Source organism: Loxodonta africana, chromosome 9, assembly GCF_030014295.1.
Source record: "Loxodonta africana isolate mLoxAfr1 chromosome 9, mLoxAfr1.hap2, whole genome shotgun sequence".
In the NCBI taxonomy this organism is placed as follows: domain Eukaryota; kingdom Metazoa; phylum Chordata; class Mammalia; order Proboscidea; family Elephantidae; genus Loxodonta; species Loxodonta africana.
This window is the reverse complement of record NC_087350.1, coordinates 30,264,073-30,552,430: the sequence shown is the minus strand read 5'-3', so window position 1 is coordinate 30,552,430 and position 288,358 is coordinate 30,264,073. Positions and strand designations below refer to the sequence as shown.

General features: G+C 41.3%; 1 protein-coding gene across 8 annotated transcripts; it reads left to right on the top strand.

Annotated features, from left to right (window-relative positions):
- The first annotated feature begins 107,497 nt into the window (after window positions 1–107,497).
- LOC100656101 (transducin-like enhancer protein 4) lies at window positions 107,498–270,260 on the top strand. Of its 8 annotated transcripts, none has more exons than XM_064291199.1 (20): window positions 107,498–107,705; window positions 108,541–108,638; window positions 109,760–109,823; window positions 111,016–111,060; window positions 149,792–149,854; window positions 169,560–169,634; window positions 193,711–193,912; window positions 195,368–195,384; window positions 248,374–248,493; window positions 249,479–249,532; window positions 250,047–250,199; window positions 251,921–252,053; window positions 252,650–252,843; window positions 253,594–253,670; window positions 263,235–263,484; window positions 264,811–265,058; window positions 266,632–266,779; window positions 267,262–267,412; window positions 267,779–267,855; window positions 269,642–270,260. In XM_064291199.1, the coding sequence occupies exons 1-20, from the start codon at window positions 107,661–107,663 to the stop codon at window positions 269,747–269,749; spliced, it is 2,322 nt and encodes a 773-aa protein (XP_064147269.1). In that variant the 5' UTR covers window positions 107,498–107,660; the 3' UTR covers window positions 269,750–270,260. The 8 variants fall into 8 exon arrangements, with proteins under 8 accessions (XP_064147269.1, XP_064147268.1, XP_064147271.1 ...); XM_064291198.1 differs by having other exon boundaries at window positions 193,708–193,912; XM_010587492.3 differs by lacking the exon at window positions 107,498–107,705 and adding an exon at window positions 108,160–108,240 and having other exon boundaries at window positions 193,708–193,912.
- Window positions 270,261–288,358: the final 18,098 nt, after the last annotated feature.

The following is a 288,358-nucleotide window of genomic DNA, read 5'->3' as shown; positions in this document are numbered from 1 at the left end:
ACATCTAATATAGAGTAACACACTTTTGGCCTCTCCCTCTTACTCTAGGAGAGGGGTGATTTCATCTCCTAAGGGACACCTGATAATACCTGGATGCATCTGTCATCACTGGAGCAAGGGGGATGATACTGGCATCTAGCAGGTGCCAAGGATGTTCCTAAACATCCTACAATGAACAAAAGCCCCCAATAACAAAGAATTATCTGGTCCAAAATGTCAATCATGTCGAGGATGAGAAACCCTGCTCTGTAGAGAATTAATGTTAAGCTTAGGTATTCTTACCTCAGTCCCTTGCCCTTTCTTTTTCTCTTTGCAATTCACCTGCCTACAGAGAACACACATTTCTATCTGCTTGCTCTTTTCCATGGGGTAAGTTTATGGGGCAGGACCTGCCACCTACAAGGAAGGCCTGCAGTTTGAGGCTCTAAGTTCAATTCAGGGTAGTTATAGCAAGCTCATACATCAGCACCCCTTATATATTATTAGTAAGGAAGTTGAAATTCTGATCCCCATCTCCTTGGATCATGAAGCTGTGTGTGTGTGTGTGTGTTCATTTTAGACTTAGGCAGTAAAGGTCACTTTTTGGGGGGGTTCCATCAAGTTCCAAGGAGACAACATGAGTTATGGATGGTTAGTGGCCAGCTGGGTTAACTGACTAGCTAAGGCTCTTTCCTCTTTACACCAATCTAGCCGTATGTGTTCCTCAAATTCCTGTTTCATCAAAGTTATCAAGTAATGCATGCAATGGAGCAATGGATGTGTGCTATACTAACAAGCAGTTGAAATGGTGATGGCTAGACCAACACCTAAGGTCTTAAAATAGAGATGATTAATAAAGTCAGGGAATTTGAAGAGTTCATTTATTTAACAATGGAAGAAAGACCAGGAATAGAAACAAAATAGTCATGTTACCCACCTGGAACATGTCTACTAGTCTACCTGCCCCACCTTGGACACGAGAATGGACATGTGTTATTTTTGTCTGTTCAGAATACATCTTAGTACAGGAAGACCTATGTTTTCATTAGGAAACCACTCCTTTTACACTCTTAGTCCATGTGGGCCCATTCCAAACCTGGCTCCAGGAGCAGTCATGGGATACAGATCTGGCCAATGACAACTTTGACCTTCCCTGGAATGGTTCAGCAAAGGTCACATGGCCCATCAGAGCCAAACCAATTCCAGGATTTTACTTGAACAAGAGAGAGACACTTTTTACTTTTGGCGGACTGGTCCCTGTTTGGAGCAATTGGTTTGTGCTCGACTACTAACCTAAAGGTTGTCAGTTCAAACTCATCCAGCAGCGCTACAGAAGAAAGGCCTAGTGATCTGTTTCTGTAAGGATTACAGCCAAGAAAACCCTATGGAGCTCAGTCCTATTCTGTAACATATAGGGTTGCCATGAGTTGAAACTGACTCAATGGCAACTGGTTTGGCTTGGCTTAGTTTGGGGCTATGAGTATGTTAGCTTGAGCTGCCACAGACAACAGACTTGAAAATAGAAACGGATATACCAAAAAAGCCCATTTCTGCCGAGTCGATTCCAACTCATAGCAACCCTATAGGACAGAGTAGAACTGCCTCATAGGGTTTCGTAGGAAAGCTTGGCAGATTCAAAGTGCCGACCTTTTGGTTAGCAGCCAAACTCTTAACCACTAGGCCACCACGGTTTCCAGAAACTGATACGGAGAGAGGACAAAAAAAGCTGAGAGATGGAGATGAAAGATCCGGTTCCTAATAGTGTTGTTTGATCTCCTAGATCTAGCCACGCCTAAAGCTTGGATTCCTCAGCTATACACGCCAATAAATTCCACCGCCATCACCAACTTCTTTTTTTTTTAGCAGAAAGACTTTTGAGTAGTAGAGAGATCAGTTCTAGACTCACCATCTCAATCTTTCCCTAGGTAAAATAATTCCTCCCAATTCTGGATACTTACACATGGCCCTTTGCCTTCCTTTCTTGATTGTGCTGGTCTGATTGCTTTGATCACATTTGAAAACGTTTCCTAGTGGTTACGAGATACTCCTACAGCTATGGGTAGGCTGGTGCCATGAACCAGGTTCGTGAGGAGGTACTGCTTGTCTGACCAAACCCTTGGAAAGACCCGTTTTAACAAATGGGATTCTACAGTAATAATTAAAATAACAGCAAAACTAATATTCATAGTAGCTACCGTTGGTTAGCATTTTGCAGCTTTTCCCATAGCATGCTAAGTACGCTGTCTACATTACCTCTTTAATCCTCCCACCAATCCTGTGATGTAGCCTTTCTTTTCCTCATTTTACAGAGAAGGCACCTGAGACAGGTTCAACAACTCATGGGAGGTTGCCAAGTTAGTAGAAAATGGCAGTACTGAGAGTTAGACCTGACTCTGGAGCCTGTGGTCCTAATTATTCTTTTCTCCTGTCTCTCAAGAGTATTCCCCGGTGGGTACATTGGCAGCAAGGGTCCACAAGGGTCACATGATGGGGATCATTGATGGGCACTCTTACTCATCTTTCCCAGGAACTTCTTTCACGAAGTGACTCCTTGGTGGTATCTACAGAGAACAATTTTAAAATAAAAGATTTAGAGGAAAAATATAGCAAAAAGTGTGATGCTACATAAAAGATGCAGACCCTGACAGTTCTTATAAATATCAGTCTGTATCCCTAGTCAACCTCTTAGCTCTCTCAATTTCAGTTTCCCCTACTACAAATAGAAGAGGGTGTTCTTGTTGTTAGTTGCTGTCAAGTCAGCTCTGACCCATGGTGACCCCACATATAACAGAATAAAACATTGCCTGGTCCTGCATCATCCTCATGATTGCCGGCATGTCTGAGCCCATCATTTCGGCTGTTGTGCCAATCTATCTCACTGAGGGTCTCCCTCCCTCGCCAGCCCTCTACTTCACCAAGCATGATGTTCTCCTCTAGTGATTGATCCCTCCCGATGACTCGTCCAAAGCAAGTGAGTCGAACAGTGTTCTGTTGTGATCCATAAGGTTTTCCTTGGCTCAGTCTAGGAAGTAGATCACCAGGCCTTTCTTCATAGTCTGTCTTAGCCTAACTGGACCAATAAGCAACATCATGATAAACAGAGAAAAGACTGAAGTTGTCAAGGATTTCATTTTACCTGGATCCACAATCAATACCCATGGAAGCGGCAGTCAAGAAATCAAAAGACACTTTGCATTGGGTAAATCTGCTGCAAAAGACCTCTTTAAAGTTTTGAAAAGCAAAGATGTCACCTTGAAGACTAAGGTGCGCCTGACCCAAGCCATGGTATTTTCAATTGCTTCCTCTGCATGTAAAAGCTGGATGACGAATAAAGAAGATGGGAGAAGAATTGACACCTTTGAATTATGGTGTTTGAGAAGAATATTGAATATTCCATGGACTGCCAAAAGAAAGAAAAAATCTATCTTGGAAGACGTACAACCAGCATGCTCCTTAGAAGCAAGAATGGCAAGACTTCGTTTCACATACTTTGGACATGTTATCAGGAGGAATCAGTCCCTGGAGAAGGGCATCATGCTTGGTGGAGGGTCAGCAAAAAAGTGGGAGACCCACAATGAGATGGACTGACACAGTGCCTACAACAATGGGCTTAAGCATAAGGATTGTGAGGATGGTGCAGGACCGGGCAGTGTTTCATTCCGTTGTTCACAGGGCAGTGATGAGTCGGAACCAACTCGATGGCACCTAACAAAAACAACAGATTGCCAGGCCTTTCTTCATAATCTGTCTTAAACAAAAAGCTCTGCTGAAATGTCTGCCATGGATGATCCTGCCGGTTTTTAAAATACTGGTGGCACAGTTTCTAGCATCACAGTAACATACAAGACACCACAGGACAACAAACTGACCGATAATGGAGAAAGGCTACAGTAGAGTATAATGATAATGGTGACCATTGATCAAGGACCTACTATGTGCTAGTCACGATTCTAGTCCTTTACACCCATCGTCCAAGCAATCCTTAATGTCCTCTTAGGTCTAAACTTCCCGTGATTGATTACAGGCCCTCTAGGAATTAAAATGGCCTTGAAAAAGACATATAAGAACACAAAAATGTAAGTGCTTGAAAGCGTGCGATTAAAAATTCTGAATCATACAGCCTCCTGAAAGTTAACTTCTGTTTTTATTCTGCACAGGGCAGCATTGTTTGTTCTCAGCAAGCACACACACTGTGGCCATTATCCTTGTTTTGCGGCTGCAACCAATGAATTTGGTGTGACTATGAAATAAAAATGCACAGAGCTGAGCTCTTTGTGAGTTGCTTACGCTTTTGACTGAGTCCTATTGACCTGCTGACATCCAAATGGACACACGAGGAGCTGGAACATTCTGTTAATACGCAATTTTCCTCTGAGAGCCAAGAAAGCCTTCTATGACTCAAAGAAAATTAGGTTCCTCAGCAGTAAACTGCCCTTGGGGGGGGGGGGGAAGAAATTCCAGAGGAGGGAAAGAGAAAAAAAAAAATGCAGTAAATTTCAACTGTTCCCCCCAATTATAATTAAAACAACAAGGACAATAAAGTGACTATTGCACATTTCAAATGTTCGCCTGCCTCAGAGTTGTCTTCCAACTGCTTTCCTCTGTGTGTATTTATTTTTCTTTAAATATCCTGGGACGTGGACGTTATTATCTTCTGTGGACATCTTTAGTAAACAGGGAGCTTAGGCTTGTTTGCATTGTTCTGGCTTGTTGCAGCCATTGACCTGATTGGATCATGCATGGCTTTGATCACTTAAAAATGAAAGCGGTTTTTACTGCAAATTGCACTGGAATGATTCAAAAACTAAACAAACCAAAAGGACATGTTCTATTTATTCTTTATTAGTTACACATTTAAAAGAACACAGAGACCTCCTTTTCCCTCACTCCCCCAAATACGAATGTGTTTACCGCATACTTCTTTTATCGACCTACCCTTTTTACATTCTAGGCAAAGCCCTTGGAGGGTGTTTCTGGAAAAGAGTCCACAGCTTGGCCATTTTGGGTTGGAAAAACACCCTTTAATGGATTTCACCAGACCGTCACCGCAACCCTGTTTTGCAGGTTTGGGAGTTTGCGTCTTGACTCCAGCGCTCACTGATCGTATAACTTTGGGCACAACAGCTGAACTCTGAACTTTGGTTTCCTCGTCTATAGGGTGCAAAGGGTTAATGTGCTCATTGACTAACTCAAAGTTTGGAGTTGGAGGTTCCAGTCCACCCAGAGGCCCCTCAAAAGAAATGCCTGGTCATCTACTTCCCCAAAAATCAGTCATTGAAAAAACCTTTGTGGAGCACAGTTTACTCTGACACACATGGGGTTGCCAGGAGTCATGATCAACTCAACCACAACTGGCAGTGGTAAAGTGAGCACAATAGCTTACCATGTTTTTGAAAGGATTAAATTATTTAAAACATTCTGTAGGTGTTCAAAGAAAGATGAACGCTCTTTTTAGTCTGGGGGTTGTTATTTTTAATTTATGAATGAGGCAATTGGATCCCAAAGAAATTTAATGACTTGTCTAAGTGCTTATTGCGTGCAAGTGGTAGAATTTAGAAACAAACCCTGTTCTTTTGCCTTCAAATTCACCTCTTCCTATTTTCTTCACATAATAGAAACCATCTAAGTAAAAACTATGTGCTTGCTATACAAATACTACTTTAAGATAAGTCTCTTATGGGTTTTTGGGTATTCCATTGTCAGAGCCCTGTGGCACCGTGGTTAAGCACTCGGCAGCTAATCAAAAGGTCATCAGTTTGAACCCACCAGCCACTCCTTGGAAACCCTATGGGGCAGTTCTACGGTGTCCTCTGGGGTCGCTATGAGTCGCAATCGACTCCACAAGGACAAGTTTGGTTTGTTTTTTATATTCTGTCGCTGTTGTCAGTTGCAGTCAAGTTGATTCTGACTCACCGCAGCCCCGGATGTGCAGAGCAGAATGCTCCAGAGGGTTTTCAAAGCTGTGACCTTTCAGAAGCAAATCGCCAGGATTCTCTTCCCAGGAGCCTATAGGTAGACTTGAACCGCCAAACTTTTGGCTAGCTGCCTAATGCTTAACCTTTTGGGACACCCAGAGACTCCAACTGTCACCTCTAAGTCTCTTATAAAGACATTCTGAAGCTTTCATTTTCTCTTTTTTTTCCATTAAAATGCTCCCTAATTAACATACAATTAGAAAATGAGAGGCAATGATTAAAAAAAAAACTTCTTTGCATAACGATGCGTGTGCTGCTGTAGCTGCCTTTTCTTGTCTTTTTGATCAACAGTGGTGATAGCGATAGCCTTATCTTTTCAGTGCTTCGGTCCTGAGGTTATTAAAAGGGACCAAATACCCTAACAGCCTTGTACCTTTGATTTTCTCCCATACTCTCCAAGTTAATGAGTAAGAGGGTCAAGGGAATTTATTCCTGTGCTTTAGGAAATCTACAAACAATATTAAAAGAGAAGTTGGTGGCAGATTAAGAAACTTTTAATAACCTTGTGCAAACCTCCCAGACACTCATTACTCAGTTTCGGTTAGCACATATAGGTGATTGAAATATGCAATTTCAAAACAGGCTGTGAGAGTAAGGAATGAGCCAGTGGCTGACAGGGAGGTAGTTGGGGCAAGAAAAAAGAGGCTCAGGGCCAAGGAGGTCTGTGAAAGAGTCAGCTCTTTCATTTGGCTATATTTTTAACTAGAAGAACCACATGAGACAGAGAGTTGGAAACCTTGGAAGGTCTTTCATGCTCACCAATTTGAAACTCACTAAAGGCCACTGATTGATTTGAGGCAGGTATAATTTGGTTAAAAGAGAACACCGTATGCTCTCTTTTCTCTCAGGCATTCTCCCTCCTTCTCTCCTCTTCCTTCTCTCTCTCTCTCTCTCTCTCTCTCTCTGACTCTGTCTCTCTCTTTCCACCTCTCTCTGTCTTTTTCTCTCTGTCTCTCTCTCCCTCTCTATGTTTCTCTGCAGACACTATTTTTTTCAGGTAAGCAAGTAGCTTCCTAACTGCTTTATCAGTACCATGCTCTTGTTGTTGCAGTTTGCTGCCATCAAGTTGGCTCCAACCCATGGCAACCCTATGCACAACGGAACAGAACGCTGCCCAACCCTGTGCCATCCCAATGGTCTGTTGGAGATTGGACCATTGTGCTCCATAGGGTTTTCACTGGCTGATTTTCAGAAGTAGATTGCCAGACCTTTCTTCTTAGTCCGTCTTAGTGTGGAAGCAAAGAAATAGAATTTCCAAGATATTTCCCTAGTCATCTTTAAGCAGTTGTTTACTTGCTAAGGCTGTGTTTCTCAGAGCCAACTAAATTTATACGTGGATTTAAATTATCAACTGGATTCCAGCTCTAGCTTTTGCTCTTTCTACTTCTGGGAACTTGTGTCAGCTGCATAATGGTTTGACAAAGTATTTTATCCACATTTGATAAGTGAAAGTCTGACACTCAGAAAAATCAAGTGATTTACCCAAAGCCACACAACTACAGGGCGGGGTTTTGAGAATTTGACTCAGATTAGTATAGTTCCAAAGTCCTCGTTCTTTGTATTGGGCTGCATCCTGGTATCAGTTTCTTCTCTATAAAATAAAATGATAACCTCTTTCCTATCTTCTCACAGAATTTTTTGTAAGAATCAGATGAATTTTTATTTGTGAAAGTATTTTATAAACTCAATAAACAAATGTGAGAGTTTCAGAGAGAATAGAAAACCAAACCCGTTGCCGTGGAGTTGATTCCTACTCATAGTGATCCTATAAGAGAGAGTAGAACTGCCCTAATAGGGTTTGGATTTGAACTGGTTTATTTGAACTGCTGACCTTTTGGTTAGTAGTCATAGGTCTTAACCACTGTGCCATCAGGAGGAAGGACAATTCCAGTAGGGAAGAGGCATGGTCAAAGGCATGTAGGAAAGAGAAAATGACATACATAAGATACAATCAGAATCAGAGAGATTTGAATGGAAATTCATGTGGTTGTGCAGAGGTTTGGCAAACTTTTCTGTAAAAGGCCAGAAAGTAAATATTTTAGGCTTTGTGGCCCATCTGGTCTCTCTCTCAAATACTTAAGTCTGCTGTTGTAGTGTGAAAGCCATATATAATACAGAAGTGAATGGGTATGACTGCATTCCCATCAAACTTTATTTATGGACACTGAAATTTGAATTAACATAATTAATTTCATATAATTAATTATATGAAATTAATTTCATAAAATTTTCACTTCACTAAATAATATTCTTCTTTGATTTTTATTTCAATTATTTAAAAATATAAAAACATTTTTAGCTCACAGGCCATATAAAAACAGGCAGTGGGCCAGATTGGCACATAGGGTGTGTTTTGTCAGTCCCTCTTGTGGAACAATGAAAAATGATACAGGGGCACAGATGAAATCCAGGGTGACTCATTTGGATAATGTTTGATAGGCAATGCAATGTCACTGAGTTCATCAGCAAGAGAATTACAAGATTATATTAGTTTGGAGTGCCTTGGGCTGCAAGGAACCAAAAAAATCTCACTATCATTGGCTTGAAAGGAACCCTGGTGGTGCAATAGTTAAGCGCTAAGCTGCTAACCGAAAGCTTGGCAGTTCAGATCCACCCAGCAACTCCACGAGAGGAAGACCTAGTGATCTACTCTTGTAAGGATGACAGCCTAGAAAACCCTGTGAGGCAATTCTACTCTGTCACATGGGGTCACTATGACTTGAAATTGACTCAATGGCGCTTAACAACAGCCTTGGTCTGGACTATAAGGAAATGTAGAGTATATTTAACAAGAAATCTAGATGTAGAGATTCCAAGATCCATTCAAAGCTTCAACAGTATTGTTTGCAACCCAGACTCTTTCCATCTTTTTTGCTCCTCCATCTGCAGCACATTGGCTTTCCGTATTTATGCTTGATACTTTATGGTTATAAGATTGCTGCCACAGCTCCAAGCATCATGTTCTCACACCAGCATACCAGGCATGAAAGAAGGGAAGATTGTTCACCAACAAGCTCTCGCTCCACCCCCTCCCCCAATATCAGTCTCTGTGGTCAGGAAGCAAATGCTGTCTCAGAAGCCCCTCAGCAGGCTATCCCTTTGCCAAAGCCAGGACACAAGGCCACATCTTTGCATTGCAAAGGAAAATGCAATTATAATGATTGGCTTGGATCAGTCATTGTTTATCATCTGGCACTAGCTACATTGGCCCAAACAAAATTGGGATTCCCTTAACAAGACAGAGGTGGAGTCATAACCACTGGGTAGGCCACTGACAGGATCTGCCTCAATGAAGGAAGTAGTGTTTGATGGGAAATTGAGCTAGAAGCCAAGACAAAAAAAGTGTTTTAAAAAAAAAAAAAAACTTTAAGCACGATGAAATTTCTGTATCCCGCAACACGGAACATGGAAAGTGCTCATGAACATTTTTCAATAATTTCTACATGTAAAAGTCAGTGACGTAGATTACGTTCTTCATATAGTGCAACCATTATTGTTATCCTTTTCCAGATTATTCCACCACCACTAACATAAGCTCAACACCCCTTAAGCAAAAGCTTCCTTTTTCCCCCTTCCTCCTACCACTTCATCACTACTCTATTTTCTAAATAGACCATAAGATTGCTGAAGGCAAGAACCATATGTTATTTATCACAGTGCCCTCCGTGTCTGGCATATGTCTGCAATTCAGTAGATATTGATAATATTTATTGAATTGAAATGGTAGAACTTGGAGGCAGAGTTAAAGAACTCTTCTTGTAAAAAAAAAAAAAAGCGAGAGCCTTAATTGGGGAAAAAGAAGAAACGGAACTAAGAAAGAGGAATGTTCATGAAGAATGTGTGGCCTTTACTCTTTAGTTTCCCTGTAGGGAAAGACTGATGCTCTACTGGCAACAAAGCCTGCTCCTCTCCCTGGCCACCTGGTCCTGTTGCACCACCAGTGGAAGAGAAAAGACAGAAACAAGTCTTTTTGTGTCACAATGAATTAGTCAAAAAAGCGATCAGTGTCTCACTAGGCAAGGGCTAAGGAATAAAAGGAATTCCAAAGACATTTCAATGAAAATGACAAGATGGTCCAAGAGTATGAGGACATCATCAACAGCAATTACAGGCTAGATTGCCAACTGCACAAAATTATGTTTCTCATCTTTTTTCTTTTATAAGAAATATAATGTTTCATAACTTCTAGCTTGTAAATTGGTGACCATGTATTCTGAGCAGATGGCAACACCCCAGGAAGGTAAGCAAGGCCATGTCATCAGCAAAATAAAGAGAACTATAACTGCCTTTTGTTTCTAACTTTTGAAATCATATATTCTGTAAGTTCAGTGTTGTCATCAAATAAAATGTACAACATTAATCCGTTATATCATTAATAACATGCTTCTTATCTGCTATGTGCATGGTTAAAAGGCCAAGATAGTAAGCAGTTCATATACATGGCTATAATTATTATTAATACTATGCAGCAACTCCAAGGTTTTACAACTTTTCTTCTCTTTATTGTTTTATATTACCTATAACCATGTTTTGGTTTTTTATTGATAACCATGTCAATGTTTATTCCCTAATATTTGGTGGTGAAGTAGTTAAGAACTCAGGCTGTTAACTGAAAGGTTGGCTGTTCGAATTCACTAGTTGTTCCTTGAAAACCCTATGGGGCAGCTCTACTTCATCCTATAGGGTCGGTACGGGTTGGAATCCACATGAGGGCACACAACAACAGCAACAACAATATTTTGTATAGTTGACACAGTGGCTACAACAATGGGCTCAAACACAGCAACGATTGTGAGGATGGCACAGGATCAGGCAGTGTTTTGTTCTGTTGTGCACAGGGTCACTATAAGTGGGAACCAACTCGACAGCACTTAACAACAACAATCCTCATCATATGTATGGACATGTGTACACACACAGCACAAACCATACCAAGAGTTGTGCATGTTTATTTACAGACAAATTTCTGAGATCTGCTTCCTTCATTCCTTCATAGCCACAGTCTCCTATGTGCTTCACTCTTTTTGCCTCAGGACTAAGACCCTTTGTTCCACCCACCCCTCACATTCCCAGTTACTTCTCCCACCCTTCCCACTCCTTCCCATTTCCATTACCTAAGACGAGGATGGCAAAGGAGTTTGATCTTGAGTGCAACTCTGTCTGCATTGTACTGATGGCTAGGGAAGCTGTGTTTGGAAAAATTGTGAACCATGTCTGCTATAGAACTAAGACACGATGAGACCCAGGTGTCTGCCTTCTCTCACCTCCGCGGTTCTTAGAAGGTATTGCTTAATCCTCCTCATACCTAAAAAGGACCAGACCTCAGTGTCACAGATGCCGAAGAATTTAAGACAGAAGAACTAAGGGGCATGGAACTGCAGTGGCCAAGGCCAGCAAGAACATCCTTCTGGTTTGTAGTGGGAGCAATCGTGGCTGAAGAATGGGCTGAAAGCAAGGGCGAGCAGAAGGAATATTGTTATTGTTGTTAGTTGCCATCGAGTCAGCATCAACTCATGGCAACCCTATGTATGACAGAACAAAACATTGTTCTGTCCTGTGCCATCTTTATGATCGTTGATATGTTTGAGTCCATGGTTGTGGCCATTGCGTAGCGAGACTCCAACCTAGAAGGCTCATCTTCTAGCACTATATTGGAGGATATTCACCTGTGATTCGTAGAGTTTGCGTTGACTAATTTTCAGAAGTAGATCATCAGGCCTTTCTTCCTAGTCTGTCTTGGTGTGGAAGGTCTGCTAAAACCTGTCCACCATGGGTGACACTGCTGGTATTTGAAATACTGCTGGTATAGCTTCCAGCATCACAGCAACATGCAAGCCCCCACAGTAAGACAAACTCATAGGTGGGTTGTGGATGGGGCAGGAAGATCAGGTGCTGAAAAAAATGGACTTGAGAAAGGGAGAAGCAGAAAAGAGGGAATGAGAGAAGCATTTGAGCAGGAGGACCTGTTTTCAGGCATGATGTGGTAGGCCCGGAACATCCATGATCTGTGCCCGTGATCTTTGTTGGAACTGCACTTTAGTGAACGAGGTCTGAGAAAAAGATACCTAATTACTGCAATAGTCCTACACACACACACACACACACACACACACAGAGTCTTTTTACACTATTCAGGTTGCATCTGCTTGGGTCCTTACACTTTCTGGAAACGTCATCCTCCTCTTGGATTCTCCCGTCACCATGGAGGAACTGGTTGTGCGGCCACGGAGCCGAAAGCTTTAGCTGTTTTCTCAGCAGTGTGCTGTGACGGCCTAAAGGCTCATTTTCCTTTGGGTGTGAGTGTTGTCACCAGAGCAGAGTGGGTGGCAGATTGCAAACAGAGGCCTTAGGCAGTGGTACTTGAAGGCTGGTGCCACCACAGTGGCACACAGCTTAGAGGGAATATTGCTTCTGACTAGATAGAGGGTAGACATTTTCTAGTGGAAATAGGAAATGCAGACAATGGTCCCTGATTCCAAACAGCAAGCGTTAAAGTGTCTAGGGAATCTATTTGCAAGGTCACATTAAAGTCCCACACTTGAAATTAATCCTCCATGTTCCTAATGGCAACACTGCAATTTGTTGTTATATTATTTTTAGGTACCGTTGAGTTGCTTCTGACTCACAGAGACCCCACGTATGACAGAACAAAACACTGCCCGGTCCTGCGCCATCCTCACAATCGTTGTTATGCTTGAGCCCATTGTTGCAGCCACTGAATTGTATTGAGGGTCCTTGAGGGTCTTCCTCTTTTTCGCCCAAATGTTAATCTTGCCAAGGTTGAGAAGCCTTGCTTTATGTTGCTGTTGCTAGCTGCCCTCGAGTTGCCCCCGACTCACGGTGACCCCGTGCACAGCTGAAGGAAGCGCTGCCCAGTGCTGTGCCATCTCATGAACAGTTGAGGATAGGACTATTGCCGTTCATAGAGTTTTCACTGGCTGCTTTTGGAAGTAGATCGCCAGGTCTTTTTTCCTAGTCCGTCTTAGTCTGGAAGCTCTGCTGAAGCCGGTTCAGTGTTACAGCAATGTGCAAGCCTCCACCGACAGACGGATGGTGGCTGCCCTTGAGGTATGTTAACCAGGAATCGAAGCCGGGTCGCCGGCATAGAGGGTGAGAGTACTACCGCTGAACCACCACTGCCCCCTCTGCTTTGTATTAAATTCATACAAATTTTGCATTACACTCAATGTCCAGTTTAATATTGTTACATGTGACTGTAGGGTCCCCCTGCCCCAGAGTAACATGGACACCCTGGTGACATAGTGGTTAAGAGCTATGGCTGCTAACGAAAAGGTCAGCAGTTCAAATCCATCAGGAGCTCCTTGGAAACCCTATGGGACAGTTCTACTCTGTCCTATAGGATCGCTATGAGTTAGAATCCACTCGATGGCAACGGGCTTGGTTTGGTTTTCTGAGTAAAATTGACACTGCAAGAAAAAAACGTGTCATGTTTATCTGGTGTCCTGTCCCGGCTCTGGCCATGGCTGTGGAACATGTTTTGAAAAGCACGTCCCTGTTCCTGCCTCTCCATTGATTCCACTCTTCCTTCAGCTCGGTTCCCACCTCAGCTGTGGAGACATCCCAGAGGCTCACAGCTGAGTGTTGCCAGATTTAACAAACAGAAATACAGACTGCCTGGTTAAATGTGAGTTTCAGATAAACAATAAATAATTTCTAGTGTAAGCATATTCCAGGCAATGTTTGGGACACTTAAATTTAAATTTGGGATTAGAATTTCAAATAAACAGTGGATAAATTTTTAATATAAGCATATCTAATGCAATATTTGGGATACATTTATACTAAAAAAAAAAAAAAAAGAGTATTCATTGTTTATCTGAAATTCAACTTTAACTGGGTGTCCTATATTTTATCTGGCAATCCTTCATCAGCTTTAAGTGTCTGGTGTCTCTTCTCAACTCCTGTGATATTAAATTCCTCCTCCGGTACTTGTATTTAATGACCTTATATGATTAGTTATCTTTTTGCAAGTATGTTTTAAACCCCCAAGTCAAATCTAAATTCCGTGAGGGCAGGATCAGGCCCTATAATTTTTCTTCCTTTTTGCCTAGAAAAAAATGTCCTGAACATAGTAGAAATTCTGTAAATATTTTGGGTCTGATGCATAGTGTCATTTTAATGCTATGCTAGGAAACCAGAAACCTTACCAAGTATCGTTACATGATGCCAAACCCACCGGCTTCAAGTTGATTCCAACTTCTAGTGACCCCACAGGACAGAGCAGAACTGCCCCATAAGGTTTCCAAGGCTCTAAATCTTAGTGGAAGCAGACTGCCACATCTTTCTCCCACGGAGCAGCTGGTGGGTTCCAACCGCCAACCTTTCAGTTAGCAGCCAAGTACTTAACCACTGCACCACCAGGGTTCCTAATACATGATAAACCAAAAATCAAACCCATTGCCTTCAAGTCAATTCCAACTCATAGCGACCCTATAGGACAGAAGAGAACTGTCCCATAGGGTTTCCAAGGAACAGCTAGTGGATTTGAACTGCTGACCTTTCGGTTAGCAGCTGTAGCACTTAACCACTACACCACCAGGGTTTCCATTACATGATAAGTGCTCATAAAACCAAGATTTTAGTTGTGAGTATAAGCTATACGGCTTAGCATTAGGTTGGATTTGAGTACCAGAGACCAGTAAAAGAAATCATCTCTACAAGACAGAAATTTACTTCTTTCTTGTGTAAAAGCAGGCTAGAAACGAGCAGAGCAGGACGGGTGTAGGGTCTCCATGCTCAGAGATCCAAGCTCCTTTCAGCTTCTCACTCCACCATCCCTAGGGTGTGGTCTTCAGCCTCTTGTTCCAAATGGCTGTTGGAGATCCAGCCCTCACGCCACATTCCAAGCACCAGAAGGGCAGAAGAGAAGAATGGGCTCACTGCTTTCCTTTATAGATTTCCTCCACTTATATCTCATTGACCAGAATTTAGACATACAGCCATACACAGCTGCAAGAATAGCTGACAAATGTTGTCCTTATTCAGGGCAGAAGGGTGCCAAGCTAAAAGGCAAGGTTAATTTGAGAGTGAAATGGAGAATGGATATTGATGCTCAATGAGCAGTCTTTGATACAGATGTCTTCAGGCCTTGGTCACTCACTCTCTTGTCACTTTTGGATTATACCCCTCATTCTGAATATAACTGGAAAGAAGACTTTGGACGAGTTCCTGAAATGCCCCCTCCCCCATTGCAACAGAGGCTGTGATAGTTCAGTAGTGGAATTTTCGCCTTCCACGTGAGAGAGCAAGTTTCCATTCCAGCCAATGTGCTTTGTTATAAATTGAACTGCGTCCCCGCCCGAAAAGTATGTGTTGTAAGTCTAACCTCTATGCCTGTGGTTATAATCCCATTTGGGAAAGGGATGTCTGTGTTATATTAATGAGACAGGATTAGTATAGGGTGTGTCTTGAGTCAATCTATTATAAAACATAAAAGGAGCAGATTAGGCAAGCAGAGACGGGGGAAGAGAGAGGCCAAGCCACATGAAGATCACCCAGGAACAGAAGCTCAAAGAGACAAGGGCCTTCCTCCAGAGCTGACCGAGAGAGAAAGACTTCTCCTAGAGCCAATATCCTGAATTCAGACTTCTAGCCTCCTAAACTGTGAGAAAATAAATTTCTGTTTGTTAAAGCCACCCACTTATGGTATTTCTGTCATAGCAGCACCAGATGACTAAGACACACCTCATGCACAGCCACCACCCATCTATCCGTGCAGGCTTGTGTGTTGCTATGACACTGAACAGGTTTCAGCAGAGCTTCAAGACTAAGAAGTACTAGGAAGAAAGGCCTCGTGATCTACCTCCAAAAATCAGCCAGTGAAACCCTATGGATCACAATGGTCTTTTCCACAACCAATTATGGAGATGGCACAAGACCGAGCAGCATTTCGTTCTGTTGTGCATGGGGTCACCGTGAGTCATGGGGCTGACTCGACGGCCACTAACAACAACGACAACATCACAACAGCTCAAATCCTTGTTGTTTTCAAGTGCCACCTCCTACCCCCCGCCTTCCCAGGTGCTTCTTCTTGGTTATCATCCCCTTATGAACGGCCAGAGCACTTTATGTACCTTCTCAGGTGTGCTCCATTCTGACCTGGCACCACAGCTCTTTGTGTGAGTTCGCCTTTCCCCCACTAGATTGTAGACATCCTGAGGACAGAGTCCATTTTGAAATCATGCCTGTGGCCTCTTGATGTCTTGCACACACTAGGGGTTCAATATTTGTTTTGCGTGTAAATGACTGCCTGATACCCGTGGGAAAGAACTGACAGTCTAGCACATGCACACAGGCACACCAGGGATATGGCTGCGTTTTCTTTAATGGGTGCAAAGATAACATATTGTGGGGATTATTTCATTTTGTTAAGCGGATTTAGTAAAGGGGGAAAATGAGTTCGTTTGGGGACTGCAGGGAGCTTTTAATATAACTGATGTGAGAGGCTCAAGATTTGGGATAAAATCCTACCCTAACCTGCAGAAGGCCGCACATCTGCAGACCTCACCGTTACTGAATGACATGGTGCAGAAAGGCTGTTAGGGAAGGCTAATGCCTATACAGCTGGTGTAGTGAAGAAATGGGAGGTTTAGGCACGGGAAACCGCAGTTCCAACAGAAGGAGCTGAAAAGATATAGATAAGATTAGTGACATATGTAAAGGCCCAGATACCGGGTGACGAAGTCTACCCAGCTGAAAAGGCTGAAGCCAGAAGTAATAGGAAGGCCATGTTCTCCCTAATCCTCCAAGATAAGCTGTTCCATCCAGAATTATCAGCCAACAATCTTCAGGGTATCAGGCTGAAAATGAACTTTCAGACTGCTTTGATTCCTCATCCATAAATGAGAAAGTGCCTGAAGGATCTTTATTTATTCTCGCTCCCACCGAAACACTCTTCAAAAAGTGCCAATATACTACCAACAGATGCATAAAGCCTGCTGCCTTTGATTGACAGAACATGATATAAAGCAGCACTCACTTGACATTTCAGTTTCATAAGACTCCTAGCAGGGGGAGGAAAAAAAAAAATCTTAAAAAAAAAAACACCAGAAAATAAAGAGGATTTATGCAAACTCCTACGAATATTTTCGAAATCAAATTGAACAGTTTTATGTCTCTCCAGCCCTTATTTGATATTTGGGGCTGCAGATGACTCATTTCAGCGGGAGTAATTTCACCCATGTGCTTATTGATGTTTACGGCTTATTAAAACAAAGTATTTACATGGTAATGTTGGTTGATTACTGGATGTTTAAGTTGCTTAGTTATAAATGATTGGGATATTCACTCTGGGGAAAGAGCTATTTAATGTGGTGTTGTGCGTGCTTTCATTTAGATTTCAAAATAAAGTAATTGAAGGAGAAAATGTCATCCACACCTATGCATTTCGGTTTTGAAAGGTCATCCCACGGTTAGTTTGCACATTTTCAAATTCTTGTCACATTGCTCAGTAAGATATTAAAGTCAACCGCGCCCCTCTGCATATTTCTTACAACTGGCACGTAAAGGTTCTGTTTGAAATGAGAACTGAATTTAGTGCCTACGTATTTCTTAAGGAACAAAAGTTGAAAAATCTTCCATGTGACCTCTCAGAAAAGGTACTAATCCTTTTAGTTTGATCAGTGGCATTTCTTTTTAGATTTAATTTCTCGGTAAGATCGTTTGCCGGTGACCAGAAGTTGGAGTTGTACGTTCTACAAAAACCATAGGGTACTAAACTCCAGCATGCCAGCGTTTTCCTGACCAACGTCAAAGCTACTTTGGATCCAGGGGTTGAATTTACGTCAACCAAAGAGCAATTCAAAATGGTAACTTTCACACTGCGAAGAAAAGTCGGGGTAAGTAGGAGCAAGAGAATGAAGATACCAAATTTGACAAATTTGCCTTCAAGAGGTCTATGCTAGGTGAAAGTCAGTTTTATTTCAAACATAACTAGTTTAAGCTGTGTCTCCTCTAATGTTTCTCTTAAGTAAGAAATACTAAAAATCAGCAGAGAGTGTTAAAATATATCTGGTTTGTCATCTTAGTCACCTAGTGCTGCTATAACAGAAATACCACAAGCGGATGGCTTTAACTAAGAGAATTTTATTCTCTCACAGTTGAGTAGGCTACAAGTCCAAATTCAGGGCGTCAGCTCCAGGGGGAGGCTTTCTTTCCGTGTCGGCTCTGGAAGAATGTCCTTGTGATGCATCAGTCTGCCCTTGGTCTGGGAGCATCTCAGCGCAGGAACCTCAGGTCCAAAGGATGCGCTCTGCTCCTAGTGCTGCTTTTTGGTGATATGAGGTCCCCAACTCTCTGCTTGCTTCCCTTTCCTTTTATCTCTTGAGAGATACAAGGTGGTGCAGGCCACACCCCAGGGAAACTCCCTTTACATCAGATCAGGGATGAGACCTGGTGAGGGTGTTACAAACCCACCCTAATCCTTTTAACGTAAAATTTCAATCACAAAATGGAGGACCACCACGGAATACTGGGAATCATGCCCTAACCAAGTTGATACACACATTTTTGCGGGGGGGGGGGAACATAATTCAATCCATGGCATTGGTATAGTGGTTTCTTCTAGAAAGCAGTAGTCTTTTTTACAATGCTTGTTTGTGAGGCAGGAATTTTGTATACTCTCTCTTATCTAAGTTTCACAATAACCCTATGAATGAGCACTATTATGATCTCCATTTTACAGAGAAAGAAACTGAGGCTCAGCAAGGTTAATAAATTCCCGAGACCACACAGCTAAAGAGTAGCTGAGTCTGACTCCACACTCAGCTCTGTCGGACTGCAAATCCAGCCTTTTGGGCACCACTTTATATTGCTGGAAACCTTGGTGGCATAGTGATTAAGTGGTATGGCTGCTAATCAGAAGGTCAGCAGCTTGAATCCACCAGGAGCTCCTTGGAAACTCTATGGGGCAGTTCTGCTCTGTCCTACAGGGTTGCTCTGAGTCAGAATTGACTCGATGGCAACAGGGTTTTTTGGTTTATACTGCTGGTTTCAGAAACCCTGGTGGTGTAGTGGTTAAGTGCTACTGCTGCTAACCAAAGGGTCGGCAGTTTGAATCTGCCAGGTGCTCCTTGGAAACTCTATGGGGCAGATCTGCTCTGTCCTATAGGGTCACTATGACTCAGAATAGATTCAACGGCACTGGGTTTGGTTGGTTTCAGTATTGCTGGTTTCTGACTCTCTTAGTTGGGAGTTGCTTCCACACATCTCTTGCACACACAGTTATTTTATATTATAATGGAGAAAACCAACAAGAGTCCATATTTTACTTGTAAAATCTCTGGATCTTCAGTCATGATGAAAAGATTTCAGACTATGCAGTGTGCATAGGATTGCCACAATATGCTTCTCTGGTATGAGTTTGTGTGTGTGTGTGTACACGCACATATGTAACAGAGTTATTCTACCATTCTAACATATATTCTCCATCCACAGAATATATTCTTTGCTAAAGGCAGCTTATCAGAATGACACAATTTCAGGATACACACAAATTAAATCCTTCACTTAAAACACAAAAATTCAATATGCAGACTAGATTCCAAAAATGGCTATTTAGCGCAGAATTGTTGAATAATTCATGCTGTAATACATGGGCAAATTCTGTACTCAGTTGGCATGGGTACAAGTCACGTATAAGCTAATGCATTTTACTATAACTCATGGTCACTATTTATTGTTCAAATTTCTTCCAAATGCATAATGTTGCTTACAGAGGGAAGAATAGAAGTGTAGATGAATCAATCAAGGTTCCCTTACTAAGCCTTCCATAAGTCAGCAATAGATGACATTTACAAATAAAGACTATGCTTCTTTTTTTTTTTTTAAAGTAAATAAAAAATCTACCCTTATTAGCACAGGAAATACATTCCTGGTAATACGAATGAATGCTAAGTGAATCAGCACCACACACATTCACCACGGCATAGTCCTCCCCCACGCCATTCCCACCACCCCGCCTCCACCTCCACCCCCACCCACCCTCCCCGTGAGGATGTGGTCTCTACGTGGCATATTTTCAACCATTAACAGCGCCTAAGGCAAGCCTTGCTAGAAAGCAGACACTCGGTAAATATTTGTCAAATGAATGAATGGATTATCCATTCACTTCAACTCCCCTGAAGTCATCTCATGCCTTCCGGCATTGTTTCTCCTGGGTGCAGGTCACACCGTTGTAGTCCATCACCCTGGCTGCAGGGATGTTTATACTGTCTGAGGATTTCCATCCATCCAGGTTGCCTGCTGGCCTTACTCCTGTTTCCTTACCTGCAAGCTCTTTCTTCCCTTGAAGGTACCTCAAGCCCCCATCCACCTTGCATTTTAAAATCCCATTTGACAGTCTAATTTGAACTATTGCCCACCTCTGCATGTTTACTAACATCCTTTTTATCAGCTATGACAACGTAACAGCAGAATTAGACTCAAAAGGGTCAACAAATGGACTGACAAACATCATTCAAATTGACAAAAGTATCTGGTGGTCTGTAACCATTGACTGACAGAGCCCAGCTTTCCAACCCCCTCTTCTGTACTGCTGCTCAAGATAGGAAACTCATGTATTAATTACATTATTCAGTATATAACCCAAAAAAACCCAAACCCAGTGCCGTCGAGTTGATTCTGACTCCTAGTGATCCTATAGGGCAGAGTAGAACTGCCCCATAGAGTTTCCAAGGAGGGCCTGGCGGATGCAAACTGCCAGCCCTTTGGTTAGCAGCCGTAGCACTTAGCCACTACGCCACCGGGGTTTCCATTCAATATATACTTTATATATATATATATATATATAAATGTATTTCTGCGACAAAGAGCAACATAACAAATCAGTTGCCGTGGAGTCGACTCCAACTCACGGTGACCCCGCGTGTGTCAGAGTAGAACCGTGCTCCCTAGGGTTGTCAATGGCTGGTTTTCCAGCTGGAGATCACCAAGCCTTTCTTCTGAGGTGTCTTTGAGTAGATTCAAATTGCCAACCTTTTAGTTAGGAACCCAGCGCAAGTTAACCATTCACACCACCCAGAGGCTCTAGTAATACAGAAGGAAATGCTAAATATATGCCTGAATTCCAGTTAGAAAACAATAGATTTGTTTTATTTCACTCTTTTATTGAACCATAGCATACATACCATAAAGTGTACAAATCGAAAATATTCATTTGGATGAATTTTCCAAAGGAAATACACACACCACATAACCCAGATGTAGAATATTACCTGCGAGGTAGAAGCCTCTCTCATGCCCCCTTCTAGGCATGACTCACTCTACTCCCACCTCACAGCAAAGGAACTTTGGAATCTATTACCATAGATCAGTTTGCCGGTTTTTTACTTTTTATAAATGTATTATATAATGTAGATTCTTCATATAATGTGGACTGTTCTGTGTCTCTCCTCTTTCATTCATTCATATATCTGAGAGATTCATCTATGTTGTTACCTATCTATACATATACATATCAATATGTATTATATTGATATACATATGAATTGTATATTGATATATATATCACTATACTCTGTCCTATAGAGCCGCTATGAGTTGGAATCAACTTGACAGCAATGGGTTTGGTTTGGTGGTTTCTCATAGCAATATAATTATATGGAGCCCTGGTGGCACACTGTTTAAGAGCTAAAACTGCTAACCAGAAGGTCAGCAGTTCAAATCCACCAGCCTGTCCTTAGAAACCCTATGGATCAGTTCTGTTCTGCTCTATAGTGTCATTATAGTAGGAGTCAACTGGATGGCACAAAACAACAACAATGTCATGGGTTGAATTACGTCCCCCCAAAAAACGTGTATATTAATTTCGTTAGGCCATGATCCCCAGTATTCTGTAGTTGTCCTCCATTTTGTGACTGTAATTTTATGTTAAGAGGATTAGGGTGGGATTTTAACACCACCCTTACTCAAGTCACCTCCCTGATCCAAGGTAAAGGGAGTTTCCCTGGGGTGTGGCCTGTACCACCTTTTATCTCTATAGGGGTAAAAGGAAAGGGAAGCAAGCAGAGAGCTGGGGACCTCATACCACCAAGAAAGCAGCACCAGGAGCAGAGCGCCTCCTTTGGACATGGGGTCCCTGCGCCCAAGAAGCTCCTCAACCAGGGGAAGATTGAAGACAAGGACCTTCCTCCAGAGCCAACAGAGAGAGAAAGCCTTCCCCTGGAGCTGATGCCCTGAATTTGGACTTGTAATGTACTAGACTGTGAGAAAATTAATTTCTCTTTGTTAAAGCCATCTGCCTGTGGTTTTTCTGTTATAGCAGCACTAGATAACTAAGACAAACAACATAATTACATGTATTAGATATTCTTTCACTCTCACTAGTCTTCATTATCTGAATGATAACATCTGAGGAACTAAGTTTCTGAATTTTAGTGCAGCCCAATTTTTCAGTCTTTTCTTTCAGGGTTAGCGTTCTTTGTATTATATTTAAGAAAACATTGCCTAATTCAAAATCAAAAAGATTTTTTCCCATATTGTCTAAGAAGCCATATGGTTTTAACTTTCCATTTAGTTGTAAGATCCTTCTGAAATTGATTTTTGTATATGGTGTGAGTTAGGGATCAAGGTTCATTCTTTTTTTAGGGGGGGTAGGTAAGAATGTCAACTTGATCCAGCATCATTTTTTGAAAAGAACATTGTTTTACATTGCATTGCAGTGGCAATTTTTTAATAAATAAATATTAATGTGAATCTGTTTCTGGATTCTGTTCTTTCCATTCATCTATTTGCCATCTTTGTATAAATACTGTTTTAATCACTATAGTCAGTAATTACTTACATACAATGCCTAACTTTCCTCCTCTTCTCCAAGATTATCTTTGTTATCCTTGCCCTTTGCACTTTCATACAAATTTTAGAATCAGGTTGTCAATATCCACCAAAAATATCTAGGATTTTGTTTGGAATTTTATTGAACCTCCAGATAAGTTTAGGTAAATTTCACATCTTAAAAATAACGAGTAGACACTAGCAACTTTAAAGGTAAGATAGGAAGCTTAGGGGGCAGTGAGTTTCTATTAATGAGGGAGAAACAATTCAGAAAAGGAGGGTGAGAATGGTTGCACAACTTAAAGAATGTGGTCAGTATCTTTGAAAGGTACATGTAGAAATTATTGAATTGGTATATGTTTTGCTGTGTACACTGTCAACAATTTTAAAAAATTATTTTTGTATTAAGAAGGTTGTTTTTTTAAAAGCCATTAAAATGTACACTTTAATGGGTAAATTTTATGGTATGTAAATTATATATCAATAAAGCTGTTTAAAAAAATGAGTATTCTAATCCTTAATATGATATATCCATTCATCTATTTAAATATTTTAAAATTTATCTCAGGAATGCTGCTTAGTTTTTTATGAAGAAATTTTTACATCCCTAGGTATTTCATTTTTTTAATACTACTGTACATAGTATGCTTTTTCTCAATGTTATTGTTTTAATAGTTTACTGCTGAAATCTAGAAATATAATTTCTTAGATGTTAACCCTATATCCAGCAATCTTTCTAAATTCATTCATTAAATCTAATAATTTATTCATAGGATCTTTTAGATTTTCTATGTATACAATCACATCCTTCGCAAATAACAATGTCTTTTTCTCTTCTTTTTTAATCCTTATGCTTTCTTTTTTTTTCTGGAAACCCTTGTGGCATAGTGGTTAAGTGCTACAGCTGCTAACCAAAGGGTCAGCAGTTTGAATCCACCAGGCAGGCATTCCATGGAAACTCTGTGGGGCAGTTCTACTCTGTCCTGTAGGGTCACTATGAGTCGGAATTGACTCAACGGCACTGGGGTTTTCTTTTTTCTTGCTGATAATGCTTCCGTGGACCTCAGTACAATGTTGAATAAAAGTGAAAATAGCTGACATCTTTATGCCTTTCCCAGATTAAAAGTAAAAACTTTCAATACTCAACTTTAAGTTGATTATTATATATAATATATAATATTATAAATATAGTTATACATATATTTTTTAAATACATATTTTCAGACTGAGGAAGTTTCTACTTCTAGGTGTCTAGGATTTTTTATTATAAATAAATGTTGGATTTTACCAAATGCTATTAATACATCTGTTGAGACAACAGCATATTTTTTTCTTTATTTTATAAATGTAGTAAATTTCATTGATTTTTGGATGTTAAACTAACTTTGTGTTCCTAGAAAACTCTAATTTGCTTTCTAATATCCCTTTTACATGTTGCTATATTCAACCTGCAAATACTCTGTTTAGAATTTTTGTTTCTATGTTAATAAGAGATATATGTTGGCAAAATAATCAATACCTGCTTATGAGTTCTACCGCCTATCAGTTTGTCATAAATGGTGGCTTGTGAGTTTGCTATGATGCTGGAAGCTATGGCACTGATATTTCGAATTTCAGCAGAGTCACCCATGGTGGACAGACTTCAGCGGTGCTTCCAGACTAAGACAGACCAGGAAAAAAAGTCCTGGTGATCTACTTCCGAAAATCAGCCAATGAAAATCTCATGGATTACAACGGAATATTGTCAGATATAGTGCAGGAAGATGAGCCCCCCGGGTTGGAAGGCACTATACTAGAGCCACAATACTGAACTTAAGCATACCAATGATCGTGAAGGTGGCGCAGGACCAGGCAACATTTCTTTCTGTTGTTAAACAGAAGGTCACCATGATTCGGAGCTGACTCAATGGCAACAACAATTTATGAATTGATAGCATCAAGTGACTTCATATCGATGTTCATTAAGCAGCCGAAGAACGTCTTTCAACCAGAAAATTGACCTTCTGCCCTGTATCTCTTAAAATACCAAGCCTTAGACATGCGTGAGAAAATAGAGACAAGAGCTTTGTGATTCCTCCTGGATGATGCATCTGCATAACAGGAGGTGGGATGGAATGCTTGGTCTGCCTTTAGGATAAAGCAGTACAACCTTCTTAATACAAAACCAGGTAGAGATGGGGGTCTACCTATGTCTCTAGCCTCACATCTCACTCTGAGTTTCCCCTACCCCAATCATCTTGCTGTTTGGTTCAGATACTGACCTCCTTGAAATTCCTTGAATATTCTAAACTTTCCCTCACCTTAGAGATTCTGATTCTCTCCTGATTTTTTTAGGATTCAGTTAAATTTTCCTCTGTTGTTGGGTCTTATTGTATAGGGATATCACTCGGGATGGGCACTATGTCTTACTCATGTATTTTATCCCATAAACTTGACTGGCACAAGAGGCACTCTAGAAACACTGTTTAAATGAATGAATGAATGAAAATGTGCTTACTACAATTCTCCTATGTCTACTGGTCATCTCAGTAAAGGAACTATTTTTAAAAAATTGCTGTCACATCCATTCTGACTTACAGTGAAAGAAAGAAAAGTGAAAAAAGCATTGTAAGGGATACAATAACAGATAAGACAGAAAAACTCAAGAAACTTATAGTCTAGTTGAGGGGAGAGCCAAGTAACATAAAAGGTGTAAATTTTAAAATTACAAATTAAGGGAAGTTCCATGACAGGAAAAAATCAGATCCTAATCCCCAGAACATCAGAAACAGAGAGAATGCTTGCTTCACAGAGAATTATCAGGGTTGGCCTTTCTGAGGTGTGACATTTAAGCTGACTCGTGAAGAATGAAAAGGCCGGTCAAGCCCTTACCCTTATAGGATTCTGAACCAGGGCACCTACCTAATGATAATTTTATTCAGATTCATTTATCTCAGCAGGTCTCAAAGTATGGTCCAGGGACCACTGGGGATTCCAAAACCCTTCCAGGGGAGCCATGGGATCAAACTATTTTTGTAATAATACTAAGGTTATTTTGCCTCTTTCACTCTCATTATCTCATGAGAGCTTGGTAGAGTGTCCCAGAGGCTACATGACATGTAACTTCACAACAGATTGAATGAAGAAGCTGTCGTCCATTAAGCCGACAAGAAAAAGATTTGCAAAAATGTAAAACAATGCCACTCTTTTCACTATTTGTTTTATATAATACCCAAAACCAACCAAAACCATTGCCATGGAGTCAATTCTGACTCTTGGCAACCCTATAGGACAGAGTAGAACTGCCCCGGTGGATTTGAACTGCCAGCTTTTTGGTCAGCAGCCAAGCTCTTAACCACTATGTCCCCAAGGCACCTTATATAATACAGTTACATTGATTAAAAGTGTGTTATTTCTGTGAATGTGCAATGAGTTTTCTATTGCTGTTTTATGATAATTTACTAAACACTTTAAAAAAATTCCAGTTTTAGTTTCTAACATTGACAAACAAAACCCACATAAACAAAAGCTCTTTTGAGTTTTCAATAATTTTTTTAAAAGTATAAAAGACCTACCACTAGCATAGCTGGTAGAATTGAGATCATGTAAAGGGAATATGATTAATATATGAACTGAAGATACCCAAGACTATGTGTGTGTGTGTATGTATGTATGTGTATGTTTGTATGTATGCGTGTGTATGTGTGTGTGTGTGTAACGAACTCTCCAACTTTGGACACAAATGCCTGGAAACTGAAACAGTCAAACATCTCCAGTGTTTCAAAAAGCCTCATGGTTAGCAAGTTACATACAAACCATTCTGGGTATTTGAGTGAACACGGGCAGGGCTCTGTGGTGAGGAGACTTCTCATCCAATTATTTGGTACCCCATAGACCCAGCCTGAGCATATTCCATTTTAATTAGAATTTTTTGCAGCCTTTTGTTTATAGCACAAGGGATAGGGAACCAGGCAGCCTTAGGTGAAATAAAAATAGAACTAACTCCTCAATTTAAACTTCTGGAATCTTTTCCTTCCAATTTTGCCTACAGGTCTCTCCCACCCAGTTATTCGGCACCAGGACTGCTTAGCCATGGTCCGAGATGATGGAGCCTGAACCCGACCGACTTCATAAAAGATTCAGTCACTGGTCACCTCGCCGGCTCTCTGGGCACCACAGGCACAGTGTCTCCATCATAGTTTGGTCTGAGTTTCTCTTTCATTGGCCAAATTAAAGTAATTAAGCCACGAGTTGAAGAAAAATTATCTCTCTCTCTGTGTGAAAGTCATGCCTGCTTTACCCTGTGTCTGAAATTAACTAGCCTCCCCCAAGAAGTCAACAACAAAAAAACATCCCCCAAAGTGAACACTGAAATTACAGAATATATTCAATAAGCAGATTTTCTTTCTCTGGCTACTCTTATGGCTTTTTTTTTTTTTTAATATGTTACAGCATAAGAAACACCTATATTTTCACCAGGTTTAGAAGCAGAAATTACCATATTACTTTTGAGACTCCTTCTGTTTGAGGTTGTAGCCTATTTTGTTTATTGTAGGCATATGAATATAAATTACATATGAAAATACTTTGTACTATAGAAGTATATACTAATACATTGAATTGTTATCATAAGTAAAGAAAGCAAAATAAAATATGACCTCTTTTAAATAAGCGCCATTGGCAATTTTCCTATCTAATCCTCTTCCAGTGATCTGACAGAGTGTCTTATTGATTCCAAAAGAACATTCTGTACACAGAGTCTGTGTGTCATCAAGTTACCAATCTGTAACCTGGAGCCCTCTTTGCTTAAAAATCCCCAGGTCCTTCTTAGATACCAATCTATTAATCTACTCCCAGGAGACTCTCTATTAGCAAAGTTCTAAAACATACATTCTGATACCTAGCTAAGTGCTGAAACAAAAATAATGGTGTTATATACAATACAGTTCTGCTCTGTCCTATAGGGTCGCTATGAGTCGGAATAGGCTCAACGGCACTGGGTTTTGTGTGTGTGTGTGTGTATACAATACACAATAATCGAACTTTACCATTAAGTTTGTAATTATTTACACTGATGTCTTTGACAGTAGTTAAACATTCTCCCAAACTCAATTTTCCATTTCAGATAGCCAGAAGGTTCTCAGAATTTTAGGAAAAAAATAAACACGAAAAGTCAAGCACTAGACTAACAAACTCAGTAATTGTAATTTCTATTCTGAGGACTCAATTGTTTGAACAGATTTGACTAGAAAAGTAACATTCAGTGAATGTGAGAATGTGGGATCACTATATTTGAAATAGATTGCTAACGCTAGTTAAAAAGACATTGTGACACTGTAAAATGAAACTACTTCATTGTAATCTGTTGTTAAGGACTATGAACACATGAACACAAATTTTGTCAAAAGAATTTTATAAATTCCATAAAGTGATTATTGGGCATATCACTTTAACGTGCTTAAGCTTCTGTGCATATTATGACTATGATTTGGAAATGTGGGTCTACACGATGTATTTACGTCAGAGATTTACTTGGGTGTGATATAATCCTTTGTGCACCAAAGTGTCTGTATCCCATATTCAATTTCCTGAGGATGCAAATGATTAATGCACCAAGTGGCTAACCAAAAGTTTGGCGATTCCAGCCCACCCAGAGGTGCCTTGGAAGAAGGCCTGGTGATCTACTTCTAAAAAATCAGCCACTGAAAACCCTACGGGACAGAGTTCTACTCTGACACACATGGGGTTGCCACGAGTCAGAGTCTACTCCACGGCAAATGTTTTGTTTCTTTTTTCCCTGATCACTCTAAAATGAAGAAGGGTGAAGGAAAGATGTGAAAATAGTTTTTCTTCCTAAATTTGCTACCACTCTTAGCAAACAGCATTAACAAGTGAAAACCTCACCACGCTATATTAAAAGATGAGGAGTTCATAGAGACCCCAGATGACCTAAAGAGTTTCCTCCTGTTTTTCAGTGCATCATATGCTTAGAAAGAAAGCTTTTTGAGGGAAAAGAAGAGACAAGGGTGGAATTTCACCTTTATGATGTAAGTAAATTTGCTTTGGAATCCCTGGGTGGTGCAAACTGTTAACCTGTTCTGCTGCTAACCGAAAGGTTAGAGGTTCCATTCCACCAAAGCTGCCTCAGAAGAAAGGCCCGGTGACCTGCTCCTGAAAAACCAGCCATTGACACACGTGGCTGACATACATAGAGTTGCCATGAGCTGGAATCGACTCTATGGCAACTGTTTTTGTTGTTGTTGTTGTTGTTGCCTTTGCTTCAGAGAAGAAATAAGAACCCGGCTACTTCTTTGGTAGCCCTGATACGTTTCTGAAAGGCAGTGGCATGCCCTGTGTTAATGAAATAATAGCTTTTGCCCCAAATGAATCAATCTGTCAATCACACACAATAAATTGGATTATAAAACTATTAGCATTTATTTAAATGTATTTAAATTGCCTTTGTGTTGCTAATGAAGATTTTATAAACATAGACTAGAACCAAAGTCTATATAACAAGAATAGCATGAATCAGGCAAACTATTTGGAGTCTCATATGTTTAACACCTGGTACATCTGAAATTTTTTCATCAGCATTTCATGTTTTTCTTTTCTCCCGTCTATCTATAGGTAATGTTGCTAATGAATAATGCAAAGGATATAAAGTTTCTCCTTTCTTCTTACCTTCTTTCCATTCTCGTTGGTTGGAGGTGAGCATCAACTGGTACTCCAGTGGGGCAGGACACAGTTTGCAGGGTGAGGCCTGAAGAAAAACCTGTGCAATCAGGATATTGGCTACTTAGGGGTACTGAATATATAAGGAAATAAGTTGAGAATAATAAAAGCCAGATTTCTCACTGTTGGAGAAAGGAATTACAAATGTGGAAAAAAGGAATGCTGGAGTTAACCCTGTCATACTGGACTGGAATTGAAAGTGTCAGAGTAGGGTCACAGTTTTCAATATACATAAATAGAATAGATACAGGTGTATGTGTATATGTGTGGGTGTGTGCATACATGCGTATATTTCCTGGCTTTGTCTGTGGCCTACCTACATGCAATGGCATCCCAGCAGCAACAAGCATCCTAGCTACTCAGATCTTCATTTCTAAGTAGCATTCTCTACTTAAAAGAAATCAAGGGTCCCTGGGGAAATGGCTGAATGCAGTGCTGGAATGCAGATACAATGGTACAAGCCTGGAACATCTTGTTCCAGAAAGTAAGAAAATGTTCAAAGAATTTTTGGGACATGTCAAAAGGACATAGGAGACAGTTTGAAGGGACTTTCATTGGCAAAGCCTGAGACAATATGATTATCAAGACAAACAATGATAATAATGGATTGTAACTCATTGAGTAAAATAGGAGTCAAAGTCAATACTAATATAGATAGACGATGAAGACGGATGGATGGACGGATGGACGGACGGACCAATGGACAGACGGACAGATGAATGGGCGGACAGACAGATGGATGGATGGATGGACAGACAGATAGATAGCAATGGGCAGAAGAGAAGGGAAAGTTCTACCTTAGAGGAGAATATAAAAGAATAAATATAAAAGGAATAATACCCACCACCACCAAGTCAGTTCCAACTCATGACCACCCCATTGTGTCAGAGTAGAAATGTGCTCCATAAAGGTTTCCAATGGCTGATTTTTAGACGTAGATTGCCAGGCTTTTCTTCCAAGGAGGCTCTGGGTAGACTGGAACCTTCAAACATTTGGTTATCAGCTGAGAGTGTTAACCATTTGCACCACCCAGGGACCCTAAAGGAATGATAGAACTTAAAAACTGACACATTTGGCATTCATTATGGAAATAATTGATTCAGGCAAGAGTCATCTCAGGAGGCTAAAGCTGGTGGGGAAACTTTGATAAGGAACAGGATATTCCTATAGTCTCAAAGTATCCCTGCCAAATTGCTTAATTATTCATTACTTAATAAGCACAAAACACACATTAAGTAACCTTAAAGCAGAGAAACATGGCAAACACCATCTAAACCAAGTGATAGGAGTTAACATCACCAAGACTAAGATATATTGACGTGTGTCCCAGAAGAACACAACATCACTTCTCTGGTACTTCCGTATAAAGTTCATAACGCACAAGAAATCACCAGATAAACCAAAATGGTGGAACATTCTACAAAATAACTGGCATGCACTCTTCAGAAATAGCAAAGTCATAAAAGACAAGGAAATATTCCATATTGAAGGAGACTGGAGAAACATGACAACTAAAAGCAATAGGTGATCTTGGACTGAATCCTGAACTTACAGGACAACTGGAAAAATTTGTAGGGGGCCCGTGGTTTAGACGGTGACATTTTATCAGTGTCAATTCTGTGATTGAGAAGAATGGACTGCAGTTATAAAAACAGTGTCCTTGTTTTTAGGAGATGCACTCTGTGGTATTCAGGAGTAACGAAATGTCATGTCTACAACTTATTCTCAGATGGCTCAGAAAAATATATAGTAATATGTATGCATGTGTGTATTTGTGTATGTGCGTTTGTAGACAGAGACAGAGAAAGAGAGCGATAAACATACTAAAAAGGCCAATATTTGGGAACCTGACTGAAGGGTATGCCATACATCTTCGTACTGTTTTACATCTTCTCTGTAAATCTGAAATCATTTCAAAATAAAAAGTTAACAGAAAAATTTAATGCTGTCTGCCTGTCTTAGTCATGTAGTCCTACTATAACAGAAATACCACAAGTAGATGGCTTTAACAGAGATTTATTTATTTATTCTCTCAAAGTCTAGTAGGCTAGAAATCTGAATTCAGGGCATCACTTCCAGGGAAGTGTTTTGTGTCTCTCTGTCGGCTCTGGGGGGAGGTCCTTGTCATCAGTCTTCCCCTGGTCTAGGAGCTTCTCAGCACAGGAATCTTCAGTCCAAAGTATGAGCTCTGCTCCCTGCATTGCTTTCTTGATGGTATGAGTTCCCCAGTCTCTCTACTTGCTTCTCTCTTTTCTATCTCAGCTAATCTTGTAGATTGAGTCCTGCTGCATTAACGTAAATGCTGATAATCCCACCTTATTAACATCATAGAGGTAGTTTTTACAACACTTAGGAAAATCACATCAGATGACAAAACGGTGGACAATCACACAATACTGGGAATCATGGACTAGCCAAGTTGATATATTCTGGGGGGGACAAAATTCAATCCATAACATCACCCCTCAATAAAAGGGCATGAAACTGTGATTTTAAAAAACACAAGTACCAACAGAAAAAAAAAAAAAAGCAATGGCCCAGAAAGTCTACAAAAAATAATTCAGGGGTGTATTAAACTATCAAAAATATAACAAGGAAAAGGAGTTGTCTATTTTGCCCATTTCTGCCTCCTAGGAGATGGATCTCAAAATTTGCGTTCCAAATTTATGTCCACTTTTCTCTATTTCAATTTATTGATTTCCAGTTTCTCAGAGAATCATTTTAGCAAATTGAATCGCTTTCCAATATTTCTCAGTGAGGCCACCTTCCAAATATCCTGTCTAAAACTTTATAAATGTTCTCAACATAATGACATATTACGTCCCTTCCGTGCAGGAAAACAGAGGTTTTTTAATTTCCAAACAATTCCTAGACTATACCTAGTATTTTCATTTGAGGTATTGTGCCTGAAAATTGCTTCTCCCTCCCCTGCCCCTAGAATGTGGACTCGAACTCTACCTTGGGTGACAGGCAGAAAGAAGGAATATTATCAGAGATGTTTCTTTTCAGGACAGGAGTTTTGTAATACAACCAATTTCATGTTTTCTCTTTGATTTTCTCTAGTTCTAGATATTGAGTTTTATGATTAAAGTTTAAGACTATCTTCTAGGTATGATTTTTTTTTTTTTTTTAAGGGAAAGAATCTTAGTCTCAACATTTATCTGGGTAATAAACTACAATTGGCAATCCTTTCCCTGTATCATGTTCTTCTAAGTTTTAAAATTTTTTGGTCAGTGAGCAATTGTGTTTTAGGAAGTTAAAAACTTCTCCCCCAAAAGAGACTAAATCCTGTGTTTGCTGTGTTGTTTTGGGAAGATAAGAAAATTGAGTTTGGGTGGAAACCTAGTATTACAGAGGTCCTAGCTAGATTCAAAACGACAATGGCAATAAGGCAGAAGAGGAGATGTTGGCAGTGATGATGGAAATAGTGAAGAAAAAGGAGGAGAAAGAAGGGGAGTAACTGATGACGATGATAGCTGCTAACGTTTGAGGGCTTATATAGGCTCTGGTTTAAATCCTCCACGTGCGGTCAGCACATATAATCCTTAAAATAATCCCCTGAAGGTAGGCTTTGTCATGCTCTCCATTTTATAAATGAACAAACTGAGTTCCAAAGAGGCCAGGTAAGTTACCAAAAGTAACAGAACAAATGAAACACGGACCCAGGTTCCAAACCCAGGTCAACGTGTATCACTCAGGCTAATATGTTGAATTAAGAGTTGCCCCTCTCCTTCCTGGCCCCCTCCACCAACACACACCTGCTGTATCCCCTGAATTTTCATAGAACCCAGGAGTTGAATGGGAAAGAATTTTAATCCTGGTCACTGCTGTTGTTCAGATACATAAGACACATCTGACACTTGTGGGGCAGGGGGATTATAAAAGCCAGATTATAGAGAGCAACTCCGAAAGGTAGAAAGGATGAGAAAGAGAGAGAACTTCATAAGTGAAGTGAAGAATGGATCAGTAACACTGCTGGAGCAGCCAAATCAACGTCAACAGTCAGGTGGCATAAGAGCAGCTCAGTACTCAGCCACCAAAAGGGACAACCTGAGCAAAAGCGGCAGCCAAGGGAGACAGGGGAGCACGCAGGCTGCAGTGTGAATTTCACGTGAGGAAACCTTTCTGGGAAATTGAAGTGAGACCCGAGTAAACAGAAGGGCTGAATTTCTGTTTTGAGGGGTAGGATCTCTTGAGTTCTGAGACTTCGGAGCAAAGTATTAAAGGGAACCATTCTCAGATCTACAAGCTCTTGGCACACAAGAACACTTGGGTTAACACTAATATTGAAGAGAACACTCCCTTTTTATTGAGCATCCAGGATATCATGTTTGATAAGGGAGAGGGTCAGCGAAAACAAAGGAAACCCCTAATGAGATGGATTGACACAATGGCCACACGATGGGCTGAAATACACCAATGATCAAAAAGAAGGCACAGTACCAGGCAATGTTCTGTTCTGGGATGCACAAGGCCACCATGAGTGGGAGCCAACTCAACAGCAGCTAAGAACAGGTTTGCTCTGAGTACAGGTTTACTTATTTCCATACTTACTAATTGAATTCTTAAGATCCTTACTTTTACTTCATAACTAATCATTGTGAAGGATGAGCCAGAAAGAAAAAACAAACAAAAAAGCTAAAACTATGATTCCAAGTTCTGAATATTTTCCTAACAAACTCCAACCATCCAAATGTGAAAACTGATTTGTTATCTTCCTTGCCATCCTTCCCAAATATTGAGAGAAGCTTATTTAGACATTGAAGCAGATCCGGCACACTCCTGTAACTGCGTTCATTCACTCATCCAGCAATTACTTGATGAGTCCTGTTCTGTGAGAGGTACTAAATATACGCAGTGAACAATGCAAAGATCCCCCACCCTGCGGAGTTTACAGTCTAGTGTGCACAGAAACCAATAACATCATGCATAATTATTAAGTAAATTATTGGGGATGTTAGAAGGTGCCAGCGATATGGAGAAAAGAAAAAGTAGAGCAAAGAGAATCAGGAATCCTGAACAAGGGGAAGGAAAGGGAAGTGCCGACCTTATGCTTAGCAGCCATATCACTTAACCATCGCACCACCAGGGCACCGTTAAGTAGTATGGATAGTTTTAATGCTTCGTCATGAGAACAAGCCAGAATTGTTTCCTCTGATCCACCCCCAGGCTGTCTCCAAATGTGCCTCCAATAACCTGTTGTAAAGTTGCCCAGATGACTATTTCCAGTTGGAATCATTTAACTGCAGCCCTTGTACGTGATGACAAAATTGATTGATACCTTATAGCATTGTGTAGTTTTAGAAATGAAAAACAGCTAATTAGAAAACAATTGACTTCTCATCCCATGAGTAGGAAAACAGAGGCCCCAAATCACCGAGCCAGTGAATGGCATAAAGACAAACAAAATATAATTTTGTGGGAAAAAAAAGTCTTTTTTGTGAACAGTTTTCTAATTTCTGATAATGAATTTATTCTTATATTCCTTGATTACTTTTTATTCCTCACTCGCACGCCATCCCCAATTCTGTTCCTCCCTGTCCTATTCCTTAATTTTTCAGTTGTCTGTGTGTATTTGTGTGTACCCGTTAGATGTTTGCTTGTTTTGTTTTCATGTAAATACAAAAACTAGGAATATATTGCCATTCAATCCCTCTTAAACACAAAAGTAGCATATAGACACAGTCCTGTGCTGTGATTTACTTAGCTGACTTTTTAAAAGAGATCACTTACCTTTTCCCCTAAATTCTCCAGTTCCTATATTGCAGTGAAGGACATGATACTAGCAATGATCTTCCTTGGTAGTGGCTGGGAGTATGGACCAGAATTCTGTAATCAAAGTGTCCGTTAGAAAGGCTGCAGTTTGACTGCAGATAGATACTTTACTCTTCCCTTATAACAAGGACCCCCAAGGTAGGTGTTGCTGGCATTAAGTCAGCAGTTCAACAATGAATCAGGGAACTGGATCTTGTTTTCCCGCGCTACCGTTCTTGAAAATTATAGCTCTTGCCATTACCTTGCAGCTATTAGACGGCTACTGTGCCTTTAGGGTGGAGTCTCTGGGTGGTGCAAACAGTCAATGAGCTCAGCTGCAAATCAAAAGTCAGATTTGTTCATTCTTCTGGCAGTCCGCGGTATATTCAATATTCTTTGCCAACACCATAATTCAAATATACCAATTCTTCTTCAGTCTTCTTTGTTCACTATCCAGCTTTTGCATGCAGATGAGGTGATTGGAAACACCATGGCTTGGGTCAGGCACACATTAGTCCTCAAAGTGACATCCTTGTTTTTTAACATTTTGAAGAAATCTCTTGCAGCAGATTTGCCCAATGCAATGCGTTGTCTGATTTCTTGACTGCTGCTTCCATGGGTGTTGATTGTGGATACAAGCAAAATGAAATCCTTGACAACTTCAATCTCTTCAACATTTATCATGGTTTTGCTTATTGGTCCAGGTGTGAGGACTTTTGTTTTCTTTATATTGAGGTGTAATCCATACTGAAGTCTATGGTCTTTGATCATCAAAAAGTGCTTCAAGTCCTCTTCACTTTCAGCTAGCAAGGATGTGTCTTCTACATACGGCAGATTATTGATGAGTCTTTCTCCAATCCTGATGCCCTGTTCTTCTTCATATAGTCCAGCTTCTCGGATTATTTGCTCAGCATGCAGGTTGAGTAAGTATGGTGTATGGTGAAAGGATACACAACCCTGACACACATCTTTCCTGACTTTAAACTATGTAGTATCCCCCTATTTTGTCAGAATGACTGCCTTTTGGTCTAAGTACAGATTCCTCACAAGCACAACTAAGTGTTCTGGGATTTCCATTCTTTCCAGTGTTATCCATAATTTGTTATGATCCCCTCAGTTGAACGCTTTTGCATAGTCCATAAAACACAGGTAAACGTCTTTCTGGTTTTCCCTGCTTTCAGCCAGTATTCATCTGACATCAGCAATGATATCCTTGGTTCCACACCCTCTTCTGAATCCAGCTCGAATTTCTGGCAGTTCCCAGTCAATGTACTTTTGATTGATCTTCAGAAAATGTTACTTGTGTGTGATATTAATGATGTTGTTCAATAATTTTGCATTCTGTTGGATGTCCTTTCTTTGGAATGTGTATACTTATGGATCTCTTCTGGTCAGTTGACCAGGTAGCTGTCTTCCAAATTTCTTGACATAGATGAGTGAGCACTTCCAATGCTGCATCCATTTGTTGAAACATCTCAATCGGTATTCTGTTGATTCCTGGAGACGTGTTTTTCACCAATGCCTTCAGTGCAGCTTGGGCCTCTTCTTTCAGTACCATCAGTTCTTGATTATATGCTACTTCCTGAAATGGTTGAACATCAACCAATTCTTTTTGATACAATGACTCCGTGTATTCCTTTCATCTTCTTTTGATGCTTCCTGTGTTGTTTAATATTTCCTCCGTAGAATCCTTCAGTACTGCAACTAGAGGCTTGAATTTTTTCATCAGTTCTGTCAGCTTGAGAAATGCCAGGTGTGCTCTTGTCTTTCGGTTTTCTAGCTCCAGGTCTTTGAATATTTCATTATAATACTATATTTTGTCTTCTCAAGCTGCCCTTTGAAATCTTCTGTTCAGCTCATTTACTTCATCATTTCTTCCTTTTGCATTAGCTGCTTGATATGCAAGAGCAAGTTTCAGAGTCTCTTCTGACATCCACTTTGGTCTTTCTTTCCTGTCATTTTAGTGACCTCTTGCTTTCTTCATGTATAATGTCCTTAATGTCATTTCACAACTCATCTGGTCTTCAGTCATTAGGATTAAATGTGTCAAGTCTATTCTTGAGATGGTCTTTAAATTCAGGTGGGATGTACTCAAGGTAGTAGTTTGGCTTTCGTGGACTTGTTTTCATTTTCTTCAACTTCAACTTGAACTTGCATATGAGCAATAGGTGAACTGTTCCACAGTTGGCATCTAGCCTTGTTCTGACTGATGATATTCAGATTTTCCATTGTCTCTTTCCATAGATACAGCCAATTTTATTCCTATATATTCCATCCAGTGAGGTCCACATGTGTAGTCTCTGTTTATGTTATGGAAAAAAGGTATTTGCAGTGAAAAAGTTATTGATCTTGCAAAATTCTATCATGCGATTTCCAGTGTGGTTTCTATCATCAAGGCCATATTTTCCAATTATCGTCTTCTTTGTTTCCAACTTTTGCATTCCAATTATCAATGCATCTTGATTGCATGTTGATCAATTTCAGGCTACAGATGTTAGTAAAGATTAGAGAGGCCTACAAAGCAAAAAATAACACACATGAGGAATATGCTTCTTAGTTCAATCAAAAATATATGAGACCAAATAGGCAGCTCCTGTCTAAAAGCAGGACGAGAAGGTAGGAGGGGACAGGACTGAATGAATGGACGCAGAGAACCCGAGGTGGAAAGTGTGTAAATTTTTGAATAAGAAAATAACTTGAGCTGTATACTTTCACCTAAAGCACAATTTAAAAAAAGAAAAACAAAATAAAAAAAAAAAGAAAACCCTCTGAAGCACAATTCTACTCTGACACACATGGGGTCGCCATAAGTCAGAGCTGACTAGACAGCAACTGGTACTGGTACATTCCTGGCAGGAAGGGGTAACCGGGAGGGGGGAAGAAAAGGCCTCCTCCTCAAGCAGATTTGTGTTATTATTCAGGAAGAAGAGCCCTTCTTGCAAGCCTTTTCATTACATCCCATTGGCCAGAACTGAGTTGCATGCCCATCCCTAGACCAATCACAGCTCAAGAGGCATAAAATTACCTACGGCCCTCTACCAATCACTGTTTATCCTGAGGGGAGGAGCCTATACTCTCAGAGTTCAGGGATCTTTGCCCAATATCTGCCAGAGGCTGTGAGGAATAGTGACTGCTATGTCTAATATTATGAAATTTTATATTTTAAGAAGTGTGAGGGTTCTACTAACTGCTCATAACCTGCCTATTGTCTCATTAGGTTTCTTGCTTTAATATGTTCTTTCAAGGACACAGATTTTTAAGAAGGGATAAAAAGGACACCTAATTACATGAGAGAGCCCTGGTGGTACAGTGGTTAAGAACTAGGGCTGCTAACCAAATGGCTGGCAGTTCAAATTTACCAGCCACTCTTTAGAAACCCTTTGGGGCAGTTCTACCCTGTCCCATTGAGTTGTTATGAGTTGGAATTGACTCCAGGGCAACGAGTTTGTTTTTTTAATTACATGAGAACCTAAAGAGGTACCGAAAATTATACAAGAACAAGAAAATGAAAGTTTTGGGGGATAAGGGTATAATTTCCTAAATACTACACTGCACCATAGACCTAGCTGAGGTGGTGCAGTGGTTAAGTGCTTGGCTGCTAACTGAAAGGTCAGCAGTTCAAACTCACCAGCAGCTCCACAGGTGAAAGATGTGGCAGTCGGTCTACTTCTGTAAAGACTGACAGCCTTGGAAACCCTGTGAGGCAGTTCTACTCCATCCTAGGGGATCACTGTGTATCCAAAGCCACTTGACGGCAGCAGGCTTGGTTTTTGGTTTTATACTGGGTTAGGTTGAGATTATGCCAGGATCTAAAACCTGTGCTCCATTAAGACCATCCCAAACTGCACCATAAATGCAGGTGTAAAGAAATATATACGTAGCCTAGCTTAATGGGTGAAGTAAAAGAACTGAACAGAAGATTTCAAAGGGTGGCTCAAGAAGACAAAGTAAAGTACTATAATGACATCTGCAAAGAGCTGGAGATGGAAAACCAAAAGGGAAGAACACGCTCAGCGTTTCTCAAGCTGAAAGAACTGAAGAAAAAATTCAAGCCTCGAGTTGCAATAGTGAAGGATTCTACAGAGAAAATATTAAATGATACAGGAAGCATCAAAAGAAGATGGAAGAAATACACAGAGTCATTATACCAAAAAGAATCAGTCGATGTTCAACCATTTCAAGAGGTAGCATATGATCAGGAACTGATTGTACTGAAGGAAGAAGTCCAAGCTGCTCTGAAGGCACTGGTGAAAACCAAGGCTCCAGGAATTGATGGAATATCAATTGAGATGTTTCAGCAAATGGATGTACCACTGGTGGTGCTCACTCGTCTATGCCAAGAAATATGGAAGACAGCTTCCTGGCCACCTGACTGGCAGAGATCCATATTTATGCCTATTCCCAAGAAAGGTGATCCAACCGAATGTGGAAATTATAGAACAATATCATTAACATCGCATGCAAGCAAAATTTTGCTGAAGATCATTCAAGAATGGCAGCAGCAGTATATCGACAGGGGACTGCCAGAAATTCAGGCTGGTTTCAGAAGAGGACGTGGAACCAGGGATATCATTGCTGATGTCAGATGGATCCTGGCTGAAAGCAGAGAATACCAGAAGGATGTTTACCTGTGTTTTATTGACTATGCAAAGGCATTTGACTGTGTGGATCATTACAAATTATGGATAACATTGCAGAGAATGGGGGTTTCAGAGCACTTAATTGTGCTCATGAGGAACCTTTACATAGATCAAGAGGCAGAAGTTCGGACAGAACAAGGGAAGAGTGATTGGTTTAAAGTCAGGAAAGGTGTGCACCAGGGTTGTATTCTTTCACCACACCTATGCAATCTGTATGCTGAGCAAATAATCCGAGAAGCTGGACTATATGAAGAAGAACGGGGCATCAGGATGGGAGGAAGGCTCATTAACAACCTGTGTTATGCAGATGACACAACCTTGCTTGCTGAAAGTGAAGAGGACTTGAAGCACTTACTAACGAAGATCAAAGACCACAGCCTTCAGTATGGATTGTACAACATAAAGAAAACAAAAAATCCTCACAACTGGACCAATGAGCAACATCGTGATAAACGGAGAAAAGATTGAAGTTGTCAAGGATTTAATTTAATTGGATCCACAATCAACAGCCATGGAAGCAGCAGTCAAGAAATCAAAAGACGCATTGCATTGGGTAAATCTGCTGCAAAGGACCACTTTAAAGTGTTGAAGAGCAAAGATGTCACCCTGAAGACTAAGGTGCATCTGACCCAAGCCATGGTATTTTCAATCACATCATATGCATGTGAACGCTGGACAATGAATAAGGAAGACTGAAGAAGAATTGATGCCTTTGAATTGTGGTGTTGGCAAAGAATATTGATTATACCATGGACTGCCAAAAGACTGAATAAATCTGTCTTGGAAGAAGTACACCCAGAATGCTCCTTAGAAGCAAGGATGGCAAGACTGCGTCTCACATACTTTGGACATGTTGTCAGGAGGGATCAGTCTCTGGAGACGGACATCATGCTTGGCAAAGTACAGGGTCAGTGGAAAAGAGGAAGGCCCTCAATGAAGTGGATTGACACAGTGGCTGCAGCAATGGGGTCAAGCATAACAACGATTATAAGGATGGTGCAGGAACGGGCAGTGTTTCGTGCTGTTGTGCATAGGGTCGCTATGAGTCGGAATCAACTTGACGGCACCTAACAACAACAACAACAAGCTTAATGGGACGGATCAACACAATAACCACAACAATTGACTCAAACATACCAAAGATCATGAAGATGGCGCAGGACCAGGCAACATTTCGTTCTGTTATGCATAAGATTTCTATGAGCTGGAACTGACTAGATGGCAACTAACTAAAATTACGAAGAGAAAAAGAATAACTTTACAAGGAAGAAGGTTTAATCCAATGATTGACGTTAACATCCCCAGCGGTGAGATCAATTGAAGCCCTGTGCCACTTGATAGGATGAAGAGAGAAAAACACAGCGGGAATGTCTTACCAAGTATGCAAATTTAATCATGAGGAAAGATACAGACAAGCCTAAATTGAGGAACATTCTACAAATTAAATGGCCTGCAATTTTCAAAAGTGTCAAGGTCATGAAAATTAAGAAACTTAATGCAATGCGTGACTCCGGACAGGATCTTTTTTGCTATAAAGGACATAATTGGGACAATTAACAAAACTTTAATTGGGTCTGAGATTAGATAGTGGGTATGTATTTATGTTAAGTGTCTGATTTTGATGTTTATGTTGGTGTTATGTAGGAGAATACTTTTTTTCATTGGAAATGCACACTAAAGTATCCAGAGATGATGAGAGATCGTATTAGCAGCTTAGACTAAAATGGTTCAAAAAAAAGAATTTTTATATTATTCTTGCAAGTGTTCGAGAATCATGAGCCCTGGTGGTTAAGCACTCAGTAGTAGCTAACCAAAAGGACAACAGTTCAAACCTACCAGTTGGTTTGCGGGAGAAAGATGTGGCAGCCTGCTCTGTAAAAATTTACAGCCTTGGAAATCCTATGGGGCAGTTCCACTCTGTCCTATAGGGTCACTATGAATCGAAATTGACTTGACAGCAACGGGTTTGGTTTTCTTGGTTTAGCAAGTGTTCTATAATTTTGAGACTGTTTCAAAATAAAAATATTCTTCTGCTGTTTTCAGTTAATGATACATATGTCATTGTTGTGTGCCATTAAGTGTTTTCTGACTGATAACAACCCTATAGGACAGAGTAGAACCGCACCATAGGGTTTCCCAGGCCATAATATTTACAGGAGCAGATCACCAGGTCTTTTTTCCCGAAGAGCAGCTGGTGGGTTTGAACTGCCAACCTTTTTTGTTAGGAGCTGAGTGCTTAGCAACTGAGCCACCAGGGGTCCTTTGATGATACAGAGAGATGTCAATCCTTTGTAATGGTTTCATCGTCTTCCATCACTGTACAGAAGTAACCAGCTCTCTACCCCTTTTATGGGCATTGGGACATACATGTACCTGTTACACTTTCCGTTCCTGGCGGTTTATTGGCAGGCATTTGAGCCACTTTAGTACATTCTGGCATTGTGATGGATACTGGTGCAACCATCTAAAAAACAAGGAAGTTGGTCTGCACCACATCTGAGTGTTGACAGCCATTCGTATGAAGGAATGCTTATTCGAATGAGGGAGTGCTTCCTGGAGAAGTGGCTATGTGAAGTTCTTGTGTCTTTAGCTTCTGTACTGTGTGACTATATGAAGAAGAATGTGGCATCAGGATTGGAGGAAGACTCATTAATAACCTGTGATACACAGATGACACAACTTTGCCTACTGAAAGTAAATAGTACTTGAAACACTGACGAAGATCAAAGACTACAGCCTTCAGTATGGATTAAACCTCAACAAAAGAAAACAAAAATCCTCAACACTGGAGGACCAATAAGCCAACATCATGATTAACAGAGAAAAGATTGAAGTTGTCAAGAACTTCATTTTACTTGGATCCACAATCAACACCCATGGAAGCAGCAGTCAAGAAATCAAGTGACTTTTTACATTCGGCAGATCTCCTGCAAAAGATCTCTTTAAAGTGTTCAAAAGCAAAGATGTCACTTTGAGGACTAAGGTGTGCCTGACTCAAGCCATGGTATCTTCAGTTGCCTCATAGGCATGTGAAAGCTGGACAATGAATAAGGAAGACCAAAGAATTATTGATGCCTTTGAATTACGGTGCTGGAGAAGAATATTGAATACACCATGGACTGCCAGAAGAATGAACAAGTCTGTCTTGGAAGAAATACAACCAGAGTGCTCCCTGGAATCAAGTATGACAAGACTTCATCTCACGTACTTAGTACATGTTATCAGGAGGGACCAGTCCCTGAAGAAGGACCTCATGCTTGGTGATGTAGAAGGTCAGTGGAAAAAAAGGAAGAACCTCAAGGAAATGGATTGACATTGTGGCTGCAACAATGGACTCAAACACAGCAAGGATTGTGAGGATGGCCCAGTACCAGGCAGCATTTCGTTCTGTTGTACTTAGGGTCGCTATGAGTCAGAGCCAACTCAATGGCACCTCACAACAACAACACAGTGGGATAAGGCTTGCAAGTATGCTTACTATTTCCTTTGTGTTACTGGGAAGGTAAGATTACCGGCATTTGGAAATATTCAAGTAAATGAGGTTTTTGTTGTTGTTGTTTTTTTTTTTTTGGTGAAAACAGTTTGTGATGCACTTCCTGGGCCATGAGACAGATATGTAGTACATGTATGATGTGCTTTTTGGAACGTGGAACTGATATGGCCAGCTTGCATTAGTCACCTTCCTGATGAGAGCTTTCATAAGGGGCTCACTTCCCTGATGACATCTTTGAGAAAGCTCTTGCCTTCTTGATGAGATCTTTTATAAAGTGCTTGCCTCCCTGATGACATCTTTTGTACACTTCCTGGGCCGTGGTACTCACACGTACCACATTTGTGATACACTTCACAGAGCATTGTACCGGTAAGGCCCTCTTGCAATTGGCCCCCCGTTTTTTCAGATACTAAAAATCTACCAACAAAGAATGACCCAGCATCCATTCCATTAGTGAAAAAACATGATATCACCATAAAATTCCAAAAAGAAAATAATTTATCCATTAAAGGGCTATTGGCAGACATTTATATGGCTTCAGATCTTATGTTATCACAACCTATGCCACAATGAATATTTCTGTACTTCTGCTATTTTGCACACGTGCCAGCTTATCTGTAAAATAAATACCTGGAAGTGGAAATTATTTTAACGGATTTTAAATGGAAGTATGTTCCAAGATACATGGGGCACCATGTAACACTATGAAATATTTACTAAATGTATTTTCAGGTTGATTGATCTGGTTTAATAATATTTTCATTAATTAATTCAAGAAATATTTGTTGGGTACCTACTATGTGGCAAAGGCTGTATTAGTCTTAGAAACAGAGCATAATCTCTACTTTGCAAGGACATAGAAGTTTGAGAGATTTAGCAGGCTGAAATTAAGACAATCATGTATCGCTTAACATCCACAATGGGACGTTATGCAATTTGGATATTGTGCATTTCTGTATTGTATGTAGGCAGTCCCTAGGTTAAGCACTCAGCCTCACCCACTGTTCCATCTTCCAGAGGAGCCAAGCAGCCCTCTCAGCCTCCTGTCCACCTGACAAAGCTGGAGAGATGTATCCACTGGTTACAGGCCTTGCTGGGTGTGCAGCTACAGGCCTGGTGGAAGCTGCACCAGTAGCTGGGTTGGGACTTTGCTCACTTCTGGGTGCAGGGTAGGGACACACAGGGGGCACAGAGAGGTAGCTGTGGGGACCAGGTGTGGAGCAGGTGTGTGGGTGACAGGAGCACGGCTGGCAGGTGTGGCCCTGGCTTCCATAGTTCTGTTGGTGCTGCGGCAGCCCCCTGATCATGTGCAGCCACCCCTGCCACCCAGAGCCAGAAGCCTGCTAGGGCCCTGCCAGCCCATGGCAGGACAAGAGTGGAGGAATCATGGTAGGCACTGTCCTGTGCCCAAGTGAATGGCTGCATGGCTAATAGTCAGTTGAACGAAGCCAGGGGGTGGGGACAAGGAGGAAGAGGCACTTTGGGGATTGGGATGCACCCTGGAGCCCTGCTACTCTGGGGACTTGGGGCTTTTAAAACCATTGAGGGGAAATATAAGCAAAAAGAGAATTGCTTCCTCTTTAAACAAACAAACAAAAAAACCTATGGGACTACGGACGTATGTGTGGTTGGACGTTGCCCAAATGGACGTTATGTGGTTCATGACTATAATTTGATTTTTTTCCAATTTAGGATACGTCTTAATATTCTTTATTTTTAAAACAAAGGAAAAAATAATAATAACCTTTTCTCCCAAAGGTGTGTATATGTATGTATATTTTTTTCAACATAAAAGAGGAACCCTTAAAAAGTTTTAGATTAAAAACAAAACAAACCCATTGCTGTCTAGTCGATTTTCACTCATAGCAACCCTATAGGACAGAGTAGAACTGCCCATAGGATTTCCAAGAAGCAGCTGGTGAATTGGAACTGCCAACCTTTTGGTTAGCATTTATCAGCTTTAGTGTTGCTAGTAATATTAATTAATATTGTCACTGCTATGGTGATTTCAAATAAGCCCAGTTTGCAGTTTGGCATACTGATTCCTCTGGATTTTTTGTACATTTTAAGGTTTCATTGTGCTTCCTTGGATTTAAGTTTTGACAAGCAATTCCTGAAAGCAATAGAGAATAATAGCCCACCATTTAAAAAACAAAATATTATTTTCTAGGGCTGTTTTTCCATGTATTTTCAAACTTTAAGTGGAGGCCACTAAAGACACCTACTCCAGGGAATTGACACTTAAAGAACTGACAAATTGCATAAATGGTCTTTTATGGATGTTGATACCAGCTGTGCAGACAAAGGAGGCTTTTCATCAAGAAATTATCAAGGAGATCCATAAAATTAATCATGTGCAAATCTCAGCATCATTCTAGTCAGCATCGTTAGGAAAAAATAATAACAAACAATTAAGACACCAATCAGAAGGAAATAAATCCCTTTAGGTCAAAAGAGTAATTTATCTAACTTGAGGACTCTGGTGAAAATGTTTGGGTTGGATCTAGAGCTACAGTACAAATTGGAAGTCGATCCCTGGTTTTTAACCAGTAAAAACCAAACCAGTTGCCTCCAACTAGGATTCGGACTCATGTGCCACCCCATATTGTGGCCCCATGTGTGTTAGAGTAGAACTTTGCTCCATAAGGTTTTCGATGGCTGATTTTTTGGGAAATAGATCACCAGCCTTTCTTCCGAGGCATCGAACCTCCAGTCTTTTGGTTTGCAGCCTGGTGACTAACCATTTGTGCCACTCAGGGACTTTGGTTTTTAAAGGGCTAGACAAATCTCTGGGTGCAGAAGAGTGAGGTGGTTGGGAGCATAGAGATGGCTTTGAATGATATTGTTGCCATTAATAGTGTGAGCAAGTCTTGGGTCAATGATCTGCCTTCTGAGTCTCAGTTTCTTCAGCTGTTTGCTGGAGATAGCAATGGCTATTTTATTCAAGGTCTAAAAAAGAATCCGATCAGGCAGCATGTGTTAACTAGTCAGCAGTCTCCAACCAGGAAGCCTCTCTCACGCTGGCTTTCCCAATGCACCAAGTCATTGTGAGTGGTGAAGATGGCAAGAGGACGAACGGTAGGGATAGGGGCTGGGGAGACGCGTGCAGAAGCGGTGTGCAGGAGGTAGGAGATGACACTGCAGAGGTCCTGGGAGTCAGATTGCGAAGGGTCTCACGTGCTACACCAAGTTACCAGTTGCCGTGGAGTTGACTCCAACTCATGGTGACCCCATGTGTGTCAGAGTAGAATTGCATTCTCTAGGGTTTTCAGTGGCTATAATTTATCAGAATTAGATTGGTAGGCCTTTCTTCCAAGGTGCCACTGGGTGGACTCAAACCTCCAACTTCTCAGTTAGCAGCTGAGTATTTTAACCATTTTCACGACCCAGGGACTCCATTGTGCCAAATAGTTTGGCCTAATCTTATGGATAAAATCTTACAGCACCTACAGAGTTTTTTAGAAAAGGAGTAAGAGGATTGGATATTTTTATTTAGGAAGATGATCTGGCTGTAGTAAGGAAGATAAATTAGAGAGAAAGGAAATGTCACAAATCCAAATGGGGCCTGTGAACCAATGTGAACAATTCTGCCTGCAAGCTTCCTTCCACTCTCCTTTGTGGTTTTGCAGGAGTTGGTTGATTGGTGCACGGGCTCAGTGGGGGTGGCATTTAGCAGGAGTCCTGGAGACCTGTAAGGAGCATTAGAGGGTGAGCATCAGGATCCCTGAGGGGAAAGTCTGATTGCAGCTACCCAGCTGTCCCCAAGGTCTGCTCTCTCAGCCTCCCTTTCCTTACGGCAGAGAAGACAGAGGGCAACGCTAATCTATTCTAATAATGAAAAAGTAGAGGGAGAGTTAGAGAAACGGGGGAAGACAGTAAACAAAGAACAGTTGCTGTCAAGTTGATACCGCCTCGTGGCGACCCCCTATGTCTTAGAGTAGAACCGAGCTCTATAGGGTTTTCAGTGGCTGATTTTTCAGAAATAGATCACCAGGCCTTTTTTCTGAGATGCCTCTGAATGGACTAAAACCTCCAACTTTTCGGTTAGTGGCCCAGCTTGTTAATCATTTGCATCACTCAAAGACCAGCAAATGAAGAAGGAGCGTGCTTATAAAGGTAGTTGTCACATTTGGACATCAGCTCCAAGCTAGGGGCTTTCTGTATTTCAGTGGCTCTCACATTTTAGCATGAGTCGACAACACCTGGAGACATCATTAAAACACAGAATCATAGTTTCTGATTCTGTAGGTCTAGGGAAGGACCAAGAATTTGCATTTCTAGTAGATCCCAGGGAATGCTGACGTTGCTGGGCCAGGCAGCACTGTCCTATTTAATCTCTTTTGATCCTCTGAGTAACCTGGCAAGGTGGTATTGCTTCAACAGAAGAAAAAACAGTTATTGGGGAATTAAGTAAACTGCCCTAGGTCAACTAGTAAGTAGAAAGTGAAACTGGGTGTCTTAGGCTGGTTTCTGTAGAGGAGCAAAAGCAGTGAAGTGTAAATATATAGAAAGAGGTTTATTTCAAGGAAATGGGTCATGCAGTTGTAGAGGCTGTCAAGTCCCAAATCCATGCATCAGGCGTAAGACTGGAGGTTTCTCCTGACTCACAGGACTTGCAGGGACTGATGAGCCCAAAATCAGCAAGTCAGATTTCAGTCTACTGGCTCACGGGGCTGCGGAGCTGGCAAATCCCAAAATCTAAGGGTCAGATGGTAGGCTGCTGGCTCACATCCCAAGAGCCGGAGGTCAGAGGATGAGGAGTTGGGTGCAGGCTTGAGAGAGGGTGAGCTCTGCAAGAACATCCATATGTATTGGATGCAGGCCACACTCCCAACAAAACTCCCCCATTACCCGATTGGCTGATCACCACAGATCATGTCATTGATGGTGATTATATCTGCTGCACCAATGAGAATCATGGCCTAGTCAAGTTGACACATAACCTTAAACATCACAGCCCACCCTTTGTCAACTTGGCACTTGTACACATCTCTATAAATGAAATACAATCTGTGAATAAAGACAACTTTAAAGTCATATTTGTGCCTAACATGATAAAACTAACATGCATGAAATTGAAAAGGCAGTAGCCCCGTTTATATCTTATAATAAGTAATAAGGGAGGGAAGAAAACAAAGGTATTTTCTATAGATATAGATGTCATTTTAAGGACTAGGGTGTGCCTGATTCAAGTCATGGTGTTTTCAGTCACTTCACATGCATGCAAAAGCTGGGCAATAAATAAAGAAGACTGAAGAAGAATTGATGCCTTTGAACTATGGTGTTAATGAAGAATATTGAATATACCATGGACTGCTAGAAAAATGAACAAACCTATCTTGGAAGAAGTACTGCCAAACAACAATTGTGAGGATGGCGCAGGACTGGGCAGGGTTTCGTTCTGTTGTACATAGGGACACTATGAGTTAGAACTGACTTGACAGCACCTAACAACAACGACATATAAATATACATAGGTATATATGCACACCTGTATGCATATGCCTCAACATAAAAAAAAAAACGATAAATCCTCACAACTGACCTCACAACATCATGTAAACAAAGAAAAGATGGAAGTTGTGAAGAATTTCATTCTACTTGGATCCACAACCAACATCCATGGAAACAGCAGTCAAGAAATCAAATGACATATTCCACTGGGCAAATCTGCTGCAAAAGACCTCTTGAAATTGTTAAAAAGCAAAGACGTCACTTCAAGGACTAAGGTTTGCCTGATCCAAACCATGGTGTTTTCAATTGCCTCATATGTATGTGAAACCTGGACAATAAATAACAAAAACTGAAGGAGAGTTGATGCCTTTGGAATATGGTGCTTGTGAAGAATATTGAATATACCATGGACTGCCAGAAGAATAAAAAAATCTGTCTTGGAAGAAGTAGAGCCCGAAGTCTCCTTAGAAGCAAGGATGGCTAGACTTGGTCTCACATACTTTGGACATGTTATCAGGAGGGACTAGTCCCTGGGGAAGGACATCGTGCTTGTTAAAGTAGAGGGTCAGCGAAAAAGAGGAAGACCTTCAATGACATGGATTGACACAGTGGCTACAATGATGGCCTTAAGCATAACAACAAACATGAGGATGGCACAGGATCAGGTAGTGTTTTGTTCTGTTGTACAAAGGGTCACTGTGAGTTGGAACTGACTCAATGACACCTAACAGCAACAATAAAATATGTACACATACATGTATAACGAGACAAGGAAGAAATACTAAAAATAATTACAGTCCTTTTTCTGCAACTGGTCACATGAGGTGACCCAAACCTTCATTCCTGAAGGATCTGAGATAGTAGTAGTCATGTTAGCATTGGGTTGCTGTATGAGTGTGGCATCTTGGGGAAGGAAAAAGCAATCAAGTTCCCTGTGGACTAAATTAAGACATAGGGCTGGAGAGTTGATATAACCTTGAGGTAGGACAATGAAGATGTATTGCTGGCCTTGCCAACTAAAGGCAAACTGCCTCAGGTAGTTCTTCAAAACAGGTATGGATAAAATTAGAAGAGGCGGGACCAAGATGGAGTAGTCAGACACTTCCTGTGGTCCCTCTTACAACAAAGACCTGAAAAAAACAAGTGAATCAATTACATATGACTATCTAGGAGCCCTGAACATCAAAGACAAAGTTAAGGAGTTGGACTGAGTGGCAGGGGAAGGAGAGACAGTTCCTAACCAGTGAGGATTTGCCAGACCTGATCTGGCCAACACCCTGCAGGTTGGATCAGCCAGCATGTGTGGGCTGAGGAAAGCAGTCGTGCTGGGGACCTGTTTTCCACATCAAGAGAAACCAAGTGATGGAGAGTCAGCTCAAGCCTCCAGAACCAGAGAAAAGTGGTGCTGTATTGGCAAAGGTTAAGTACAAGCCTCTAACCTACTGCACAGGATCAAAAAAAAACATTCCCCGCTCTGGGAAGTACTTCTCTTCCATTTACCTGCCCCATTCCTGCTCTGCTCGAGGTCCCAGTCTGGCTTCAGTGATTGATGCACCCCTTGGGCCAGAAGTAGGACCTGTCTTGTGCTCGGAGCTATTCTACCAGCTTTGGAAAGGGAACAAATAAACAAACACAAAAAAATCATCTGCCAGCTCCCTTAAGCTGGGAACTCAGAGCAGGCACAGCTCCTTTGCTAGGCACAAGCATAAAGGGTCCACAGACTTTGAATACCTTTCACCCCTGCCTAGACCTGTGTGGGCCCATTTCAACAGCATACGAGCTCATTAGCACAGTACAAGAGGGTATAAACCTGAAGCCTATTTTCAAGTGCAACAGCTGAGTGAGAGTGGTAGATTCGTGACATTTGACACCACCCTGCCCATTAAGGGTCCTCAACTACAGACATCAGAGGCCTGAGAATTGGTGGCACCACCCACTACAGGGGACTGAGAATAAGTGGTGCTTCCCAGTCCTCACAGCCAACAGCATTGGGTGCCCGTAGTCCAGCTGCAAAACCCACCCACCTATGCACTCTGGGGAACAGGGACACGTCTTCCACCCAGACACTCAGGAGCAGCCATCAGCCCCCTCCTTCGCTCAGTGCATGACCCCCTACTACAGCCAGATACCTGTGCCTACTCCAATTACCCATGCCTGTCTAGCACTGTAAGTGAGAGCTGCACCACACACTCAGTGACCGATGGCCTGGACACCAGAGCTGAATCCACACAAGAAAAGTAAACAGACTCCTGGGCTCACTTACCTAGTAACAGCTCTACCCACTTGGTGACAAGATATGAGAACTTCAAAGACACCAATAATCAAAGTAGCTCACATGACCAGCCTAGCTGGGCCTATGAAAACAAAACAAAACAAAACAAGAAGCTAGGACACAGTAAGCAAACATAAAATAAATAAATATAATAACTTATCAATGGCTCAGAGACAACAGTCAATATCAAATCACATAGAAAGGTAGGCCATGATGGCTTCAACAAGTGACCAAGGCAAAGAACCAAGAAACCCCCTGGAGGAAGATAATTTCTTGGACTTACCAGAGATAGAATTCAAAAGATTAATATACAAAGCTCTTCAAGAAATTAGGAAGCAAAATCAACCAAAACACAGACAAAGCAACAGAAGAACATAAGAAGGTTATACAGGAGCATAACGACAAATTTAGTAGGTTGCAAGAATCCATAGAGACAGTAAACAGAAATCCAGAAGATTAACAATAAAATTTCAGAATTAGACAACTCAACAGAAAGTCATAGGAGCAGAATTGAGGTAATGCAAGTCAGAATTAGTGATATTGAAGATAAAGCACTTGACACCAATTTATTTAAGGAAAAATCAGATAAAAGAATTTTAAACATTGAAGAAAGCTAAGAATTATGTGGGACTCTATCAAGAGGAATAAGCTATGAGTAACTGGAATACCAGAATATGGGGGGTTAACAGAAAACACAGAGAAAATTGTTGAAAATTTGCTGCCAGAAAACCTTCTTGATATTGTGAAACATGAGAAGATATCTATTCAGGAAGCTCATCAAACCCCATACAGGGTAGATCCCAAAAGAAAGTCACCAAGACATATTATAATCAAACTTGCCAAAACCAAAGATAAACAGAGAATTTTAAGAGTGGCTAGGGATAAATGAAAAGTCATCTAAAAGGAGAGTCAAGAAGACTAAGCACAGACTACTCAGCAGAAAACATGCAGGCAAGAAGACAACGGGATGACAGGTAAGAAGCCTTAAAGGAAAAAAATTGCCAACCAAGAGTTACATATCCAGTAAAACTATCTCTCAAATATGATGGTGAAATCAGGGCATTTCTAGATAAACAGAAGTTTAGGGGATCTGTAAAAATCAAACCAAAATTACAAGAAACACTAAGGGGAATCCTCCAGTTAGAAAATCAATAACATCAGATAACAACACAAGACACAGGACAAAACAACCAGATATCAACCCAGATAGGTAAGTCCCAAAAATAAATCAAAGATAAAAAGCTGAAAAGAGGAAAATAGAGACTTCAATATGTAAAAGGTGGCAACATTAAAACAAAAGAGAGGGACTAGATAATGTAGTCATAGAATTTTCATATGGAGAGAAAGTCAAGGCAATATCAAGAAAAAAAGATTGGTTTGAACTTAGAAAAACAGAGGTAACTATTAAGGTAATCGCAAAGGAAACTAACAATCCTGTGCATCAAAATGAAAAACAAGGAAAACATAAAGACTCAGCGAATACAAAATCAACAACAATGAAAAAGATTTTTAAAAAATACATTAAAATGACTCAGCAAAGAAAATTAAGTGGAACAAAGAAACTCTCCACAACACACACACGCACATCAAAATGACAGTGCTGAACTCATGCCTACCAAAAATTATGCTGAATGTAAGTGGACTAAATGCACCAGTAAAGAGAGAGTGGCAGAATGGATTAAAAAACAACATCCATCTATATGCTGCCTACAAGAGACACACCTTAGACTCAAAGACACAAACAAACTGAAACTCAAAAGATGGACAAAATATATCAAGTAAACAACAATCAAAAAAGACGAGGAGTGGAAACACTAATCTCTGACAAAATAGACTTTAAAGCATAATCCACCACAAAGGATAAGGAAGGACACTATATAATGATTAAAGTGTCAATACACCAGGAGGACATAACCATAATAAATATTTACACACCCAATGACATGGCTTCAAAATACACAAAACGAACTAACAACACTGAAAAGAGAAATAGACAGTTCCATAATAATAGTAGGAGACTTCGACACATTACTTTCGGTGAAGGAAACAGCATCCAGAAAGAAGCTCGATAAAGACACAGAAGATCTAAATGCCACAATCAGCCAACTTGATCTCACAGACATATACAGAACAATTCACCAAAAAGCAGCCAAGTATACTTTCTTTTCCAAGGCACATGAAACATTCTCCGGAATAGACCACATATTAGGCCACAAGGCAAGCCTTAACAGAATCTAAAACATGGAATTTTTACAAAGGATCTTTTCTGACCATAAAGCCATAAAAGTAGAAATCAGTCAAAGAAAAAGCAAGGAAAAAATTTGAACCCGTGGAAGCTGAACAACACCCTGCTCAAAAACTACTGTGCTGTACAAGAAATTAAGGATGAAATAAAGAAATTTACAGACTCAAATAAGAATGAAGACACATCCTACCAGAATCTTTGAGACACAGTAAAAGCAGTGTTCAGAGGTCAATTTAAAGCAATAAATGCACACATCCAAAAAGAAGAAATGGACAAAATGAAAACATTAACCCTACAACTCAAACAAACAGAACAAGAGCAGCAAAAGAAGCCCATGGGCACCAGAAGAAAGGATATAATAAAAATTAGAACAGAAATAAATGAAATAGAGTATAGAAAAACAATTGAAAGAGTTAATAAGATCAAATGCTGGTTCGTTGAAAAGATCAACAACATCGATAAACTATTGGCCAAACTGATAAAAGAAAAACAGGAGAAGAAGCAAATAACCCAAAGAAGAAATGAGATGGGCGATATCACTACAGACTCGACTGAAATTAAAAGAATCATAACAGAATACTATGAAAAATTGTACTCCGACAAATTTGAAAACCTAGAGGAAATGGACAAATTTCTGGAAACACATTACCTACCTAAACTGACACAAACAGAGGTAGAACAACTAAATAAACATATAATGAAAGAAGAGATTGAAGAGGTAATTAAAAAACTTCCCCCCCCCCGTAAAAAAAGCCCTGGCTCTGATGGCTTCACTGGACGATTCTACCAAACTTTCAGAGAAGAGTTAGCACACTACTAGTGAAGGTAATTCGGAGCATGGGAAAGGATGGAATGCTCCTGAGCTCATTCTATGAAGCCAGCATAACCCTGATACCAAAACCAGGTAAAAAAAAAAAAAAAAAAAGGTAAAGATACCACAAAAAAAAGAAAATTACAGACCAATATCCCTCAAGAACATAGATGCAAAAATTCTCAATGAAATACTAGCCAATAGAACTCAGCAACATATCAAAAAAAATAATTCATCATGATCAAGCAGGATTCATACCAGGTATGCAGGAATGGTTCAACATTAGAAAAACAATCAATGTAACCCATCGCATAAATAAAACAAAAGACAAGAACCACATGATCTTATCAACTGATGCAGAAAGACATTTGACAAAGTCCAAACTCATTCATGATAAAAACTCTCAGCAAAATGGGAATAGAAGGGAAATTCCTCAAAATAATAAAGGGCATTTATACAAAGCCAACAGCCAATATCATCCTAAATGGAGAGAGACTGAAAGCATTCCCCTTGAGAACAGGAACCAGACAAGGATGCCTTTTATCCCCACTCTTATTCAGCATTGTGCTGGAGGTCCTAGCCAGAGCAATTAGGCTAGAAAAAGAAATAAAGAGCATCCAAATTGGTAAGGAAGAAGTAAAAGTATCTCTATTTGAAGACGATATGATCTTATACACAGAAAACCCTGAAGAACCCTTAAGAAAACTACTGAAACTAAGAATTCAGCAGAGGATCAGGATATAAGATAAACATACAAAAATCAGTTGAATTCCTCTACACCAACAAAGACTACTTCGAAGAGGAAATCACCAAAACAATATCATTTACAATAGCCCCCAAGAAGGTAAGATACTTAGGAATAAATCTAACCAGAGATGTAAAAGACCTATACAAAGAGAACTACAAGACACTACTGCAAGAAACCAAAAGAGACCTACATAAGTGGAAAAACATACCTTGCTCATGGATAGGAAGTCTGGATATTGTGAAAATGTCAATTCTAGCCAAAGAGATCTACAGATACAATGCAATCCTGATCCAAATTCCAATGGCATTTTTTAATGAAATGGAGAAACAAATCATCAACTTCATATGGAAAGGGAAGAGGCCCCAGATAAGTAAAGCATTACTGAAAAAGAAGAACAAAGTGAGCGGCCTCACACTACCAGATTTCAGAACCTATTATACCGCCATGGTAGTCAAAACAGCCTGGTATTGGTACAACAACAGATACATAGACCAATGGGACAGAATTGAGAATCCAGATGTAAATTCATCCACCTATAAACAGCTGATATTTGATTTTATGAACAGTTGATATTTGAGAAAGGCTCAAAATCTGTTAAATGGGGAAAAGACAGTCTCTTTAGCAAATGGTGCTGGAATAACTGGATATCCATCTGCAAAAAACAGAAACAAGACCCATATTTCACACCATGCACAAAACTAACTCAAAATGGATCAACAGCCTAAATATAAAATCTTAAAACCATAAAGATCATTGAAGAAAAAATAGGGATAATGCTAGGAGCCCTAATACACAGCATTAACAGAATACAAAACATAACTAACAATGCACAAACACTAGAACAGAAACTAGACAACTGGGAGCTCCTAAAAAGTGAACACTTATGCTCATCAAAAGACTTCAACAAAGGAATAAAAAGACAACCTACAGACTGGGGAAAAAATTTGGTTACGACGTATCTGATCAGGGTCTAATCTCTAAAATCTTCCAGATACTGCAAAACTTCAAAAACAGAAACACAAATAACCCAATTAAAAATGGGTAAAAGATATCAGACACTTCATTGAAGAAGACGTTCCGGAAAACAGATACATGAGGAAATGCTCACAATCATTAGCCGTTATAGAAATGCAAATCAAAACTGCAATGAGATACTATCTCACCCCAACGAGGCTAGCATTCATTGAAAAAACACAAAATAATAAATGTTGGAGAGGTTGTGAAGAAACTGGAACACTTATACACTGCTGGTGGGAATGTATAATGATAAAACCACTTTGGAAATCAATTTGGCACTTCCTTAAAAAGCTAGAAACAGAAGTACCATAGGATCCAGCAATCCCACTCCTTGGAATATATCCTAGAGAAATAAAAGCCATCACAGGAGCAGATATATGCACACCCACGTTCACTGCAGCACTCTTCACCATAACAAAAAGATGGAAAGAACCTAGGTGCCCATCAATGGATGAATGGATAAACAAATTATGGTATACTCACACAGTGGAATACTACACAATGATAAAGACAACGATGAATCCGTGAAACAGCTCACAACGTGGATGAGTCAGGAAAGCATTATGCTGAGTGAAATTAGTCGCGACTGGACAAATATTGTATGAGACCACTATCGTAAGAACTCAAGAAGAGGCTTAAACACAGAAGAAAGCATTCTTCGATGGTTACAAGGATGAGGAAGGAGGGAGAGGGGAATTCGCTAACTAGGTGAAAAAAAAAAGTAGTAGACAAGAATTACCTTAGGTGAAGGTAAGGACACCACACCATGTAGTGGAGTCAGCACAACGGAAATAAACCAAAAGCTAAAAAGTTTCCTGAACACAACCAAATACTTCGAGGGACAGAGTAGCAGGGGCGGGGGTCTGAGGACCATAGTTTCAGGGGACATCTAGGTCAATTGGCATAAGAAAGTTTATTAAGAAAATGTTCTGCATCCCACTTTGGTGAATGGTGTCTGGGGTTCTTAAAAGCCTTCGAGTGGCCATCTAAGATGCATTAAATGGTCTCAACCCACCTGGAGCAAAGGAGAATGAAGAACACCAAAGACAAGGAAAATATTAGCCCAAGATACAAAAAGGACACATAAAACAGACTCCATCAGCCTGAGACCAGAAGAACTAGACAAGAAGAGCTCACCTACCACCAATGGCCGTCCTGACAGGGAACACAACAGAGAGTCCCTGATGGAGCAGGAGAAAAGCGTGGTGCAGAACTCAGATTCACATAAAACACCAGACTTAATGGTCCAATTGAGATTAGAGGAGCTGCAGAAGACATGGCCCCCAGACTCTCTGTTAACCCAGAACTAAAGCCCAGGGTCTTTTTTTTTTTTTTGGGGGGGGGGGCTTACAAGAAAACACATTTATTATTTATTATTAATGTTATAGTTCTGGATGTCAGAAGTTAGAAAAGGGTCTACTATGCTAAAGTCAAGGCACTGGCAGGGCTGCATTCCTTCTGGAGCTTTTAGGGAGAAGCAAATTCCTTGCTTTTTCTACCTTCTAGAAGCTACCCACATTCCTTGGCTTGTGGTCCTCTTGCTCCATCTTTAAAGCCAGCAGCACTGGGCTGAGTCCTTCTCACGCTACCCATCTCTGGTTCTTCTCCTCTGCCTCCCTTTTCCACATTTAAGGACTGTTAGAATCACATTGGGCTTTTTTTTAATCCAGATAATCCAGGATAGTTTCCCATTTTAAGGTCAAATGATTAGCAACCTCAATTCTATATGCTACTTTAATTTCCCTTTGCCATGAAATATATTCAGGAATTCCAGGAATTAGGACGTGGACATTTTTGGGGGGGTGGGGGGAGCCATTGTTCTGCCTACCACAGCCTACTCTCTGGTACCCAAGATTCACATCTGTCCTTCACGCAAAATTCATTCACCCTAGTCCAACATCCTCAAAAGTTTCCACACATTACAGCATCAAGTCAAAATCCAAAATTTCATTTAAATATTTTTTAATTAAAAATACTTCTTTATTGTTTTAAGTGAAAGTTTACAAATCAAGTCAGTCTCTCAAAGAAAAAGTTATACACACTTTGCTATGTACCCCTAGCTGTTTTCCTCCTAATGAGACAGCAAATTCCTCCTCTCTACCTACCCTGTGTTCCTCATGTCCATTCAAGCAGCTCCTGTCCCCCCTTCCTTCTCATCTCACCTCCAGACAGAAGTTGCCCACATAGTCTCCTGTGTCTACTAGAGCCAAGAAGGTCACTCCTCACCAATATCCTAAACTATCTTATAAACAATATCATAATCTATGTTATAGTCCAGTCCAATCCCTGTCTAGAGAGGTGGCTTCAGGAATGGTTTCAATCTTGGGCTAACAAAGAGTCCAGGGACCAAGATCCTCCAGGGTCCCTCCAGTCTCAGACAGACCATTAAGTCTGGTCTTTTTACAAGAATTTGAGATCTGTATCTCACTGTTCTCCTGCTCCATCAGGGATTCTCTGTTGTGTCCCCTGACAGGGCAGTGATTCGTGGTAGCTGGGCATCATCTAGTTCTTCTGATCTCAGGCTTATGTAGTCTCTGGTTTAAGTGGCCCTTTCTGTCTCTTAGACTCATCTTTACCATATGCCTTTGGTGTTCTTCATTCTCCTTTGCTCCAGGTGTGCCGAGACCAATTGATGTGCATCTTAGACGGCCACTTGCTAGTATTTAAGACCCCAGATGTCTCTCACTAAAATGGGATGCAGAAAGTTTTCTTAATACATTTTGTTATGCCAATTGACCTAGATGTCCCCTGAAATCATGGTTCCCAAATCCCCATTCCTGCTACTCTGGCCTTTGAAGCATTTAAGCCCCAGGATCTTATTGTTAGAGTGGCTGAGTTACAATGTCAGTTGAATTTCCAAACTTAAATGGTGTCTGAAGTTAAAGTGAGAGCATTGATTGGGAGGAAATGGGATCCCGAAACTTGGGATGGGACATGTGGGCAGATAATCAGGAAGCTGGGGCATTGAGCCCCTAAATTCTGTTGGATCACTCCTGCCAAGAGAACCAGCCCTCTTAGTCCCATCTGAAGACATTACTCCATCTTTGTCTGTGAAGCCACCCTCCCAAGTAAAACCATTATCCTTTCCACCTCCATCTGATGAGATTAACCAAGCTGTGTCTGAAGAGTCTTTGTCTGAGATATCACATGGAGAGGTACCTGGGGTGTTGCCTGGGATACTGCATGAGGCAGATGCCTTACAAGACCTTGCCGAATGTCCCCAGTACCCACCTCCACCATCCATTTTTGTTTCTAGACCTGTAACTAGACTTAAGTTCTACTGAGCCCCAAGTGGTGAAGTAAAAAGTGTGACCCAGGAGAAGATATGCTACACTCCAAAAGAACTACTTTATTTTTCTAGTACATAAAAAAAGAAACCTGGGGAATATGTGTGGGCATGGCTATTAAGGGTATGAGAAAAAATTAGGTCAGTCTGAGTGTATTGATATGAGCCCACTAAGCATAAATTCTTTATTCAATGTTTCAGCTTGAGAGGTGAGAAAAGGCTCTAATATTTTATTTGGTTGGTTCACTGAAGCATGGATTAAGCAGTGGCCTACACTAAATCAACTTGAAATGCTAGGCTTGCCTTGGTATACTGCAGAAGAAGGTATCCAAAGGCCTAGGGAAATTGGCATGTTAGAGTGAATTTGTCAGATTGAACCCACAGATCCACCTATGGAGTACCCAAAGGACACATCTTTTACCACAACTGAGAGGAACAGATTTATGAAGGGAGCCCCAGCATCCTTGAGAACTGCTGTAATTGTTATTTTAAGAAAGTCAGATTTCACAACGGGAACTACCCTAACTGAATCAAGACACCTAACTATAATTGAGCTGACTGAACCCTGTGGTGGTAGGGACCAAGTGGCCACACTTAATAAACAAAGACAAGGTGGGCATGGTTACTGTAATGGACAGCAGAGTCAAAGTAGTAATCAGAATAGTCTGACTCAGGTTGTCAACTAATGTCACAAAACAATATGTGTATTAATTTTTTAATGATAAAGTAACTTGCTCTGTAAACCTTCATCTAAAGCACATTATAATAAATAAATAAATAAATAAATAAAAATAATAGCCTGACTCATATGGATTTATGGTGTTGGCTACTTAGTCATGGTGTCCCTAGGAGTGAAATAGATGGGAAATTTACTAAATATTTACTTAATCTGTACAAGCAGAAGAATGCTAGATCAACTGAATGGCAGTCAAAATTGAATTGTAAGAATAGAGAGTCAACCAATTTCTAGACTTGAACCAGTTTACAGACCCACAACCCCTTGAAGTGAAGGGAAGGCCAGATCCCCTTATGTAAGGACCCCACTATACTGCCAAAATTTTATACTGTTAATATTTCTCCCAGCCTCCCCCAAAGGGATCTGTGGCCTGTTACAACACAGAGTGACTATTAATTGGGGAAAAGAAAATAATCAGACTTATTGGGAATTACCCATCACTATCTCTGAACTGACACTAATTCCAGGAGACACAAAACATTACTGTGGCCCTCCAGTCAAAGTAGCGGGTGCATAAAAAAAAAAAATATGGAGGTCAGGTTATTAATGAAGTCTTAGCTCAGGTCCATCTCATAGTGAGTCCAGTGGGTCCCTGAACCCATCCTATAGTGATTTCCCCAGTTCCAGAATGCATAATTGGAATAGGCATACTCAGCAATAGGGAGAACGCCCACACTGAATCCCTGATATGTGCGGTAAGGATTATTATGGTAGGGAAAGCTGAGTGGAAGCCATTAGAACTGCCCCTACCTAGAAAAATAGTAAATCAAAAGCAATATTGCATTCCTGAAGGGATTGCAGAGATTACTGACACCATCAAGTACCTGAAGAATGCAGGGGTGGTGATCGCCACCACATCCTCATTCAACTCACCTCTTTGGTCTGTGCAAAAAACAGATGGCTCTTGGAGTATGACAGTGGATTATCAAAAACTTAACCAGGTGGTGACTCCTGTTGCAGCTGCTGTTCCAGATGTGTTTTCATTGATGTGACTAATGCCTTTTTATCCATACCTGCTTCAAAGGACCACCAGAAGCAGTTTGCCTTTAGCTGGTAACACCAACAATACATCTTCACTGTCCTACCACAGAAGTATATCAACTCTTCTGCCCTAAGTCATAATTTAGTCCACAGGGAACTTGATCACCTTTTCCTTCCAGAAGATGTCACATTGGTCCACTACATTGATGACGTTGGGCTGATTGGATCTACTAAGGAAGAAGCACCAGTGACTCTAGACTTATTGGTAAGACATTTGAGTGCTAGAGGGTGGGACATTAAACTAACAAAAATGCAGGCGCCTTTCACCTCAGTGAAATTTCTAGGGGTGCAGTGATGTGGGGTATGTTGAGATATTCCTTCTAAGGTAAAAGATAAGTTGCTTCATCTAGCCCCTACTACAACTAAAAAGGAGGCACTACACCTGGTGGGCCTCTTTGGATTTCAGAGGCAAGATATCCTTTATTTGGGTATGCTACTCCAGCCTATTTATCAAGTAACTCAAAAAGCTGCTAGTTTTGAATGGGGCCCAGAACAATAGAAGGCTCCGCAACAGGTTCAGGCTGCCCTGCAAGCCACTCTGCCACTTGGGCCATATGATCCAGCTGACCCAACGGGGATAAGAAGAGTATGTGTGGAATAGAGGAGATCCCTTAGGGCATCTATTAGTACTGCCGTGCCCTGTGATTAAAGTCAGTGGAAAATTATAACAACTCAATTCTCACATGACTACTAATGGCCCAGACCATTCAGGAATGAAGGTTTGGGTCACCCCACCAAGCAAAGAACCAGGACCAGCTGAGGTGCTTGCTGAGGGCAAAGGTAATAGACAATGAGTGTTGGAAGAAGGTAGTTCTAAATACCAGCTACAGCTGTGCAATCAGTTGCAGAATCGAGGACTATAATTGTTTTTAGTATTTCTTCCTTATTTTGTTATTTGTGTATGTATGCATCTGTCTTGGAAGAAGTACAGCCAGAATGTTCCTTGGAGAAGGACATCATGCTTGGCAAAGTAGAGGGTCAGGGAAAGAGAGGAAGGCCCTCACCAAGATGGACTGACACAGTGGCTGCAGTGATGGGCTCAAGCATAGCAACAATTGTGAGGATGGTGCAGGACTAGGAAGTGTTTCGCTCTGCTGTACACAAAGTCACTATGAGTCAGAACCGACTCAACAGCACATAACAACAGCAACAACAATATATACTCCTTTTCTCTCCATTTCCTTCCCTTTCTCTTCCTTCCCTTCCCATTCCTTCCTCTCCTTTCTGTTTCTCTCCCTTCCCTTCCTGAGTAGTTGAAAAACTGTCAGGTAGGGTTGAGCGAGGCTCAGACATGGTGTGTGTACATGGGGTGGGGTGGGGGGGGACGGTAGAGGTTAGCTTAGTTTGGGATATTGGTACACCAGTGAGGTGAGGCAAATGTCCAAAGTGAAGGGCGGTAGCAACCTAACATGTAAGGTTGCCAGATTCAGCAAATAAAAACATAGGACACTCAAATAAATTTTAATTTCAGATAAATAACAAATAAATTTTTTTAGTATAAATATATCCTATTCAGGAGTCCTGTGGTGCTGTGGTTAAAATGGTCAGCTGCTAACTGGAAGGTTGGCAGTTCAAAGTCACCAGCTGCTCCACGGGAAAAAGATGTGTCGGTCTGCTTCTGTAAAGATTTCAGCCTTAGAAACCCTATGGGGCAGTGCTACTCTGTCCTATGGGGTTACCATGACTCAGAATCTACTCAATGACAATAGGTTTGGCCCTGACGGCATACTGGTTAAGAGCTTGCCTGCTAACCAAAAGGTCAGCAGTTTGAATCCATCAACCACTTCTTGGAAATTCAACGGAGCAGCTCTACTCTGGCCTATAGCTCTACTCTATTCTGACTCACCATGAGTCGGAATAGACTTGACGGCAACAGATTTTGATTCAATATTTGGGACATACTTGTGCTGAAAAAGTATTAATTTTTTATCTGAAATTCAAATTCAACAGGGTGTTCTGTATTTTATCTGCCATCCGTTCCAGCTTGGGATGCCAAATTTCAGTCTAAGTGGGAAGGGCATCCACACAGGTTGTGGGCAGTGAGGTCAGCAACTCAACATGGGGTGTTAGAGCAAAGCAGGATGACAAGGACATCCCTAAAGAAGAAGAATGATGGTCTGAATGATTAATTATGTACAGGCGGATGGATCAGATAAAGAAATACTGAGAATAATGTGAGTCAAGCTTCTCAATGTTGGAGAAAAGAGTTAGGAATTTGGAAAGGGAGAAAACTAATAACGAGCCCTGTGTTGTGGGACTGGAATTGGAGATATAAGTTTGAACTCATAGTTGATAATTTTAAAAGGTTATGTATTTTGCCTTACATGAATAGGATATAATGGGTGCTGGTGGTGCAGTGCTTAAGCATGTGGCTGCTAACCAAAAGGTTGGCAGTTCAAACTCACCAGCAGCTCTGTGGGAGAAAAGACCTGATAATCTGCTCCCATAAAGATGACAGCCTAGGAACCCCCATAGGGAAATTCTACTCAGTCCTATAGGATCACTGTTAGCCGGAATCGACTCAATGGCACACAGCAACAGCATGCATAGAATATATCTTGAATATGTACAAAAAAGTTGTAGCAGTGTTAACTTCTAGGGAGTTGAATTGGGTGGTTGGAGCACAGGATAGAATAATTATTTTTTCTTATGTTTCCTTTTTACCTTAAAAATTTTGTGCCACATACTGATATTACCTAAACAATGTATTTTTTAAATACTTAAGCTTTTTTTTTTTTCTAAAGGCTCTATTTCAAATCAGAATGTTAGAGGTAGTACGGACCTTAGAGATTTTCTAGTCAAATTCCTGAATTTAAGATGGTATCTATAGCGTTGCTATGAGCCAATAGGTTTGGTTTGTCTTTTAACTAAGGATCAGAGAAGCTAAGTGACCTTCTAGGTCACAGAACCACCTAGTATGTTACAGTGGAAAGAGAAAGCTTTGGATTCAAATTCTGATGACATCATAGCAGCATAGTGCCCTTGGGCAAGTCATTCAGCCCCTCTGAATCCCACTCTCTCTGTGGCAAGGCAGATTTAAAGCAAGGGCACTGGCTTCAGCTTCTCTGGGGGGAAATGAGGCCCACCCAGCTTCACCTTATCCCAGTGCAGGATCTGGGACAAGTTGGCTGGCCTCTCTAAACTGCAGATTTCTCATTTGTTATGATTGCAATAACTTTATCAATTCTAAGAAGCCTTGTCATTAGGTGCCACCAAGTTGGTTCAGACTCAGAGTGACCCTATGTACAACGGAACAAAACATTGCCCAGTCTTTCGCCACCTTCACAATCATTGCTATGCTAGAGCCCATTGTTGCAGTCATTGCAGTCACTGTGTTAATTCATCTCGTTGAGGGTCTTCATCTTTTTCAATGACCCTCTACCTTACCAAGCATGATGCCCTTCTCCAGGGACTGGTCCCTCTTGACAACATGTCCAAAGTACACGAGACAAAGTCTTGCCATCCTCATTTCCAAGAAGCAAGCTGACTTTACTTCTTACAAGGTGGTTTTGTTCATTCTTCTGGCAGTCTACAGTATATTAAGTATTCTTCACCATCACCATAATTCAAATACATCAATTCTTCCTTGGTCTTCCTTATTCATTACCCAGCTTTCACATGCATATGAGGCGATTGAAAATCTAAAGCCTTAAAAAAACAAACAAAAAAAAAGCCTTAGATTGTTTAAAATGCACTATTACCTTATGTTTCACTAAGAAATTTTAGAAATGCTACAATTACTTGTAAGATGGCATTCACACTGAGATGAGCACTGATTTCAGAGATATTAAAATGTCAAAAATATGACATTTAGAATCAATGTAATGTGATGGCATTTACCAAAGGGAAAGATATATAAAGCAGGTCCAATGGCCATTGAGAAATACGTGGACATAAGTGAAGAAAATTAGGCTGACATCAAAAACAATATGATGGGCAGGAGGAAGTTGTTGTTTAATGGGTACTGAGTTTCTGTTTGGGGTGATGAAAATTTTTTGAAATGGATAGTGATGATGGTAGCACAATATGGTGAATTTAACTAGTCACTGAATTGTACAGTTAGAATGGTTAAAATTGCAAATTTTATGTTATATATAATTAATTTTTTTTTAATTTTAGGAAAAGGAATAAGTAGAGAAACAAAGTAAAGATTTAATAGACATTAAATACCTCGATTTTTGCACATTTTTGATCAAGAAAGCATAAATGGTTTGCACACACTTAAAAGTAACCAAAAATAAAGAAATAAACAAAATAGTATTGAGGTTATTTCCCAGGAAGGCATGCACTCTGTCAAATAATGTGGCCAAGAACTCAAAATCATTTTTTGTCTCATGCTGATATGGTAAAGAAGGCAAGAGATTCGCAGTTCTGAGCTGGGCATGGAAGTAGGCAGCATTGGGGACCGCCCAATTTGGGTGCAGATTCAGACTGCCTGTGGGCCAGCACCCAGGTGAAATCAAAAGAAGGAACAAAATAAGAAGGGGTTTGATTAACATGTTTGGCTACTAACTGAAAAGTTGGAAGATAAGTCCACAGGCACCTCAAAAAAAAAGGCCTGGTGATCTACTTTTGAAAAATCAGCCATTGAAAGCCTTATGGAGCACAGTTCTACTTTGACACACATGGAGTCGCCATGAGTCAGAATCAACTCCAAAACAACCGGGTTTTTTTTTTTGTAAAACATGTATATTTAAGTATGAAAGCTTGGGAACTTTAGGGGAACTGTGGACCTGTTTGGAGCCCTGGTGACACGGTGGTTAAAATTTTGGCTGCTGACCCAAAGATCGGCAGTTCAAAACCACCAGCCACTCCTTGGAAACCCTATGGGGCAGTTCTACTCTGTCCTAGAGGGTCGCTATGAGCCAGAATAGACTCAACAGCAACGAGTCTGGTTTGGTTTTGTTTGTGGACATGTTCACTTCCCTGTTGACCCTGGTAAGATACTGCAATTAGTAAATAATGTGGGTGGACACGCAGGTTGCCTCCCCTGTTCCACCAATTAGCGAGCACCCTCACATGGAGGAACAGTGTGACAGAAGGAGACAGTCCTTCACCTAGTGCCCCTGTGTGGGATTACAGGCGTCCAGGCAGCCAGGCGCTTCGCTCCACCTTGTCTTGTAATCACTCAGGAGGTGGGGTTGGGGAGTGGGATGTTGAAGAGGGAGTGAACACTTACCTCATAGAGGTGTTGTAAGAATCTCATGAGATTACCGCGTCTGGCACACGGTAAGTGCTCAATAAGTGCCAGCTCTTATTAAAAAGAAGCTTTGTCAACCATAAAATGCTATACAAATATTTATACTGTATAGTTTTTTTAGGCACCATCACAATTAGGAGCTGCTTCTTAAGAGTTACAATCTAGACCTCTTTGCAACATGCCACACTATGCTTATTTCATGCACTATTACTTTAAATTGAACCCTTTTTCAATAAACGGTATTACATATACTTGCTCATAAACAATATTTTTATGCAGGGGGTGCTGTGTATCGTTCACATATTTCCATAATACATGCACACAATGTAACATAGAAACACAGATTTTTCTTTTAAAGAGGAAGGCTTCAGCAGTTTCTTTTGAATTTTCTTCTGTCATTTGACTACATTATATTTCTGACGTTCGATTTGCACTGAGTACATAATGGACTTCTCTAGGGATTAGAAACAAATTTTTTTTAAGGAAACATAAAATGCTTTGATAAATCAAAACAGGTGAATGAGATTTCTGTTAAAAATGTATCAATCTGTTTTGAGACTTGAAATGAAGCTCTGTCTTTAACATAATAAAAACTGTTAGCCCAAAGGCAACAACAAAATAATAATAACTTATTTGTTGAAGAAGTAATGCATAGGGCTTATTTAAAAAGGGTTAGCTGTTACATAAAATATAAGGGGAATCTTGCTATAAACTAATTGTACAGAAGCTTAAAGGCTGTGAAGTCTGCTGTATCTTACTTAAGTCGGCAATAAAAACCAAAATCAAACCCACTGCCATTGAGTCAATTCCAACTCATAGCGACCCTCTATGACAGAGTAGAACTGCCCCATAGGGTTTCCAAGGAGCAGCTGGTGGATTCGAAGAGCCAGCCTTTTAATTAGCAATCAAACACCTAACCACTGTACCACCAGAGCTCCAAGTTGGCAATAATTTGTGTAAATGGTTTGAAACCCATACATAACAGCTTATATCATCAACTAGCTATGATGCAGCTCGCACTGAAAAATCAATCATATTCTAAGTGTCATGGAATCTCAGCTCAGTGTTAGCTCTGTAAGAGCAGGGGCCTGGCCATTACCAGCTATATTTCTAGCAGCTAGGACAGTGTCTGGCCATAGTAGGGCTCAATATATATTTCTTAAATAAATTAATGAAAGAACAAAACAGGTAGACTTCCAGTGATTTAAGAAATCCCAATAATCAAAATTCCAAGGATAAAAACCAGGTAATTGAGGAATGGTCATTTTAAATACAAAAGGGACCTGTGAGCTGGCAAGTTTGGTACAGGTCAAAGTGCAGTCAGACGGAGGTCTGAAGGTCTCAACTCAGGTAACTAATCGGCTGTTCAGCAAGTCACATAGCTAAGTCGTTTAACTTCTTTGAGTTTCAGTTTCTTGGTCCCTTAAATGAAAGTGAGGAGGGGTGGCTGGAACTAAAGATTCTAACAGTCCTTCTGATTGAAAATTCTTTGATGGTGTGACGTATAAAGCCCCACCCCAAGGCATTTACGAGTATATTTACTCATTTTGACTTGAGATGAAAACAGAGAAACTTGAAGTTACATCATTATCAAACCTGGCAAATGTGGTAGAGATATCCACTAGATATCCTCCAAAGTCTGCCCCTCCCTCTTCTTCCCAGTCACAGAGCTAGGCTACATTCCCCTCTTCCTTTGCGGTAAAGTGTGGTCATGTGCTCAAGTTCTGGCAAAGGGAATGTTAACAAGTGGTGTGCATCACTTCTAAGCTCGGCTCACAAGATCTCCCATATCCTCCTCTGTACTCTTCCCCTTCCAGTTCTCTGGGACGGTGATGTGACCCCATCCCCAGAGTGACATTAGAAGTCATGTATTGAATATGGTAGAGTCACCATTAGCCTGGACCCCTGGATAACTTTGTGCACTAGAATATCTATTTCCTCTTCCACCCCAGAAATGTTGGGAGGCAGTTCTCCATGGTCTCTTGTGTTTCTGCACCTCTTATAAACAGAGGCCTCTACAGTTTTTGTTACAGTCTATCATTTCAAGGATGTTTGTATAGTGAACAGCCTCGGAAGATAGAAATACTATCTCCCTTAGAAGCAAGGGTAGGTTTGCTTATTGTCCAGTACAATAAAAATATGTCGCCCTCAGAGACAAAGGACAGGTTTGCTTCCAGTTCAGGAGTCCCGGTGGCAGGATAGTTAAGCGCTTGGCTGCTAACAGAAATGTTGGGGTTTTTTAACTCACTCAGTGGCTCCATGGAAGAAAAGACCCGGTGATCTGCTCCTATAAATATTATAGCCTAGGAAACCCTACAATGCAGTTCTACCCTGTTCTATAGGGTTGCTATGAGTCAGAATCAACTCAAGGGCATACAATAACAATAACAAAAGATCAAAGACTCTTAGCTGGAACTCAAACCTACTACATGTCCAGCATTCATCTGGGACACTCCATATCGCCTCTGCGGGACTTGGGGAACACGGGGAACTGACACAGACATGAAGCTTCTGCTGCTTTCTGTGGCATGAGGAATAAAGTCCTTTGTCTCTGACCCAGGAGTTTTATGTCTTCTGCCAGCTTCCATGAAACTGTGGCAGGCTAATTAACTTGTGAACTTGCAAGCAAGGTGAATCTCAGGCCCTTCACAGCTCTTAGCAATAGCACAACCAGCCGCTCACTCTCCCACCCCAGGAAAACTCTGGACTGTTATGTGGGAACGTCATTACATTTTTGGTCTGATTTTTATAGCAGTTTAGCTTACCTTAACCAGTATAGCAGCAGTCATAGTCCTATTGAAAAATCAATAAGAAATTTGAGTAAATTACCTTATGTTTGCCAAATAAGAAGATGAAAATAAAGGATATGAGTCCGTTAAATGAGGGAATTGAATTAGATGAATGTTTCCCAAAATGTAATAGAGGATACACTAGTCCTGTAAGATACCTGGTGAAAATAATGTTCTGTGTTCAAATATGTTTGTGATATACTCACTGTTCACTATTTCATCTCCCCACTTGGAGATTCAAAATGTACAATACACATTAGTTTATTAATGGCTCTAAGACATCCCGTTGTAAAGATAACTACTTGCATTATTTAACCAGCAACATTTCCTAAACTGTTTCAGCATAACCCCCACAGACATCCTATGAAAAGCATGTTCATGGATTACACGGGGGGAAATGCAGGACTAGATCGTTCCTAAAATCCTTTTTGCCTCTATGATTCAAGTGTCTGAAAATAACTAAGAAACACATTTCTTCATTTACTAGACAAATGTGAGTATGCTCCCTGCTTCTTAAATTTTAACATACAAACAAATCACCTGAGAATCTAGTTAAGATGAAGATTCTGATTCAGAAAGTCTGAGATACAGCCTCACATTTTGCATTTCTAGCCAGTTCCCAGGTGCCCTGGTGGTGCAGTGGTTAAAGCACTCAGTTGTTAACCAAAAGGTCAGCGTTTCAAACCCGACAGCTGCCGCTTTTGGGAGACAGATGTGGTGGTCTGCTTCCATAAAGATTTGTATCTTTGAAAACCCTATGGGGCAGTTCTACTCTGTCCTATTGGGTCACTATGAGTCCATATAGGGTCTGACTATGAGTCAGAATTGACCTGACGGCAGTGAGTCTTTGGTTTTGGTAACCAGTTTTCAGGTGACATCAATGTCTCTGATCCACAAACCATTCTTTGAGTATCAAGGATCAAGATAACACAGGATCAAAGGGAAGGGCAACACACAGTACAGGGGAAGTCAGCACAACTGGACCAAAGCGCAAGCTAAGAAGTTTCCCAGACACATCCAAACACATTGAGGGACAGAGTAGCTGAGGCTGGGGACTGGGGACCACAGTTTCAGGGGACACCTAGGTCAATTGGCATAACAAAGTTTATTCTAAAAAAATGTTCTGCATCTCACTTTGGTGAGTGGCATCTGGGGTCTTAAAAGTTTGCAAGTGCCCCAGTGGCCATGGCCCCCAGATCTTCTATAAGCCCAAGACAGGAACCATTCCCAAAGCCAACTCTTCAGACAGGGATTGGACTGGACAATGGGATAGAAAATGATGCTGGTGAAGAATGAGCTTCTTGGACCAAGTAGACACACGAGACTATGTTGGCGTCTCCTGTCTGGAGGGGAGATGAGAGGGTCAAGGGGGTCAGAAGCTGGCCGAATGGACACTAAAAGAGAGAGTGGAGGGAAGGAGTGTGCTGTCTCATTAAAAAAAAAAAAACTTTTTTGTCTCATTAGGGGGAGAGTAATCAGGAGTATATAGCAAGGTGTATATAAATTTTTATATGAGAGACTGCCTTGATTTGTAAATTTTTACTTAAAGCACAATAAAAAAAAAAAATGGAGGACAAAAAATAAAGTTTGCAAGTGGCCCTCTAAGACGCATCAATTGGTCCCATCCTGCTCGGAGCAAAGGAAAATGAAGAAAACAGAAGACACAAGAAAAATATTAGCCCAAAAGACTAAAGGACCACCTAAACCAGATACTCCACCAGCCTGAGACCAGAAGAACTAGATGGCGCCTGGCTACAACCAACGACAGCCCTGACAGGGAGCACAACAGAGTCCAGGGCAGAGCCAGAGAAAAGTGTACAGTAGAACTCAAATTCACGTAAAAAGACCAGAACTTAATGGTATGACAGAGACTAGAGGACCCCCTGAAACTATGGCTCCCAGACCCTCTGTTAACCCAGAACTGAAACCATCCCGGAGCCCACTCTTCAGACATAGACAGGACTATAAGACAAAATATAATACACATGAGGAATGTACTTCTTAGTTCAATTAGATACACAAGACCAAAAGGGCAGCGCCTGTCCAGAGGCAGAGTGAGAAGGCAGAAAGGGACAAAAACTGGTTGAATGGACACAGGGAACCCCGGAGTGGAAAGGAAGAGTGTGCTGTCACATTGAGGGGATTGCAATTAATGTCACAAAACAATATGTGCATGAATTTTTGTGTATATATATATATATATATATATGAGAGAAAAAAAAAAGAACCTAGGTGAGCTTGCTGTCTGACGACACCCACAGAAAAGGAACAACAGTTATTACAGGTTCACTGAGCCAGTGAGGAAGCAGCCGCCAAGTCCCCTGATTACTCTTCACTTATCCAGCAACCTCGACTATATAAAACACAGCCAGGGCCTGGAAGGGAACAAAGGAGGACGGAAACTGACATTCCACAGCCCAGAGAGCCCAAAAGAGTCATGTTTGTCAAAAGAATGAATGAAAGCATTAGTGTATTAACTAATTAATTGACTGATTAACCTTTCTTACTCCAGAGAGTACAGGGCCTAGAGATAGATGTATGTAATAAACGCTCAGTAGATAGCCGTTGAATGGAAAGAAGAAAGGCAAGATGGAAGGAATGGCAAAATTATGTTCTGCCTAGAAGGACAGCAAACGTAATAATGTTTCCTAGGCCCTTGAGACACTTTCCATGGGAAGGTTTGGTATTTCAAGGGGTAACAAAGGCAGGCTGGCAGGGATAAGCCTGGGTATCATTAATGTGCCAGTCACGCACACGCTAGCCCATTTAATCACCACCACAGGCCCTGACGCAGGCATTGTCAGACCCATTTATAGGCAAGGAGACAGGGGGTTGCTCCCCAACAACACAATAGAGAACTGGGGCTCGAGGATCTCCAGGGAGACCCACCAACTAAAATTGTGCAGGTCTTTATGGAATAGCAGCACTGGGCACATGCATTTAAGCCCCAGGCCCACAGAGGCAGCCTGGTGTAGGAAGGAGCACTGGACTGGGAGTCAGAAGACCTGGGTTCGCGTCTCAGCCTGAGCATTAATTTGCTGTGTGGCATTGGGACCCTCTGGAGCCTTGTTTCTCCTTGGCCTCCTTCCTTGCTTTCACTTTGTGTCTTCCTGCCTCGCCCATCTTGTTTTTATGTTATTTTTCTTAGCGGCTTCTTATCTGTGCTATAACATCCCATATTTAGCCATGTATGTTGCCTTATAGCATCTGTAGAGCAAGGGAGCACGTACCCATACTTGGGCAAGTAAGTTCCGTTAACTCTCCAAGTTTTTATCTTCTTGGCTGTAAAACAGAGCTACATTGGCTAATGTTGTTATGAGCACTAAATGAGTTAGTACATGGAAAGCACCTGCCTGGTGCAGAGTAGGTACACAATAAATGTCAGTGACCAGTTGCTGATAAGTCAGCTCCAACTTATGGTGACCCTACGTGTGTCAGAGTAAAACTGTGTTCCACAGGGTTTCCAATGGCTGATTTTTTGAAAGTAGATTGCCAGGTCTTACCTCTGAAATGCCCCAGGTGGACTTGAACTACCAACCTTTTGACTATCAGCCAAGCACACTGAGACTGCCCAGGGATGCCACAAAATAAAATAGTGGCTATCATAGGAAAAAAAAAAAAAAAAAGATAATACAGGATCTAGAAAAAAAAAAAGTTCACATTTCCAGTGACTGTTTTATGACATTTAACAAGTTGGTAGATTGATACATGTTATTGTACATCAATTTTTATTATATATTTAATCAATATTTATTATATTTATATATATTTACAATGTTATATATTTTATTATACATTTAAAGACAAATGGTCTAAACTTGTTGCTTCACGTTAGGCAACTTGTAGGTGATTCCAGAAGATCCTGGCATTGTCTGCTGAATTCAAGGGTATGTTTTCTCTCTAGAGAAACATACAGGTATCAGTTTCAGATTCTGCACCCTCATTTAGGCTATTCCCAGTTTGGAAGTTTGAACAGAAAGACAGGGTCTTCACCAAAGATACTGACAAATAGTTTGTAATACAGTCCCTGCCGAAGACGTTAATGCAGCCAGATGGTTGCCTATATGCTCTGGACTGAATTTCTTCCTTTCCAGGAAAAGGGTTTTTTCTTTTGTTTCCCCCTAATTAAAATTTGAACTTCCTTGGCCTATGTTTCAAGAATCATCTTCTCCATTCCGCTCTAACAGCTCTATTGCAGAACTTTTTTCAACAAGATATAGCTGTGTGTGAGATCAGGTAGAAAGTTTGTACGGAGATGAGCTTTCAGGAGCATAAAAACTTAGTATCGGCGAAGTTACTTCCAACAACGAAAATGAGAGAAAGTTGAGCATGTGCTAATTAAGGATTTTGATGTGTGTGAATTTGTTTCCAGTTATGAGATCTGAGTCAAATAATGAATTCTTTGAACCTGTTTCCAAAGTAACATATTTGGTTCTAAAATAAAATTTCAAACCCATCCCGAAATAAAAATAATTTACAACCTTCAGGACATGTGAGAGGAAAAATGTCAAAGAGGGCACACAGCACGCTCTCAATGGAAAAATAATAAACACTTAAAATTGCAGGCACCTGGGGAAAGTTCATGATATAACATTATGTGAAATAGGAATAATAGAAAGTCTATCTTTCCTATGCGTAACCAACCAGGAAGAAAATGAAAGCAGTTTAACATGTAGGGTGATGAAATCATGAGTGGATTTTCCTTTCATTTTGACTTCTGTTAATACTGTGTTTCTACTATTAGTATACATTATGGGATTTAAAATAAGTCTATTAAGACAGCTTTGGCTGGTGGGTTTATGGAAACACAGTACTAGTTATGTCCATGGAATTTGGAAAAATGCCATTAGTTGTCAGTGTAGTGAATAAGACTAAGCTATACCACCACCATACGTAGGGAATCAAGAGGGTAGTGATGATTCAATGGTAGGAGTGTGTTCTGTTCCCAGCCAATGCTTGTCATGTACAGTCACCACCCATCTGTCAGTAGATGTTTGTGTTTTGCTATGATACTGAACAGGTTTCAGCAGCGATTTCAGACTCAGACGGGCTAGGAAGAAAGGCCTGACGATCTACTTCTGAAAAATCAGCCAATGAAAACCCTGTGGAGCACAATAGTCTGACAACCAATCATGGGGATGGTGTAGGACCAGGGGGAGTTTTGTTCTATTGTGCATGGGGTTACCATGAGTGAAGGGCTGACAAGAAAGCAGCTAATAACAACGTACAACAACAACATATATAGGGAACAGTTGAAGAAGGTTTAATAGACTGTTTACTGAGGTGTGGGCAGGATTTAGGAAATGAATAAGAAACAGACCCCTCCCAGGAGCTATTGTCACCCGTGACCCTCAAGGGGTAAGGCTAAATCAGTTGGAACCCATGATAGATAGCAGAATGGAGGGGGCAACAGAAAAGAGCCATGTCCTTTGCTAAAAGCACGCAGTTAATGCACAGTGACCTACCAGGAGAAAGTCTAAGGAAGGGATACCCCAACCTCACGTTCCTGCTGCCCTCTCATCTCCTGTTACTGTGTCCTATTTGTGGATTCCAACAAAACCAAAGGGAAAGGGAACAGGTTGGTGCAGGTCAGCCTCCCAGGCTCAGAGCAGGTGTGGAGAAGGATGGAATGTGGATCCGGAGAGACAAGTGGAAGATAAGTAGAACAAAGGCTATACAGGGGTGTAGGAACAGACTCTGCACGTTCACATGAAGGTTCCCACAAGGGCTCACACCAAGGGCTTCGGGCTAAAGCTAACGAAAAAAAATATAGCTTAAGACACCTCTGAAAACCAAGAGAGTTGCATAAACATGTTTATTTCTCCTTATATGCAAGAGTTCTCATGCTAACCCTGAGAGTATGGCCCCCAGATACACTTATAGCTCAGTATTGAAGTCACTCCTGAGGTTCACCCTTCAGCCAAAGATTAGACAGGCCCATAAAACAAGACTAAATGGTCACACCAGCCCAGGGGCAAGGATGAGAAGGCAGAAGGGAACAGGAAAGCTGGTAATGGGGAGTGTTAACATGTCATGGAGTTGGCAACCAATGTCACAAAACAATATGTGTATTGATTGTTTAAGGAGTCAATAGTTGGTAAATCTTCATCTCAAGTATAATTAAAAAAAAAAAAAAAGAGTTCTCAGGGTGTGCGTGCTAATTCCGCTGCTTTGGTTGAAATAAAATGTTCCAAGACAGCCCTTGCTCTCGTTTGCATTAATAGCAACATCTAATGGATCTTAAAATAAGAATCCCATCAGATTTTAAAAATCTCTCCTGATCATATTTTCTTGTGGCAAATACATTCATACATGTATGTAGGTATATATATATGCGTAGAGAGAGTGCATATGTGTGTCTCTGGGTGACACAGTTATGTGATCAACTACTAGCTGAATGGTTGGCCAGTAGAACCCACCTAGAGGTACCTTGGGAGAGAGGCCTGATGATCTACTTCCAAAAGGTCACAGCCTTGAAAACTTTATGGAGAGTTCTACTCTGCACACACGGGGTTGCCATGAATCGGAATCAACTCAGTGACAACCAACGACAACAATAATATACATATTAAAAAAAAAATTTTTTTTATACATATATAAAAAAAAGTATACTGGAAACCCTGGTGGTATAGTGGTTAAGTGCTACGGCTGCTAACCAAAGGGTCGGCAGTTCGAATCCACCAGGTGCTCCTTGGAAACTCTACGGAGCAGTTCTACTCCGTCCTATAGGGTCGCTATGAGTTGGAATCGACTCAATGGCACTGGGTTTGGTTTTGATATAATATACTATAATATATAAAATTAAAAAATCACCTCACAGTTCTAGTAGAGACTTTATGAACTTACAAATTTCCCAAAGATATATATGTATCTATAGGAGTCCTGGTGGTGCAGTGGTTTAAGCACTCGGCTGCTAACTGAAAAGTCAGCAGCTGGAACCCACCAGCCGCTCCACTGGAGAAAGATGTGGCAGTCTGCTTCTGTAAAGATTTACAGCCTTGGAAACCCTATGGCCAGTTCTACTGTATCCTACAAGGTTGCTAGGAGTCAGAATCAACTTGACAGCATGGAGATAGACAGATTAGATAGATAGTAGGTAGATAGATAGACAGACAGATACATAAATAGGTAGGTAGACAGGTAGATATGTAATTATTGATGATGGTGATGATGATGATGACATAATTAAAATGGTTATCATTTATCGAATGCTTTCTATGGGCCCGTGTACCTATGAGGTAGATACTATTATTATCTCTGTTTTAACATTTTGTGGATGAAGAACTGAGGCAAAAGGAGGTTAATTAATGTCTTCATTTCTTCAAGTCACCTCACCAGAAATGCCTAGGGTTTTGCAGGCAGGCAGACTACAAAGCTTGGGCTTTAAATACTCTATTGCCTTTCTCTTTGAAAACAATGCAATACATATGCTTAATACTGGAAGCATGAGGTTTTAAACACTCTATTGCCTCTCTCTTTGAAAACAATGCAATATATAAGTTTAATACTGGAAAGGTTATTGGTGTCCTTTAAAACTTTTATTTGAAAGCTCATCAAATAAAACGCAAAATTGCCAAAGAAGAACAAGAGAAAAGACATCAGAAGTGCGTTTAACCGAGGGGAAATGTCCAACTAGGAAGTTTCTAAATCTATTTCAGTCTTTACTGACCAGCTCTGCCATTCACAAAGGTTTTTGCTGTTCTGTGTCTTTCTGTCTGAACCAGAATATTTGTCCTTCCCTTTCCTAAATGGTTGGTGTGAAGAGTTGGGAATTAAATTTGAGCATTTTTTGAATCCGTATTAAAGTCCAGACAAAGCTTTAATAGAATGGTTTTGCCATAGGTCTTAAACTTATCCATGTGAGCTTTGTTTAATGAAATGATGAGAAATGTGATGGAATTGTAATATACACATGGCCACAAAGCACCTGTCAGTTTAAACCTGCTATGCTAATATGTTAAGCTGATTCTATGGTCATTTTATAAAACATACTGATCAACCAAACATACAGTTATCCATATTACTTAGACTTCAATGCTGAACATATCAAAACTTTATAAAGAAATATAATTCTCACTGTACTTTGGAATATCAAGGGATAAATAGCCAATTATAGCTTATTCAGGCTTGATGGTTTTCCATCTCTGGACTGCTTAGCCCATTTTCTTATTTAACCAGATGATTATCCAGAAAAATACAGAACAATAAGACCTCAATAAGTTAATTTAATAACTTGTTAACAGCTTTGACAAAAAGGTTGGTGATGAAATTAGAATATTTACATAAAATGACATATTGAGGTTAACAGTAGGATTCAATTATCCAGAACATCCATTAACATGGAAGGCTGAGAAGCTGCTGCAAATTTTCTAAAGCTCAGACTGCTGTATGGCTTAAACCATATTTAGTAGAAGAGATGAGAAAGAATTCATCGGCTGCAAACTGATCTGATTTGACTGCTGGCCATGCGCCAGGCCGTACTCATGCAGATGTGTGAATTGTAGGCTGTCGAAGACAACCCTGTTATACCCCTTGTATCCCTCTGCCACATGCTAGAAGTGCTTTATCTCTCCTAGGCCTGAACTTCTGAAATAGCCTTCTGTAGTGGACATTTGTTGTTTTTGCCTCCCTATTTTTCAGTATCCATTTGTAGCCTTGGTGGTACAGTGGTTAAGAGCTTAGCTACTAACCAAAAGGTTGGCGGTTGGAGTCCCCAGGCGCTCCTTGGAAACCCTATGGAGCAATTCCACTCTGTTCTATAAGGTAGCTATGAAAATCGACTCAACAGCAATGGGGTTTTGGTAGTATTCATTTTACTTTCTTCTGTTTCCCAGTTGCTGTTGTGTGTCCCAGTCCCCACGTGTATCACAGTAAAACTGTGCTCCATAAGATTTTCAAGGCTGATTTTTGGGAGTCCCTGGGTAGTGCAGTGAATGTGTCGGGCTGCTAATTGAAAGGTTGGGTGGAGGTTCAAGTCCGTCCAGAGATGCCTTGGAAGAAAGTTCTTATTGTCTACCTCTTGGGCTTACCAGAAAAAGAATAACCAAACCCTCTGTCACTAAGTCGATTCCGATAGCGACCCTATAGGACACAGTAGAACTTCCCCATAGAGTTTCCAAGGAGCCCCTGGTGGATTCAAACTGCTGACCTTTTGGTTAGTAGACTGTAGCTCTTAACCACTACGCCAGCAGGGTTTCCTCTTCTGCTTACAGTACTTCAATTTCCTTTGGGTAGCTGCCCCACCCCCAGTCTCAGGTCAGGTGGTTTGAGATGGATCATGTGAGCATGCTTAGGCTATCAAAGACCTGAATTTCTCTAGACACATTGGTTCAGAGTTGGACACATGAACCAGGCCTGCTCCAGTATCAAAACTCATGCCTCCGGACACAATGATTGATTTAGAAATAGGTGTCTAAACCCAAGTTAAAACAATCATAGTTACTTCTGAGGCCTGGAGGGGTGCAATCATGAGCAGTCTTTTCTGCTAGAACTACTAGGACTGGAAATGATACAATCTTGGAGCACCCACATGGAGTTCAAGGATGAAGCCATTAAATGTAGTTCAGAGAAGGCCAAAAAACAGAGAAATTGAAGCCTGATAATAGGCGAGTCCCTTGTTATGGATTTAATTTTGTCCCCTCAAAAGTTATTTTGAAGCCCTAATGCCTGGTAAATATGAATGGACCTTGTTTGGAAACAGGAATTTTTGGAGATGTTAACAGGAGGCTATGCTGGAGTAGAATCAACCCTAATCCAATCTGAGATAAGGGGGAAGATAGTCGTGTGAAGATACATCTACAAATCAAGAAATGCCAAGGAATGCCTGGGGCTACCAACAACTAGAGGAGACAAGGAAGGATCTTTCCTCACAGTGGGTAGAAAAAGTATGGTGCTGCCAATGACCTGAATTCAGATTCCTTACCTCCAAAACTGTGAGATAATAAATTTCTGCTAACTAAAGTCACACATTTTTTGGTGTGTGTTACAACACCCCTAGAAAACCAATAAACCCCTGGATTAAGCCATGCCTGAAGATATGAGTGCTGGACTTTCAGTCATATTAGCCAGTGTATCTTTCTTTTTGCTTAAATGAATTTGAATTGGGTTTCATGTCACATGCAATAAGGGAATCCTGATATGCCTCCTAACTAATTCACCTTACGGTTCTTCCAGAAAGGCCTCCCTATTGAGCTCCCTTTTGACCTGGCCCTCTCTTATAAAAAAAAAAAATAACAACCCTTTCAGTGCCTAGCCTGATAAGCACAATCTGGCCATTGCCTGACTTGGCTGGCTCAAGCATGGGGCTTAGTAGCATGTGGTTAGTTGTGAGGAAGAACAAATAGGTCTTGGGTGGGATGTGGTTAGGGGACCATGCATGGCCTGCTTCGGGGAGAGCAGTTTTGGTGTCTAGAAATAGTACCCAATGGCCAATTCTAAAATCTAGAGTAAAATAAACATGGAAGATTGGAGACATAAAATAAATATTTCAGAGACATCCTTCTGAGAGATGTGGGTCACCAAAAAGGACAGCAGCACTGCAGCTTAGGGACTATGTGAATTTCCCTTGGTGCATTCATTGATTCCTTGGCCTGGTTGGAGGCAGGCCAACAACTAATCATGTGGCTGGGTCACCAGAGCTCACTCTAGAGAGCTACAGTGCTAAGCTCCACCTGGTAGGGGAATGCAGGCCAGTAGCAAATACACTAACCGGATAGATATTCACTCAAGAAGTAAAATGGTCCAGAGCCTGCCCCATGAGCCCCTTAGTAGCTTCGGCTGGAGGAAAAAAAAGAGGCGGGTGCTGCTTGCCTTCCAGCCCTGGGGTGGGGTTGCATTCATTGTTCTTGAAACCAATCTGTTGTTGTTAGTTGGCAAAGCATAGCTTTCAACTCATGGCAACCTCATGTGTGCACAGTATAAAGGTCCACAGAGTTTTGGAAGCAGATTGCCAGGCCTATCTTCCAATGTCCCTCTTGGTGGATTCAAACTGCCAGCCTTTCTGTTAGTGGAGTGGAGCGCTTAACCATTTGTGCCACACAGGGGATCCTGGAAATCAATCTAGACCTGGATTTAAGTCTCACATCCACCACCGGCTGGTTTTTTTGACCTTAAGCAAGTGTTCAAATTATCTATGCCTAGGTTCTTTCCTCAGAAGGTAATTGTGAGGATTAAACGAGGAAATGCATGTAAAATGCTGAGCACGGTGCCGGGCACAGAGTAAACACTCAGTAAATGCCATCTTTCACTACCCCACTGCAACTCTAGGTAAGCTGGACACAGCATTTCCTGTACATAGCTGGTGCTCCCCAAATTTGGGCTTTTACTTATTCCATTTTCTCCCCTTATCTTTCCCTAAAGAACTGCCGCCCATCCATTAAGGTTTAATTCAGAAGTTACTGCATTCGTGGAGCCTTCCTCCCAAGGAGATGGAATCTTTCCTTTGGCTGTAGCTCTTTGTAACAGACAGAAGCTGCATGCAGGGCAATAGTTCTTAATCCTGGCTGCACATTAGAGCCACTTGGAAATCTATTAAAAATATTGATGCCTGGGCCCCAATCCCAGAAATTCTGATTTAATTGGTCTGGGGTGAGGCTCAGGCATCAATATGTTTGAAAAGCTCCCCAGGTGATTCTAATGTGCAGCCAAGCTCTAGAACTACTGATGGCTGAATGAGTATGTTCTTAGATAATGTTTATCAACGAATTCAAGCTAAGGTATTAATGGCTTAAAGTTTTAATAGACTAACCTTTAAGAATAGCTGTGTTTTTATTAAAAGCAATGCAATATGTTCCAAGAACACAAAGGTAAATAAGATTTTTTTAAATCTCTAGCCTAAATGACATAGGGTCCTATGCTGAAATCAGTTCAACGGCACCTAACAACAACAACACTAATGTCAACAACAGCCTAAAGGAAAGAATCCTAATTTAACTATGAAGGTGTATATAGAGATGTAAGCATATAATATGATATATGAGTGATATACTGGATTGGATAGCATTGCCCCAAAATTCATGGCCTCCCTGGAACCTCAGAATGTGACCTTATAGGGACATAGGATCTTTGCAAACGTATTTAGCTAAGATGAGGTCATACTGGAGAAAGATGGGCTTTACTCCAATCTGACTGGTGTTCTAATACGACAAGAATATAGAACATAGACGGAAGAAGAATATGTGACTCTGGAGGCAGAGATTGGAGTCATGCTGCCATAAGTCAGTGAATGCCTGGGACTACCAAAAGCTGGAAGAAGCAAGGAAGGAGTCTCCCCTAGAGCCTTCAGAGGGAACATGGCTCTGCCAACATCTTGATTTTGGACTTCTGGCCTCAAGAAATGTGAGGGAATACATTTCTGCTGTTTTAAGCCACCTGATTTGTGGTACTTTGTTATACAGCAGGAACAAAGAAAACTAATACAAATGGTATCATAGAAATATGTCTTAAGTATCTGGAAATACCTGGGAGGTAGGGGGACAAACCACTAATATGGAGGTGATGGGTAAAGGAGAGAAATAGGAGCTTCGAAATGTGGACAAGTGAAAATGAGGGGGCGCGATGGTGTAGGTAGGTCATGTATAGAAGTGTCAAAAGCACAGCTTGTTCCAGTTCACACACTTTTATACACTTTCCAACCCAAAGAATGAATTGCTAATAGAGGGAATAGCAAACATGGTGAGAGAATATTTTGGGGGCAGGGGGCCTATTTCTCAAATCACACCTATATTAGAGATCATTGGTTGCAATGGACCAACTCCCAACTTGCGTTGTTGTAGAAAAAGATAGACATAGGGGGAGAGAGAGAGAGAGATGCTTCCCAAAACCAACCCATGGGAAGGATGGGGTATGACAATATTTAGGTATAACTGTAATGCTATGAAACTGGAATGTCCCCAAGACTCCATTCTCCTTCTCTCTGCTCCTCTCAAGATGTCAGTTTCAATTGTTGCAGGCAGGCTTTGTCAGTCAGGGCTGCTACGGCTGATGTCAGTTCCTGGATTCCCAGCCTCTCTGCTTTTCCACTGGAAAGGAGGCAGCTCTGATGCGTGGAAACATTTTGAATAGCCTGGATTAGGTCTTGCCCACTCCTAGACCAATAACGGAGGCAAGATGTTCGGTACTCTGATTGGCCTAGGTTGGGTCAGGTGCTCATCTCTGGCCAGCCAATCCCTGTGGCCAAGGAAGCAGAGTCTATTGGGAGATGTCACTTCCATTCAAGTCCTGTGCTTAAAGTATCTTGCAGAAGGGAGGAGAGAACTGCTGCTCAGAAAAGTATGGAAGAGTATTGGGCAGATATTAGAAGTAAATGCCCACCACTGACCACCTTTTGGCCACCCAGCTCTCATAACTCTCTTCTTTCTATTTAAGCAATATTTCAAATGCCTTTGTAGTTGCTTGATTGCAAAAATGGTTCCAATTCCCCCATTCTGTCCTGTATCTACACCCTCTGCAATGCGACTTTGCACCGACTTCCATCAAGAGGTGGAGTCTATTTTTCCACCCCTTGAATCCAGGTTGGCCTTTGATTTGCTATGGCCAATCAAACAGGACAGAAATGACAATGAACCAGTTCTGAGCCTATGCTTCAAGAGGCCCTCTGTGCTTCCCCTCTTTCTTTGGAAAACCTGCCACCAACATTAGAACAGGCTCAGGCTAGTCTGCTGGAGAATGAAAAATGCTGTGGGCAGAGCCAGATCATTCCAGCCGAGGCCATTCTAGACTCCTACTCCCGGCCAACCCACCAGCTGAGCCACAAACACAAGAGCAAGCTCAGCCAAGATCAGCTGAGCCTAGCCAAGACTAGAAGAACTGCCCAACCAACCCACAGACTCATGAGCTAAATCAATGGTGGTTGTTTTAAACCACTAGATTTTGTGGTTGCTTGTTAAAAACATTATTGTGGAAATACATAACCGTTTTTTTTTTATAGCCTATAGTTTATAAAATATAAAGTTTATATAATCCCACAGATAAGACAAATAAAATCAGTGCACCCCAATGTAAAAATTTATTTTCAATATCACAGGGCAATGTCCATTCCTCTCCATTAGGTGCAAATGTGACTTTACTGACAGTAATATTTAATGGTGGCAGAAAATCAGGATAACTGCAATCAAAACTTCCCACCTAGAATGGGAAAAAGGGAGCTACATTTAGGAGCATATACCATACCCTGCTGGACAAGGAAACTAAGATAAATGATGTTTTTAGCTGTCTCGTTGGCATCTATGTGTTGAACCGTTGCCCTGGCAGTGTACTGAGTTCTTTAATTGGCCAGCCTGGTAGCTCGGATTCAGCCAGCTGAGCAGCTTCCCTCCTTCATTTTCTCCAGCAACAACCCTAAGGGAGAGGGACTTTGGGGAGATTGGACACCTCTATGGTCCAGCCCACCTACAATTGGTACAAGTCTAGAGGCTTAGGGATTGCCTTGGGGCTTAAGCCATCCATCACCACTCCTACATTCAAGTTTGGGATTTCTCTGGCAACACCATAAACGCCTAGTCACCAGTGCCAGAAACATGGTCCAGCCTGATATTTTCTCCTAGCCTCTATCTGCCTGCGTTAGTTTAAAGAATCAGATTTCTGTCTCTGTCTTATGGGTGAGAAAAGCAAATCTAGAAGCAAGGCAAGGCTAATCTCTGTCCTACCAATAAACCTGCTGCCGTCGAGTTGATTCCAACACACAGAAGCCCTGTAGGACAGAGTAGAACTGCCCTATAGGGTTTCCAAGGCTGTAAATCTTTAAGGAAGCAGACTGCCACATCTTCTCTCACAGAGTGGCTGATGGGTTCCAACCGCAGACCTTTTGGTTAGCAGTGAGCTACTTAACTATTGCACCACTAGAGCTCCTTAATCCCCCACCACCACCCCATAATGGTTAGGAGAGGCCTTGGAGATCAGACTTCTGAATTCCTCTGGGTTTTCCTTGGTATCCCACTTTGAGGTTGGGCTGAGACGTTGACTTTTGCAATTTGCTAGTGCATGAACACCAAACCTTCAGCAGTATAGGAGAACTTCTGAAGGGCAGAAAGGGATTTGCTTAGTAAAGCTAGTTATCTCTCCTGCTGACCTGCTTTCAGCACGAGCAAGGCACATCTTTCTCTTGAGGCACCATATTGAATGTCCTAAGAAGTAGCCCCCACGCTCCACTATCATTACATTTTTTCTCTCTCATCCTCCAGAGCTTCAGTCTTAGTGGACATATGGCTTGAATCCCAAGAGGACACAGGCTACAGTTTAACCAATAGCTTCAAATCTGCATAACAGCTCAGGATTTGAGCCATATGCTTGGAAGGCTTTGTTTCCAGAAGAAGGGTACACTTTCCAGAAGGCCAAGATTCTGGGTAAACAAAGTAAATCCACAGTGACTGCAGCTCTGTATAAACACTGCTCCCCTCTAGTTGCCATCTCTGATTGATTGGTAGGGACTCTTCATGGCGCTGCATTGAGGGGGATATGAGGCCATGTCTGGACTCTCTGTGAAAGAATGCCATGGTTAATTGGTTATGTCTGCCAAGATCAAGAGATAGGAGAACAAGACATATGTCATGTTTTGCCATCCTTGTTCTACACCAATTAAGCTTAAGATCAGTTCTGCTGTTGTGGCTTTCTCTTTACAAGATAAGCATTTGAGAATTCGATAATCATTTGAGATAAAACCTTGAGAAGAGTATAATATGAAAAATAATCCCCTTAACTTCCCACTAGAACACCTTTACCTTATGGAAAACTAGTTCATTTGTACCTGTAAATCGACATTGCAGACAAAAGATTTTGTTTGCATTCCAAACATGATACAGTCATTCCCAACTGGAATTGTCACATATTTGATGTTACATGTCTTTTTGTTTTTAAATATAAAACCAGATAATAACTGAATAACTTTTATTCTATAAAAAACAATCTTGTCTTTTGGAGGCACAGATATAAAATCTACTCTGCTGCATCTCAGACTTGGAAGATCAGGTGTGCTCTGAAAGCTGCAAAACACTAAGAAAGTCATCTTTGCTGTTTACACATTGGAAACAGTAAATGCTCCACGTAAACTGTTTTTAACCTTTATGCACTTCTTTTATGTTTGGCTACCTAGCATTAAGCCTTCCTTTCAGAGTGCCCCAATTTCCTTTGGGGGTTGCCCTCTGTATTGTGAATGTGGCCTTGGCAGGAGGGTGATTCCAGCACCCACCATCCACAAGAAAAAAAAAAAAGGCAGGGGGAGCAAGGGTGGAGGCGTAGGATACTGCTTCCATCCGCTTCCTGAAATTGCCAGTGTATAAGCATGTGACAAAATTCAGCAGGATCAGATGCTGGCTCCCGGGATATTAACTCTTGAATATAGGCACAACTCAGAAGCAGGAAGAGATGTGGTCCCAGCAAGGGCTGTGATGTGGCAGCGGCCTGATTCTGGCTTGACCATTCCTGCGGATGACCTTGGCTATGCCTATGCCTCTTGCTGTGTAGCATTTCTGTCTCCCGTCCCTTTTCCAAGTCATGTTTTTTAGACTCCCAGTGAAACTCCCAATACCCAACATCATCTATTAATCACCTCCCCATTTTATATTTTAATACATTGAGACTGTTGTTAGCTGCTGTGGAGTTGGTCCCTGACTCATGATGATCCCAGGAACAATGGAACAAAATGCTGCCTGGTTGTGGATTGCAATGTTGTGATACATAGGGTTTTCTTCAGTTGGTTTTTGGATGTGGGCCAGGCCTTTCTTCCTAGCCCATCTTAGTCTGGAAACTCTGCTGAAACCTGTTCAGCATCACAGCAACAAGCAAACCTCCACTGATAGATGGGTAGTGGCTGCACATGAGGTGCTTTGGTGGGGAATTGAACTTGGGACTCATGCATGGAAGGCAAGAATCCTACCACTGAGCCACTACAGTACCCTATATTTTCATATACTTCTTGCTTAAACCAGTAGTCATTTCTATTGCAGCCAGGAACCCTGAGTAATATAATACCTGAGAGAAGTAGTGAAAATAGACCCCATGTCTATGTCTTGTGCATTAATTGGGCTTGAAATGTAGCAAATGCTCAATAAATAATTGTTTAATAAATGCAAAGATAGGATAGAATTGGCCTCTGATATCTGTACTCTAACTAGCCACCTCTGATCCCAGTGCAGTTCTAGACAACATGTCCAAGTTCAAGGCAGGAAGGGCCATGTCAGCTTAGTCTGTCCTCTTCCATGAGGGTGGTAAAAGCTTTCCCAGAAACTATCGCCCAGAAAACTTCTGCTTACAACGCATGGCCTGTCACATAACCATCCCCAGCTGCCATAGAGGTTGGGAAATCATGCTTCTCACCTGGGGCTGGGCCATTTCCTGCCACAAACAGACTTGGGCTTTGGTTAGCAAAAAAGAAGTAGGTAAGTGAATATTGGCTAGGCAACTAATGGTGTCTGCCAGAAAAAAATTAATACAAAACAGACAATAATACTGGCCCACCAAGAGCTATAGATCGTGGGAACCTGGTGAGGAAATGGGAAGTCTCCCTCACGAATATGAGCCTTGGCCCTCATGGTCCATCCCTCTGACCAGGCTAAGCATAGATGTCCCTGAAGAAGCCCTGATAAGTCTGAACATGGGGCCCTGCTTTCAGATACAAACGATACAAACATGCAGGCTCTGGCTGGAAAGGTGGACTGGTTTCTCTGGAGGAGCCAAAATGCCACAGCTGAGCCTAGAGGTTTCTACCTGAAGGTACAGATGGCCCTAAACTTACCTGCACGAAAGGCTCAATTCTGTAATGTATTTTTAGTGATGCAGCTATTGTGGCCAAGGGCTCCGTGTGCTGCCACCAATCCTGCTGAATCCTCTGACTGCCTTACAAGGGCTGCCATAGATTCCTGACCCAGCCCTGGACCACCCCTTCAGGGTATAACATCCCACGAGACCCCACTAACCCAGCAATGACCCTTGCCACTCTGACCTCTCCGTGAGTGCCATGCCTTTGACCACAAGAACTAAACAGTCTCATACTACGCCCCCGCTGAGGCTCCAACCACTGGCCCCAAGGAGTAGCTAATTGGTTTTTTACAACCCTAAGATAATTCAGACATTTAAATATTGATGTTCATTTCTGGGTAGCTATAAACACAAAAGGGGGAAAGAGCATGTTTAACTGTTTCCTCTCATTCGGTCTCACTATGATAATAGCCTTGATGGTTGGAATAAGCACAGCTTTGTAAAGAGGGAACCCATTTGAATTAAGAGGAATGTTTCCATATATTCGGTCTCATTATGACAGAATGGCCCACCCACCTGGGGTCGTTTACTCTGTACATCTAGCACACCCCACATTCTCCGTGGAAGGAGGACTGTAGGGATCCTGAGGTCTGGGCTGAAGGATGCTGTTGTTGTCAGGTCGGGTGGTGGCTGCACACGAGGCACATTGGCCAGAAATTGAACCTGGGTCTCAGAATAAAAGGCAGGAATTGTACCACTGAAACACCACAGCCCTTTGAAGGAAAGATAAAGCAGACTATACTATTCAGTGCCCAAGGAAGCATTTCCCATTTGCCAAGGAGACCTCGTTGATGACGGGGTGATCCTGATATTCAACTACAGATCAGGAATGGGAGGCGATGGTGTCTCTCCCTCCTCTCTAAGCACAGCTGTAAGGTGGGACACAGATGGTGACTCGCAATGCCAGGGGGCACATCACTAAGCCAATGTGTCCAAGAAGGTGCCTGTTGTGGATTGAATAGCATCCCCAAAAATGTGTGTCAACTTGGCTAGGCCATGATTCCCAGTATTGTGTGTTTGTCCACCATTTTGTGATCTGATGTGATTATGCTATGTGTTGTAAAGCCTAACCTCTATGATGTTAATGAGGCAGGATTACAGGCAGTTATGTTAATGAGGCAGGACTCAATCTACAGGGTTAGGTTGTATCTTGAGTCAGTCTCTTTGATGATATAAGATAGAACCAAGCAGAGAGGAGAGGGACATCATGCCACCAAGAAAGGAGCACTGGGACTGAAGCGTATCCTTTGGACCCAGGGTCTCTGTGCTGAGAAGCTCGTTGACTAGGGAAAGATTGAGGACAAGGACCTTACCCCAGAACCAACACAGAGAGAAAGCCTTCCCCTAGAGCTGGCACCCTGAATTTGGACTTCTAGCCTCCTAGACTGTGAGAGAATAAATATCTGTTTGTTAAAGCCATCCACCTGTGGTTGTTATAGCAGCACTAAGTAACGAAGACAGTGTCACAGTGCCATTTCTATCCCTCTCCAAATCCTGCTGATTTCCTTTGATGATAACATTCTGTATTCATTAGGCCCTCAAAACCACTCTTGTCCATATATCCCTGTCAGCTCTCATTTTTCGCTTGTACTATTTTATATTATTCATTGAAAGTGTCCATGAATAAACAATTAATAATGTATTCCAATGCTGAGACTTCTGTTTTCATGTGTATTTGACTGCTATCAGTAAGGGTTTACAACCCATCTACAGGATCTGCCTTCTTTTTTAATTAGGATCAAGTAATACTATCTGGATGTAGTAACAATCTTAATGAAGACTAAATCCTTTAGTCCAATTAAAACACCATTAATATTATAATACAAGTTACAGAGGCACAATTTGCTAATTTATGAATAATCGATAGATACAGCTCTTACAGGCTCTCAGGTTAATGGATACCTTATATTTATGTATTTTTTCTCATTACCAGTTACCAGGGAGTCAATTCTGACTCCTGGCGACCCCATGTGTGTCAGAGCAGAACTGTGCTCTATAGGGTTTTCAATGGCTGATTTTTTCAGAAGTAGATTGCCAGGCCTTTCTTCCAAGGCATCTCGGAGTGGACTTCAACCTCCAGGCTTTCAGTTAGCAGCAGAGCATGTTAACCATTTGTACCACCCAGAGACTCCAATATAGGTTCTCATATGATCACTAGTCTAGACTTCTTGAGGGCAGTGTCTTCATTATTTGGGGGTCCTAAAGTTACACATTCACTTGCAATAAAAATAAGATGATCAGAGAAAGCACAGTTTATTTCATTTTCTATTAACTGATCCCGTTGATGAACACTCACCTACCTGGGTAACAAAGAAAAAAAATTTATTTCAATCCAGATAATTTCATCCTCTTCATTAATTTTTATAGTTCATTTATCTAAATTTTCAGTCTATTTTGAAGAAATGCTCAGTCTTTCAGATTTCTGCACCCTCTCCCTATTCTTCCCCAAGATAGCCCCTGGGTAGATGGGGCAGAAATGGGGCTTATGTGGCTTTGGAGTGGAGGAGACAGGGTCTTCAGGTCAGGATAGTGAACCCTGGACCCTTGCAGGGGTTTGCTTCAGAAGGACTGGCCTGGGCTGCTTGGGAACTAGTAACCACAGAGGTTTAGTGGTTCTCCATCTGGAGGTTCTTCTGGAAACTGCTCCTGGAGCCTGGGGCTAGTGTGGCTGACCATCAGTTTTCTCTTTCAGCTTGACCTAGAACTGGTCATCTCCCTGGTGACTTGGTCTTACATTCACCCTTGCTCTAGTCTTGCCGCGGCTCCCAGTAGATCTTAGCCTAGCCAGCTTGCTTGGCTGTCTTCAGCTGCTGTCCCTAACACAGTGACTACCCCTCCTTCTAGAAAGTTCCTGTCACTCTTTTCCTTAACTATCAAGACCCTCCTTGGATCTTCTGAGTCTTATTCATGTCACAGAGGAATGGATAGCAGTTCAGAAGGCCCATCTTCTGCCTCACCTTGCAGGATTTGTGAGTTTACTTTAATATGGTCATTTCCTGGTGGCTGAGGGGGAATCTGCAAGGCTCCATTCTCACAGAGCCCCAAGTGGAAAGGAGGGAAAAAGTCCTTCTTCCTTTACCTATTTCATTGAGTCTTTAACTTAACATATTTCATTGAGTCTAAGATGCCACTGATTTTAAGATATCCTATTGTTTTAGGTAGACTAAAAAAAACAAAAAAACAAAGTGCCCAGTAAGCTAACATCAACAATTGTAAGATGGATCCTGATTTCAGAGATGTTAAAGCATGAAAAAAGGTATAATTAAATCGGTGCAATGATGTATGTAACATATGCCCCTTCCCAAAGAACGTTGGTCCCAAGAGGAAAGATGGAGATATGCGTCTGACTCCTACTATCCTTCCTCTCTCTCTTCCTTCTTCTCACAATCCTTCAGGCCAAGAGGAATAGACTTTGGGCTTCTCACCTCTTATCATCTTTTCTTCCTGTTACCCTAGGGCAGCAAGCTTCACTACATAGGTTCCCCTTGCTATGGAAGAAACTCATCTAGTCAGCCACGCTTAGCTCTTGATTCAATGAATTTAGAAAGTCTTTTCCCTTTTGACTAAGCCTGGCTTTCCAGACTACAATGGCTTGTGACAAAATCTTCTTTTGGATGTCAGAAATTGAATATTCTTTCTTTCTTTTTAAATCACTTCTATAATGGTCCTAACCTTCTCTGAAGCTTGTTTTTTTGGGGTGCCTGTGGCAGAATGTTCAGTTTGAGAAAATACCAGAAAAAAAAACCACAAATGTATTATTAAAGAACTATCCTGTTTCATTTGTATTCTTCCATAATGCCTAGTACAGAGCAAAGGGGAAAATTGACATGCAGTAAATGCTAGCTGAAAAACAAAAAATGAAAATATTCGTACTCATTCTCCCAATTCTTTGTGAGTACCTGTGAAGGTAAAATTTGTATTGTTGACTTTCTTAGCAATTTCCCACAAAAAAATGAAAAAAAAAAAAAAAGAAACGGTATCTCTTTTCCAAGGGACCAACAGTGTATGCTGACTTAGCAGTTGTTGTAGACTGGGCTCTCTAGAGAAGCAAAACCAGTAAAGCGTATAGATATATATATAGAGAGAGATTTATATCAGAGAAATGGCTCACACAATTGCAGAGGCTGGAACGTCCCAAGTCCGTGGATCAGGATAGAGGCTTCTCGTGATTCACAGAGACGCAGGGGTTGGTGAACCCAAGATAGGCAGGTCGGAGAGCAGGGCTCTTGCTTACAGGCTGTGAAGGTTGATGGATCCCAAGATCAGCAGATATGCTGCTAGCTCAAGTCCCAAGAACCAGAGGTCAGACAAACAGGAGGCAGCTGCAGGATCCAGAGCAGGCAAAAGCCAGAACATCCACTTGTATTTAATTGCAGGCTACATGCCCAAGGAAACTCTTTTTCAACTGATTGGCTGCTCACAGCAGATCCCATCATGGGGGTGATCACATATAAACACTGAGAATCATGGCCCAGCCAAGCTGACACACAATCTTAACCGTAACAGTAGTTGACCTCTTTGCCATTTCCAAATTGATAATATATTTCTGACCAAAAATAACCCTGGAACCCTTGACACTTTTATATTTCTTTGTGTTGCAATCTTTGGATGAGGCGTGGACATTTGCTTCTTTTTGCTCTTCTAGTATTAATATCTCACAGACAGAATAGCTGTTACACATGAGAATTATTATTATCTTGTATGACTGTGACTTTTTTAGTATTATTTTGGAGCAGGCCCAAAGAGAAATTCCAGGGGCAGGACTTGTTGTAATGTAGAGGTTTTGTGCTCCTACTGAAGCTTTTTCTTCCCAGCATTTTTAAAAAAGAAACTCTATTGAGATGCCTGGTGAGATAATGGGAGGGGCTTCTCTGGCCAGGACTTAGCTGGCTGATGAGGCACAACTGCCTCGTAAAGGCCTGGCTCCTGGCTTGCTTTTCCATATGTCTCTAGACACTGGCAACAAAATCTGAATAAAACTCTGAAGTATTAGCAGGAAGTATTAAAAAAACGATCATAATACAAGTACATTGACTTGTAAATGGCTAGAAGTGAAAAACTTAGACACACGGACTTTTCCTTTCACAGTTTTCTTCACCAAAGCCTCATTAATTATTTCTCATATTTTCAGTTGTGGCGTTTTAATCATATAAGTGCATTTAAAATATAATGCTAGGGAAGCTAGGAGCCTGGGTGGTGCAAGCAGTTTGCAGTTGGCTATTAGCCCAAAGGTTGATGGTTTGAACCCACACAGTGGTTCTGTGGAAGAAACGGCCTGGCAACCTGCTTCCATTAAAATTACAGCTAAGAAATCCCTTCGGAGCCGTTCTACTCTTTAACACATGTTTACTCTGTAAACATCACATTTCCTTAAATATGCACTTTGAAGTGTAATCTCTACCACATCCAGGGCACCACTGTACGTGTGTGTAGCACAAAACTTCTAATAGACCTGACTTTATTTAATATATGTAGCTCCTCAGGAGTGGTAGCGAGTAGATGTCCCTGAAATTAACTTAGAGACATTTCATTTGGAGATTGATGACGAGCTAAACTCTTGTCAGTTTTGTAAACTGACCTTTAGGGCCCAAAAGTGAATGAAAAGTTTTAGTTAAAAAATTTTGGCATATATTAGAGGGGGAGCTCTTTTTTTTTTTTTGGTAATAACTGTTAATGGCTTTCTCCAGCCACAAGTATGACCCAAGATTTCCTCCCCAGTGTTTCCTGCTGTTTGCAATAACCCCTGTGCCTTACTCTGAGCAGTCATTCCCTCCTGCAGGTTAATAAGATGCAACACACGAAAAGGGCCAGTGAATCTGTTTGTTACAGTCTACTTACTAAAGCTATGGCTACAATACTCCAGTGCTGAAGTCAGTCAAAAGGCATCATCCAAACACAATCCAAGGAGAATGCAAGCTGATACAGCACAAAGATGCTTTGTTTAAGAACGGCAGAAATTTCCATCAACTATCTGGAAAAAAAAAAAAAAAAAAGCAGGATGGGAGGGAATGTAATCAAATAACAAAACAAACCCAAACCAAAAGAGAATCTTTATAAACCAGCACAAGGACACTTTGTTTTTAAGTGCACACAATGAATTTTAAAGATCTTTGTTCAGAAGGGAAATAAAGTATTATGAAGGACTGACACATTTGATGGATGGATGGTTTCTGAAAACCCACATTATCAATTACTTTTTCTTTGTTTGGCTCCAGTCCAGTAATTTTTATTTGAACAAGCCACATGCTAGCATGGTTTTGATTGCAGGAAGTGACTGGTTGTTGTTAAAGGGTACTATTTCACTGATGGCCTTATCTCTTCCTCCCCCTCCCCTTTCTGATGGGACTCTGATATGAAAGGCCCAGCTTCAGTTGTTATAAACAGAATCAGGGATTGTTTGATGGACCCACCCCTGTTTTGCTTTCAGCCTTCTCTGGTACCATCCAGACAACATATTCAGCAGTGCTTCAGAAAACAAACACTTGAATTCCGCTATTTCTGTCCTCAATTTGATACAAAATTTTGATTCTCTAATATTTACGCCTCTCATAAATCTAAGTTTGTTAGCAAAAAACGGTTATGAGTAGTGTACTTTTTTTTTTTTTTTAAATCTTAACCTATTATCGCAAGTGAAACTTACTGAGAAAAAAGATCTTCATGGAACAGCTAACCTAAAATGTGTCAAGGATCTTCTCAAACAATACAGCGCCTTGTTCTATCTTTGCTTATTTTCCATCTTATCAAAATAAGTACATTAGAACCGTGCTTATTGGTCTAAATATAAGAAATATCGCTAATTGAGCTATAATAGTAAGTACTGTCTGTTTTCCTCTGTAATTAAGGAAATATGTTGGGGTAGGAAATTATCAGTGAAGTAACTGCTGCTACTCATAGAGGTTTGTGTGTGTGTGATTGTGTGAGGGTGTGTTTGTGTATCCGCTGTTCCTGATAACTTCCTTTATGATTAGATTTATGTATGTTGTTATGCCTGAAAACTGGAAATATTTCTAAATTCCCAGGGTAGCACATTAACAGGCTTTGGATAATTCCAAACTCTGCTTTCTAGCTCTATATTTTAACACTGATTTTAGTGATTATTCCTCTGCTGAGAATTAAAATGATAATAATAATGAAAGGATGGGTTTAGAAAATGGGCCATTTGATTATACATCAGAACATGAAAATAATTTGAATGCATTAGAAATTTTATCTTGTTCAGTGGAAGAAATATAAATTTAGCAACCATTTGTTGGCTCATTGGTTCATATCAAAAGCCTTCTAAAAAAAGATCTCATTGCAAAAAGAGATACGTAATATGTATTACTAACCACAACTCACTCCCTGGAAGGAATCCCTGGATCATACAAATGATTAAGCGCTTGACTACTAACTGAAAGGTTGGAGGTTCAAACCCATCCAAAGGCGCCTTAAAGAAAATCTGGCAGTCAACTTCTGAAAGATCACAGCAATTGAAAACCCTATGGAGCCCAGTTCTACTCGGATACACATGGGGTCACCATGAGTTAGAATCAACTCTCCTGCAACCAGTTTGGCTTTGGTTTTATTCCCTGAAAACAAAATGAAGAGAACAAAAGATATTTGATATCAAAATTATGTACCTAAATGTCTTATGCCTTTCTAAGAAAAGGGTGGTTTGGAAAGAGCCGAAAAACCTAGAGAAACAGTGCTGGGCTGATCTTATTCTGCAATTTGCTGGTTGGGTGAAGTTGGGCAAGTTAGGGAACCTAAGATCCTGTGGATTTCTCTGTAAAATGAAGATGAGACTGTGATCAAGCTATTACACTAGATAATTTGTATGAGGGCTTGTGGCACACATTAGCTACTGACAGGGCTGATGAAGTGTAACCTTGCTGTGGAATAAATTCAGGTTCTTTTTAGGATATAACAGAGTAGTGAGGCAAGGTGCATAACAGAAATCGGAGTCTTTCTAGCACTCTAAGTCTTTATGGAGCCCTGGTGGCAAAGTGGTTAAGAGCTATTGCTGCTAACCCAACTGTCAGCAGTTCAAATCCACCAGCTATTCCCTATGAGTTGAAATCGACTTAACAGCAACAGGCTTGGGTTTTTTGGTTTAAGTCTTTATGCTTAAAATGTCAAAAACAAAATTTATACTCCCTTTTATCACTATTTACCTCTCCAGTTGAACTGACAAGCTAATATATTATCTGGCACTTCTTTTTCCCTAAAGTATGACTTTTGTATGTATTTGGTTTTAATTAGTAAAATCCTAGCTGTTCATGCAGTAGCTGTACAGACAATAAAAATTTAATTAAACTTACGTTGATGCAACTTTGATTATAAATTTTTGTTAGCATTGCATAAATAATTCAGATACGTATGTGACTAACATACTTCATTCAACAAGTATCTAAAGTTCTCTCCATTTTTCAAAAGCTAAGTATTAAATAGGCTTGTGTACATCAGGTTATTGTAAACATTCTGCTCTAGAACTGATAGAACAAGTTAGATGACTAGGCCTTCGCCAACATAGTTGCTACTGTGTAGCATTTTCATAGCTTAGAGTAGATTTCTGAATCTGGCTAATTTTGCAACATGATTCACATGTTTACTGTTTTGGGAGCAGGCTGTTAGAGAACAATGATTGCCGCCTTGCTCAAAGTGATTAAAAAAATGTTTTTAAATGCAATTTGCAATAAATATTTGACAATTCTTTAATATTTGACTATTCTATTTTTAAAAATTTTTCAATCTCTTATGAAAATATATTTATGCATGACAATTGCCATCATAATAAATCATTTTCCAAATGATTAATCATACTGTAACATTTTTGAAGAATCTACAATCCTCCAAGGATTTAAAAATAAACTGTTTCCTTTCAAGAAAGCATAAGTACCAAATGTATTAAGCTTTTAAAGGAAAAAGGAGTCTACACTGTTGTTTATGTCCTTGATAGATGTCATTTCCTGGAGACTGTAAGATTATTTCTAGCATGGCTTCCCTTTTAAAAAATCTTAGTTTCTCTTTAAATTCTAGCTGGATAAATGACAAAAGATGCCCTGGTTTGGATTTCAAATTGAGAATGGAGAATGCGTTAACCATTATTATATTTTTCTCTTTCATTAAAAAAAAAACTCTGTTGCCGTCAAGTTCATTCTGACTCATAGTGACCCTATGGCGACCCTACAGGACAGAGTAGAGCTGCCCCATAGAGTTATCAAGGAGCGCCTGCCTGATGGATCCAAACTGCTGAACTTTTGGTTGCCAGCCATAGCACTTAACTGCTAAGCCACCAGGGTTTCCCTCTTACATATAGGTATTGTAAAAATTAGCTAGATTCAGAAACCTGAACTACAAAAACGCTACATGGTAGGGACTGTACTGAGGAAAGATACACTAGTTACGTTCATCATACATTTCCTGTGAGATGAGGGTACATAAGTTGCTAGGTAGACCTCACAGTGGCTGGGTGAGGATCTGCCACTGAACAGTTTAAGGGGACCAAACCAAAAAAAACCAAACCCATTGCCCTCGAGTTAATTCCAACTCACAGCAAGCCCATGTGTTACAGAGTAGAACTGCCACATAGGATTTTCGATGGCTGTCAATCTCTATGAGTTGCAATCAACTGATGGCAACAGGTTTTTTAATCTCTATGGAAGCAGATCGCCAGGCCTCTCTTTCATGGTACTGCTGGGTAGGTTTGAATCACCGACCTTTTGGTCAGTACTCAAGCACAAACAGTTTGGGCCACTCTGGGACCTTTCGACCAAGGGTCAGGGGCGATTAACCGTCTGCTTGAAGCTGTTTTCTGAGTTGTTAACTCCCTCCATCACACAGCCGTTCAGTAAAAGTGTTCATGAGACACAGCTTGTGTCAAGGGTACTTCAGAAGAGTAAAGGATGTCCTAAAGGGTAGCCTGGGATGGAAAATGGGCAGATGAGCAGAAAGCATACAATGGAAATCAAGCTTTCAGTAGAAACAAGACATCACAACCAGCAGTGTTTCCGTGAAACAGACACCCCTCCTCCCAGAATCCTTGGAGCTACAGAGAAGGGTGTTTGGTTTCTGATCATACATGGGTTGATGGTGAGTCATTCTTATTTAAAGCTATGTGAACAAGAAATCTAATAGGCTGGAAGATTTGGATACGTCTGATTAGTTAGTCTACCACCCATCCGTCAATTTGTCATACTGTAGTGGCTTGTGTATTGTTATGATACTGGAAGCTATGCCACTAGTATTTCAAATACCAGCAGGGTCTTTCATGACTTTCAGACTAAGATAGACTAGGAAGAAAGGCCTAGTGCTCTACTTCTGAAAATTAGCCAGTGAAAACCCTATGGATCACAACAGAATACTGTCTGATATTATGCTGAAAGATGAGCTCCCCAGTCGGAAACCACTCAAAATACACAGTAGCCACAACAATGGACTTGAGTATACCAACAACTGTGAAAATGGCACAGGACCAGGCAATGCTCCATTCTGATGTGCATGGGGTTGCCATGAGTCAGAGCCCACTGGACAGCAACTAACAATAACAATAAGCTGTCACGTGAGTTATATTGGTAACACCTTTCTATATAATTTCTAAATGTGTATATTTTAAGATATTATGATTCTATTATTACATGTGGCTATTTAAAAAAACAAAACAAAACAAACCCTTTGCTGTCGAGGCGATTCTGACTCATAGCGACCTTACAGGACGGAGTAGAACTGTCCCATAGGGTTTCCAAGAAGCTGCTGGTGGATTTGAACTGCTGACCTTTTGGTTAGCAACCGAGCTCTTAACCGCTGCACCACCAGGGCTCCACATATGGCTATACATGTAAATAATATAGATTTGATGTATACCTATATTTATACACACACATAAGCCAGGTTGTCACTTTTCTCTAAATTATAGTTTTCTCGGAAACCCTGGTGGTGTAGTGGTTAAGTACTATGGCTGCCAACCAAGAAGTTGGCAGTTCGAATCCAGCAGGTGCTCCTTGGAAACTCTGTGGGGCAGTTCTACTCTGTCCTATAGGGTCGCCATGAGTCGGAATTGACTCAACAGCAGTGGGTTTGTTTTGATTTTACAGTCTTATTTGTAAGATGGTGGCAATAAGACCTGCTCTGTCTACCTAATAGGGTGTTGTAAGGAAGGAAGAGCTATATGGAAGCACTTTGTAAGGCACAAAGCATTATAATTAACGTAAGGCAGATAGTTGGAGTGAAAAGAAGTGGAATCTGAATACTCATGCTTGATTTCCAACATATTTGCTTACTAGCGGTGTAATCTTGAGCAGGTTGTTTCCCCTGAACCTCAGTATCCTAGTCCGTAAAATGTGGATTATAGTACCAGTCCTGCTTATCTCTCTGTGCCTTTACATATGTGATAATGTAATAATATGTGACCCACCATCAGTTGCTGTCGAGTGAATTCTGATTCATGGTGACTCTATGTGTACAGAAAAGAATGGTGCCACAGGATTGTCAATGGCTGATTTTTCTGAAGTAGATTGCCAGGCCTTTCTTCTGAGGCACCTCTAGGTGAACTCAAGCCTCCAACCTTTCAGTTAGCAGCTGATGCAGCACTATGTAAACACTTGTGGCCCATACAAAAATAAGGCACCAAATATAAGTCTCTCTTGTGGACGTATTTGATAAAAGTCTGTATCCTATATAAAATCGAGCATGCAGTAGAGGGTGGTGGGGGGCGGTGGAGAAATCTCCATGAATGAAAATTCCCCAGAATCATAGTATTTTCTAAAAATAGTAGTGCACTAGACTAGATATTACACAGTGAATGATGGCTCATTCACACTATTTTACAAGCATTTCTGTTAAAGGAAGTCATGTGATTCAGCAGAATTGTTCCAGGCTACATAATTTTGAGGATAAGTCCTGAATTGAATTATAGCCATGGGAACCCACATACTAGCATGGAGATTATAGCCTTTTACAGTTTAGATCACTTCGTAAGACAACTAATCAATTTCCAACAAAACGTTGTCTGCAGCCACTTCCCCCAAATGATATTTATTCCAGGAGTTCCTTTCTTTGGAAGTATTAAAAAGGGGGGAAAGAAAACGTGATCAAGCTTAACAGATGATCCTGAATCCAAATTCATTCCCTACTGCCAACTTAGATCCCCCTCAAAAAAAAAATTTTTTTTAAATGGCAATTACAGACCATACCTCCTTTTCATGGAGGAGACTCCTGAGGAAGAAAAAGATTAAAGGGTCTAACCAAAGCTAACAACAGCTCATAGACTGGGGATTGGGCTCCAGTTCTAGTTGAACATAGTGCTGGACTTGGATGAATTATTTTCTCATAGAAAGCAGTATGGTGCTTGTTTATATTTTCCCACACCTACCCTGTTCCCACGCCACCTATTTCGGAAAATAAAGGCACGGTTTTTCTCCCGTAATATCTGCCCCACAGGCTGTTGTGATAGGTAGCAAGTGCGGGAGCCCTTGTGAAGGCCTGGTGAGAGGCGCTGGTGACTGGGTGTGAACTGGATCCTGCTGTTAGTTGAAAGTAAAAGCTCTAGTGCTCATGCACTGTTCAGCGGTCTTGAACTGCCTTTGTCAAGCCTTCAGAGACGGCAAGGTTAAGGCTAGAGGGAGGGAGGGAGGGAGCAAGGTTTGCTTCCTGTAGCCTTGGGAAGCCTCAGGTTCAGCTTTTGCCCAGCGGCAGCTGCAACAGGCATCTCCCTGACTCACCATCCACCCCCATTTTAGCAATAAAACATCTGCTTGAAAAGGAGTAAACCACGCAGGTGAATTGGGTAGGGCTCCAGTTACCGACTTGAATACCCACTTGTGGAACTCTGTTTTATGTAGATATGAAATAAGGAGGTAGGAGACAGGGTTCTTGATCTTCAGTACTCTCAAGCTATATAACCTCGGGCAAATAACTTCTTTCGGAGCCTCAGTTGATTGATCTTTAAAGTGGGGTTAATGATACCTTGTTTGCTTAAAGGCAGGAGACTGGAACAGAAAAATCTCTTAAAGGGCCCTCCCAGATTCAAAGAAAGTAGAGATAAAGTGAGCTTTTCATGAGTAAGAGGATCATTTTTAATAGTGTCCTTCTTAGGTGTGATTTGCTTTATCAACTTGGAGTATAAATACATTTGCAGATATCTTAAAATGTTTGACAAAATTGTTCAGACTAGCAAAAAGTCCAGGATTTCTCTCAGACCCCTAAACTATTGCTGACATAGGTGTCCCTATTACACACAGGGGGTCCTACACAGGTCTTTATCATTGTCCAACACTTAGCCATTTGCCCCAAAACACTCCATTAGTGTCAACATGATTGAACCAAAAGGGGGTTTCCATTTTCAACTAAGAGTTCCTTCAGAATGAGAAGAAAAAACAGTATTCCTTGTCTCAGTAACACAGGTACTGATGTTGAGCCCTGGTCAACAGTCCATTCTCCTGTTGACTTCATGGAGAATTCTAGACATCCCCCTTTTGCTGCACTGTCCCCTGTCTACTAGCCTTGCCCCTCAACACCCAGGTGGGAAGAGAACAGCCTCGGTGTTCATTCCTTCCAGCAGTTAGAGACTATCTCAAGCGGTTCAGATAATGCAGCATCTCAGAAAGGAGGCTCTTCTCCCAGAAGCCTTCTTATTCCCTGTGCAAACTCTTCAGCCCCACTCCCAAGCCAAGCCATTCCTTTCCCCAAATAGGCAGTGGGTACCCGTCATGGGTTGAATTGTGTCCCCCAAAATATGTGTCAACTTGGTTAGGCCATGATTGCCAGTATAGTGTGGTTGTCTTCCATTTTGTGATTTTCCTATGTGTTATAAATCATAATCTTTGCCTGTAGTTGAAGAGGATTAGGGTGGGATGTAACCCCCTTGCTCAGGTCACATCCCTGATCCAATGTAAAGGGAGTTTCCCTGGGGTGTGGCCTGCACCACCATTTATCTTACAAGAGACAAAAGGAAAGGGAAGCAAGCAGCGAATGGGGACTTCATACCACCAAGAAAGCAGTGCCGGGAACAGAGCTCATCCTTTGGACCCAGGGTTCCTGCCCAGAGAAGCTCCTAGTCCAGGGGAAGATTGATGACAAGGGTCTTCCTCTAGAGCTGATGGAGAAAGAAGGCCTTCCCCTGGAGCTGATGCCCTGAATTTGAATCTCTAGCCTACTAGACTGTAATAGAATAAATTGTTCTTTGTTAAAGCCACCCACTTGTGGTATTTCTGTTATAGCAGCACTAGATGACGAAGACAGTACCCATTTGCCTTTTATCTGTCAAGTTAAGAAGGGATATGCCAACACAAAGAGGCCTGGCTATCTCTACTACTGAACATAAAAGCAGCCGGCAAAATTAAAGCTCTGCCTCACTAGACAAGTTTAGAAACTTGGCACTCTATCTGACATCAATTTACTAAATCTTTTTTAATAAGGATCACTGTGTATGGCTATCTCTATCTTATCATAATTGGAGGGTGGTGACAAGTCAGCTACTGAGCAAGTCAATTGCCGATCTAGAAATGGATTTATGTGTCCTTGATTCTCTGTGATGATTTCTGTTCTAGAAAAGCAGAGCGTGACATTTCTGAATTGCATAGGTGGCTTATATTCAAATTAGAATTTACTCATTACTCATTAGTGGCAGTGCCAAAGGACATGTTTGGGGGGAATGGTAGGGTTAGTGCCTTCATAATCTTCATCAGCTTCTCAAGGTAAAACTAACAGATATTCTTTAATACGGAAAAGACACTTTCTCAATCTTAGGTCAAGTGTGAATAAGAGCACCTTTCAATTACTTTGTTATTTGTAATGATCCTGTGTCTACTTACAACATGCATCCATCTACCTTCCCAGCCCACCCCATGGTTTTCCATTGCACTCAAAATAGAAAACAAATACTGTTATGGATTGAATTGCATCCCCCCAAAATATCTGTCAAATTGGCTAGGTCATGATTCCCAGTATTGTATGATTGTCTACAATTTTGTCATCTGATGTGATTTCCCTGTGTGTTGAAAATCCTATTAGTATGATGTAATGAGATGGATTAGTGGTAGTTATATTGATGAGATCTATAATAAGCTTAGATAGTGTCACGCCCATCTCTTTTGAGATATAAAAGACAGATGCAAGCAGAGAGACATGGGGACCTCATACCAACAAGAAAGCAGCACTGGGAGCAGAGTGCATCCTTTGGACCCGAGGTTCCTGCAAAGAGAGTTTTTTCTGGCATTCAGGCCTCTCTTAACTATTGCCTCCTCCCCACCTTCCATGACCTCTCATCTGAACTAGTTCCACCACTCTAGTCACACCTAACCAAAACCAAACCAAACCGGTTGCTGTTGAGTCAACTCCAACTCATGGTAACGCCATGTGTTACAGAGTAGAGCTGTTCCATAGGGTTGTCTTGGCTGTGATCTTTACAGAAGCAGGTCACAGGGTCTTTCTTCCGTGGTGCCAGTGGGTATGATCAAACCGCCAACCTTAAGCTTATTAGTTGAGCGTAAACCATTCACATCACCCAGGGACCAGTCACTCCTATCCTGCTTTATTTCTCTTCATAGCACTTACCACCATCTTCTTATTACACTGTAACTTGTTTTTTTTTTTTTTATTCCTCCATTGGAATGTAAGCTCTAACAAGGAAGAGACTTTGCTTGTGCCATTTACTGTATCAGTCTGGGCACAATCAAGAGAGAAATCATAGTTACTTGAACAAGGAAAGTTTCATATAAAGAATTATTAACATAACAGAGAATTGAAGTAAAGAGGGATTGACTGGTACGAAGTAAAGAGACCTCTAAAGGATATAGAAATAGCAGATATAAGGAGCATTCACTGCCCCTAGAGCTGAGATAAGAGTTTCCAAACAAGAGTCTCCCCCCAACTCCCCACACACCCTAGAGCTGAGATCTAGATTTTGTTGGAGGGGCAGCAGCTGTGGCTCTTTGAATGGCAGTGAAGATGCTACAGTATTATGCAGGTGGACCCTGCTGCAAATATGCCTTCTGGAAATTGCCAGAAACCTGCACCCCAACACTTGCTGGAAATCCATCCTCTGGGGTGCCGGGGAAAACTGTCTGGGAAAGTATCTCACAGAGGCACTCCACACAAAACTGCCTAAGGGAGGTTACATGGGAAGCTGCTGGCTGCTGGGTTCTGCTGCTCACCATGGGTACTATAGGAACATGCTGATGAAGCACACCAGAACCAGGAAGCAAAACCCTTTCCCTGCAATGTCTCTCCAGTGCCCTCTACTGGCAGAGCCTCAGTGCCAGCTGGCAAAAGGAACAATTTAAAGGGCCCAGATCCATTTTCACAGAGCAGGCAAGAGGGTGAATTTGGAGCTGGCAGGTAATAAATCACTAAATCACATTTACTCATGTTAAATTCCCATGTTCTGGCACATATTAGGTACTCAGGAAATATTTGGTGAAAGTATCAATGATTTATAACATACAACCGAAGTGAAAACAATATACTTGCTTTACACGTCACTTCAAGACTGGCCCTCTAGGTTCAGCTTCCAACATGATTGTTGTTACCCAGTCCCTTCTACATGAAAATTTTGGAGCCCACACTATGCACTAGGAATAAGACGAGCCCCCATGTAACTTCACAGCTCATCTCAATAGTTTGTGAGAAGCTCAGAGTGCAGAGGAGACAAAAGTAGCCATAAGCAGCACTTGTCTGTGTTGGGACTAGGACTGGGCCACGAGCTACCGCACTTGGCATCTGAGACATCACTGAGAGTTATACAGATCTGCCACGTAGCCAGGAGCCCTAGTAGCACAGTGGTTAAGTGCTTGGCTGCTAACCAATAGGCTGGCAGTTCAAACCCACCTGCTGCTCCATGGGAGAAAGAGGTGGCTGTTTGCTTCCATAAAGATCTACAGCCTAGAAAACCCAATAGGACAGTTCTACTCTATAGCGTTGCTATGAGTTGGAGTTCGATTTGATGGCAATGGATTATGGGCCCCATAGCCAAAATGTGAAACATCTCCAAGTGCTGTATTTTAAAACTGTACTTAATAAAAAATAAACATCCTGATTTCTCTAGTCGCTCTTCTGTTGACATAAACTGTCAAGAGATATTAGGAGAAAGGTCCCTGCTACAAGCTATTTAATATTTCCTAACAGAGCAAAGTTTCCCCTTTGTCCACTGGCCCTCTCAATAGCTCTTCAGGTTCTATTATTAGAATTCTCATTTCCTGTACTGGGAAATAACTGCACAGAATTTCAATAAATACAGCCCAGAAGATGCAGAAGCTTTCTATATTGACACAACATGGCATTCATTCATTAATGTCATCAACAAATATTTACTGAGCACCAACTATGTGCCAGACATCAATCTAAGCATTTGGAATGCAGTTGTGAGCACAACTACATAAGTCCCTGTTCTTATGGAACTTGCTAACATTCTGGCTAAAACAGAGAACATGGAACTTCCCAACAGAGGCAGTACGGATGATTTAACCAATTACTGAAAAGCTCCAGTGGGAGCAAATAACTGACCTTAGGATAGAATACTGTTGCTGCCGGTGTTCTTAGAAAAATCACTGTCCTAGTATAGAAATTGCATCACTTGGGTCTTCGAAATTTTGATTCTTGCAAATGTTTCAGGACAGTATTGTCCAATGGAAGTAATGTGATCCACATAAATATTCTAGTAGCCAAGTTAAAAAAAGTAAAAATAAACAGGCAAAAATAATACTAATAATATATATTGTTTTAACTCAAAATATTATTTCAACATGTGTAATCTTTATGAAATTATTGAGATATTTCAATTTTTTTTAATATTAATTCTTCAAAATCTGGTGTGTAAGTATACTTAGAGCACATTTTATTTTGGATTGGCCACATTTCCGTGCTCAACAACCACATGCAGGCAGAAGGGATTGAATGACAGAGGTTCAGAAAGCCGAAAGATTCCTCTGTCCTCTTTATTTTGGGGATGGAGGAGAATACGTTTGCGGAATTGAAACATTCTGTGAGCTCTAGTTCCAGAGTTTTAGTAAGGAATGAGAGGCAAGTGAGGACCACCATAGCCTTCCTTTGCACCAGCACTCCACAGCGCCCAGCACAGAGGCAGGCCCATGCATGCCATGTGCTAAAAAAAAATGGATTATTAAATCATTAATTCGTCCACCGTAACATCGTCAAGAGGGATGGTTTTCCACTAATGCTGAACCAACAGCACTCAGACACACTAGAGTGGGCAAAACGACACTCAAAAATGAATGTCCAAATTCAAGACCATTAGATTAACCAACCCTTGTCTGTTAACTAAAAGGTCGGCAGTTCGAATCCACCAGCCACTCCTTGGAAACCTCAAGGGGCAGTTCTACTATGTCTTATATAGGGTCGGCAGGAGTCTGAATCAACTCCATGGCAATGGGTTTTGGTTTGCTACTTGAACCTTTTCCGAATTCTTGCCCAGCCCCCAAAGAACAGAGATTCTCAAGAGATGGCTTGGAGCCCTCACGTCCTCTCTCTCAAACTGGGGAGCTGCCACCGGCTGGATGGGAGCTAAGGTTGGAGGGGCTGCCTGCCCTGGGTCACTCCATCCTTGCCACGGAGTCTAAGTTCGCCCCACAGTATAAGCCCTTTTCATCTAGGCACGCCCCCTCCCCGCCGAGGCTGCCCCCCACCTACATCCCCGAGACTGCTCCCAGCCACCCGCATCTCTCCTGCCCCAGCCCTCGGGTGCCCCCCATCTTCCCAGCTCCTACCCCGTGGGGCCCGGCCCGCATTTCCCGGAGCCCCGCGTGCCCTCGGTTTCAACAGGGCTGGCTACTCCCAAGAACAGCGGGTGGGAGGGGCGAGCGGCGGCCCTGGAGGGAAAGGAGACAGTCTTCTTCCCACTAAACTGGGAGCCGGAGCATCTTCGAGAGGAACAGGGAACATTTTCTTTCCAGTGCCAGTGGTAGGCACCATGTTGGCCCTGCTTAAATGAGGACCGAATGACAGTCTGCGAGATGCAGGCGGACCCCTCGGCAAAGTTTCTTCGGGAATCCTGCGGCCCTCACCCCCGGGCCTTCAGCCCACCTCGAGGCTGCACGGATGTGCCCCCGCGGCCCTCGGGCGGATCTTATTGGGGCGCTTCCTTCCCTAGTTGCTTGGGAGGAAGCGACCCCGCTTCGGGGTTAAACGGCAATCACAGCCTCCCCCGAGGCTGGCAGGGGTGCCTGCCCACCCGCCGCTCCCAGTCCCCCGCCCAGGCAGGCGTCTTGCAGCTTCGTCTACGGCTCTAAACAAGGGCAGGGGCCCGAGTCCGCGTTCACACGGAAAATTATGCCGGCTCCAGCGGCGCGTAAAATTGATGTGAACCGAACGAAGTGGGATCAGCGTGATCCTCCCTCTCTTGTCTCAACAGGGGTTTCGGCGCGTTACACAAGGCCGAGCTTGTCTCTTTAAGGAGACATTGGACCCTAATTAGTCCGCATTCCTGGCGAGGCCGCGGAGCAAGGGGAGGGTGTTTGAGGAGGGAGGATGAGACTCGGAAGGAGATCTTCTGACCAGCCCCAGTCTCACCGCCCCCTTTACCCCCTTTATTTTGCCTCCGCCACCGCCACCAACACCCAGTTCTGAAGATGCAGCCAGGGCAGCAGCAACAGCAGCCGCCACCGCCGCTTCTGCTCACCCCACGTTACTTTGATTGACAGCTGAACAAATGTTTCCCTGGTTCGAAAGCTCGCGCTAAGGAACATGAGCCAGGACGAAGCTCCGCCTTGGGCGGGCCATCTCCGCCCCGCCTCTGCCAACCCCATCCCTTTCTGTTCATTGGTTGAAGCCGCAGGCGACGCCCGGCCCCCACGTGGGTTTCATCCCGGCCGGCTCCTCCCCTCCGGCTCGCCATTTGTCAGCAGTGAAATGATGGGCAGTAACACAGAACGGCGATTAATGTTCAGCCATCTCTGATTGGTTGCTGGAGATGCCGGCCGTGTCGGGGGTGGGCGGAGCGCTTGGAGAGCGCCCCAGAGCGGTCGCGTGGCCGGCCGGTGATTGTAGTCAATCTGGCCGGATCCTCAGCCTTAGTCGCCGTGGGTGGACTACATCTCCCGGGATGCTCCGCGATCCCTCACGGACGATTGTGAATATGTATCAGAATGTTAATGATTAGCTGCTGCTAAATTTGGTCAAAGAAGTCACCTACACAGAGCGTGTTGTTAGAGCTGTTCTGAGCGGGTGTTTGGCTGTTGGCTGCTGTCTTCCCCCCTCTCTCACACACTTGTATATTATTTTGAGGTGGTGTTCGCAGAGTTTGAAAGGAGAGAGAATTAAAAAAAAAAAAAAGCCGCAAGCGTTTCACTCTTTTATTTTTATAATCCCCTTCAATTTGGGGTTAAGAAAAAAAAAAAAAGACAAGAAAACAGGAAGGAAGAAAAATAAGGAAATGAGATGTGGTAAAAGAAGCTAAAAGGTGCCTTTTAAAAGATCGTTGCTGTGAAGTGAAAAAAATCTCCAGAGAAACTAAAAAGCACCGGCGAGACCTCTTCGAACCAAAGGAGTGTTTGCTTTTAGGAAAGAAGAGATCTTTCATTCGGAGGAATAACAACCAATTAAAAGACAAATAAAAAAAAGTTTGGAGTGGGGCGCAGAGCGAGCGAGCGATTGAACGGCGCTGCCGGCGGGCAGTCGGGCGCGGAGCTCGCACTTTCCCGGCCGAGCTGAGCGGCGGGGCTGTGGCGCTGGGCTCGGCGGACGCGCCTCGGCGAAGCGAACATCGGAGCGTTGCCGCGGGAGACGCGCGCCGGACAATGCCCGCGGCGGGCCAGTGACGCCCGCGGGGAATGCGGAGCGGCCCGGCCACCGGGATCCAGCCGCTGCCGCCGCGCGTTCCTCCCGCCCGCGTCACGCAAGACCCGGCGGGGGCCGCGACTACCCGAGCCGCCCCTCGGACCCGGCCGGCCGCCTCCGCCGCCGCCTCCTCTTCGGGACCATTAAAGCCAATGAGCCGCGCGCCTCTGGCCAGAGCAGCCAACTAAATCGGTTTGGATGATTCGCGACCTGAGCAAGATGTACCCGCAGACCAGACACCCGGTGAGTGCGGGCGGCGGGGCGCGGGCTCGCCCGGCGCCCGGGGATTCCCTGCGTCGCCCCCCTGTGTGCTTAGTTGTGTTTTGGCCGGAGGGGCGTGGAGTGCGGCCCGCAATCCGCGCGCGGCTCTGGGAGCTGCCCGCCTGCCATCCCCCGCCTCGGCGCGGTGCCACTCTCGGAGAGGGGGTGCGGAGAGGCAATTGAGTTGTAGCCATTTTCTTATTGTTGTCTTTGAAGCCCCTGGAAGCCGCGCGGAGTCGTTCGCCATCCCCTCGCCGCGACTCCGGGGTGGGGGGGGGGCGGAGAGCGAGCGATGAAGGAGGCGCGACTCCGCGCCCGGGCGGGGAGGGCGCCCTCGGCGGCGGCGCGGCTGGCCCGGCGGCGGCTCCGGAGTGCCGACCCCTGGGGGCGGGCGAGCGAGGGAGCCCGGGAGGGTTGCGTCTGCGTCCCGTCTGCGCCACCACCCCCTCCCGCCCCTGCCTGACCGCGGCCCGACGACATGGCGCGAGTCCCCTCGACGGGCCAGTTTCGATTCCGGGTGCGGAGGGAGTGGGTGCGGTGCAACGGTGCTGTTGGCGAGGGAGGGAACGGGGTCTCGAACCTGCGGGGTCGGGGGTGCGCGGGGCCAGGGACGAGAGGACGCGGGCCACTCCGCAGTCAGCTCTTGCCCAGGCTCTTGGATGAGAGAAGTGGGTGGGAGAAGAGTTTTAATCGCCCTTTTGCTGCCGGTGCGACGACCCCCCCCTCAAACCCTAATGCTAGCGCCGCGTGGTGGGTTTTCTCCAGCTCCTTGCTTTGCCTGTGATGTGGGCTAATTAAATATTTTATTGTTCTTTAGGCACCGCATCAGCCTGCACAACCTTTTAAATTTACGATTTCCGAGTCCTGTGATCGGATTAAGGAAGAGTTTCAGTTTTTACAGGCTCAATACCACAGGTAATGATATTGACTTTAGCTGATCCTTCTGTTTGCTTAGCTCTTGTCTCCTCCGCCCCCCCAAGACACTCAAACACACACAAACATCCCCCCCCCCTCTTATTTTTGGCCACCAGAAAGGCGTTATTACTATTTTTTCTTGCAGGCAGGAAGGGCAAGTAAAGGCCTCTTTTCCTTCAGGCAGGTGTAAAGAAATTAAAGATTTCTTCTGTAAATTAAAAAAAAAAGGCGAGGCAGAACAATCGAAACTAGGGGAGACTTGGAAAACGCTGAGACCAAAACTTTCGGTATTGATTTATTAGGGCTAGGAGAATGGAAGGTTACGAAGATTGAGGGGCCTTTTGACTTCCTTGGTTCTTTATTACCCTGGGGTTGATTCCTTCTCACTTCTCTCTGCCGTTCCACTGGAATACCAAGAGCCAAGAGCCTTGGAAAGTCCTGAGTGAGCGAGTTCATTACTTTTTTGCTGAAAAAAATGTTTTGTTTTAGAGGAGGTCATTAGAGTGATTTTCAAACATTTTTATTTTGCCAGCTTTTAATGATGTATAACTGGTATTTCGAAAATGCAAGAACCAAAAAAACCACTGAACCCAATCTACACTTTGCCCCTGGGTGGTGGTATTCAACTTGTCTTTGTGTTTTGGTGGGAAGAAATAAGACATCATTCATAAGATATGCTTGATTCATATTTTTATTAATCTGTTCGTGGAACATTAAAGAAAAAACTCCATTGTGACATTCTGGGGGACTGACTTGTGCTTGAATATGTAAATGTTATTGATGTTTATTTTCCTTGTTTTTTGTTTCCTTTAGTGAGTTTAGCGAGTATGCATTTCTGGATGAGGTTCTAGAATTAAATTTGCTAAAAGGGCTTTTTTTTTTTTATATATCTTAAAAAAACAAACAAAAAAAAGAACCCCCATTTGATCTTTATTGAAAGAACAAGTCTACGCTGGCTCTAATCACCTGTTTCTCTCCCTTCCTTCAATAATGAGGGTGGTTTTCAAGATTGTTGATTCGGTGTTTGTAGGTGATGATTTAGAGACGGGCTTGTGTACTTAGATTTGAAGGATGTAAGTCAAGTTCTGCGTTGTACTTAGATTTCATTGTGTCTTCAACAGCTTGAAGCTGGAATGTGAGAAACTCGCCAGTGAGAAGACAGAGATGCAGCGGCATTATGTCATGGTAAGAAAACTGTGTCAGATTCAAAGTGCTTATTAGTTTAAGATACCAAAAGCTAGAATATGTTCAAATTGCTGGAGGCTGCAGGATAGATCATAGTTGTGGTGCCATTGTAGTTGAGGTTGTGGGAATGTGTCCATTAGCAACCTGTAATTCTAAGATGTTATAACTTGCCTTTGGCAAGCACCTTTGATTTGAATTCTCAAAAAGTTCAGCTGCGTGGGGTATAATTTTCTGTGCTTTGTTTTCATAGATAGAAACAGCAACAACGGAAAAAACCTGATTTATGTTTTGTTTAGAGTCACAGCAAAATGTTTCTGTTAGTGGTTTTCTTTGTTGTTTTATTGCTCTTGCTCCAAATAGTTTTAACCAGTTTTTTTTGTATACCGTTAAGGTTTTAATGTGCTTTGATACTTTCAAAGAATGATGGATAAGAATAGATAACAGACCCCTTTTCAGATTTTTTTTTCATTCTTTATGTTACTATTGGGTGTGTATGTGTGTGCATTTTCACTTTTTATAGGATTGGTTTGAGGAGTGTTGTGGTGTCTAGGATAACTGATTGGCTCTGCCAGAATTTCTATAAAGCCAGTTGTACTACATGTTCAAAAAAAAAATCAGTTCTGCTTTTTCAGAAGTATTACCAAGCATATTTGTATGATTGTTTGTAAAGGCTACTGAGTAACTTACTCATCTCCTATCAAGCTTTTTTCCTTTGAATGTGTGAATGTGATCAATACACTGAAAATGAAAAACTGAAACTCTTAAGTAGCAGCAGCCTCTGAATAGTTTTTTCAAAACATCAGCATTGGTACGAGAAGCGTTTTTGCCATTAACTTGACCACTTGTATGTTTTGCCTGGGAGTTACTGTCCATATGGTACTGAATTTTCATTGGGCTTTTTGATTCATCCGTTTATGATGTAAAAATATAACCGGAGATGTTAAGAATGCTGTGTTTGCACTTAATTTTTCAGTTTTGTGAGTTAGTGAGTTATTCTTTTACAATCCGTGTCTTAAGGTGGCTTCTAGTTTATTAGGCTAAAGATAGTGGTTGGTGTTTCCTTGATTTAGAGGCATAGGTGTTAGGGATGTTTGGGCTTAGGTGAGGCTTTTATTTTATTTTGGGGCATTTTGAACAAGCTTAGGTTGCTTGATGAAAGGCACTAATGTAATTGCTTTTCCTTCTTTGACAGTATTACGAAATGTCCTATGGGTTGAATATAGAAATGCATAAGCAGGTAAGTTATTTTATTTATAACCATTTTAAGTGACAGTTGGTAATACTGCGTACTGAAAAAAAAAAGAATTGTATGTTTTGTAAATTTGCATGCTTTTGTGGCTGCCTGTATTTTAAAAAACTAGATAGAATGCTGTTTTTCGTGTGTGGCTCCCCGTCTTTGTTGTATATTATCCTGATTTTAATTGTTTAAAAATGTGATTAAAAATGTCTGAATGCATGCTGATCTTGTATACACTTTCAAAATCAGGATTCTAAATTGGAAAATATGTCATTTTTCTTTGGAAGGAGTTACCTTACATACTTTGGGCATTGCAAACTTGTTTTAGGGAAGAGCTTTTCTTGGAAAATGTTAAAAAATAAAGCTAAATTGTGTGGAGCCTTTTAGTTGGCTCAGTGTGAAAGAATGGATAGAGGGTGAGCTGGGGAAGATCAAAATGAAGTCTGTGGAGCTACAAAAGAGATTGATGTAAAATCCTTGTTCCGGTCCCCCGAGGCTACTTAGTTGGGTCTTAGCAGGAGCTGTAACAGTTACTTCCAAAATTTGTGCAGAGTAAATGAGCCTGATAGAAGGATGTGATGAGGTTCAACACTGGGTCTTAGAATCTAGCAATTAGTTCAGCCAAAAAGAAAAAAAAAAAGGTAATGATTACTCAGAAAGTGCTGACCCAAACAGCCTTTTTTTGCAGGAGACTGAATAGAAAGGTTTGGCTTAAGTGTCCTGGACAGGAACTAGCGTATGCATATATGTATGCAGCGTATATGTGTGTACCCATACCTGTGCGTACATGTTGAATATTGTTTGGTAATGATAATTCTCTTGGAAGCGTTTATTTTTAGTGATCTAGTAATAGCGCTTTAAGTTTCATTAACCGTTTCAGAATAGTGTGTATACGTTTGCTTGCTGGGAAAAGACGAGATAAATTTGATGCTTTTCGTCTCTTATTTAAGTTCAAGGTGGATGTCATTACCTCCTAAGTTTAGAAAATATGAAATGACCACATTATTAGGCTCTTACTCTTTATGGATTCTGTTTTCGGCATGGTTGTTCACCACATGCTCAGAACGCAGTCAGTAAGTCTTTAAATGACTGTTAAACAGTAAAAGCAATCAGATGGACGGTATTTGAAAACAAAATGAGGAAAATCCAGTCATTAACTTAAACTGAGGTCTTTTATTTCAGATACTGTTTTATTTCATGTACTACTTGGTTATGTCAAGATGAGTATTACAATATAGTTTGAATGCTGCGTGTTGAAATTAAATTCTTACTTTGGCATCTTCACAGTTTCTGTTTAGATTAGTAATATAAACATTTGCTTAAACAAAGTCCGCTCAAGTTATGGGTGGGCGCCCCTTAGCTTTACCTTACGGGAATAAATTACATGAGAGATATTGTTTGTTAATGACCCTCATTATATTTCATTTTAGGCCTGGATCTTGTACATGGCTTTTTTTGCCCTCTGTCCCCCCCTCCGCCATAAGTAGTGTCTTTTCAAAGATTAGGCCAGATGGTTAACATCCCTTTATTTCTCCTTCTGTATCTCGTTTACCTTAACCACTTGTTTCCAGGTTTTCTTATACCACTTACATTTCTGAGAGGTACATAGCTTGTATTTGGCTGAATGTATTTTATTTTTTGGTATGTGAGATCCTTTAATTTTACATGTTTTATGCCTCTGTGATTCTGTCATCTTGTCCAGCTGGCCTCAAATGCCATGCATTTAAAATTGAGAATGGAGTAAATTCCCCCCCCCTTTCTTTTTCCTCTTGCTTTTAAATTCAATCATATCGAGAATCCTGAGGGCAGTTTATCACATTATGAAATACAGACAGCCCTGCAAACCACCTACTTATTATATTTTCTTTCTTTCCCCCCTTAAGCACAGAGGCATATCTGTCTTTATTTGTTTTCCTGGGCAGACAGCCTTGATTCCTCTCAGCCTCTCCTCCAGATGCACTTGCTGGATGCCCTTGTAATGGAAAGCAGCAATAATGCAGGGAAGTTGCCCTGCGGTGTAATTGGGCCTAGTTCTTAAGATCGGGTTAGGCTTATTCACTTATTAGATTTGTGTCTCGAAGGGTTCAAGAGCAGGAGTCCCCAGAGTCCTTGGAAGTACCCCCTAGTAATTGGTGGCCCTGATATTTGAAACCTTTGTGTATTTTTTGGTTAACGCTCCTGTTCTTGGCAGCAGCCAGCCACAGAGTATTCATTTTTAGAGAAATTTTTCATTGGAACAGAAAATGATGGCTGTGATGGAGTCATGACTCTGTGACTTAGCAAATTGATAAGATGAAAGCACAGAGCAGTGACAAACAGGGTGGGGGGGGACCATCCCCCCCCCCTTTTCCTATGATGCTCGTCATCAGTTACCCTTTGTTGCTTCTGATAGAGGACTATAAAGTGAAACCTATGGGGAATTCGTCATTCTGAAATGAAAGCTAATGTAATTAGTACCAATTAAAGTACATTTAGTAAATTGGATTTAATCTTAATTAAGCCTGCATAATGTTGCCAATTTTTAACAATTATGTTTGAGAACATAATTAATTTAAATTTTGGTAACTGAGTAAATAGTATTAGTCTGGTAGAATTAGTTGATTTTTTTTTTTTTTTTAAGGGAACTCAGTAACATGACATGGAATTAGAGCATAAAATATCAATCTAATTTCTGGTCATCTTCAGAAGGATCAATTGGAGCTGAGCAGATGAAGCTGGAACAAACCCCGTAAAGTTAGGGTAGAGAGTTCTAGGCTATAGTATGAATTAATGTTTCTCTGCTGTCTTAAGTTCTAGTGTGAAAGTGAAGATGACAAATGGGACACGGTTAGAAATGTTTTATTGTGATGTCTTCATAATGGAATTTTTTAAAAACTGAAAGAACATTGGCCCTTCTGCCCTAAGGATTTCCCTAAAGTGTGGGGTTGTGTTTTTGGTTTTCGATGGGCCAGTTGGCCCAGGATTTAGTTGCTACTTTTTTTTTGCTGATTGTTCCTCTTTATAAATACAGCGTGGCTTCCCCTAAATGGGTTAGCGATTGTGGGGAGAACGTGATGATGCATGCAGTTAGTAGCATTGCTAAATGCTGCTTGTTCCCATCCTTCACCTGTAGTGCTGTAATTAAAGAGGACCGCCCTGATTTAATCTGGCAGCAGCAGTTACCACTTTAAAAAGTCATGGAGATTAGGAACAAGAGATGCGTGAATTAAATCTATAACCCAGTAGGGATTTTAAAAAGAGATGAATAGACCACATTTTGAAACGGGAGAGAATGAGAAACTCCTGACATGTTCATAGTTAGTATTTTGTAATCCGAAGGCCTTTTTGCTTCAAAAAAAATTTAGGCTACTGTTTGTTTTTTAGAAATCAGAAAATTTTAGTATTCTCGAACACTTAGAATCTAAAAGTGAATACGGCATATTTGTCTATAAATGTTTGTGTTTACATATGTGTGTGTACATTATACGTATGTATATATAGAGAGGTCTTTTTTTTCTTTTTAGTCATGGCAAGAAAACTCCTGTTCCACTTCAAGCCATGTAAATTTTATTACAAGACTTGGGCAACAACCATTTGAGTGCTGCTAAAATATTAATTGAATAGAAATGAAAGGGCCTTGCCAACTGATAGGATATCATAATCATAGCCTCTCTGGTCGATGGTAAATGATGATAAATGACGTTAGGAACCTTTTAGCAAACTGTAATAACTACAAGGAGGGAAGCAGTATGGATTTGCATTGTATCTGATACCCTCTAGTACCAAGTGGATTGCCAATACTGCTTGTTTAGCATTTTCTAAGGGCAATAGGATATTGATTTCTGACTTACAAGGAACAGCTCTATTTTCACCATTGAAAAGTATTGCAGGTTGTTAAGAAGAAATTGACTTGAAGAGGCCGACTGCTGCCCATCATGGAGCAAATAAAGCAAAACTGCCGAAGCATGGTGGAGCAGCGAGACGGGCCCTCAGCAATTTGTTGCTATTAATTTACCATGCTCGACAGCAAATCAATCGGCATCTACTTCATCTGCTGGAGAAAATGCTGTCCAGAGCAGATAAAAGGCTCAGCCTGGTACAGGGAGTAGACTGGATTGGCCAAAAGGAGGCTGCAGTTAATGTGTAAATAAGTGAAATCAAGGCCGCTGTTGCTGAGGAAGCTGTTGTTAATTAGGTTGGTGCTTTTTAGTGAACTATTTTAGAAAGCAGCCCAGAAAGATTTGGAGAGTAAGAAGGGATTTATTGAGGTTGAAGTAATATACGACTGGCATGACATTCCAGCCCTGAGTGTACTTGATTCTAGGATATAATAAATTTATTTGGGGACAGTGCTGGCAGTGGAAGGCAATTTGTTTAAAGTTCTGTTTAGACCATATTTCCCTTAAAATTTTTTTTTTCCTTCTTTGAGTAAAACTAATTTCTTGCACATCTCCTGTCTGATATTGTATATGCTTTCATTTGGAGGAGTAGACGGCGGAGTAGGAGTTTGAATATGTAGGCACAGATATGTCTTTTATATTCTTCCACGGTGATTATTTTTTCAGAAATAAGTGTGATTGAACTCTTATGTAATAATGAAAGTGAACCATTATCAAAGGTGAGGTGGTGCAACTGAAAGTAATTAATAAACCACATCAAATTTCCCTGACAGAACTTTCTTCTGCTCGGTGACTGTGAAGAAACAGTCATCTAGAGGGGATCAACGGCGAGTGATCCGACTGGACTGGGCAATCCTGAAGAGAGATTATGAGTGAAATTTTGATGGCTGTGCAAAAACTCCAGAAAATACATGAAGGAGTGTGTGTGTGGCGGGGGGGGTGAGGGTGAGGGGGTGTTTTTCTTTGTGTGTTTCACTGAAGTTTAAAGCACCTTTTCTAATATAAGATTACCCTCTGATGATACTATATAATAAATATACATATAAAACCCAGTGCCGTTGAGTTGATTCCGACTCATAGCAACCCTACAGGACAGAGTAGAACTGCCCCATAGTTTCCAAGGAGTGCCTGGTGAATTTGAACTGCCGACCCTTTGGTTAGCAGCCATAGCACTTAACCACTACGCCGCCAGGGTTTCCACATATATATATATGTATTTTGTTTTCTTCTCTGGTCTGTCTTATTTGGACATTGTAGGGTAGGGGGGCCAACTTTACTTCTATTTAGTAAATGTAGGTATATATAGATTTTAAATTATATTTTTATATTGTCAGAGGGTCTGGTATTAGGGCAGGTAATACCAGGTGGCAGCAGCTTGGGGCCTTGGACAGGACCCAAACCCCAAAAACCAAACCCGCTGCCATCGAGTCAGTTACGACTCATAGCGACCCTATAGGACCCAATAGGTGTCTTTTTACTTGTTCTAGGACCTGCAGGAGAAGCAAATCTGGAGGACGAAATGTAACCTGTTGGGGGTGGATAGAGATGAATTAGGAGTTTTTTTTCCTGGATAACCTGGGTTCCCCCTAACTTTTACCCTTCTCATATTATACCTTGGGTTCTTAATTTCATTTTTCTTGGTACTATAGGAGAATATTTGTAGATTTTTTTTTTTTTACTTAAAGCAGTGAGTGTCGAGTGGACTTGGCATTTTCTTTCAGTGAACAGTTACTACATATCTGGCATGTGCTTATCACTGATCCAGGCACATTCCCCAAATTCTTTAATTCTTTGTTTCAATGCTAAGAAAGGAGTTACGTCCAATCAAAAGGTGAGTTAACAGGATCATGTGTGCACAAGGTGATACAGCTAGTAAGTTGTGGATCCAGGCCTGACTGTGAATTTTCCCAGGGAAGGTGTCTCCTGGGAGATAAGTCTGCCAGGGGCTGGAGATTTAGCCCCAAGTCATTCCTGGGCTGGAGAGTACCTGAGGGCTGGGAGAGTTTCTGGGTTTGCCTTTGAGTCCCAGAACTTCAGGCTCCTACCCAGAACTCCTGGGGTGTCTAAGGATTCTCCGCAACTCTGCCCTGAGTGCAGCCTGGAGGGCTTGTGCTGGGCTCCCCGCCCAGACTGCTTTCCGTGGGTAAGAGGATGAGAGTAGCCTTTACTTGGATTCTGCTACACAAGGGTCTGGGAGAGCTGCTTGCTTATCAAGATGGAGTTTGCTTCCTCCCTGTCAACCTACTTCTCATTTGTTTATAAACTGGCTCTTCCAATTAACTTTTTATCTTTTCCTTGTGGCTTCTAAAACTATGCCTAAAGACAAGGGGCTGTTTGTTAATCACCATCTTGTGGGTTTTTGAAGGGAGAAGCTGGGAGGGGAAAATGTGATGTTTTGTGGCCTCTTTGTAGTTCAGAAAGAGGTTCTTAGATGCAGGAAATCACACACAACTCAAACTTTTAAATGAAGGCAGATGTTTTGCTTTTTCTGTTGAGACTTTCTTTGCAGCATTCGAACAAAGGAGTATTCCCTTCTCACTGCCCCGCAATCCCTGTGGGATATTGTTTACTTATTTTTTGAGGAGCAGAGTTCTTTCTAGCCTCAGTAGTATCTTTTTGAGCAGGGTTGGACTAATAGCCTAGAGGAATGAGATGCATCCTTAGGTGTTGCTGACAGTTCCATGAAGGAGACAGTACAGGCACCATTGTTCTTCACGTTCTTCATTTCATCTTTTGTAGAATTTTCTTTTTTTTTTCTGCACCATCAACTAGAATAGCTAGAGGAAGCCAGTTGGGAATTAAATGTTACAAGTGTGGGTTTAGAAGTTTGCGTTTATTTATAATGAGAAAAAATTTACAGCCTTTGATGTGACCAGATAGTCTCACTTCAAGAAAGCAAAAATGGATTTGGTGGCTACTGAGAGAGTGGAAGGGATGTGATTTTTAGAAGGGAGGTCTCCCCTCCCTCGTGACCTTCAACAAACTCTCCAGCCCTCTAGCAGTGGCAGCAGAACCAGCGGTCTTGTGGCTGGATTGCCATGTTGGAGAGAAGCAGAAGGCCGCACATTCAGGTGTGGGCAGGTGATCCTTTACCCTGATGATGACCGTTTACAGGTTTTAGGAGTTGTTCAAAGTAAATACACTACAAACAAGAGTTAATGAAATTATTGCTCTGCTTTAAGGGCGAAGGGCCTCAGAAGTTTAGTCAAAAGCAAAGAGTTGTTTTGACTTTGCCTTAGTAACAGCGGTCAGTGGTAGTTGCTTTATGTCAGTAATACAAAGGGATTAGTGGGCATTCGTCAGTGCGAATCTATATACCCGTCTGTTTTCATTGGAACTCGGCCAGCATTTATGCCAAGCTCTCTTGCTTAGTGTTTCAAAACCAAGCCAAAACTTTTCCTCAGAGAGCTGCAGTGTATAACCTGTACTCTATCCAGGGGGGATGGAAGGGTGTGGGGTTTTTAGCTGGATTGTCGAAGAAGCAGAAAAGAAATACTCTGGGACACCCCTTCCTTAGATGTTCTGTTCTGTGACTGGTGGGTCACCTTGTCATTATTTTTGAGGATTTTGCCCAGAGGTGTACTTCAAGATTTGTATTGTGGAGGGCATTTCTGTGTTTTACAGGCAGAAAGGTTAATTGCTCTGCTGGTGCAAACAGCTAGGCCCCATCTACAACCTGGGTTGCCCATGTATGCCTCAGACCCCTGCAGGGACCCGTAGCTGGCAGCAAGTTAGGCAAGTGAGCGAAGGAAGATAGATACTGGCTTTCTGGTCTCTTAGAAAAGAGTTCACTGATCGGGATGATGATGATTTTAATTAGGGTCTTGTTCTTTACTGTTGTCTAATTATGTATTCTCCCTCTGAGAGTCATGGCTTATTTTTGGTTAAAGGATTTGAAAATGCAAGGAGATAAAACCAGAAAGAAGAGTAGTAGTAGAAATAATAAGCAATGGTACTCTTTAACGCCTTTCTTTACAGAGAGCTTAAGGCATTTTATGTGTTCTCTTTAATCTCCCTGATGTTCCTGTAAAGCAGGTAGCAAGCTCGGATCCATGTATTTAAATAGATCCTGTCAGCGAAGTACCCGACAGTTTGCCAAGCAGTGTCATTCCACTGGCCTCCTTTAACAGATGACACTGAGGCTTAAGGGCTTAAGAGACTAGTCCAGTGTCACAGTAAGAGAGGATCAGCATGCGGGTGGGGATACCAGGGTTCACAGAGGTCGGCTAACACGCCCGCGCGCCTGAGGTTGCATAGCTACAGGCGCTGGCAGAAGAGGAAATCGTAGGTTTCTTGGCTTCCCTTCCAGGCCTCTTTTACTGACCACAGTTTCCAAACAGCAAGTAATGTGCTTGTTTCTGTGATGCTCTGGGCTTTAAGCAACAAGGGGTGCTACAATGTCATCTCCAGTTAGAGGTCTGATCTTTGCATTTTTGTGAGAGTGTAGGCGTTCCTCTCCTTCCCTCTACCCTTCCAGTGCCCACCCCCTGCCCACAGGATGGCTCAGATCAGCAAATTAAAATAGAAAGCCAAGATCCACTTTTAATAAAGCACTTGATAAAATTTCCTATGTTCCTGAACTATAGGAACACACTAATAGAATCTATAAAACCTGTTGCCATCGAGTAGATTCCGACTCAAAGCGACCCTACAGGACAAAGCAGAACTGCCCCATAGGGTTTCCAAGGAGCACCTGGTAGATTTGAACTCCTGTCCTTTTGGTTAGGAGCCGTAGCACTTAACCACTATGCCACCAGGGTTCCCGTAGTACCTGTGTCACGCACTATACTGGATATATACTTGCTTGTTTGTTATCTGTCCTCTTCCACTAGAATGGAAGCTCCATGAGGACAGGGGCTTTGCCACCTCCAGTGCTGAGAAATGTTCCTGTCACATAGTAGGTGTTCGTGAAACAGTTGGTGAATGAAGGAGTACTTGCATTCAGATTAAGCCAGCCAAGAGCATGTGTAGTTTAATCTTTCTGGGGCATGTTTAGGGTGCCAAACCAAAACCAAACCTGTTGCTGTTCGGTTGATTCCAACTCACAGTGACCCTATGGGACAGAGTAGAACTGCCTTATAGGGTTTCCAAGGAGCGGCTGGTGGATTCAAACTGCTGACCTTTTGGTTAGCAGCTGAGCTCTTAACCATTGTGCTACCAGGCCTCCGATTAGAGTGCAGGGGTAGATAAACAAATGCTGAGCCTCCACACATACTTAGGCCAGTGTTGCCTGCTAATTAAAGGAAGTTTGTGGAAAAATAACACGGGGAAAGGGGAAGTAAGAACAACTGAACTTGGTGAGCCTTTCAGGAGTTGGGGTAAAGTAGAATATATGTATTTTAGCATGTTGAATCTGCCTTTTAAAAGATGAGAACTGGAAACTTTCCTCACTGAATGTAAAATTCAGTTTGGATATCACTCTATCACTAGACATCGTGTATCTGAAGAATTCTTTCAGTGTTACTGGTACTGGTCTGTGTACCTGTGTGAGTGTGGTGGAGATACGGATTTGAACTGTACTCTGGTTTGTTGAGCTAACATCCCTCCAAATCAGTGAAAATTCATGCTTCTGATTCCTTTCAGAACTTGGAAGATATCTTAGTTTTTTTTTAGTGGAGATGGCATGGTGTTGTTGAAAGAGTAATAATCAAAACAGTAAGCAATTTTAGAGAGCTTATGGTACAGGTTGTATTTCATTTATTCTCACAGCAGCCTCATGAGATTATAGTATTATTATGATTTTCATTTTACGTATGAGACTGAGGCCTAGGGAGATTAAATAACTTGCTTGAGATCAGGCAGCCAGTAAAAAATAGATCTTGGGTTTGACTCAAGGTCAGATCACTGGCGTGATAGATGTTTCTGCCATATTCCAAATACTGTGTTTGAAATACTACCGTCAGCCTGCTTCACAACCTCCTGAAAGTACTTGACTGAGTCAGGAGACTCAGTCTAGTTCTAGCATTGCCAGTAGCGAGCTGTGTGATATTGTTGAGTACCTTAACTTCTGAGGACCGTACTTTTCGCAGCTTAAAGTTAGACTGTAAGTGAATTCTGCCATCTCTTTCAGCTCTTTGAATATAAAATTACTAGTTGCCTTTGTTTTGTTGCTTTCTGTGACCCAGTGAACAGTGAACTGATGTCACTTTTCTTAGTGTAAGACAGTTCCTTTTAACACCTGTTATCAGAGTTTTTTTTTTTTGTCGTTGGTTTTTTTAAGTCCAAAATTACCTAATGAAACCAGAAGTAGAAATTTGTATTTCTAAGGTACTTCATGTTTTACAAGGCGCTTTCTTATCCATTGTTTCATTTAAACCCCTAATAATTGTTGACAAACATTCTACCCATCCTGTGGATAAATGAGACTTGGAATGTTAAGTGACAAAGTCACACAGTTGGTAGATGGTTCAGAATTCATGACTCTCTAGGGCCATTGTTCATGCTAGAGTAACGCTGGTGCAGAACTACGACAGCTGTTGTGTACACCGTGGAATGTATCTAAAGTATATGTGTACATGTAAACATTATATATGTGTGTGTACACATATAGACACACACATATGTATGTATAAATACATCCATACACACACCCACACCCCAGTGCTACTTTACAGGTTATATTTTTGTATAAATTTTTATCTAACGTACAGGATACATTTTTGTCCTCCTTTTGGCATATACTAGAATATTTAATCATACAACTTCTGAACTGGTGTGAATTATAACGTGATCCAATCATTTCCCCACCCAAAGATGTGCCAAGAGTACATGTAATAGTTTACTACTTGTTGTGCGATTAGCTCCTGGGATTAATTAGTCTCCTAGAATCTAATGTAGATGTCAGTTTCTCTAGCGAAGGTTTTTACCCCATGACACCGAGAGTAAAGCGTATCTGTAAACAGGCTTACAGTGAGATTGTCTGAAGTCATGGGGTTGCTTGCGTTGTCCTATCAGGTGACTTTTATGTGGAAAAGGTTTGGACTTTTCTGTGTAGTTTCTAAAAGTTAATTAAAAACAAACAAACAAACAAACCCATTGCTGTCAAGTTGATTCCGGCTCATAGCAACACTATAGAACAGGGTAGAACTGCCCCACAGAGTTTCCAAGGAACTGCCGACTTTTTGATTAGCAGCCGTAGCACGTAAGCACTATGCCACTAGTGTTTCCAACAAGTTAATAGTAGGTTCGTAGTAGGTAAAGAAGGGGAGAATGTTTAATCTTGGCCTTTTTGAACTGATGAGTCAAGGGAGCAGTAGAGATCAGGTTCCTTCATTAAAGTGTAAACTCGGAAAGGGAAGGTTGTGTTTGGTTCACTGCTGCACCCCTAGCACCTAAAACAATGCCTGGGACACAGGAGAGTGAACAAGTGAATGAGTGATGGAACAGCTGAAGGAATCGTTTAGTTTTTTCATTTTGTTGCGTTTTCTGCAACACCACCCTACTTGGGGATTGTCAGCCACCTAGGTACAAGTTTTTTTGCTCTCCGAGCTCTTAGGGAAGACTCAGCTTAATGATGAGCAAAAAAGGCCCAGATAGGAATCGGGATGGGAGTTCTCATCCCAGTTCTGCCATAGGTCCTTGAGCTGATGATGGAGCGTTTTTTAAATTTAGGATTGGATTCGTGGCCAGATGACTTACTTCTAAGGTATCTTTCAGCTCTGATATCATATGAGTGAAAAATGACGGCCATGAGCAAAAGGCCCATCCCTAATTTCCCTGCTTGACCGTAGAGGCGTGCCATTTCAGTGTGTTAAGTCAACTCCATGTAAGAGTAAATATGAAAGTTCTGTTTATTTTGTTGGAAGGGCCTCACTTTCAGCAGTGTTAGGTATCGTAGGGGAGACCCTGGGTGGCCCAGACAGTTAAGTACTTGTCTACTAGCTGAAAGGTTGGTGGTTTGAATTTCACCCAGAAGCGCCTCAAAGGCAGACCTGGCAATCTTCTGAAAGATGGAATTTATGAAAACCCTGTCAAGCAGTTTTGCTCTGTATACATGGGGTCTCCATGAGCCAGAATTGGCCACTGACAACAACAACAACAACAACATGTATCGTGGACAGCTAAAAAATTCTAATGTTGGAAATGTTTCATAACCATCTGCTCCGTTGTTGCTTTTTTCCTGAGCATGGCTGCATCTTGTACTTTTCTACACTAAGAGACTGCATGTGGTTACATGTAGTTACAGATTTTTTATATGTATATCTTTGCAGAGTCAGCGATAATAATAACTAATATTTATTGAGCACCTACCCAGGTGGTGGTGTAAGTGCTTCTGGTGTATTATTTCATTTAATTCTTAACCCTTTGAGGAAGGGATCTTATTATCTTCGTTGTGTGTGAGGAAACAAAGATAAAGAGAGGCTAACTGGCCCATGATTTTACAGCTAGTGGATTGCAGACCCAGGCATTCTGGCTTCAGAGCCCATATTCTGTAGCATTCACAGTACTTGGTTGTTGTTAGGTGCAGTCGAGTTGGTTCCAGCTCATAGTGACCCTGTAGGACAGAGTGGAACTGCCCCGTAGGGTTTCCAAGGAGCGGCTAGTGGATTTGAACTGCTGACCTTTCGGTTAGCAGCTGAGCTCTTAACCATGTGCCATCAGGGCTCCAGTATTCGCCTAGTAAGTAACTAGTAAGTAACGTCTTTTAACATGGCAAGCTTTGTTTCTGTTTTTCAGAAATGCAGGTGTGTAGCTGCTTGTTATGTGCTGGTAGGCAGTGAGTTTAAATGTTACAAAGCTAGTGAGTCTCCTTTTGGGTATGTATTTGTGTCACAAAAATAACTTCTGATTTCTGAGATCAGTTAAGTACTTTGCCCCCTAGTCCTTATTGTGAAGGAGGGGGAGGGAAGCAACCTTCTCATGAACTGAAGAGGTTTTTCAACCTTGGTCCATGTTTCCCTGCACCTGCTGCTGGGCTCTGCTTCACTAGCCACATAGCACAGTGGAAGGAGTGCTTGTTGTTTTTTTTTTTTTTAAATCAAGTAGATATAACTTTGTAGATTCAATTTTCATTTTGCAAAATAATTGCTTTCTGTTTTTGTTTTATGACTTTTTATGAGTGTAGCTATTGAGTGGAAAGAAGGATTGCAGGGTATTTTTCAGCCCAGGCTGCAGGACACAGCATGTGGCCATTAACTGCTTTGTTACTCTGCCATGAGCAAGTGTACTAGGTTAGTGGAGGAGTCCGCTCAACTTTTATTGTAGATTCTATTGTGGGCTCATGGCCTGATGAACCACCAGAGGCCTCTGGATATTTTTGTACTTCTGACTATGAAGTTTCTAGGGCAGGCGTAAACCCGTTGCTGTTGAGTTGATTCCGACTCGTAGCAACCCTAAGACAGGTATAGTACCTTCTTTTATAATGACATGCACTGTCCAGAGGACTAAAAAAAGCATTGAGTCCCTGCCTGGGATGAAGGTCGGATGAGGGTCCCTGGCTGAGTTTTAAAGGTTCCACATAGTCCTTGAAATTATGTGCAAAACTGTTTTTTTTTTTTCTCCCCCGTGGGAAAAGAGCCCGTAACACTCATTTATTCAAAGAGGAAACCGAGACCAAAAGGAAAGAGTTTAAGAACTGCTCTAAAGCAATGGCCTCAACCAGGGAGTGGTGACTCCTTCCCCTCAGAGGACATTTGGTGATATATGGAAATATTTCTGGTTGTCACAGCTTGAGGGCACTGCTGGCGTCTAGTGGATAATACCCTACAATGCACAGGACAGCCCCCCAACAAAGGATTATCTGGCCAAAGTGTCAGTAGTGTTGAGGTTGAGAAACTGCTGTGGAGAGAAGAAAATATTGTTATTTCTTGGGCCTTCAGAAGACTGGTGATGGGGGTATGATTACCTTTATGAGTAGAGATAGGCTAAGAATCTACCTTGTTTGGCTTTTCTAGTTAAGTCAGTTTGAGAGACCTCTCCAAACCATACTTGTCTTTCCAGGTTTTCTCCTCCTTCCCCTTGATGATAAGCAAGGTGGGGTGGATGGCCATGGCCTCTTAAGTGGGGAGGGCCTTCCACAGTTGAGTCCAGCTTCTCCCTGGATGCTTGATTCCACGGAAAACATCCAGATCTTTGTGATTCAAAGCAGAACGCTAGCAGAAATCTCTTGCATTAAGGGCTGTTCAATCTGGTTATTCATTAGGGGCTTCAGACTTAGTCCCTTTGTAAGTGTACCAGGTTGGATAGTGTTCCCCCCAAATTGATGGCTTTTCTGGAACTTCAGAATGTGGCCTTATTTGGAAAGCCAAGGAATGCCTGGTGGATTCAAACTGCCGACCTTTCTGGTTGGCAGCTGTAGCTCTTGACCACTGCGCCACCGCAGCTTCTTATTTTGGAGTAGGTTTTTGCACGTGGGATTAAATGAGCATGAGGTCATACTGGAGTAGGGTGGGTCCTTGTATCCTGTGTGAGTGGTATCCTTCTAAGTGGAGGAGAAGAGACACAGAGAAGACGACCTTCCGAAGAAGAGGCAGGGATTGGAGTTGTGCTGCCACAAGCCATGGAACACTTGGGGCTACCAGAAACTGGAAGGGGCAAGGAAGGATTCTCCCCAGGAGGCTTCAGAGAGAGCCTGGCTCTGCCAACACCTTGGTTTCAGAGTCTGGCCTCCAGAACTGTGAGAGAATGAATGTCTGTTGTTTAAGCCATGAAGTTTGTGGTACTTTGTTACAACAGCCCTAGGAAGCTAATAACTAGGCAGTAGTTTTCCAGAAGTGTTATCCTTTTTAGCCTTCCTTTGGCCAGCTGAACATTCTCAGTCATTTCAGCCATTCTGCTGGGACTGTGGTCTAGTTTTTACCAAGATCTATTTTTTTATATGATAGGCCCGGGCGTCTAAGAATTCAATGTGATACCTTTTTGCCTTCATCTGCCCCAGCCTAGGGGTCAGAACAGACCTTAGCTGCAAAAGAGTCCTCCTCCTGCTTTTTACTTAGCCTCTTGTTTGGTCAGAGTACATAGCACTGTCTTGGTCCAGTTCTGGCTATGTTGTAATAAACAAAATGGAAACCTGAATTTTCTAGATTACCCATGAGTCCAAAACATGGCTTTCTTTGTGTTTTTGAACGTGTGGACACGGATGAGTGTGAACCTAAGTTTTACTTTTTTTCCCCTGCAAATTCCTCTGTGCAGTGCTATGAATGTGGGTGACTGTTTGAGCGGCTTTTGATTTTTTGGGACATTGAACTAATTCAGAGCGTGGCTTATTACCTCTAAGTATGCCTACCTTGGTTAACCTCAGAAAAAATATTATAGTTAACCTAAAGTGGCCAGTAAAACATGGTGGCAATTCCACAGTTACTTGCTTGAACATTTTTTGGGTAAGTTGGGGAAGACAAAATGCTTGTTTGGGCTCCTTAATGAAGAAATTGTGTCCTGCAAAATTCCAGAGTGCCCTTAGTCGGCTTTAACTTTTATGTAGGTTCCGGGAATGTGGAGGTAACAATTTGGCAGCTCTGCTTCCTTGTAAGCCTTTTCCTTACACGTAAGAGGTGTCAGATTTAGGAGTGGCTGGAGGACTGGGTCAGGCAAAGTGCATTTATGTACAAAAACCTTGCTTTTGTAATATGGTGCTCATTTTCAAATGCTTGATGTGGCTGGCCCAGAAGGCCCGTAGTAAGGACTTACTTTAACTAGGTTTAAGCAGAGCTAACAGAAGGATTCTCTTATGATGTAAGATCTATCAAGATTCTTAGGCTATTTTGCATCAGTTTAGGATGCATATCGAAAAGTATTCAGTAAGCTCTCTTGTGGCTTTGGACCGTGAGATGGCACCCATGTCATTTTCCCAAGTTGGATTTATGAATCTCATTTTCCCTTTTCAATTTCACTTTTTTTTTTGGGGGGGGGAGTGCTTTTGTCTCTTTGTTTGAGGTTCATCCAAAAAAAAATTTCACCTTGCTAAATTGAAATATTTAGCTTCTCAAATTGAAACATGTAGAACTGGATTTGCAAAAGATAAGATTATAACCTAAACACTTACAAATGGAAAACACCTTAATCCTCATAAGGTTGCTTTATTCTTCTTCTGTTGAGAAGGTTACTTGATTAAGAGTAGTGCCAGTTACCTCATATGGAAGACAGAAGACTAAGTAGCTTGTGTTCTTTCACTCAACAAATGTTAACTGACCTCATAGTACGTGTGCAGGGTGCTTTGAGGGCTAGGGAGGTAGGAGAGGTAGAAGGCTTGCCTCCACGGGCATTCTTATCTTTCTGTGGCATTTGGACCAGTGTGAAATGATACAAGGCAGTGTCTGGTGATGGCACTGTTGTGACGTAGACCAAGGAGGAAGGAGTTTTTGCCGTGGGGGTGATTACTTAGGATGTTGTTGTGGAGAACCCCCTTGCTGTCAAGTCGATTCTGACTAGTGACCATATAGAGAAGATAGGGGCATTTTGGTGGAACCTCAGAGGAGGGGAGGGCTTAGGCAGTGTCTTAGCTACCGCAGTTGTTTGGTGCTGTAGAGTCAGTTCTGACTCATAGCAACTCTGTGTACAACAGAATGAAACACTGCCCGGTCCTGTGCCGCCCTCAAAAGTCATTGCTATGTTTCAGCCAGTAGTTGCTGCCCTGTGTCTGTCAGTCCATCTCACTGAGTCTTTTACTTTTTCGTTGAACCTCTACATTGCCAAGTGTGGTGTCCTTCTCCAGGGACTGGTCCCTCCTGATAACATGTCCAAAGTATGCAAGACAAAGTCTCACCATCCTCGCTTCTAAGGAACATTCTGGCTGTATTTCTTCCAAGATGGATTTGTTCGTTCTTCTGGCAATCCATGCTGTATTCAGTATTCTTCGCCAGCACCATCATTCAGAGGCATCAGTTCTTCTTCAGTCTTCCTTATTCGTTTCCAGCTTTTGCATGTGTGTGAGGCGATTGAAAATACCATGGCTTGCAGGTGCACCTTAGTCCTCAAAATGACTTTTGTTTTTTAACACTTTAAAGAGGTCTTTTGCAGCAGATTTGCCCAATGCAGTGTGTCTTTTGATTTCTTCACTGCTGTTTCCATGGGTATTGTGGATCTACGTAAAATGAAATCTCTGACAACTTCAGTCTTTTCTATGTTTATCATGATGTTGTTTATTGGTCTAGCTGTGAGGATTTTTGTTTTCTTTATGTTGAGGTGTAATCCATACTGAAGGCTGTGGTCTTTGTTCTTCACAGACTACTGCTAGTGCTAGTATAACACAAATACCATAAGTGGGTGGGTTTAAAGAACAATTTATTTTCTCACAGTTCTGGAGGCTAAAAGTCCAAATCAGGGTCTTGACCATGCTGATTCCCTTCTTGTCAGTAGTCCTGGGGTTCCTTGTTCTTGACAGTTGCCATGTGGCAACTGTCTTCCCCAATAAGTCTTCCTGCCTCTGTGTCTAATTTCTTTTTTTTTTAATAACTCGGAAGTGATGACCCACCCTGTACTAGCATAACCTTAACTGATTACGTTATATTAGATTGCATTATGGAAGGTGATTACACTACATCGGATTAGATTATATTCATAGGTATGGGGCTAGGATTCCATCGTGTCTTTTGAGGGGGATACAGTTCAGTCCATAATAGGCAGGAAGAAAGGAAAGGGAAAGATTCTACGTGGAAGCCATGGAGATAGGAAACTGCTGTGCATATTCAGGCAGCTGTTAGCAGTTCCACCTTGGTTGGGTGACAGAGGAGAGAGAATGGTTGTGATGGTAGATTTGGGATGGATTGTAGAAGACCTTGAATGCTGGTTACAGTGCGTGGGCTATTGAAAGAAAGCAGGAACGATGGATTAGACAGTAGAGCAGGGACCATGTCTATTTTGCTGATGTGCTGTATTCCAGCAGCTAACATGGGACTTGCCAGTTGGCAAATATTCAGTGAATGTTGGTTGAAATGATTTGAATGGGGAGGGACGGGGTTGAGATGAAGTCTTAACTATGGCAGCAGCAGTAGGCCTGCAAAAGAGGAATCCAACGTCACCTGGACCTGACAGTTCATTAGATGAAGGGTGTGGTACTGCATAGGGGTAAAGGCACTAAGACTGTGACCTCTTGCGCACCGGCAGCATTCTGGTGCTGTCGGAGGGGGGATCTTGGCTTCGGTTGTGCTGGGGAATGTTGGAGGGGAAACCTTGGTTTTTCTTGTGCTGGGGGTAGATGCCCAGGGAGGAAGGAGAGGTCGAAGGAAAGAGGAGTCAGTGAAAGTGAGTTTGTTTCTCTTGCTTGGTCTCATGACCTTGCTTTGTCTCTCCCTCCAACTCTATACTCCTGCCAAGAGCCTCAGGATTCTTTTTCTGCAGGATCATTATTTGTGCCTGTGTTCTATACCCAGACCACAATGGGCTTTTGCCAGGCAGCTCATTGTGGGCACTGGTTTTGGGAAGTTTTCATTTTAAGGAAGATGTTTGACCTTTGTGTGAGTGTATGAGAGAGAGAGAGTGTGTGTGTGTGTGTGTGTGTGTGTGCTGGTCATTTTGCTTGATTACTGCTCTCATCTTTATCTAGGCACGGTGGGAGTTTGCAGGTTATTTGATTTTTGCCTTTTCTCTCTTTAAAGGCATAAAAAAAAAAGGGTACAAAATCCTCAATTATTCATTCAGCCATTGGAACTGTTTGCTCCAGTTGTTTCATTATTTTTTTCCTTAGGTTTCTTTTTAATTCTTGTATCATTTGGCCAACAACTTTGGATAGGTCAGTGATTTTATATTCTTTTTTGTGTTGAGAAATTTCATGTAAACATGAGGCTAAGCCTGTAATTGTCGTGAGAAACTACTAGGTTTCAAAAGAAATAATTGTTCCTGTTGTTCTTTATGTCCCTGATGAGCTAAACACAGACATTACAACAGTCACTGTGAGTTGTAAGAGTGTGGTCAATTTTCTTTTTTTCTAATGTGGGGCAAATTTTGTATTTTAAACTTTTTTCCTCTTTGTAGACACTTGGCTACGAGTTAAGTGGCTGTAGTTGAGTGAGAATGGCAGTGATAGTAAGGAAAGTTAAGTAAACATGAAATTAAAAAGGCCATAGAGTACATGTTGGTAAACCAAAATATTGCTCAGTGGCGTAAAGCCACAGATCCATTCTAAAAAAAAAAAAAGCATGCGGAAATGTTTTGCTGTCTGTCATGCAGTCTGTTTCAACTGTTAGAAATATACGTTGCTTTATGGTTTTTTTCCCCCCAGTCTAACTGCAGCTTTTAATTTCCTTCATTCTACCCACACTCCCCCCACCCCATGTATCTAGTGCTAATTTGAATGTAGTGACATAATTGTCAACCATCAAAAGGAGCAGGTTAATAGTTGTATCAAGTTTGTTGTCTTAGGTGTGTTAATTGTCAGTTCTGAGCTGTTGCAAACTCTTGAGATCAGAACTCAGCAGTAGTCTTTGTTTTTTGGACGTTCAGTATAAGTTAAATTGAGGTCTTTAAAAAGTGGTGTTGTAATTTTTTTTTTCCTGAAAATGTAATATATTTATATTAAAGAAATTTTAGAAAGCCAAGGGAAAAGAATCACCCACAGTCCTAACCTAACTACTGACTAGGCCAATGCCAAAGGCTGAGACTTCATTGTGTTTCTACCATCTGTGCGGTGGTTGGTTTGGTTGGTGGGGAATCCTCCCCCCACCCCCGCCTTCCCCATTGAACACGCTGGTCCAGGTTCAAAGGACTATATGTAAAATTGTAAAATAAACATAAGCAGGTTTTTTATTTCTTTCCAAAGTACAAGAATTATATGATAAAATGAAATCTTAAGTCCTTAATATTACTTTGACCTTGGGAAATCATAACTTCCTGATTTTCGGTTCCCCATCCATAAACCAAGAAGATAGAACTGGATTGGTAGCTTTTATAAAATGCTGGTTCCCAGGCCCCCTAATCTAATTGAATCAGAATACCTGGGTATAGAACCTGGGCATCAGTATTTTTCTAAAAACTTCCGGGGCGATTGATTATAATGTGCAGCAGGGTTGAGAACCAGTGAACTAGAGCAGTGCTTCTCAAACTTCAGTGTGCATGCAGATCACCTGGGATCATATTCAAATCAAATTCTAATTCCACAGGTCTGGGGAGTGCTGAGAATCTCCATTTCTGACAATCTTCCAGGTGATGGCCATGCTGCTGGTCCACTGATCAGCTTTTGAGTAGCAAGGAGCTGCTTGGATGAGACCCCAGATTAAGGGTGTCAGGTTTGATGCCGTGTAGTATCTATGTAAGCTCTCATTGCTTAAGTTCCAGGGTCATGTATTTCTGAAACAATTTAGCAAATTGAATTCCACTAGTACCTTTTTTTATGTAATGTGGCTGAGCTCCTGCTGATGGTTTGTTACATTGCTACAGAGAAGAGGGGCTGTGAGTTATTTCCCTCTATCCTGCTCACTCAGACCCCAGGTGATTAGATACTTCGATTTTCACATTCTGTCTCCTTTCTTTTCATCTTTGGACTATTAACCTGCCCGTGTCTAACTCCTGAGCAGTGTTTTGGTGGTAAAGGAAAAAACATGACGAATATCTTGTTTCTCCTGAGACCACGTTTTCTGCAGAAAACTTAAAGATGAGGCATGCAAAACTCCAGGCAAGAAGTGTATTTTATTGTGGAGGAGGCACAGACATATTTAAGATGTAGCGTTTGTCATGTTATTCTTTAATCTTATCATTTGGTAGTTGCTTTTAGAAATTAGAATATCCTTTTTGTGATTTATGGTCCTTTTTTTTTTTTTTTTTTTTAGCAGAGCATCACACTAGCTAGCAGCATGATCTAGTGGGAAGACCCCTGGGTGGGCCTCTGAAGAGCTAATTTCAGGTCCTACACCTGCTCTTCAGTTATAACTGTGGACACTTAGGTTCTCTCAGTAAACCAGGCAGGGTGTCAAGGAAGGCACCATTGATTAGGGCTGTGTTGGAGAATTCTTTGTAGGATTGAAGGAATGTTGTTGTCACCTATTTAAAATCTGAGGCAAGAAGAAATTGAATTGACTTGTTGACAGTGGGTTTTTTTTTTTTTTTTTGAACGTTTTACTGTGGTTTAGATGAAAGTATACAGAGCAAATTAGTTTCCCATGCAACAATTTATACACAGGTTTTTTTTTGTAACATTGGTTGCAGCCCCCTCAATGTGTCAGTGCTCTTCCCCATTTCACCCTGGGTTCTCCCTTTTCTCTTCTTCTGGCCTTCCTGTCTCTTCCTACCGTCTGAACTTTGTTTTTCAACAGATACTACCTTTTTGGTCTCATATAGTTGATTGTTCTATGGAGCACGTTCCTCACTGTTGTGGTTGTTCACTTTATAGACCTGTCTATTGTTTGGGCTGAGAGGTGATCTCGGGAGTGGGTTCAGTTCCAAGTTCGAAGGGTGTCTAAGGGCCATAGTCTTGGGAGTTCCACCAGTCTCCATCAGACCAGTATGTCTGGTCTTTTTTTTTTTTTTTTTTCCCCATGGATTTGAATTTTGTTCTACATTTTTTGCCCTGCTCTATCCAGGAACTTTGGTTGTGGTCCTGGTCAGAGCAGTTGGTAGTGGTAGCTGGGCACCATCTAGTTCTTTTGGTCTCAGGCTAGAGGAGGCTGTAGTTCCTGTTGAACAGGTTTGGTTTTTTTGGTATGTAGGAGGGTTGCTTAAAACAGTGCTACTCAGTGTGATCCATGGAGTGGTGCAGGTCTGTGGACTCTTGTTAAGAGTAGGCTGTGAGATAAGGAGCTTGCACCAGAATGTAAACCAAACACTGCCTTCATGGAAAAAGCCTTTATCATTAAAAGCAAAGGAACAAACAAACCCAACAAGGAACTAAACAGTGTGCTTAGTAGTGATAGTTGATTTACAAGCTCCTTATCTTTTTGCTGATCAAAAGGTTTATCAGTTGCTTTATAAATGAATAGACTGAAATTGAAGTGCATAAAATAGTGTGTAACCTAAAAAAAAACAGACAGGTTAAAGTAGGATCAAACTGAAGATGGTATAAAAAACCCATTGCCCTCAAGTGAATTCTGACTCACAGTGACCCTATAGGACAGAGTAGAACTGCCCCATAGAGTTTCCAAGGAGTGCCTGGTGCATTTGAACTGCTGACCTTTTGGTTAGCAGCTGAACTCTTAACCATTATGCTACCAGGGTTTCCAAAGATGGTATAGACATTGTAAAATAGTTAAGTCAAGGCAGTTGACATAGATTTACAAGTAGGAAGCTGTGAGTGCTTTGATTAAGGCAAAGCTGGTTAAAATTCTGAGTACTTTTAAATTCTCCTCAATAACTTAGAGATTTTTTGTTTTTCACTTTTCACCTTCTGTCTAATGGACAGAACATGTTTCTCTAAGTCTCACATAGATGTTATTCTGTAGCCTTAAATTTGCAAGACCTTGGTAGTATCAAAGAAGTTTTAAAATTAAGTCTGACCACCCCCTCCTTTCCCCCCTTCCAGGCTGGTATTCTTTGCCCTTTGCTACTACTATATATAAATTTATTGGGTCCAGGGCAAGTGTCTGTTTACCAAGGAAAGAGGAAGAGAGACACTTAGCCAGGAGGGAAATATAAATACTGAGAATGTCTTTCTGGGGCACAGCGCAAGAAAGTGGAGAAACAGCAAATTTTCTGCATTGGGCCAGTGACCTCACTCCTCCTTTCAGTCAAGTAGGAGGCGTGGTCCTCTCGTTACTGTGCCAGCAAGTCTGATATGATACCCCCCTGGACTTCCCCCGCCCCCACACACACACTTTATACCTGTCCCCTGCATCCTCACGGGCCCTGCAGCCCTTTTCCTGTGTAGTATAAATTAGTGAGGGATGTTTTCTTAATTGAGAGACAGGAGGAGCCCTAAGCCTGAATCGATACCTAACAATACAGCCACTTAATTTGTAGCACTATCTAATCTCAGTCCTGTCTTAGCACAGAACTATTTACCTTAAGGGATTTTATTCATAAGCCTATCCTCATAAATATCTCTGCCAACCAATTATGGGGCAGCTGTTATTCTTCCCCCACCACTTGTCTGTCAGTCTGTTGAACTGTGGTGGCTTGCACATTGCTGGGATGCTAGAAGCTACGCCACTGATATTTCAAATATCAACAGGGTCACCCATGGTGGATAGGTTTCAATGGAATATCCAGACTAAGATATAATAGGAAGAAGGACCTGGCGGTCTATTGCTGAAAAAATTGACCAGTGAAAACCTTATGAATAGCAGTGGAGCATTGTCTGATATAATGCTGGAAGATGAGCACCTCAGGTTGGAAGGCACTCAAAAGACGACTGGAGAAGAGCTGCTTCTTGGAAGTAGAGTCAACCTTAATGATGTGGCATGACTCAAAATGAGAAAAACAGCTACAGACATCTGTTAATAATCGGAACGTGGAATGTACGAAGTATGAATCTAGGAAAATTGGAAGTAGTCAAAAATGAAATGGAATGGATAAATATTGATATCTTAGGCATTAGAGAGCTGAAATGGACTGGTGTTGACTATTTTGAATCAGACAGTCATATGGTCTCCTATGCCAGGAGCGACAACTTGAGGAGGAAAACATTGCTTTCATCATCAAAAAGAACATTTCAAGATCTATCCTGAAGTACAGTGCTGTCAGTGATAGGGTAATATCCATACATCTACAAGGAAGACCCATAAATATGACCATTATTCAAATATATGCAGCTACCGCTATTGCCAAAGATGAAGAAATTGAAGATTTTTACCAACTTCTACAGTCTGAAATTGATGAAGCATGAAATCAAGATGCATTGGTACTTATTGGTGATTGGAATGTGAAAGTTGGAAACAAAGAAGGGTTGGTAGTTGGAAAATATGGCCTTGATGATAGAAACAATGCCGTAGATCACATGAGAGAATTTTGCAAGACCAATGGCTTTCTCACTGCAGATTCCTTTCTTCAGCAACGTAAATGGCGACTATACACGTGGACTTCACTAGGTGGAATACACAGGAGTCAAATTCACTGCATCTGTGGAAAAGATGATGGCCAAGCTCAACATTATCAGTCAATACGATGTTACGCTGAAGCTAAAGAAAATGAAAACAAGTCCATGAGAGCCAAAATAATGACCTTTAGTATATGCCACCTGAATTTAGAGACCATCTCAAGAATAGATTTTACTCATTGCACAGTAATGATGAAAGACCAGATGAGTTATGGGATGACATCAGGGGCATCATACATGAAGAAAGCAAAAGATCATTAAAAAGATGTGAAAGAAAGAAAAGACCAAAACGGATGTTAGAAGAGACTTTGAACCTTGCTTTTGAACGTAGAGTAGCTAAAGTGAATGAAGTAAAAGAGCTGAACAGAAGATTTCAAAGGGCAGTTCTAGAAGACAAAGTGTTATAAATGACGTGTGCAAAGACCTGGAGTGAGGAAACCAAAAGGCAAGAACACTCTCAGCATTTCTCAACCAGAAAGAACTGAAGTAAAAATTAAAGTCTTCAGTTGCAATACTGAAGGATTCTATGGGCGAAATATTGAATGATGCTGAAGCATCAGAAGAAGATGGAAGGAATACACAGGTTCACTTTACCAAAAGCCATCATTTGACATTCACCCATTTCAGGTGATAGTATATGATCAAGAACTGATGGCATTGAAGAAAGGAGTCCAAGCTGCACTGAAGGCATTGGTGAAAAACAAGGCCCCAAGAATTGACACAATACTGATTGAGATGTGTCAACATTTGGATGCAGCTCTGGAGGTGCTCACTTGTTTATGCCAAGAAATTTGGAAGACAACTACCTGGCCAACTGACTATAAGAGATCCATATTTGTGACCCTTCAAAGAGGTGATCCAACAGAATGCCAGAATTATCAAACAATATCGTTAGTATCATATGCAAGTAAAATTTTGCTGAAGATCATTCAAAAGTGGTTGCACTAGTACATCCGTAGGTAACTGCCAGCAATTCAAGCCGAATTTAGAAGAGGTTATGGGACAAGGGATATCATTGCTGATGTCAGATGGATCTTGGCTGAAAGAAGAGAGTACGAGAAAGATGTTTACCTGTAAGGACCATACAAATTATGGATAACATCGTGAGGAATAAAAATGGGAATTCCTGAACACTTAATTGTGCTAATGAGGAACCTATACATAGACCAAGACGTAGTCGTTTGAACAGAACAAGAGGATACTTCATGGTTTAAAGACAGGAAAGGTGTGTGTCATGGTTGTATCCTTTCACCATATTTATTCAGCGTGTATGCTGAACAAATAATCTGAGAAGCTGGACTATATGAAGAATAATGTGGCATCAGGATTGGAGGAAGACTCATTAACAACCTGTGATATGTAGATGAAATAACCTTTCTTACTGATGAATATCAAAGACTACAGCTTTCAGTATGGATTACACCTCAACATAAAGAAAACAAAAATCCTCACAAGTGGACCAATGAGAAGATATTGAAGGTGTCAAGAATTTTATTTTACTTGGATCCACAGTCATCACCCATGGAAGCAGCAGTCAAGAAATCAAACACTGTTATTGCATTGGGCATATCTGCTGCAAAAAAACTCTTTGAAGTGTTAAAAAGCGAAGATGTCACTCTGAGGACTAAGGTGCACCTGACCCAAGCCATGGTATTTTTTGTCATCTCATATGCATGTGAAATGTGGCATATGAATAAGGAAGACCGAAGAATTGATGTCTTTGAATTACGGTGTTAATGAAGAATATTGAATATAGCATGGACTACCAGAAGAACAAACAAATCTGTCTCGGAAGAAGTACAGTGAGAATGCTCCTTAGAAAGAAGGTGAGACTTCATCTCATGTACTTTGGACATGTCAGAAAGAACCAGTCCATGGAGGACATCATGCTTGGTAAAGTAGAGGGTCAGTGAAAAAGAAGACCCTCGACGAAATGGATTGACACAGTGGCTGCAACAATGGGATCAAAGGATGGGCACAGGATCAGGCAGTCTTTCATTCTGTTGTACATAGGCTTGCTATGACTTGGAACCGACTGGACGGCACCATCCAACGTTATTCTTCCCATTGCATGGTTGTAAAAATGAACTCCCAAATAACATTTAGAGCTTTGCTTAAAGTCATGGTTCAGCTGGATTTGAACCTGGGATTTTGGACTCCACAGTTGTATTATTCACAACATCTGGTGTGTTTTCCTAAGCTTTTTTTTGTCACTTGAGTCTGAATTTTTCCGTAAAAAAACCTTGAAACCAGCCTGCTGATGACCCTACTTTAATAAATGGTAGCACTATAATCAGGTTTTACACGTTTCGTTCCATACTTCCTCTTATTGTCTGAGTCCATTGTAGCCACACATACTTAAAATTCTCCCTTTGTAGCATGCCTCATTTCCTTGTCTTCCGTGTCACTCTCCATCACTGTCACTCTCCATCAGACCCTACCTGTAAGGCCCTTACTGCTCTGCCGGCCCACTGGTGGACTCATGTGCCTGTAGCCTTTACCTTCTCTTTTTCCTTAAATGGGTTTACAGGAACTCAGGGTGTACTGTTCTATCTTTGTTAGGGCTTATTCTTTTTTTTTAATCTTTAGGTAGTCTTCTCTACTCCTGGAAATCCTGACCTGTATTCCCAAAAAATGGCTCTGTCCTCTTCTCATCTCCTTTATGTAGGTGATCTCATCCAGCCTCCTAAGTAGATGAGTCCCACATTCTCTCCAGTCCTCACCTTTCCTCTGAGACCACTGTATCTAACCATCTAGTCCTCTTTTCCCTTGAATGTCTCCCAGGTACTTTAAACTCAGCATGTCCCAAAATGACATCCTCCTCTACAAGCCTGCTCTTGGTCCAGTGATACCTATCTCAGGAAATGCCAGCACTATCCACCCAGTTTTTCAAGCCAGAAACCTGGAGACAGGTGATTGCTGCCTTTCTCTCACCCCTTAGCCACGCCCAGTCAATCACCAAGTCTCCTGGAATCTCCCAGGTAACTCCTGTATTTGTTTACTTCCATTCTAGCTATCTGATCATGGTAAATTATTTAACTACTTCAGTCTTCTTTATCTGCAAAATGGGTAGAAAACTTGTTAGGTGCCCTGGAATTGGTTCCAACTCATAGCGACCCTGTGTATGACAGAACGAAACACTGCCCAGTCCTGCGCCATCCTCACAATCATTGCTATGTTGGAGCCTGTTGTTGTAGCCACCATGTCAGTCCATCTTCTTGAGGGTCTTCCTCTTTTTTGCTGACCCTCTACCAGGCATGATGTCCTCCAGGGACTGGTCCCTCCTGATGACATGTCCAAAGTACATGAGTTGAAGTCAGTTATGAGGAGCGCTCTGGCTGTACTTCTTCCAAAACAGATTAGTTTGCTGTTCTGACAGTTGATAGTATATTCAGCATTCTTCACCAACACCACAATTCTTCAGCCTTCTTTGTTCGTTGTCCAGCTTTCACATGCATATAAGGTAATTAAAAATGCCATGGCTTGGGGAAGAAATAATGAAATAAAAGAGCTGAATGGAAGATTTCAAAGGGCAGCTTGAGAATGGAACTTGCAAAGACCTGGAGTTAGAAAACCAAAAGGGAGGAACATTCTTGGCATGTCCCAAACTGAAAGAACTGAAGAAAAAATTCAGGCCTCAAGTTGCAATATTGAAGAATTCTATGCAAAAAGTATTGAACGATGCAGGAAATATGAAAAGAAGTAGGAAGGAGTACACAGAGTCACACCAAAATGAATTGGTCGACGTTCGCCATTTTAGGAGGTAGCATATGATCAAGAGCTGATAATATTTGAGGAAGGAGTCCAAGCTGCACTGAAGGCATTGGGGGAAAAACAAAGCTCCAGGAATAGACAGAATAATTGATGGTACAAAACTAATCCTCTTAACATTGTTATTAGCATTAAGTGAAGTATCTGGCACCAAACGTAGCTCTCCATGAATGTTAGTGATGAGGGTGATCATCACCATTATTGTCATCATTAATAACCTGCTGCCATCTTTAAACTGACTCTCACCACGAGTAGTACAGTAATTTCCTAACTGTTCTAACTTGGGTGGAGGTAATCCCTCCCACCAGGCTCTTCTGGATTTACCTCTTCAGCCTCGTCTTACGCTATCATATCCTCTTTCACTTTCTTGGTTCTTGGAATGTGAATGTCCCACACTGGTCCAGTAGGCTCACCCTTCTTGGAATGGTCTCGCCTTCTTCCCTGCCCACCTCTCCTTTGTTTACATACTCATTTCATCCTCAGATACTCAGGGACGATTCCTGATCCCTCAGGTTTCAGGGTTTAGAGTCCTCTGTGAAGCATTTTAAAATACCCTGCAGTCTGTATTTTTTCAGTGTCTTAATTGCAAGATTATAGGTTTGCTAGATCTTGTCTTTGTTCTCCTACTATTTTCTGGGACTCTTAACACAGTGTGTGGCAGCATAGTAGAAAATTAATGAAAATTTGAGGAATTAATAAAAATCAGATGTTCTCTCCCCAAAGTCACTGTAATGACTCCATCCCGAAGGGTTTTCTTTCACCACCGTCACCCTTATATTTCTAGGGCTCCCCGTTTATCACCTAGGGCGTGAATTGCATAGAGCCTGTTACTGTACTTATTTTCATTTGACTTTCTCCCCCACTGGATTATAAACACCTTGAGGATACAATCAGTTCTGCCCTCACCCGTGTCTACCACAGCTACTAGCATAGAGGAGGAGTGAGTGAATGAGCCAGTGTCTGAAAATGTCCTTTTAAATGTCCTGAGTCTTGGGTGCAATGAAAATTCATCTTATTCCTCTTCTGAAATTATCTTTCATCCTCCATCCTTCCTCTGTGGTATGTTTAGTGGTTATAAATCTCTTGTATCCTTCCACAGCCATTTAAATGTAATCACTGGCAAAAAGGGAGGTGGAGGGCAGAAATGCATTGTAGTGTCTTGACCTCCTCTCTGATATTTTTCATAGCTTCCCTAGAAATTGTCCTTGATAGGTCTTTTCTGTCTTCCAAATAAAGTTCAGGTTCTTTTAGAGTGGCATTCAAGACCTTCCACAGACTGACCCCAGTGAACCCTTTCTGCCCTTATTTTCCACTCTGTTTTTTATTGCATGCATCCAATGCTCGGGTTTAATGGTTTCCAGTTCTGCCTGCACACTGAGAATCACCTGGGGAGCTCTATGATAGAATAGTGGAGTCTGGATTCTGCCCTCAGAGAATGTGCTTTAATTGGTCTGGGGTGAGGCCTGGGCGTTGGTGTTCCTGGAAGATCTACTAGTAACGCTAATGTAAAGCCAGGATTGGAAACCATTGACTCACTCAGTGTTTTTCCCATGGAATATGATCTCCTCTAAAACCTTTGAGAAGAAAGGGTTCCATAGTCAATGAAGTTTGATTAGTATGGCATTTTGTGCTCCTTCCCAAAGCTTTTCTAACTGAGATTATCAAAAACTTCTGAGATGTCCAACAACGAAGAAGCTAGTGTAACTTTGTTTAAGCTGCATGAAGGACATTTTATCAGGGAGCTCTTTATGCGTATTATACTTTTAATATCATCTGCAAAACTTGCCTAGAACATGCTTTGAGAGATGCTGCTCCCAGCTGCATCTCAGCTTTTAAATTATTTGTCCTTTCCTGTTCATCCCATCCAAACCAGACTTACCCCGTCCTAGGACTCTTTCTCTCAGATCCTCTATTTTTTCTTCTTCTTAGCACTTCTCAGTATTTGAAATTCCTTTTCATATGCTTGTCAGCTTCTTTCTGTCGCTCCATCCATAGGATGTGAACTCTGTAGCAACAGGGACCTTACTGAGGGCTTCCAACTGTGTCAGACGGGTCGTTCGCAGCTGGTGAAGCAAAATCGACCTGAATTTTTAAAATTTGGGCGAAGTGGAATAATAACAGAATGGGAAAAATTATGGGTTGAAGCCCTGGTATGGGAGACTCGGAAGAGGCATAGCAAGCACTTTCAGGAGCCTGATGCAGGGGGCTTGGATTATTGCCAGGAGTGTGGGGAGAGACACACATTCAGGTGGTAGTCAGCCACCATCTTTGAGTGGGGCACCGCTGTTTCCAGTGCTGTTTTCAACACTGCTGGTGGAAATTGTTGTTATCAGTGCACACGCTGCCCTTGTTTTCTACAGGGCTTCAACCTGTAATTTTTCCTGTTCTGCTTATAATTCCACTTTACCCACATTTAAAAAATTTGGGTCAGTTCTGGTTTCCGTTCGTCGGCCATGATTGAGCCGGGCAGAACTGGTTCAAAGCCCTGAACTTAATTGTCTTATTTATCCCCATGTCTCCATTCAGCACCCAAAATAGGCTCGACTCATAGTAGGTATTTCATAAATATTTGTGGAATGGACAAAAGCAATAAATAGATTCATGTTTTTGACTTTTTCTGAAGCACATGTGTTTAAATATTTTAAGCTGCCTGTACAATACAGTTGAAAAGCAACTTGAAATACATTTTAGAAGTAACAAGGAAAATGGGAGCACGAATAGATGATAGTAGTTTCCTTTACCTTTAATTTTCTCTACCTGTGTAGTGAAGTATTAAAGAAGTAAACAAGCAAAAGTAACTGTGTGTCTGATTATAGGTAAAATGTATTATTTTTTTTGATGATAGGGATCTCTTGGTCTGTAGTATGGGACTTTTTTTTACTTTGGTTTCTTAGCCACCCTGTGCCACATGGCTTCCTCCAGAGTGTGGGGATCCTGTCCATGTGACTCACTGAAAGAAGCTTGGGTGAGAAATTGGTGCATGGTAGTAGGCTTTTGTATGGGAGATAACCACACCAACAGCAAAAGCCACAAAAAACAGGCGCGGCATTAGTAGATTCTAAGTCAGAGCTTCTACTTATTAGAACTTTCTTACGTTAGAGTATTCAAACAGATATCAGTGATGTTGAGGAGGGAGGGGATTGGTGTATCAGAATCCATGCATGAGATCCTAATTCAGGTTACCTGATGCCCGGGTATGAAGTGTGAGTGGTGCTACAGCAGTTCATGGACCTTGTTTGAAAGGGATTTGAGTGGCATGATATCTTTAGGTGTCATGCTGCAGCTGTCTCCTAGGCTTCCCAAATCTGGCTCTGACTGCAAGTTTTAAACGGGATTGATGTGTGTGAACCGGTCTGCACATATTGTAGTATGTATGAATCCAGTGATTCACTAACACTCGAATCGTTAGGAACTGCTCTTTTACTTCTGTGACAACAGTGAAGCCATCCCCTGGCTGGAGTCCTTCCTTGGGCTGCTTGTAATCATCAGATTGGTTCACTCAGGAGGTACCATTGTAGAGATTTATTCTGAACTCCACATACCAGGGGCCCCCCAGTGTGCCGTCTACAAATACCCTGGATTCCAGTGGGTCGGGTGAATGGCAATCTGATGTAAGCAGGTATGTCATCTCAGGAAGGAGGTTGACCAACATTTTCATCATACTTCTAAAATAATCCTTTGAAACACATTCTGCCAAGGTTTCAGAATAGAAGCTGTTATCTTTTACTGACCAGCCAGGGGTTGTCCAGAGTGAATTTGCACTACCTTTTGTTGTCCACTTTGATTATTATTCTTTTTGAGAAGCATGGTATCCTAAATGCCAGAAAGATGTGTGTATTGGGAAGGTAAACCAAATCAGAGTAGAAGCAGGTCTTCAAGATGGATATTCCTTTATGGTTGATGTATTGATGTATTCTAACTCTTCCCCAGCAATTTTAGCATTCCTGTAAAAGAGTTAAGGAGGGTCTAACCACCTAACCTGAACCACCCATCCTGAACTGCAGTTTCATCTGTTCATTCAACAAGCATATATTGAGCGTCTTCTTTACCAGGCTCTGTTTTACGCATTGGGGATCTAAACAGAGATCTCTGCCATCACTGAGCCTGCATTTCCTAGAACCTTGCTACTCAAGGTGTGGTCTTTGGACCAGCAACACCAGCATCATCTTGGACTTTACTGGAAGTGTAGACTCTCAGGCCTCACTCCAGTCTGGATTTTAACAAGATTCTCAGGTGATTAACATGCACATTAAGTTGGAGAAGCTCTGCTCTAGTCCATGTAAGCAGAAATCTGTATGAGATCATTTCCGATGATTATAAATACTGTGAAGAAAAGGCTATATAATAGGCCAGACAGTGATTGGGAAGAGGGAGTAATAGAGGATGATGAGTGAAGGTGTCTGAGGAGGTGCCCTGTGGGCTGAGACTTAACGTATTGTGGAAGTGAGCCATGGGAACATCTGAGGAATATGGTTCCAGGCAGAGGGGACAGCAGGTGCCAAGTCTGGGAAAAGGGTTGTCTCCTCAGCCCTTGCCAGTGCCCTTTTTCCTGTTGGTGCCAGGCTCAGACCTGCTTCTCCCACTCCCTGCTCAAGCCAAACGGGCCCACGGATCCCCTCACTGCCATGCTTGGACCTGGTTGGTAGCTGACGTGTATGGCAGAGTGGAGTGAGGGCAAATAGGAGATTGATAAGAGCTTCATCATAGCCAGGAAAAACCTAAAGGGGCAGAAGGATGTTTTGGCAGTGACGCCTTCCAGGAGTTGTAATTTTATGGAATTGAGAGGAAGGAGGAGACCAGTAGCAGCCATGTTGGAAATGAAAAGAGGGAAGGAAATGCAGAGGAATGTGGATGAAGATGGAGATTTGTTGAAAAATGGAGATAAGCAAGAAGTAAACAGCCAAGGAAGCCTTTGGCCCAAAGTAAAAGGATAGACTGAAAAATACAGCATGGCCCTCGGTGTACAAAAAGTGGCTAATGTTTCCCTGGAGATAGGCATCCTTGAGGAAAACTTGGTAAAAGACTGCTAGTCTTTTCTTTTTTTTCTCTTGTTTTATCCCAATATCCAGGGTTCCTCTGTCCTGAGGTATTGCTACATCATTTTGACCACACGGATCGTGTTGGGAAAAATGAAAATAAATGGTTTCTATCTCTTTTGGGCACAAGAAATATCTGTCCCCTCCCCCATGGTTGAGTATGAAAATGCTTAATTATTAATCAGCATTCTAAGATACCTGTACATTTATACCAATAGAAAAGAGTAAGGCAAAAGAAAAAAAAAAAAAGAGGCAGGGCAGGTAGGAGTCAAGGGGAAAGAGAATGGGAGGGAGGGAAGAAAGAAGGTAAACAAATCAGAATGTAAAACAAAGATACACAGATGAGAAGGGAGTAGCAGGGCCTGCTGTGGCCAGGCAGAGCAGTGCTGAGGAGATGAGTATTTGCAGCGGTTGGGTATCTTAGGAACCCAGTTCCTCTACCAGCTCCACCTTGTTCCCTGAAGGCTGAAGTTAAGCTCACAAGAGAAAGTAATTTTCTTTCCCTACTCCCACTGCCATCCCACCTTCTCCTCCCATCTTTTTTTCCATTCCCTGCCCCCCCGCCCCTCCCCTGTGGTGGAGTTGAGTAGAGCAGCCATAACATGGGTTACAGTGTTTTTCACACTTAAGAACTAAAATGATTTGACCTTGTGTGAGTAATTGGACATCTAGCACGATAATTGTCACTCTCAACCTTGATAATGTATGGCTCTCTCCATCACTCCTAACATTTGGAGCCGTATGTAAACACAATAGCCAGAGCCCAGAAGAGATATGTGGGATACCAGGCATCTATCTAGGATTTCTTTTAAAGAAACACCTTTAGAAGAAGCTGAAGGTTAAGAATGAGAGGAAGGGGCTCTCATTTTTAACAGCTGTAAAAATGCTTCAGTGAAATAAAGCTTTACTTTTGGGGACTGATGGGAATAGTTTCTATAAACTGTAGGTCTCTTTGGGAAAGACATTGCCTTGCATTTTCCTACCCCAGCACCACAAACAGTAGCACACGTTATATCTTGTTAGGACAAATGAGGTGCTTCAGTGTGTTCAGTTAACTGGGCTGTTCACTGGAGACTTTATGGCACACTTAGTAAGATAGCATAAATATGAGTTTAAAACACGAAGCACACTGATTACTGCTGTGGCGTTACCATCAGTAGCACCATTGTTTTAGTTAAACTCCATGAAGGCCACAGAGTGGTAAAAAATTTGTTGAATATTGGCAGTTTCATATGTCTCAAGGTTAGGAATTGAGCACCCCCTCCACAGTGCCTCTTTCTCATTGGAGGAGGTAGGATAGGAAGGGCTTTTAAAAACCATGGTAATAATTTGCAAAAAAAGCTCTCGGAAGTTTGAATCAGTCCTAAACTGATAGGTGTCCTGTTAAATTGTTTCTGATCATCTTATCACTTTATATTATTGGTTTATTAAAGCATTGCTAAATATTTTGTGCAAAATAAGCACCTAAACTAAAATAAAACTTAGCCATCCGGTTTGCCAACTCACCAGCAACGCTGACAATGCTTTTGGGTCTGAATCTGCTCCAAGCCTTGTTCCAGGCTGGGATTTTTTTTTTTTTTTTTAAGTGCACATTAAAATTAGTTTTATCCGTTACAGTTTTTATCTCTTTTGTAAAGTTGAGTTTTGATGACAAGGTGAAAATTGAGTTGGCAGTTTAGAGGAAAAAGTACCTCGAATATATTTCTCTTTTATGATTAGTCTCGATTTTTATGAAGTTGGGAAGAATTTCTCAAGTCCTCTGGCTTTTCCATCTAAGGGCAGGCAGTATCAGTTCCAGAAGTTGTGCAATTTCCACAGAAATTTGCAACAAATCAAAATTATTTTTCGATTGTAATAAAAAATTGCGATGTTGGTTCTGTATTGAAGTAAGCATGGAAGGCGAGGATTGTGAGATTTATTTGTACTTATTCCAGAAAAGGATTTAGGAATTTTTCTCTTCCCTCCCCCTGTTAAAGTGTTTATATTTAACAGGTAAGTATATATCCTTGATCAACATTGAATAATAAAATAGATTCATCTTTAATATTTTTTTTCCTGAGACTGTAATTGCTTATTTGCATGTATTTATTTATTTGTTTTGGGAGGTCTGACTTTTGAAATGGGTTCCTAGCAATAGCTTGTTTTTATTTTGTTTCAAGTAGTCTCTATGTAGTAGTAGTGCCTCTGTTTTGATGAACAACTGAAAAGGGCTAACATTTTTTTAAACCAGCAATCACTTGTGATACATCTCTGATTACTAACAGAAAGTTACTGGTATTTTCTCTCCAGGTTATTATGTTGTTAAAATAAAATCTTTTTAATTTTTTAAAGGAAAGTAAATAAGCGGTTGTATTCTAAATAAAAATTAGATTTTTATTACGTTAGGACCATTTGAGGGGGTGTGATTGAATGCACGTGTAGGCTTACTAGGTTTTCATCTTACTTAGCTGACCAGTGTCGTTTGTCATATGTGATAAAATAGATATTAGGTATTGTGCACTTGTTATTCTAACCATTTAATTGTGGCATTCTTTTCAACGTATGCCATTGCTTTCTCAGGATACAAAGCAGTTAATAAATTTTCCAATGACTTTTTAGGTGGAGAGTGAAGAAAAAAGTGATGAAAGGTTCTTCTCAGTGTTTTCCTGTTTAATTACTAACTGGTCATGCTACTACTAGTCTGCGCGTCCGTCGCCGCTTTAGAGTTATGGCGGGTGGGTTCCTTGGTATTCAGGTGCCAAATGTTGAGTGCATCGCTAAGGACTTTTTGTAGAATGCCTTTAAAAGAAAAAAAAAAAAAAAAAAAACCTTTTTCTAAAATATTTTGCCCCAACTCTTCCTTTGGGGTGGGGTATCATAATTTTTTATTGGTTCTTTTTATTGGAGAGTGGAGTAAAGGTGGGGGATTAGAGGAGGAGGAGAAAGAACCATAGTCGCCAGTAGAAAAATATTATGTGTGGACCTTTTTACTTATTTTATAAATGAATGTCTTGATGGATAGAGGAAGGCAACAGAGGTATCAAAAACTGTCAACGTATGACAAATTGTGGCCACAAAAATGATCTTTTTGTTATATTTTCACATGACCAGTTGTCCTTTATTGGGACCAGTAATGGTATTTTAGAATATCATGGACGTCTAAAGACACAGTTTAGCAATCTCCATAAAGCATCGAATACCGTTATAATATCCAGTAACCCTAACAGCAGTATTTCAGAATCTGTTCATGTTTAAATAGGATATCTGTGAATGTACTTGCTCAGGGATGCATGACCCACATCACCTATAAATTTGATTGGAAGCTACAATGCTGGCCTAGACTGGTGGATAGCAGATTAGAGCCCTGATTAACCATGTGATTCAAAGACTGGGAATATATTGTCTAAGCAAGACTCATCAGACGCAATCAGAATTTCAAGTGGTCAGATGAAATTCAAATGTGTACCATAGCTTTTCCTCCCCTAGTGCTTTTCCTCCTACGTTGCCTTTTTTCCCTCCTGTCTTTCCCCAAAGCTGAAAAATACTTGTTTGATGAATCTGCTCCTTACCCTAAAGCTGTCTGTCTGTTATTCATCAGAAAGCAGGTCGCAGTTCAGTGAGCAGAAGAAAAGATTTTAATAGAAGCTGTGCCAAGGGCTGTAATGCATCATTTTAGGGCCCTAATTACATTACAATGACAAATATCAATGGTGACAACAGCAATAACCTACATCCTTTAATGGCTGTGCTGGAAAAGGAGTTTGGGCCCCACGCCATTAGATTAGACTCAGTTTCAAAACATAGGCCATTAGAAGTGTGTGTCCACAGTATTATTGGTTGATCGCTGAAGCCCAGTGGAAAGGCCTGTAAATAAATGATGCCTCCCCAAAGCTGGACCCTATGGGACAAAAGAGGCAAAATTAGATGACCATGGAAGCTGCCGTGTTTCCCAGGCAACTTTAGCTTTCAAAGTGAGGAATGACCTGCTTAATTTTATGAAATCACACACAGACACCCCACCCTCCCCTGCTGCCAATTAGCCTGACCAGGAAAATCCATTGGCATGACAACTTAAAGAAATTAAGAAGTCTTAAACAAAAGGAAACCTTAAAAAAACAAACTAAAAAAGTTTGGAAGGTTTCCTTCCTTCTTTTTCTGTTATGTCTGAGTGTAAACATAACGTGAATTGGTAAAAAAAAGGTTTTCCTTTTAAAATTAATTTTTAAGAAAGTGTAGAGCCTCCCCCCGCCCCCCACCCGGTTGCTTCAACTTAAAATAGGCTAGGTCCAAAATGAAGGCGCAAATACCCTTTGGTCTTTATTTTGCCAGTTGAGTAAGTTTCCTTAGAGTAGTTTTTATTGCCTAGATTATGTAGACAAACTAAAGAAGTCAGTTTTCTTATGTGCCCACACATTTTTCAACCCTCCTAGCAAGGGACTCTTTTATTTATGTAAACAACATAATGAGGAAAATATGCTTGGCAGATGGTTCTAAGCATTGGAATCATCAGTTTGGTCTGCCCCAAAGTGTCTCATTATCTTTTATTCTCTCCCCCTCCACCTCTTCCTACAAAAAGCTTAACAACCAAATGCCTTTGAGACCCAGCGCTTTCAGCTTGGTGAATGCTCCTCTATTTTCTTAGCTCACCCTGGAATTTTACCCCATAACCGCTGTGGTATGTTCGTCCAGGTGGGGAGTGGTTTGGTGATTCCCATTGCAGCTTTTCATGGTGGTTTAAGCATTCTTAAAGGATAGCTAAATGCTCCATGGGGCCAGTGCAGTAAATTAAATCAGGTCAGCACAGTTGGGTCCTTATTCACGGATCCTCATTGGTGCTGGGTTTTTGTCCACCCTCTGAAGAATGCAGGCTGGACTGGAAAGCTTCGTTTTGAAAACTACATGGTGAATTTGTTTTTTGTTGGCTGGCAGAGTTTTTAAGGAGCTGGCATTTAAAAGATTGCATAGCTGGAAAGTCGAAAGGGTTGCTGATGAAAGAAGGAAGCCTAGATTGCACAAGTAGAGGGTGGCTGTCATTCTGGTAATGACTTAGCAAGAAAAAAGAGCATTTCTGTCCTCTTTGTAAAATAAGGAACTGACCCTGGATGGGATTTATTTTAAGAATGTCTCAGGAATAGTAATTGCTTTACTTTTTTTCTGCCCCTCTACACTTCTCACCCCTGATTTTCCCCTCCCCATCATTACAGTATAAGCCAGTTTGTATGTATGTGTATAAACAACTATGTGTTCACCTATTACATATCAAAGTATATAAGGCGCCATCTGAAAACACAAATTTAGGCTAAAGTTGGTAAAGCTTTGGGTAGCTTTTTAAAGGAAACCTGTAGTGGTGGCTTTTTTTTTTTTTTTTTTTGAAACTTAACTGTAGAGTCCTATTGGTGTAAAAATTCTGTGTTGCCAGAAATTACTAGAAAATACACTCAGTTTTCTGCCATTGTTGGGACTTCTGCAGATCTACAGTACAAAGATAATTAATGTTCCCAAGGCAAGTCTCCACATACATACAAATTGCTTTCTGCTAAGTGTAGTAAGATTTTAGCATATTCTAAACCTCTGTACCCCGAAAACCCTGGAAATTTTTACGGTTGAAGAAAGCGTCCCATGCCTCAGTGGTTTATAACTGAGCATCTGAATTAATCAACTAATTTGGTTGAGTATTATTCTTTCAGGAGGTTGGGGACTGGAGTGTAAAATCCCAGTGGCTATATTTAAAGCAAAGGCCACACACGTAGAAATCTAATGAATTGTTAATTGAGAGAAGTTGGAATGTAGGGATGAATGTACCTTTTACTATCTAAACTCTTAAAAAGGCTTCAGATTTTATGAAAAACCAAATTAGAATGGACAAGGGTCCTGTTGTGAAAGCTTTTGGAAACTGATTTCCAGTCCTGAAAATTAAATTCCTTTTTTATGTTGTCCTGGTGCTTGAAGGTGAACTTTTTAGGATGAATGCCGGTTAATAAATTGTGCCGTTAATGTGGTACTGTTGTCACTGCCTCCTTTTAACGGGCTTGCTGATGAGATCGTTTTCCTCTTCCTTAGGAAATACACCAGCCAGAATATAAAGTGTGTTTTAATATTATCCTGTTAATATTTTGGGAGTCCGTAACCAGCTGACTGTTCTTTTTATTGCTTTCCTTTTTTTTTTTTCACAGGCAGAGATTGTCAAGAGGCTGAATGCTATCTGTGCACAAGTCATTCCTTTCCTGTCCCAAGAGGTAAGGCAGTTGGTTTCAGGCAGTGGGCTAGAAGTTGCCATCTTAGTGGTTTTGCAGACAAGGGATCATGGACCCTGGCCTTGTCAGCCTTTTTGGTGTTTGTATCTCACATTTCTTAGATGCAGTATTCTCATTACAACTTCTATACCTTATTAACGTTCAGTGGAATGTAATTTAAATGCGTTTATAGAATGAAACGTTTTCTCTTGTGCTTCACAAAATTCCGTTGTGAAAATATTTTGCTGTCATTGTACGATGGCTTTTTTTTTCATCCCTCCCTTCCCTGCCCCAGCCGGCTTCATTAACATTCGAATTCCCTGGGTGAGAGTGTACGATGACTTTTTGAATTATGACTGTTTGTCATAATGGCATCTAGTAGGATAGATTGAAACATTGTCAGGGAGGCAAGAGTTTGTTGTACGCTTTTGTCACTGAGCATTAAAAGTTGAGAAGGAATATCACGTAGAAAAGTTGTACATAGTAATGAAACTCTGGGTTAGCTGCTTTTAAAAAATACTACTTCTTACTACCCGATTAAGTCTTTATATTGTCTGTGCATTTGGGAAAAGACGTGCAAGATGGACTCACTTCTCTGGGTACCCCTTTTCTTAAAATTTGGCTTTGGTAACTGGCCTTTGTGTAGTGCCAAGGCCCCGGGAGTAGTTCCTAGCTTTCTTTTGCTTACCACCAGTGGATGTGCACGCCGTTATCAAACGCGCACTCTAGAATGAGGACATGGGTTTCTAGTGCATGATGGCTTCCTCGTGACTTGTTTTCCTGCTTGTTTCTGGTAGTTGCAAAGTTTAGGCGAGAGTGCCGGAAAGAGTTTATTTTTGGTTCCGTATCACTGAGTCCTTCATGCACTCAGACCATGAGAAGGAGAAGCTACCAATGGAGGATTTGCATGTCTTGTAGCCGCAGTGCTTTACATTGTGGGCCCAGAAGGCACTGAGGCACTTTCATTCTTCCAGTTGTCCTTGCAGTGTGTTGTGTCATTGCTTTCTGGGAGAGCCGTTCATCTGCCTGCCGACCAGCAGGCATGTACTGATCTGATATCAGCCTGGAGGCAGTGTTTGAACATGCATGTGTGTTATAGATACATGGATTCTCATGGGACTTCTTATTTGGTCACAACTGGGTTAGGCTTCAGTAACCGTGGGTACCCCTCATCAGGTATATATCCCATGGGAGGTCTCATATTACAACCATGGACCCTATTTATAACATTCAGCTGCCTTCTGGATCACAAACAACAAAGCCGTATAGTGTCCTTTATCCACCTTTAGCAGTGACCACAAAACCACCACCAATCCTAGCCTCATTTTGCTATTTCTACTCGGGATTTGCTAGTGACTAGATTAGATGGGGAAACCCTGGTGGCGTAGTGGTTAAGAGCTACGGCTGCTAACCAGAAGATCAGCAGTTCGGATCCACCAGGTGCTCCTTGTAAACCAACCCTATGGGGCAGTTCTATTCTGTACTGTAGAGTTGCCATGAGTCGGAATTGACTTAGTGGGTTTGGTTTTTTTTTTTTAAGATTAGATGGAGTGATGAATGAGTCAAGGGGTGTATTTGCATTTCTTTAGGAAGCCTGGCTGCCCTTAGTCTGCTCCAGACTGGTGTGTATTTCTTTTTATTTTAAGCAGTTCTGCTCTGTGGAGATAGAATGTGTAACCCACAGAGCTGCACTGACGTGTTATACCCTAAGGTGGCAGGGAAAAGTTTGAATTATCCATGGGGTGGTATACTAGACTTCAGGCCCAGGCCCCTATGTATGATCACTGGTATGGCTTTATTCCCACAGCATTTCTGCAGGATCTGTGGGGTTATGTTCAAAAGTAGAAGGAGGTCTTAGAAGTGTTGGTGGAGCTGACTTGCCAATAGGTTGTTTTCCCTCAGGAGTTGGGTTGTTTGTGTGAGCAGGCCCGGTAGGACAAGAAGGTGCAAGGTGGTGGTACTGAGCAATACTGGACTGGAATTAAATGCTAAGGGAGCTGTGCCCTGTACCAGAAGGCCATGGGGAGATCCAGGAAACCCCTTTGCTTCTGCTTTAGGCTGGGAGGATAGACGTCATAATCTCACCACTTTGGTTTTCTTCCCCCGCCCAATACTTTGGCATTTCTTGGTTAAAATCCTTGATTCGTGTACGATGACTTATGTCGTGGTTTTCCAATTAATTCTGTGGCTATCTTTTAATGTGTGGGCCACAGACTTGTTTGTTCCAGCCAAATCAGGGCCTGCCTGAGGTTTTATGTCTGAACATCGCCCATCTTGTTTTCTCTTGTGGACTTTCCATGAGCATCAGACTCCTCGCTTCTGCCCTGAGGCCAGATGGACCGTAATCTGGAGGGAGGGGAGGAGGCAGGTTATTAGAGGAAGATGAATTCTATTTCCTGTCTCTTCTGAGGCATGGAAAATCACTCTTGCATGGCTGTGGGCGTCACTCGGTGCCAGGGCTGAAGGTCTGAATCTGATCTTTAACACCGGCTCTCTGTGTGGCAGCCTCCCTGCCAAAACGGCAGCTGTGCTGTTAGAATGTATTTTAAAATGTTTTTATGTAAAAATTAAATGATCGTATTTAGAAAAAAGAAAAACATTCCCTGAAGACTAGTGTGTAAGCTACAGGATAGTAACCAGAGGGATTTTTGAGCATCTGAAGTCAGGTTTTTTTGGAGTTTGACTGGAATAAGAGGTAAATTTACCTACATCTCAGTGAAGTCTATTTTTTAATCTAACCCCCATGTCCTGCTCAGCATATCTGCTTAATATTGCTTGTGTGATTTGCCACATTTTCTAAAATTAAGGGAAAAAAATTATTATATAGTAAACTTAAAACATAAGACTTTCTTTAGAAATAAATTGTATAAAAAATTGTATAGTTATAGGTTAAAAGTACCTAATGTATGTCTGTGTTGTAAGGATCACAGAAAAAGTATTTTTCTCTTAAGTTTTATTAAAATTATAATTAAAAAATCATGGCCAATATGTATTTTAATTAATGATGTGTTATCATGCTCACATGTGGACACTTCCAAAGTCTTGGGCATTAGACAGCACACTTGCCAGCTCTTGTCATTAAAGTGAGTAAGCATCACTTAGAGTTCCTAGACTTCCCTTGGAATTCCTAATACTTTGTCAGAATTTAGGGAAACTTTTTGGGGCATTACCAGTCTTCATCTTTTCTTTTCTCCCACTTTCTTCTACCTTTTTAGGAATGGATAAGACTGATTTATATTCTATACCCCTTCCCCCCCAAATTTCTTCAAAAGACAAATCTCCAGATAGTAAGTGGGAAGCTTTTCTCTATCCTGCCTTGGGTCTCGTTTGCAGGGGAAGAACTATAAATAAAAACTCCTCCTTGGCAGTTCCCTGTGGAAGAGATGCCAGGATGATGACATAGTCAGATCTGGGTGGAGTCCTGACTTGCCTGTTACAGATTCTGTGGCTTACCTTAACTGAGTTAAGCCGGGTGACCTTTAACAAGTGATTTGCTGCTCTAAGCCTCAGTTTCCTCATCGGTAGGATGAGGTTAATAATAGCATGGAATGCATATGATTGCCATGAGAATGACATGTGCAGCTTAGCACGTCGTAAGCACCTCCTGATGTTGACCAGCAGTAGTACTAACTGTTCCAGCAGCAGCAGTGAACCTCTGTGTTTCCTTTCGGGAGGTTTTAGACCGGCCCCCCCCACCAACTCACTCCTGCTTTTTTTTTTTCTTTTTAAGAGTTTATTTTGTTGTTGTTGTTGAGAACATACACAGCAAACTATATACCAGTTCAGCAGTTTCTACATGTACTATTCAGTGGCAATGATTACATTATTCAAGTCATGTTACCATTCTTACCTTTCTTCCCTGAATTGTTTTTCCCCCATTAGCATAAATTCACTGCCCCCTCAAGTTCTTAACTGATCTTTCGAGTTGCTGTTGTCAAATTGATCCCATATAGATAGTTCTTTAAAGAGCATAATAGTCAAGGCAGTTTTTTTTTTACTAGTTGCTGTTGTTAGGTGTTGTCGAGTGGGTTCTGACTGAGAGCGACCTTATGTACGCTGCCTGTCCTGTGCCATCCTCACAATTGTTGCTACTGTGTCATTTCATCTTGTTGAGGATCTTTCTCTTTGACTGACCCTCTACCAAGCATGATGTCCTTCTCCAGGGACTGGTCCCTTCTGATAACATGTCCAAAATATGTGATAGGACTCCTTGCCATCCTCGCTTCTAAGGAACATTCTAGCTGTACTTCTTCCAAGACAGATTTGTTCCTTCTTCTGGCAGTCCGTAATATATTCAGTATTCTTCACCAGCACCATATTCCAAAGGCATCAGTTCTTCGGTCTTCCTTATTCATTGTCCAACTTTCACATGCATTTGAGGTGATTGAAAATACCATGGCTTGGATCAGGTGCACCTTAGTCTTCAAAGTGACATCTTTGCTTTTTAACACTTGAAAGAGGTCTTTTGCAGCAGATTTGCCCAATGCAGTGCATCGTTTGATTTCTTGACTGCTGCTTCCATGGGCATTGATTGTGGATCCAAGTAAAATGAAATCCTTGACAACTTCAGTCTTTTCTCCATTTATCGTTGATGTTGTTAAATGGTCCAGTTGTGAGGACTTTTGTTTTCTTTATGTTGAAGTGTAAATCATACTGAAGTCTGTAGTCTTTGATCTTCATCAGTAAGTGCTTCAAATCCTCTTCGCTTTCAGCAAGCAAGGTTGTATCATCTGCATATCACAAGTTGTTAATGACTTATCCTCCAGTTGTAATGCTATGTTCTTCTTCATATGGTTCAGCTTCTTGAATAATTTACTCAGCATATAGACTGAATAAGTATGGTGAAAGGATGCAACCCGGACACACACTTTTCCTGTCTTTAAACCATGCAGTATCCTCTTGTCGTGTTCAAACAACTGCCTCTTGATCTATATACAGGTTCCTCGTGAGCACAATTAAGTGTTTTAGAATTCCATTCTTTGCAATGTTGTCCATAGTTTGGTATGATCCATATAGTCAAATGCCTTTATATAGTCAATAAAATACAGGTAAACATCTTTCTGGTATTCTTTGCTTTCAGCCAAGATCCATCTTACATCAGCAGTGATATCCCTTGTTCCACATCCTCTTCTGAATCGGCTTCAACTGCTGGCAGTTCCCTGTTATTGAACTGCTGCCACCACCTTTGAATTTTCTTAAGCAAAATTTTACTTGCAGGTGATATTAATGATATTGTTTGATAATTTCTGCATTCTGTTGGATCACCTTTCTTTGGAGTGAGCAAAAATAATTGATCTTGTACAGTTGGTTGGCCAGGTAGCCGTCTTCCAAATTTCTTGGCGTAGACAAGTGGTTACCTCCAGTGCTGCATCTCAATTGGTATTCCATCAATTCTTGGAGCCTTGTTTTTCACCAGTGCCTTCAGTGCAGTTTGGACTTCTTCAGAACCATCAGTTCTTGATCATATGCCACCTCCTGAAATGACTGAATGTCAGCCAATTCTTTTTGGTATTCTTTCTATCTTCTTTTGATGCTTCCTGTATCGTTCAATATTTTAACCTATAGAATCCTTCAAACTTGCAACTCAAGGCTTGAATTTTTTCTTCAGTTCTTTCAGCTTGAGAAATGCTGGGTGTGTTCTTCCCTTTTGGTTTTCTAACTCCAGGTCTTTGCACGTTTCATTATAATACTTTGTCTTCTCGAGCCGCCCCTTGAAATATTCTGTTCAGCTCTTTTACTTCATCGTTTCCTCCATTTGCTTTAGCTACTCTTGTGTTCAAGAGCAAGTTTCAGAGTCTCTTGCTGACATCTGTTTTGGTCTTTTTTGTTGTTGTTGTTGTTCCTGTCTTTTTAATGACCTTTTGGTTTCATCATGTGTGATATCCTTGATATCATCCCACAACTCACCTGGTCTTCGGTCATTAGTGTTCAGCATGTCAAATCTGTTTTTGAGATAGATGGTCTCTAAATTCGGGGGGATATACTCAAGGTCGTGGTTTGGCTCTTGTGGACTTGTTTTAATTTTCTTCTACTTCAGCTTGAACTTGCAGATGAGCAGTTAATGGTCTCTTCCGCAGTTGACCCCTGGCCTAGTTCTGACTGATGTTATGAATTTCTCCGTTGTCTCCTTCCACAGATGTAGTTGATTTGATTCCTGTGTATTCCATCCAGCGAGGTCCACATGTATAGATGCCATTTATGTTGTTGAAAAAAGCTATTTCCAATGAATAAGTCGTTGGTCTTGCAAAATTCTGTCATATGATCCGGTGTTTTTTCTGTCAGGGCCATAATTTCCAAACACCGATCCTTCTTCATTTCCAACTTTCTCATTCTAACGACCAGTAATTATCAGTGCATCTTGATTGCTCATTTTACTAGTTAAGCTGTCTTTTGGTTTTAAGAAGACTTCAGGGAATCTTCTTGGTTTAAGGTTTAAGGATTATCTCAGGGCAATAGTTGTAGGGGTTCATCCAGTCTTCATGGCTCCAGGAAGTCTGGAGTCCATGAAATTTGAAATTCTATCCTGCGTTTTCCCTGTTTTGATCAGAATTTTTCTGTGGACTCTTTAATCAAAATGTTAAGTAATGATAGCCAGGCACCATCCAGTTCTTCTGGCCTTATGGCAAAGTAGGCAGTTGTTCATGGAGGTAATTAGCCACACATTCCATATCCTCCTTCTATTCCTGACTCACCTTCTTCCTCTGTTGTACGAGACCAGTTGTTGTGCCTTGGATGGCTGCTTGCAAGCTTTTAAGACCCCAGGCACTACGCCTCGAACTAGGAGGTAGAACAGAGGCACTAAACCTATTATTAGGCCAATTAACTGGGATGTCCCATGAAACCATGACCCTAAACCTCCAAACCAAGAAACCCTATCCCATGAAGTTTTTGGTTGTACATAATAAGCAGCCTCAGCAGCTGCTCTATTTTTTTTTTTTTTTGCTGTAAATATATCACACAACTTTTGCCAATTTAACTTTTTTCAAATATTATATATCTCATTTATATAAAAAGTCAAGAGAAAGGCAAATGTATAGAGAATAAAGTTTATTAGTGGTTGCCAGGGGCAGGAGGGAGAGGGAAAGGGGGGATAAAGGTGATGGAAATGGCACATTAAGGGTAGAGTTGCACAAATAATTAATGTAGTTGCGGTCAATAAGTTGTACACCACTCCTGCTTTTTAATCATTGCCTTTTGGGAGAAAGTTGGTTATCTTCCTCTCTGTTGTTCTTATGGGGGAAACAAAAGTAAATTACAACTGAACCCAGGGCTCTAACTAGCTTAAGAATTTCAGGGAGACAACAGGTAGCCCCAAGGTTGATTCTCTTCTAGTGCCATGAATTACTTTTCTAATTCAGCGAACACCTGCCTCTCCCCCACCAGCAACTAAAGATTCAAAAGGTGATAGATCTATGGGTGTTCAATCTGTAAAGCTCACCTCAGGAAGAGCAGTGGTTTTGGATAGAGTTTTAACATAAAGCCATCTAGAAAAATCAGCTTCTCAATTCAGGTGGTGGCTGGCTACTTTCAGGATAACTGGCTGCTTAGCTGAAGTTGGTTTTGTTTTTAAAAGTAGCTCATGTGTATGGACTCTTATTTTCACCAGAGATTTCAGAGTATAGCTTTGACCTTAGACCTTATGGGCCTTCAGCAAAAGTGAGGGATGCCAGTAAGTGCTGTTTCTCCTCTTGTGTCTCAGTAACAATGTCCCCCTTCCTCCCCCATTCCAGGAACATACCTGGATTGACAACTACGCATCAGTTGTTAACACCTTGGCAGGAAGATGCCGCCTTTCTGCTAATTTGGAATAAGACCAGCTCTGCCTCTTATTGTGTGTTCAGAAAGGTGATCTCTCTGAGCTGTAGCATTCCCATAGAATGGGGAGAATAACCCCATCTTTATAATGAGTGTTATACTTATTAAAATGTAAAGTGGTTGGCATAGAACACTTCATAAATGCCTGTTTCTTTTTTTTCTTTTCTTTTCCAATTGTACTTCCAGGGAAATGGATTCTATTCCAAATTATTTGGGTCCTAAGAAATTTGGAGAGGAGGGGATTTGCATGAAAACTGGGAAGGATTCAAGGTAGTATTTCAGAAGGAGCTGGCTGGCAAGTCTTCTTGTGAGTTAGCTCGGCCTTACAGCTTCAGGAACTTATGCACCAGTGGGCAGTCACCTCCACACAGATTATCTTTCAGAGCAAGGAAATATTTTTTTTGTAAAACCAGTGAATATTTGTCTTAACCTCCTGGGTTAAGCATTAAATAGTGGGCACTGAGCTGAGGGTCTGCTTTGAAGGACAGTTGTGGTTTTTGCACTTCTACTTCTCTGGACCACAAGGGTAATTAAAAAAAAAAAAAATCTGTTTTAATAGACTTAATTTTTTAGAGCAGTTTTAGGTTTACAGAAAAATTGTAAGAAAGTATAGAGCGTTCCTATAAACCCCCTTTTCCTCTGCCCACAATTTCTCCTATTTAACATCTTGCACTGATAATGGTGTATCTGTCATAACTGATGAACCAATATTGATTAATACATTATTATTAACTAAAATCCATAGTTTACATTAGTGTTCATTTTTTGTGTTGTACGGTCCTGTGAGTTTTGACAAATGCATAATGTCATATGTCTACCATTATAGTGTCGTACAGGATGGTGTCACTGCCCTAAAAGTGTCTTGTGCTTTACCTATTCATTTCCTGCCCCCCCCCCCCCAGCCTCTGGCTGCCAGTGATCTTTTTATTGTCTCTACAGCTTTGTCTTTTCTAGATTGTCCTATAGTTGGAGTCATACAGTACGTAGCTTTTTCAGACTGGCTTTTTTTTCACTTAGCAATATGCGTTTAAAGTTTCTCCATGTCATTCATGGCTTGATAGCTCATTTCTTTTTATTGCTGAAGAAATTCTCCATTGTATGGTTGTAGCAGAGTTTACTATTCACGTATTATTCACCAATTTTTGGCGGTTATGAATAAAGCTGTTGTCAATATTAATGTGCACATTTACAAGGATTGTTTTGAGACAGGGACCAGGGTCTTTTTCATGGTGACTGATGTGTTCCAAAGATCTTTGAGAACATCAGACAGTAGGTCAGTAGGTGAAAATTTGCTCTTACAGTTGAAAACCTTTTCCTGAGGTAAAGTTGTATTTTTCAGAAACTCGTTACACCAGTAACCAGGAGCAGAGATGATTTGAAGAGCCATGTTACATGAAAGACAGTCTGATAATGAGGTCACACATGCCCAGAACCAAACCCTAGCTCAGCTACTTGCTTCCTTTATAATGTTGAACAAAATACTTCACTTTCCTGGGCTTCAGTTTCCTCATCCGTATAGTGTGATGGGCTATCGACACTGTAGGGTTGTTTTATGAGGATTAGTGATAATGTGAAGAACCCAGCTAGATATTTGCCTGCTTATTTATTTATTTAATTGTACTTTAGATGAAGGCTTACGGAACCTACTAGTTTCTCATTAAACAGTTAGTACACATATTGTTTTATGACATTGTTTAACAACCCCATGACATGTCAGCACTCTCCCTTCTCAACCTCGGAATCCCTGTTACCAGCATTCCCGTCCCCTCCTGCCTTCTAGTCCTTGCCCCTGGGCTGGTGTGCCCCTGTAGTCTCATTTTGTTTTATGCGGCTATCTAATCTTTGGCGGAAGGGTGAACCTTGGGAGTGACTTCATTATTGAGCTAAAAAGGTGTCTGGGGGCCATACCCTCAGGGTTTCTCCAGTCTCTGTCAGGCCAGTAACTTTGGTCTTTTTTTGTGAGTTAGAATTTTGTTCTGTATTTTTCTCTGGGTTTGTCCGGGACCCTCTACTGTGACTGCTGTCGGAGCAGTCAGTGGTGGTAGCTGGGTACCCTCTCGTTGTACTGGACTCAGTCTGGTGGAGGTCATGGCAGATGTGGTCCATTAGTCCTTTGACTAATCTTTCCCTTGTATCCTTGGTTTTATTCATTCTTCCTTGCTCCCAAAGGGGTGAGACCAGTGGAATATCTTAGATGGCCGCTCACAGGCTTTTAAGACTCCAGACGCTACTCAACAAGGTAGAATGTAGAACATTGTCTTTATAGACTATGTTATGCCAGTTGAGCTAGATGTTCCCTGAGACCATGGTCCCCACAGCCCAGCAGTTCGGTCCCTCCAAGAGCTTGGATGTATCTGTGGAACTTCCGTGACCTTGCCTTGTACAGGTATTTGCCTGCTTAAATAGAATATGCCTTTCATTTTAAGGGTATAATGTGGAAAATGCCTAGATTTCGGACATCTTCAATGGCCAGCACTTAGTTACCTGCCCACAGCTAGCTGCATGAGAGACCTGGAAATGTAGTCTTATCTGATTGGCCATTATGCCCACCTAAAACTTACAGTACTGGAAGAGACGAGATATCGGGGGACAGCTAAAAATTGTTACGAAACATAGTGCATAACACAAAATAAAAATAATGGTTATTATTATTACTGTTATTATTTTCAGTGTAGATTTGAAGGGAAGCTGTATTAGACTAACAATGTGTCTTTATACTGTTAGTAAAGTATAATTACTAATCGTGTGTCTTGACAAACTCTAGCTCTGATTGTATAATCACGATTGATTTAATTTATCACAAAATATTAAAAAATGCATAGTTCTTGTCATAGAGTCTATTCCATACAATTCAAACGCCGGAGAAGAGTCACCCATCAGTATTGTTTATCATTCATTCATTTCACAGGGGATGAAAAGGAACCCATCCAAAGAGTTACGGAGCCTTTCTAGGTCTAGATGTACAGTTTGTATTTATTGCTTATATTAAAAAGAATACAAAGATTCTCTAGGACAGCTCTCAACTGAAGGGGAAGGTATAACTGATCACATGTTGGCCTGCCGTGTTTTGTAGTAGACTTGAAGGAAGATGCTACTTGAGGCTAGGAAAGTTGTTGTTAAGGAGACATCTCTTTTTCATGAGTGGAACATTTTGCAGCTTAAGTAAGTCCTTAAAGCGAACTTTCTTCCCTCATATATCTCAGACATACTCTACTGTGAATATGTTTTGTCCTTCAACTGGAGAAAATGGCACCAAGAATTTTGACTGTCCACTTTGCCCAAAATCATGGAAGTTATATTGTATAGGTCACTCTTGGTTTTGTGGAGTTTTAAGACCCCTCAGAAAAATTATCTCAGTAGATTTACTTGTGGCATCAAACTTGATCTATTTTAATAGCTTGGACCTCAGACCCTTTCCACACCATAGCCAGAAGTAACCTGAAATGTATATACCTTACTGAAGAGGGTGAGAGAAAAGTAAATGGTGGCTTATGACCAGTGGCATCCTTATTGAAACCATGGTCATTATTACCTTTGGAGAAGTGACATCATTCATCTTTAACCTTGTTTTTAGCTGATAATTACAACTTGTTCCCAGTCATTCAGTGCCAAGGAGAATGGATACCCGCCTCCCTTTCTGTAATTCCATAGCTAGGTTTTCTTGTTCTTCGAGTTATTTGGCCTGTGTTCATGCTGGAGGCCAAAGCGGGCTGCTTCAAGGCTGGTGGAGGAGTCCGTAGGCTGGTCCTCACAGTGACACTGGAGCCCACTGGGAGGCCTGGACTTAACAGGTGAACCGAGCTGGGTTTTTCTTTCTTGCATTAGTTATTTTAAGCAAATAACTTAATAAATGAAGTAGAGAGTTCAAATCATCCTTTTTACCACATTGAACAGTGGCTCTCTGATCATTCAAATTATTTTAGAGTATAAATGCAAAATTAGGAGTGAAATTTTTAAGCTTTCACTTTTACCCACACATTTAGCTGAAGAAAAAGGGAATATTCCAACTAGGATGTTTTGTGATGTAAATTTTTACTTAAAACTTGGGCTGTATTGACCTCATAGCCTTTCTAAAAAGTGGGACCAGGTAGTTAGTGGTTTTCTCGGGAATTCTGCAGATTAATTGAGCGTTCCACATTGCATTTAAATGGTGGAAAAGAATACCCAAGTACCTACTAGTGATAATACACGTTTATTTTAATTCTAATTTCAGTAAGCTAGTGTAGCCAAGTCATATCAAATGATACATGAATTTCGGTTTTGAACAAGCCATAAACTTGATGGGAAACAAACTCTACTACTTCATGAGATATGGGTCTGTCTTCAGATGCCAATTATTTGGGCACCTGAGTTAATATAATACTGAATTACTCTGTACCACATTTTGCATGTATAGAATAATTGTGAAATGGAAATTGAAAAATGTGACCAGTCACTTTCCTATTGTGCCTTAGGGAGGAAGTGAATGACACGCAGTGGTTACATGCACTGGTGGCCGTGTTCTCGCCTCATGATGGCATCAGGTTAACTCATCTCATTGCTTGTTAACTTTGTAAGGAATCAATGACTTGTGCTAACATAGTTTGATGTAGGAGAGCTTGGCTGAAATCTGAAATCACCAGAGATCCCCCGAGAAGCGTGCAGTGACACCCATAAGACCATCTTTCGATAGTATTTGTTAAACGCCAGCAGCCTGCACATAGCATGTCTGCTTCCCGGCCAGGGCTGTTCTGTCAGCGTTGGTGACCTTTTATGACCGAGCTGTATGTCTAAGGAATTTCCAGAAATGAGTAATACACATAGATTTTGTTCAGTTTTCTGATTTTCACATTGAGGGTAGATGTGGGCAACTGTTTATTTAAAATATATATTCAGAGAGCATAATCCTGTCCCATGCTCCATAGATAGCTAGTAATTGGCTTGTTCTACATGACCATGCATTTTGGTGGCAACTGGATGTTTTCTTGAGACCCAGATAGTAGCATTATGGCCTGATTGCCCTCAGGAGGTGTGCAAGATGATTATAAAGAGAACATTTTTCCTGTAAGTTTAAATTTGGGCTTCCTTCCAAGGACAGCAATGCCAACTTTTATCTGTATGTGTCTCAAAAAATTAATGTTTTTGAGAAAACTGACCCATTTCATTGACTTTCCGTTAGGTAGTGATTAGATTATTACTACAGGGGCTAAGCTTGAAAATATTTTGATCGATCAGAGCTGCATTGCCCAGTGTAGTGGCCACGGGCCATACGTGGCTATTTAAATATAAATTATATTAAAAATTTAGTTTCTCAGTCCCACTGGTTGCATTTCTAGTGTTTGGTATCCACCCATAGAGGCTAGCGGCTGCATATTAGCACAGGTATAGAACATTTCCAACATGGCAGAAAGTTCTCTTGGACAGCGCTGGACTTGGAAAGCTTGTTGGACGTAACAGTGAAGAACGTAAGTAAGAATGGAGAAGGAAAGGCTTAACTCGTCAGTGGGAAAAAATTTAGTAGCGTTTTTCAAAGTGTATTCCTAAGAGCTTTAATCTTATATTCCAGAGCCAAGTTGTTTGAGAGGCACTGTATGTATAGCCACTCTCTTTGAGATTTGAAGCTCTGAAAAGCCCTACAGTTTAACAGGTGTTAGCCAAATCATACCTGTATTTTTTTATTTCTTTTAATGTCTAACTTCTTGTGGGACTAACATTTCTTGGAATACCATTTAGGAAAGGCCGACTTGGGTGACTGGGTTAAATTTAAAGTTGACCCATGTCAATATACTTGATAGAATTGCTAAAAAAAAAAAAAGGCTAGCAGGATGTTGGTCTGACTTACAGGCAAGTGGGGTGACAATTTCATTGGGTTTGATCTGTTTGGCCACATCTAATTTGTTCTGGTTATGTTGAGTGTGACCAGGAGAGTCACCAAGCCTAAGCTGGTTACACAGAGGAATTGAGTGACTTTCAGGATTTTTAACCTGGAAGAGAGAAAATGCCATTTTCAGATACTTGAAGTGTCAGTCCTATGGAGAAGAATTAAGAGGCAAAACTCTGGGTCCCATGGGAAGAAGTTATGAGGAGGTAGATTTCTACTCAATATTAGGACCTATTATCCCGGAATGGAACAAGCTCGTCTGTGAGGTAGTGAGTTCCCTTTCACAGGAGGTGATCAAAAGACTTAATGACCACTCCTTAGGATGTGACAGAGGAGATTTATCCTTTGGATAGAGTCATGATCTTTGGTCTGTGGTTGGTACTGCACCCCTGTCCTCCCACCATCCCATCCTTACCTACCAGGCAGCATTTAGAAATTTGTAACTCTAATCTCAGTGCCCAGGCAACATTTAGAAATCTGTAGGTATTTGGAATGACAGAGGGCCTGCTTTTTGGTTGGTTGGTTATTACAGTGCCTTATGATCTCAAAAGGTCCTCTTTGGTGCTGAATTTCTGTGAATGAATGGCTTTTTTAGGTACATGTGGCTAATTGTTCCTTTTAGTGGGAATTTTTTATTTGGTCCAAGTTCAGGCTAAAGCATCTTTCACTCTAGAATATTGCATTAGTCCTCTAACTATTCTCCCTAACAACCTGGTCTCCTGCCTTGCCATCTAGCTCCTTTCTGTTCTCAGATCCATCTTACTAAAATGCAGAAATGATAGCACTCAGCTGCTAAAAAATTTTTAGTAACTTCACACTTCCCTACCAGGATGAAGTCTTTTTTTGCATGCAGTGCGAAACCCTTCACTGTTTGGCCTTCTCCTGCCTGACGTTACATTTCCCACTAATGTGTGGTTCTGTAGAGTACACCCATGCCATGCTCACCGGTCTTCATGCACTTGCCTAGGGTGTTCTTTTTTGTGAACTGCTCTTCCTCTTTAAAGATTTCTGCATGTGTGTCTTACTGTGCCCGAGAAGACCCTACAAAACCCCACCCGTGCTTGTCTCTCTGACTTTGGTCCCCATCCACTCTCCTCTGGTCCTGTAAAAAAGTAGGCACTCTTTATTCACTTCCATAGGAGCAAGCTCTTTTCCCCTTCGGAGGCCTTACCTAAGCTGTTCGCTCTCTCTGGAATTCTTTTCTCCTTGCTGTTCATCCAGGGAAGTTGTACTAATCCTTCATGTCTTGGTTGTCAGGTCTGGTTCCTTAGGGACTCTTTCCCTGGCCCCAAGATGAGATTAAATTTCCCTGATAAATGATCACAGAGCATCCTGTAATTTTCTTCACATAAAAGTACCCTCCAGTTTAATTGTATAGCCTCTTGAGTAAATAACTCAACTCTCTTGACTGTCCTCCTTGATAGACTGTAAGCTCTAGGAGGGTAAGGCCCAGGGTTGGTCTTATTCATTTCTGTAACCTCAGCGCTCAGCACAGTGCCTGGCTTACAGTAGGTGCTTAGTGTTTCAATGAATGAAAAAACAAAGCCCTTCCTGATGCCCCCGGAAGTGCTGGGTGTCCCCTCCTACAACCTTCCCTTGTATCTTATGTCTTACATTCTTATCGTATAAGAAGGCACTCTATGTCTCTCAGTCCCTGGGTAGTGCAAATGATTAATGCACTCTGCTGCCAGCCGAAAGGTTGGAGATTCACATCCACCGAGAGGCTTCTTGGAAGAAAGGCCTGGAGGTCTGTTGCTGAAAAATCAGGCATTGAAAACCCTGTGGAGTACAGTTGTACTCTGACACATACGGGGCCACCTTGAGTTGGAATTGACTCGATGGCAACTGGTTACTGGTTTTGACTGTGGGCTTTGTGAGGAGTGGTACGACCATGTTTTGCTCATTTCTGCCTCTCCAAGTGTCAGGAACATTAATTAATGGTGTTCATTATAAGACTCGTAACCCACACCCACACCCACACCCAGTGCCATAGAGTCTTGGGAATTTTCTTTATAAGAATGCTAGTTCATTTAATATCTCTGCCTCTGCTACCCCAATCGGTAGGAAGGTATTTTAAAAAAAAAAATTCTAAGTGTAATATCTTGGTTCTTATTATTTTCATTAGAAGTTCCACACTGTTGTCATGCCCTGAAGGCACTGTCATCATAATCCCTCCTGAGAAACGTTAAATACCTACTGTACATGGGCTAGTGGTTTGATAAGGCCTGTTTCTCAGCAGGCGTTGTTGGGCTTGTTATGAGTTTATGTTATTTTCATCTTTTTCTTGTAGAAAAAAGTATTTTTAATACTTTTCTGTAACAAATGTAAAAAATAGTTTTACAACAAAAGTAAGTATGAAAGTGATTCGATATACAGAATTTAATTTTTTCAACCGTGTTTGTATTCCTTGAAGGAGCCCTACTGGTACAGCGGTTGAAGTGCTTGGGAGAAAGATGTGACATTCTGCTTCCGTGAAGAGTTATAGCCTTGGAAACCCCATGGGGCAGTTCTTCTGTGTCCTGTAGGGTTGCTACGAGTCAGAATTGACTCAATGGCAGTGGGTTTGGTTGTACTAGTATTGTAAAGAATAAGTAATTGGACTTTTTTTTGTCTCTTTCAAACCCCAGCCTCTTACCCTTGGCTTGTTAATTTATTTATCCTTAGTAGCATTTATATGGTGGTGCTGGTAGAAAGTGCCAGGGAGCTCACATCTGAGTGAGCCACTTGAACAATAGAGAACAGTGATAGGCCTATTCCTTTCTGCAGATTGACTGACTCTAGAGTGGCTGTCATCACTTGTGCGGTGGCAGAGGGGATAAGCAGGAAGTGGGACAGGAAATGAGATGTAGGGTGGAGTGGGAGGAAGGAGCAGATGGGGAAGGTGAAGAAAAGGAGAAGAGATTGCAGATGTAATGGGAAAGCTACCACGGTTCTTAGAAAATGTGAAAAACTCACGGTATTCTTGGAGTCAGCTTATTTGTTAAAATCTGAACATGGAAAAAAGTGCCTGTGTGTCAGCTTACAGGAGTACTTTGGGCTTCTTCCTCTAGTGTTCATTTTTCTCTTTTGCGATTGTTTTCCCTCTTCCTGAGTTCTGATTTTCACACCTTACCTGGTGCGTGCTTCTTGTCTGTGGTATGATGTTATTGCTGGCTGAGTGAGCGCTGCCAGCGTGTTTCTGGTATGTTTGGAGCACAGAGGGAAGGCATTCTGTGCCTTAGAGAGCTTTATGTTCAAAAGGTCCTTAAACAGCGAATGATTGATGGTTGTAAGCAGAAATAGGGAAGTAAAATCCTGAACTACAGGTGAAGTTCTGATACTGTATTAGCTCATGGCCATTGCCATTGAAGAAAAGGAAGGCACTGAGACATGGCTTCCGTTGTCATTTTAGCTTTTTAGCAAGAGTTTCTCAGGAGCACCTGATGTCACAGTTATTGCTCACTGGTGTTTCTTTTTGGTTTTCTCAATAAACATATTTGATTTTAGTGGCGAGCCGAAAGATATCCCTGCTGCCTAAGGTGTCTTAGCCCACCTTAACAATTGGAGCCCAGTTTATGAAGCAAGAATTAAACAGTCTCCGTGGAGGAAAGACCCTAACTAGATGTATTTTCTGTAGCTCTGTCTCATGCAACTGTTCTTCAAATATTTAATATAAAATAGGTGATATTTCAGTAATATGGACAAATGGCACAGCATAAGAACTTAAAAACGTTTTGTTGAATGAATACACGAGCAGAATGAATGCTACGTGCTGGATGGGTGTACTTGTGGTCTTTCTGCTTTTAATCTCTTGGAAGATTTGAGAAACCATTATTGAATGCTGAGAAAATAAAAGGTGAAAAAAGTGGAAAATTTTCTGTTCATAATCCTCTCCTTTTGAGTATTAACTGAGTCTCAGAATCTTAAATGTTGTCTTTTGCTCTGTTTCCCAAGTATTGCCAGTTTTCACTCCTTGGAGAGCCAGACTGTCAAATCTAAACGTGAGCTCTGTGCTCTACACACAGTAAAAGCCAAAACCAAACCCCCTGCCATTGAGTCGATTCTGACTCATAATGGCCGTATAGGACGGAGTAGAACTGCCCCAAAGGGTTTCCAAGGAGCGGCTAGTGGATTCGAACTGCCTACCTTTTGGCTAGCAGCCGAGCTCTTAACCACTGTGCCACCAGGGCTCCCTTGACGCATAATAAGTACTCAGTAATCGTTATACACTGTCAGGCTGGCTTCCCAGGCGAGGAGAACTGCCATCAGCGGCCATTGCGTTGGCTGTGCCTCTCTTCCTTTCAGTGATTTCACAATTCATTAGGAGTTTTTACCTTCTTCAGAAAAAGAGAGAAATGAATTATTTCACTTTGACAGGTTATTTTATCAACGATAGAAACATCTAAAGGACTTTAGGCTTGCATCCTAAGCCCTTGTTTTGAAACTGAAACTCCTACAGTTAAAAAAAAATCAAAAGTGTGTAGTTTCATATTCAGAGTCCATGAAAGATTAAAATGCAGTGATCTATTATTATTTGACATTTTTCTTTCCATTAGTCATAGACATAAACTACGCATTTCTATTAGGAAACCAAGGGGGGAAAATACCATATTGTAGATACTAATTTAAAGCAGTTTCTCCTCCTCCCCCCCCCCCCAAGCTGGGAGGTGAGAATAGTGGTTGTTCTGGTTAGTAACTCTGTATCTGAGGATTTTGAAAGATGGACTAGGTACTTCAGGGGGACTTTTGTGCTTAATTAATGGCTTAACTCTTTGTGTGCAGTAAATAAAGTGAAGATCAGATTTCACATCAGTGGGAAAAGATTAAATTTCTCAGTGGGGATCAACCAAAACCAGGGCCCTTCCAGACCTTTCTAGGGGAATGCCAGCTTCACAGCACGGTTCGTTTGGCTCTTCATTCACTAAACCTAGTTGAAAGAAGTCCAAAAGAGACCCGTTTTAGACCAGATTTTGAGTCTGCAGGTATGAGAGTGTTCAAGTATATTTAGTAGGTAATAATACCCACATTGTAGGGGTACTTACATAAGCAGGTGTATATGTCCACATGTAAGTGAGTGCCTTCATGCAAAGGTTTCTGTGCTGCTTAATTTTCCCAACATTACAAAAATTACTGATGTCAGTTCTCACTCATTCTCTTTTGAACTGGATCATGGATAGGAAGATTTTCCTATTCTCTCTATCCTAGTTTTTCCAAAATAAAAATAACTTCAACTTGTAGGTTTTAGTCTTTTCGTTACATTTTAAAGAAATACCTGAGGTCCTTCAACGTTACTGCTAGTGAGGGTTATACTTTTTTTGGAGTGTGTGTGTGTGGACATTTTTTATTTTTTAAATATGCAGCCAGCCCCTCATGACAGGAAATAAAATATGAACACTTTTCACATTTCTAGAAGACACCTAAATGTTGAATTCTGTACGTTCTCCCAGTGTCTAAGAAACATCAGGAGAAAATTTAAAAAATAAGTACTTCTAGAAAATATTTTCAGTCAGATTTTATGTAGGTGGCCAAGAGAAATGAGGCTGCTAGGGAAGACTTACCTTGCTTTGTTTGTTAGTGGAAGATATTTGGTCATGCACTGCTGACTTGAAAGGGATATTTAAGCTGTGTCAAACCCTGGTGACGTAGTGGCTAAGTGCTATGGCTGCTAACCAAAGGGTTGACAGTTTGAATCCGCCACGCGCTCCTTGGAAACTCTATGGGGCAGTTCTACTCTGTCTTATAGGGTCACTGTGAGTCAGAATCGACTTGATGGCACTGGGTTTGGTTTTTGGTCTCTCCCAGTTGTAAGGGGAGCATTTTTTCTGGGGCGCAGAGATGATACCTGCAGTTGGAAGCCCAGTTCTTTCTCAGCTTTACAGACCCACATGTTCTTAGACATGTAGTCATCCTCACCCTGGGCTGTTACTTGGAAATTATGAAGACCCTTAAATCTTGTTTTGCATGAAATTGAAGCTAGAGGACATGTTAGGAAAAGCTGTTCTTGACTGACTAGAAAACAAATAATTGTATTCTGTTTCTGATCTTCATTTATAGCACCAGCAACAAGTGGTGCAGGCTGTGGAACGGGCCAAGCAGGTGACCATGGCAGAGCTGAACGCCATCATTGGGGTACGTGGCCTTTCCGTTTTAGCTCTGATCTGAGTGTTTGTCATCAGCTCTCTCGCTCTCTCTTTTTTAAGTTTTGTTCCATCAAAGGGGCAAAAAGCAAAGTGAAATTCAGCACTTTGCCTTAAAAGCTCATATAAACTTTGATGGCCGTTTCAGAAACTTTGGATCACGTTCTCACCAATTTAAGTTGATAACGTTTCAGAAAACTCTCCTCTAAGGAGAATGGGTATTTCTTTTTTGTAATCTTTCTTTCCTTTGCAGTCAGCTTCTGTTGCTAGCTTATGCCAGTAAAAAGGTACAGATTCCCTGATGTTAAAATGACCTGCTTTAATCTCCCAGTGAACCCTGCAGGACAGAGTAGAACTGCCCCATAGGATTTCTAAGGAGCGGCTGGTGGATTCGAACTGCTGACCTTTTGGTTAGCAGCCAAGCTCTTAACCACTGCTCCACCAGGGCTCCCACGTGATTATGCAGAGTATCTTAAATTCATTTTTAGTGAAATTAAATGTATATTTTAGCATCTCCCCTGCTACTCTTCCTCCCCCGATGAGTGGTTCTTCTGGGCTAATATCTACTTGAAGTAGAAGTAATAGGTGAACTATATTGTTGGGAAAAATTGGTGGCCCAATTACACAGCCCTTCCTGGCAATAACAGTAGCATTAATGTTGCATAGAAACCCTGTTGGAATTCATAGGTTTGGGCAATCACTCCTACTCCACTTCCAATTTTGTTCTTCCAGATTAAAGTAACGAGTAATAAAATAAGGCGTTAAAACTTAGAAATAATAAATGTGAGAAGTCTTCGCTGAAAAGAGCACAATATTCACATCTCCATTTGTGCAGTTGGGTACAAGCAGTCCCTTAGGTTATTCTCATGAAGACATTGCCACTGTATTCACCTCCTTCTGCCCCCTCCCAAATACTTCTTCCCTGTATAGATTATACACAAAAGTCTTTTCTCTTTTTTCCCCCCTTAGTGTATCAAACACACTTTGAAATGCTAATTATTCCATTTACTTTCATTAAAATTCAAATTGATGACTGAAGATGCGGATAAGGGTCGCCTGATAATCAATCTGAAGGGAAGCTATTGCTTCAATTACGCCTCTGTCTTTTACCAAGGAAATCAGAACTCTGGGATCACTGCCGAAGCTGGTAGAGCAGTAGTCTGATTGTAGCTTGTTTTTTTAATGGTCTATTTTGAGCTGTCTTTTGTGTCTGTCCCTCTGACCGCGAGAAAATACTGGTAGTAAATTAGAAGACATAAGCGGGGGGCGGGGGGTAACCTTTATTTCCTGAGAAGTGCCCCTTGGAAAGAAGAGGCTGAATCAGAACAAGTCATGTAGAATCACAAGCAACATTTGTGGTACATTTTCTACGCTTCAGCGAGGGGAAGTGACAGATGAATACATTTCACAATTAGTTTTTATTTCCTGAAACGGAAGAAACCAGCAATACAGTAAATTAAAAAAAGAAATAAAAGTTGAGAAAGCTTGAACCTTAAAGTTAGGTGCCTAGGCATATACCAGCTGTGTTGGTCGGGAGGGAACGTGTGCGTGTACGTGCGTGTTGTATTTGTGCTGGGGTGGTATACGACGGTAGCATGGTTTTGTTACCACGTCTCCCACTGGTCAGAAGGGTAGAACGTACATTTCTCACCCACTGCAGCGTCTGCTGTTCTTGGAGAGAATGTGTGGAATGATGACTGATGGGGGAGCTTGCTGGGTCATTTCTGGCTTAGTGCTGATTGTTTCTCTGAACTACTGAAATACAGAGCAGTCCTACCTTAGGTCTGATTGGCAGCCTTTCCTAGGAAAACACAAGGCTGTTTTGTTTCCTTTCAGAGTCTTTGTTACTGTTTGTACAGGGGAGAGATTAACCTAAATCAAAAACACATTGTTTGGTGTTAGGATGTTGCTTAAAAACGTGAGGGAAGATGTAGGATCAGAACAAGTTCCCTTCTCTTAATCGTATCGAGTGTATTTTTAATACTGTTGTATATCCATTTCATTTTTACATAGTTTGTTTGGAATGGGGTAGCAGGTTACCTTTTCTCAGGGAATCGATGCTTTATCACACGTGGCCGAGTTACTGACAGATGTATTGTGTTTATGTGAATTTAATTACTAAAATAAAGCTAATTTAATTCTTTGACCTAAAATCTTACTGGAAGAACTAACTCAGCAGAGCCTGATGTTGTCAAAGCAGCAAGCCTGTAGTTGGTGGATCTAGGGTGGAGTTGAGGGGATTCCAAATGAGTTGTATCTGAGCAGAAAATGGAGTCAAAGTTACATCATCTTACTATTCTGAAAAATAATTGCAGGAACCACAAACCAAATGAGAAAGCAAGAGCCCAATTATAGATTCACTTGATGAATTTTTGTGGCTGCTCTTCGCTCTCTTTGTCTTTTTCAGCCCTGGGTAGTACCTTGAGTCCAGGAGTTTTCAGAGTTGACACCCTGTGGAATTTTAAATGCACCTGCTGTCCTGGGTGCCTGTTAGTACATGTCCCCTCAGACATGGCTGTGTTGTGAGGGGGCTGTGTTTTGACCTGCTCCTGAAAATGATGAGGGGCCTATTTTAGATTTTTGTTACTTGATTTTTAGAATGTAATCTACAGTGATATTCTGGGTTGAGGGAATGAAAATGTTTCTCCAGAGAAGCAAAGGCCCGCCTGACCCCCTAGAGACTTTCATTTACATTTTTTTAGGTACATATCTGTTTTATCTGTATGCACACCGTCCAGACAAGCACAAATGTTCCCAGATTTAATGAAATCTGATGAAGCACCTTTTTAACTCTGCAATATTATTCTACCTTCATTGGTAAATGAGCCAAGCCAGTGATCCATGCAGTTTAAATGCAAAATGCTGAAGTGAGCCTGAAACCTGGAGAGGCGGCTTGTTCTCTTGACAATAAGCTAGTTGTGTTTAATGGAATGAAACATAGTTATAATGATTTCTTTCACAGGTCATGTTCAGTTTAAAGCTGTTGATAGATTGAAATAAGTTAAATATCATTTATCTTTTATTTGTAAAGGAGGAAAAAAAAATCAAGGAAATTTCTGCGTTGTTCCCTACGGTTACTCTTTTGTGTTTTGTTATGAATTGATTGTATTTCAACATTTGCTCGAAGGTTTCCCTGAGTTCCCCCAACTGGGCTGTGGAAATGTTATGTATCCAGTTTGATCTTGTCATGTGCCTTGCTAGCCACTGTGTTTTTAAATTAGAATCTCTGCAAGATCACACTGTTGGAACAACACACAAATTGTAGTTTTAAATCGGTAATATGATCTAATTAGAAATGATGTTTTCATTTCCTGTATTATTAAATTGAGTCATCTGACTATCTTAAAATGCTTTTTAAATCCATTACACTATATAATCAGCACATGCTGTGTGAATGTGGTTATGTTTGATAAAAGAGGCTGACTTGGAACCTCATAAGAATTTCACCAAAGAAACTCCCCTTAAGAAAAAAAGTTACGTTCGCATGAACGTGGAAAGAGAAAACGTTTGGCTTGTAAAAATAGAAAATGTGGTTTCTTTGGATTTTTTCTTCCTCTCTTCTTTGTAGCCTCTGACTCTTTGAGGAAAAAAATGATAGAAATGTATGTGTTTTTGAAAAAGAAAGTACCCTCCTCTGAAAGCCCCTTCCAGAACAGGTATGCCGTGGTGTTCGAGGAGAAGGCAGTTTAGCACAAGAAATGCTGAACCTCAATTTTTAGCAGTGACATTTTAATGATAGGAAGTCTGCAAAATTATTTGCCATCAATTGTGAAGGCAATAACAAGCCTTGGTGGTTTTTCACACTCTCTGTGTTAAGTGCTTTCAGAATGACAGCGTAAACTGTGTTAGAGAACTCCAAGGAAGTAAAACTGATTAAAATGTTCATGCTTGAATGGTGCTGATGGAATAGTTCATTTGGACTTTCTCTACCTCCTGCAGCTCAAGCTGAAATATTAAAATTCAGTGGATTTAAATCTCTCTCCTCTCAGCTCAGGAAAAAAACATTACATTTTAATAGGTTTTAAACCCATAATTCATTGGTTTGGAGCAGCACTATTAAATCTATTTAAATATTACTTGTACTACTAAGGAAATGATTTAAATGACTTTGCCTTTACCATCCTATGTGTTTGAGTTAGTTTAAGAAAAGAAAGAGAATACCTTTGGGGTTTTTTTTTTTCCTTTTAGAAATTTTTTTTTCCTTCTAGAATTTTGTTTTATTGTTGTGTGATTGGCTCTTAAATTATTAAAAAAATGCATATTTCAGATTGACAGGCTGGCTGTGGTCTTGCAGTGTGACAGTTTTAAAACGTATGTCCCTCCTTTTCCGTTACAGATTTCAGAACTGCAATTTTAATTTTCAGAGACATTTGGATGTACCTTTGTGGTGATTTCCCTTGTCTTCTTTTTAAACAAATTAGCCCTGAGGACAACAAACGGAAGGAGGTGTGTGTGTGTGTACGTGTGTGTTTCCCTCCCTTACATCACAAGTCTATGATGTATACACCTGTGAACACAGGCCTCCAGTAACACAAAAGTTGAAACAATAAAAAAAAAAAAAAACTTCGCTGTTTTTCCACAAGAGCAAACATCTGTTAAACATTCAAAGGTCTATTTTAATCTTTGCTTTTGATAGTAAAGGGCTTTCCAATAGGTATTGTTGATTTGCAGTAGTTCTGCTGTAATCTTCTTTATTCTGTTATCCTTTGAGGGGCACTGGTATCCCCACAGTACTGAGGCAGTTTTGTCCTCTTGGGGCCCACCTCATACCCCTCCATCTTTCCTTCTAGCCTTTGTCACTACAGCTGCTTCCATAGCTTGACAGCACCTCCCTTCAGCTATACCTTAGGGCTTCCTGTGGGGTCCTGTGGGAATCTATCCTTCACTCATGTATGCGTAGCCGGGGAGGGTGAAGGAGGTACTGCCCCATGGGATAATCCTGGACCCACAGGGGAAGGGAGCCCACGGAATGCTCCCCTCTCCTGTCTATTGGGTGGACAGTTTTGAGGTGCTTTCTACACTATTCCGCAAAGGGTTCCAGCAGTGTCGAGTTTGTTGCCAAGGTGGTGATCACCTCTAGAATACATCATTGTTTTGACTTTGCCTTCTTCCCTGATTCACTCTCTGTAGGCTTCCACTCCTGTTCCAGAATCATTTCTCAAAATAAACCACCTGCAGGCAAGCCTTGTGCTAGGGTCTGCTTTCCAGTGGGAACTAGGACAGGAAGGATTTGACTTCACAGGCCTCAAGCTCTTCCAGGGGCCTTTATAGTGTAGGTAGGCAACTGTATTTGCATGCTAGAGTCATAGTTGCTTTCTGTGCCTAAGCACTTTTTTTTATAAACAACTCAGCTTTTACATTATTTTAAAGATTACTTTTTAGTAAACTTAAAAGCAAGCCTCTCTTGCTCTGCTTCATTCAGCTGATTACTGTCAGTATTTTCTAAATGTGTGTAATAGGAAATAAACTTAAAAATGAGCTATAATTTGTCTTATCAGAGGCTGTTACTCTACCTTTGTTTTACTGCCTTTAGAAACTGCTTGGTATTTAAACGCTTATAAAATAGGCTGCCACTGGCTGCATAACATACCCAGCTTGCTGGGATGAGGATTGGGGAGAAGAAGCGGTCTTTAAGACGGGCTCTGATTTTCTGAAATTGTAGGCTTTTGCTCACCTGCTCTCACAAGGCATAATAAAGCTGTGATTGCATACAAACCCTAGCTGTTTTGCGTGGTAGGTCTGTACATACCTCTTTATCTTATGTTGGTACACCAGCCCTTTACTTTTTTTTTTATACTGGTTCATTTACTATGGAGCAGGGGACTACATTATTGAGTGATGTAGTCATCATCAAATCTTTCTGCTACAATTTGATGAGGCTCCAAGAGGCAGTAATTTCCCTTCTCGTATAACAAAGACTCATAACGTTTAAAGTAACTTTTCCAGCTCTGCCTCTACTTCAGGGCTCCCAAAAACACAGGAGGTAAAAAGCAGGATTTTCTAATTTCTAGGAGTTAATTTCTGTTACAAAGTTTCTCTCAGAAAAAATTTCTAGAAGCCAGCCAATCAAATTGTGGTTTTTTTTTTTTTTTTTTTTTTTTACCAAGGGCTAACCATTTCTGTTTGGGGAGGAGCCCTCCCCCACCCTCTGTCCCTGACAGCTGCATTCAGTATTAGAAGAGTTGCAGAATGTGTTTGGTGCATCTGACTTAGCTCAGGGCATATAGCCATCGGGCTTCCACTGTAAGGAAAGTGGACTTTCCCATGTCTGTATCGGTGAATCTGCATTTCATTAGCACCAGGGCAGAGTTGGCTGAGAGCCTGTGCAGGGGTTTGGTTTAACCCTTTACACAGAAAAGCAGTTTTCATTCAAGGTAGCTTTTGCATGCTCTGGATTGTTACCCCTTTTTAGTTTTTTTTTTTTTTTTTTTTTCTTTTTTTGCTTGCTGCTGCTCCTTTTCCAGTTCTTTTAAGACTCTCCCAGTAGTGTTTCTACAGGCAGCATCACCAATTCCCAGTGGCTCACAGATCTTTCATCTCGTGGGCCCAGCCTGTGTACTGTCCTTCTAGGCTCGGCAGGGAGGGAGGAAGGGCAGGGGTGGGAAGCACAGGCTTTTGTGAAAAGGTTAAAACCTTTTAGTGCACACTAAGAATTATTTGGAGTCCTGGTGGTACAGTGGTTAGGAGCTCGGTTGCTAACCAAAAGGTAGGCAGTTCAAATCCACGAGCCACTCCTTGGAAACTCTGTGGAGCAGTTCTGCTCTGTCCTATAGGTTTGCTGTGAGTCAGAATCGATTTAACAGCAACGGGTTTGTTTTGATAAGAATGATTTAATGATTAGATCTGCCAGTTCATTCATTCAGCAAATATTTGAGTGCCTTCCTCAAATCTTATTAAATGGGAACATTTTATTTTCATTTTGAATGATATTTTTAAAAGTTTTCTGAAATGACCCTGAGATTACATTTAAATCATCTTACTAAGGTTTTAGTAGTTGTAAGCTTCCTGGTTTTGCGTTTTACTGTACATAATCACTTAATTTCACTGAAACTAATTACTAAGAATAGCAAAGAGAAACGGATAATAGAAAACGGTAAAATGAGACTTTATACATTTGCAAATTTGTATATTTTTTGTATTTGTAGATACACAGTTTGGAATTAAGAATTAAGAAGTACACATTCATTATTGATGGTCCCCATTTTTTTTTAAGTCAGATTTATTGAGGCATAACCAAAAATCAAACCAAACCCATTGCCGTCAAGGTCATTCCAACTCATAGCAACCGTATAGTTTACATAAAAGAAAATTGACCCTTACATAAAACAAAATTTAGTGTACAGTTCCATGAGTTTTGATAAATGTATACAGTTGTGTAACTACCACTACTATCAAGAGAATAGGTCTCTCACCCCTAAATATTTTCTTGTTCCCCTTTGTAGTTAGTTTTTTTCCCTACCCCATCCCCTGGCAACCATTGTTTTTTTCTTCCGAACTGAGCATTTTTGAGAATGTCATATAAGTGGAATCATATAGTATGTAGCATTTTGAGTCTTAATTCTTTTATTTAGTACAATATAGTTGAGCTTTGTCTTTGTGGTTGTGTGCAGTAGGAGTTGTTGTTGTTAGGTGCCATGGAGTCAGTTTCGACTCATAGTGACCTGTGTGACTGATAGAACTGACCCATAGAGTTTTCTAGGCAGTAATCTTTATGGGAGCATATTGCCAGGTCTTTCTCTTGTGGAGCCACTGGGTAGATTCAAACCACCAGCCTTTTCAGTTAGCAGCCAAGCATTTAACCATTGTGCCACCAATCCAAAAAACCAAACCCATTGCACGGGTCAAGTTGATTCTGACTCATAGCGACCCTGTAGGACAATGTAGAACTGCCCCATAGGGTTTCCAATTCTGTAAACCTTTATAGAAGCAGTCTGCCACCTTTTTCTCCCTCAGAGTGCCTGGTGGGTTGGGTTCAAACTGTTGACCTTTTGGGTAGCAGCTGAGCACTTAACCACTGTGCCACCAGGGCACCTTTGTCATCCCAGCATGGCTCCTTTTTACTGGTGATAATCATTTGTATGGTGGTGCCAGTTTATTCACCCCTTGAAGGGCATTTAGATTGTTTCCAGTTTTTGGTAATTGTGTAGATATTTATGTACAGGTTTCTGTAAGTGATCATTAGTTTTTGTTTCTTGTATGTAATTACCTAAAAATGGGATTGCTGCACTATGTGATAAGTGTGTGTTTAACTTTTTACGTAATTGTTGAACTGTTTTCCAGAGTGACTGTACTGTTTTGTAGTCCCACAAACATATGTGAGAAAACTGTTTCCCTGCATCCTCGTCAGCTTTTGGAATTGTAGGGTTATTTATTTATTTTTTTAGCCATTCTGTCAAGATGTGTAGTGATACTCATAGTGGTTTCAGTTTGCATTTCCATGACAGCAAGTGATGTTGAGCACTTATTTGCTATTTGTATATCTTTGATAAAAGTATCTGTTCAAGTCTTTGGCTCTCCGCCCCCCCCTTGGATTAGTTACTTTATTACTGAATTTGAAAGTTATTTAATATTTTAGATAGAAGTAATTTATGTATTTTGCAAATATGTTCTCCTAATCTGTAGTTTGTCTTAGTTTGTTTAATCCTTACACCAAGCCCACGTAGAAGATGCTGTTGTTATCCAAACTTTACACATAATGAAACCGAAGCTCTGAAAGGGTAAGTAGTTTTCTGAAGGCCACACAGGGAGGAAGTGGTAGAACTGGGATCTAAACTTAGATTGTCTGTCTTCAGAGCTCACACATTTAACCATTATGCCACACTTGTCCCTTACTTGTTCCTTCAGCTCTATGCTTTTCTTTCGTTTACACTAGGGTCACTATTCTTTTCATTGTAAGATCTACTAATAGGATTGTCCAAGATTTGTCCAGTGTTTAGTGATCAGACCTCAATGTTGGGAAGAAAGTGGGAATTGGGCAGGTCTGCTCTGTCCTGTAGAGTTGCTATGCGTTGGGATCAACTTGATGGCAATGGGTTTTTGGTTTTGATGCAAACGCTAATTGGTTGGGCCAAGTTGTCTGAGCTATATTAATTCCACGGATGAGTTGCATACTCTTGACTCATACTTTTTTCTTCCTGAGACGCCTCAGGAGAAGACCCAGGCAATCTACTGAAAAATTAACTATTGAAAACCCTTTGGAGCACAATCCTACTCTGACACACATGGGGTCACCATGAGTTGGAGCTGACTCTGTGGCAGCTGGTGGTGGTAGTGGTGGTGATTGTAACTTACATGTAAGAACAAAAAATTGCCATAAACACCACCATTAAGGCAGGTGTTTTAAACCCTAGGTCCTTGGATCTTCTAGGATTGCATGCTTGTGCATTGGGCTGTCTATTACCATTGCCATTGAGTCGATTCTGACATATAGTGACCCTATAGCCCTCCTGAAATATTTGTGAAATTATGTTTGGAGGAGTGGTGGGGAATGGTGGTAGGGAGGGTTATATACAGTTTTGGAGGAGAGAATTTATGGTCTTCAGATTCGCAAAGCACCCATGTCACAAAAAAGGTTTGAGCCTGTGCCTTACTGGGAATAGGATTGTGCAAAATCCTGATAGGAAATGATAACAAAATATTTTGTGGGTTCTGTATACAAAAAGCAGTTGTTACTAGTAGTTGGATATAAGGAGATATTTTTGGATGGTTGTTAAGAAACCCGGAAATCAGGTTTACGCTTAATTTGGTTCTAAGTTGCCTTGGGGTGGCAGGGGAGTTTTCTTGATTAAGAACTATTTGCGGGTTCAAAATAAGCTACATTTTCTTGATATCATCTTATATATTATGGGAAATAAGTTAGCTACACTAAACATTGAAGCTTAGGTAACAATGATAATGACCACTTAAGAAGAATTAACTGGAGTTAGCTACCTTCACATAATCATATCAAAAGAAAGTACAGGCAAGTAGATCGTATTCTTTAGTATACTTTTTTTTTTCCCGAAGTTTCTTTTACATAACAGTAGTCTTAAAAGTTTTGAGGCACAGTGATGAATAAAAATGGTGCTGACAGTTTCAAGGAAGTGATAGACCCATAGATGAATAAATTGTGTTTATGAACCAAGCACCAAGGGCGGCAGAATGAGGTAATGATTACCCATGGCAAAGGCAAGGGTGCGTACAGACAGCAGTGGGTGAGGAAAGGGGGTGGCAGCTAGAAGAGGAGAACAAAGGGCATGTACCAGGCCAGCGACCATGCAGAGTGTGCATAAGTAGTTAGAACTCATAGGGATCCCCATACGTTTTGGGGAGTTTTATCTTTGAAATTATTACTGTCTGACAAGCTGTATACTCTTTTTCTTGCTTCCATTTCCCCATCTTGAGATAATTTTGTCCATCCCACTTGTGGATAACAACTACTTCATGGAATAGAGTAATAACTGCAAACTTAACAAGTGATGTAGACCTAATAAAAGTTAGAGCTAAACCCACACACCCAAACCTTACAAGAAGACTTAAAATGGTACATTCTTGAACGCTTTTTAAGGTATCTCCATGGCTAGTCTGTTTCTGTGAGTCTTAACTTTTTTTTTTCCCCCTCAGTAGATTCATTAAAAAGGAGAGTTTATCTTGGCCCAGGTTGTCGTGTGTGACCACTGGGGCAGTGCCACTGATCCAGAAGCAAAGTGGCAGTCATGCTGTATTTTTTTTTTTTTTATTTCCCTAGGGTGTTTCTGGGTTGACTCAAAGCAATTTGTAGACACAGCTCTGCACAAATTAATATCTGGGAGAAGAAGCTGTTGAGGGAAAAAACAGTCTAAGCTGCTGTCTGCTTCTAGTGAAAGCTCAGAGGCTGTTTTTTGGGTTTGTTTAGTAGCCTCAGAATGACCTCTGAGGAAAGATAGATGCTGAGTCAGACTTTGTTGCTTCTTCCTTGCAGGCAGAGACCACCTTCTATGATGGAGGTGAAAACATCCCAGATGCTCTTTCCAGCCTCCCTGAGAGCTGGGCAATGGGCCTGTGACCCTGTCCTGGTCTGTGAGATACCGAGATAGGAGAACTGCCTTCCTTTCTGCCCTTAAACATGGTTGTATGAAGATATGATGTCGTGCATGGAGCTGTGGCATCTGTGTTGTGATGGGAGAGTGGAATATGAGGGAGGCCAAGAGAATCAAAGAGATGTTCACCTAGAACCTTGACACTGCCAAGTCACCAAACCAATCCTGGATTTGTTGTTATGTGAGAAATAAAAACACCTATTGTTTAGGCCATTTTTATTTTTTATTTGGGAATTCTATAGCTTGTAGAAGAAATATCTTAACATATATATAGAGAGGGAGAGAGAGAGAGGCAGACATTCACTTATACCATGTATTATAATATCAAACATTGGAAGTAAGTTAAAACACCCATGATCTGGGGCCATTTAAGTGAACTCCCATGTGTCTGTTCAATAGCATACTGTGTAACCATTACAGATGGTGTGGTCAGAGCTTTACCTATGGATATGGGAATTTGTTCTTTATGCACACTAAATAGAAAAAGAAGCAGATCAAGCTACCAGATAGCATGATGTTATATTTGTTTCAAAGTGCTTACGTGTGCAGAGAAAAAAATATCAGGTGAACCCACCAACACTACACTGGTAGTTTTCTTTGGTTAGTAGGATTGTGACTGAGTTTTAATTATTTTTCTGCCTCTATTTATTTAGCATGATTTTTATAATCCTAAAAAAGTTATAAAACAGGATTGTAATTGACAATAATCATCCCTCTGAAGCAGTTCTGCCTTGCACAAATAGAATTGCTATGAGTTGGAATTGACTCCATGGCAATTGACAACAAAAACAACAAGAAAATGGTACCACCATCTACCCAGTTATTTGAGGCCCAACTTTAATGGGTATCCTGCATTTCTCCAGTTATTCTCACCCCTTTCTCTTCCCATAGCCATGTTCTGTCTCCAGAGTATATCTCAACTCCTGCTCTTTGCCATCCGTCCTGCCATAACTCTAACCCAAGTCATCATTCATTGTGTTTTGGCTTAAACCTCCTGTATTACCTCCTAGTTGGCCTCCCTCCTGTCATCCTTGCCACTTTCACATCCAATCACCACATTGCATTCTGAACTTTAAAAAATTCTTAAATTATATCACTCTTCTAGTTTAAATTCTTAGTATTCTTTATAATTGGAGTTAGGATAAAGTACCCAGAAATAGGGGCAAACGGATCATTGGTGGGAAAGATGGACACTGGTAAATATCGCTAGCGGGGCAGTTCTTTATTCTTGTAGAAAAAAACGAAGTTGGATTTGTACATCTCGTTATACACAGAGGCCAATCCCAGAAGCATAAAAAGACAGAACTTTAAAACTTTCAGAAAGAAAAAAAAAAAAGCACAGAAAACTTTTTTTTTTTTTTTTTAATCTTGGGATAGAGGATTTCTTAAATGGGTTACAAAAAGCTCACACCATAAGGAAAAAATAGATGATACTACTCAGTGAAAATTGAAAACATCTGTACATCAAAAGACACCTCAAAGAAAATGAAATAAGCCAGAAACTTTGAGATATTTACAATGCACGTAACCGACAGAGGCTTATGATCCAGATTATACCAGTTATAGAGCTACTAAAAAGTTCAGTATTAAAAGAAAAATAACCAAAAAACACCATGGCCTAAAGCTGTCATCATTCTTAAATAACAGTCTAAACTCCTTGTTGTGCACGGTCTGGTTCCCACAGTATTTGTATGCTGCCACACTTTCCCCGTGTTTATTGGGCTCCCACCAGGCTTCCTTTGCCTTCATTGGTCACTGTAGGCATCTTTCCTGTTTGCAACTGCCTTTCTCTTGCTTTTGGTTTTCTTCCTTCTGGTTCTCTTCTCACAGTTTTCTGCAAGGCTCTGTCATTCTTCTTCTCTGGGTCTTGGTTCAAAGGTGACTTCCCTGGAGGGCTGCCTCCATTTATTCTTAAGAATGAATGATTGCTCACCTTATATGGTAAGACCTCCCTAGTTGAGAAAGGGTCCTGTTGGGGCAATGGATGAATCACCAGACCGGATGATGGGGCCTTATGCCCCAATCTTGATGCTGGTACTCTTCTCCCACTGACTTGGACATTGGGCCTCAGACATGCAGGTGTTGTCCTGGATCAGTGTTCTTTAAATTGCAGGTTATGGAACCCATTCATTACTGTGCTGTGAAATCGATTCAGGGGGCCATAGCCAGCATTTCTTTCCCCCCCCGCCCCCGCTTTTTTTAAAAGAAAACATTAGCGTGTATTGTGCATGGTAGGGTTTGGTGTTGTTTGTTAAACTTTTGTTTCATTTACAAGTGTATTCTGTGCAGATACACACATGTGCACACACAGGAGCTGTGGTTAGAATGTTGGAACACAACTCCATCTAGATGTCATCTCACTCAGTTTCTTCTCTAAAGTCCTACGATCAAATGCTGGGTTACTGAAGAACTCAAAGTGGAATATGCTTTTTAAAAGCAGGTTTACTTTAAAGTATCCTGAAGTAACCGAAACAAGCATTTCTGAATACAGTCCTGTACGTTGGTGACTTTAATGACTAAAACTCAAAAAATAGAAGCATCTCTTTCAATAAGATCCTGAATGTGTTAATGTCTCTAAAAATTTCCTCAAGTAGTTTAAACCGGCTGCCAGGAAATTGCATTTCTCCTATTTGCTTAAAAAGAACGAGTCTTCAACTTTGGACCAAGCCGGAGAAAATTCTAACAGGATCACTGATGGAAAAGTTAATAAAATCAGCAATTAAACAGTTTTTTTCCCTTTTTCGCCCCCACTCCCAATTTTTTTTCTTTTTTGCCATTTTTTCATGAGTTAAACTTCAAAGACGTACAATGGAACCCTTGCAACAAGACTCAGGATTTGCCTGGTTTGCTTGTTACCTGTCTTATCTTTACAGGCCAGTCCAGAGACCTTGAGGACCACGGAGATCTGTGGTTTGTTGAGCATGAGAAACTTACCCTTTCAGTGATAATCTTCCTTGGGCTGCTTTAAATGCAGATCTTTCCCCTGCAGTAAATCTTGTGTTTTAAGTCATCAGGAATGAGTTACAGGCAGACTTAGGTTGAAAAAGCTCCTTGCTTTGTTCTTTTTATTCATGCCTCTTTCCATATATTTATTTAACCTCTAGCTTTTGCTACAGATATTATTAAAAGCAAGAAGCCCCATCTTTTGGCTGGTAGGGCAAATCTTTTTCCCCACCTCCACAACTACAGGAAAGTTGAAAGAAAATGAACACCATATGCCTGTCACCTAGATTCATCAGCTGTTAACATTTTGCCACTTTTGCTTTATGTCTGTGTATTTTTTTTTCCACAATGTATAAACACACACACCACTTCTTCTTTGTTTCCTCTGAACTGTTTGAAAGTAAGAGGCAGTCATGATAATATTTCACCCGTTAAAACTGCAGCATGAATCTTCTACAGACAAGGCCATTTTCTTATGTAAGCACGATACCATTAATGCATCTGTATGTCCAATGTATAGTTCATAATCATTTCTCTAGTTGACCACAAAAATGTCCTTGATAGCATGTTTTTCTTCACAGCGTTCTTTCCTCGGTCCACGATCCACATTCAGAAATTCCCTTTATTGTTCTGTCTCTTTAGTCTTCTTTAATCCAGAACAATCTTCTCAAACCATTTGGTTTTATGACATTGGCATTTTGAAGATTCCAGGCCAGCCATGTGGAATATCCCACAATCTGGTTATATCTGTTTCTGACTGTTTTCTCATGCTTAGAGTCTGGCTAAGTAGTTTAGTAAGAACACTACCTCTGTGATGTGCATGTCCGGTTGTATCATGGTGTTGGCGAAGCTAGGTTTGACCACTTGGTTCAGATAGTGACTTTAAGATCTCTTCATTATAAAGACACTTTTTCCCCTTTGTAATTACTAGGTAATCTGTGGGGTGATACTTTGAGACTGAAAAACCTCTTTCCAACAATTTACCCAATGATTTTACTATCTATTGATGAGCCTCTCCTGTCAGTGGTGGTTTCTTAATTCTTTCTTTCCTTAATATTCTGTAAAGAAGAGCTTTTCTTGTCAAGCCCTGTGTGTGTGTATGTGTGAGAGAGAGAGAGGAAGAATATGGACTTTTGGATATCTTTTGAGTAACTACCGCTCTTGAGTGTTTGTTGTTTGCCAAGTACTGTGCTAAGGGGTTTACATAATGCCATCTCATATAATTCTCCCAACAGTCTTGGGAGATAGATTTTATGATTGTTCCCACTTCATACTTGAAGAAACTCAGGCTCAGAAATGGTAAGTGACTGGTTCTTGGTCACAGATGGTAAAGATTCTATCTTGGTGGCTCTGATGCTTGGGCTCGCATTCTTCACCATTTCATTGTCATGTGCCCCAGAATGTCATCCAGGACCTCCTTTCTCAGACTCAGCCCAACCCCCACAGATAGCAGCCTGGTCAGCAGATGTGTCCATACTAAAAGATGCCTACATGTCCATGGAGTGAAGATAAACTGCCCTAACCCCATGGCCCTCCCTCTATGCTTGCCACTTATCTCCGTCCGTTGCCTCCTCTTCCCAGGTCTGCTGGGCCCTCCCTTGTTTCTCTCCCAGAATGGTATCTCCCAGTTGAATCAAAGCCTTGAGTTTGAGGTCTGGCTGTGGCTTGGAAACCATTCTCTCCTCCTTGGTCCTAGAATGCCCCATAGGCTCACCCATTTTCTTGAGATATCAAAGACTCTACTCAGGAAAGCTTAAAGTGTTATAATCCTTTACAGTCATTATTCTTTACAATGCTTAAATTGTCTCAAGTTTATCAGTGTGAACCCCCGTGATTGTCTCTTTGTCCTTTTGACACATCCTCATAGTCTAGATAGCTTTCTTGCTTTCTGTCATAAGATGAACTGGGCTTCTCTTGCACTTTTTTGGAAACCAAGATCTAGATGTAAAGTGTACTCATTGTTACTGGGAAGTCATTGCTTCTAAGAAAGGTGTCTTTTGTGTGTGTGTGTGTGTGTGTGTGCGTGTGCTTTAAGTGAAAGTTTACAAATCAAGTCGGACTGTCATACAAAAATTTATAAACACTTTGCTATATACTCCTAATTGCTCTCCACCTAATGAGACGGCACACTCCTTCCCTCCAGTCTCTCTTTTCGTGTCCGTTCGGCTAGCTTCTGACCCTCTCTACCCTCTAATCTCCCCTTCAGACAGGAGATGCCAACATAGTCTTGTGTGTCTACTTGATCCAAGAAGCTCATTCTTCACCAGTATCATTGTCTATCCCATAGTCCAGTCCAGTCCAGTCCAGTCCCTGTCTGAAGAGTAAGCTTTAGGAATGGTTCCTGTCTTGGGAAGACCTTCTGTTAAGAAAGTCTGGGGACCATGACCTCCCAGGTCCTTCTAGTCTCAGTCAGACCATTAAGTCTGGTAAGGTGCGTCTTTTTTGAGGATTCTTCTGCTGTTGATAGCAGAGATGGAGGGCTGGTGAGCAGGAAAGCCTCTGCTTTCCCCCAATTTGCTATGCCCAGAATTCCTAGGGACGTGGTCGCCTGCAGCTCTGCAGTCACCCAAGCTTGATCACCAACTAGTAGTCTCTTGTGGTCAGGCAATTGGGGATGCTCTGTTAAAAAGCATTCCTCCTTTTGCTGACAGAAAGACAGCATTTCAAAAGACATTTTGTGCAAACCTGATTCCCTAGTAGTGTTTCTGCCCTTTGTTCCAAACATGAAACTGCAAGGCAGTAATTCTTTGTTACAGAAAATTCAGTAGAAAGCTATTAATACAGTTGAGGCTGAGCCTGTCCACCACCTCATTGCTGTGTTTTCAGAAGTAATTACTGGCTATTTTTCAGAACTAAATTATCTTAATGGAGTACTTATATGCCTGAGGTTAAAGTTCAGTCCATTTTAATGTTTAATCTCTTGAATGGCCCATCAAGGGAACAGAAAATAGAAATAGAGTTTTTATTTTGTATTGTGGTTTGGGATAAGAGAGTTTTTTTTTTTTTTTAGATGAAATTAGGTACCTAAAGATAGTAATAGTCTAGGCAGTTTAGTGAGAAGACTTTTTCCAAGATACATATTTTTCTGAGTAGGTGTTTCTCAGTTATGGTTATGTAAGAGTGGGTTTATTTTAATGTTTAATTGATAATGTAGTCCTCGCCCTCCTCTTTGGTTCTTTGGCTCGATTGTGTTTGTTTGCTTTTTGTTTTCTTCTCCTGAAGTCCGCATGTTTTAACCTGCTGGTTTGTAATTACCTCAGGTGGTGATTTATCTTAAATTGTTTTAGTAACAAATCGGTGTTGAATATATACTCTTAATACATCTTTCCCTTCCCTCAGTCTTTAAAAAGCAAGAGGTTTTATGTTTCTTAGTGTGGGTTTTAATGTGAATATAGGATACAGTAGTAAACCTTTGCAGGTTAATTGCTCTTTAATTAACACAGACCAGACCAGGCAGAGATCAGAAGATGGCATTATCACTCTTGGGCAGCGTCAGGAGCTTTCGCTGTAGGGTGGGTAGGGCAGCTCGCTAGATTAGCCTACCGCCAGCTCCTTCTATAATTAATACCCAGAGAAACTGACTTCTGTTCCAGGAAGCCTGCTTTGAGTTTGCTTCTGTTGATAAAAAGCCTTGATAGAAATTTGATATTGGATTGATTTTAAAGCCTTTTTTTTTTTTTTTTTAAGTGAGGAAAGAGTGAAGTTCAGTTTATCCATTGGTGACTTATTGCTTTTATTTAAAGAAGATGGCCTCTAATGGTATATTTTATTGACTAATCAGGGGTCATTGTCGTTATGTGCCATTGAGTCATTTTCAACTCATAGTGACCCCATGTGGCAGAGTAGAGCTGCCCCATAGAATTTTCTAGGCTGTAATTTATTTAATCTTTAATAGAGTAAGATCGCCAGGTCTTTTTCCCCCAGAGCAGCTGGGTAGGTTTGAACTGCTGGGTGGGTTCGAACCGCCAGCCTTTTGGTTAGCAGCTGAGCGCTTAACCAGTAAGCCACCAGGGCTTCTCATCAACCTTCCACTTTAGTTATAGGACAGTTCCATATTCCTCTAAGGCGAAACTTAAAAACACACTTAAAAATGACCAGTAAATACAAAAAGTGGACTGTTTTACTGATTTGAACATTTTTGAACCTATTACAGTATAGTATACGTCTGTCTGACATTTTTATCATATGTGTTTTGGTGACTTATTTAATCCTGTTTTCATCTTATAGTTTTACATTTTGAAAACACTTGATAAAAATTATTTTTTTCTACAGGATGCTTTACTGAGAGTGGGCCGTTTGTTTGATATTCTTTTTGTGTAATGGATGACTTGTAAAATATCATAAAGTAGCATTTATGATAGCCTAAGTAGCCTATATGGACAGTAGTGGTTCAGTAGTAGAATTCTTAACTTCCATGCAGGAGACTCGGGTTCGGTTCCTGGCCATTGCATCTCAAGTGTAGCCATCCCTCATTTGTCAGGGGAGGCTTGCTTGTTGGTTTGATGCTGGACAGGTTTAAGTGGAGCTGACTAAAACAGACTAGGAAGAAAGGCCTGACAGTCTACTTCCAAAAAATCAGCCAGTGAAAATCATGTTGATTTCTTGTTGGTGTTCTTAGTTTTGATAAATTCTGTCATTATGTAAGATGTTAACATTAGGGGAAGCTGGTTATAGGGTGTATGGGAACTCTACTGTCTTTGCTGTTTGCTACTTTGTAAATTTAAATTTCAAAATAGTTTTAAAAAGAAAGGGAAAAAAAGCTCTTCACATTTACTAGAAATTTAATTTATTCAAAGCTTTACGTATATGACCATTTCACTAAATTGTTTGAGTTAATTAGTTTAGGATAAGTTTAATGGTGGTTGTTTAAGCCTATTCATAATTCATAATATTGAGATTGAAAACATTAAAAGGCCAGTAATAAAAACAAATGTTAGACTTTTCATATGGAGGTACCAAATCCTAAATTCAACCACTAGAATATTAACCCTCCTCACTTTAGATTAACTAGATAACCATTGCCATCGAGTCGATTCTGACTCATAGCGACCCTATAGGACAGAGTAGAACTGTCCGATATGGTTTCCAAGGAGTGCCTGGTGGATTCGAACTGCTGACCGTAGCTGTTAACCACTATGCCACCAGGTTTCCCACTTTGGAATTACTGCTGCTTATTTTAATGTGGGGCAGTTCTCCTCTGTCTTATAGGTTCGCTATGAGTCGGAATCGACTTGACGGCACTGGGTTTTGGGTTATTTTAATGTGTCCAAAGGAAGGATTATAGTAGAAGCAGCTCGCTTTTTCATTTCTTTTGTTTTCATTTAAATTCAGACATCATTTTGGAAGAAAATAGAGCCACATTTTATTCCTTTATAATATCGGTGCTGGCATTACTTGATAATCTGTTTGAATACCTACTAAGTGCAAGAAATGTCTAGGCACCGTGGGAAATTTAGAAGAAATAGATCTAGTTAAAGGGTTATGGGACATTCATATGAAAAAAATCTTTTACTTCCTTGGGTTGGTAAGTGTGATGTAAATGGTATTGGCCTCAAGTGCAGTCAGAGTTTAGAGGCAGTGGCAGAGATTACTTTGAGTCCCCGTGATTAGGGATGCCTTTACAGAGGAGGTTGGCAGGGGCGTGGTCTAGAAGAATGGGTAAAATTTAAATATGTGGAGACAGATGAGAGTGGACTCTGTGTATGTGTGGGAGGGGGAATGAGTATTAGTAAAATTGAGCTTCAGGGGTTTAGATACCTCACCGAATAGTATTATGGGCAGAAGGTCCCTGGATGGTGTTAGCACAGTAGTACCTATAGAATTACACTGGTGCTAGTTTATGGAAAGACTTGAATGCTAAGAAATTGAAACTTTTATTTTTAGATAAAAGGCATCGTTGTTAGGGGAATAACTGTTAGTTAAAGAGGTTTTTAAAGAAGTGTTTTACTATCCATAGCACCAAACCCAGTGCCTTTGAGTCGATTCCGACTCATAGTGACCCTGTAGGACAGAGTAGAACTGCCCTGTAGAGTTTCCAGGGAGCGCCTGGTGGATTCGAACTGCTGACCCTTTGGTTAGCAGCCGTAGCGCTTAACCACTATGCCACCAGGGTTTCTATAGCACTAGTTTCCACTATGGGTGGTGAACTGAGAGTCAACAGAACTCAGTGGTTATGGATATGTATACAGAAGCACAGAAGAAAGACAAATTGATGGTGACTGATATCTTGAGCCAGTGGAGTTGCTTATGAGTTTTGTGTTAAACATGTTCATTTTCAGGTAATGTCGGACTGCCAAGTGGAATTGTCTGGCAAGAAATGAAACCCAAGGTTATTGGCTTAGGAGACAGATGTGGGAGTCATATATGTAAAGGCGGGTGATGCCAGAGAAGAGCAGATGGTTTAGGACTCTTCCTACGTAGTGAGCAAAAATAAAAAATAAAAAAACCAAAGCCATTGTCGTTGAGTCGATTCCGACCCATAGCAACCCTATAGGACAGAGGAGAACTGCCCCATACGATTTCAAAGGCTGCAAATCTTGATGGAAGCAAACGGCTACATCCTTCTCCCACGGAGCAGCTGGTGGGTCCAAACTGCTGACATTCCAGTTTGCAGCCGAACGCTTTAACTGCTGTGTCACCAGGGCTCCTTATTTAGTGAGCAGGTGAGGGAAAAGCCAAGAGGAAATACAAACGGAACACTCAGAGGTAAAGCAAGGCCCTGGGTGATCATGGCCATGTTACGGAAGCAGATGGAGGGGACTCTCACTCAGCAAGGAGGATATGCCAGCTGTGGCTTCAGATGTCCAGAGAAAAAGAAGACTCTGAGATCTTGAAAATCATTGCTGTCTGAGTGGTCATCACTTTTGTGGGAATGGTGGTTGGGCCTGGAAACCAGATTATGGTGGATTAAGGGGTGGGTGGGGGGCGGGTGTCGTTGAGAAGTTGAAGCAGGAGGTTTAGGTTTTACAGAGGTTTGGCTGTGTGAAGATAGGAATATGTATATATATATATATGTAGGGCAGTAGCTGAAGAGGGCAAAAGAAAATTGCTTTAATTAAATTGAGGAATCATTTATCAAGTGTCCATTATGTGCAAGGCACCGTGTGAGGAGCAGTGGAGGACACAAAAAGTGACTAAAATGCGTTTTTTGTTTTTTTTTATTCATCCTGAAAAAAAAAAAAACACTACCTCAGGTTCTTTTGGTGTTAGGCAGTTCATCTTAAACAACATGTTAAAAAACAAAACAAACCCTTTGCCGTCAAGTTGATTCTGACTCCTGGTGACCCAATGGCAATGTGGGGTAACAATCACGGGGACAGAACCAGTGGCTGAGAGGACAACCGAAGATGCTGGGAGGAGAGTTGGAGAGCTGAAGGAGCTGTGAAATGGAGAAGCAAAGAAACGCCATGTACCATGTACTGTCAGGGGGTCAGCCTTAGAAGGGAAAGGGCCCATCTTTCTCTAGGATAGGAGTAAAGGAAGGAAAGGGTAAGGTAGTTTTTGAGCAGTTTTGAGGTAGAATAGAACAAAGTGAGGATCCCAGGAAGTCTTCACTGTAAATGTCACGTGCGACAAACAGACTGGGACCATATTTCCTGCCTCTTGAAAAATCCCTGATTGAATGGAAAAATGAGACTATAGTGCTTATTTTTTGTCCTGTGAGAGAAGAAGAATACAAGCGAACACCTGAATCATGGAAGTATTGAGATATTGTTTGTGGCTCAGTTTTTTTTTTTTTTTTTTTTTTTTAATTTATCAGATGCCGTACGAATGTTTCAGTGCCTGCAGCTTGCTAGGGTTTGGGTCAGATGCAGTGTCTCACAGAGCTTAGAGTCTAGGAAAGGAAATAAAAGAAAGACACACATATGCAGGCTCTTAAGTGCTTGCCAGTTGAACTCTGATCTGAGATAAAAAGAGGCTACGTGCCTAACTGGCATGCATGAAGTATTAGGGGAATTTCGAGGAGAAAGAGAATTGGAACAGTTTTATGGCTATTTCAGCTCAACAAGATTTTGAAATAAATGCGCCATATATTTACCTAAAACTTATTGCTGTTGAGTCGGTCCCAACTCCTAGTGACCCTATAGGATGGAGTAGAACTGCCCCACAGGGTTTCCAGGGAGTGGCTGGTGGATTCAAACTGCCAACCTTTTGGTTAGCAGCAGAGCTGTTAACCATTGAGCCTCCAGGGCTCCTACCTAAAGTCCCGTTCTTTTTTTTGTTTGTTTGTTTTCTTTATAGATGTTACTTTCTACACAGTTAGAAAATATAATTGTGTGTTCATACTTTTTGATTGTAACTAAATAACATTGCATACGGAATTATGAGCATGGTGTTGGGGGCTCAAATGAAGAAATACATTATTTTGAACTACCCAGTTAAGTGAAGCTTTGGCGGGACTTGGAGAGGGGGGGCTGGTATTTGGAATATCTGAATCACTGCCCCGATTTTCCATTTTATGTGTGTAAACTTGCCTTAAAAGTGTTAGTACTTCATTTTATTGACTGTATTTTCAGTGCATATAGCCGTAAAATAGGTGCAGGTCAGTAGGAGAAAAGAGCTAATTAATGCTCTACTTTGACTTTTGTGGAGCCCTGGTGGCTTAGTGGTTAAGTGCTGTGGCTGCAAACCAAAAGGTCGGCAGTTCAAATCCACCAGCTACTGCTTGGAAACCCTATGGGGCAGTTTTACTCTGTCCCATAGGGCCTCTCTACAGCAGCGAGAGTTGACTTTTGTAGTCAGACTCAAGAAGAAGGAGGAGAGAAAGAAAATAAAAGCAATTTGGAGAGAAGGACAAAAAATATTTTTTGAATTTTTTTTTTTTTTTTTAAGAAAAACATTTCAAGACCTTTCTTATAAGAGTAATTTCAATTCCTTTTGAGCAAGTGGGTGAAATCTGTTTGGAAAGAAATTTATAGAAGGATCTCTTTGCCTATTGTAAGTTAGGCTTGAAAAGTGATTGATTGAAAGGCATGACCTGAAATGTTGTCACTATAGAAGTTAGTCTGAGAATTACTCAACACTTGTTCTCAGAGGATATTGTTAAACAGAGTTTTGAGTTGAAGGGATTTGTGTTGAGGGATATATTTAACTTAACGTCCTCCCTTCACCTCCTCCTTCTCCTCCTCCTTCCCCCCTTCCCACTCAGAAGCAGCAACAAGGCCTGCCCAAAGCAGTTCTATAGCAGAGCTTGATGCAGCCTTGGCTGAGGTCAAGCACTCCCATTCCAGCCTCTCGAGGGCTTTCTCTCTGTGTTGCCAATGTGCTGGTAAAAATGACTTTAAACTCTTGTCAGCACAGTTACTGGTGCACGCATCACAGTCCCACTCAAATAAACCTGTCACAACACAGAGTCGGCCGCTAGAGAAGAGTACAAGGGCAGGCCTCTAGCTTTTCATTCGAGCATCACTAAACGTGCACAGAGTGCCCAATTATTTCAGCATTATTGAGCAAGTCTACAGGAGAACCCAAGCCTTGCTACATTAGATTTTCTTTAGTAATTTGCTCAAGTACCGCTGAGGACACTTAAAGGGCTTAAAACGGTGGCTGCAACCAGTTTCCTTTTCTGGGCTGTTAATTCAGGTTTTCTCTTTCAAATTAACTCCCGCTGCATGCTGTGCGGCGGCTTCTGGGAGAACTGTTTAACACTGATTTTCTCAATTTTCAGCTTTTTTTTTTTTTTGTTCAACATAACTGCTTTAACAGTTACGTATATGTTTTGATTAGAAATATATGATTGCAAGGCCTTATTTTTTTATTTGAGGACAGACTACGGATGCTTTGTGAACTAAATCTGTTTGACTGTCAGCTATGAAAAGTTATTTAGGTAATCTCACTATTTAAAAATAAGTTACTCCCTCTCCATACGCAAAACCCCCAAATCTAAGCAAGAAGGTGAAGGTTTATTTATCGACTATGCAACTCTCTCCCTCCCCTTTTAAAAATATGTTTGTTAGGGATAAGTCCTTCTTTCGTGAGTGCTGGAGGTTTGCACCTCCTTTCCCTGTGTGTGGGAGGGGATGGATATGGGGGACAAATTCAATATCTGTGTCTCATTTTTCACAGCAGCAGCAACTCCAGGCCCAGCATTTGTCACATGGCCATGGTCTGCCGGTGCCTCTGACCCCACATCCTTCGGGGCTCCAGCCCCCTGCCATTCCTCCCATCGGTAGCAGCGCCGGCCTTCTGGCCCTCTCCAGTGCCCTCGGAGGCCAGTCCCACCTTCCAATTAAAGATGAGAAGAAACACCATGACAACGATCACCAAAGAGGTGAGAGATTCTCTTGGGCATGTCAACCTGATATTACCTACCTGCTGCTGAGGGTAGGTTCTGGATACCGTGATTTATTCTGTCTCTGAATTTAATTTTGCCAGTGACTAAACAAAGGATTTCTGCTGGAAGGTAAATTAATTATTGGAAGCAGTCATTTGCCAAATGATACCCTAGGGGTTGGCAAGAATTAATGCGCTCCCCAAAGGCATGGGGGCCTGTTTCCTGATTATTGCCTTTTGTCCCTTGCTGCCTCCTATGTTCTCAGTCGGTAATGAAAACCCAGGATGCTCTGTGTTTGACATAGTGAGTTACATTAATAGCTAATGCTGACTTAGTCTATTTTGGGGAAGGACTTATTGATAAAGACTTACTTGATGTTTAATAGAATCAATTATTATTTATAAATCAGATCGGCCTCTATAGTGCATTAAAAATCTCACAAGAAAACAGTTTCACTTGTCTTGGTAATTAAGCAGAAACCCTGGTGGCGTAGTGGTTAGGTGCTACAGCTGCTAACCCAAGGGTCGGCGGTTCAAATCTGCCATGCGCTCCTTGGAAACTCTATGGGGCAGTTCTACTCTGTCCTGTAGGGTGGCTATGAGTCGGAGTCGACTCGACGGCACTTGGTTTGTTTTTTTTTTTTTGGTAATTAAGAAGGTGTACCCCAAAATAATGGAATCTCTTGGTTTTAACTATTTTCTCTCACCCCATCTGTTAAGAAACATGAAATTAACTCATTTCTCCCTATAAGAATAACATGACTGTTTATGCAAATAATTGACTTAAAGGCCAGTTATGCTCCTTCTAGATTGGTTTCCTCCCTCTTCTAAAGTAGATGTTAGTGTAGAGACATTTTGGTGTGATTAAGTGTTTATATGGTGCTTATTAGTCATTTTTATTAGCTAATGGCAGAACAGCAAATGAAAGTTTCTCCCAGTGTTTCATTGTGGGAATTTACTTAGCATCAGGGTGGTTCGTTGGTTTGAAGGGTGCGGTTCAGAGTTAAAAGCTCTTATCTACTCCTGTCTCACAGTGTCATTCCCATGAATTATAATCTTGGGTAAATGATTTTTATCATATGAGCATAAATCTCCCATCCTTGATGTTAGAAACCCTGTAATATTTGTCATCCAGTTATCTTAATGCTATAGTACAGAGCTGAGGTATGATTATAAACACTTTTGTAAGTGGAAAAGTTGATAAGGAGTATAAATAATATGAATATATCCATCTTTAGACCTTCTGAAATTGCGTCAGAGGTACGTTGGCGCTCAGTGAATTCTGATGGAGTAGTACTAATAATTAACTTTACAGCCAAGTTAATATCTGTGCAATTTATTATTTAGCAGAGATCAAGTCTGATAAACGTATGATTTTGTGTAAACTAACTGGTACTTTTCTTTTTTTCTCTTTCCCACCACATTGCTTGTGTTGCCGCCATTTTGCCTGTAGACAGAGACTCCATCAAGGTAGGACTCTGCTTCACAGATGAAGGGATGGCTTAAAACGGCTCTAAGTGGTTTGAATAAATCTTAATAGTGGATTCTTTGAGATTTAGAGAATGATCTTCTGGGCTTTCGCAAATAATGATTAACTGCATTTTGGGATTACTCTGAGGTGTGTGTGGTTGAGATTTTTGAAAATATGGTCCCATTTCTCTCTGAGAATCAGAGATTACATCATAAGATCTGCCTTGTATTGCTTGTTTTAGTATATCTTGCCATATGGAAAAGAGTAGCTGCTTTTCTTTGGTTAGGCTTTGGCTGTAAGATAAATAGGAAGTAAATAAATTGGTTTATACAGAAATACATATTAGTCTCATATTTTGGGAAACAATTCCATCCTGTGAAACTCTTATCAAAACATTTGTGTCTAAGAACACTTTTCTGTATCAAAAAGATTTGTTTTTTGTTTTAAATAACACCTTGGTTTCTAGTGTAGTGATTCATTCTCTTTAGGTTTTTGAGTCCATCTTACCTGCCTTCTGTATCTCTTTATAGACAAGTTGCCAGGAAGGAAGAAAAGTATTTAGGACCTAGTGACTTGGCTATGGAAACCCTATGGCATAGTGGTTGAGAGCTGCAGTTGCTAACCAAAAGGTTAGCAGTTCAGTTCCACCAGGCCCTCCTTGGAAACCTTATGGGGCAGTTCTACTCTGTCTGATAGGGTCGCCCTGAGTTGGAGTCCACTCAGTGGCAATGGGTTGGATTGGTTTGGTTTGGTTTAACTTGGCTATGCTTGTCTTAACAGAATGTGATGTGACTAAGGATTACCTCACTTTATTAAGTCAGCAAACAAAAAAAAACAGGTTACCAGGACAAGAAAGGAAAATAGTAAAATATGAAAATTGCCTTAATAACTTTTGAGCCAGGCACAGTGTAAAATATCAGAACCATGTGCTATCGTATTAAGTATAGGTTAGAAGGAAAGGACAGTTCTCAAGCGCTGGCCAAAAGTACAGATGCTGTGAATTCTTTTTCTTGTATTTTACAACAGTTGAATGTTTTGGAGAGTGGGTAGTTATATCTCCTGCAGTTTTTAATGAAGCCGTGTGTATGAAAACTACAGTCTTCTCCTGGAACCACCTATGCTGTTACTTTCAGTGCCTCTCTATATTCTTTCTTAAACTATAAAAGGATATTAGGGTTTTCTTCCCCAAAGCTCGTAAATAATGGCAAACAAAAATTCAGTGTATGTATCATACCCTCCCAGAATCTTTGTAGTTTGAAAGGGCATCTGCCTAACCATATAAATGTCAACATTTACAATTGGAACTGTACACATTGAATTGTTTAATTACGCATTTACAGTTGTGTATTTTTGTCGTATCATACGCATACCGATACTGAGATTAAAAAACATTCTTACTCAGAGCGTGGTAAATGTTCCACACATGTGTACTTAGGAAGTAGTAAGTAAATGAAATGACCAGGATTAGCTGATTGCAGCCCTTGGAAAGCCTGTCTAGTTATTCTGAGGCAGTAATATAAACCTTCCCTGCTTTCTTATGATAAATGCGTACCTTGAGGCAGGTTAGTGAACTAAACAAAAGCCTCCTCTCCTGCCCCACTCCCAGAAGTCTGTGAAAATATTTACACTCCAGTGCACCCTTTTGTCTCAATTACATTTTATATTTCCTCATGCAAGAGTACGGTATATTTTGAAATCATCTATAATCATTCCGAGTGAGTCTGGGAGTGTGTAGTTGGAAGCTAGGGGGAAAAGCGAAAGGAAAGGGGTGTATGATTTTTGCCTTGATTTGTTGTGGACTGGTAGTTAATACATCGCTGTTTTCTTTGGGTACAGTTCTCACATTGGAAGTTGTGTTGTGTCTGATTTGGGGCTGTCCTACAGCTTTGCAAGGTGAGGTAGTTGGCTGATTTTCTTTAACGTTTTCAGTGATGCTCAGAGAAGCAGTTAGTTACTTGTTTCATCGATTGCTCTCGTCCTGCCCTGAGTGGCTCCTGGTTAAGAGGGGCTTTTTATGATCGTCTGCTGTGGACTCGAGATGGTTTTTATCGGCCAGAGCGTGCCAGTTGCCTGCAGCTGGAGTCGAGCTTGTATGAAATAATTTATTCATGCAGGATAATGCTCCTTAACATTTAACAGGTAATGAACGTGACATAAATTTCCTTCTTGCTTTTAATTTTTCCCTTTCCTCTTCTAATGTGCAAACAGGCAGCTCTGGTACTCTAAATAATAAGTAATTTTTGGCCATCTGTCAAAAGGAAATTTCAATACAAATTTAAATTAATGGTGCCTGAAATTTTTTATAGCTCTTCTAAAAGCTTCTAATGGGCAGAAAATCCCAAATCTGCTGGTAGTAATTAGTGTTGCGTGTAATGAGGGTGGTGGCCAGCATTCTGCAGCCCCAGTGTAACATGGTGATACGGTAGCAAAATTTTGATTTATACGAGGTTGTGGATAGGTGCAATTGTGAGAGACACTTCAAGATGTTTTCTTGATCTTACAGATTATTAAATGGCAGATTTTAGGATCGCTCATAAAATATAAGTTTGCACTTACTGTAAAGCCTCAGGCAATTAAGGAGCTTTATTTTTAAGTATCAAGTAAAATGAAAGAAATTCCCTTGTTAAATATTCGGGCTCTTTCCCTCACTTTCCTTTCTCTTCTTGGAAGTTCTGTGGCCACTAAGCCACGTGCTATTAGAGTCAAGTTAGCCTATTGGCTTTACTGATTGTACTTTCTATAGCTCTAGTACCCAAGTTCACTCCTGAACTTAGTATTTGTAGACCAGTGTCTGAAGTTTTTCAACAAAAGTGGAGAATGTAAATATGGACCTAAAGGAGAGAGCCCTGTAGGACCCCAAGAATCAATTTACTTGGTGATGAGAAACTAGAATGGTGCAGTGTTGTAGGGCTGTTGAAGTGAGGAGCCATGGCACCTGCAACCTTCCTTCCTTGTCACTTGACTATCCAGTGACGCCATGTGACTGTCAGGTTTGGGGGCTGACAAAAGCAAGAAACAGGCCACGATTCACCTTCACCTTTATTGGTAGGGTAGAAAGCCCAAGTTTAGCTCTCCAAAGACCTGATTCCTACTTTTATTTTCTGAGTGGGTGCTCTCTGACCGTCTTCCGGAGCATTAAGAACTGTTTCTCTCACCTTGTGAAAAGACATCACCAAGGAAAGAAACATCTTCTCAGGTGAGGGACCTGCCCACTGCCCATCCCTCCCACTGAGGGCTGATGGGTAAAAGTTGGTATTCTCCAAAAAGGTGAGCAGAGAGGACATGCCACATGTTGCCTCGAGCTTCCCTGCTGGTGCAGGTACCAATTCTGAAGAGTGGTTAGCTGCCTGGAGGCGTTAGGTTCCTCACATCTCTCTCTGGTTTTTTCAGCTGAATGACTGAAATGAGGGTAGTGATTCAGAGCTGTGAATGCCAAATTCCCTAAAATCTCATCTAGTGATCTGAGATTGAGAAATTAGTTTTATTCCTCCCAAATGTCTACACAGTTCTAATACCACCTAGTAAAAAAAAAATAGGCACCAAAATCAAAACCAGTTTAAATACGCAGTCATGTGTCGCTTAACGTCCATGATACGTTCTGTGAAACAGGACGTTAAGTGATTTGGACTTTGTGCAAACTCCGTGTTATAGGCAGTTTCTGGGTTACGAACGTGTGACTTACAGACAACTTGTACTTAAGAATGGACTGCCATAAAGCATATTATTTTAAAAATTTGATAAGCATGTACTACTTTGTGATGCTTATGAAAACATTTGCAGCATGGAAAGTGTTTCCTATGCATAGAAAAGCAAAATATATGCTATATACTAAGACAGACATTTGAGTAACTAATGCTAAATAAGAATCGTATGTACCGTTTCTGACTTACGTACAAGTATGATTTAAAGACAGACTTAGGAACGGATGTTGCCCAAAGGGATGTTATGTGGTGCATAACTGTAGTGAAATTCACAATCATCAAATATTTAATAAGTTGTGTGACCTCTCCCAAGTTGGTATCATTGCACACACGTTTATTGCTTCAAAGGGTCTTTTTAAAAATATATTGACATGGCCCTCCTGTTTTTTATCCTGAGGTTCACCCAGTAACCTCCTCAAGTCAGGCATGTGAGGGATTTGCCATTTATACCTGTGAAATATAGCATGAATACAAGTGTTTTTTTCTGTAAGTGATGTTTTTATTTTCATTGTTTCATTGGAAATGTCTTCCCCAAAATGCCGTATGCATGCATCATCAAAGAGAATGATCCCTTTTAGTTGCTTATGCCTTGACAAATTGATCTCCAGAAACATTACGTCAGTTTAAAATGCCAAATGCAATGTTTGCCTGTGTTTCCACCCAACCATCAATATTGATCTTTATAATTTTTGCTCATACGATATGATGAGTGTGGATAAAAACCCATTGCCGTCGAGTTGATTCCGACTCATAGCAACCCTATAGGACAGAGTAGAGCTGCCCCATAGAGTTTCCAAGGAGCATCTGGTAGATTCAAACGGCCAACCTTTTGGTTAGCACTTAACCACTGTGCCACCAGACTTGCCAATGAGTGTGGATGGTGCACTTAATTTTTTTTATTTACGTATTATTTTTCAAGCTAAATGCTTTTCAATGTGTGAGTATATTGTGTTTTTATGCTTCATTTTGTTTCTTTATGTGAATCATTTCTTAGTTGTATTTAAGACAGTGCCTGTTCATTCTGTGCCATATGTATTTTGGTGTTTATTCCATGCAGAAAGAAGACTGAAACATCGTACGTTGCTTTTTGCTTCTCCCATTTATTCTCTGATGGCAGTATAGGTTTGTCAATGGTGATTTAGACTAAGGTGGTTTTTATGTTCAAATCGAAGTGTATGATTCAGGCCAGAAAAGCACGTTTGCCTCGTTAGTTGGGTATCACAGGTAAAAGCAGGTTTTTAGCCTGAATTAACAGAATGATTGCCCCTGGTTGTGGCTTCACTTTGCACGTTAGGACTTAATGGTCAGGGTTCTATTCTAGGATCTTCTGTGACTTATATGACTTTTTTTCCCCTGCCTGTCTGAAAACCAAAAACCCAAATCTGTTGCCATCGAGTCAGTTGCGACTCACAGCGACCCTACAGGACAGAATAAAACTGCCCCATAGTGTTTCCACAGAGTGGCTGGTGGAGTCAGACTGCCAACCTTTTGGTTAGCAGCTGAGCTGTTAAACCACTGTGCCACCAGGGTTCCTGTCTTAAATGAGTATCAGTCTGAAAGGAGTATGTCTTACTATTTTTGATCTTTTGGAGTATCCTGTGTGGAGGAAAAAAAAAAAAAACCACACCCGCTGCCGTCAAGTCAATTTCAACTCATGAGGATCTTGTAGGACCCAGTAGAACTGCCCCATAGGGTTTCCAAGGCTGTCAGTCTTTCTGGAAACAAACTGCCATATCTTTCCCTCCTGAGGGAGTGGCTGGTGGGTTTGAACCACCAACCTTTTGGTTAGCAGCTGAGCTCCTAACTGGTGCACCACCAGGGCTCCTTGGGTGAAAAGTGGCAGAGAAAAAACCAGTTGAGGAAAGGGCTACCTAGTAGGAGAGGTGATAAACAGATGGCCCAGGCAATTTTGTTTTTACCTGCTGCTCCCCACACACAGATACTCTCACATTCCTTTAAATAGTACTGTTTGTAATTTTACCCTTTGGGAGAAAGGTTGATGGGATAAATTTGCGTTACTGTAGACTTCAGAAGGACACATTGTTTGGAAAAAAAAGACATTAGGTAATAGAAGGCTCGATAAAAAGAGAAGAATAGATGAAGTCAATAAAACACTGAAAAGAGGGTCTAAGGAAACACACACAAACAGTTGTGGGCTGGAGTTACCTTTTATTGTTCCCTCTGTCATCACTACTCTGAAGAAAGAAGCCATTTCATTTGAAGAGCTGTGTCTTGGACACCTCCAGTTTATCCATTCTTCACTGGAGAAAAATAAGGTGGATCTATAGTCTCCACTCTATCCCACTCATCTTCTCTGAGCCAACCCCTCACTGCATGTGTAGGTGTGGCTCATAGTTTAGATTTCACCTAGTCTCCACTCTATCCCACTCATCTTCTCTGAGCCAACCCCTCACTGCATGTGTAGGTGTGGCTCATAGTTTAGATTTCACCTGTGAAGAAGGTAGGTGTTGGTATGATTTACCCTTATTTCATACATCAAGAAAGACTTAGAGGTGTTAAGGCCCTGCCCCAACATCACTTTGCCAGTGTCATCTTCTAAATAAAGGTCTTTGGAGTGACCCAGTTTCATTGTTTGTTAAGAAAAATTTTAGTATGTGTACTGCCAAACTGAGTACATATTATGGAAAAAAATTTTTTTATTGTGCTTTACATGAAGGCTTACAGAGTAAATTAGTTTCTCATTAAACAATATACGTTGTTTTGTGACATTGGTTGCCAACCCCACAACATGTCAGCATTCTCCTCGTCCTGACCTTGGATTCTCCATTTCCATTTGTCCGGCTTGCCTGTCTCCTCCTACCTTCTCATCCTTGCCCTGGGGGTTGTATGCCCATTTAGCCTGATAGACATGGTTGAGCTCCCAGTATTATTGTGTGTTTTATGGGCCTGTCTAATCTTTCACTGAAAGGGAAACCTCAGGAGTGACTTCAGTCCTGAATTAAAAGGATGTCCAGGGGCGAAACTTTCTAGCTTTTTCCAGTCTCTGTCAGACCAGTAAGCCTGGTCTTTTTGTGTGTGTGTGTTTGAATTTTGTTCTACATTTTTCTCCAGCTCTGTCCGGGACCCTCTATTGCGATCCCTGTCAGAGCAGTTGGTGGTGATAGCCAGGCACCTTCTGGTTGTGCTGGACTCAGTCTGGTGGAGGTTGTGGTCCTTGTGGTCCATTAGTCCTTTGGACTGATTTTTCCCTCATGTCTTTGATTTTCTTCATTCTCCATTGCTCCAGATGGGATGGGACCAGTGAAGTATCTTAGATGGCCGCTCACAAGCTTTTAAGACCCCAGACACTACTCACCAAAGTAGGATGTAGAACATTTTATGAAAAATTTTAAACACTCTGAAAAGCAGGAAGAATATAGGGCAAAGAACCCCCATACACCCATCATCGAGATACAAGAGCTATCAGTATTTAGCCACATTTTTATAAATCTATTCCTTTTGCTGAAGTATTTTAATCAAAGTCCCAGACTGCCTGCAATTTATTCTTACATACTTCAATATGTAAAATGAATATATTTCTCTAAGTAATGGACATATTTTAGATAATCATAGTGTCTTTAATCCGCATAATAAAAATAATGCTTTGATATCTTCTAATTAACTCACCTACAATCGAACTACTTTGATTATTTCAAATAATTGGTTTACTTGAAATGGAATCCATTCTGTTTTGTTGTCCTGTTTCTCATGTCTCTAGAAGAGTTTCCCCTGCCCCCCTTTTTTTCTTTAACTTTCCTGTGCCACTGACTTGTGGAAGAACCAGGGTCAGACTTTTTGTAGAATGGCTCATATTCTAGATGTCTCTGTGATTCCCTTGTGGTGTCAGGATACTTGTAGGTGCTGCTGTGGGCTTCATGCTGAATCTTACCAGGAAGTGCTTTTTTTTTTTTTCCTGAAGGAAGAATGGGATAAAACAATGAAGCAGAGGTTTGCATGTACGTGTTTGGTGACGCACAATGAAGTGAAGCTCACCAATAATCAAGGGAGTAAGATATCTAGAAATGAACGCTGATCATCCATAAAGAGAAACAGTTATATTTGTACCCTTTAACCTTTAAACACAGACTATGATGTATTTGAAATCTGCATTCACTGTCCAAATATAACTGTTGCTTTAAAATATATTCTTAAACAGGATTTTTAAAATACATTAACTACTTCTGTTTCTTTCCTGTAGCTGGTGGTATGCCTGATTTTCCTACACCCAACAGTGTAAAGTTCTCTTCCACTAAATTTTTAGCTCCTTGACCACAAGAATCTTAAAATTCTTTGTGGAATTTATAGGTGGAAAATCAAGAATTAGTTTAAGAAGGGAATTGTAGGAGAATTAGACAAGTCCTTTTTCTATGCTAGGTAGGTAAATGTGTGTCAATGGGCAAGTCAGTTATCCTCCCTGATCTTAAGGCTATAACTCTAGGCATTTTTAAAAGCATTTGGAAGATAGATGTTATTCAACCCCTTCCTAGAAATGAATGTTACAATAAAAATCTTACACCATAGGATATGTTTCAGCAATAAAGTTGTCAATCTCATTAGCCAACTAAGCACAGTGGTAATTGTATTTCGTTTTGAGGGTTGAGTGGAAGGGGAACAGTATATTTAAAGTAACGCGCTTCCAGCATTTGATGTTTAACTTTACAAGTCTCCAAAATAAAATGGTAATTTGAAATTAAATGTTTCAGCAGCACTTGAATTTTTTTTTTTTTTTGTAGAGGGTATTTGTTTCTACCAGGTATTCTAATTCTTTAGGATTACCTTGTCAAGGAACACTTAGGAACTTTTGTTCTCTGGGTGTCTGATGCAGTGATTTGTTAAGTATTGATACCTGCCTATAGGGATGGAAGTGGTGTAAAATGTAACAGGTGCCCTGATTCCAGAAAATGTGGTTGTAATTGTTTGTTTGTTGAGCAGATGAATACATACCTCGAGGGCATAGCTGGTCCTCAGGTGGTGAGCTTGAATGGATTAATAATGTGATTGGAAGGACATGCTAGTTGCGTCACCCGCCTCCACTGATCACTGAAGCAGAACAAATAGTAATTAACAGGGGAGGCTGGTTGTGGGTTCTGCCTCCCCAGCTGATTTTGGTAAGGGTGGTTTAATTCTTTCTTCCGTAAACCAGGCCTCTTAATTATCAGACATTTTCATTCTGATGTTTAATGTCACTAATTTTCTTAATTATTATGCATTTAATCTCTGGCAAAAATAATACACCCTGAAGTTTTTAATGAATGTATTTTTAAAAATTACAAAAGGGCCCAAGATTTATTGAAGTGTTATAACTGACACTTGAATTTCAAAAACATTTGTTCCTCAAAATGTAGATAATCTTCCAAAAGAATTCTTCCAAAGAATTGTTCACCCTCTTTTTTGTATTCTTATCTTAACAGTTATCTATGACCCACTCTGGAAAAATCATCACACCACCCATGGGAAAGCTTAATACACTCATTTCTTGATTTCTTGAGTCATTTTTAAACACTTACCCCTATTCAACTTAACATATTTTGCTCTGTGGTGGTTTGAAGTAACTCAGATGTCATCTGGGTTTGAAGACACTTCTCTACCTGGAGGTCACCACTTACAAGGGTTGTAATTTCCGACTTAGAGAGTCATGTCTAGTTATTACCATGGCAGTGACGGGGTTGAACAAAATTAGGGCCTCTCCATGAAAGTGAGATAGAAAGGAAGTTTGCTGAGGGCTGAGTAGTACTTTCTGAAAGAGTTTTTGATTTTTTACCATAAGTATGCTATTAAACGAAAATAATAAAATCATATCTCAAGATGAAAAGATGTTGCTTAGATTTGGCACATCAAAACTTTAAATCTTATAGTTGAAAATTTAGTTGTTTTACTATGGATCTAAATATTGAACAAAACCAATCCAAAAACCAAACCCACTGCCAGAGAGTTGATTGAGACTCATACTGATTCTATAGGATAGAGTAGAGCGGCCCCATAGGGTTAAAAAAAAAAAAAAATCAAACCTGTTGCTGTCTATTCCATTACGACTCATAGTGACCCTATAGGACAGAGTAGAACTGCCCCATAGGGTTTCCAGTGGGCACCTGGTGGATGCGAACTGGCAACCTTTTGGTTAGCAGCCATAGCGCTTAACTGCTACACCACCAGGGTTTCCATAGGGTTTACGAGGCTGTAATGTTTATGGCGAAGCTGTAATCTTTGTGGAAGCACACTGCCTCATCTTTCTCCTGCAGAGTGCCTGGTAGGTTCAAATCACTGACCTTTTTTGGTCAGCAGCCGAGTGTTTTAACCACTTTGCCAACTAGGGCTCCTACATATTGAACAAGCTAAGTTAAAATTGCTTTAACTTTATCAGATTATTCATTATTCAGAGCCAACCCAATTAACTTTGTGTATAATAAACTATCCCCCTTTAGAAAAGGTTTTAGGTTACTGTACTAGTATCTGGGTCTGGGTACTAGTATTGGAACTTAAGAAATTCCTGTTTAACTCGTGATAGTTGTAATTAATGATAAAGCACCCCCACCCCCTTTCAGATTGAGTGCTTCTAGCTTTGCTTCCTTAGAAACAGGAAGACAACATACACATACATGTAGTCCACTCCCGGGCCGCCTGCCCTTCTCCCCCAACACTGATCAATATTCCATCCCCTGGTCAGCCCCAAATGTTCATGAGAAACTCCCCTTTCCTTTCCCTCACCGCCCTCCCCTTTTTACTGAAATGCAGGCACTGAGGTGGAAGTTAAAATGTCTTACATATTCTTGTTGTAAGTGAACTTTGTAAGAAACGGTGATAGAGTGAACATGAGGGATTCTTTTTCATGGAAATGGGCTCATTATTTAATTGTATCATATCCTGAAGGATTCTTGAATCTTTTTTTCTTTGTTTTTAAATTGGCACCTTTCAGGCTGCTTGAGTGTTCCCATTTGAGGGCCGGAGGAGAGGGCCTGGGGAGGGAAGGTAAACAAGTTAGTGGATACCACCCAGTGAGAGATACCCATAAGTAATGTAATCACAGCTCATTTTTATTTATTCCTCCTTACGGTCATTTTAATTATTCCGGACATTTTTGAGTATTCTATTCATTTATCTTAAAAAAAAAAAAAAAACTTGTTTTCTTCAGCGACATTTGGCCTTTCGAACAACAAAATAAAATTGGAAATGCTAATGTTTTGAGCCAACTAAAGGAGGGAAATAAAAATGTCACCATGGTAACAAAGCTGCTTTCTAGATGGTTTCCTAAGATATGCCTGAACTAGAAGCAGATGTCTGATTTGAGAATCTTGCCTCCTTCAATGTAAACAAATAACTTCTGGGCAGGTGTTGGAAATAATATGGAAATCCTATTAAGGGGCCCGGGTTCCTGTCAGTCAGGAAGCCCGTGCCACAAAAGGGCTGGTTGTCACATAAAGGAGCAGAGTAAATTCTCATTAGGCTTGAGCTTTTCCCAGGAAATGATTGTCCTGGTGTGTTCTTTCTCCTTTGAATCTGAATGTAAGCTGTTGGTTCTATTGATCTATTCACTGCCTTTATTTTTCTCCTCTTCATTCCAGATCCTCCCTCACCCTCCAGCCTGTGGCTCCCCCTCACCCACCCCCTTCCCTTTAGATTAACACTTGATCTGTGCTGCTTGCTGTTCTGAGAGTCTTGACATTTGTGATTTTAACCTCCCAACCTGGATAGGGTGGGGTGGGGGAGGCGGGGAGAAGTTAGTCTTCACCCCTGGGCTGATTTTACAAAGAACCAGGTTGATTTGACAAAGTGCTGAGGGCTGCGTTTGGAACTGGCAGAGGAAACCTCAGCAGCTGTCATGAAGACCGTTCTGTGTACCTTTACTTGAAGTTATGTTTTTATGAATTAAGCAGAAACTAAAAGCATAAAGAAGACAGCTTTTATGAACTTAAAAAAAAAAAGTGCATAGTTTTCTGGTAAACCTCTAAGGCTGTACTGTCTAATAAGGTCACCACTAGCTATATGCAGGTACTTACATGTAGTTAAAATGAAATACAATTAAGAATTTTGTTTCTTAGTGGCAGTAGCCATGATTCAGGTGCTCAGAGTAGCCACATGTGGCTTTAGTAACTACCATAGTGACGCAAATATAGGACATTTCCCAAATCACAGAAAGTTCTATTGATAACAGTGACTTTGGCCTGATAAGGATGGCTAGTTCCGCTCTTCCATCTAGTTAAAACTGACTCCTTATATTCAAAAGGGGAGCCCTGGTGGCTCAGTGGTTAAGAGCTGTGGCTGCTAACCAAAAGGTCCGAATCTACTAGAAGCTCCTTGGAAGACCTGTGGGGAAGTTCTCCTCTGTTCTGTAGGGTCACTATGAGTTAGAATCAACGCCATGGCAATGGTTAATGGAAATATTCAAAAGCAGCATTCTCCTTGGAGCATAGAGAAAAGGAACATGTATGTATTTTGGTCTTGTAACTTCTCTGCTGCTTAGGGATGGTTGATATAGTTGACTGCACTAATATAAAACCAAAAGAAAAAATAAACACATTGCCATCGAGTCAAGTGGATCCTGACTTGTAGACACCCTATAGGACGGAGTAGAACTGCCCTTTAGGGTTTCCAAGGCTGTAAATATTTATGGAAGCAGATTGCCACATCTTTGTCCTGAGGAGCAGCTGGTGGGTTCGGGCCTTTGACCTTTTGGTTGACAACCGAGTGCTTTAACCACAGCACCACTAGGGGTCTTCTCCACTAGTATAAAACCTGTTGCCTTGGAGTCAGTTCCGACTCATAGCGATCCTATAGGACAGAGTAGAACTGTCTCATAGGGCTTCCAAGGAGCACCTGTTGGATTCGAACTGCCGACCTTTTGGTTAGCAGCCGTAGCTTGTTTCCCTCAACTAATATAACTAAAAACTAACCCAGTGCCGCCGTGGAGTCGATTCTGACTGGTAGCGACGTAGTGATCCTTAAATGGTAGGTTTTTTTTCTCCCCCCCCCGCCCCTCCTCTCATGGAGCTGGTTGAGCAGTTAAACATGGGTTTTCCCAAAATGGACCCCAAGGAGATGTATTTTAATGTTCCTGGATAGAAAGGCAGGTATTTTTGGGGGGGGGGGGTGGCGGGGAGGGAACTTCGGAAGGATCTGCAGAATGGTGCCCTTTATAATACTCAGAGGGTTAAACGTGGGTAAACGCAAAACAAGGCTTCAGAAAAGCCACACTATTATGATGCAGCATTTCTGGGGCTATAGTCCCTGAGACGTACTTCATAAAGCCCATAAAGCGCACGCTGGTGGTCTCCTGTTGCCCTAGCAACAGACCATGGGGCACAGTGTATGTGAAATGCATGAACATCTGTGAATTAATCTTTTTTAGTTTGTTCTTTTCTTGGCACTGATTGGGCCACTCGGGCTTGGGCCTGTGACACTGCATGCAGAGGGGTAATCTGGAGCGGTCCCGAGGGCCTTGCCCTAAAGTGGATGGTGGAATGGAAAGGGAAGAGAGATTGATCCCAGCAGTGTATTCAGCAGTGGAGGGATTTAGCCTGACAGCACTCTCAGTGGGACCTGATTAGCTTACTTTCTGGTGCATGGGGAAATGAATAAAAAATTTTCTAGTAAATCTGGGCATTATTGGGTTTATTGGGCTGCCCTGAAAAAATAATCTGCAGAGAAAATTGAAATATGCACTTGTGTTTATACCACAGTTACCAGGACTTGAAAGCTCTGTGGTATTCCACACCCTTGCCCCAGCCCCAGCCCCAGCCCGAGGGATTATAACCAAAGCATATTGTGCTGTCCCAGGTCTGAATGAGACTCCTGAATTGGACGCTTAGGCTGGAATCTGTTTTGATAATAAAATCCGGTAGTAACCTAGTCTGACCTTATTTAGGGAAATTTTAAACTAAGCTGGTGACATTTTTTTTTTTTTGCCCTTGGAAGAACAAACTATGACTAAATGTATAGGCATCTAAGATTAATACTTTGGTTAGATGGTTACTCCCCTAGCCCTAACAGGATTGCCTTCTTGTTCTTCCCTTACCTCCCCCGCCCCCCATCTTCCACTGCCACCCCTCCTGCATAGATTAGCATAACTCTACAGACTTTGTGTTCAGTTCCTAAATACCAGATTAAAAAAAAAAATACCAGATGCTCACTTTAAAGTGCTTTGCTCAACCGTCCTTTTTAATTCCCTTCTTCTCTTTTCTTCCCTTTCTGTGCTTCTATGCCTTTTCTCTCTCCCTCTGTTCTTCCTTGTGGGTCTGTTTCTTTCCTGGGAAGGAATGAAAGGAGAATATTGCATATGGAATTTCTCATGCTGGATGTGGTCTGTATGTTACTATATATTTAGGGTGAGAAATTTCTTTAGTAAATGTATTAAAAGTCTGTGCAACGTGCTAGTCCATTTGATGTGCTTAATTGTCGTTGGTATTGAGAGGCATTTAAGGAGGAGAGCTGCTTGTCAATATGTATGTTTTCCTTTGGGTAATAAAAAGGCACAGCTGCAGCTCCAGCTGAGATTTTCCTGATCTTTTTTGGTTAGACAACTAACCCGGAATTCTTATTTTAATGGTCCCTGACTTCAAAACCTATTGGTGTTGATAGATGAAAATTGACAGCCATGCTGTCCAAATAAAATATTTAAAGTCAGTCAGTAGGTATTGATTTGGCAGCTGGAGGGTAAATAGGCCGGCGCTGCGTCGTTGGGGGGTGCACAGTGAAGATTAGATACAATCCCTTCCCTCAAATCATTTTCTTATTAAAGTACGGAACTGAGATCTGCTGCCTTCTGAGTAGAATAAAGTATATTAATGATCGTTCCTCTTCGTTTCTCTGTGCTTCTGGTGAGTCCTGAATTCTTTAAAAATGTGCATATAAAACTAGTTTATGATGATTGGAGGACTAGCATCTGAAGGCTGTCTTCCCCATAAGCTGCATGGGCTGATGTACAAATTCATGCCAACATGGAGCCTTTAGGAAGCACACACTGTAATGCCAGTGGCAACATTCTGTAGACGCTTGGTCTTGACATATGTCTTTTACTCATAGTCAGATAGGCTTCCACAGAAATCAGCAAAACAGTTGGACTTCAGAGGTAAAAATCTGTCATCTGATTTTTCAGGTGTTTAAACCCCCTCATTTGCTCTTCAGGGGGTTTCCTTTGATTTAAAAAAAGTTTTTTGTTGCTACTCCTAGTAAGTAGCCCCATTTCAGTTCAGATGGTATTTTTTTCTTTCAAGAGTCCTTTTTTTAAAGTTACCAGCATTTTAGTTGTTTCTCAAAGCCAGACTCTGAGATATAACAGCTGTAGAATTGTTAGGGTTTCCAAGGAATAGCTGGTGAATTTGAACTGCCTACCTTACCTTTTGGTTAGCAGCAGAGTTCTTAACCACTGTGTCATCAATGGCAATGGGTTTGGTTTTTTTTTTTTGCGGGGGGGTGCCATCAGGGCTATCTTAGAAGGAAGTAGAATTCTCAAATTGTGACTTTTCATATCCTGAATTATTGTTGTTTTTTGAAAGCACAGTTCTGTGTACCAAGTGCTAAAAATTTTTAGACACTTGTGATAAAAATCCCATGGTCATAAGCAGCCTAGAGTGAGGTGGTGATAGTGAGGAGAGGAAGTAAGTTTGAACAAGTTTGAATCTCTGCCGCTCCCTTCATCTGTGTTTGACAAAGTGTGTAAAAAGCAGTAATTTTGTAATCTGAATGTTTGGAAGGCTGAAAAAGGAGGAAACAAACAAATAATCTGGAAGGGAAATGGTCCCGTCCCTATCATTCAGATGTTAGTATCCCTATTGAATGGATGAGCCAGCTTGGAAAAAGGCGATAATTCTTGAATTTCCTTTTTAACTCTTTTTGTGTTTTTAAGCAGTTACAGAAATAACTTTATTTCCATTACTGAATTAACAGTACTTCCATTACTTTTGTGGATGTGTAGATCTGTAAAAGTAGAAATATTTTAGAGAAAAAAATTTCTCACATGGTTTTCTTGTACACAGCATTGCAGTGGAACTTTTGATGGTAGGAGTGGTTTCAAAAGATGGCGTTACTGGAAACTGTATGTGATACTTCTGTGGGGCTGGCCACTAACATTAGCAGGGCCTAGAGAAGAGTGCAAATGGAGGCACTCATACCGTATGTCTAAGAAAGTAAAAGTTACCCACTCAGTTAATAAATACACCTTTCATGATGACCTGGTAGGCCAGGTTTGAATTTAAAATTCTTGGCCTCCCTGGGTGTTCAGTGCTGGAACCATGTGTGGGGCTCTTGCACATACTCTTGCAGACACCCCAGCTCCCACTTCGAAGCTTCATCCCATCTCCTCCCTTACCCACCTGCATGGCTGCCCTTTGGCCATCTCTGGTTCCTAGGCATGTTCAAACCATAGGCCACCCTCCGATACCTTAGGAAGAGGACTGGAAAGACCCTGGAAGTGGACAGGGAATTTTGGGATCCTGGGTCCCCAGCTCATGGTCTAAAGGTGTGTGGCAGAGGCTCTGGGTGGACTTGTCCCTTTTGTCCCACGAGGAGGGTCTCAGCTGGTAGAGGGCCCAGATGGAGCCCAGGTCAGGGGCCTCTCTTGCCAGGCTCTGTGTGTGGTCGGTGCTCCTTGGTTTGTATATGATTTCTCAAGCTGTACATCTAAGAGGAAAGAAAGGGAAGTGGGAATTGGACTGTCACATCTCAAAATAATTCCTTTGTTAAATAATTGCTAACATTTTAAATCAAAATTAGGCCAGGGAATTGACATCCTGAAATATAGTCTTAGGAATAGGTAACTTTTTAAACTATGCTGTATAGCTTCTTCATGTGTATCTCACTGGACTTCTAAATACTACGTGAGAAGTCCTAATCGCATATTATGTTGGAAATGCTTGTGAAAGGGAGAGAGGGACTTTGAAAGTTGAAAGCAGTACAGATAATCAAGCTATGTAGTAGTGGATTGCCGTGAATGGTCGAGTAGGTGGCTTTCCGCTCTGCCCCACCCTCAGTCTGGTCTATAGCAAAGCTTTAGGCCTGTAGTGAAAATACCAGGCAACTTTAGACCTAAAAGGATTAGTCATGAAGACTCTTAGACTAGAGATTATCACTGGGAGCTAACTCAGGTCATGATTTCTGTTTTCATCTGTCATTGTGCCTTTTATGTGAGTCTACAGTCGGACAGCTGGAAGTACCGCAGAAATATTTGAAGAGTCCTGTTTAGTAGTTTACGTGGAAAGTCGTTGAATAATTCACATAACAAATGATTAGACAAGCACTTGTCCATCTGACTGAATTATTCTGTGTGTTTGCTGAAGCAGCAAAGGAGAACAGCCTTTCCTCCTTCAGAGGGTATACAGTGGCGGTATTGACCTATCTAGTTATTGGGTTTCAGCCTTTTGTTGACATTGTTGTAAATGAAAGCAGCCAAAACGAGCTTACAGCAGCTGGGCTGGGTAATTGTGAAGGCTTCATGCTTGTTGCTGTTACCCCTAGTGTTTGCAGTGGGTTGTTTGCTTTGACTTTTGTTGAACTGTTGACAAAAGCATTAGATACAAATGGGAACAAATAAAGTGGTGAGATGCCAGGAGGGCTTGGCAGGAGTAGTGGCTTTCATTCTGACTTAAATGGGGAATGTCAGTACTTATCTAGATGGGAAAAGGAAGGTGTGTTTAGTGTGTGTGTCTGTCCCCGCAAGTACGTGTGTCCGTGTTCCTGTGTGTATAGCTGTTTTCAGATACCCAAACTGGAAAATAGATTGCTGCTTATGTACTTCGGCTCACAGAGGTGAGAGAAATAAAGAGGCTACCATGTCTTTTAACCCTAAAAAAGCCACGTGCTTGTGCTCTTTGGGCACGAAGCTGGCCAGGAATGCCAAAGTAGAAATAACCCGTTTCTGGATTCTCCCTCCCCATCTTCAAAAACGTTTTTAATAATGGAAGTGTTTTGGATTGGGGCAGGGTGATGACAGGCATGGCAGCGAGGTGGGGAGGATTAAGGAGAACAGGTTAAGCTAAAATAGTATAGCTAGCAAAATGGAAATCATTTGCTGGAACGCTTTTAATTTGGTTTAAACAAAATACTCTTTTGTATATTCAGATGGGGAGTAGCTCAGCTGTTGTGAAGCCAGAAAATTAATGGTATTTTGAGTGAAAATAGCAAAAGCATGTCAACAACATAGCTGCAGATGATAATGTTGGCATTTTATTCATGAGGAATTATCAATGCAGGTTACTGGACAACGTAGTGTGACTGAAAATGATTGAGTGTTGGAGACGTGCCGGTGTCCTGCTCGATGATTTCATTTTGCATTTAGTTTTCCTCAGGCTTCATTTGTGCATGTATTTTCCCTATCACAAACCAAAATATGAAGACTTCTGGGCTGAGGATTATATGCGTATTTCTCCCTTTAAAATGACTTGAAGTGACAGTTGTCTTTGAGTATGGACTCAAAAGCTGAGGAGTTTGTTTTCAGTGCACAGACGGTCAGTGGAGACAGGCAGGCTTTGGAGAAAGGTCTCTGAAGAATTTCTCCAGATAGGTCTCTGAGAGTTGTCTAAAAGTGCTAACCAGCAAAACTTAACATAGTGCCGGAGATGGAAACTCACAGCATTTGCCTTCCTTGCCAAGTAGAGGATCTGAAATAAGTAGTGAGGGTAGAAAAATGTTTACAAAACGTGGTCAAAGATAGACAGGAGCTATATGTTGGAAGTTTAATATTGGCCCTGGGGCGGTACATTTTAAGTGATATGATAATTGAAAAGTTTACTAAAAATGTATTTGACTTCCAGTTTTGGTCCAAAGCACTTTGGGCACCATCAATAAGACCTTCTTTTTTTGGTACTGCTTTAACTTGGTGTCGGAGCAAAGAAAGGTTTTCCTCTTCCATGTTCTGTTCTCCATCCTCCAATCCATTCTTATTCAGCTCAGTTGGATTCAGTTCCATTGGATTCCTCCTCCCTCCTCTAGTGGCCAAAAAATAAATAAAAAGATGGTACCTTTGTGTAATTGTTCTTTGATTCCAACATTCCATTTGACCATGTTTTAAGGAATTACAGTAGGAAAGAATAGGAATTTACCAAGTTTATGTTAAAAATGAGAGTAGTTGATCATTTTAGTCTTTGCAAAGTGAGCATAACCAGTTGGAATTGGAAGAAACAAAAATGGAGGTATGAGTTCCATGATTCTGCTCTAGAGTTTACTAAAAAGAAGTACAAAATGAATGTTCCCACAGTTGGAACAAATAGAACTCGGGACCTAGATCTGAAGGTCTTAAGGAAGAAGCCCCCGAAAGGACCGGTGCTGAGTTGGGGACGAATACATCTGTGTGATTGAGCAGTTGGTATTTCTTCCAGGGTTTAGTACAGAGGAGGAGGTTGGGGGGAGGGGAGGGAACCATGCAAGTTAGGAAACTTGAAAAGTCAGTAAGGCAAGAAATTTATCATTGTTAACAAGCTAGAAGAAAAGAGAGAGACTCCACTGACTGGACTCAGCATGACTCCCAAATTATAAGAGAGCCTGGCAAAAATACAACAGAAAGCTCACAAGTGAAAGGAATGGGTTCAAGAGAAATTTATTTAGGCCAAGACAAATAGATTGGTGCATGGCACCCCTTGCGCATAGCCAGGGCTGCAAGGGTAAGTGTATTTTGGAAGCGACTTGTCTTACAGACAGATCCACCTCGGCCTTGTGAACAGGCCTAGAGGGAGCTTGGGCCCTCCTCCTCCTTTCTCACTACTCTGGCAGGTATTCATGTTTTCTGTGCTCTTAAAATGAAAATAACACCCTCGTAAAGGGTGACTCATGGTGGCTCTTTGTTCACTCTGTTTGAACCTTGTATTTCTTCATGTTGGGAAGGTGGCGTATGTTGGGACCTGTTCCCACCTGTCCATGTGACACTGGGGGCTCTAACCAGCCCACTGGCCAGAACCACTACAGGGATACTGGTTAGAAACACTATGTTCTGGAGTCAGATAGCCTGTGTTCATATCCGGGCTTCTGCCATTTACTAGCCGTGTAAATTAGGACAAGTTACTTCTCCATGTTTTACTATTGTAGAATTTTCAAAGGTACCTAGCATTTAGTAACCTAGGACAGAGTAGAACTGCCCCATAGGGCTTCCAAGGAACAGCTGGTGGATTTGAACTGCCGACCTTTTGGTTAGCAGCCGAGCTCTTAATCACTGCACCATTAGGGCTCCTGTACTTAGTAGGTGCTCAGTAAATTTTACTGTTTTTTTCAGTGTGCAGCGAGGATACTTAGAAAATAACTTGGCTGCATTTGTTCTTTTGGGGTCTGATATTTAAATTAACTTGCATTCCAGAAGCAAACACCAGACTGACAGCAGAAAGAAGCATCTAGAAACGTGCACCAGGCTGTGGGGGAGATTATTCTGGGATTAAAATTTTGCTGCAAAAAATCTACAAAATGGATCTTCTACGTGCAGATGGTTGAGAATTTGCTTTAGCTGATCTGAGCACATACTTAATTCCAAAGGAGATTGCGTATTTTGGGACCGTTCATCCTCAGCCAAGAACGTGACTTCTATGTATTTTATAACAAAACCCCTTGCCACTCAGAACATATGAAGTTGGAGACCAAACGGGGAGAGCCTTTTGGGTTCCTGTCAGTCTGAATCCTGGTTTTAAAAGACATTCACCTGCTGTGCTGGCGCTATGTGCTTCTGCTGGTAGGAGAAATTAATAACCACCCTTACAAGTGCTGAACGAGTGGCCTGAGGACTATGGTCTTGTGGTTTACCTTGTGTTTTGCGGAGAGCCTTTTTTATTTTCACGTCAGATTATCTGTAAAATGGACTTCTCCCTCCAGTGTTGTAAAGCGTAACAATTCCAGCCTTCCTCTAATTGTGCGGGGAGAGGGAGTATACCCAGTAGATGCTTGTCGGGCAGGAGCCACTTGCTGCTTTTCATGATTTTACTGCTCACACACCTAATCCCTGTCAATAAGCTTGGCTGTTTGGGGAAGAACACGCACGCATCCCTGCACTATAATACTGATTTATTTGCAACTCCTTTTCTGCAGGCTGAGTTAACATAGGAATCTCGTGAGGCAATGAGCGTCAGTCTTGGGTAGGGGCTTTGGCAGAGCTGCATTTGAGAGAGAAAGGGCTTTTGCAACAACATTCAAGGTGCAGGTGACAGCAGACCTGGGGCCAGCGGGGAGGCTAAGGACTGTCCCCCAAGCTCTGTTGGAGAAATACTCTCGTAAAGGTGACTGTGGAGAAGTGAAGGGACCTCAGAGTGTGACACCTGGTGGTTGTCTTTTCTGTAGAGAGACCAGTCTCGGTTTCTTTATTGAAAAAATGCCAGTCTGGGATATTTCACATAAAACCCAACCCATTGCCATCAAGTCGATTCTGATTCATAGCGACCCTATAAAGGTATACTTTTTTATTTTAATGAAGTCACCCTAGTGGTGAGATGGTTAAGTGTTTGGCTGCTAACTGAAAGGTCAGCGGTTCAAACCCACCACCGCTTCACAGTTTTCTTTAAAGATTTCAGCCTAGGAAACCCTATGGGGTAGTTCTACTGTGTCGTATAGAGTCGATATGAGTTGAAACGGACTCGATGCCATACAATGAAAACAACATACTTTTTATGCCATCGAAACAATACTTTGCTTTCCTTTGCCTGGTTTTGTGTGTGTGTGTGTGTGTATGCATGCTTTCTATGATCAGTACTGCTACACAGCTGTCTTCCAGAGCTAACAAAATGAGGGAGCCTACTGGTGTGGGGAGATGATACCAGAATGTAAACTCGGATTGCTGGAAGGGTCACACTGACAGAGTTCTAGCAGATTCCGTATTTTCCCAATAGGAATGACAAGGGGACTGAGTTCTGGGAAACAAGATACACACAGGGCATAGGGTGGTGCCTGCCTTCATGGGTCGAATGTACTTTTCCCATAGGAGACTCAGACAACAGGCTGACTTGGCCATGTTTCCCCCTGGGCTGTGTGGAATACCTGAGCTATAGGATTTCAGCTTTCCACAGCAGCCAGGGCCAGTCTGGCAGAGGCTTGGGAAGGGGTCTTTTAGGCATCTGTTTTCCAGAGAATGATCTCATCTGGTGTTTAGAGGTATTTTGGGCTCTGTAGCCATCTTCTTGGATGATCTGTATTCTATGAGACAAAAGACCTAGAAACCATCAGGTCAGCTCATTCTCACCAGCCACCAAAGGCCCCCCCCCCTTTTTTTTTAAAAGAAAAATGGCGTCTCCATGGAAGGCTCAGGTATGCTTGGTGAGGTCAGCTAAGTTTGAGAATTCTTGAGTCTTTGTTACACTTTCTTGCCTACCCGAGATACCACTTTTGAGTGCTTAGCCCAGACTTAGAATGCGATTAAGGGGTATTGCCATTTCTTTAGTTATCAAAACTAAACGCCAGTTGTGTTTCTTTGGAGAGATTTATTTTGTTTAAAAGATAAAGGAAATAAATATACATTTCTCGGGCTTAGAAAACCCTAAGAGTAAGGACTAGATTAAGTGAAAACTTTCTACAGCCAAAATTAGAGTTCTGTTAAAGAAACAAGTGTCACTGAGGGCTGGTGGGGTGTAAAACACGCTAAGCCAGGGACTCAATTAAAAATGCTTTTAAAATGTAATTCCAATCAATTTGGAACATTGCAAGATGTGTGAAAACATATTTTAAATGCCAGCAACCAGTGAAAAGGGCACAGTTTCAGAAACCTTGCTATAAATTATGTGCCTTTGGCTTTTAAAAACGTGGCGCATACATCACTGAAATATTCAGAATAAATACCAGAGAATTGTACAGTCTTTTCATTCTATAAGGAATGGCTTTTTAAAAGAGCTAGTTTTGTTGGGCCTAAGATCCTGAAATTTTTTTTATAGTTGTCACAACATCTGTTCTGGATGTACAGATCAAATCTGATTAATACAGATATCCTTACTCCAAAAACATCCCCATAACCAGTTTCTGTACTCCAACCAGCGGCCCGCTTACTTAAATCAGTATCGTATGTAACCCAGTTCAATTAAGGCAAAACAACGTTCATTAGTTTTGGAGGTTTTTCCCTTGTGATTTACTTACCTATTGGAATCCATGTAAGTGGATTGGCAGTGACCGATTCCAAAAATGTTTACCTTTGGAGTATACTATATGCTTTTTTTTTTTTTTAATTTATGCTTTAAGTGAACGTCTACAGATCAAGTCAGCCTCTCATACAAAAACCCGTACACACCCAGCTGCTCTCCCCCTAATGAGACAGCACGGGAGTGTTCTGAAGACTTTTAAAAGTGTAAATTACCTTTCAAATTATGATCTGCATAGATGTCATATTGAAGCGCTTGCTTTTGTCTGTGTCGGGGGGGAGTCACCCAAAATAAAGTGCTACTATCTGACTCCTTACTTTGCATATTTTAGTTTCTCTTATTTTTTATACCTAGAAAGTTTTTCATGAATTGAATAGCCTTAGCTTTCCCCTAAAACATACTAAGGTAGTAGCATAATTTATGTTTTACTCAGCCACCAAAGCCACAGGCCACAGACTTGCTCAAATGTAGTAAATGTGAAACGAAACGCAAGTTCATAATGCAGTTTTAGTTGTGGCCATTGCCACGTGTGAGTGGTTTTTGCCCCCAAGCTGTGGTGGCAGTATCTAATCCCGCCTCTCTGTGCACTTCTCAGTGAGGTAGCTTTGTGGATTGGGGCTACTTGGGCTAGTGACCCCTGCCTCTGCTTATCCCTGGGCCCATCACCCTGTGATGATTTTCCTCTTACTTGTCCTCCCCATCTCTGGTCCCCTCATATGACACATACCTCTGACTTCTCACCCCTATAGGGAGCCCTTCCCAGATAGGAGAATGGAGAGGTGGTGGCCTATTGCTTTTCTCAATAAAACTTTGTACCCAGTGCCATGGGTTGTAGAGACGTCTCTACTATCTGTTAGCTTTGTGACCTTAACCCAGAACCCAGTGCCGTCGAGTCGATCCCGACTCATAGCGACCTTAGAAAATAATAATAACCATAATTAGCACCGTTGGTTATTTTACCTTGGCTGGCCAGGTCCTTCCATCTGCCATTCCAGTTAGTCATTATAACATCCTCTAAGGTGGAGTTTACTATTATCTCCATGTTACCAATGAAGAAAGTGAGGCAGTGGTCACCCAGAATGTAAATGATGAGCTGATGAGAACCAGGTTAGTGTCCAGAACCCATCTTTTTCATCTCTGCACTAGGGTCAATTTAAGTCTTCATCTGGCTGTAAAAAGGAAATAAAGTCCCTTCCTTGGTGTAAGGTAAGTGTGAAGATTAGAGACATGTATTAGAAGATCCAGCAAAGTGCTTGGTACTTAGGAAGGCACTTAATAAATATCATACAAGCTTTTTCCCTTTCCTGTCCACCAAATCAACAAAAAATCCAAACCAAATGAACATTGACTGTGTGTTCGTAGTAATGCTGTCATGATGTGGTCTTACGTGACTTACCGGTCATATGCTCTCAGAGTGTTAGACCATAGAGGATTGTGATGTGGGGATGGGGCTGTATCTTAGTACTTCACATTTTGTGGGCCTTCAAAATGGTGGATCAGGGCCATTTTTACTTCACAGCATTTGGAATGTCACCACACAGTCGCGTGTGTGTTTTTGTGTTAAATTTCTCATATCCAGCAGATGTATCTTCCTCCTCTTACAGCTCAGAATCTGTTATCTGATTAATTAAGATTTATGCAGATGAAAAATGTGACAAGGAGTTTAACGTGTAGCCTCATCAGTTTGCTGGAGGTTAATAGGAATACTCTTCGAGAATTCCCCTAATTTGAGTTTATAGTCTGGTGTCATTTCCTGGAGAAAAAAAGGATAGTTTTTTTTCCAGTAGTAGAATTCTCACCTTCTGTATGGGAGACCCAGGTCTGATTCTTGGCCAGTGTACCTCTTGCCCAGCTACCACCCTTCTTATTAGTGGTAGCTTGTGTGTGCTGTGTGATGCAGAACAGGTTTCGATACAGCTTCAAGACTAAGATAGACTAGGAAAAAAGGCCTGATGTTTTCATTGGCTGGTTCCAAAAACCAGCCAGTGAAAATCGTATGGATCACAACGGTCCAGTCTGCAGCCAGTCCTGCTCAGCATTTTGTTCTGTTGTACACGGGATTGCCATGAGTTGAGGGCCGACTCTTAACGGCAGCTAACAAAAACAAATACTAACTGCATTTAGTGATGATATGTCATAACTTGGAGCCCTGGTGGTGCAGTGGTTATAAGCTTGGCCGCTAACCAAAAGGTTGGCAGTTTGAATCCACCAGTGGCTCTTTGGAAACCCTATGGGGTAGTTCTGCCATGTCCTGTAGGGTCTCTATGAGTTGGAATTCACTCAGCTGCAGTGGGTATATCATAACTTAAGTGTCTGTAATTGCTAATTTTTGAATCTGTTAACGCTTTATGCTCTTTTTTAATTGATGGACAAATGCCCATGTTTTTAATGTTTTCACTTTCGTTCCTATCAGCTGATTTTGGGAGATTAGTGGACCTGGGTTGAGTAAGGACCGCTTGAGTTTCAGACTCTTGGGTGACAGTGATAACTGAAAAGCTCCTTTGGACAGTTTTGAGTTTTCCGGTCCTTTCATTCTCTGCCTCTACTGCCTGTCCCTCTCCTTCCTCTCCCTCCCAAAAGGTATCTTAGTACCTTTAAGTTAGAACAGATGGGATAATTGGGCGGAAGTTGCAGAGGAATACTTGATTCCAGTGTTTTATCAATTTGCTGAGAGTAACATAAGGAATTAAGTTGAGGAGCTGTATATGACGGTGAGATGCACTTTTAGAACACCAGATTGGGGCCCATGACTTGACAAAAGCATTTTTGTGCTCATTCATGAATCCATTTGAAAGGAATTAAGACATAGAAATGAAATCACGTTTATTCTACATTTAACAAGCGAAAATTTGCTTTGTTTAAAACGAAAATAAAGCATGAAATCAGGCTGTCCTGTAAATTGAGGATATGTAGTCATTAATAGCTTTTTGTGGCTAGGGGCTTAGTCTTTGCGAGATCCCTCTTTTGTTCACTAAACTTTGTCAGTGCAACCCTGATTAGTCATTTTGCTTCTCTTTCAAACACAATTCTCAGCTTTATTAATGGGGAGCTAAGGAAATGTCTTAGAATCCTATACCAGTCACTTGGACCCGATTGGCTCATAGGCATCATGCAAGATGCTTAAAGCTACATTGCCCCGGTTGAGTGGCAGTAAGGGACCACTATTTTACGCTCATTTTATACTCCTACTACGTTTCATGGTTTGTTAATTGCCACTGATGCTTGTTTTAAATACTCTAATTAATGGTATTCTTCACTGCTTTTGCTCCCCAAGGCCTTTCTAGGAAAGGGCACAATAGGTAAAGTAAATAAATGACTGCTTTTGTTACCACTGAAACTATTTTGGCTTAGTAGTCTAACTCATTGAGTGTATTTTATTATTTTTAAAAATAAAATATGTAGAAGAGAAAAAAGCCAATCAGGGATATGATAGAAGAGTACTGGACTGGGATTGGGGGACCTACCATGATGGTTGACCTTGTCCATGTCCTCTGTTCTCCCTAGCCTCATCAGTCAGTGAGGAACTCAGATTGCATCGCATGAACACTCTGGTTCTTTATGGTGTATTATATGGTAAACCCTATGGAGTATTTGTTTATTTAGTATTTAATCGCATGTACTTTACTATGCAAAGCCCTAGTGTATTAGTTGGAGCTAGGTATCATTTTCGTGTACTGTATAAGGTACACTGGGTGAAATGTTGGAGCTGCCTCAGACATGAAAATAAAAGATTGGTTTGATGTTTGCTTTACATCATACATTTGAAGGTGCATCTCCTCCCACCCCCCGAATCCATGTGACAGTGGTGGTTTTAGCCATAATAAAACATGGTATAATACAAGGAGGGTTATTTGAAATTGGATGGATCTCAGCTCAAATCGGTCTTCCTTGACCATAGATAGAATACTTCACTCAATTTCTCCCAGTTAGATTCTTTATAATTTTATATACCTCACTGGGAAACCCTGGTGGCGCAGTTGTTAAGAGCTACAGCCGCTAACCAAAAGGTTGGCAGTTCAAATCCACCAGGTGCTCATTGGAAACCCCTTGGGGCAGTTCTCTGTCCTGGAGGGTCGCTATGAGTTGGAATTGACAACATGGCAATGGGTTTTTTTTTTTTTTTTTTTTTTTTTAATATACCACATTGAGTTATTGGGTATGTATAACCCCCTCCCCAAAAAAATAAACCCACTGCCCCCACTGCCGTTGAGTTGATTCCAACTCATAAGGACCCCATCAGACAGAGTAGAACTGCCCCATAGGGTTTCCAAGGCTGTAAATTTTTTTTTTAGTGTGCTTTGGGTAAAAGTTTACAGAACAAATAATTTCTCATTAAATAATTAATCATACATTTCTTTTTGTGACATTAGTTGCCAGCCCTGCAACGTGTCAATACACTCTCCTCCTTGACCTTGGCTTCCTCATTTCCATTCATCCAGCATTCCTGTCCCCACCTGCCTTTTCATCTTTGCTCCTAGGTTGGTGTGCCAGTTTAGCCTCATACACGTGGTTGAACTACATGTGTTATTGTTTGTTTTATAGGCCTGTCTAATCTTTGAACCTCAAGAGTGACTTCGGTACTGAGTTAAAAGGGTGTCTGGGAGCTATACTTAGGGGGCTTCTCCAGTCTCTGTGTCAGACCAGTAAGTCTGGTCTTTTTTGGTGAATTAAAATTTTGTTCTACATTTTTCTTGAGCTCTGTCTGGGACCTCTATTGTGATCCCTGTCAGAGCAGTCAGTGGTGGTAGCCAGGTACCATCTAGTTGTGCTGGACTCAGTCTGGTGGAGGCTGTGGTAGTTGTGGTCAATTAAGGGCTGTAAATATTTACAGAAGCAGATTGCCATATCTTTCTGCCTTGGAATGGCTGGTGGGTTGGAACTACCAACCTTTCAGTTAGCGGCTGAGCCCTTTAACCACTGTGCCACCAGCACACCTAATGTATGTATGGAAACCAAACTGAACTTGTTTCTGTAAGTTGATTTCCGACTCATAGCGACCCTATAGGACAGAGTAGAACTACCCCATGATATTTCCAAGGAGCAGCTGGTGGATTTGAACTGCCAGCCTTTCGGTTAGCAGCCAACCTTTTAACCACAGTGTCCGTCTAGCACCTTGCAGAGTCCTGGCATATAGTCAGTTCTCAGTTGATATGTTTAAAATGGTGTCGTGGCTAATTTAAAACATCATTTGCGTGCTAAAAGTTATACATCTCTAGCATTAGTTAATTCCGTTTATAGGATATCCATTGTATGTGTCCTTTTGAAAACGTGTCCATGGTAGCAGTTATAGCAATAGCTGGACCGTGAGAGCACCTCAGGTACATACAATGGACCGGGCGTTGGGTTATGTGCTTTGCATGCATTGTTTCATTTTAGGGTGTCCGTTCTTTTTTCTTCAAGATGTTAATTTAAATTACTTGTTAGTACTGGAAACCCTGGTGGCATAATGGTTAAGTGCTATGGCTGCTAACCAAAGGGTCAGCAGTTTGAATCCGCCAGGCGCTTCATGGAAACTCTATGGGGCAGTTCTACTCTGTCCTATAGGGTCGCTATGAGTCGAAATGGACTCGACGGCACTGAGCTTTTTTTTGGTTTGTGAATACTGGCCTATGATAATAGCAGGGGCAAGATGGCATGGTAAAAACTTTTAAAAATTGTTTTTAGTTGATTGTTAATGGGTCTCCACAACCTAGTATATAGTTTTTTCTTCATTAAGCTTTTGTGAAACACTTACATATTTTGAGTTTATGTATAACCAAAGAATATATAGATTTAACTTTTTTTTTCATGTTTTTCTTTTCTGGAAACCAGTTTCACCAGTACTATCCCAGAAGTTTTAAGATATGTCATCTTTACAACTGTCCTGCTTCTGAATTTTATGGGCTTGTCATTAATGTCGCACCTTAATTAATGTGGTCAAATTGTGGGCTCTCTTTTACCTGTAGAATCAAATGGGCATTAGAAGAGGGCCTCTACATTGACCAAACTCAGAAACCTCAGAAGGAAGATTTGGCGAATTAACCTTACTAATACTCTTCATATAAATTTTTTTCTTTTTTCTTTCGGGTGCCTGTGTATAAAGATATGAGTAACAAATCAGTAGCTTGTTAGGAAAGCAAGTAGTGATTGATGCAGTTGCTAAACAAATTCAGGAAACTATACTGTGTACAATCTCTGTGTCTGATATAGGAAATACATGGACTATATTGTGAAATAACATGAAATGAGGCAGAAAAGAGGTTGTCCACAGCTTTATCAAGCATCTCTTAGGTCCACAGATGATGACTGTCATCAAATTGTATGTATGAATCTACCTCTTTGGTAATTAGGATCCTAGTTCCTAATCCTGACTATGATGAGGCTAGTATAGTAAGGCCAAGACTATTGCGTAGCCTGTAATCTGTACACGTTGTGTATTGGGCATGTATCCTTTTATATCAGCAGAATTCCACCACAAGTTGGAACTGGAAATCACATGCAGACCTTGTTCTAATCCAAGCTTCGCCTCTTACTAATTACAGGACTTTGGACAAGTCCCTTCACCTACTTTAACTTAGTGTTAACACCATCGTTGGCCTAGGAGATAGACTCTAAGGTTGTATCTGGATCTGTGGTTGGTACAAATGTACATGGCTGCTAACTGAAAGACTGGCAGTTCAAACCACCCATAGGAGCCGCAGAATAAAGGCCTGACAATCTACTTCTGAAAAATAAACCTTTGAAAATTCTGTGGAGCACAGTTCTCTGACACACATGGGGTCACCATGAGTTGGAGACAATTGGACAGCGTCTGATTAACATTTTGTCTATATCTAAAAATTAGGATTCAATCTAGAGGAAATTATGTATTGATGAATTAGGATGAAGCTTGAATATACTTTATCCACTTGTGGTGAAAGGAACTCACCATTAGCCAACTCAATGAACAGTGTATTTTGTTCTTCCTGTTTAGGTATACAACTAAAAATAACTTCCATGTATCGGTTAGATTTTTATAGAGAACTTCATATAAGGTAGTATAGTAAATGCAGACATCAATTGGGCCCAGATTCTGTCCTCATAGAGTGATAGGACACATACTAAGAAGGTCAGAAGATCTCTAGCTTTCATATATTGGGTGTTGGGACATACTCTCTCAGGAACTGGAAATCTTCTTAAGGCCGCATTAAGGTGGTCCTTCTAAAAGCATATGGATTTTCTAGCCACACAGACACAGGTGCTTAGTGATTTGATCGATTATTTAGTATAAAAATCACGCTACATATTTTTCAAGGATACATCCTAAGGAGTATTTTATTTATATTTTAAAATCTGATTTTTTTTTTTTCTTTTTGATGACTCTCGGGTGGCATAAGAGTTCCAATTTTCATTAGCTTGAACTCAACTCACTGGAGTCTTGGGTAACCTTTTGTGGTGGTGGTGGTTGTAAAGATCTGCTGGCATAAAGAGAAAAGGCTACTAGGAGTTGGCGATTGGTTGGAGTTTGGATCTGAAAGCACCATATTCTGTGACTTTCCTAAGCTAAAAGTTTATTTTAAAAGAGAGAGAGCAAGATCTTTTTAGGTAGACCTGCAACCCACAACTCTGAAATCCAGAAAGCTCTGAAAACTGACAGATTTTTTACATCTCATTTGATGACGAAACTGAACCTGGCCTGAACCTGACTATGGAAGTATTAGTGTTTGATCCTTGTGCACTATATGCATCTCGTTGCCGTTCTTAAATCCTAACTTCCAGAGTTCCAAAGCACATCGGCCCCAGAAGGATTTGCTGACATGCATATTTCTAAGCCTCCAGCCTGGGAACTTATGTGCTTATCCTATCACTAACCCTTTCATTTACAGACTCTTTGAGGGCAAAGACCTTGTTCTTTGGGCTTTGAACATTCCTGTATGCTTGTAAGGGCACCCCTGTTATAGTAGCCATTTGTTATACTCTTGAATAAATCATTGAAGGGAGGGAGGGATGTTGAGACAACTGTAGTCCGTTCTGCTCTAAATCAGTCAGCCAGCAATTTCCTGTCCAGTGTCCTAGGCATAAATTCAGCCCTGGACTGAGCTGACTGATAACTGAAGTTATCAGATAGTAATTTATGACCTTTCCCCTTTCGTTATCAAAATGCTCAAGCATCTCAGAGTGGTAAAGTGACTCATGGGTGGAATTGCAGATCATACATATACCATGAAGAGCATCATCTCACCCCTCCTTAGATCATTTTAAATTATCCTGAGAATTCTGGGAACTTGATTTGATTTTTGTGGTGATTGTCTTTAAATTACAAAAAATGTAGGAATATATCACATTATCCTGAAGTTAGTAGAGACCAGGAGTCAACTATGGCCGAGAGACCAAATTCATTTCCTAGAATGTTTTTATATGACCTGTGAGGTAAGAAAGGTTTTTGTATTGTGAAAGGATTGTAAATGAGGGGGGAAAAAAATGTGTGTGTATATATATATATATATATATATATATATATATATATATCTACACACACACAAACACACAACAGAGACTTTATGTGGTTTACAAAGCCTAAAATACTTCTGTCAGCCCCTTTAGAGTGATAGTTAGCCATCTTTTGATGTAGACCATTAATCTGACTCCCAACCTTACTCTTCCTCCCTCTTTTTAAGATTCCTTCTTTCTCTGGTCCTATTCTCCTTTGTTTTCCAAGATTGTTGACTCCATGGTTACTCTTACCTGGGCTTATGTGATACTTTTCTTCATGAAATGGTAATCTTAAAATATGCTCCGCCCCCTTTTAATCTCAAGAGGGAACTTAAATGAAAATGAGATGTATCCTTAAGCTGAACGTAAACGTGCAGTTGAGGGTTATTTTCATATTCAGTGTGGAAGGAACCAATAACAGAGCTTCCACTGTGCCTGACCTGACTAATTCTATGAAGGTATCATTTCTCATACTGAGAATTGTTTCAAAAATACTGACTGGGAGAAATATTCATTGCTTTTTAAAGAAATGTTCAAGACATTTTAAAAATAATGATGCATATCTAAATTACATAATCCTGGAATAGCAATGTAGTCCAAGAATCACACTGTGAGGTATTTTTTTTTTAATTACTTTAATTATATCGATATACCTTTTTTTATATCTTGCCATTTTAATCCATGAACTGATAAAGAGTAGGTAATTTCACTGACTGTCATAAAACCAAAACCAAACCCGTTGCTGTCAAGTCGATTCTGACTCATAGTGACCATGTAGGACAGATTAGAACTGCCCCTTAGGGTTTCTAAGAAGCAACTGGTAGAGTCGAACTGCCAGCCTTTTGGTAAGCAGCCGCGAATGCTTAACCGCTCTACCACCAGGGCTTGTATTCTGTATAATTTGTATCAAGGTCTTTATGAAAATAGTCAAAAAAGCCCTGTGTTTTAATACTAGCTTCATTCCTGTCTAGCTGTGTGACTTTAAGCAGTCATTTAATCTCATTAGGGTTCTGTTTGCTCATCACTAACATGGTACGTACTGTCCTAATAAAGTTTTGGGGCAGGCAAATGAGATGTTCGTGAAAACGATTTAAGAACTATAGAGTGTTTTATATTGAAGTTATGATGGTTTACCATTTATGCATATATTGATTACATTTTTTGAGGTATTTTAAGTCATAATTCCATAGTGTATAAGAGCCCCAAAGGAATGACATTGCTTTTAAATTTACATCATTTTCATCTATTCTTAGTATGAACACCTTAAAAAGGGGAAAGGGCATTTAACGTTTATTCCTGTAATGCATATCCTCAAGTAAATGGTTATATCAGTTAGCTATTGCTGTGTGACAAACCATTCCAAAACTTAGTGGTGTAAAAGATTAGACTTCATGTTACCTTCAGGAAAGCTCTGTCTGGGCTGGGCTGATTTTGCTAAATTTGCTCCTGTGTCTACCAGCTGGGTGACGTAGAATGTCTTTAGCTCAGAATGACCTGGCTCTTCTACACCTATCTCTTGTATCCCTTCAGCAGGTTAACCAATACTTGTTCCTTTTGGCAGTGGCGGAGTCTGAGGGAATAACCTCAAGTTTGCTATCGTACCATTGACCAAAGGAAGTCACATGGCCAAGTCTAGAATTAGTGTGCCGGGGCACTGCCCAGTGTGGACACTGGGGAATGTGAAAAACTGTGGCCACTATAGCAGTCAGTCTAGCACAACGGTCTCAGATGTAAAGGAAGACTGCCCAAGTGGGAACTGGATGGTAGCCTGGTGTGTAAGCTGTGGTGGTCCCTGTTCACGTGTGTACCTTGCATAATTGCATTGGTTACACACTACCATTCCTTACCATCGTAATAGCACCTTGGCAGCCTCACAGTCTGACTGCTTTACAAGAAATAGCCCACGCTCAAATATATACCTCTCATGTTTTAAATAATAAAAAGAATATTGTTTCCAAGACAACTTTGATGAAATGTCAGTTTTCTCTAGGTTCTAAACCCACATAAGAAGCATTGTTACCCTCATCCCTGCTGGGTAATTTGTATACTGCAGTAGTTTGTTTGGAAACATGCCTGTTGTTCTTTAAAATATGCTTAATGCTAGATTAGAGAACAGATTCTCCTCCCCCCCCCCCCCCCCCCATTTATGCAAGCTCATTTCTAAAGCATTTAAAATAAAGAGCTTGGGCATGTATGGTATTTAAAAACCCTTCACATGATGTTTTTAAAACAGATCAATTTCAGCATTAAAATGTTAGGAATTCAGCCAAGGAAATTTCAACTTGGATTGTATAGCTGTAATGATAATGTATTATAACCATCTTCTTTAAAAGTGATTGTACCAGCAGAGTTGAACCTGGTGAATTACATAATTTAAGAGTGTTTGCCAGAACACAGTTGTAGGGGGATTATTCAAGTCTTTCCTTAACAAAAAGCAAAACGAAGGGTACATTTTATTATGAGGTACTTAAATCACAAACACAGTCGTCACACAATGTCTAAAGATAACTCATTTGAATCGAACAGAAGGTCCTGTGTCTGAATGTCAGTTACTACACTTAACTACTTGGCAGAATATTAGGATGTAAGAGATTTGGTTTTTTTTTTTTGCCACTTTGGCTTGAATTAAAAATGTCTTGGATTTGCTTATTACTTTCTCCCAAAATATTTTCAAGCCAGAAGTAGCTTCATGATTGAGACTTTATAGATTTCAGAAATTGACTTCTAGGTAATTAAGAAGATCAATCACTTCACTTAGGCGTATCATAAATACTTGTTTTTACGGGAAAAAGCTGATGTATTCTTAGTTCATCTTCAGCCCGCTAGCCTTGCGTCTCAAGGGACGTTGCATTGCGTGAGGAGTGTTTCATGGGTCTGTCACATCCTGTCTGCCGCTGCCCTCATGCATTCAAGATCTTGAGTCAGAGGGCATTTATTTTGGAGGCCCAAGTTCATCATTTTGTATTATAAATATTGTTCCTTTGGAGAAGTGCTACGGGCTGAATTCCCAACTTCAAAGGTGGAGATTCCAAATTCTGAAAGCATCCTAAAGAAATAAGGAGGTAGGAGGACTTTTGTACAGGGATCCCAGCTTAAGGAAAGCCAGTGCCTCTGCCTTGACACTGAGTCCACACATGGGTGTGGTGAGAATTCTCCCAGAACGACTACTTGCTGAGGCACTTCTGTGACATTGTTGCTGTTGACAGGGGTGGGGGAACAGGAAAGTAAGTAAACTGAGAGAGAAAATATTTTGTGATTTTTATCTCCCGTGGCCAGGAAGAACATGCCATTCATAACTGATTATCCAGACTTTGAGCCAACCAGTTTCTAAACGTTATTTAAACATCTATAATATTGGCTCCTATGTGAGTTGAATTGCGTCTCCCAAAAAGATAAACGTTGAAGTGCTAATCCTCAGTACGTACGAATGTGACCTTATTTGGAAGTAGGTTCTTTGCAGATAGGATCAATTTAAAATGGGCTCATACTGGATTAGGGTAGACCCTAAATCCAAAGATTGGTGTTCCTTACAAGGAGAGAGATATTTGAAGACACGGGAGAACGCGGGGAAGAAGGCATGGGAAGACGGCAACAGAGGTTGGAGCTACTTTGCCTCAAGCCAAGGAAGGTCAAGTATTGCTGCAACCACCAGAAGCTAGAAGAGGAGAGGAAGAATTCTGCCCTAGAGCTTTTGGAGGCAGCAGATGCAGCTGACACCGTAATTGCAGACTTCTAGCCCCTAGAACTGTGAGAGAGTACATTTGTGTTTTAAACCACAGTCTGTGGTAATTTGTCATGGCAGCCCTGGAACACTAATACAGCAAGTTAATTGGTCAGTTTTGTTTCATCTTTGGTGTAGTACTTGTACAATGGTAAATACCAGGAACATCTACATTTAAGTCACAAAACCTGTTAAATGCTTTTAAAATTTTGTCTATCAGTGCAAAAGAATGTCTGCCCAGATGGAACTGATGTTTCATTAGGAAGAAACCCATTGCCATCAACTCATAGCAACCCTTATAGGACAGAGCAGAACTGCCCCAAAGGATTTCCAAGGCTGTAAATCTTTAGAGAAGCAGGTGACCATATCTTTCTCCTGCGTACAGTTCTGATGAAACTGACTCATTTTGGTTTTATGTAGCCTACATTCTGAATTCCTTTTTTCTTTCTCTCAAATTCATATTGACCTTTGGACCCAACTTAGATGATACAGCAAGGCCCACCCATGCTTAATCACTCCCCTGTGGGCTTGGATTAGTGTTGGTTTTGGAGTCCTTGGGTGCCATCAGGTTCGTTCTGACTCATAGTGACCTCCTAGAACTGCCCATTAGGGTTTTCTCTGCTGTAATCTTTAAGGAAGCAGATTGACAGGTCTTTCTTCTGTGGAGTCGCTGGGTAGGTTCGTTCTTAGCAACCTTTCAGTTAGCAGCCAAGCCTTGTTTAACCATGGCACCACCAGGGCTCCTTGGATTAGTGTGGCCACGTACAACTGTGTTTACATTTATTGTGTCCCCTGGAGTTGTGCAGTCCACATTCTCCACAGCCATACACAGTGGGGTTGTAGATAGAAAGATTTTTCCTTGTTCCCATCTCCCTTCAGGATCTCATAGTGGAAACTGTATTTGTTTTTTTCAAAGTGGAATCTTCAGAGGAGCTTTACCTACTCTGAGCCTTCTTGTTTGTTTTGTTTCTGACATTTTAAAGTGTTTTTCATCTTTTGTGTTTACTGAATTTGTAAGTTTTCACTTCGTGCATGTTCAATAAAGTCCTTGGCGTGAGGTGAGAAGATTTGGACCCACTCGTCAGACCTGATGAAGCCAGCCCCTTTGTCTTTCCCGTGACTCCTTTGGTATCCTTTTTCTTGATGCTGCCTTGCTGTTGTGTATGCAGGTTGCTGTCTTTTCACGGCACACAGGCTTCACTTCCTGTGCCTCTTGTAACACAAGTAGGCCTTAAAGTTAGACCATTGTCTTCTAGTGTCAGGCCTCTGGATTCAGATTTCCTAGATGTAAATTGTGAGGAGGTGAAAGTAGACAAATGCTTCCTAAACTTTTAATGAGGATAAAAAAGCACAGGTACTGGGTAAAATGCACATTCTGACTTCAGTAGGCCTGGGACGGTGTTGAGATTCGGCCTTTCTTACAAGCTTGTACCTTGGAGCCTGTTTGTAGATAGATGTGAGTTTCAGTTTGAGAAGGCCCACTCCGTTGGTCTTCACATTCCAATATTTGTGACAGCTTTGCCCAGTGCATCTCAGGAAAGGTCAGGCTATACTCGAGGCCTTCTGATAGTGCTTGAACCATCCTGCTGTCTTCAGTTTCTACTTTATAGCTTGCCTCACCCCATTTTTTCCCTCAGACTGAAGCTAAACCCACTGTCTATTGCATAATTAGAATTAGCCTTTAGGTTACATGTTTCATGTTGGGGCTATTTGCCTTGGGTTCCCCTCAACCCTTCATCTCACAGTAATGATATATAACCATTCTCATAACCATAATTACATGTCCCAATTCTTTGCTTTATGTGGCGTTCTTGGCCACTGAATTACACTACAGTAAATGGTATGTCGTTGCTGTCAGTGCAGTTGGGTTGCACTGTGGCTGGCATCTTTGGATATCTTGAAAAATGTTCCTATCATACAGTTTGAACTTGCAAATGAAAGTGCTGAGCATGCAGAAAATATGCTGTAAGAAATGATTTCTTTATTGCTGTTTAGTTGAACTAATGGTGACACCAAACATGGAGGCTTTGATGTTTTATACGGTATTCTTTCCCACTAATTAACTACACTAATGAAGTTAATTAGTGGGAAAGAATGCCATATAAAACATCAAAGTCTTGGTGTTTAATCATAGCTTAAAAAGAAGTTTTAGACTCTTCAATTGCCAGATACATTGCAGTTGGCTGAAGGAGGGTCAAAAATTCTGCGTTCCCTGTTATGGCCTTCAAAGCCTTTGTATTCTGCATTCTGGTTGGCCAGTTGGTTGCTTGAGCCTGAGTGCTAATGCAGACAAGCTGACATTGGCATGGGAGGGACAAAGTATCTTCCCACAAGCAAGAAACCAGCATAACTGAGATACTGTCTGTCCGCAAAAGGCAAGGGTGACTTCTCCTTCTTCCCCTGTCATGTACGGATAGGAAAAAATGCAGCTGTGTCATACAGGACTGTTTGTTTTCTCTTGTGCCCTCTAGCTTTATTGTTAACTTAGAGCCACTCCATTTTCCTGTATGTTGCCTACCATACATTTTCTTCCAAGCCACTATTTCAGTGTCTGGTAGGTGTATTTCCTTAATGAACTTAATCAGCAAAGTCAAGGAGGAGGGATAAATAAATATACGTACATACATACATATATATATATATTTTAAGGGATTGAGTTGTTTATAAAAAGCCTTAAATGACTGCGAGTTGAGCAACAAGAACAAAATCTCCTCAAGTCATTTCCCTGTGGTGTGTGTTATATCAATTTTTATTGTTTTTTCTTTTAATACTTCAAGCAGGATTTACAATAGCAATTATGTAATTCAGATAAGCAATTATCGTAATTGACCTTGGTGACGAGTATCCTTGGCTTTTACCACAGTTTGCTTAATACCTGAGGATGGCCAATTATCTCATAATGCCCACTTTATTGAGATTATTGTTTTAATTGTGGCACTCAGAATACCTCACTTTTGTCAGCATTGTAGAGTCACACATGGGAACGCCACATTCAGGCACTCAGAAATGTGTAAAGAGCGTCTAGTCTCCTCTTGTGACATGGTTTGGGGGATTTTTTTTTTTTCCTCTCTCCTGGCTCCAGATACGTTATTTCTTACCAGTTTAAAGGACGTTCATTCTGATGCAGTCAGCTACAGGGAGATAAAGTCTGGGATGCTGTCACTACCACTGAGCTAATTGTGCTCTCTGAAGAGGCCGGAGGTGCCTTGTGCTAATAGGTAGGCAGTTCTAGTTGATTAGTTCTAATTGACAGTAATCACAGGGGCTTGTTAATTACCTGAATATGCCTTAGGTCAAGGTTCTCACCGTTAGAATCACCCGGGGAGCTTTGAAAATTGCCCATGCCCAGGCCTGCCCCCTTTGGGAAGAGTCTGAATTGCTCAGGGGTGCAGCCCATGCAGACCACGGTTGTAAAGCCCCAGAGGGGATTCTGATGTGCAGCTAGGGCTGGGACCCATGCCTGGTCCTTGACTTGCATGCTCCTTGCTGGTTTATATGAACATAGTCTGTGATCTAGACCCAGACCTTCTGATGCCGTTTGGGGCCTTTGCTACTCTGCCTTGCTCTCTGTTTCTTCCCAGGCGTAATCCAGCCGCCTCACGTGCCTGGAATAGCCACAGTCCAGATATGGGCCCTGGCAGTGCCCAGTCTTCCTTCCCAAGCACTTCCGGCCCACCTCTCCCCGTAGGAAAACTTGTTGAATAAAACCCACCCCTTCTGAAACCTGGGAGCACCGTATCTTACTAGTGTCTCTTTGTGCTTGTGTAATTGTTTTCTATTCATCACATAAATATGTCTTAGTTTTCCTTCTTTCTGAGTTTCTTTGGGTAACGATCAGTATTTATTCTTTACCGTTTTCCTCAAAAACCTAGTCTACCACTTTGTGGAAACTTTACTTCTGGTTGACCAGAGCAGTAGTTACAAACCTTCCCAATTGTTTTTCCCTCCTGTGATAAACCTGGAGGATGCTGTTGACGTGCATCATGCAGCCAGCTCCATGGGCCACTTGGGGATTGGAGTATTCTTGTGGGACACCTAAGACTCTTGCCCTTTCTTTCTCAACCTACAGCCTGTATCTGATTGCAGATGCATGAGAATGGCATCATTCTGTTGGCAGACTTGATTCAGTTCTTATTTTATATACATACAAACACACACACACACACACACACATACACATATATAAAGCACATATGTTTATTTGAAGTTAGCTTACCTCTTAACGTCGCTGTCCAATCCAGCGTCCTCTCTTCCAGCACCTCTTTCTTGTGAGCCTCCAGCATCTCCCCCTGGCCCACTGCAGTAGCTCCTGATGGAATCCTGCTTCCCCTCACACCTGTCCCCCACAAAGCTGCTACCTGACAGGTCACTTCAACCCACACTGACAGTGAAGCCGGGACACCAACAATGAAAAAGACTCAAGTGGGATGATCTGATGCAGAATTTTTTTTTTTTTTTAAGCATTTATGTAAGGTTTATGTTATACACTTAGTGTTTTTATTTTTAATTGTCAAGAGTGGAGGTAGCCAGTTTTTAAGGGCTTTTCAAAGTGTTGATCTGGTTCTGCCCCCCTCTGACATAACAGGTCTTTTAAAAGATCTCTCAACAACTTTTAAAGCATGCATGACATCTCGTCTGCCCCTCCAGTGACACTTACAGACTTCACCAAGGCCCACAGCGCCCTGCGCGGTCTGGCCCTCCCTTCTCCCAGCCTTTTCTCCGGATGCTGTCTCGCCTTGATCCCTCCAAGCCAGAGCCCAGCCCTCCTGCCTGTTCCAGTATCACCGCAAGCTTTCCCCCTCTTTGAAGCCTGTGTGTGTGCTTTCCCTCTGTCTGGAACATTCTTCTCCCGCCGTTCTCCTAGTTAACTCCAGCTTGTCCTTCAGGTGTCAGCTTGACTGTCATCTCTTTGAAGAGCCCTTCCCTGTAGCTAGTTTTTTCTCCATCTTAGCATCCTGTTTATTGCCTTTATAACACATGACCATTTGCACTTAACTCTTTTCCTGAATTTTACGTGATTTTTATGTCCTCTACCTAGGAGGTTCTCATCCACCATTTTTATTGTATTCCTGGTGCCTTAGGGCCCAGCAGCGTGGTGGCATATAGTTGGGTTTCAGCACAATAAATGACTGAAATGAAACTTTGGTGCTTTATTAATGAGGGATCACTGCTGTGTGCCCCTTCCCTAATTAGTCTTAATACCTCAGTCACTTTAGAAACATTCATCAAGTTCCGGTGAAGCTGAGTTTCTAAGTCTAGTCCTCACTTCTGCCACCCTAACTCACGGTCGTCCTAGAAGGCACACTTTACATGACATGTGGAGAAAGAACAGAACTACGAAAGAGCATACTGAGCCAAGAGGTAGGTAGATGCCCAGACTTGAGGACATGTTTGAAGTGTTTGATCTGGAAAAGTGGGTGGCTTTGCTCCAGAATCAGAAGCTGGAGGAGGTGCCCTTTACCCCCTTTCCAGAAGGGCTGAGAGGAGGAGATGTTCATAGCAGCTCTCAAGTCCTTGAGTTGGGTTGCTGTAAACGCTTGGCCATTGGCTTTTAGGGCAGATGCCTGAAATTGTATGAAAGGGTAGACAGTATGCCAGCCATTTCACATAGTTATCACGTTTAATCTCCAGGACAGTGCTGTAAGGGCAGATATCCTTAGCTCCACTTCACAGCTTTGAAAATTGAGGCCTAGCAAGGTTCACTTGCTGGGATTCACACGGCTAGTAAAATGATAAAGCTGAGATTTGAAAGTGGAGCACCTGCACCCTATAGCTCAGGTTCATTGCATTTCATCTCCTTCCCTCTGTAGACTCCATAGGACTGTAGAACTGGTGCCTTGTTCATCTCTGTGTCACCAGTGTGTCTAGCATATTGCTGACATGCAGTAGTCATTCCCATAAAGCTGTAGGATTCTGCTGGCATCAGAACCCATGACTCTACCAAAGTCTTTGTTATTCTTCCCATAAAGGAGTAAGGCTTCATTTTTCTACCAGCTGGTACTGAAAACACTTGCAGAATCACCGACTTTTTTTTTTTTTTCTGTTCCGCTCCACCACCCCCAGTGAGTAAAGGCCGCTAATAACCTGACTCATTCTCCATTCCCAGTAAAGGGAAGTCACCGGGTGTCTGTTTTAGCAGACTTTGCCAACGGTTCAAAGGTCTGCTATGTGACATTTAGATTAATCCCGTGCTTCTAGAAGCTTTCGTGCATACACTAGGTTGTAAGATCTCCTGCATCTGGATTTACTGTGCCCTGAATGCTTACATGTCAGAAGACTTACAAGACAGTAGACTCTCAGCTGTGTTAGCACAGGACTATCCTGTGATAGGATGTGTGTGTGTGAAGAGAGACAGACAGACAGAGGTATGAGGCCTAGACCATGAAAGTCATACCTCTTCGTTGAGTTAATTTTTATATTCATTCATTCAGCAAACACAGAATATTTACTCAGTGGCAGGAACTGTCCTTGCATTACAAAGTGCAGGATATCCTTTGAGTCGTATTTAGTATTAAAGAGCAAAAACATCATACAGATGGAATGTTCTTCCTTTTTAATAAAGTAGTGATAGATCGAGTGGTATTCACCTCATTTCTCAGCGTGGTGAGTGAGAGTATTTTCTTCCAGTCCATTTTCAGCATGCTGCTATTACCGCACCATTTAGCTCGATGCCAAATTGCAGTTGGCTCCATTCAGCTGTTTACCCGAGGAGTGCTGTAGTGATTAAATGTCACTGGGCACACCGAGTATACAGAAGTAATTAACCTAAAAGGACATGTTAGAATAAGGGTCAAGAACCTCTTTAGCCCATAGTGCCACCAGCAAGACTAAGTATTGACAGAAGTATTGCTGGCAGGGCGGGGCGGGAAGGGGATATGGAAAAGGGAGGAGAGAGAAGAAAATGGAAGGAGGAAAGGGAGAGAGAGGAGAGGTCAAAGAAGCTGGAGCAACAGTCCGGGACTCGCATTGTTTTGGATGGCAAGTAGAGCAGGATTCTATTTTCCATAGTTTCTTTATAGTTTAGTTCTGGGACCTATAATCGTTTTGAGGGCGAGAGATTAGACCACAGTGTTACTCCCCTTTCAACATTTTAGCACTGGTTAATGGAGTGATGTCTCCTAGTAGTTGATCCCTGACTCAGGACAACCCCATGTACAAAGGATTGGACCACTGTGATCCCTAGGGCTTTTATCAGCTGATTTTTGGAAGTGATCTCCAGGCCTTTCTTCCAAGTCTGCCTTGGTTTGGAAGCTCTGCTGAATCGTCTTACGCATCATAGTGGCTCGCAAAGGTACACTGACAGAGGAAATGGTAGCTGCGCTTGAGAAGCGTAGGCCAGGAATCAAGTTCGGGTCTCCCACATGGAAGGCGAGAGTTCCACCATTGAACCACTACTGTCCTTGTTTCCGGTTAGACCAGAGTAATCTTGGGGCATACTTGGTGAATCAGCCTGTTCTTCCAGTGTTTTATATATTTCATCAAACCCTTGCACTTTTAGATCTAGTTGTTATAGGAAGGCTTCTGCTTGGGATCATTTCTTAAGAACAATTTGAAATTGTAGATCTCAATATCGGCATCTCATTTGTATTTGGTCCTTTGTATACTGGAATCCCTTCACTCAGCTGACAATGCTTTATGTTGTTCTACATACTAAAAATTTACATAAAACTCAAGATTGCTGTCTTTGACTTAAAAAGCAACCAGTGTAAAGGTACCACGTGCTTGCACACATGCTCTTTCAAGTATTGAATCTGCCTCCCTTGTATTTGGCCTTTTTTTTTTTTAATCACCTGTGTGTTGACTTACTAGCCAGGAAAAAAGATGGGAGTACTGGAGATTACTTTCCTTCAACCACATACCTCCTTGGGGGATGAACATTTTGGGGAGACCTAGGGGCCGCTATTCCCTTTGTGAGTGGCCACAGAAAAGCTGCTGATGCTAGTTCTTCACATGGTGGGTCTGTCAGGCGGGATTCATTTAAATTCTGCCTTTCCGGTGGTCAGACTTCAGTAAGATTTGTCTCTCCCTGGCCATAGACAGCTGATGACTGTGTGGAGAGACACCAGGAAGAGGGATAACCATTTGAAAAATATCTCCCTTATGTGAAGATTTCTCTCTTTTAGAATGAAAAAGAAAAATTGGTGGCCTTTGGTACATTTATTAAACAACAAACTTTCCTTGTGTGCACACCCCAAGGTCAGGCCTGGTGCTGACCCAGGGGAGGTGGCCTGTGCCTTTGCTTGGCCGGGGAGGAGGGGGAGAGGGGGGCTGGGCAGCAGACAGTGAAAGGCAACACCTTTGACCCTCTGCTCTACCTGGCACACATTCCAACCTTTGTTTCGGTTGTATTTTTTGTTCTGCTTCCTCTTAATATCTTTCATCATAGTCTTGAAAATTGTCCTGTCACCATATCCCTTTCAAAATGAACACTTACGAAGGCTGCCCCCACCCCTGGTGTGCTGGCTTGCACCTGTGTATACTGCACACAGCACACACACACACACAACTGTAACAGCCATTATGGCAAGTGCCACAGATACAAAGCAACAGGGCACAGTAGTACATGCCCTTGAGGAATGCGCAATCTCCAGTCTCAACATAATGAAAGTGATCTGGGAACATGTAAGAAATATGCATGAGTGACTCAAGTTTTGTACTCAGTTATTTGTTCAGCAGCTATTAATTGTCTGTGACGTGACAGGCACCATATCAAGCACCAGGTTTTGTGGTGATCAAAACAGGCATGGTCGCTGCCTTTGTGGGACTTTATAGTCAGATGGGGGAGACAGACCAATAATCAAAATAATGACTGTGATACAAATCCTGGAAAGGAAATCAACAAGGGACTGTGATAAAAGATTTACAGGAGGGAACTCCTTGGATAGCATCATAGAGGAGGTACTTTTGAAAGCCCTGGGGAGGAGGTGTTTGAAAACCCTGAGGGGTCCAGCACTCTGAGCAAGAGAAACTTTCAGATGAAACTGAAGAATAAAGTGCTAGATGCTTGTATTAATGGATGTTGATTTCTATTGTGACTTGAAGAGCTTCTAGAACTATGTCATTCAATATGGTAGCCACTAGCCACTTGTGGTTATTGAGCACTGGAAATGTGTGGCCAGTCCAAATTTTAAGTGTAAAATGCACACCAGATTTTGAAGACTTAGTGCTGTAAAACAATGTAAAATGTCTCAATAATGTTTATATCAATGACATATTGCCATGATATTTTTGGATACATTGGCTTAAATAAATATATTATTTATATTAATTTTACCTTTTTTTATTTTTTAAATATGGCTACCAGAAAATTTTAATATATATGTATATACTGCTCACATCATATTTTCTGTCAAGGCTTGTGTCTAGATCACAGCTCCCTTTAATATTTTAACGAATGACTTTAATACCAAATTGGCTAGGTGATCACAGGACTGTTTTCTTCTGTGTTCCTGCTGAATTACCCTCAGATATTGTATAGAGTATATTTGCATACATAATACATAAAAATATATATGAGGTGCTGTGGAGTTAACGCTCTTTGGAAGAAAAAAATGTTTAGCCTTAGATTAAAACAGTTTACTAGAAAGAAATAGCAACATGAAAAGACATTCTTTTCCAATAAATTTTGATGGTAAAATGAGGATTCTGGTCCATTAAGATATAACTTGCCAGGTCTTAAAGTTGATTCACTTACTTTCTCTGAGCCGCTACCTTACTTTAGCTTCTTGCAAAGCAGTTGTTAGAAGTGTGTTGATATTGTGATTCAGGAATAGAGCATAGTACATGGATAAAAAAAAGGCAGTTCATCTTCCTCGAAAATTCAAGAAGGAAATTTTTACCAGTCCCCTTCCTACCCACTTTGTTTTTATGGCCATCAGACCCATATGCCACATCAGATTTGCCAGCAAGCGTCAGTAACAGTGGTGATAAGTCAGTGGGTGAATGAATGATTTAGAATATGTTTTATAGGTATTTTATACTGAAAAAGGAAGCCCTGGTAGCACAGTGGTTAAGTGCTACAGCGCCGACCAAAAGGTCAGCAGTTTGAATCCACCAAGGCGCTCCTTGGAAATCTGATTGGACAGTTCTACTCTGTCCTGTATGGTTGCTGTGAGTCAGAATTGACTCTGTGCAATGGGTTCGGTTGTACTTAAAAAGGAACCCTGGTGGCACAGTGGTTAAAGCACTCAACTGCCAACCAGAAGGTCAGCGATTTGAACCTGCCACCTGCTATGTGGGAAAAAGATGTGGCAATCTGCTTCCATAAAGATTTACAGCCTTGGACACCCTAAGGGGCAGTTCTCCTCTGTCCTGTAGGGTCATTATGAGTTGGAATCGACTTGATGACAGTGGAATACTGACAAAACAGTTCCTAAAGAAGGTCGCAGGTGCATAGGACTATAGTTTACATCGCGTCTGCATACAGGATTTATAGAATCTGTACTATGAGGGAAGGAGATTCTTGCCGGGGGACAAATGTACATAGGAACATTAGGCTTTCCAGACTTTGAGGCGGTCCATTGGATTGAAGCATATGAAACAGCTTTGGGGCAACAAGATAGTTTTAAAGATGTAAGTGACTTCTATGGAATATGAAGTTAGTGCACTTGGCCATTTTATTACAGTTTCTGATAGACTTAATACAATTCCATCTCTAATAATCAGGAATGATACTACTTGATTAATTCAGCTCATGCTTTGGGTTCTTCAGTCCATCAATGGTGGATGGGGTGTGCTTGTCCCCTCTCATGCCCCCAGTGGCTTCTTTGTGTGACCCACAGTTTGGATTACACACAGACAGTAGCTGTCAAGAGAGGGAAGCCAAGCTGCCCACGCAAGAATCAAACCTATATCCTTGGCGTCAGAGCATCAATACCATGTTCCAGCAGCTCAGCGCTTCAGCTAAAGTAACTGTATTTAATGAAATTTCTGGGTTGGAGCCAACGGCTTTATTCCAGGAAGAGGAAATAACAGTCCAGAAACCCCAAGGGGACATTAAGATAATGTCCTAATTTAAAATCAATTTTATTGATACCTTATAAATTATTAGGGCATTTTACCCTGACCGAGTAATACATAGTGCTGAGGCGATGCAAAACATGAATGACTGAAAATGGAAGTGCTGTAGTTTTCCACTGCACAAGAGAAAAAAATGGAGGGCTCTTGTATTCTAAATAGTTTGACTACTAGGAACTACCGGCCAGCTGCCTGAGCTACGAGAGGGCAAAATGTATATTTAATTCATGTTTGTAGTTCCATACTTGGTGGGTACTCAGTAAATACTTGCTGAACGAGTACCTAAGTGGACTGAGATTGTACAGTAGTTTCCACATTGGCCAAAGAGGAATTGCTGTTCATGAGGACTTGTTAGATGCTAGGGTACTATCCTCACAGCAGCCTCATAAGTATGTATCATTATTCTTTTCATTTTACCCACATGGGAAATGGAAGCATAGAGAGGTTCATTAACTTGTCCAAGGTCACACAGCAAGTGGTATAGCCTCATCTTGAACCCATGGCTGTCTGACTCTGATACTTGTAGCATGACCACTGTGGCCACTGTCACTCTTTGTAATCATTCCCCGGACTGCTGTTCCTCCAGTCTGATAGTATTTTGATTATCTACAGAAGACATTGATCTCCACCCAAGTTTCTCTTACCAGGAGAGAAGCAGGAAAACAAAGACAGCAGTACTTAACATTTTAAAGAACAAATTCATGAAATGTTATACAAGGTGATATATTTCTCAAGAATAGACTCATTACTTTACACGGAGATTATATTAAATCCGGTTTTAACAAGGGCAGGTCTTCAGAAAGTCCCCGTCATTTTTGAAGGTGAATTTTGATTTATGTTAATTTGAAAAAAGCACGTTCTGTGAGGGTGATGTACAGATTGTGGTTTTAATGACTTCCTTAATCAGGCAGGTTATTAAGGGAAAAAAAAAAAAGACTCGCAGTAATGAGCAGTAAACTGACACCAGTGACTGGCTCAGAGCGCTACCATATCCAGGTTTTTTTTTTTTTTTTTAACCACGATGCTGTAAATTTTGAGTTAATTTACATAAATTTGAATGTGTTATGAGAGTCAGTACGGAAGACTTCTGCATGTAGACCAAATAATTTTCATTTTAAAGGTTTTTATATTTAGTTTTTCACCATTGAGGGTTATTTCCTTCATCTGTCTTGGTTGTTGCCTTATAAATGAGATAATATATGCTAGAGTGGTGTATCAGTTATAAAGAGCTCTGTGAATGTGAATGTAAACATTTTGTGTAATACTATACAGTAAATATGGTGCTCAGTTTGGTATGTGTAGGCTTATTCAGAGTATGACTTTTACTTCAAAACCTGTTGCAAGTGTTTCTAGAATGTGAAGTGCTTTGAGGACTAGTGAACAAAATCAACTCTTTGGGTAGTTGATTAAGTAGGGCTCATTCTTCTGAAGGTTGGTTCTGTACAACAGGAGGCATGGATGGAGCCACTTGCTCTCCAGCAATTCCTTGGCCTTTCTGAATTCAAGAAAGTTGCCAGGATTTGTTTCTGTTCCAGAGATTAGTCTTCTGGTTATATAGAGGAAACTATAAAGGAGCTCTGGTGGCGCAGTGGCTAAGTGCTCAGCTGCTAACCGAAAGGTCCGTGGTTCAAACCTGCCAGCCGTTCTGTGGGAAAAAGATGTGGCAGTCTGCTTCTGTAAAGATTCCTAGCCTTGGAAACCCTAAGGGGCAGTTCTCCTCTGTCCCATAAGGTCGTTGTGAGTCAAAATGGACTCGACAGCAATGGATTTGTTTTTTGGGGGGTTAGAGTAAATTATGATTGAGGATTTTAGCTATAGTGTTAATAAGGAGTCCACAGGGCTCTTCTTCAGTCAGCCTCTCTCCCTCTGCCCCTTCCTCCCCTGCCCCTGCTGCGGTAAACAAACTCACCCTGAATTGTCTCTGATGCTAACTAGCAGTGACCTAGACTGTCCTTTGGGAGTTCCTGTACTGAGTGAACTGCAGTTAGAGTGACAATCTATCATCTAATCTGGGCTGCTTTGAGAGTAAAAGGGGACACTGTTGATCACTATACTTGACAACAGTTGTGACACGGGGGCAAACTAGGATGGAGTCACCCTGACCAGGTTTTTATGGTGCCCTCTGCCCCGGCATCATCCTCTTTATCTTTTTGAAAACAGATTTGCCCTTTGGTATTAGGTAGATGGGTTTTTGAAGGCTGTAGCTGGTGAGTAAACAAGCCATGTCAGATGAGTTTCAGGGTCCTTGATCATGGTTGGCCACTCTACCTGACCATATTCTTTCTGGTTGGAATCTTATGAAATGGACAGGGACAGCTGAGCACTGCACCTCTATGGATGAAAACAGAATTAGCTTTTGAGGTGCTTTTGAAATGAAATTAGAAAGTCCACTATGGAGGTGGTATTTATAGTCCTGCCTCAGTGCAGTGTTGACCCCAAGCCTTATTGTGATTGTTGAAAGGAGATGTGTTTTGGTTAATAGCATACTGAACCCTTGTCATTATGGACCGTCCAAATATCTATGCTGAGAGGAAGTGCTACACAAATACCTAGAATCATCCTTTCCTGAGCCTTAAAATAGAAGAGCCACACCAGCTCGCCACGCCAGTCTCTCTGTAGTAACTAGAATCACCTGGAGAACCGGCCACAGTAGCAATAGTGTAGTAGCTAATTGCTCTTGTACTCAGGTGCTCAGTAGCCTGGAATTGTGCCTTGTATTTCAGGTAGGTGATTATTTCAGTTAGTCTGCAGAGCAGCCCTGTAGGGGAATGGGGGTGGTTGTTATCCCTGACTACAAAGAGCAGCTGAGGCTTAGAGAGGCTAAGCGATGTCCCTAAGGCTACACAGCTATTAAGTCGAAGACTCTGGATTCAAACCTAGGCAGCCTGACTCCAGAGAGAATGCTACTGCCAGCTATTAAGATCTGTGCAACCTGTTATTAAAATTAGCTAATTATAGCAACACTACCTTCCTTTGGGGGGGTATATTTTATAGAACTCTTTCTCATATTTGGCCATCTTTGATCTTGAGGTGGGCAGAGGAGTTACAGATGAAGGGGGGCAAGGCTTTGGGTTTGTTTGCAAGTTGTGGGAGGTGTCAGTTTTCCAGCTGACCTGGTCAATAGCCTTAGTATAGTCTAAGTTGAATTTCAAACTAGGATTTAGAATTTTCTTAGTTTTAGATGAGAACATGATTTGTAATGCTAGGGATAGCTGTATCTAAAACTTATCTTTTGCTACCAAAGCAATTGGAATATTCCATAAAATAAGACTTATAACTTTTTATTTTATTTGGTTTATCCTTATTTATTCCTGCCCTTCTTTCATTAAACACGTACATCTACCCCCTTTTTTAATATTCCAATATAAATGTTTACTTTCAAAAGATGCATATGTTACCAGAAAAACAGAGCTTTTTACTAAACATTTAGGGTATTTTGCCTTCTCTAGGCCGTTGCTTTTGATTGTGACTCTGAGTTCATAACAAATTTGCTGATGTATTTACGTGATCAGACTGTAATGAGAAAAGGCGTATATTTAATGTTTCTAAATTTGTAGATTTATACAGGATCACAATCCAGCTCTATAAAGTTTCTTACGTCATAAGCTAGCGAAATATCTAACCCCGCCGAGCATTTAAAATAGTAGTAGAGACATAAAAATAAGCTTTTCTGGTAAAAGCATGACTTTGTCTTGATCAGTATTTAATTCCTCCTATCACATGTCCAGCAAAGATCCAAGTGGCCTTTTGGTGGTGGGAATGGTGGATTTCTAAGATTCAGGATGAGAATCCAGGCCAGGTCCGATTTGATTCTAGACCAATTATGTTATTAGAACCTTGCTGATTGCCCTGGTTCCCATTGTACAGCTTAACCTGTAAATGGTAGTGATGATTAACTACTTTATCATTCTACCCAGAAACTCCACCATGTAACTGTTGTACAATGAAATTCAAAAATAAAAGGCTGTCCACGGAACGAGAAGTAGCCAGCTGAAGAAAAGTAAAGCTATTTGATTGTGCTTGTGTTCCAATAAATAAGCAGACACATTTTAAGTGTCACCATTTAGTGTTAGGAGCCCTGGTGGCGTGGTGGTAAAGAGCTCGGTTACTAACCAAAAGGTCGGCAGTTCAAATACACCAGCCGCTCCTTGGAAACCCTACTGGGCAGTTCTCTTCTGTCCTATAGGGTTGCTATGAGTTGGAATTGACTTGAAAGCAACAGGTTTGGTTTTATGGGTTTTTTTTTTTTTTCCTTTTAGTGTTAATTTTTATGAAAATATTTTATCATTGTTTAAAAATGAGTTTTTCCTTTGGGACAGAATGGAAATAACTTTCCACAGAGTGTATCAAAATCAAGTAACTGTCAAATCGTTTTAATCATATACATACATACTCATTTTTTCTTGTAAAATATCAAATTAGTGAGATAAAGCCATCTTGAGGTGGGTAAAGGTGTACAGGTGAAGGGATAGAGCTACCATATAACACAATCCCAGTGAGCTCCCTGCTCACATCTTACTCTAGTAAATGGTTTCCTGTAGAATTGTTCAGCCTCATGGCCCTCTGAAAGACAATGTATCACATGAACTTTGTTTTAAGATTCAGGAGTGCAGAGGGGAGGGTCACGGTCATTTGAGTTTCACATTTCTGGGCATTTCTCAGCTGCTCACTGTGCTGGGTGCCCCGCCCCCAAGGAACCCACAGCCTGAAGTGGGACGTGGCCTTGTAAACAAATAGCTGTAGATATATGGTGAGTGCTCTCTACTCTTTAAGTGAACAGAATGTTAAGGGAACAAAGAGGAGTGAGGGATTAATTGTGCCTGACAGCGTCTGAAGGAGCTTGGAAAGGTGATGTTGGAGCTGATTCTTCAAGAGTGAGGAGAATTTTGAAAGATACTGAGGAAGGAGCATTCTCCAGAAGCCAGGCAGAAAGGCTGCAGATGCAAGGAAAACACAGGGAGTATTGGGGAACAAGAAGCTCCTAGCGCTGATACAGGAAACAAGGTCCAGGCTCTGGATTGGGGCACCGAATGACGGCATTTTTAAACAGCCATACTCAGATGTTGGTCTTTATTCTTACGGACTGCGGCAAGCTGTGCTTTTTAAGGAGGGATGAGAAGTGGTCAGATCTCTCTTTAGGAAGTAGGAGTCCTGGGGCTATGGGGGATAGAATGAGTTATGGGGGTGAATGAGATACGGGGTTCTAGCCTTAAATCTGGTCATTAGTAGCTCACACAGGATGTTCGCGTGCATGCTTCCAGTGGAGTGATAGCCAGAGAAACCCGGTTGCATTGAGTTAGGGTGTGAAGCCGAAGCATTAAACCATTGTCTACTACTCTCTCAAATTTTGGGGGGGAAAAAAGGTTAGATGTGGGTATGTGGTTTAGGAATGAAGATTGGAACTTAAGAAGTCAAGAAGTAGTCCACTTTTAAACTTTTCTTGGCTTCTTAATAATTTTGTTTTCATCTTTGACCTTACTGAATGAAAAGCCTGTTAAATCTTTTTTGCCACCAAGCTTGAGGTTGAGCGATTGAGTCGGATAGTTAACAGGGTTTAGTACATACTTTTTTTTTTTTTTTATAGAGTATTCATATAGAACCTTGAGAGAGGGGCTGGCCCAGGAGGAAAGGATTTAGGGATATCCAGCCCCACTCATTGATCTTTCTCGTCTTCTTCCCTCACCCAGCCTTCACCCAGCATCCCCACCTTTGGAGGTGGTGAAGTTGTCATCACCACAGCTGACCACTAGGGGGTGATCTCTTGGTAGCTTTACTGACCCAGGCATGGAAAAAGTCTGTTGATTTTTGTCTAACATCAGATTTTGAAATTTGAGCCACAAAAGAGAATATGGTGTTACGGTTCAGTGGAAATACAATACAGAACCAGACGTTTTGGATATCACCCTGCTTCCCATAGTTAATTAACAGGACCTTGTAAATGTGTGTCTTCATAAATATTAATTATTACCAACAGACTAAGATAAAGGGGGAAAAAAAGCAGAAGGAGATAATTTTATGAGATGAATAAAGTTCTAATTGAGTAAAAGCTTTCCTGAACAGTTTTCTGGATTGATTGATTAGATGGAAGGCAAGGATACGTTCATACCGTTTAGTCCTATCTATTTGGGAGTGGGGGTGATTCTTTGTTCTCCCTGGACGTTGTTTCCTAGACAGCTTATCTCTAAGTCCTCTGTCCACTAACCTTCAAGAGCAAACCTTCCTAATGCCTGACTGGGGTATTTCAGCACAGGCGAGCCCTGCTCTGGTGCCCTGCTGAAGAACTTTGCTACTCAGGCCTTTTTAAGGCTAATTTTTTTCATAGTCTATAGAGGCTTGTCTACAGAGGCTTGAAATACTGGCTTCCGATTAGCCAGCAATTTTTTTTTTTTTTTTTTTATAAAAGCCTCCTTTTTCCTTCCCCTTTATTAAAAAAAAAAATATTTCTTATACTTGTATCTGCTTTTTCCCAACTTTCTAAAGATACTTCAACAGTATAATATAAACAGACCTTTTAAGCCAAAGGAGTCCCTGGGTGATGCAAGGGGTTAACAGGGCAGCTGCTAACCGAAAGGTCGTTGGAGATTTGAGTCTGCCCAGAGGTGCCTTGGAAGAAAGGCCTGGTGATCTACTTCTGAAAAACCAACCATTGAAAACCCTGTGGAGCACAGCTCTACTCTCACACATGTGGGGTCACCATGAGTTGGAACCTACTCAAGAGCAACTGATTTTTTTCTTTTTTTTCCTCCCGCAGCAAACCTGGTTTTGCCCTTTTGGGTTTAAACTATTCTCTGCCTCCCTGCTTATTTCGCTACCTTTCTGTTCCATGTCTCTACTTCCTCTTTCTCACCCCCCTCCCCCGATTTTCCGATCCCTTTCCCCCATTTTTCTTTTTCTCCTTATATTTCCAGATACACTCTTGTTCTCTCCTTTGTTTCGCCTCTTCCCATCTGTCCTCTCTTAAAAGCTTAGCAAATGGGTACTAAAGAACAAAAAGAAAATAAAATCTCAAGTGGTTTTAAAAAGCCATAGTGTTAAGTAGACAGTCATTTCTCAACCAAGCTTCCTCTTCTATTTCAGAGCTCTTCGGTATCCCCGTCAGCCAGTTTCCGAGGCGCCGAGAAGCACAGAAACTCAACAGACTATTCCTCTGATAGCAAAAAGCAGAAAACTGAAGAAAAGGAAATTGCAGCTCGTTACGTAAGTTCACCTTGCTTTTTACCATGCAGCCTTTTTTCCCTTTGACTATTGCCAACCTAAACTAGAACACAGGTTAGCAAAGTCCGTTAGGAGAAAAAAATTACTGTATTTGTAACCGTGTCTCCATTGGCTAGGTAAAGCCTAATGTGGGTGTGAGTGGGTGCTCTTGTGTGCTTGAGAGAGGGAGAAAGAACAGAGAGCATTATCTAGCAACTAATAAAGGAATTAGATGTTCCTGTTGAATATTTTTATGGATATATTTGCTTCTCCACATATGTTTCAAGATGGTTTAATTTTCTGTGGTCAGCTAGAAATGTTAGGGAAAAATGTAAAATCCTAGAATATCTGTTGAAATGTATGGATGTACACATGTACTGGGGAATATAACTCTCGGAGATATCCAGAATGTCCATAACTTAATTTGAGGCTCATTTCACTTCAGTGGCCAAACAGATCACACAGATGAAGAAGCCAGCTGGGCGGGAATGATGGGGAGGCAAGAGGTCCCCTCCTGACTTCCTCTGGTGTTCCAGCCAGGATTCCAGGCCTCCAGCGTGGCCTAACTGGAGGATTTTTCTAGAGACACTGAAAATTTGGATTTTTCTGTGGAACTTCCCAATCGCAAAACTGTGGCTGACTTAGTTTTCTAAAACATTGACAGACCAAATCACACCCCTTTCTAGTTGAGATTTAGCCTGAGCAGGTCAATTTTAGACCTTTGCTCAAGAGTATTAAGTAGGCCGGCCATAAGCTTCAATTTCATAAACTGTGAAATAGAACAATCATACCAACCTCATAATATCATTATAAGGATGAAGAAAATAGTACAATGTAAAGTGTTCAGCACTGTTTGGTGCAGTTCATTTCTCTCTTTTTTTTAAAGAAATAAAGGATTAGTCTGGACTTATCTAGGGTAAATCTGGCCAAAATACATATATATGTATTTGCTGTGGGAGGTGATAATGTTTCGTAATTGTCAATGCAGGACAGCGATGGTGAGAAGAGTGATGACAACTTGGTGGTGGATGTTTCCAACGAGGTATGTTTATCACCAGTTTAACTTCTTGGTCTTATGCAGCTATGAGAATGACTAGTATCTAAACAGGTAGATCCAAAATGTCCTCTTAATTTCTAATGGGACCCACTTTTTGTTTACCTGAAAAAAAAAATTTTTTTTTAACTTATTGTAATGATGCTTTAAAAAAAAAAAAATAACTGCTGCTCTTTTTTTTGAAGTGTGCAATGTCTTTTGTTACCACCATGAATGTACACCATCTGTGGTCAGCCCATAGATCTCACTGACAAGCAATCTTGCCGATTCGTGGGGCTTTAATTTTTGTTTTTGTTTTAAATAAGTACTGTAAGTATTGTAGTATTTTCTGTGGTCTCAATACCTTTTTTTTTTCCTGGTGATTCAGTGAATCTTGGTCTGTATTCCAGAATATTTTGCACTTCTAAGCTATTAAATGCTTTCAGCTAGTAACGTCCACGCCCAGGTACTCCAGCCTTGTGAATGCACTGTGCTCATTAATACCCATGATGCTCCTTTGTAGGACCCGTCTTCCCCTCGGGGGAGCCCAGCACATTCCCCGAGAGAGAATGGCCTGGACAAGACACGCCTACTCAAGAAAGATGCCCCGATTAGTCCAGCTTCCATTGCATCTTCCAGCAGCACTCCTTCCTCCAAATCCAAAGAACTTAGCCTTGTAAGCAGTTCTGCGCCATCTTTTTCAGTGTTACCTGGTTCACGATGGTTGGGTTTGATTTGATTTTTGTTTTGTTTTGTTTTCTGTTTCTCACATTTTTCTGTAGGACCTTTATTTCCAAGAATATGTTATGTGTTAGGTATCCAAGTTTAATTACAAAAGTTATTTTCGGATCAGCACGGATTACTAACTTGGTGATGGATGCGTGTTTTATGAGTCTTTTTGCATGGATGGAGGAAAGATAGAGGGAAATCAAGTGAAACATGTTTTGCTGAAGATGAAAAAATACACACTGGGGTTACAGAGATGGTTGTGTTGCCTGTGGTTTGTGGTAAATTCAGTGGTTGGCTTGGATGTGATTTTGTTGCTAGCTTTGTGTGAATTACTAAGCTATATATGACTGCAATAATTTTCCCTTCCTATCTAAAATGTAATCTGTCATTTACGAAAGCCTACCTTGAATCACACCACAAATCACAAATGCAAAAATGTACTGCTCGCGAGTCAGGGTAATCTTTCCATACCCCCTTCTGTAGCTGTGTAGTTAATTGCATTTTTGTGTGGTGTGTCTTTTTTTCCTTGCTAGTTATTTCCTTAGCACTTAAAAAAAAAAGGCAAGTTCAGTTTTCAAATAACGTTGGAATTTCCAGCTGAAAGGAAAGAAAATTCCTCAGTTTGTCTGCAAATTAGGGGGATGATGTGATTGGCAGAGGGCTGGGTTGAGTGTTTTTTTTCCCCCTGTTGTTTTCTATTGGCCTTATGGCCTTCTTTTAATGGAAACTCCTCTGGGTCGAGTCTCTATTGAGGCTGAATCTTTTCCAGTGAGATCTGCTAACCAGGAAACCTCTGGTGACATGAACATACCCACCTGGAGCTCCACTCAAACCACTCAATCTGAACCCAAAGCCCCCAGCCAGTGGTCGCTCACAGTCAGGCGGTCATGATTGTCAGCCTTCACCTGACTCAGACCAGTTTTCTAGAAATGACGTACTCTACATTTTCATTGCCTGCTCAGCTTCGATTTATATCCTCCCGAACATTGATTCTGCGGTTACAAGGAATTCTTTTTGTTAGTAAGCTTTTTTAAGGAAATTCCAGCAGCATAGTGGTTAAGTGCTACGGCTGCTAACCAAAAGGTCGACAGTTCAAATCCACCAGGCGCTCCTTGGAAACTCTTTGGGCAGTTCTACTTAGTCCCATAGGGTTGTTGTGAGTCAGAATCGACTCAACGGCAGTGGGTAAGCTTTTTCAAATTAATTAAAGGCCTGAGCTAATTTCTCTTTGTTTCCTTTTTCCCTTTTCTTCTTCTTTACTGTTTTTTAAATGTTTAACATCATTGTTAAAACCACGTTCTATTCCAAGGTTCACCCTTCAGCCAAAGATTAGACAGGTCTATAGGGCAAACAATAACACACGTGAGGAACGTGCTTCGTAGTTCAATCATGTATATGAGACTGAATGGGCATGCTAGCTCAAAAGCAAAGATGAGAAGGCAGGAAGGGACAGGAAGACTGGACAAATGGAAGCAGGTAACCCGAGCTGTAGAAGGGGAAAGTGCTGATACATGCTGGGGTTGGCAACCATTGTCACAGAACAATTTGTGTATTAATTGTGTAATGAGAAACTAATTGCTCTGTAAACATTCACCTATCTCACAATGCACCCCCCGCCCCCCAAAAAAAGTTCTAATTGCTGGTACACTCAATTACCTCTGTTATTAGAATGAAAAATCTACGACTCCTGTTTCAAAATCCAACACCCCTACTCCACGAACTGATGCACCGACCCCTGGCAGTAATTCCACTCCCGGACTGAGACCTGTACCCGGAAAACCACCAGGAGTTGACCCTTTGGGTTAGTAAGAAAATATGTTTTCTGTATATTTAGGTTCTGTCTGAGAAAAATTTAAAGCCATTAAAAGAATAGAGTACATTAAAAGTACTAGTGACCTTTGCATTGAATGACTGCTAGCTAGACTGTTATTTAACCTGAGCCAAGCACCTAGCACCAGCCCTGTCTGGCACATGGTAAGTGTTCAGTAAAATAAGGCGAATGAATAAGTCCCATAAAGACTTGAGTGACTTTTGAGAATATTAAATTAAGCCTCTTTGAACCACGGATTATGTTTTTTTCTAAATATACTTAAAGATGTCATGGAGCCCTGGTAGCACAGTGGTTAAAGAGTTAGAGCTATTAACCAAAAGGCTGGTGGTTTGAACCCACCGGCCACTCCTTGGGAGAAAGATGTGACAGTCTGCTGCCATAAAGATTGCACCCTTGGAAAACCTATGGGGCAATTCTACCCGGTCCTATAGGGTTGCTATGAATCAGAATCAACTTGATGGCAATGGGTTTGATTTTTTTTTTTTTTTTTTTTTTAAAGCTGTCTTACTCAAGTGTTTCCTGTGTTCTTGTTTTTTTCTCTTTCCTCCTTCCATCTTTGCCTGTAGCCTCTAGCCTGAGGACCCCCATGGCAGTACCATGTCCATACCCAACCCCCTTTGGGATCGTGCCCCATGCTGGGATGAATGGAGAGCTGACCAGTCCTGGGGCCGCCTATGCTGGGCTACACAATATCTCCCCGCAGATGAGCGCTGCTGCGGCTGCCGCGGCTGCTGCCGCCGCGTATGGGCGATCACCAGTGGTATGTGTGTGGGCTTTTAAAAAAGAAAAATATCTCAGAGGAGGGGGTTGTCATACATACTTTTTGGAATACATTTTATAGAATTTGAGGTATTTACGGAGGAAGTAGTGTGTATTTGTAAATCCAGCTACACGTAGTTATGCCGTGAGATCTACGTTCTTTCATAAGATGAGGAGATTCTGTTGTAAGCCAAGTAGTTTCTTATTTATATCATATTCCTTCTTTTTTTTTCTTAATTTTAAACCTACAAAAGTAGAACAAATAGTATAATAACTATAATGAATCCCATGAGGTCCCCGGGTGGTGAAAATGATTTGCACTTAACTACTAACTGGAAGGTTGGTGGTTTGAACCCACCCAGAGGCATCATGAAAGAACGGCCTGGTGATCTGCTTCCGTAAAGAGTACAGCCAAGAAAACCCTATAGAGCAGTTCTACTCTGTCACACATGGGGTAGCCATGAGTTGGAATCCACTTGATGCCAACGGATTAAGTTTTTTTTTGTTTTGGTTCCCATCATGAGCTTCAGTAATTATTAATACAGTTTTTTTCCATGTATCTCCCACCCTCAATTATGTTACATTAAATCCTAAACATCATGTTTCATTAATAAATACTTAACTGAAATATCTCAAAGATCATACTTTTAGAGAACCTAATCTCCCAGGTTTTAGAAAAGACATTGAATAGAATAAAACAAGTTAATGTAACCAAATTTGTTTTTGTTGTTCTGCTTGTGGGAAATTCTAGGTTGGATTTGACCCACACCATCACATGCGTGTGCCAGCAATACCTCCAAACCTGACAGGCATTCCAGGAGGAAAACCGTGAGTACCTTTGCAGCTTTGTACATTGTGTGACACACCCTGGTCCCTGGCTGGTCCTGCACAGGTAGCAGCCTTTCACAGGCATGGGGTAATTGTTGAGAGTTTCTGTGGCTTGCATTTTTTATCCTTGCAAAGACTTTATAATTTTCCCATAGCACAGGAAAAGAGGCAGCAGAGAGGGGTTTTGTATTTCCAATTTAAAAACTTGAGCTCCTGATTGCGGCAGCACCTGTGTAAGTAAGGTCTTGTCTACATCTATTACTGATTTCAGGGCAGCTCTTCCTGTCCAAAAAGTCTGGTTTTATGTGCAAACCTCTGGATGCTCAAAATTGGAGCATGTAGGAAGAGACACCAGACTTCAAATGTGAAAGAGAAAGAAGAGTGGTGTTATACTGGGTTCTATTTCTAGAAAAAGTGGCTTGCTTACTCATTTGGCTTCTTATACTGTGAGCCGGGCATTTGGAGTGTCTGTGTTCACACCCTCTTGAGTTATGAAAGGCAGAACACAACACATCAATTGTTCCAGCCTCTTCTTCGAATTCTAATTTCCCACATTCTTCATTTTAGTCCAGTCCGCTTTTTTATTACTGCCCAGTTCTCTTTTCCCAGATATAAAGACTTACCAAACCAAAACCAAACCTGTTGCCATCAAGTTGATTCCAACTCACAGTGTCCCTTTAGGACAGAGTTAGAACTGCCGCATAGGGCTTCCAAGGAGTGGCTGGTGGCTTCAAACTGCCAACCTTTTGGTTAGTAGCCAGAGTCTTAACCACTGCATCACCAGGGCTCCCCAAAGACTTAAGTAAACAGTAATGCTCGCCCTTCCTTTAAAATCCCAGCTTGCTTCCCCTCTCCTCTCTTTTGGGAAGCATCCATGCAGACCCTTCTTGTCTTTTTTAGTCACATGTGTGTCATCTGCTTCCATAAAGATGACAGTCAGGAATACTCTCCAGAGCAGTTCCACTCTGTAACACATGGGGTTGCCATGAGTCTGAATCAACTCTAAGGCAATGGTTTGGTTTGGCTTTTGTATATTTATTCTCATCACTCTTTGCTTCCCATCTTGTGTGTCACTGTACTTGGCATGTGCATGCTGCCTTCCTATCTGCAGTGCTTTCTCACCTGCCCTCTGCTATCCACATTTGACCTCCAGTAGCAGCTCAAGCCCCACTTCTTCTAAATGGTTTCCTTGCCTAACTCAGGACATTTGCCCTTTTTGGTCCCTCTCCTCCCATCACTTTTTCAGTGTCTTATTGTTTCACTTCAGGTTGCTACTATGATGTCATCTTATCACTGTTCTACCCTAACAGCGCTATCTGAAACAGCTTCCCATCCCCTCCCTGCCTCTCGTTCTTTCTACTTCCCTATCCCCACTTGAGTAAAAGTTGCATGACAGCAGAGTAGAAGTTGTTGCTGTTCAGTTCACAGAAGTGGCTCCAGTGTCTAGAATAGTACTTGGCTCATGGTTGGTACTCACGGTGTCTATTTGTTCTCTGAATAAATGTGTTCCAATCTCACCCTTCTTTAACCCCCACTGCATGTTTATTAACAGCTGCATGCTCAGATACCTTGTTGTCACCCTGTTGTTTCCTTTGTACCCTCTTTCTCTCCATGTTGCCCCCCCACCCCCACCCCATGTTGACTAGACCTCATCTGGACCCTTTCTTCACTTTGATCTGATGCATCAGATTCTTGGTTCTTCCTTCTGTGGCTTAGTTCTCCACGGACTTTACCGTAAACTTCTGTGTTACATCACACACAATGCTGGCTCCATAGCCACATTGCTCAGTAAATATTTGATTGATTAATAAGGGAGACAGGGCAAATTAGACCTTGGATTCCTTGAGAGTTGAAGGTATAAATATCAGTTACCGTAAAATTCTGTGTACCCGTGCGTGTTCTGCAAATAGTTGTTGACTGACAAGTCTTGTTGACCAAGGACTCTCAGGTATTTGAGGGTGAAAGTTTGACCTGTTTCAAGCAGTGACTAAATAATAAGGTCAGAGGATTAACCAAATAATTCGAACACCTCTGAGTTCCATATGAGCTGTGTAGGGGGAGACAGAGGGGTTCCTTAGGGAAGAGGTGCCGTCTCTTTCAGGTACTACTACATAATTACCGCTTACTCGTTTAACCAGCAGCTGTACCCAGAGATATAGTACAGCCACCAGGCAGAAGAGGCATGGTGCTTCTTGCCTCAGTGGCCATCCTGAGAGAAAAATGAAAGTATGTTTAAAAAAGAATTAAAAAAAAGATAGCTGTCGTTGACTCTGACTCATGGCATCCCCATGTGTGTCAGAGTTGAACTGCACTCCATAGGGTATTCACTGGCTGATTTTTCAGAAGTAGATCACTGGGCCTGTCTTTGAGGTGTCTCTGGATGGACTCGAACCAGCAACCCTTCAGTTAACAGCTGAGCGCATTAACACTTTGTACCACCCAGGGACTCCAAAAGTATATCAGGTGTATTTAATGAAGTGATGATACTCTTGGTTTGGAGGTTTGGGCCAGTTCGATTACTGAGGTATCATGGCTGGTGTGATTCGGGTGGTCCTCCTGAGTCTTTGAGTTGGACTCCCTTTCTTTCCCCATCTTTACTCTTGGCATTATGAAATTTGAAATCCTTTAGGGAGGGAGGGGTCGATAGGTTGAAAGATTATTGGGAAATTTTACTCATGGAAATGATGGAGTCACACCTAATGCAGCTGGCAAATAACACTTCACAAGGAATCCCAAAAAGAGATTGATGTGGTTGACAGAATGTGGGTTTGACCGATCTAAGCTTAAATTTTGACTCTCCTGATTGACAGCCAGAAAGTGGACTTTGTACATAGTTTCTTAACTTTGTGAGCTTCAGAGATGGTGCCTCCTGGTGAGGAGGGCTTGAGGATGAAGTAAGATGATGATATATGTGAAGCGGCTTGTTTCTTTAGTACATGGTGGCCATTCAGTAAATTCCAGCATCACTTCCTTTCAGTTTCCCTCCCGAGTATTATCAGTTTCTCAGCTACTTACACAACATGTTCTAGGGGGCAGAAATGACCCAAGAAGATTGGATTGAGTAAATTGGATTCCAGGTTTTTTGTCATTGGCATGTCTTTTTGTAACAGGGCAGCAAGATATAAATATAATTGCTCGTTTATTTACACATATGGAGGTAATCTGCTTTTAATATAGCTTTTAGAACAGAAATGATTATACATATTATATGGCTCTCGAGATCATAAGGTTCAGAATTGTGACATTTTTTCTTGTACTACAAAACACTGTCTTGTTCAAAATATAAAAATACATCAACTAAGGCCACCTCCCCAACCCCACCCCCCCGACACATCCACTTTCCTCCAGAAAGACTTAAAAATGGCTGTGCATCTCTGTCCTAATAATTTTTACAAAATGAATTGTTAGATACTATCAAAAATTATAATTAAATGTGTGTACCAAACTAATGAACAAAATAGCATTTATTTGATAAATCCTCCCTGAGTCCTCTTATCTATTCAGATGAATTAGCAAGGTTCCACTCAATACGCAATTGGAGTGACAACATAGTTTAATTTCAGTGTAAGCTGAAAACGGACTTTTTCCCTCATCTGCTACTTACATGAGACTTACAGGAATAGTACGAAACTATTCCATTAAAGCCACAGTACTGGTAATTGTATTATGGGATATGGCATGTGAAAGCGAAAACAAAGATTTCAGGTTTATGGGTGGCGGGTTGCTCACAGTTTAGCAATCTTTCTCTGTGGTATTTGGGTTGTTGTTTTTTTTTTTTTTTAAATAAATCAAGGTTTTCAAAATGGGAACAGTGCCCTGACACGTGGTAAACACACCAGAGTATTTGCTGACTGACTGAATTACTAGTGGGCTTATATTGTACTTGGAATCTAATTTTCTGTTATACCTCATAAATTACAATAGCCAGACCTTAAATTGTGAATTCAAGGTCTAGTCCCATCTAGTGAGACATTGAAAACTTGGAGAAGGTGTTGTAAAGAGTGAAGAGATGAGCATGACATACAGAGCTGGGCCTCTCAGAGAGAGTGAATGAAGAGGTGGGAAGGCCAAGGACCAACGGTCTTTAAATATGCTGGATTTTCATTGAAAACCAAATAAAATAATGACTCAGGTGCACGCGTCTTAAAAGGAGAGTGACTCGAAAGTGCCTGAATTGTTTGAAGTCTAGTTCTGTTAGAAAATAAGTTTAACATATCCAAAACCAAATTTAAACATTTTCCATAGCTGTCTTATTTTCTCTGCTCCATGTCCCTTGAAGAGCTGTTGTTAGCTTTTCATGACTTCACATGCTATGTGTGTACAAACTGTGTGTGTGTGTGTGTGATGGGGAGAGTGCACCCCAAACCCTCTGCCTCCAGCCCTCTGTGTACAGTTCTTTGTGGGCGCCTTAGCAAGGCATCTTCCACATGTGTTATTTTCACTTAAATCTGTTACCGTCAAGTCAATTCCGACTCATAGTGACCCTGTGCAGCAGAGTGGAACTGCCCCATAAGGTTTCCAAGGAGTGGCTGGTGGATTCAAACTGCCAACCTTTTGGTTAGCATCCAAGCTCTTAACCGTTGCGCCACCAGGGCTCCATTTACTTCTTAAACTCATTATTTTCAGAAAGTATTTCCCCAGACTAGGTCTTCCTCCCAGTTGTCCCATTTTTGTAACTGCTAGTACCTGTTGTTTCCTGAGCTCTGAAACTCTGTTATTACTGGCTCCCTCCTCATATCTTATTAGTTAACTCCTCTACAGAGTCTTATATTCACTGTTACTTCTAGCTTGTCATCCTTCCCCTTGCCTGTTTGAGTTCCCCCATTACCTCTTACCTAGATTATTAGAATAACTGTCTCTTATTCCTCCAATTCATCCTATTTTTTGCTATCTAGTTGTTTATTTTTTTTCCGCTAATGGCCTTATTCCAATGTCACACCAATCTTTCCCTCCAAAAATCCCCCAGTGAGTTCTGTCTGTGAAATCCCAGGCTGGTGTTTTAGACCCTCCCTGTATAGCATTATATCCTGCTGGTGGCTCTCTTTGAGACTGCCCTGCCCAGGCTCCTCCAAACCTTAGTGTAGAATTCCTGTTGAATAAATGAATCCCTAGGTTAAAACCAGCCCAGGTATTTCCCAGGTCATTTCACCTTACCCCTTCATAACCCTTGTCCTTTGCTATTCTTGCCACCTGGAATGCTTTTTCCATCTCTGTTACTCCATGGTAAAGCCCTTTAGTTCTTTACAACTCATCTCTAATACCATGTCTTGTGAAATATAAGTTTTGTCTTTCATTTTTGAACATGGCAGAACCTTACACCTTTCATCTTCCATCTGTTATTGTAGTCACTTCTGTGCTTTCTTACCATACTTAGTGGATTAGAAGCCACGTGTGGGCAAGGCCAGTGCCTTACTTGGTTTTGTATGGTTAAGAGTTCAGTCTGCTTAACCAAAAGGTTGGCAGTTCGAATCCATCAGCCACTGCTTGGAAACCTTATGGGGCAGTTTTGTCTGTCCTGTAGGATCGCTATGAGTCAGAATCGACTAGACTGCACACAACAACAGAATAATATTTGCTTCAGAGTACGTAGTAGGTAGTTAACATGTATTGATGCATTTAATTGGCTAGAAAGAGAATAGTCCTTCGAGCCTGAGGTTTCTGTGATTTCTAGAAATGTTGGCTTGCATTATACATTCCAGTACTCTTTGCTAGTTATACATCAAAGAGCTTGTTGAAATCCAATAATATGTATTAAAGCTTTTTTCTTTCCAATCTTGAGAATGTTTCATGTATACTTACAGCAGACAGAGGGCCACATTGTGTCCTTACTGCAAGTAGGCTCTTGAAATTCTTGACCTTTTTTAAGGAAGCTCCAGGAACATAGTAGGTGCTCACAGTGGTTTTTGTTGAGTGAAGAATGTCATCTTGAAAACCTGAAAGAAATTGTTTGTCTGGTTTCTTAGCTATTTAAATTCTCAAGGCTCTTTAAAAACCGTTTAGCGATTCTAGAGGGGAGAGAAGGATGCCTTTTCAAATAAATTATCATTAAAAATGTACACCACCATCTAAACTTGGAATAACCTTCCTTTCCCTTCCTTTAAGATTTAGTCTTCGTGACCTCTTAATTGCTAAATCAATTATCCTTTCTCTCAGTCATCATCCCTCAGGATCTCAGCCTTTTTCTAAGAATATTACCGCCTTCCCTCCCTTAGCCAAACTGAAACCTGGTGCTCTCCTGAGATCACCCTTCACCCACAGCCCTCTAAGTGGCAACTTTGTTTAATTCACATTTCACAATCCTCAGGGCCAGTGGTAGGCTTGATAAAGGCTGTGGCCGCCCCTAGTCCATCTCTTCCAGATCTTAACTCCTCCACCCTTTTCTGAAAATCCTACACCTTTCAGGCTGGTGCCATTTGAATCTCTTCCTCCTCACCTTGTTGGGACATTCCCTCAGTTTATTAAAAACTTGGACACGTGGCCTCTAGGGTCTTTCTTACTCCACTCAGAGCCTGTCATCACCCTGGGTAACTTTGATATCCACAAGGACAATCCTCCAGTCACATCATCTCAGTTCTTGGACCACCTCATCTCTAATGCATTTCTCGACCTCACTTACCTGTTTACAAGCTCAGAGAGAAGACCTTGCCTTACCCCTAACTGTATCCCCTCCAAAGTCCAGGTATTCCATCTCCCTACCTCCTCTGCCTCCACCCAGCCTGAGTGACCTTTTGAATTGCAGAGCCATTCCCAACTTTCTCACTATTTCCCTGGCCCCAGCCACCAGCTTCTCCCCCAGATTACTGCAATCACCACCTATTCGTTTTCCTTCTTCCATTTTGCTGCTTAAAATTCATTCTTCACCCAACAAGTAAAATGATCACTTGAAAACGTTGAGTCATTTCACTGCGTTGCATAAGTCTCCAGTGGCTTCCTGTTCTACTCAGAATAATATTCACATCTCTTATCATGGCCTGTGAGGCCCCCATATCCTGTCACTCTCCACCAAATGCACACTGGCCCTCTGTCTTAGTTCTGCCTCAGGGCCTTTGCATGTCCTATTCCCACCACCTGGCACATTCTCCCCTTGATATGTGCAAGGCCTGTATCCTTCATTCAGGCCTCTGCTCTCACGTGCCTCCTCTTGACTCTTTGGTCTGAGACCATTATTTCTGTGTGTGTGTCTTCCCACTGTCTGAGGTTACTCATTTATCTGTTATGTACCATGTTTTCCTGTCTAGAGTATAAGATCTGGGAAGGCAGGGACTTGGTCTGTCTTGTTCACTCTAATTCCTAGCATTTAGCACATTTTAGGCATCTAATAAATACTGGCTGAATAAGTGGATGATAAACGTGCTCTCTCGCCCTGACCTTCGTATTTGTCATACTCCTCCTCATACCGTTTTCCTGTCTTTTTCCTAGGTAATTAATGGCCCCTTTTTTTTTCTTACCCATTTTTATATTGCTGCTCTATTGTCATTTTCCCTTTCTTTCTTGAGCAGCACCAAGTTCCCAGAGTAGTAGAACTTCCACTGTCCATAGCACTGACGGCACAACATTTTTATATTTAGTTGTACAAATACGCCACTGATGAACCTTTCGCTCTGCCGAGTGCCTACCCTCTACCCCCCGCTGAGTGTAACTTTGGGAGAACAGAGGCTGTGTGGGTTTCTTTCTTGCCCTTGAATCCTCAGGGCTTAGCACAGGGCCTGGCACACTGGGGTACTCAAGAAATTATGTGTTGAATGGATGAATCTCTTAATAACTCGTCATGGGTTGGACCGTCTTCTCCCACTTTCCACTTGCTCCCCCAGCTCCGCCCCCGCCGCCCCGATTATTTATTTCTCTGACTGTTCTTGCTAAAGAGCCTTTAAATATAAGCATTTTCTTTGATTCTGCTTCTGGTCTACTTCTTACTGCCTGATCTGCTCCAGGATGGTTTTTTTTTGTTGTTGTTCTTTGTTAGCTTAACTATGACTTCTTTGTGGATGACCACAGCTTGGTTTTTCTAACCTGACCTCTCTCCTAGATCACGGTGCTCTACTTCCCCTTGCCATTTGGATTGCCATCTGCCCGCAAATTCAAGAACACCAAACCCTTTACATCCCCATGTGTGTACCTTCACTTAGACTCCCTCTCACCTTCACTAATGCAGTACTGTCTGCCTCATTCCCTGGGTTCGAAGCCTGAGAGTCCTTCTCAGTGACCCCCTCTCCCATGTCACACACCCCGTGGGTCTCCCAGTCCCATTGATTTTAGCAAAGAAATGGACCCAGCGTTTCTCAACTTCCAACCTCTGTCCCCCTCAGTAACTGATATACGACTTTGTTTTCTACAACCTAGTTCTGAGCCTTTCTCCTTAATCTAGAGAAAGTAAAATCCCACCAGTCTGGCTCTCCTGCCGTCCACAACCACACGCAGGCTTCATCCTTTCTGGGAACATCAGGTGACTGATAATCGCCTCTCAGTAATGGGTTGAATTTTGATGAATGTGACTAGCCTGTCGATTTTTGCATTAGGGAACCATGAATTGTTTTAATTTGGTTCTAAAACTTCCCTGCAGTGTGGTCCGAGCGTCTCCTTTATACCCCCACAAACGCTTTCTCTTGGTATGCCTTTCATAAACTTCTCCCCATAAACAGAGCACATTCCAAAGCTTCCTGCCACAGTAGAATGACATAATTTCCAAAGCAGGCCCATAATTTCCAAGACAGCCCCAGCTCCCTCCCACCCACCGCTGATATCTCCTGCCTCCAGGAACCTGGCAGGCGTCACTGGAGCCTCCCTTGTGGTCCCGCCTGACTTCAATATCCTAAAAATAGAGATGAGTTCTGTGAGGGTGAAGCTCTGCCTTAAGTTGCTCTTTAGAACCAAATGATTTCACAACCTGAGGGGCTTTCCCTGGAAATGAGTTGGAGATGGAGCCGCTGATAGGTATTCACAGGTGGGCCTTTGGGGCAGCCACATAGTACGTTTTCTCTTAGCCTTCTAATTCCATTTGGAATTACTAGGATTTGTGATTGTCAAGGCAAATCAAGGTGTTTTAAAAAAAAAAAAGATAAAACTCTATTTTTGCCTGCCTGGCATTTTTAACATTTAGGCCTACAGACTCTGGAGTCCTTAAAGCTTCATAATTTTGGCTTATTTTTAGGAAGTCAGTTGATTGGAGTGATTTGCTCTATAAGCAGAATCTCATCGCAGGCCCCTGAATCACTCCAGATAGAAGGCGATGCAAGTCTGTAGAGAACCTCCAAAGCAGTAGTAGGTCCCATACTTGTTACTGCTTATCTTATTTCTCTCCAGAGCTCTGTGAGGTGTTGGTAGCGTTCTTCCCATTTTAGAGATTAGAGCCAAGGTTCAGAGAGGTTAAGTAACTACCAATGTCACACAGTAGCTGGGAGAGTGAGCCTCTCTCTCTGTGTGAAAATTGTGTTTCTTCCCCTGTGCTTGATTGCAGGTCTTAAGTGGAACTGACAGTGTGTTATTTTTCATCACATTACAATGAACAGTCGAGTAGCTTCTTTACATTCCCTTTTCCTCTTTTTTTCCCCCTTTCTGCTGCCTTAGAGCCTATTCCTTCCATGTTAGTGCAGATGGTCAGATGCAGCCTGTCCCCTTCCCCCCCGACGCCCTCATTGGACCTGGAATCCCCCGGCACGCTCGCCAGATCAACACGCTGAACCATGGGGAGGTGGTGTGTGCCGTGACCATCAGCAACCCCACGCGGCACGTGTACACGGGTGGGAAGGGCTGTGTCAAGGTCTGGGACATCAGCCACCCTGGCAACAAGAGCCCTGTCTCTCAGCTCGACTGCCTGGTGAGTAAACAAAAATACATAAACTCATTCCTTCCTTCAGAAAAGGGGAAGAGAGACAGGTAGGAGGAAGGAAGGGGAGGTGTCAGTGAGAGAACAGTATGTAAGAGCAATACCACAGGGCTGGTCACAAGTTGGTAGTTGGTCTTGGTGGTTTGTGGTTTTTCACTTAGAGAAATAAAGGACCAAGGAGGAAGACTGTCTTCTTTCGGATCCTTCAGACAGAGTGACCCCCTTCTTCATGTGCAGTGTGTTCCAAAACAATTTTCGTTCACTTGCCCGGTGAATGGGAAAAGGAAGCCACTTGTCTTCCTAGACTAAACCGGTTGCGGCGGAGTAAGTTCTAACTCGTGGCAGCCCCATGTGTGTCAGAGAAGAACTGGGCTCCGTGAGATTTGCAAGGGCTGATTTTTAAGAAGTAGATCTCCAGGCTTTCTTGAGCGGCACCTCTGGGTGGATTTGAAACTCCAGCCTTTTTGATTAACAATTAGCTGTTTATACCACCCAAGGTCTCTGTTTCCTAGACTAAATCTGACACAGGAGTTTAAGAAAACTAAGAGCCCACATAATGGTGTCTATGAGAGTGTACTTAAGCACCATAATCTATTCCACATGAAGAGTAACTTAATACTTCACGTGAGGAACACTCGATATTCCCTTAGACATTTTGTTAATATTTATCCTTGAGTTATTTAGGAAATTTCAGTTTGGTTTTCTTATACCAGCAGTGGAATATTGCTGGGAGGAATTTTTTTTTCCCCCCCTGTCACTTAACACTCCTTGATTAACTCTTACCTCCATTTGACGCTGATTTAATCAAACCCACAGTGCCTTTTTAGTCAGGTCAGGCAATGCCACGCAGAAGGAACAGACTCCAGAGGTCTTCAACCTCCTGACACCTTCTTGGCAGCAGTAGCGTAACTTTCCACAGCAGAGTCAAGCACGCCAGCGCTCCCAGTGTTGAGGCTCCAGGATTGTGGGAGTGCCTGCCTTAGTGTACGTGTGTGTCTGGTGTATGCAGATGCCTCCGGCAATTGATGACTAAACAAAGCTTTTAATTTGGTATGTGTTGTAGGGGGTGGGTCTAGATCTTTGCATTTTGATGCTAATTAAGATTAAATATCGAAGTATTAAATTCCGAAGATCAAGTTTAAGTACTTACCTAATTTCATGTAATTTTCCAGTATTAATCCACTTTATCATTGTCATAAGCATAAATGGCTCATTAAAACCAGGAGGGAACACAATACTTTTATGGATTTCTGCCCTCACATTAATGCTGTTTTCCTTTCCTCATGAGTAATCTCTTGATGGTTTTTGTCTTCACAGAACAGGGATAACTACATCCGTTCCTGCAGATTGCTCCCTGATGGACGCACCCTAATTGTTGGAGGGGAAGCCAGCACTCTATCCATTTGGGACCTGGCGGCTCCAACTCCACGGATCAAGGCGGAGTTGACGTCCTCGGCTCCTGCCTGCTACGCCCTGGCCATCAGCCCTGACTCCAAGGTCTGCTTCTCGTGCTGCAGCGACGGCAACATTGCAGTGTGGGACCTGCACAACCAGACGCTGGTGAGGTGGGTCTGCAGGATCTGTTCCCAGGTTGTGAGGCGGAGCAGATTTTACCACAGTGTGCCACAGTGCTGTGTGTGTGCTTGTCTAAGAGAGGAAATATAATTGTCTGATTGTTAGTTGTTAAGAGCAGGTCCAAACACATTATAAATGTAAAATCTTGTTTCCTGAACTATTCAAACTTTATAAAACGAGGGTTTTTTTTTTTTTTTTTTCTCCCCCAGACATTATTCTAAGCACCTTCAATGTGGTTAAAAAAAGTGAGATCAGTTTGGCACTATTAACGTATGTCAGGTTCCAGTGGTCTCTTGGGCTTGTTTAAAACCAGTGGCCATTGAGTTGATTCCAAGTCACAGCGACCTCAGCTGTGCTCCATAGGGTTTTCAGTGGGTGATTTTTTGGAAGTAGATCACCAGCCTTTTCTTCTGAGGTGCCTGAAATGCACCGTGTCTCTGCTTGCTGCCACCATCATTGTCGATATTTCCTTGCTGAGACGATACTTAGAGCACAGCACTGCGCCAGGTGCCGTGGGTATCAGCGTGTTCGTTCATTCAACAAATACTTACTGAGCACCTGCCATGGGCCCAGGGACCGTGTTGGGTGTTCCTCATTCTGAAAATGGTCTAGATTACCTTTCACCCCACCATTAAGGATATATAAACCTAACTATGATGTCTGTTTAGAAATGAGATTGAATAGGATCAATAGTGGTAGGTAAATCCCTGTAAGGAGTCTCCAGAGGTCGACACATAAGACAGCAGGAAGCAAGAGGTGTGATCAGGTAAGGACGGTGTGAGAAGATTGTAGTCAAATCTAACGTCAAGTCAAGGTGAGCGTATAAAGAGAAGAGACCTGTACTATCTGTCTGTGAGATACATTGTAGGACTGAACTTTCTCTCTCTTTATATATGTGTATATATAGATTCCAAGACCAAAATAATCCCTCCTTTTCTTCTCCCTTTTGGAATGGCTGTCATGAGGAGCTGCCTGTAATCCCTTCAGCTCCCCCAGTGTCTTTTGCACATTTTCCCAGGAGCGATTCCTGGGGCGGCTGTATCACTGAGTTTCATTTCATGTGCCTGCACTTGAGAGCCTGGTCTTTCTGCCGTGCACAGCTGCCCACGGTGGTGGTGCTGCTTGCTGGCGTAATTTGTTCCGCAGCTCCCCGGGCCCACCCCTGGCTCCGTGCAGGGGAAGATACTCCTGACCTTTCTTAAACTCTCTTTTCTTCCATAGCACAGTGAGAATAGGCCTCCGAATGTATCTTTGGTTAGCTCACATGCTTGTAGGCGTGTGTTTTTTTTTGGTTTATTTCGGTTGGAGCTGTTTTTCCATCCGTGATATCAGTCAGGTTTTCAGTGTCAGAGTAATTTGAAGAACTACCCAACTATTCAAAAAGAAAGAAAAGCACAGGAAATTCAGCATCTCAGTTAAACTCTAATTCAGGATCTCTCTCATCAAAAACCAAAGTGGTCTGCAAATACAGTCTGTGATGAAATTGGTCACTGGGGAAGTCTGAATTGAGTTCAACTGAAAACTCGCTTTTCAAGGACTTTCCCCCCATTTTGGCACTTGCAGGCAATTCCAGGGCCACACAGACGGAGCCAGCTGTATTGACATTTCTAACGATGGCACCAAGCTCTGGACGGGCGGTTTGGACAACACGGTCAGATCCTGGGACCTGCGTGAGGGGCGGCAGCTGCAGCAGCATGACTTCACTTCCCAGGTTTGGTCCACACACCTGTGACATTGTAGAAGATGGATTTTGTAGCATATATGATGTACTAAAAGGCCACGTGTATTGAAGTCATACTAGATAACTATGAAAAAATCTGTGATTTTCTGTCTGAATTTTGTGTTATTTAAGGATATTGATATATTTATATTAGTATATTTTATTAAGTATAAAATATATTTTATCTTATATTTTTTTAATGGATAGAAATGTCATTTATTACAAGCTTTTAGAAGGTTTTTATTTCAAAGACCGTTACTCTATGCGTGTATTTGGATTTTACACAGTCGATGAGTAAATTATTTTGTGGAGATGTGTCTTGTTACTTTTGGGCTTTAGTTTCTTCCTCTAAAATTCACATTGTCTTGATTTCTTTCATAATTTAAATAGTATCCCCAGAAGAACCATTGGCCTCTGGCTAAAGCGACTGTGTTCTCTGTAGCCAGCATCACTATTACCTGATTTAATTCTAGATCTTCTCTCTTGGCTACTGTCCAACCGGAGAGTGGCTCGCGGTGGGGATGGAGAACAGTAACGTGGAAGTGCTGCATGTCACTAAGCCCGACAAATACCAGTTACATCTTCATGAGAGCTGTGTGCTGTCACTCAAGTTTGCCCACTGTGGTAAGCAAGCGCCTCCTGTCCGTTTTCTGTCAACCAGAGTTGTTCCTCTTTTCTACCCTCTCCGTTAAGAGACTTTCCAAGTCAGGTGCTTTAGTTCATTCACTTGTCCTTCTTGTGAATAGCATCATTTCCTTACACGTGCCTTCTCCCTAATGCTGTGTAATTTTCTGGCACGTATCCACTTTGTCACTGTCGTTTAAGTGTAAATGACTCATTACATCTAAGAGGGTCGGCTTTTATTTTGAAGTGAAAGAAAGCTCTGTTACAAATGCATCTTCTGTCAGTATTTTGATGCCCTGTAAAGCCAGTTTTGGGTGTCTGACAGAGTAACACAGACAGACCTAATTCGAAACCTTCTTCCTGTAGGGAAATGGTTTGTAAGCACTGGAAAGGACAACCTTCTGAACGCCTGGAGAACACCTTATGGGGCCAGTATATTCCAGGTAACATTTGCGCGTTCAGCTGCCTGGTATTGCCTCCTCACTGTGGGTCAGTTGTTTCGCCAAGCTCTCCGTGTGTCTTCTTATGTGAGTAATGCACACCTGGGACCTGGAATGTCAGAACTGGTGTTATTCACGTCGTGCAGAGAAGAAAACTGGGCCTGCGAGAGGTTAAGTGTCATGGCCACCAAGTCACAGAGCTGGGGTTCACCTCCAATTCTTTCTGACCCTAAGCCTGGGCTGTGTCCATTGCTGTGTTCACCAGCTCCTCATCCTGGGGTCCATTATCACTCACTAGACTATGGATTTGTGTCTTCTGTGTTCTGATTGGTTTTTGTTTTTTTGTGTGTTTTTTTTAATTTTTATGTTTTCAACTTGAAAACAAGTTGTTTAAATATTCTTAGTAGTATTTTTTGAACACTTTCTTCAAAGAAGAGTGGTAGCTGGAAAAAATCAGTAAATTTTGATTAATTTTACAAATTGTGTTCTTTCTACCTTAATGGAATTTGGTATAGTTTGTGAAATTATTTGTAGAAGGACCAAATTGTGGACAAAAACTATATATTGAGTGAAGATATCATGTATGATGATCACTGGGACAAAAATAGGTGATTCCTGCTATCACGAAGCTTGAGTTGAGTGTGCTGTTTTTCCTGTTGTGGTTCACAACCTTTCAGACTGTCCTACCCAGCATTTTTTAAAAAAGTAGAATAAGCATTGGTATGCATCTTTCATAGTAGTTCAAAGTATTATGTATATGGGGTTATAAAGTAAAATGTGTTTCTTCATATTGGTTACAATCAAAAAAGTCTGAGAAACAGTGGTACATGTCATACTTTTTTTTTAAGTATTATTCAGAGTCCTGGTTAAAATCATGTGTTTTTTTTTTTTTTTTTTAACTCATATCTGTGTTTATTCCTTTTTTAAAAAAAGGTCAGTTAAGTATTGTTCTAGTACTAACTGCTTTCTTCTTTACTGTTGTAGGAATAGTCTTGGATTCACTCTCTAAAATAATTATTTGATAAAGAGTGGTGAACTGTGATTTCTGTTTTATGAGCGTGGTTCGGTTCAAAGTTAACATTGAACTGTCATATTTATTGTACGTGAACATGGTATCCAAAAGTCTAAGTGTGGTGCATTTTTTTAAACTACTGAGACCTTTCCCCTTGCAAGTTTGAATTCTGTTTTTACACAGGGAAATTGGGCTTTTTACTAGGAATAATTTTTTGTATTCCGTATCTCAAAATAACAGTGTATAATGCCTTTTCTCATATATTACCTCACTTAAATTCTGCAGCAACCCTCTGAGGTGGAAGGCAGGTAAATGTCTCTACCTGTATACTTTTAAAAGGAAACTGAGGCTCAGAGAGGCCAAGTGGTGTGTTGGGAGTTTCACAGCTCGACCTGAATTCAAGGTCAAGGGTTTTTAATACTAAAAACACCCTGCTCTTAACTGTCTGGAGAAAAGAATTTGAAAACGGGCCTTACTTGACCAGTAAAAGGGCTCTTAGCACTGACTTTTTCACCTACCCCATGTCCCAGGGCAGGAGGCTCCAGGTTTAGCACAGTCCTGTCTGGTGACCCAGACTATACGGTGAGACGCACTTGCGAGTGGACCCAGCCCTGCCATTTCAGGGACACACTGCTACTACCTTTCCCCATTTGGAGCTCATATTTGGCCAGTTGAGTGTGTTGTGTGTTTTTGCTCCCAGTCTTCCAGTCCTGCCCCTCGGTGCTCATGGGTTTTTTTTCCATATTTAACATTTTTCTTCATGTGTTTTTCTCTTAGTCCAAAGAATCCTCATCGGTGCTTAGCTGTGACATCTCTGTGGATGACAAATACATTGTCACCGGCTCTGGGGATAAGAAGGCCACGGTCTATGAAGTTATTTATTAAGGACAAATCTTCATGTGAACTGGACTCCTCCTTGTAGCACTTTGCTCTGTCATCCTCCCCCCTACCCCTGCATCTAAAACCAAGGATTCCAAGTACTCATTGCGGTTGTGGAGTTTAATCCCCTTCCCTAACCTCACTTCCTGTTCGCTATTGAATTGTGAATACTCATTAAGAACCTGTGATACCAAACCTTCAGCTGTCTACTTGGAAGAACATGGGATAGGCATACTTAACAGTGAACGGAATCTTTAATTATGTATTATATCTGTAATATATTTATTTTGTTTAAAGAAGGCTTTCTAACAATGACTGACTAAATAAAGCTGTCTGCTCCTGCATTGATAATGAAGACGTGTCATATTTGATACCCCTCCTCCCCCCTTTTTTTGGCAAAGGAGGGGAAAGGAAGGTTTAAAATAATTGATTAAAAAAAATGTCACTAAATGTAGACTAATGGCTGTATAGAGATGTGAAATGTATAATTACACATGAAGCAATATGTTGCTGCGATGTTAAGTTTTTAGGTTTTTTGTTTTTACGTTTTTTGTTTTTTACTTATTTTAAAGAAGTTTGGGAACTTGGCTGAATAATTAGAACATGACAGCTCAAGTCATATTCATCTGCGTCTCTTTGGACAAGTTTAACCATATATCTATAGCTTTAATAATATTCTCGAAAAATAATTGGATTTTTTTTCTTTTTTTTAATTCCCTTATCGACAAGTGTCTTTGTAATATGTTTTTAATTTCTTTTTTTATTGTATTATAGACAGATGAACAAATTAATTGGCCTCAAAGAGACAACTTAATCCCTCCTGGATATTTTTGCCATGTTTCTTTGCCAAGGGAGACGTGTACCTTTGGGCAGTTTTTGTCGTTCTAAGAAATTAGGGGCTGTTTTTTTGGCATGTTCTTTGGGAACTGCACAGATAAGGGGGACGATTCCTACCACTGTGCAAGCCAAGTCTTTTACAAAACAAGGAGAGCAGAGGAGGATTTGCAAGGACCTCCCTCTGGAAAACAGGAAGAATGGACTCTCACCTGGGATGAGAACTTGCTTTCTTTACCTCCGGTTCTTTCCGTGTCTTAGTTGGATGTCCCTGATATGGACACAGACGGTGCCGTTGTGCCAGAAACATCGTGTTATCTTTTACGTTGTTGTTGTTGCTGTTAAACTATGACATGTGACTCCCTTTTTTATTATTATTTTTTGTTTGAATGCTTTAAAAACCTTTTAAGTCTGTGGATCTGCTGATGTACAGTGCCTTTGCTGCTATGGATCAAAATCAAAAGAACCGTGTAGATAAACTTTATTGTACAAGTAGAAAATTACTTAATTTCTTACTAGCAACGGATGGATGCTGCAAGTTGAAATGGACTGTCCATTGACGTTCCTAATGTGGTAGCAGAAAAAAAAAATGGTGTCTTAAGTGCTTAGTGTTTGATGTCATTAACAGTTTCGTAAAACTCTACAGTGTAGAAAGATTTTGATACTAAACTGTGCGTTGTACATAGTTCTAATGCATTGTATTGACCACCAGTACTTCTATAATGGTAGATTGTTCGTTGCATTCAGACTTTTAAGCATTAAACGTAAATAACTTCTAGTATGCTTATTTTTCTAATTCTTTGTTTTGGTGGCTTTAGTTTTTTTTTTTCTTTTTTTTTTTATCTTTGGCCCTGCAGTCCCTATGTATTAAATACGATGGGTTTTATTCAAGGGAGATTGGTGTTAAAGCAATGTGGTTTTTTTATTGTTGCTGTTTTACTTTCACTGGAGAACAGCTGGAAGGGATAAGAGATAGACGTTATCAGTGACGGAAGTTGCTACCAAATATTTATTGAGTAGCTTATTCATTTGTAAAAATACTGTCTTCCAAAATGTTTTCATGTCGCTTAAAACCTTGATGCTTTAGTGTTATGCTGTCCAGTATGGTTACCACTTGCCATTTGTTGCTGTTGAAATTCATTTAACTTCATTAAAAGTAAAGAAAATCAGGAATTCAGCTCATCAGTCACACTAACTATATTTCAAGTGTTCAGTAGCAACATATGGCCAAAGGCTGTATTTGACAGCACACAGACACAGAACATTTCCATCATCACAGAAGGTTCTGTTGGATCAGCTCTGCTTTACAGTCGGCCTGTGGGATACCATTTCCATCTTTTCGGGTCGAGGACACATTTCCAGTGTAACATACCAAAAGCCTTTGAAAGCATCAGGCCCTTTTAGCTGCTGTTTTTTGGGTGTGTGAAGATTCAGTATAAAGAGGAGCTTAAGTTCTAAATTCCTAGAACTCAAAAACCTGACATAAGGATGCATTGGGTGGGTAGGAGGGCAGTGGGGATTGGGAAGCACCATCGAGGTCCAGATTCCATGATGGACTGGAAGAGATGATTGGCCCTGTAGGTCTTGAGGAAGTTAAGAGTTCAGCAGTGCTTATCATTTGGAAGCAGCACCTCAAGTGTGTTAGGAGTGTTGCTACCAAGTCTGTTAAAGCCAGCGGAAAGATTAAAAATCACAGTAAATACACAGATAAGTGATCTCAAAGGTGCATCTTGGGGCAGGATGGTTGGGGGTGGAAATAGAATTAGGATCTGCTCTGTTGGGAGGACTGTGCTGGCTTCTTTTATATGTTAGTCACCTCTGCATGATCACCTCAGATCTTCACAACCCAGGTTCCTATATGGTTCCAGAGACTTAGAAAGCCAAAGGAAAAGCAGGTCTGAAAAAGGTACTTGAGTGTATCTACACCACACAGGGAAACCGTGGCACGTAGGTGGGGAGGGGCAGTGGTTAGCCCAGATAAGACGTACAGAGATAGACTTATGAACTGATGCAGTGGACCAGGCTTTGAATGTTAGAACGCCTGATACTGGGTGGCTTTGAAGAGGGGAAGGTGGTGATGCATTGCAGAGCAGTATCTGCAGGACCTGGACGGTGGCATCACTGTTCTCTGCTGAGAGCTCCAATTCCATGCCTCATGTGGCACATGTGGGAGTCTGCCTTATCTCATACCTTCTCCACACCTCTTGCCCCAGAGCATTCTTTTTCCCTCTGGTGCCCAGCATGGTGCTTGGCGTATAGTAAACCAAAACCAGTTACCCACAAGTCTGTTCCAACTTATGGCTACCCCATGTGTGTCAGAGTAGGACTGTGCTCCAAAGGGTTTTCAGTGGGTCATTTTTCGACAGTAGATCACCAGACCTTTCTTCCAAGTTACCTCCTTAAGAAGTAGAGGTTCAAAAAAGAGGCACGGATCTGTAAAAATGTGAAGACACTCTTGATCAGCCAAGTGCATAAACCGTTTGTACCACCCTGGGACTCTGGTGTAATTACTTAGAATGTTTGCTCAATTGGGGGGAGGGTCAGCATAGAAATACAAATTCTTTTCGTTTTTCAAGTATTCTTACCTCAATTTCTACGTATTCTTGTTAAAGCTTTTTAAAAGGTTATAGAGCTTTGGAGTAGAAGAGAAAAATCATTTTGACACCAGTATGACACATGTTTACTATGTTAACATCTCAAGGGAGGAAGTGCCTGCCCCAAGGAGTTAAAATTTCTGTTTGTTGCCTGATATAGCTCAAGTGTGTGTTGCCTTTTCTCTTTAGAGAAATCCTAAACATTGGATGTTGAACTGGATTAAAAAAAAAAAAAAGAGAGAGATGAATGTGTAAGTCAACCTAACTTAGAAAAATCAATGGGCATCTCCTTTCACTGCCAAGGTTTTCACAGATGAGATTTTTATATCTTTGATGGAAACCTCAAGCATGGCTTGAACTGCTCAGAAGTCTTGGTGGTGGTGATGTTTCAGTTATAATTTTAAAAGTAATTGCTTAAACTTAGCTCTTACTTTTGCCGCATTTTTTGCCCAAAGTATGCTCTTGCAGAATCAGAAAAAAAAAACAAAGACAGAAATCACACAGAAACAGGGAATACTTAGTTCTCATCCAGGAGCAGAGTGGTAAGGACTGGAAGACTGACTGACTTAGAACTACCAAGACAGCAGAAAGAAACCCAGGTTGTAGAAACCATCAAGATCTTCCTAGGATGGGCAGATCAAGAGTATCTTTACATTTTTACAGATACACGCCTCTTTTTTGAACCTCTGTTTCTTAAGGTGGCTTCATGGACAGTGAGCTGAGAGAGGTCCAGCCTTTTCCTGGAGGAGCTGAGAATCTAGTCGCAACCCCAAACATCTGTAAGTGGTTGGACTCACGCAGCTATGGGCTATCCAGAAACTCAGTTTCAAGCCATCTCACCCAGCCCTGAAATCCTGGGACACAGCTGAGAGTGGGGGGGAGGTTGATCTCCCACAGCCAGAAGGCGGTGCTCTGGACTGGCTCTGTGAACACTTATGTTTTCCTACTGGGACCCTATGTGAGCAGCATCAGCCATACGCTCAGGTGTCAATTTGGCTCCTTCACGCATGCCTTATCCTGGACCTACTGGCAATGAAGCTGTGTAGCACAGAAGTGAATGGTCAACTTAGGGTATTTGCCGATTCATATTGTTCGTATTTGTAAGGAAATTTGTTCTGAGATTCCTCACCTAGCATTAAGTAAGCAATTATAAAGAAGTTGGTATTAAAAAAAAAAAAAGGTATTCAGTATTCTTGGATGCCCTTATCTTTTGGAACTACCCAGCTTCTGGGCAGCCTGCTGAGTGGTTTTCAGCGAGAGCTTTGGGTCCTGCTGCCCCTCACTTCTCATCTGAGCCTCAGCAGTAGAAGCAGCATCTAGCAACAACCCTTTTTTCTCAGGGAGTGTTATATTTGCGTTTTGGTTGAAACTTCCCTTCAGATAGACAATAGAAATGGATTCCCCACCCCCCCCTTTGGCATCCCTGAGCACATCAGAAAACCTCTCGTGTATTAGAGCATTTTAACAGCAGTCCTGTCATAATGGTAGAAAGACTTCTATTGCAAACTGCAGTGACCATTGTTTTCATTTTCTTTGCGCTTTTGGCAGCTGGGGACAGAACCATGCGGGTCCCGGCTAGGAATTGGCAGGGGAGCTGGACTTGAGAATGTTTAACTCTCCCCAGGGAAAGGACATTCTCAGCTGGGACCTTAGGTATTTGGCCTGCAGAGAAAGAGTTCCCACAGGGCTGCCATTCGTCCAGGGGAAAACGAGCCCAAGTGTTCTCACGAAAGTTGTCCCGTTTGATCTCACACAGGCCTGGACAGGATGGAAGCTAGAATCTTGAATCTACACAAAGGAGAACAAAGCATCAGAGAAAAAAAGTGATTTACCCAAACTCCCTATCTCCCGAGGGGCATGGGCAGACTTGGAGCCCAAGGCTTCCAACTTGAGACAGTCCAGACTTCAGTTTGCATGGCACGGCTGTTGTTAGGTGCTGTCAAGTCACCTAACATACTCGTAATGATCCTGTGTACAACAGAACAAATCGCTGCTCAGTCCTGTGCCACAGCAACGTGCAAGCCACCACAGTACAACAGACAGACAATGGTGGCGTAGCATGGCCGACTCCAACAAAAAAACAGGAAGGGAGAGTTGAAGACATCTCTACCTCAAGGCTCTTTGCACCTCCATTTCATGCAAATTAATTGGCTTGAGGTTTTGGCATCTTAGAACCTCTGGAAAACTCCTTAAATCAGTCACAAATTGTCTTTCTATTTTCTGGGATGTGTGTGGCTACCGTGGACTGAAAGCAGTAAAAAAAAAAATTACCCACTCCCCTGTTAGGATAGTCTACTGCATGCTTCCCTTATCTCTCTGCTTTCAGGCAGGCAGCCGCCTCATGAAAGCCACGTTGTGAGTAAGAAAGAACATTCAGAATTAAAGTTTACTTTGGGAGAAGACAGACTCGTAAATGTCATGCTTTTATTTGACGAGCTCAGCAAAATACACACCCACATGCTCATGAAGGTACTTGTGAGGTGTTTGGGTTTTGAGAACTTAAGAGTAAATTTTGGAACTCTGAGTAGGTAGAGTCCAAACTAGTGCCCAAATGGTTTTTAATGGCCCAGCGTGTCTCTGTAGATTTACATAGCAGTTGGCCATTGGCAAATCTCAACTTCACAACCTTTTCTGAAAGAAACAGCCGTGCTTGGTCCCCTGGTCATAGCTTGTGTCATGTGGTAGAAAACAGGAACTGGGCTAGGGAGATTTTTTTAATCTTGTGAAATAGCAAGAGAATGAAGGAGTTAGCAGTAGGGGCTAAGAGTCAAAGGTAGAATGCTACAGGCATTGTGATCTTAAGGGCTCCAGGAAGGAAAAGTCAGGCAGAGCAAGTGCTCTTCCCCCTCACAGGGGCCAACAGCCAGAGCGACAGGGAGTGAGACACCAGTAGGAAAAACCACCAGGATGGAGGGAGATCTCGGGACCGAACGCCAGGCATCAAGCAGAACTTCCCTTAGGTTAGCTTCCCGCTTGAAGAATGTCAGTTGGATGCTTTTTTTGCTCCAGAAGATTTTGGCGTAAATACTTCTTAAACACTCATTAGGTCAAGTTTTATTACATGTACCAAACGCAGAGAAGCCTGGTACTACTGAGGACAAATACCACCCCCAGAGGCCTGTTGGTCTTTCCCAGATAAAGTTTCTGGACTACTTGAAGAAATCATCTATTAAACCTTGTTCTTAAACCTCCATCAGGTATCCGTAACCCCTTTTGTTTTGCCTTCAAAGAGTCAATCAGTGTTAATGAAATGTGATTTCAGATTTTATGGCAGGGTCAGGAAGCTGAAAGTTAGGGTTTTCACACTGATGGTTAGTGAGCTGCACATCTTTAACGAGTTGATTGAATCTTGGCTCACAGTGACTTCATGTGTGTCATAGAGTAGTAGATCTGTGCGCCATAGGGTTTTCAATACCTGATTTTTCAAAAGTAGATCGCCAGGCCTTTCTTCCAAGGCACCTCTGGGCAGACTTGAACCTCCAACCTTTTGGGTAGTAGCCGAGCACGTTAACCTTTTGGACCACACAGGAGGTCCTGCACATCTTTTACTGTGATCAGGTTGAGCAGGTGTCCTGACCAGACACAAGAAGGTGCTTAAAGTTACTTTGAGAACAAAGACCTCAGTTCACAGACACTTGTTCCTGAGGGATGGTCTTAGAAACAAAGCCTAAAGTACCCTTAGCGAGAATTTTTGTGGTGACTCGGGCTGACTAAAAGTGGAAGGTTTTAGCTCCAATCCCTAAGGGGTGGAGTTCAACATTTATGAGAATCCCCCTTGCTTTCACATGGAGAGGCACCACCTGAAGTGGTTGGCCTGGGCAGACAGCTGTTTTGCAGGCTTGCTGGTGTTTGGAGGCAGCGTCGCCTTGAACCAGGAGCTACCAAACAAGATTCAAATTCAGCTCCTTTAGACTTTTGGGGGACATTTCCACCTCCTGCCATTTTGGTTTTGTTTTTCAGTTAGTCTTTTCCTTGCCAAAGTTTTGTTTTTGCACCATTTACCAAGAACAGCATGGTGGTGTCTTTGCCATGTTACATGCTGTTAGGCTTTTAAAACTGATGGAAACTTAAAATCTGACCACAGACCTGCAGGGGGGATAAGGTAAGGCAAGTTTGTGTTGCTAAAGCTTATGAAGTTTGTCTTTTTAAACATTTTTAAGTTTTCCCATTTTTGCTACAGATGATTTTGTTGCATTGTGACTTATTTCAGTCATCTGGCATTTTCTGGGAATGAATTAATAAATTATTTAATTTTCCAGGTAACTGAAATTTGCTCTTTTAAGAACCAAGCCTTTAAAAATTTTTTTTCTTTTTATTATTATTGTATTTTAGATAAAGGTTTACAGAACAAACTAGCTTCTAATTAAACACACATATTGTTTTATGACATCGGTTGCCAACCCCACGACATGCCAACACTCTCCGCTTCTTGTCCTTGGGTTCCCTACTACCAACTTTGGTGTCGCCTCCTGCCTTCTGGTCCTTGCCCCTGGGCTGGTGTGCCCCTTTAGTCTTGTTTATGAGTCTGTCTAATCTTTGGGTGAAGGGTGAACCTTGGGAGTGGCCTCATGACTGAGCTAAAAGGGTGTCCGGGGGGCCATACTCTCAGGGATTCTCCGGTCTCTGTCAGCCCAGTAAGTCTGGTCTTTTTTTCTTTTAACTCTTTTACGGAAAAACATCCTGATGCATTGTACTCTCCACTGCCTTTAATTCCTTTCAAAAAATCACTTGCTATTGACCCACATGTGCCAGAGTAGAACTGTGCTCCATAGGAATGCTCGATGGCTGATTTTTTGGAAGTAGATTGCCAGTCCTTTCTTCTGAGGCACCTCTGGGTGGACTCAAACTTCTGACATTTGGGTTAGCAGTCGATCATGTTAATACCGTTTGCACCACTCAGGGATTTAGGAATACAGATGGGGTTCTAGAAAGGTAATATAGTGCTTACGCATATAGTGCACCCTACCCCATCAGCACCCTATAATCCAACACATTAATATTTCTGAGACAAAATACGTGAATGTTCACACTAAATGGGGTAAATGCATAATTGGTTCCCTCAGGTCAGTTTTGCCTCAAGTAAGTTACGAAAAAACCTTCTTGGCTTTCTTGGAATTTTGATTTGGAATTGAGCAGAAGGCATTTATGTGTGTGTAGTCTTACCACGTCCACTTTACAGATGAGTGACCAGATCCACAGAGGTTAGCAACTTGATCAAGAGTGAGTGACAGAAGCTTGCTCAGTCGGATGCCAAAACCAGTGTCCCTCACCGCTGCCCACTGTTAGTGTGTCGTCTAGTCCTCTGTGGATCAAGGCTGCAGAAATTGTTCTGTGGTTCCCTCAATTATGCTGCTCGGTCTCCCATATACTATTCCTATAGAATCTCTGGGTCCCTTCTTCTAATCGATCACTGTTCATTTATTTTTATCATTAGGCCCAAGCAAAATTCCACGTTGTTTTTGTTTAGTTGCCGTCATGTCGGCGCAAACTTGTGGCAACCTTCTGTCTAACAGAACAAAATGTTGCCCAGTCCTGCGCCATCTGCAGGATCGTCGGTATGTTTGAGCCATTGTTGCTGCTGCGGTTATCGGTCCACCTCATGAGAGTTTCTCTGGTTTTCACTGACCCTTTGCTTTACTAAACATGGTGTTCTTTTCTAGGGATGGATCTTTCCTGATAATTTGTCCAAAGTAACCGAGTCAAAGTCTCGCCATCCTCACATCTAAGGAGCATTCTGGTTGTATTTCTTTTCAAATTGTTTTTATTCTTTTGGGAAAATTAGACAGTGAGACCCTACATATCGCAAAATTCCATATTTAATCCTTAAACAAACTGGGGCATGGCCTTTGCTTACGGACAATGTCCTTGGCTCTGAAGAGCTTGCTTCTTGATTTGATGCTATTTTCTATGTGATGGAAAGTCTGATCTCCAGACAAGATACATTGTTAAAAACAGTAATGATGACAATATAATAATAATAATAATTTGACATCAAGAATACTTTTCAAAGTTCTGATTGGAAATGTCCTAATCTAGGTTTATATTTTTATGTCTTCCAATCTTCAAACTGGTGTTAGCTTTTTTTAAATTTTGTGTTAATATTTTGATAAAACTGTTTTGTTCTGGCCTTGTTTTCTTTTTTGAAAAGCACTTTGTAACATGTGCAATTGCCTTGTTTGAAAGATGGGGCACGTGGGAAGATTTTCTTTGATTACTAGTGTCTCTCTTGATTCATGAGCTCATAAAGGCCCATCCAGGGTGGTTACAACAGAATTGTTTACAGTCATGTTAAAATTGCACAGAGGTAACAGGAGGCCCTGCTCACAGGATAGATTGATGGGCTGGTGGTGAAGGACACGGGTTTCTTGAAATCCTGGGAGCAAGTATCCTGGGCACACAAAGGCATTTTGATCTATTGCTCAAGTTTGGGGACAGTGATTATGTACTCTGAGTGCTTAATATCCCATACCTGTGTTAGGGAAGGCCTATTCTTTCCACCTTCCAAGAACAGAACTCTTAGGGAATTTAGTGAGATGACTGTGTAGAGTTTTCATTAAGATCTCATCGGAGAACCTAAACCAATTTAGTTACCACCTGAATTGCTTTCCTGTTAAAAACTAGGGCTGCCAGAGCTGGTGCAGGATGCATTGCTATTTAGAGGAGTGCTTAACTGGTTGCCTTGAGAAGTGGCCTGCTGTCCCTGAGTGGCGCAAACGGTTAATCACTCGACTATAAGCTGAAAGGTTGATGGTTCGAACGTACCCACCTAGAGACGCCTTGGAAGAAGGGCCTGGCGATCTGTTTTCCAAAGATTACAGCCTTGAAAGCCCTATGGAACAGTTCTACTCTGCACACATGGGGTCACCGTGAGTCAAAATCGCCTCGAGGGCAACTAACAAAAACATGATGGTTTTAAGTGAGGAGCATTTTAGGGATGTTGCAAAACTAATATCCTGTCTATCTGTGATCATTGAAAAATTTTTTCTGAACTTTCCGACAGTCCAGAGAGGTATCACTTATGTCCGGGATTGAGTGCTGACACATTACCCACTTCATTCTGTCTTTGGAGATAACAACTGTATATAGTGCCAGTGGCTGGCACCACGGGCAGGTAATAAATGTTAGTGCTTCCCCTGGTTCATCCAACTCCCTTCAGATTCAATGGCTTGTGTGGTGTCTGACGGTGGCTGGATCTGAAATGGGGTGCCAGAGCAATAGGTTGGCCAGGCATTCCTCTCTCTTCTTATAGTCTTAGGGGCTCTCCACATGAGCTAATCTGGGCTTACTCACAATATGGCAGCCTTAGGGCAGTTGGACTGGTTACAGGGCAGCTGATGGCTCAAATTCAGGTGTTGCAGTAAGCAACATGGAAGTTACTTCCCCTTTGATGACCTAGCCTAGCGATACATTGTGTCACGTCTGTCATCCATATTCAAGAGCAAGGAGCGTGAATCCCTCTCTTTGATGGGAGGAGTGTCAACATCACATTGTAAGGAGAGCATGTGGCATAGGAGATATTGTTGTGGACATCATTGAAGGTAGAATTTGCCATGACTAAGGAAACCCTGGTGTCGTAGTGGTTAAGTACTGTGGCTTTCTAACCAAAAGGCCGGCAGTTCAATTCCTCCAGGCATTCTTTGGAAACTCTATGGGGCAGGTCTACTCTGTCCTATAGGCATAGAGTTGCTATGAGCTGGAATCGACTCAGTGGCAACAGGTTTGGTTTTTGGTTTTTAATGAGAAGTGGGACTGAAATTTGAACCCGGGCAGGCTGACTCCAGAACCCCAAACTCTTATTGCTGTACAGTGTTGCCCCCACTTAAAGGCTAAATACTTCAGAGACCTAAGGCCTAAACCTAAGGGAAGGACCCATTGAGACCCTTTAAAAATAGAAGATGCCACTTTTCGATTTTCATGCCACACCCTCCTGATGTGACCTAAAAGAGCCCAGGTTCTCCCCTGGCTACTTGCCCAGTTCCTTCCGTTGGTCCGCCAATTCGTAACCGGTTACTGTGAGATGACTCCTACTCACGGCAGCCCCACGTGTGTCACAGTAGGACTGTGCTTCATAGGATTTTCTTTTTATTTATTTTGTTGTTAAAAATATACACAGGAAAACATACACTAATTCAATAGTTTCTATATGTACCATTCAGTGACATTGACTACATTCTTCAAGTTATGCAAACATTCTCACCTTCCTTTTCTGAGTTATTCCTTTTCCACTAACATAAACTCACTGCCCCTAAGGTTCATATCTAAACTTTTGAGTTTCTGTTATCGATTTGATCCCATACATAGTTCTTAGAAGAGCATAATGCTCAAGGCAGATCTTTTTTACTAATTAAGCTAAACTATTGTTCAGTTTTAAGAAGACTTCAGGGAATATTTTTAGTTTAAGGTTTAAAGATTATCTCAGGGCAATAGTTTCAAGGCTTCATCCAGCTTCCATAAGTCCAGAAGGTCTGGATTCCATGAGAATTTAAAGTTCTGTTCTGCATTTTCCCCCTTTGATCAGGGTTCCTGTATAGAATCCTTGATCAGAATGTTTAGTAATGGTAGCCAGGTACCATCCTTTTCTTCTCATATATGGCAAAGGTGGCAATCATTCATGGAGTCAGGAATAAGAGGAGGATATGGAAAGTATGGCTAATTTAGCGTGTCAGCAGGGGGCCACTCTCTCTCAGAAGGCTCGAGGGAAGGATCTTTTTTTCTCTTTCCCAGCTTCTGGTAGCCTCAGGCATTCCTTGACTTGTGACAATTCAACTCTAATATCCCTCAATTGTCACATTTGAAATTAAGGCTGCCTTTCCTCTGTGCCTCTGTCTGTGTCTATTCTTCTCTTTCTATAAGGGTACCAGTCATATAAGATTAGGGCCCACCCTCCTTAGGTATGACCTTATGTTAACTGATCATGTCTTCAAAGACCCTGTATCCAACAAGGTCACATTCACAGGTATCAGGAGTTGGGAATTCAACACATCTTTTGGGGGGACACAATTCAACCCATAACAAATCTCCATTTCTTTTTTGAGAAGTAGTGCTATAATTCCTCTTTCGGGGAATTTTCCAAAGCAATTGTTGTTAGTTGCCTTTGAGTGGATTCTAACTCATGGTGAACCCCTGTGTGCAGAGTAGAACGGCTCCCTAGGGTTTTCAAGTCTGTGACCTTTTGGGAGCAGATTGCATTCTTCTGGAGAAGAGCACGGCAACTGTGTAAATAAACAAAATTGTATGAAATATTCGCAACATATGGCAGTAAAAGTTTAATATTTTAATATATAAATAGCCTTTACAAATCAATAAGAAACTGTACCAACAGAGAATTGGGCAAATGATGCAAATGAATTTGTTCAACAAAGATAAGAAACATATCTCCAATCATTAGACTTTGTAATTGAATAAATAAAAATAAAAGCAAGATACCATTCTCACCTATCAAATTGAAAAAAAAAAAAAAGGAAGATTTTAGAATTCAAAGTTTGGGAGGAAGCAGGTAGCAAATATTTTCTCATATATACTCCAGGTGAGAGCTGAAACTGATAAAACGTTCCTGGAAGACTTTGGAAATACGTTTCAATCATCTTAAAAATGTGCATAAGCTTTGACTCAAAAATGCAAATGTTATTGTTTTATCCTAAGTAAGTAGCTGAGAGTATAGTCAAGGATTTTTTTTTAGAAAGGATTTCAATTGCAATCCTGTTTTTGAAATCTAGTTAAAAATGACAAACATCCAATATAAAAATGCTGAAACAAAATCAGAGATTTTGTTGGCCAAGAGAGCCAAAAATTTGAAAGAACTGAGCTAGAGAAGGGCAGGGTGCATCTCCATCTCAGGAACGGTTGGAACCAGGGTTGGAATGTGACCAGGTCTTCTTATCTCTCTTACCAGCAGCTCTCTGAACATCCTTGTATTTCAAGGCAGACTGGCTTTTTACCTGGTGGGAAACATGTCCATTGATTGGTCCAATAGGCTTTATCAACGAAAGAAAGGTTGACTAATATGAAAACCTCTTAGTTCTAGTTCAAAAAAATCCTATGGAAAGGCTGAAGGTCCAGCTGGAATCAGATGCTCACCTGTGGAACGGTCAATTTAGGTGGTAATGATTGACCTATATTGGTTCAGGAGCCGACTTCAGACATATTGTGGCCAGAGTGTGGGGTAAGTGAGAAGGAAACATAGCAGCTTCTGTCACAGCCGTGTAGCCTGGGAGGGGGTTATAGTGACAGGGCAGTCAGTCCCATAGGTATTCACAAGGAAATTTTGTTTTTTCCACTTGATAAGCTAAACACGACTCATTGCTGTCAAGTCGATTCTGACTCATGGTGTCAGAGTAATATTTTCCAGGTATGAAAACCGAAGGGTTTTCAATGGTTGTGATCTCTTGGAAATAGATCACCAGGTCTTTCTTCCAAGGTGCCTCTGGGTGGACTTGAACTGCCAACGTTTTGGTTAGCCACTGAGCGCTTTAACTGTTTGCACCACCCAGGGACTCCAACTCTTTATAAACTCATTGCCGTTGAGTCAATTTCGATTCATAGCAGCCCTATAGGGGAGAGTAGAACTACCCTATAGGGTTTCCAAGGAGCAGGTGGAGGACTTGAACTGCTGACCTTTTGGTTAGGAACCAAGCTCTTAACCACTGTGCCATCAGGGCTCTGTGACTCTTTATTTCAAAAAAACCATTACAGTAGAGTCAATTCTGACTCACAGAGACCCTACATGACAGAGAACTGCCCCATCGGGTTTCCAAGGAGCCACTGGTAGATTCCAAATGCTGACTTTTTGGTTAGCAGCCCTAACTCTTAACCACTGCGCCACCAGGGCTCCTCAACTCTTTATAGAGGAGGGCAAATGTTCTTCTCTAATATGCCAACCTCCACCCACCCATCGGTTTAGAATTACAATAATTCACAAAGGAACTGTTATCCTATCGATCATTGTTTCATTGAACAAGAGTCAGTTGAGCACATGGTAGGACTACGTTCAGTGCTGATAAGTATATTGAAGTTCCAGGAGTCACTCCTTCATGTCCCAAATATCACCCTGAATATCCTCGTATCCAAATCCCCACCCCTATCCATTTTATGCTCAAACACCGATAGCTGTGTTTTTTAGTAAACTTTTATACCAACTTCCTTCTGGTCTGAACTCATCTGTTGATGAGCATGTCATGAAGGACAGAATCAAGAGCTTTGTAAAATTCGAGCTCTACTACATCTATTTCATCCCTCTGATCTACCAGGCCTGTCACTATGTTTCAGAAGGAAATCAGATGGCTCTGACAAGACTGTTCTTCACAAAGCAATGGTGATTATTACCTAGTAGTCTGTGATCATATGGGTGTTTGCAAATTGATTTTTTGATGATTTGTTCTAGTATTTTTCAGGTATGAAAACCAAACTGACTGCTCTATGATTTTCAGGGATGTCCCTTTCTCTTGTTTCAAATATACGTCTTCACTTTTTACTGCTTTTTAATGACCTCCCTGATCCCTGGCAATTTTTTTAAAATTGTTTTTGAAAAATATCATTACCTTACTTAGAAGTTGTATAAGGGGGCACATTTAACGGGAATGATGACTTGAACATTTACAGTTCATTAAAAAAAAACAAAACACAATAACAAAGACCTGTAATCTGGAGTTTCTTACAAATTGGCAAACTCCTGAGAGACTTGCTAGGCCATGATCCATAGCTCTAAGGTTGGTCTTAGAAAATACCTAGAATTTTTAATGTTGCTCTTCTGTAGAGGCATAGGAATAAGTAAATGTCTGCTCTGAAATACTTTGAGATGTTTAAGACACGTTGATTCAAATACGTTTTTCACTTGGCAAGCTTGCTTTGTGAAAGATATGCACTGAATATAGGGTAATATACACCTTTGAGAGGTACAGAGATTTGTTTAGGCCTCCAACGAAAATGAGCATTGATGTAGATCAACCTAATTGCTTTTTTCCTACCATTAAGATGATAAATTCAAGATTGAGGCTCCCCATATTAGTACAGGTGAAAGGTTCTAACCAATTTATTAAGAAAATCTGGTCAGCAACCAGTTTAGTTATTGTGTTGAAACGAAATGAAGGTGACAATCTTTGAGGTTATATTAGCCTCGCTTGTACAAAACCCAGAGAACAAAACTGCTACAGTTCCCTCCCCCAAAATAGCTGGAAATAAAAATAAGATGAGCCATGTGGATGTGTTCCAGACTGAGAAACGATGGACTTCTCTTCATTCTCTGGTTTCTTTCTTGGCACCACTGTAGACTCATTGGTACATTTAGCTTTGAAGTCTAAAAGCAAGAGTTCAGGAAAGAGCTTTGTGGCTCCAAGGCAGACAGAAGCATTTTTCAATGGCAGAAGCACTTAATTCCTTCTCACTTTAAGTGTGAAAGCCATTTGGGTTATAGCCCAGGCAGGGTATTGCAGACCAAGAGTGAAAAACTCTTGGCCTCTGCAAAGAAATAGTAGGGGGAAAAAAATTCAGTTACCATTTACTGAGAGACCAAAGGAAAAAAAAATATTGCATGTAGAAAAAATTGCTTTTGGCAACTGGGCTTAAAGACTCTCAAATTTGGAAATTAAACATGGGAAAATGTTATAAACAGGTTACGAGATATTTGTCTATCACTCTCTTTTGGAAGTGGCAATCTGGGTGACTGGAAAGTATGAACACGTCTCTATTCTGGTTCGGCATGTAGAGAACTGCAAGTTATAGAACGAAGTCTGCCTCTTGGGCTGCTGCTTATAAATAGAAGGAATCTATCTGATTCAGCCATAGAAGGGAGCTTCCGTTAGTGTGTGTGCAGGTACATGCGTCTGTGTGTGCGTGTCTGTGTGTGCACACGTGTGTGAAGGCAGCTAGCATGTATTTGACAGGACAGCCCAGCTGAGGTGAGAGAAGGAAGGGGGCCAGCAAACAGGCTTTCTCTGAATGTGCTCCTTGAGGAGTTGGGATGCTCCCTGTAGCAGTAATCCTCAAGCTTGGGTCAGGACTTGGGAGCTAGTGGGAGTGTCACACAGTTCTGTCAAGGAGGCCAAGGGTGTTCCGGAATGTCACAGAGCTTCAGAGCTGTGAGAGCAATTTGGTGATGGCTCATCTTCCAAGATGACAGGCATTCTCTTTTTCTTCCTCCTTTTTTGATGGGATACTTATGAGGTGACAGGTCATATGGGAGTTTTGGGAAAATTATGGGATGCTCATATTCAGACGGTTTAGTGGTAGAATTCTCACCTTCCACGAGGAAGACCTGGGTTCAATTTCTGGTCTACGTGCCTCACGCACAGCCAACACTGGTCTGTCAGTGGAGGCTTGAATGTTGCTATGATGTTGAACAGGTTTCAGTGGAGCTTCCAGACTAAGAAGGACTAGGAAGAAAGGCCTGGTGATCTACTTCCAAAAATCAGCAATGAAAGCCCTATGGACCAAAATGGCTCCAGCTGCAAATGGCCATGGGGACAGCCCAGGAGGAGGCAGCGTTTTGTTCTGTTGCCATGAGTTGGAGGCTGACCTGATGGCTGCTAACAACAATAACAAAATATTTAGGTAGGAAAGCAATATCCTTAGAAAAGGGCTAAAAGTATCTACTGCATAGGTTGTTACATTTACAATACTTGATTTAGGCCCCAGAGTAATGCAGTTATGTGGGTGACACCAGCCATACTTAAATGTGTGGAAATGGTGACTTGGGGAAGTGAAGTGAGTGGCTCAAAACCTATAACTAGTAAGTGGTGTGACCAGGTTACCCAACTTGAGACTTGGCTGCCCATGGTCAGCAGCTCCGCCCCCTCCTTCCTTTGGGAGAAGCACACTTCATGGATTGCACAGAAGAACTGATTATCCTTGGGGACAGGGAGCCTTTCCCGGTGGTCTGGGTGTCACTTCTGTCTTTGTGTTTCTACAGAGAATACAGTGGGAGCGTCAGGGGCCAGCCATTGTCTGGCAGGCCTACCGAGAGGCCATGCATTGCAGTTCGGCACTAGGCCTGCTTTACAGAGGGAATTGTAAGTCATTTGTCAACTCTCTGTGAGACCTTCAATTTTCAGGGCGAGCAAAAAGCCCTTATTCACCCCGCTTGGATTGTTGTCACCTAGCTGTCATTGGGGCCCTTGCGTGCAGGAGTGTGTGCTGTTCATTGGGCCATATTTCACTCAGTGACATTTGTGTTTCTCCCTCTCACCTTCCCTAGTACCTGATCCAACTCAGTTGGATATACTACAGCTTTTCTTTTGCTTAATGTAGAAATAAACCAAAAACATCTGGATGACTTGGTATTTCAGGACCATCATCATAGATATGCTTTGAAGCCAATGTAATGAATAATTATAAATGATTTCTAGACTTTTGTCAGTTTTGGTAACAACTTCCTTATCAATCTGCTGGCAAAATTTGTGTCCTGCAGTGTCACAGCTCTTACAGTGTTTTTCAGCAATGACCGTGCAAGAGCTTCATCGGCTCACCTGGGTGGACACACCTAGGCGCTGGATCCCAAAAAGTTGGCCCAAGAATGAGGTCATGTTCCTGATGAAGCTTCTGCCAGTTCTTGACAACGAATGAATGAGTGAATGACAGCAATAAAATTAAAAAAAAAAAAAAAAATTAAAGAAATAGCCTTTAGTCAAAGTTTATGTCCTCTGTGATTGTGTGCATGTGTATCAGAAATGTTTTTTGCATGAATGGATGACAATTAAAGACAGTAAATGTTTGCTTTTAATGTCCTATTTCTCCTCCCTCTCACCAAATGTTAATTCCATGTCAATACCCAAAATTACCAGAACGTTAAAAAAAAAAATCACTAAAATCCTACATCTTGGAACCCGTAACACCAAATATGACAACTGTTGTCTCCACCATTCTATACCTGTACCACCCAAGCTCCAGCAGTGAAAAGATTCTAGGTGCATCAAGCCGAAGGAAATGGAAGGTAAAGTACAATCTCATTTGCTACAGAAAAGCAGAAGAGGCTGTTCATATATATTTATCTTTACACATTTATACATACGTGTTTGTAGAAACTCTCTGAATGCAGGTGAGCTAAAGATTTGTCATTGGGTACTCTACAGCTTTGGGCTCTTTTTGACTGAGACTGTTAAAGTCAGAGGATGAGGGGGCCAACTTGGGACTCTTTCTCATCTATTTTTTGTCTTGTCCTCTTACCCCTCTCCATTCCCCCTTCTTCTTCTCAGCA

Coding starts and splice junctions, on each gene's coding strand:
- LOC100656101 (XM_064291198.1), top strand. CDS start 107,661: ATGATTCGCGACCTGAGCAAGATGTACCCGCAGACCAGACACCCG. Junction 149,855..169,559: donor TTCCTTTCCTGTCCCAAGAG/GTAAGGCAGTTG, acceptor CTTCATTTATAG/CACCAGCAACAAGTGGTGCA. Junction 249,533..250,046: donor TGGTGGATGTTTCCAACGAG/GTATGTTTATCA, acceptor GCTCCTTTGTAG/GACCCGTCTTCCCCTCGGGG.